The 211,548-nt window shown below is 50.7% G+C and overlaps 7 protein-coding genes and 1 non-coding gene across 14 annotated transcripts; 4 read left to right on the top strand and 4 right to left on the bottom strand.

Annotated features, from left to right (window-relative positions):
- Positions 1–636: 636 nt before the first annotated feature.
- On the top strand, positions 637–6,087 carry LOC122102687 (forkhead box protein N4-like; the record flags this gene model as incomplete). Its single annotated transcript, XM_042673428.1, is given in 4 exon segments — positions 637–817; positions 820–843; positions 4,425–4,793; positions 5,843–6,087. Coding segments are annotated over 4 exon segments (819 nt in total), but the record flags the coding sequence as incomplete, so codon positions are not given.
- Positions 6,088–12,845: 6,758 nt separating this feature from the next.
- Acacb (acetyl-CoA carboxylase beta) lies at positions 12,846–80,009 on the bottom strand. 2 transcript variants are annotated; one of them, XM_042673419.1, is made up of 52 exons: positions 79,378–80,009; positions 68,826–68,958; positions 66,761–66,899; positions 65,137–65,246; positions 64,889–64,970; positions 63,281–63,379; positions 62,560–62,669; positions 62,335–62,445; positions 61,136–61,345; positions 60,764–60,934; positions 58,064–58,225; positions 56,253–56,416; positions 55,069–55,219; positions 54,866–54,969; positions 52,878–52,959; positions 51,440–51,585; positions 49,978–50,128; positions 49,222–49,356; positions 45,563–45,709; positions 44,502–44,690; positions 43,138–43,238; positions 41,536–41,624; positions 41,289–41,413; positions 40,681–40,794; positions 40,467–40,580; positions 39,896–39,985; positions 39,180–39,298; positions 37,826–37,963; positions 36,805–36,904; positions 36,610–36,717; positions 34,959–35,015; positions 34,689–34,730; positions 33,440–33,655; positions 31,285–31,440; positions 30,519–30,722; positions 28,610–28,765; positions 27,467–27,589; positions 27,096–27,365; positions 25,574–25,671; positions 24,085–24,205; positions 23,399–23,509; positions 21,092–21,235; positions 19,540–19,660; positions 18,263–18,359; positions 17,930–18,026; positions 17,361–17,496; positions 16,487–16,664; positions 14,901–15,013; positions 14,214–14,368; positions 13,678–13,848; positions 13,413–13,549; positions 12,846–13,183 (listed from the first exon to the last, which is right to left on the bottom strand). In XM_042673419.1, exons 1-52 carry the CDS (start codon positions 80,001–80,003, stop codon positions 13,057–13,059), a joined length of 7,350 nt encoding a protein of 2,449 aa, XP_042529353.1. In that variant the 5' UTR covers positions 80,004–80,009; the 3' UTR covers positions 12,846–13,056. The 2 variants fall into 2 exon arrangements, with proteins under 2 accessions (XP_042529353.1, XP_042529354.1); XM_042673420.1 differs by lacking the exon at positions 79,378–80,009 and adding an exon at positions 74,821–75,001.
- Positions 80,010–98,446: 18,437 nt separating this feature from the next.
- On the bottom strand, positions 98,447–108,784 carry Ung (uracil DNA glycosylase). Its single transcript, XM_042673410.1, has 7 exons — positions 108,583–108,784; positions 107,808–108,014; positions 107,148–107,243; positions 103,376–103,473; positions 102,774–102,862; positions 102,006–102,184; positions 98,447–98,976 (listed from the first exon to the last, which is right to left on the bottom strand). Exons 1-7 carry the CDS (start codon positions 108,712–108,714, stop codon positions 98,836–98,838), a joined length of 942 nt encoding a protein of 313 aa, XP_042529344.1. The 5' UTR covers positions 108,715–108,784; the 3' UTR covers positions 98,447–98,835.
- Positions 108,785–112,272: 3,488 nt separating this feature from the next.
- Alkbh2 (alkB homolog 2, alpha-ketoglutarate dependent dioxygenase) lies at positions 112,273–115,592 on the top strand. Of its 2 annotated transcripts, XM_042673411.1 has the most exons (4): positions 112,273–112,350; positions 112,615–113,026; positions 114,211–114,409; positions 115,133–115,592. In XM_042673411.1, the coding sequence occupies exons 2-4, from the start codon at positions 112,756–112,758 to the stop codon at positions 115,434–115,436; spliced, it is 774 nt and encodes a 257-aa protein (XP_042529345.1). In that variant the 5' UTR covers positions 112,273–112,350; positions 112,615–112,755; the 3' UTR covers positions 115,437–115,592. The 2 variants fall into 2 exon arrangements, with proteins under 2 accessions (XP_042529345.1, XP_042529346.1); XM_042673412.1 differs by lacking the exon at positions 112,273–112,350 and having other exon boundaries at positions 112,380–113,026; positions 114,307–114,409.
- Positions 115,593–116,210: 618 nt separating this feature from the next.
- Positions 116,211–136,397, bottom strand: Usp30 (ubiquitin specific peptidase 30). 3 transcript variants are annotated; one of them, XM_042673426.1, is made up of 14 exons: positions 136,230–136,285; positions 135,801–135,962; positions 133,817–133,926; positions 132,519–132,701; positions 130,353–130,456; positions 128,867–128,965; positions 128,221–128,263; positions 127,048–127,142; positions 123,128–123,187; positions 122,645–122,731; positions 121,779–121,859; positions 121,470–121,689; positions 118,450–118,570; positions 116,211–118,031 (listed from the first exon to the last, which is right to left on the bottom strand). In XM_042673426.1, the coding sequence occupies exons 3-14, from the start codon at positions 133,914–133,916 to the stop codon at positions 117,767–117,769; spliced, it is 1,458 nt and encodes a 485-aa protein (XP_042529360.1). In that variant the 5' UTR covers positions 133,917–133,926; positions 135,801–135,962; positions 136,230–136,285; the 3' UTR covers positions 116,211–117,766. The 3 variants fall into 3 exon arrangements, with proteins under 3 accessions (XP_042529360.1, XP_042529358.1, XP_042529359.1); XM_042673424.1 differs by lacking the exon at positions 135,801–135,962 and having other exon boundaries at positions 136,230–136,397; XM_042673425.1 differs by lacking the exons at positions 135,801–135,962; positions 136,230–136,285 and adding an exon at positions 136,036–136,198.
- A 10,447-nt stretch (positions 136,398–146,844) lies between these two features.
- Positions 146,845–187,027, top strand: LOC122102678 (SV2 related protein). Its single transcript, XM_042673414.1, has 16 exons — positions 146,845–146,879; positions 156,590–156,750; positions 158,185–158,270; positions 159,492–159,590; positions 160,865–160,936; positions 164,176–164,300; positions 170,953–171,016; positions 171,326–171,451; positions 173,837–173,965; positions 175,918–175,991; positions 179,505–179,581; positions 180,792–180,899; positions 183,289–183,400; positions 184,806–184,887; positions 185,360–185,449; positions 186,821–187,027. Exons 1-16 carry the CDS (start codon positions 146,845–146,847, stop codon positions 187,025–187,027), a joined length of 1,647 nt encoding a protein of 548 aa, XP_042529348.1.
- On the top strand, positions 149,152–149,225 carry Trnaa-agc. Its single transcript has one exon. It is a non-coding gene; the product is annotated as a tRNA-Ala (tRNA).
- Positions 187,028–190,128: 3,101 nt separating the features above from the next.
- Dao (D-amino acid oxidase) lies at positions 190,129–208,859 on the bottom strand. Of its 3 annotated transcripts, none has more exons than XM_042673415.1 (11): positions 208,752–208,859; positions 203,047–203,249; positions 200,884–200,998; positions 198,228–198,304; positions 197,286–197,351; positions 196,239–196,293; positions 194,095–194,199; positions 193,597–193,679; positions 192,027–192,144; positions 190,954–191,052; positions 190,129–190,622 (listed from the first exon to the last, which is right to left on the bottom strand). In XM_042673415.1, the coding sequence occupies exons 2-11, from the start codon at positions 203,238–203,240 to the stop codon at positions 190,491–190,493; spliced, it is 1,044 nt and encodes a 347-aa protein (XP_042529349.1). In that variant the 5' UTR covers positions 203,241–203,249; positions 208,752–208,859; the 3' UTR covers positions 190,129–190,490. The 3 variants fall into 3 exon arrangements, with proteins under 3 accessions (XP_042529349.1, XP_042529350.1, XP_042529351.1); XM_042673416.1 differs by lacking the exon at positions 208,752–208,859 and adding an exon at positions 208,575–208,652; XM_042673417.1 differs by lacking the exon at positions 197,286–197,351.
- Positions 208,860–211,548: the final 2,689 nt, after the last annotated feature.

Genomic DNA, 211,548 nt, shown 5'->3' with positions numbered 1-211,548 from the left:
AGAGAAGAGAGAGAGAGAGAGAGAGAGAGAGAGGAAGAGAGAGGAGAGAGAGAGAGAGAGAGAGGAGAGAGAGAGAGAGAGAGAGAGAGAGAGAGAGAGAGAGAGAGAGAGAGGAGAGAGAGAGAGAGAGAGGAGAGAGAGAGAGAGAGAGGAGAGAGAGAGAGAGAGAGGAGAGAGAGAGAGAGAGGAGAGAGAGAAGAGAGAGAGGAGAGAGAGAGAGAGAGAGAGAGAGAGAGAGAGAGAGGAGGAGAGAAGAGGAGAGAGAGAGAGAGGAGAGAGAGAGAGAGGAGAGAGAGGAGGAGAGGAGAGAGAGAGAGAGAGAGAGAGAGAGAGAGGAGAGAGAGGCCTGATCCGTGCAGGACGTCGCAGCTGGACACTCAGCGGCCTCAGCACAAACAGGCCCTCCCAGGGCGGCGGGTGCGGTGCGCGTGCGCGTGCGCGTGCGCGTGCGTGGGGCGGTCCCTCCCTGGTTCCCTAGCAACCGCGAGGCGGTAGCCTCCTGGCTGGGGGCCCACCCCTTCCCTGCGCCCCCCCCCACTGGGCGCTGAGTCTTGGAACCCCACTTGCTGAGCGGGGTGGGGGGGCACCCGGGCGAGGAAGGAATGTGGGGGCCCCGGGCCCGCGTGTCACCCGCAGACGGCCCCGGACCGGCTGGAGAACTCGGTGCGGCACAACCTGTCCCTGAACAAGTGCTTCGAGAAGGTGGAGAGCAAGCTGGGCGGCTCCTCGCGCAAGGGCTGCCTGTGGGCCCTGAACCTGGCGCGCATCGACAAGATGGAGGAGGAGATGCACAAGTGGAAGAGGAAGGACCTGGCGGCCATCACCGCAGCATGGCCAACCCGGGTGAGGCCCCCCGCGCAGGCGCACGCGCACGTGCAGGACGCGCCCGGAGCGCGCAGGCGCACACGCAGGACGCGCCCGGGCGCGCAGGTGCACACACGTGCGCGCAGGCGCACACGCACACGTAGGACACGCCCGGGCATGCTGGCGCACACGCAGGACATGCCCGGGCGCACAGGCGCACACGCACGCGCAGGACACGCCCGGGCGCACAGGCTCACACGCACGCGCAGGACACGCCCGGGCGCGCAGGCGCACACGCAGGACACGCCCCGGCGCGCAGGCGCACATGCACGCGCAGGAGCGTGCACACCCACCCGCGCGGCATCGCACAGGCCGCACTCACACAGAAGCCACGCACGCCTGTGTGGCTTCACACACGCACGTGTGCACACCCATCACACGTAACACCTGCGTGCTGTACGCCACACACGCGCGTGCACACAGTCGCTCTCCCCCAGCTCGGCCCAGGACCTGCCTCGGGTCTCAGCCAGGGTGAAGGGGACACAGAGGCCTGGTGTGCAGGCTCCCCACCTCCACCCATCTCACTGTCACCCCAAGTTTGTCGCACAGAGTCATGGGACAAGACAGCCTTTACTGATTACTTCGTGACCACGGTGGCAGCGATGTCAAATTTAACCAATGAGTAGTGCCTGTGGGGCCTAGGGTGGGGGAATATTGGCCCCTTTGTACCAAATGGGTAAAGGATGACTTATTATTTTGTCAGTCGTGGGGCTTGAACTCAGGGCCTGGGCGCTGTCCCTCAGCTCTTTTAGTTCAAGGCTAGCGCTCTATTACTTTGAGCCACAGCACCACGTATGGGTTTCTGGTGCTTAATTAGAGATAAAGGGTCTCATGGACATTCCGGCCTGGGCTGGCATGGAACCATGATCCTTAGATCTCAGCCTCCTGAGTGGCTAAAGATTACAGGCGTGAGCCACTGGCACCCAGCTTCCTGAGCTTTTTTTGCTCGAGGTTAGTACTCTACCACTTTGAACCACAGCTCCACTTCTGACTTTTTGGTAGTTAATGGGAGATCAGGGTCTCACAGAGTTTCCTTCCCCCAACTGGCTTCAAACATCGTCCCTCAGATCTCAACCTCCTGAGTAGCAGGGATTACAGGCATGAGCTACTGGTGCCTAGCTGGGTGACATGTTTTAAGGGCAAAGCAATATATTGAAAACCTGCAAATTGACCTGGGCAAGGTGGTACACATTGTAATCCCAATACTCAGGAGGCTGAAACAAGAAGATCATGAGTTTGAGGCCAGCCTGGGCTACACATGAAACTCTCTCCCTCCCCCCCTTTCTCTCTCTCTCTCTCTCTCTCTCTCTCTCTCTCTCACACACACACACACACACACACACATACCCTGCAAGCTGTATCTATAGGTTGGTCCAATTTTTCTACATCTGACTATTTATGCTGAGGGAATCAAAAATTTGAGGAGGGAGACGTTTTATGGAGCCCAGTGTCATAGTGTATGCCTGTAATCTCAGCACGCAGCAGGATAAGGCAGGAGAATCAAGGATTCTAGGTCAGTCTGGGCTACAGTGGCGAGTCCTTTTCTCTAAACAAAAAAGAAGCAATGGCGGGAGCATGACTAAGCAGTAGAGCACCTTCCTAGCAAGGAGAGACCCCAAGTTCAAACACTCCAAAGTAGAATCCTAAAAGAGGGGAGAGGGTAGCGCAGAACACTTGCCTAGCATAAAAAAGTTCTGGGTTCAATACTTGGTAGCACCAAAAAGTTTCTTACGGAAACTATCCATTACAAAACTGTAAGAAGTTAAAAAAGGAAAACATTCTGAGTATCTCATAATTAGATACCTTAGTAGTGTATCATATAAGTTTTCAAAAAGTATTTTTGGAATATAAATTCTCCCAATGCACTAAGTGAAAGGGACAAGCTTTTGAACCCATGCACCCAGCATGAGCACATTTTATTTTATTTTTTTTTCTGTTGTGGGGCTTGAACTCTGGGTCTGGGCGCTGTCCCTCAGCTCTTCAGCTCAAGTCCAGTGCTCTACCACTTGAGCCACAGCTCCACTTCCAGTTTTCTGAATGGTTTGTTGAAGAGTCTCATGGACTTTCCTGCCCTGGCTGGCTTTGAACTGTGATCCTCAGATCTCAGCCTCCTGAGCAGCTAGGATTACAGGCGTGAGCCACCAGCGCCTGGCATGAGCACATTTTAAAGTGCCCCACTTTCCCACCTTTCACCCCCAAACTCATTTAATAATATAGATGTGCATACACATATACAAATCTGCACGAATGGAGAAAGCATGAGGAAGAAAATGCACCCACTTCCCACCAGGGGAGAGATCGCTGATCATTTTTACATTCTCCACATTTCTGTAAAATTTTCAAACTGTCTTTTATAAGCAAAATGGCTTTTATAAGCAAGAAGAAAGATTGCCGGGCTGGGAGGGTGGCTCAGTGGTAGAGCGCTTGCCTGGCATGCCTGAGGCCCTGGGTTCGATTCCCAGCACCACATAAGCAAAAAGAAAAAAGCCAGAAATGGCGCTCAAGTGGTAGAGCGCTAGCCTTGAGCTGAAGAGCTGAGGGACAGCGCCCAGGCCCAGAGTTCAGGCCCCACGACTGGACCCCCCCCCCAAAAAAAAAGAAAGAAAGATTGCATCCGCTGCTTTTTCTCAGGTCCAGGAACGTGAGGAGGAGCAAGGGGCACGGGAACGGAGTGTCCAATGGGGCTCCGGTCTGACTCATTGGCTCCCGGCCAGCTTGAGTCTGGACGTGGAGGGCGGGAGATGGGGTAGAGAGGAGCCATAGGTAGGACCAACAGTCCTGGGCTGGTGCCTACTAACAGAGCTCTGGCCTTGTGGGACAGCTTGGGTGTCCCTCGACCTGTGATTTCATGTGAGATGCTGTCCTTCTAGATTCCAAGTGTCTTCTTTTTGTTTGTTTTTTGGTCGGTCCTGGGGCTTGAACTCCGGGCCTGGGCGCTGTCCCTCAGCTCTTCAGCTCAAGGCTAACACTCTACCACTTGAGCCACAGCGCCACTTCTGGCTTTTTCCATGTACGTGGTGCTGAGGAATGGAACCCAGGACCTCAGGCATGCAAGGCAAGCGCTCTACCACAAGCCACCTTCCCAGCCCAAGTGTGTTCATGTCTGAGGGTCACCTAAATAGTTCTTGGGACCCCCCCCTCCCCAAAAGGTCCAGTCCCAGATTGTTTTGTCTACCACGAGACATAGCCAACAGCCCAGTGGCAGAGTCATTTTTGTTTTTATCAAAGAGACTCCGGTTCTGAACTCACGGCAACACATCTTCAGGTCAAGGACACCTTGAGTGTGAAAGAATCTGGTCTCAGTCTCCAGATCTGGGGTCTCTGCCTGGGCTGGTGCGAGGATCAAGCGGAGGCACAGGCTACAGGCCGGGGAGCCACACACGGTGCTGAGGGGCAGGGGCTGGGCGATTATTGACAGACCCCTCCCCTCAGGCCTCCCATCATGACGTCATCGTGATGTCATCACGGGGCCGACCATCTGAGACCCTTGTGAAGTCCACATGGGCCTCGAACCCAGGCCTCACGCTGGGTTCTGAGGCCCCTCTCCTATTTGTCTGCAGAGGAGCTGGACAAACTCATCTCCGACCGGCCTGAAAACTGCCGGCGTCCTGGCAAAGCCGGGGAGCCCGAGGCCCCCATGCTCACTCACGCCACCACGGTGGCCGTGGCCCGCAGCTGCCTGGCCGTCCCGCAGCTCCCACCCAGGACCCTGTCCCTGCACCAGCAGGTGCAGCAGCAGGCACAGCTGGCCCCAGACTCACCAGCGCCCGCCCAGACGCCGCCCCTGCAGGCCCTGGCAGCGCTGAGCCCTGGGCCTCTTCCCCAGCCCACCATGGGCCGGGCTCCCGGGGACTTCCTCAACATCAGCGCCGACATGAGCACCGAAGTGGACGCCCTGGACCCCAGCATCATGGACTTCGCTCTGCAGGGTGAGGCCCGGGGTGGGGGAGGGAGTGGGGGGGAGCAAAGAGAAGAACATGTTGGGGAGGAGCTCAGACCGCACCGTTGGCTCACTCACATTCACAATCCTAGCAACTCTGGGACACTGAGACCTGAGGATGGAGGTTCAAAGCCAGCCCAGGAAGGAAAGTCAGCGAGACCTTTATCTCCAGTTAACCAGCAAAAAGCTACAAGTAGAAATGGCGCTCAGGTGGTAGGGTGCCATGCTTGAGCAAAGAGCCAAGAGAGAGCTCAAGGCTCGGAGTTCAAGCCCCAGGCCTGGCCAAAACATAAAGGAAAGGAAGGGAAAGAGCCATCTGTCTGCCACCACCCACAGCCACCATCCGACACTGCGGCTAACGAGCTCTTGCTCTATACAAAGCCCCAGTCCATGCTCAACGCTTACTAAATCCAGTGATCTAAGACCGCCGCCACTTCCTGGCCCTGTTCCACCAGAGAACACTGAGCAGTGGGAAGTGAAGTCAGGGTGACCCCAGGTCACCCCAGGTCACCCAGGTCCTCAGCCGCAGACCTGAGATCTAAAGCCTAGTCTCTCTGACCCGCAAGCTTCCTGCAGGAACAGCCTCAGCTTGGATGTGTCAAACCCTAGGTGGGGGGGGGGAGTGGGAGAGAATGAATGAATGAATGAATGAATGAATGAATGCAGTGTGCCAGCCAGTGTCCCCGAAGATGGGGTTGTTTAGATCAGCCTCTGCCTCTGGATTGCCTTGGAGTGCAACGGAAAGGGAAAAGAATGCTTTGTCCTTGGCTCTCTCTCGAGGTAGATTTTCTGATCATCTCCATTAGGAGGGGCTAAGGATAGACACGTGGACACATGGAGACACAGACAGACACACACACACACAGACAGACAGACACACACAGATGGCTAGGTGGCAGGGTCCGGGGCTAGAACTTGGGGTCCCTCTGAGCTCTCTCTACACCACATGACCTTGACTGCCATCCCCAGTGGGGATGGACCTGGCCCCCGCGGGAGCAACGCCAGCTCGCCTCACCCATATGCTTTTGTCTTTGCAAGGGAACTTCTGGGAGGAGATGAAGGACGATGCTCTGGGAGCCTTTGGGGACTCCCCACTCGGCTGTGACCTGGGACCCGCAGCTCTGATCCCCGGGCCTGGCTGCAGTGACCGTGCCTTCCCGGATGTGCAGGTGACGGGCCTCTACGCCGCCTACTCCACTCCCAACGGCGCAAACCCCTCGGTGGCCCCCACGGCCCCCCAGTACCTAGGCCCCGCAGGGAACAAACCCATCGCCCTGCTCTGAGATCCTGCAACTTTCCTGCCCTGCCCGCCCCCCCGGGGCCCCCAGTAGCTGATGCCAGCAGACCGGGTGCTCCCAGAGCTGGTCCCACACCACCCTGCCTCAGGCCCCGCGAGGACCTAGCTATGGCAGGGAAGCGGCTCCTCTAGACGACGGAGGAGCACGGATGAACACCCCAGTCTCATCCCGCCCCTCCAACATCTGAGATTGCAGCCTTCTTCCAGCCTCGGGTTCTGCCTGGCTAGTTTTTCCTGGAAGGTGCCAGAATTTCCGACGGCAGCCTCTGGGTCCAGGCTGCCCCTGTGTAAATGTATTTCTATTTATTGTGGCCTGTCCACCACCTCTGCGACCCCAGCCGGAGCCCCCAGGACGAGGCTCTTCCGTCCCTCCCCACGTCTCGGTCCTCCTGACGCCTAACGGCTCCTCAGGGCCCCACGGAGCAACTCTTTCCTCAAACAAGCCAGCACTGTGTCTCCCTGAAGCGCCCGGTGGGTGGTGTGAGCGGCCCGAGTACCCTGCTGCGGTTCTAGTTTCCATGGGTGCTGTGGTTTGGGGACTTCCTAAGGACAAACGGCGGGCTGCAGGACAAGTAGAATGGCCCTGGATGGGAAGGAGTAAGCCTGGAACCATGTCGGCCTGCAGTGAGCAGATGCACTTGATGACCTGGTACTTGAGCCTAAGTGCTGGTTCTGCAGGTGGGAGGCGAGAGCCAGCACGCCCCACTGTGGCCCACACGGTGGCAGTGACCCCCACTTTCCTCTCCCCACCCCCTGATGGGGGGGGGCTCCTCTGTCTAAGAGTTCCCAGACCCCACACACCAGATCAGCCTGACCCATCACCAGCCCAGCCAGCTGCTGGGGAGGCTGACATCTTGGAAGTCCTTTCTAGTTCTAGACCTTTGTATCACCTTCCCCAGTAAATGCGGAGATTTAAGTGGTTATTAATGAAGACCCCCGGTGGGAATCCCCAGGGACTGTAGCCATAGCATCAATAAAGGCTGAGCAGCAGCTCTGTGGCTCAGGAGATGAGGGGTGGGGTGGGGATGATGTCACAGCTCTGTGGGAGGCGGGGCCAGGGCTCGGGTCATTAAGGATGACGTCAGCACGGCCTGCGTTTCTGACCCTCCGGGGTCGCGCTGGACAGGCCTGGTCTCAGCGTGGGTTGCAAACACTGCGGAAGGCTTCAGGAGGCTGGGTGGGATGGAGTCCGTGTGTGCCGGACCCCGGCAAGGACCCTGGCAGCGCGGCTCCGAGCTGCCCCGCAGGGTGGGCGGGGAGAAGACATGGAAGGCATTGCCCCCCTCTCTTGGCACCCACTGTGTGCCAGGCTCTGTGCTGGCCGTGGCTGTGAACACATCCAGCCCTCCTAGCAGCCCTGCGACGCTGTCTAACTAGGTAGTTGTGATGGCAATATTGGCAGATGAAAAAACAGACCTGGAGACCACAATGTGTGACTGGAGCCCCCGGATTATAGTACTAAGGTGCATGGAATTAGTTGGACTTTGTGTGTGTGTGTGTGTGTGTGTGTGCTGATCTTGGGAACTTGAACTCAGGACCTGGGTGCTACCCCCAAGCTTTTGTGCTCAAGGCTGGTGCTCTACCACTTGAGCCACAGCTCCACTTCCAGCTCTTTTTTTGTCAGGCGTGGGGCCTGCACTCTGGGCCTGGGCGCTGTCCCTCAGCTCTTCAGCTCAAGGCTAGCACTCTACCACCTGAACCATAGCTCCACTTCAGGCTTTTTCTGCTTATGTGGTGCTGAGAAATCGAACCCAGGGCCTCATGCATGCAAGGCAAGCGCTCTACCACTGAGCCACCGGCCCAGCCCACATCCAACTTTAAAAAAAAAAAATTGGGGGGCGGGGGAAAGGGGACTAGTCCTGAGGCTTGAACTCAGGGCCTGGGCATTGTCGCTGAGGTTCTTTTGCTCAAGGCTAGCACTCTACCACTTGAGCCACAGTGCCTCTTCTGGCTTTTTTCTGTTTATATGGTACTGGGGAATGGAACCCAGGGCTTCACCCATGCTAGGACAAGCACTCTACCACTAAGCCACATTCCCAGCCCCCACTTCCAGCTTTTTGATAGTCAATTGGACGTAAGCGTTTCAGACTTTCCTGCCCAGACTGACTTCAAACCACAATCCTCAGATCTCAGCCTCTTGAGTAGTTAGGATTACAGGCGTGAGCCACTGCACCTGGCTTTTTAAAAACAAAACAACAACAAAAACCCGCAATGAGAGAATGGTTGGCAGCTTCCCTGGAGGACAGGACTCACAACACACAGAGCTCCATGACCCAGAGAAAGGAAGGGGGTGGATGGCAGGTGGTGGGTGGTAGCTGAAAGGGGTCACCTCAGAAGGGGGTGCACAGAGAGGGTGTCTGCAGGGGCCTAGCGCCTGTGACCCCACCCCATGCCTAACTCCGGGGGGGGGGGGCTGTGAACATCACAGCCCCCAACCACCCCAGCAATTGGTTGGGAGTGAGCTAGGCCATCTCCGTCACCCCAGGGCCTTTGCAGGAGCTATGGGAGCAGGTACCCTGGAGGGCTAAGTCAGAAGGACGGGGCAAGAGCCAGGGGTCACCTCGTGGTAGAGGTTGGGTCTGGTGACCTTGCACCCCAGGCAGGTGAGGGCCAACACAACCAACACCAGAGAATCACAAACTCTAGGCAGAGCCCAGGTCACACCCAGAGCCCCAGGGACCTCGGAAACCAGCACAAAGGCAGGTGGGAGTGTGTGTGTAGGGAGGGGGGGCTGTCCAGATTCTCTCTGGAGTTGGGCACCATCCACACATCTGCCACGCGCTGCCCCGAGCCACGTGAGCCACACACCTCTGCAGGCAGCGCTGCTGGGGCCAAGCACCAACTACTGAGAAGGTGGCACGGTCCCATTTCCCGGATGGGAAAACTGAGGCTCGGCGGTCATCGTGCCTTCTCTCCCCTTGCACGAAAACGCAGCCACGGTTCCAGCAACAAAGTCACAGCCCTTGCTGCCACACGCAGAGCAGGGCGGGGGGCTAGATTCTCAGGGTGAGTGCCGTGACTCAGTTTACCCCCATCGGCTCCCTCCACCCCCCATGGGGCAAGGCTGTCATTATGCCCTGAGAGAAGGCTGAATCATCAGGACTTCGGTCCTGAACCCTGCGACCCGTGAGCTTGCCACGTGACCCAGTCGGGGGGAAGGGAGGGTCCGGATGCCCGTCGGCTGGGCCCGATGTGATCTCCAGGGGCCTGAATGAGGGAGGGAGGCAGACGAGGCAGAATCAGATCCGAAGGTGCAAAGGGCCGGCTTTGAGACAGGAACAGGGTCACTAGAAATGGAAGGGACAAATGGATTCTCCCCTGGGGTCACTGGGGAAGGACGGAAACCTTGGCCCTGTGAGACCCAGTTTGCACCTCTGACCTCTGGAACTGTAAGATGATCACTTGCCCATCACGTGGCCATTTCACGGAGGGGGAAACTGAGGCCCAGAGACAAGTCAGCCTGAAGGAGACTAGTAAGCTCTACCTATGGTGTGGAAGCCTGACCTCGGATCTCAGAACCCCCAGTGCCTGGACAGCAACCCTGAGGCAAAATGAGCATCTATTGTGTGAATGGGACCCCCACTCTGCCCTCCCCCCTCGGGGCAATTCATCCTGAAGCTGTCCCTGCCCGTCCCCCAGCGTGGCCCCTTCCTCCACCAGCTGCCCGGCAATGGAAGCAAAGGGGAGAGGTGGGATGAGGAGACTGGGCCCCCCCCATCCCCTTAGGCCTGGTGGGGAGCTGCCTCCTCCTCCTCCTCCTCTCCAGGCCCCCTTCCTTCCATTGGCTCACGCCTCTGCCCAGCTGTGGATAGTTTGCAGCTTAGAATTGACTCCTGGGCGCGCTTGAGCTTTGTGCCACGTGCAGCCCTTGACGGACCCGCTGGGGCTGACAGGGCCAGGAGCAATGTGGGTTTTCTTTTGTTTGAAGACAGGGTCTCTGCTTGCCTAGCCCCAGCGATGGCCTGGAGCCAGCCATCTTCCTGCCCAGCCTCCTTTGGGCTGGGATTACAGGCGTGAGCCACCATGCGTGGCAAACCATCTGTAACAAGCACTCCTACTGATGTTGGGAAGAGGCTTGGGGGAAGGAGAGGAGAGTGTAGGGGTGGAGCAGGGGGGAGTCCCTAGCTGGTAAACCCATGGCTGCAGAATCTGGAACATTTCTTCCAACTCAGACCAAAGGAGCCCCCTACTTTTGCGCAGGGGGTTGAAAGGTGGCGTGGAGGTCTGGGACATAGGTGGGGTGGGGAAGACAGGCCAACATACCTCAGGTCCCTGCTCGCCAGGGATGAGCCTTGCGGCAGTCCACCGCTGCTTCCTCCATGGGCTAGAAGGGTCCGCCATGACCAGGCTGGCAGCACCACAGAATATACCGGAAGTGGGAGGGAGGGAAGGCGGAAGGGTGGGGCATGTGGGTCTGGCAGTCAGAGCAGCTGCATCTGGGCCAGCCACAGAAGCTGAGGCAGAGCAGTGAGCGCCCGGGTGGGGTCTGTTTTCCCCTCTATGAGGCGTGAGGGGAGGCAGGTGTAGAGAGCAATGTCAGGCAGAATGGTGCACACCTGTAATCCCAGCTTCCGGGGAGGAGGTAGGGAAAGGAGGAGCATCAGTTCCACGCAAGCTTAGGCAAAAATGAGAGAGACCCTATCTCAGGAACAAAATTACAGGTCAGGTCCCAGCGGCTCACCTCTATAATCCTCAGGAGGCTGAGATCTGGAAGCTTGTAGTTCAAAGGCAGGCCCGACAGAGAAGTCTACAAGACTCTGTCTCCAAAAATAATCAGCAAAAAGCCAAGCTGGAGGCAGGCCTCAAACAGGAAAACACCAGCCTTGAAAGTTCAAGGCCCTGAGTTCAATGCATACTTGCATGCTTGAGGCCCCTAGTTCAGTGGCCACAAGGAGTTGAAAGACTCCTATGTGCCAAGGGAAAAAAAAAATCCTGGCAGAATAAAAGGCCTAAATGTCACGTGTTTTGGAGAGCTACTGAACAGCCTCAGGTGGGGGGGAAAGGATAAGGGTCATTTGAAGGTTGGATCTGGGGCTGGGAACGTGGCTCAGTGGTAGCGCACTTGCCTTGCATGCCTGAGGCCCTGGGTTCGATTCCTCAGCACCACATAAGGAGAAAAAGCCAGAAGTGGCGCTGTGGCTCAAGTGGTAGAGCACTAGCCTTGAGCTGAAGAGCTGAGGGACAGCGCCCAGGCCCAGAGTTCAGGCCTCACGACCGACAAAAAAAATTAATAGTGAAGGTTGGATCTGTGCCAGTTCCAAACTCTGACCATACCACCAACCCATGCCAAAGGAAGCAACTAGACACTGTCATCCAACAGACTTGGATTAGTGCCCAGTCCCGTTCCTGTGTGACCGCAGCCTTGCCTCTTTACCTCTCTGAGCCTCCTGTCTGGTTACAGAGCATAGAGGAATGAAGACGATGGGGAATATGAAAGCTGGGGGGGGGGCACTTCACTACTTCACTTCCTCCTGCGCAGCTAGCGTTTCGCTGGCACCTTCTGGGGCTTGGCAAAGGGGAAGATTTTTGAGAACTGGAAATGGGTCTTCGGCATTCCTCCACTCCTGCCTTCCCCCTAGCTGGAGAGACAGAGCATCCTCCAGATCTCGGCTGATGTGTGAAGATGGAGAGATGCACGTGTGGCCGGGCCGGCCTATCTGGCCCTTACAGTAAGTCAAGGTCAAAGTGTTTCCTTCAAAAAATAGTTTATTCCGCAGGGCCCCTGGCAGGCTGGCCGCCCCCCACCGTTTCAGGGTAGCCGCTGCTCCCTGGCTTGTCTTTGCTTCCCAGGGCAGCATCTCCTACCGGGCCCAGTGTCCCTCCACCCCTCCCCGCCCACCATCTCATCGGCCAGGGCTGTCATTGGCTGATGGCCACACACGTTGCATTTTGAGCTCAGACATCCTGGAGCATCCTGGCTTGTGGCGGCTTCCCCGGATTTGCACACGGGCCCACGTCACGCTCCTGTGCTCCATCTTCGCACCGCAGGCCCCCGCCCCCCCCACAGGCCTGGGTGGGAGAATCACAGCCCTCTGCGCCCTGTGGTGGCCACAAAGCTCTCCTGTCCCCAGAGCCCTGGTGCCCGATGGCTCTGCCTATCCGTGCCAGACCCCACAGCGGCCACAGGGACCCTCCACGGGATGGCGGAGGTCATCGAAGCCCGGCTGTGAGCAGGGAGAAGGTCTCATGGCCTCTGCCCTCTCAATTCAAGCAGGCGTGGTGGCGGATTTCACAGGGGTGACCGTGAGGGGCCGATCCTGGCTAATTTGGGGGTGACAAGGACAGGCAGACCCGGGGAGCCTCCTCCGGCTGACCTCAGGCTCATGGCACCGCAGCTCTCTCTCAGAAACAGAGAACGCCAACATGTTCATGGCTCTGGCTGCCAACAGGACGGCCGCTGTGATTCACTTGAGGAATGAAATGCCATTTATTCTCTTAATAATAAATAATAAAAATAATACTAAACCATTCAGGCCCTTTCCTGGGTCTAAGAGCCAGCAGTATCTGATGGGCCTTGTTACAAAAATAGATTGATCTTCCCCCTTGGTCTTCCCCGTGTACGCAGCTAAAAGAAGTGAGACGTGCTTCCAAGTGCCAGTCTTGGAGTTAAAAAAAAAAAAAATCTGAGAATAAACGATGCCCCAGCGTGACAGGAAAGGAGCTGAAGAGGCACGGAGCTCTGCCTCCCAGCCTCCCCGCCCCCCAGCCAGTCACCCCCTGCCCCCCAAGTGCGGAGAGGGGCGCCCTGCAGGAAGGGGGCCTCTGGCTGGCGGCAGTGGGCGGGACCCAGCAGTTGTGCCAGCACAAGGGTCAGCATTGCTGCTTGCTTTTCCTTTTGATTTTTTTTTTTAAGAGCAAACAAAACCCTCAGGTCCTGGCAGGGGGCCCGCGGGGGTGAGCAGGCCGGCGTGGCGTGGCTTTGTCACCGGGGTCCTGGAGCTGGCGGGCCGCTGGCTCAGGTAGACGTGGGCCGCTCGGCGCTGGTCAGCAGCTTCAACACCTGCGCCCGTTCGGCAGGGCTGAGCTGCTGGCTCAAGTGGATGGTGCAGTCCGCCGCTACCTCGGGAGTTTTCTGCACCAGACTGAGGGGACGGGGAGGGGGGGGAACGGAGAAGGACCTGGTCACTTTCTTTTTGTTAGGATGTAGTCCTCAGAGCAGGGAAGAGGCTCTGGGGAACGGAACCACACCCTGATTTCAAAGTTGGGGGCCTTCTAGGTGGGGTCCCAACATTTGGGGGCCCATCTGGCTACATTTGTAGCTCCTGGCTACACTGGAGTAGCCAGAAGCCAAGGCCGGTGCGGGCCACTCACCCCTGGATGGTCTTGAGCACCGAGTCCCGCTTGAGGTACTTGATGTTCTGGCGGATGGTGGAGCGCAGGCCCTCGCCCTCCAGCCAGTGCTGCTCTAGCCACTGCACCACTACCTGGTTGTTGTCCCACAGGTAGGCCTGGGGAAGGGGGGGGGCATGGGTGTGGCTCAGACCGGCTGCTGGACACACCACCAGGGTCGCCCCAAGTCCCCAGTGCCCGGTGTCCCCCCCTCACCCCCCCCCGCCCCCCACCACCCAGGACCCACCTTGACGGCGCCCTCGGTCTCCACGAACCAGCGGCGCAGCATGGACTGCACGTGGTCGTGACTGAGCTCGCTGCTGGCTTGCAGGACCTCCCGCTTCACCTGGTCCTCCAGCAGCCGCCGGCGCAGCCGCCAGTACAGGAAGGCCCGCGAGGTCCTCCACTCCAGCACGTCCTGGGGACGGGGATAAAAGAGCGGAGGGGGCCCTGGAGCCACCCGTGCCCTCCGGGGCGATGCACCTGCCCCACAGAGTCCAGGACGCCATAGGCACGGCAGGGCCAAGTATGAAATGCACTTGACTGGTGCCTGCCCCGGCCTGGCAGCCCTCCGCCCTCCGACACAGGCCTGTGCCAGGAAGGCAAGGTGCTAGGGCAGGACTTGGGCAGATGTGGCAGGAGACCTGGCTTCTGAACCTCGCCCAGGTGCAATGTGAAGCGGCACAGGTTAGACTAGGGGGCCCCACACCTGGAAACCACCCACGGCCCAAAGCCTGAGCCCAGGCCTCCTCCAGAAACCCGGTGACTTTCAGAGGCCCTTACGGAGATGACACCCTTCTCCAGCATCCTGCCCGGCGTGTCGTGCAGGTCGGCGAACTGCACCGCCACCTGGTGGTAGATGGGGAGAAGCTGCTCCTCCCGTGCCTTCAGCCGGGCTTCCAGGTCCTTCCGGTCCTCATCGGCGAGCTGAGACATCCCTGCCAGCCAGCGGTACACAAGCGGGTCAGGATGGCAGGGGTGCGGGACCGTCCCCCTCCCCTGGGAGGACTAACAAGTTTGTGGGACAGGCCTGGCCCCAGGAGGTGTGGGCCTCAGCTTTCAATTGGCCAAAACTTTCCGGAATGCCATCATCCATTGCTGTGGGTAGACGTGCATTGGATTGGGGCATTGTACTACTCCTACCTTTGTTTTCCACGTAGCTGGGATTACAGGGGTGAACTGCTGTGCTCAGCCTCCCCTCCCCCCTGGTTACAAAGGCGGATTTGGAAATGAGAACCATTTGAGAATCCCTCAAGTATTACATCTGTTTTTGGATCCTCATTTTATTTTGAAATTTGTATTTATTTGTTTGTGGCACTGGGATTTGAATCCAGAGCCTTACGTTCTACCTGACCTGATCCACACTCCCATTCCTCTATCTTCTATCTTTAACATACCAAAACCTACCAGCCTCGGGCCCGGCGGGCGCCTGCCGGCCTCTACAAGGAGCTGCCCCTGAGCCTCTCTTACCCAGCTGTTCCACAAGCTTCTTGTAGGTCGGGTCGATCCTTCTCATGGTCTTTACCAGGTCCTTCCTTCGGAACTTAATCTCCACCGTGCCTTCCGGCTCCAGAACCCCCGCTCTGGAAAAGACCAAGTGGGCTGGGTGTGGGAGGCATGGTCTCACCGGCTCCAGTTCAGGGAGGCGGAGGGTGGACACGAGAGGTTCCATATCGGTCCTCAGCTCTCCTCCCAGAGGCTGTGTATCTCTGCATGCATCCCTTCCCCTCTCTGGCCCTCTGTGTCTCTATCTGCCTCTATCTGCAGAGGGAAGGGCTGATCAACTCTTTTTTTTTTTTTGTCGGTTGTGGGGCTTGAACTCTGGGCCTGGGCGCTGTCCCTCAGCTCTTCAGCTCAAGGCGAGCGCTCTACCACTTGAGCTACAGCGCCACTTCTGGTTTTCTGGTGGTTTATTGGAGATAGGAGTCTCACGGTCTCTCCTGCCCGGGCTGGCTTTGAACTGCGATCCTCAGATCTCAGCCTCCTGAGTAGCTAGGATTACAGGTGTGAGCCACCAGCGCCCGGCCTGATCAACTCTTTCAGTCACTATTTCTTGAACCTGGCGGAGTCCTTCGACTTCCTCTGTGACTTGAAATCTTTGGACTTCACCCTTCCTGACTTGGCTAACTTCAGCTCTCCTAAGACCAAGACACAGTTCCTAGTCTCTTTAGTGCTCACGAGACACAGTGAGTGCTCACTGTGGCCCCAAATAAGCGGCTTCCTCTTCCCAGCCTTGTTGCTCACCCCTCAGGGTTCCTGGCTTCTTTCTTCCCATTGGCCTGGAGGAGTACCACACAGGCAGCTCTGAGCTTCCTAGTGGCCAGAGTGAAAAGTGAATACCCATCCTACGTGAATGTGGCTCAAGATCCCGAATCACCCTGGAGGACTGAGGTCCGCGGCAACCCATGAGGACACCTGGGCACCAACGCTCGACAGGCCCGACTCATGCGCCACCATACCACAACTCGCAACGAAAAGCCTGGCACATAGTAGGCACTCAAATCCACTGGCTCGGCGGATGAAGCTGTGAACTACATCTTAGGGAGAGCTACTCTGCAGCCCTTTACATCCGTCACAGCCTGAAGCAGAGTGTTCACTCTGAAAGCAGCATTTCCTGGGCTGTAGGCATTTCTGTCACCCTCCTCTCTAAAAAGACCTGCTGTCAAAAAATCCACTCCCCCCTCTCCCCCAAAGGATGGGCCAAAGGTTTCTGTGCCATGAAGGCAGTATCCTGGCGTGCATCATTGTTCAGTGATTTGTCCAGCCAGTATCTCCAGCCCATCTGACAGGAGTCAATACCATACTAGGCCCAGAGTCTAGTGAGAGGGTCCTAACTTGTATTTCTCTTTTCATCTTGGCTTCCAGGGAGCTCAGGCATGCCTGGTCTTTCCTTTATATTTATTTTCTAATTGCAAACTTCCTGGGGAAGGAGGTGAATAGGAAGACAATGTCTCCGGCTCTTAAAGGCACGCACTGCCTTGGTTGGTGAGCCCAGAGCCTGCTGTCCTCCAAGCGCGGATAACTCCCTGTGATCCCCAGCAGGGCAGTACACCCACCTGCTCTCCCTGTCCGCATACATTTCAATGCACAGGGGGTTGATGGTGGAGTCGAGGACCACCCAGGAGCCCCCGCGGAGCTCGGCGTAGGGGGGTATGTAGATGAGGATGGGCTGTGTGTACTGCCGGAGGCCGTCCACGATGTAGGCCCCGAACTTCACCACCTGGTCGTACATGTCTGCAAAGGAAGACCTGCTCGGGCTCACAGCCCACACTCGCCCACCCATGAGGCCTCGGGGGGGGGGGGGGAGTTCCAGGGTCCTGAGAGCATGTCCAGCCATGGGCCCTGGGTGGGGAGTCAGGGCAGGGCGAGGCGCAGCCTGCACACCTCTCTCTGGCAGGGTCTGGCTCTGTGGTGACTGTCCCCACCGGGTCCCTTTGAGACTATGACACAGATGACACAGGCTGCTGTCCTCGCCCACAGGAGGCCCAGCCCTGACATCCCATCCAGATACTTCCCTCCACTACCCAGCCACAGTCACGATAAGACCATGTGGAGCCAGGCGCTGGTGGCACACGCCTGTAATCCCAGCTACTCAGGAGGCTGAGCTCTAAGGATGGTGGTTCAAAGCCAGCCCAGGCAGGAGAAGTCTACGAGACTCTTTATCTCCAGTGAACCACAGAAAACCAGGAGTGGTGCTGTGGCTCAAAGTGGTAGAGCATTAGCCTTGAACAAAATTGCTCAGGGACAGCACCCAGGCCCGGAGTTCAAGCCCCAGGACTGACCACAACAAAACCAACCAAAAAACAAAACAAAAAACAGCCAACTCTGCTAGGCAATGGTGGCCTTGGGCCTCTGGGCGGGGCTGTTGGCTGGCAGGGGTGAAGGGTGAATGGAAGGTTGGGGTGCGGGCACCGGGCGCAGAACCCTTACCTTTCATCCCTCCGGAGAAGCCCCTCCAGTTGGCGAAGATCAGCAGGGGCAGCTTCTCCCGGTTGAAGTCTTTGATGGCCTGCGCTGTTTTGTATGCGGAGTCGGGGAACCACACCTGGCCGGCCTGCTGGATGATCTGAAACCCAGAACGGCCTGGGTCACACAGCAGCACCCCGGGGTCAGGGGGCCACAGCCCCGCCCCATGCTACCTGACCCTTGTGGCCTGCGACTCCTGAGCCGGGACTCAAGGAAGGCCCAAAGCGCATCCGTCAGGCCCTCACGAGACCCTTGCTGCAGCCCAGCAAGGGGCCAAGGGGCCCTCTGGCCCCACATGGGCCATCAGTGACTCCATGCTAAGCAAACCGCACAGTCTCAGCCTGGCTGCGCCCGGGAGGGGGCACACAGGAAGGGGACTGCGGGACAGTGCATAGTGTCACGCGCCCCATGGAGGGATCGCAGGAGGGCCAGGCAGAGCTCCCACGAGCCCTCTGCATGTCCACCCTCCTCCCTGGCCAGATGCTTCTGTGGGCTGGGCCGCAGGCGGCGGCCACGGCTTCCCCGTCCCTCACCTTGGCCTCGGAATCCAGGTTGGCGGGGTCGGCAGGGACGGCCACCTCCACCGTCCGCGTCTCCACGGCGATGACGCCCACGGGGATGCCCCCCAGCCTGCAAGGAGGGCGGATGGGAGCTGGGAGGCACCCCCAAAAGGGCCACAGGCACTTGTGGGTGGGCTGAGGGGCCGCACTGCTGAGGAACAGGCTGGCGAGGAGCCGGGGTGGGGTTCAGGGGTAGGACACTTACTTGCCTGACACACACAGGCCCTGCTGGGCTCCAGGAACATTCCAGCAATGGGCTGGGAACCCCGATGCCCGGTAAGGCCTGTGGGTGCGGCCCCCACTCACCTCGCTCGGCCCGTCACCACCGTCTGGGCCCAGGCCGCCATGATCTCCCTGAAGCTGCCCTGATCGAAGAATCCACTCTGCCAAGCCCCGCTCAGCGCTGCAGGCGGGAGGGCAGAGGCTGGGCTGAGCTGGGGCGGGTGAGCGCCCCAGGATGCCCCCGGTGGCACAGCTGACTTCAATGTCATCAGCCATGTGCCCTTTGCCCGCCACAGCCAGGCAATCCCAGCCCTCTCCAAGCCACACAAAACCCAGCCACCCATGGCGGCAAAACCTACTCTAGACCTTTCTGGAACATCTAACTGCATCTGTCAACACCAGATAGTCTGAGAGGCTAACCACAGTCCTGCCTGCTGTCCTGGAGGTGGGGGTTCGGGAAAGACCACTTGGCCCTGGAAAATTCATCCCATGTCCTCCCTGGCATCGGAGCTGAGAATATCGTCTTTGAGCCCCTGGTTTCCACAGAGGCAGAGACACAGGACGGGGCGCCAACCCCAGCCACAGCTGCCTCCGGTGCCTTGGAACCACAGCATGGCATGCGTGGCTGCCATGAGGAGGAGAGGAGAGCCGGGCGGGGGAATGTGTGCCCTGCTTCAGTCTCTGCCTCAGGGTGGGCCCACACGGATGGAGAAGCACTGTCAGTCAGAAGCAGGATGCTTTTCAACCGAGCTCTAAGAGGGAGAAATGTCTCCCCAGAAGTGGAAGGCAGTGCTGTTTCTTTTGCTGGCCAGAGGCTGGGGGCCTGTACTCCCGCACTGCACAGCTGGAGGGACAGACGGGTGTCCACAGGGGGTGGTATGGGGAATTCTACATTTGGGCTACGGTGGCGGGGAAGGAGGATCAGAGCTTCAGGAAACAGCAACGTCCCTTTCAGCGGGGGCAAGAGGGAACAGGTGTGCGCATGCGTGTGTTTTGGAAGAAGATACTCATCCTGGGAAGCTAAGTACCTTTTGTAAGAGCTCAGCCAAACACAGAGACGGGGAAAGAGGGAGAGAGGGAGGGACACAGAGAGGGAGAGAGACAGGGAGGGAAGGAAGACGCCAGAGCAGGTTGGGGAGGGAGGCTATGGCCGCTGTTGGGTCTCAGCTCTGTCTACTGATTCCAGAAATGAGCAGTTCCAACCCTTGTTGGTCTGCAGCTCAGAAGAAGCTCCCTTCCCTCACTCCCGTCAGCCTCTGGGACAAGGGAATGAATATCTCTGCTTCCACCTAATTCCTTTTCCCCAGGCCTAGAAAGGAAACCTGAGTCCCAGGGCCCTGGCAAAATACTCGAGCACTTACTTGGGTGAGGTCTTCCCGCAAGCATCCACCGGGGATCATAGGGAGCTCTGGATGGGACAAACTCCACATCTCTGTCGATGGGGTCCGTGGGCGTGATGATGGGGACTGGGCTGTGATTATCCTGTGAACAAAAGTCAGGTGTGCAGCTCAGCCTCCAGCCCTTGTCAGCAATGCCCACTATGGGTGTAGGCTCCTCCTCTGGCTATGATTATGCCTACTTATGCAGTGCTATCCTCTCCCTAGGGCTTCTGAGACTGCTGTTCTGGTTGGAAAATGCAAAGATGGATTTGCCCATAGATTCTCTTGAAATCTAGATTCTTGGACACCTGAGTGTTCTTCTGGATACAGATGGATTCGATGGAGACGGGAAGGGAATAAAAGGCAGGAGAGGCTACAGCTGTAGAAGAGCAGAAACTGGCCTTTCAGAAATTGCTGTGAGGCACAAACGAATGCCTCCTGGCCAAACCAATTCTCCACCAATCAGAAACAGCCTTTGTCTGGGGCCACCAAGTCTGAGCCCTGAGCATCATTTCATGTCATTATCAGATTAATCCGATTTCATAGATGAGGAAACTGAGGCTCAGGAAGAACTCCAGGACCACACTTTTCCTGATGAGGAAGCCAAGAATCCACTCCAGGCTGGTTAGGCTCTGCTACCCAGTGCTGCCTCTGTTGAGAAGCAGCCTCACCCTTCGTAAAGGACCAGCAGACAGCATCCTGATGGTGACACATCTGTGCCAGCAAAACAGCCAGGTTTAGGGTTAGGACAGGATCAGAGAGGGAAAGGAGAAGGAGGAAAAGCAAACCTGGGCCTGGCACTGGTGGCTTACTCCTGAACCCTAACTACTCAGGAAGCTGAGATCTGAGGATCATAGTTTAAAACCAGCCTGAGAAGGAAAGTCCTTGAGACACTAATCTCCAAGGAACCACCAAAAAACTGGAAGTGGCATTGTGGCTCATAGTAGTGGAGAGCTAGCCCTGAGCAAAAGAGCTCATGGACAGCACCCAGGCCATGAGTTCAAGCCCCCCAGTTGAAAAAAAAGAAAGAGAAAGAGAGAGAGAGACAGAGACAGACAGAGAAAGAGAGACAAAGAAAGAAAGAAACAAAGAAAGAAACAAAGATGGGGCTGGGAAGGTGGCTCAGTGGTAGAGTGCTTGCCTTGCATGCATGAGGCCCTGGGTTCGATTCCTCAGCACCACATAAGCAAAAAGAAAAAAGCCGGAAGTGGCGCTGTGGCTCAAGTGGTAGAGTGCTAGCCTTGAGCTGAAGAGCTGAGGGACAGCGCCCAGGCCCAGAGTTCAGGCCCCATGACTGGACCCAAAAAGAAAGAAACAAAGGAAGAAAGGAAGGAAGGAAGGAAGGAAGGAAGGAAGGAAGGAAGGAAGGAAGGAAGGAAGGAAGGAAGGAAAAAAGAGAGAGAAAGGAAAAGCAAACCTAACCTAGATATATGGCAGCACTTCCAGCTCCACCCCGGAAGTGACATGGATACCGCTCAGGACATGAGCCTGACCGCAGGGTCTCCCAGGCGGAGCTGCCAGGGGCATGCCGTACCTTTGGCATATAGGACAGCCACTCCAGGATGGTATAGACGCCCTCAAAGTCATCGGGCACCGTGATGTGGGAGATGCCGTTGTGGTACATGATCTGCACGCCACCCAGCTGGTTGTTAGACGTGTAGACCTCTCTTCCCAGGACCTGCTTTCACCCAACATGGTTAGAAAGTCCTGCACAGCTCAGGCCTTCCGCCTACCGCACAGCCGCTCGCTCACGGGTCCCCCATTCATGCTGCACGTTGAAATCAGCTGTGAGTGTTAGAAAACCCGCTCACCCAGACTACACCCAGGCTGGCCACGGCAGAATCTTTACAGGGAGCCCCCAGGCATCTGTGACCAACATCATCATTTTTGTTGTTGTTGTTGGTCATGGGGCTTGAACTCTGAGCCTGGGCGCTATCCCTGGGCTCTTCAGCTCAAGGTGAGCGCTCTACCATTTAAGCCACAGTGCCAGTTCTGGTTTTCTGGTGGTGAATTGGAAATGAGTCTCATGGACTTTCCCGCCCTGGCTGGCTCTGAACCATGGTCCTCAGATCTCGGCCTCCTGAGTAGCTAGGATGACAGGTGTGAGCCACCGGCACCAGGCAATCTTTCTTTCTTTCTTTTTTTTTTTTTCCATGCAACTCATCTCAGAGTTTTCTTTTCTTTTCTTTTCTTTTTTTACCTGCACAACTATGTTTATTGCAGCATTATTTACTAGAGCTAAGATATGGAACCAACCCAGATGCCCCTCAATAGATGAATGGATCAAGAAAATGTGGTATATATACACAATGGAATTCTATGCCTCCATCAGAAAGAATGACATTGCCCCATTTGTTAGGAAATGGAAAGGCTTGGAAAAAATTAAGTGAAGTAAGCCAGACCCAAAGAAACATAGGTCCCATGGTTTCCCTTATTTGCAATATCTAGTATATGTCTGAGTCAAGCAGAAAAGGTCAGATAAGGTGATGTTAGGGAAATGAACCCTAAGATATGTATTCAAATGTTTTTTTTTCATGTGATTGTTTCTAACACATTTATAAGATTATTTCTTTGTTCCTTTGTATGTCCCTCCCCCACAGTATAACCCCTGCTTTCACTGTACTTGATGTTGGTATCATTTGTGGAGGGGAAGGGAAAAACAAATCGTTTAAATAGGGATACAGGTGGACCCATTGCAACAATGAGATGTACAAGTCGTTATGTCAAAAACGAACTTTACAACTTCATCTCAGAGTTTTCTGATGTTGTAGCCAGATGTAGTGGCCATGCCTGAAATCCCAGAGCTTAGAAGGTTAAGGTAGGAGGATCATGTGTTCTAGGCCAGCCTGGGCTAGGTAGTGAGTACGAGCCTCGCCTGAGATACATAAGACCATTGTCTCCCAAAACCTCCCTCAGAGCCTGACTTTGAGCCCCTTCCTGGGATCTGGGCAGGCATTAGATATGGGGGCTGCACAGTCACTAAAGTTAACCATGGGAATTCAGAACACAGGAGAGTATTGCACCAACAGTATAGAAGCACCAACATTGCTTTGGAGGTCTTTCTCTGCAAAGTATAATACAACTTTAAAGTTAAAAAGTAAAAAAGACGGGCTGGGAAGGTGGCTCAGTGGTAGAGCGCTTGCCTTGCATGCATGAGGCCCTGGGTTTGATTCCTCAGCACCACATAAGCAGAAAAAAAAAAAGCCGGAAATGGCGCTGTGGCTCAAGCAGTAGAGCGCTAGGCTTGAGCTGAAGAGCTGAGGGACAGCGCCCAGGCCCAGAGTTCAGGCCCCACGACTGGACCCCCCCCCAAAAAAATAATAATAAAATAAATAAAAAATAAAAAAAAGACAAGAGTAGTGGGGCATGATGGCTCACACTTGCAATCCTAGCGACTTGAAAGGTAGAGATCAGGAGGATTGGAGTTCGAGGCCAGCTCAGGCAAAAAGGTCATAAAAATCCTCATTGCAACCAATTAAAAAAAAAAAAGCTGGGTGTAGTGGCATGTGCCATCAACCTAGGTAACACGGGAATCCTAAACAGGAGGTTCGCGGTCTAGGCCAACCAGACCAAAAGCGAGATCTTATTTGCAAAGTAATGGAAGCAGAAGGAACTGGGGTATGATCCCTGGGGTAGATGGCGGAGTTGTCTGTCTGGCAAGTGTGAGGCCCTGAGTTCACAAATGCCAGGACCATCACCACTAGCATTCCTTCCCCCCCCCCCCCCCGCCACCACCCCAAAAAAAGTAAATCAGGAACTTAGTTCCAGAAGAAGAAGAACTTATTTGGGATCATGAGGGCCCCCAGACAACTACAAATGGCCTGCGGCCCCATCTCGTCACCTTGTTGAGGGCACTCGCGCCCGTCAGGATGATGTGGGAATTGTCCACCTGAATCACCCTCTGGCCCAGGCGTACCAAATAGGCCCCAATGCCCAGGGCTCGGCAGGTGACCTGTGGAGACAGAACCCCTTCACAAGGACTCCACCCTCAGCGGGCAGAGTTCAAGACCCTGTTGGGCACAAATGAAAGTTAGGTTTTAGCCAGTGGCAACCTGACGTAGGCCCACACAGCCAGGCAAGAGGCTATTTATTCTTCAAGACACAGCTCAGAGCTTGGCTCCAGATACTGTGTTCTCCAATGGCTGTGTGTTATGGCCTTGGCAGCATGGCCATGAAGAGGACCCTGGGACTCCAGCCCCTCCTCTTATTCCTCTAATCCCAGCCCTTGGGAGGCTGAGAGGCAGGAGGATCAAGAGTTGGAGGCCAGCCTGGGCTGCATAATGAGTTCAAGTCCAACTTAGGCAACGGCTTCTTTCGTTAACCAATTCATCAAAAAAGGAGAGGAAAACCCTGAAGAATCCTGAGTAAGTAAGTCCAAGGGGGAATGTTAGGAGACAAGAATGGCTGAGCGTTGACAACAGGTATTGCTGGTGATTGGCATGAGTGGCTCCCGATTTTTTTCTCCCTGCTTTGTGATGGTTTGACAGGTGAACAGGGAAACAAAGAGGGACTAAAGAGGGGACTCACCATGCTAATGGTGACGATCTCGTCGTAAGCCAGGGAGGACTCCCCAGCTATCATGCCCGAGCCCCTGAGATTCTCCACACCCAGGCCGTCGTCCTTCCCGATAATGTCGGTGACGACGTACCTGCAAGAACCGGAGGCGGGTTAGACTGCGCTCTGCCTGGCAATGTCTGGGGTCAGTACATTCGTTCGTGGGACTCATGGCAGGAGCCAGGAGTAGGAAGAAGTATTGGAACAGGATAAGTGGAGGTAAAACTTTACAAAAGGAGGAAGGAGAAAGAAAGAGAGAGAGAAAGAGAGAATGAAAGAGGGCTAGAGCCCTCACAACGGGCACTAACATTTCTGAAAAGTCAGCAGCGACTCCCCTCCCAGACAAAGACGTGCGCCCTCTAGAGGCTCTCTGTGAAATATCACCCACATCCGCATTTCCACAGAACAATCTAGATTAGTATGTGGCCTTGTACAGAGATGGGGGCACACATGAGAAGCTGCTGACTCAATGATCAGTCAATCAACCTAGATTCCATGGCCACAAAATATGACGTAGACAGCCGGGCACTGGTGGCTCATGCCTGCTACTCAGGAGGCTGAGATCTGAGGATCGAGGTTCAAAGCCAGCCTGGGCAAGAAAGTCCGTGAGACTCTGATCTCCAATAAACCACTCCGAAAACTGGAAGTGGTGCTGTGGCTCAAGTGGTAGAACACTCGCCTTGAGCTGAAGAGCTGAGGGACAGTGCCTAGGCCCAGTGTTCAAGCCCCACAACCGACAAAAAAAAAAGAAATAGACTGCCAGATGCCGATGGTTCACATCTGTAATCCTAGCCTCCAAGGAGGTTGAGATCTGAGGATTGCAGTTCAAAGCCAGCCCAGGGAGGAAGGTCCATGACTCTTATCTCCAACTAACTACCAAAAAAGCTGGAAGTAGAGCTGTGGCTCAATTAGTAAGAGCACTAGCCTTGAGAAACACAGTTCAGGGACAGAGTGCCCATGCCCAGAGTTCAAGCCCCAGGATGGCAAATACACAAGACACAAACATTAAGTATACCACGTAGTCGGACCCTATTCAAATTCACCAAGCACTTCAGCTCAACAATCGCCCTGAAAAGGCCTACCGGAAAGACACTTCGTTAGACTTGACTTAACTCCGTGCCTCCCAAACTCCTTTATACACTCTACTTTGTTTTAAATTTTCCTCCTGCACATACCACCAACACTCAAAAAAAAAAAATCATGTCTGGAAAATTCTGATGTGGTCTATCCTACCCAAGAAAAAAAAAATAGGGAAGCCACTGGTGATTCTCAAAGAACAGAATCCCCATCTTCACCCACCTGCATCCATCTGGATAATGAATCATAAACCGTGAGCCTCTGGCTCCTTGGACATGGAGAGAATCCAGTCTGATTCTCGCTGCGCAATGAGCAGGAGAAAGGGCTCACTCCTTTTGGATGCAAAACCAGGAACAAGTGTCAGGGTGCCTGGCAGGCTGTTTACCTGGATTCTCCTCCTTCCTCGACGTGTCTGCAGTGCACGGTGTTCAGAGAGCTCGTTCGCGTGTAGTCTTGGGGGGTCAGGTACAGGTACTTAAAGCCCTTAAGAAATATACTTCAGTGAGCCTAGGAGTCTAGCTGCCCGGAGTGACAGCCACTGTGTAGTTTTTTAGTTTTTGTCAGTTATGGGACTTGAACTCGGGGCTTGGGTGTTGTCGCTGAGCTCTTCTGCTCGAGGCTAGCGCTCTACCACTTTGAGCCACTTCTGGTTTTCTGGTGGTTCATTGGTGATAAGAATCTCATGGGGACTTTCCTGCCCAGAATGGCTTTGGACTGTGATCCTCAGATCTCAGCCTCCTGAGTAGTTAGGATGACAGGTGTGAGCCAGCAGCGCCCAGCTACCATGGCATTTGAAATGGCAACACTAGAGGTGCGGATGCTCAGAATGTGTCCACCTACATTAGCAAGCCTCATAAACCACAGGTCTGCTCTCAGAATGGGCTGTGGCCTGTATACAGACTGCTTAGGCACTCATGTGTGTATGTGCGCATGCGCGTATGTGTGTGTGTGTGTGTACTGGGTTTGTCTATTTGTGTGTACATTAGTTTGTGTGTGTTGAGTTTCTTGTGTGTTTTATGTGTATATATTGTTTGCATGTTGGGTTTGTGTGTGTATACATTGGGGTTGTATGTCTGTACACTAGAGTTGGGTATGTGTGTTGGGTTTGTGTGTGTAAATTGAGATTGTACGTATATTTATTTTAGTGTGTTGAGTCTGTGGTATGTGTGTGTGTGTGTGTGTGTGTGCTGGGTTGTGTGTGTGTACACTGAGATTGTGTATGTGTCTGTGTGTTGGGTTTGTGTGGGTGTGCTGAGTTTGTACGTGTGTTGGATTGGGTAGAGTTTGTGTGTATTTGGTTTGTGTTTGGGTCGGGTTGTGTGTATGTTTGTGTGTTTGTGTCTGTGTTCCGGGTGCATCTAGAAGCTGCCCTGTGCAGATCAGCTCAGTATTTATGAAGGTCTTTGTCATTATTACCCTCTCCCGCCAAAGGAGGATTAAAGCCATTAAAAAACAAAAACAAAAACAAAAAAAACTAGGGTGTTGGGGTTTGAATGCAGGGCCTGGTATACTTGCTAGGCAGGTGCTCAGCCACTTGAGCCATAGACTCATCTTTTGCTGCTTCCATTCTTTTTCAAATAGGATCTTGCTTTTTGCCTAGGCTACAGTCCTCCGATTTATGTTTCCCTTGTGGCTGGGATGACAGGCATGCACCACCAAACCCAGCTTTTCTTTAGTTGATATGAGGTCTCCTTAACTTTTTGCAGTTCCCAATCTCCTGAGTAGTTATAATTACAGGCATGAGACACTGAACCTGGCTTTGATAAAAAGCCTTTGTGGATTATTTTATCCACTAATTGCCACCTCTTAATAAAATTTTAATATCACCAATATACTGTTTGCCTGTTTCTTTGCTTTCTTTTAGGGATGATCCACCCATTGAATGGCACCCCCACTTCATGACGTACTTTGTGGGGGTCTTCTGGATCCACCCAGGCCACCTGGAACATGTGTTTGATCTCCTCTGCCAGGCCAATGCGGGCCCCGCTGTTGGCTGCTAGGTAGATTTTGGGGATGCCCTCCGCTCGGGCCAGCTCAGAGGCCCGCAGGTACAGAAGGTCTTCCCCGGTGCCGAAGGACCCGATGCGGAAGGTGATGTCATTGCCGATGACAACCACATCCCGCCCTTCTGGGTACTCCGGGGTCTTCATCCGCATTTTGAAGGCCACCATGCCCACCTGGCAGGGGTAAAAGGGGCCGGGAAGCAGCTGTGTGTCTCCTGGGAATCAGTGGGAAAAGGCTGACTCCAGCCCAGGGCTGAGACCTGCCCAGCTCCTACCTCATTCCCTCCGGGAAGTCGGTTCATCTCTACCAGCTGGCCCTGAGGGCCCAACACTAACTCCGTGTATGTCAGGATATCTTTGGGGTATTTGTCTGGGGAGCTCCAGAGTTTAAAGAGAGCCTGAGGAAGGGAAAGAAGAGGAAAAGAAACCAAAGGTGTCGGTAGGGGAGCTAGAGTTAATGATCATGTCATCTGAGATAGCGGCCTAGTTCTTTCTCTCATTTGCAGTCATAAAATATGTAAAGTATGCCAGAAACATGCAGAATAATAAACACCTAAGCACCCAGCAGGTGGTTTTGTCGAACTATGTTTCTCATGGCTCCTTGCCCAGGCTAGGTTTTGGGGGGGATGGAGGAGTTGTTTGTTTGTTTTTCAGTTTCTGGGCTCAAGTGATCTTCCTACCTCAACTTCTTAAATAAGAAACTACAGGTGGGTATCAATGAAAAGGACCAGATGCTGGTGACTCACACCTGGAACCCTAGCTACTGAGGAGGCTGAGATCAGGAGAATCAAAGTTCAAGGCCAGCCAGGGCAGAAAAGTCCTTGAGACTCCATCTCCAAAATAAACAGCAAAAGTCAGGGCTGGAGGGGTGACTTATATGATCGAATGTCAGATGAGCAAGTATAAGACCTTATCTCAAAATAACTAGAGCAAACAAAAAAGGACTGGAGGCAAGCCTCCTCAGTAAGCACCTGCCTAAGGACTAGAAGGACATATTAAAATGTCAGCACTCTGGCATAAGACGGGGAAGTACGTTTTCACTTTGTTGGCGGTGGTGGTGAACTCAAGGCCTGGGTGCTATCCCTAAGCTCTTTTGGCTCAAAGCTAGTGTCCTACTACTTTGAGACACAGTGTCACTTCTGGGCTGTTTTTTGTTTTTTGCTGGTTCATTGGAGATAAGAATCTCACAGATTTTCCTGCCCCGGCTGGCTTTGAATCTCAATCCTCAGATCTCACACTCCTAAGTAGCTAGGATTATAGGTGTGAGCCACCAGCACCCAGCTACTTTGTTGTTGTTTTTGTCCCAAGAAGACCTTCTTTGCTGGGTTCCACGGAACAGGAGGGCTGGGTTCTGGTGGGGTAAGAGTCATAGGAGCCCTTGGGGGTGGTACCCCGCCCCTCCCCTGCTCAGGACTCGCCTGTCTGAACATTTCTGGGAAGTCGTAGATATAGGTGGTCCCCAGGGACTGTGCCTGGAATCTCTTGGCCTGAAGCAGGTCCTTGGTCACGTAGGGGGTGTTGATGAGCATTCCATGCTGGCTCCCTTGCTTGTTGCCAAAGGAGTGAAACATGATCTGAACCAGAAAGGAAGGAGAAAGAAATGAGTGGAATCAGAGCCAGCCCGGCTGACCGCTACCCAGCTCCCAGTGGAATCCCAACGGAGGAGCAGAGCGCGACCCTGGCTTGACAAACCCAGTGCCCAAGATGCCCAGGCTCACTTCATCCCTGGGGACAGCCAGGACAGGAAGGGCCTACAGGGGACACAGTGACACAACAGAAATACAACCATACATACACACATACACACCCCAACGCGTGTACAAACTGCCAAAATCTGAATAGGGTCTGTAGTTAACCTAACCAGTATTGTTCCAGTGTCAATTCTCTGGTGTGTGTGTGTGTGTGTGTGTGTGTACACCAGCTCATAGCTGGTGTTCTACTACTTGAGTCATGCCTCCATTTCCAGTTTGTTGCTGGTTGATTGGAGATAAGAGCCTTACTGATTTGTCTACTTGAGCTGGCTCAGAACCTTGATCCCTGATCTCAGCCTCCTGAGTAGCTAGGATTACAGGCTTGAACTACCATCACTTGGCTGTTTTCCTGTTTTTTTGGTAACATGATTGGGGCAAAATGTGCCACGAGGAAAGCGAGTTGAAGGACACCTGGAGAAATTGCCACATTGTTTCATATTCTGTCCTAAGTTTTGCAATTTCTTGGCAGTTTTGAGTCTCTATCAAAATACAATGTGTCTTATGCTGGGTGCTAGTGGCTCATGCCTGTAATTCTAGCTACTCAAGAAGATGAGATCTAGAGATTGCAGTTCAAAGCCAGCCCAGGCAGGGAAATCTCTAAGACAATTAACTAACAAAAATGCTGTAAGTAGAGCTGTGGCCCAAGTGGTAGAGCTCTAACCTTGAGCAAAAAGAGCTCAGGGACAGTGCCCAGGCCCTGGGTTCAAGCCACAGGTCCAGCACAAAATCAAATCAAACCAAAAAAAGGTCTTATATTTACATATGCATATACACATCTGTGCATGCAGGCATATACAGATGCATGTACATATATATGTATACATATGCATACAGATAAAATTTAGTTCACAAAAGTTTAAGAAACAAATACAAGAGGTTTGGTTCTCTAAATGTTTTGCTATTTGTTTTCTCTCCTTTTTGCGCTGTTTATCTGTCTTTGGGAGGGTGAGGGGAGGACAGAAATGGAGGGACAAAGGATGAACAAATGCAGCAGTGGTACTCACTGGACACTATGTTGAAAATGAACTATACAACTTACGTTTGGGGGGAGGGGGGGGGAAACTGGGAGAGAGCAAGGGAAGGCGTGACCTTGTCCAAAAAGAAATGTACTCTTGGGGCTGGGAAAGTTGGCTCAATGGTAGAGCGCTTGCCTTGCATGCATGAGGCCCTGGGTTCGATTCCTCAGCACCACATAAGCAGAAAAAAGCCAGAAGTGGCGCTGTGGCTCAAGTGGTAGAGCGCTAGCCTTGAGCCGAAGAGCTGAGGGACAGTGCCCGGGCCCAGCAGGCCCCATGACAAAAAAGAGAGAGAGAGAGAGAGAGAGAACTATACTCTTTAACTGACTTATGTAACTGTAACCCATCTGTACATCACCTTTATAATAACAATTTGCAAACGGGGGTCAGATCCAACCTCAGGATTCACGCGGGGTCTCCTCCGGCCCGGGTGACCTGCCCCTGAGCTCTGCGCCCGGGCGAGGCTGAGCTCCGCGCCCGGGCGAGGCTGGAGGGCCACTGCGGCCACCCCCGCTTGGATGGAGACCCCCCCCCACCCCCGCGGCCGGGCCCAGCCTCACGCTTCCAGATCTGGGGTCGGTCATTTCCTTGTAGAGGCTGATGTCCAGGTAGTAGCCCGACTCGTTGGTGATGAACAGGCGGACGGGCACGGCGCTGCCGGCGGCGGTCTGGTGGATGTTGATCTTCACCTCGGCCTGCAGCACGCGCAGCTTCCACAGCCGGCTGCCATAGCGCATCACCATGGAGCGCACGGACTCCTCGATCTGCACGGAGCACACCGGGTCCACGGCGGGGTCCCCCCCCCCCAGACACACCAGATTACACCCGATCACACCCGATCACACCGGATCACACCCGATCACACCAGATCACACCCGGTCACACTCATCACACCCGATCACACCAGATCACACCAGATCACACCGGATCACACCCGATCGTGCCCCGCCCACCGCCCGCTCGCAGCTCGGGACCCCCTGGCCTCAGACTGGGACTCGGTTCCCCTTGCTCGCATGTGCAGACCTCCCTCCCCACCCCAGACTGAACCCATGCGCGAGGGCACACTCAGTCTCCAGGCCCCGCAGCGAAGCCGAGGAGGGCACCGCGGAAAGCTGGCTCCAGGATGCAACAGCCCGTGCCTAGGTCTTCCTGCGGCTGCTGGGACTCAACTGCGCGTGCGCCGCGAGGCCACGCCCCCTCCCGCGAGGCCACGCCCCCGTGTGTGGCCACGCCCAACGCCGACCACACCCTCTTAGCCACACACTGCAAACTTAGGTGGAGGTGAACCCCGAAGGGGGTGGGGAAGGGTCCCCCGGAAGGTGTCACCTTGAAGGGGTCCATGATGACGGTGGGCACGAAGTTGAGGAAGATGTGGTTGCAGTCGGTGCGCACGCTGGTGTTGTTGAAGGCCACCTCCAGCTCGTCCATGGCCTCCAGGAGCAGCCGCTCGCCCTCGTTCTGCAGGTACTCGAAGGAGGCCTCCTGTCAGAGGAGGAAGCCAATCTGAGGCCAGGGCCCGAGAGGCCCGTGGCTGGTCCGAGGCCCAGCCTGGGTGTGTGTGTGGGGGGGGGGTCCCCTCCTCCAGTGCCCAGCGATCCACAGCCTGGAGGTGCCCAGGCTGCCCCGCCTCCTGTGTGCTGCTGCTATGACATCTGTAGACATTCACCCCGCAGGGACCGCCATGCCCCAGAGACGGCAGACAGCGCCCCTGGAGGGCCCTGCTCACTTCAGGCCAACCCAGATCCCATACCTCAGCCCCTCTCCTCACTCCCTTACTCCCCAGGCCACCGTCCTCCTGCCCCATCAGCTAGGACAATGGGAGTCTAGGGCAGCTGAAATGATGCGAATGAGCAGATCGGCCTCCTGGGCACCCCGCCTCGCCTCTTCCTTCAGAACCACAGTGAAGGCTCAGCCCAGTTCCTCACACCTCTTCTGCCACCTGACCAATCTTGGACATTGCCTGTATGCCCCTCAACCCATCACGCGCCCAGTCCCTGTTTCCTGGAACTGTGACAAGCCAGCTTTTCAATGGCTACCTGATCTGTTTGGCTTAACATATCCAATACCATGCACATTGATCAAGCTGCATTAACATGGAAAAACGCCTATTAAGTCACTAACCAGTTTAATATATATATATATATATATATCACTCAAATATGTAACATATCTAATATAGATATAAAATAATCATGTGTATCATTTAATATAATCTAAGTACCCTGTCTCCTGTCAGCAACACTGTACCTCCAGCTCCAGGGATGATATTTTTCTAGAAAGATTTGGTCCCTCTGTAGGCCAATTCTGATCCTTTTACTCTGTGTGTGTGTGTGTGTGTGTGTGTGTGTGTGTGTGTGTGTTGGTAACAGGGTTTGAACTCAGGGCCTCATGCTCTCACTTGGTGTTTTTGTTGTAGGTTGGCATTCTACCACTTGAGCCATGCCTCCACTTCTGGCTTTTGGGTGGTTAACTGGAGATAAGAGTCTCAAGGACTTTTCTGCCCAGGCTGGCTTAGAATCATAATCCTCAGATCTCAGCCTCCTGAGTAAGTTATAGAGGCATGAGCCACTGATGATTGGCTTCTTTCACTTTAAACAAAAACAAAAACAAAAAACACTTTTAAGCTGGGTACTGGTGGCTCACACCTGTAATCCTAGCTACTCAGGAGGCTGAGATCTGAGGATCACAGTTCAAAGCCAGCGTGGGCAGGAAAAATCTGTGAGATTCTTATCTCCAATTAACCACCAGGGAACCAGAAGTGGCGCTGTGGCTCAAGTGGTAGAGCACTACCCTTGAGCTGAAGAGTTGAGGGACAGCGCCCAGACCCAGAGGTCAAGCCCCACAACTGACAAAAACAAAAAAACAAAAAAAAACCCACTTTTTTTTCTTTTTTGCCAAGGACAGGGCTTGAACTCAGGTCCTGGCAACTCTTTCAAGCTTCGATCACCCTAGGCTGGGGTGTAGCCTAAACAAAACACTTTTAAGGAGGAGAGAGGGAAGGTGGAGGGGGTGAGGTTGAAGGGGTACACTGTATGCATACATGGCAAAGTCACAATGAACCTTGCTCTTATACAACTTATATGCATTGATAGCAACCTTTTAAAACAGTGTTCAATAATGTTTGTAATTTTCACAATGTAATCACAGATGACTTTTCTAAAACCAAGACACAACATAAAATGATCACTCATTCAGTCAGTTAACAAGAAATTCCCTGAACACACAGACTTCTTTCTACATGCTCCCTTCTCTCCTCTCTCAGAGACACAGGAGACAACAAGTAGATTCAAGGGCCAGCAGCCAGGAAGCAATGTCAGGCTGGAGCATCATCCAGGTGGGGCTGTGTGTGTCCAGTGTACCCTCTGATCTCTAGGCAGCAGCCCAGGGCCCAAGTCCAGAGCAGGAACTCAAGGAAGGAGGACCAAGGCAGGAGGTTTTGCATGCAGAGGAAGGGAACTAGAATCACCCTGTGACACTTTACCTTGGTGATCAGATCTGAGTGCCTGACAATGGCCCGGACGAAGAACCTGTGGTCTGTCACTTCTGTTCCTTCCTTCACCTTGGCAGCGCCCAGGTAAAGATGCATCTTGTGGTTGGCACAGGGCACAGCGGTCAGATCGAAGTTGCGCATGCGGCTGAGCTCCAGCTGGAAGGCCAGGGCTGGCTCCAAGTGACGGTATATCCGGTCTTCTGCAAACTGTAGAACAGGCCAGCCCATGAGAGGATGGATGGAGGGAGACACACACACACACACACACACACACACACACACACACACACACACACACACACACACACACACACACACACACACACACACACACACACAGAGTAACTGTAGGCCATGGTCCAGGCCCATGATGCACTGCAGAGACTCGGGCACTCAGAAGCCAATATTCATTGTCACCTTCTTGCGAGCAATAACCAAGGCTCAAAGAGGTCTGGGGCTCAGATGGGAAAGTCAAGTTTTGTATCAGTTAAAATATAAAACCTTGAACTTGGCGGAGTCTTGATTCTCTGTTGGAAATGAGCCTGTGTGTTCTAGAATAGAGACCAGTGAGCTTTCCCTTACAAAGCCGCATACTAAATGTGTTAGGGTGAAAGCCACAGTAGACAAGATGTAATAACGTAGGTGTGTCTGTGTTTCCATAAAACATTATTTGTAAAACAGACAGCCGATCTGCAAGGCCCAGTTTGCCGACCACTGGTCTAACAGAATATAAGTAAAAATAAAAGAAACTAGCCAGGTGCCAGTGGCTCATGTCTATAAATCCTAGCTACTCAGGAAGCTGAGATCTGAGGATCCAAGGTCAAAGCCAGCCCAGGCAGGAAAGTCCATGAGACGCTCATCTCCAATAAACCACCAAAAAGCCAGAAATAGAGCTGTGGCTCAGGTGGTAGAGTGTTAGCCTTGAGCAACAAAAGCAAAGAGATAGTGGCCAGGCCTTGAGTTGAAGCCCTAGGACTGACACAGAAAGAAAGAGGGGTTGGAGGAAGGGAGGAAAGAGAAGCAGACTATCTTACTTAATAAACCTGCAAGTAAAAAACTAATCCAAGCAAGAGACCAGTGTGAAAAGGTGGAACCTGAGCGTGTGGTTCGAGGTGGGAAATCATGGGGGTCTCATAGGAGATGAGAGTCCTATTCTCGGCTGCCTTTAGGGTGGAGGACAGATTCCTCACGAGAAGCTCACATGCCAGGAAGAAAACAGGATCGTGGCTCTACATCATACCTCATCTCTGGCTCTGAAGGTGAAAAACTTGGGAAATTCTTTCTGTAAAAGAAACCCACACAAAAGACAAATGAACTCAAGTGAAGAGTCAGTGAGCTCTTTTCCTCTTCTCTGTGACTGTTCATAAGGCCTCAGTCTGCTTGTGGAACAAAGCATTTGGAAAGCATTCTTTCCTTCCCATTCATCTCTACCTCCCTACCCTACAGAATAAGGACCAGAGGCACCGCCCCGAGGCTTTGATTCCACCAGGACTCACAAGGACTCACTGACCTCTTGGGCAATCAGGAATGTGATTCTTCGGAGACCATAGTCCACCAGTATATGTTTCTGCGTTTTAAAAAGACACAATGGAATATTATTTAGCCTTAAAAAGGACCCACCACTGTGTCCATGTTATCGGGTGAATGAGGCCGGCAAACTTGCTATGCACAAGCCAGTCACAAAAGACCTCCATGTGATTCCATGTCTACAAAAATAGCCCAAACAGGCCAGTGAACAGAGACAGGACGTAGATTAGTGGTTGCCTAAGGCCGGCGTGGGTTTGGAGAGGGCTGTGGTGGGTATGGGAGAACAATGTTAATGACTATGGAGATTTTCAGTGGAGCAGTGAAGACAAAGTTCGACTTTGTGCTCTACGCATATGCACAAAATCATGCGTACTGTAAATGTACACAGTTGTTTTTGTATCAGTCAATTATGCTTCAATGAAGTTGGGGGGGAGACAAGAATGTAAAAACATGAAACAGACTGAGTCCATTTGCATCAAATTAAAGAACAAATGAATCTACATTGTTATAAGGCAGGACACAGCCAATTTTGGGACAGAGTCAGTACCATCCATTTCCAGTTGGTTGAGGGGCCTGAACTCAGGACCTGGGCGCTGTCCCTGAACTCTTATGCTCAAGGCTAGTGCCCTACCACTTTGAGTCACAGCTCCACTTCCAGCTGTTGGAGAGTTACTTGCAGATAAGAGTCTCTCAGACTTTCCTGACCAGGCTGGCTTTGAACCGTGATCCTCAGATACTCAGGAGGCTGAGATTAGGTATAAACCAGCATCCTTCTTGAGACTCTTATCTACAAGCGACCACCAAAAAGCTCCCCAAAACCACTATAGCCTTGAGCAAAAAAGCTCAGGAACTGTGCCCAGGCCCTGAGTTCAAGCCCCGTGACAAAAAAAAAAGACCATGAGTAGCGTCCAAAAGACCCCCAACTATTCCCAAGTGGTCTTGAGGTGAAGACAAATTAAGAGGGTAAACCCCACCTTCACAGTGCCTGACTTTATGACCCAAGAACCTCCCTATCCCATTCTACACATGGAGAAATTAAGGATCAGAGAAGGAAAGCAACCTGTCCAGGTCACACAGGTAATGAAATCATACCTGCCTATCTGTCAGCATTTTTGAGGTTGTGTGTGTGTGTGTGTGTGTGTGTGTGTGTGTGTGTGTGTGTGTGTGTGTGTGTGTGTGTGTGTGTGTGTATACTGGCATTTTAAACTCAGAGCCATGCACTTGTTAGACAAGCACTCTACCACTGGAGGCAAACCGCTAGCCTTTTCTGCTTGAGTTATTTTTTCAGATAAGAGTCTTATATTTTAGCCTGGACCAACATTGATCATAATCCTACTTATATGTCTCCCACATAGCAGGGACTGCAGATGTGAGCCACCATGCGCAGCATTTTGATGAGATGGGGCATGGGTTGGGCCTTGTACTGCTGCTATGCAATGCTATCTGCCCTGCTGTAGGTCACAGCTGGAGCTAAGTACCTACCAGGCAGATGTATTTGCCTCAGGCAGCCTCAAGAACTGTGACCTAAATAAACCTTTTCACTTTCTAAAAGCACCCAGCCTCGGGTGGCTTGTTATAGAAAGACAAAATAGCCAGGAACAGCCATCCCCCCAACAGCAGAGAAACGGGAGTACCTTGGACTGTACAAAAGTCCGGAAAATCGGCACCAGGGCCTCATCCTCCAGGTGGTCAGCACACTGGATGGCCACGTTCAGGATATGGATGGGCTCTTCCCGAAGGTTCTGCAGGTAGAAGGTTCTGGAGGTAGAAAGGGGAGAGGGCTGCAGCCCAGCCTCTCCCAAGGGCCCCTCCCTGGGGCTCACGCTCACCTTGCTGTCCTCCTCTGAGTACAGGGAGGTGCGGGCCTTGCTGAACAGGGGCGTGTCTGCGGGGAGGTTGGCAAAGCAGGAAATGACCTCATCAAAGTTCCTGGGATGCCGGGCAGAGAAGGAAGAAGGACACAGGTCCAACTTTCAGGCCAAGAGCGTGGGCGCCCTGGAACTCTCTCTCTCTCTCTCTCCCTGTCAATACTCTGATCTCAACACATCCCTGCAGCACGCACACAGCCCCTGCTGGCTCCACTGCCCAGAGGATCAGGCTGAGCCTGTGTGGCCTGCGACCAGGAATCAAGGGGAAGAGTCCCACACACTGGGCCATCAGCAATAGCCCAAGGGCCACTCACTGGCTGGGAGACCCCAGAGACAGCCCCTCACCTGAGCCACAGGCTGTGTGAATGATCCGAGCCCAGAGAGCTCCCCAGTAACAGGATGAAAGAGGTAACAAAGTCAACAGTCCTGAGAGCGGGTGTGTAACCAGCACGCGACTTACGTACGATGTGCGTGTATGTGGACACACATGTACCACATTGAAAGTGCTCCACATTTAACTCGCACGGCCCTCTTGTGAAGAGGGTCCTACTATCCCCGTTTACACACAAGAAAACCAAGAGTGCGTTGCACTGGCACTGAGGCTTGACCTCAGGGCCTCTCTCTCGGCTTTTTCACTCATGGCTGGCACTCTACCACGGGACCGAAGCCTCTACTTCCAACTGTTTTTTGGTTAGAGATAATGAGTCCCACAGGCTTTCCTGCCTGAGCTGGCTTTGAACCTCAACCCTCAGCTCTTTGCCTCCTGAGTAGCTGGGATTACAAGGGTGAGCCACCACGCCCAGCTGTGTGCGGTGTACCGGATGTATACAACCATACCAGGCCTTCTGGCCAACATCTCCCCATCCCTCCTCCTATGAGTTTGTTTTTACTCACAGTGCCATGTGCCAATAAACTGGTGGGGGCCAGGGTGAGCCCTCCAGCCCCACCCCCTCCAGCTTGGGGTTATCTGGGAAACTGGTACCTGGTGAAATCCTCGAACCTCTTGAAGGCCACCATGGCTCCCATGCGCTGTGAGAGCGGGGAGAAGCCGCTGTCCATGAAGAGCTCAGTGCTGTGCCTCAGGAGGTCTGGGTTGGTGACGCTGATGGGCATGACCATCCTGCGGGGGGGGGGGGGGACAAGGAGGGGACACTGAGGCAGCAGCTTGCTCACTCCGCCATGGCAGCTGTGCTTCAGGGAGCCAGGCCGGGATTAGCACCTGCCCAAGATGGGAGCCCTTAAAACCAGGACGGTGGGAGGAGGCTGAGCTTGGGACCAGGGGGCTGAGGGTTCTCATCCATTTCCTCAGGATCTGGCAGACAGTAGGAGGCCAGTGAGTGAGTGAGTAAATGGATGAGTGATGTGCGCATGCACATAAGCCCTGTCCCAACACAGTCCCAGGTAGATCCACACTGGGGAAGGTGGCAGGCAGAAAAGCAAAAACTCCCAGCATCCATTTCTCCTGCTCAGCGCTCACCCTAGGCAGCCTCTGAGGGACAGGCTTGGTCCTGGGGGTGCTCAGGCCCCTGCTCCCCCTCTTCCCTTGCTTAGCAAGGCTGGCCTTTAGCTGGTGCCTGGAAGCTTGGACTGCGGAAGGTTCCCTCCTGCCCTCCCCTAAATGGCGTGGGTGTCTAGCTGGGCCTGATCTGAGCGGGCTGAGCATCTTTTCTCTCCTGGGAGTCTGGGATCTCAGTGCTTCTGTGAGCAGCCATCAAGAGCCGGCCCAGCCTCCTAATCTCTAAGAATCCACAACCCTTCACACACATCACCCCTCCTCGCCCCAATGGCTCGGGGGCCAGGGTGTCAGGGGACACTGCTGAGGCAGCCTGGAAGATGGCACCTGGACCCTAAACTTCACCATCGCCATGGCTGATTCTGCTTTACAAGCCAGAGTCGGGAGTCTTCCCAGCAGGCCAGCAAACCTAGGGGGTGTTTATGGGAACCCCTAGACCCAGCTGTGTGTGTGTGCCTATGAGATTGGAATTCCCCCCAAACCATGGCCCAGGTCCCTGTACCCACACAGCTCCACCCAGAGATCACACATTGCTATTCCTTGCGGCTGAATTCAGCCTGACTTTGGCCCCTTACAGCTCGCTCTTTCCTTTGTTTGTTCTTTGTGTAGTACTGAGGCTGGAACTCAGGGCCCGATGCTAAGCAGGTGCTCTACCAGTCGAGCCACCTCTCCAGCCCCTTTTATTCCATTGGTTATTTTTGAGGTGGGCACCAGGTTCTCTCTTCAGGCAGGAATGTGAAACTGAGTGACACCAAGAGGGGGCTAGTCCTTCCAGAAATCGGGCCACAGGAAGGGGGGGGACCAGCACGCCCACTCTCCCTACCGGTTCGGGTGGGAAGAAGGCAGCATGAACTGGAACTCTACCACACAGGTGCCGTCTGGGAGCTCACGGTGCTGCAAGCTGTTCAACTCATAGGCGATGTACCCTCTCCGGACGTAAACCTGATGGGGCCGAAGCACAGTGGGCCTCCAAGGACATCCAAGATTCCCCCAAAGCCAAGAAAAGCCCAGCCAGAGGAAATGACTCCTAAAGGATCTCTATATAGCCATTAAGAACATTCCACTTCCTTTTCCCCCTTGTAGCGATGACTCATTTAGCAATTATTTTAGGCTGCCTAGGATCTGCTGCAGCTGTTTGGTTTTGCAGTTGTAGCATGGCAGCAGCCATGAAAGTAGGCAAATGAATGTGCATGGCTAAGTTCCAATAAAACTTTATTCATAAAAACAAGCAGTGGGCCAGAGGCCTATGAGCTACAGTTGGTCGACTCCTGCTAGGAGCAGCTGTGGCCCACAGAAGTATAACACAAGCTACTGATATATAATGTGTGTTCATGTGGCGGGGCTGGGGGAGGAGGGGGGTAGCTAGTCCTGGGGCTTGAACTGAGGGCCTAGGTGCTATCCCTAAGCTTTTCTTGCTTAAGGCTACCACTCTACCACTAGTCCCTTCCTAGCAGTGTGGTCTTAACCGTTGCTTCCTCTGAAGAGAGAATAAGACCCTGCTTGCAAGGGGGCACAGACCAGGGCCGGGCAGCCCCTTACCTCCAGTGATGCCATGCAGACAACTTTGTTAGTGTGGTAGAAGAATGTGGGCAGCACGTCAAAGATGGTTGTCTCCGAAAGGATTAGTTTCTAGGGGAAAGAGAACCAAGGAAAAGTAAAGAAGTTCTAACCACCAGCCAGGGGCAGAGAGGGGCAGGGACAGGGGTAAGTAGGCCCTGTTGCCATCACTGATGGAGGTCAGGGTGCCCTCCCCACCCTCCCCACTCACCAGCACCCAGGATTCCCAGAGGTACAAGATGCTAAGGGAGTTTCTAGAAACTTCTAACTGAGCCAGAGCCATGGCGGGAAAACCCCGGGAAGACAACTCAGAACTCATTACAGGAAAACCTGCAGCTTCCAGGGAAAAGCTCCATCACATCTGAATTGGAACACAGAGCCCGCCAGGAGAGCCCAGTGCTGCCATCCTTTCAAATCTGGGTTCTAAGTGGCCCTCCCCCAAAGCCTGCCAGTGCCCCTCCATGACAGAACCTGGCCCTCTGACCCTGAACCAGCCCCAAGATGGGGAGTCTTGGTCCCCGAGAGTGCAGATGCTGGAGAGGGAAAGGATCACCTTGAGGTTTTCTGGGCAGAACTGGTGGCCGTACATGTCGATGGCCGACAGGAAGATGGATTCCACCTGGTTGTGCCTCAGCTCGTAGGAGGGCAAGTGGGAGGCGATGAGGACCTGCGGGGAAGGGGTTGGGGGAGCAGGGCTGGTGTGTGAGACTCTGGGGGACAGGAGGGTCCTGGGGAGGGGGGGAGGCGCGCTGCCCTTGGACACCAACCTGTCTAGCTCGCAGGGCCACTTTGCAGTGCTCGCTCTTGCTCAGCTGAGTGAGCTCGTTGAGGATGGAGGTCAGCTCATCCGACAGCGTGGGGTCTGGACCACACAGCTCATCCTGAAAGAAGGGATGGAGGGGGGGCGGGTCCCGTCTCAGCTATCTAGACAGACAGGGCTCAGCCCAAGGCACGCATATCTGTCTTTCCACCACGGTACATCCATTTGGTCATTCATTCATTCACTCAGTCATCTGCTGCAAAACATGCCCCCAAATCTGGTCAGTCCTAGCCTCAGGGTCCCTGATCTGAAATGCTTGGGACCAGCACTTCACTGATCACCTCTACGCTGGCCACCTCGATTCACTAACTGGTAAACCTGGGGCACACTGGGTTTTGTTTTAGTAAGTATACCTGTGCACATGTGCACACACATCTGTCTGTCCCTCTCTCTCCCTCCCTGTCTGTCTGTCTTTCTCCCTCTCCATGAGAGATGATGATCCTTTACCTTGAGTATGCAGCTCCTCCCCTGCCAAGTTATTTCCATTCTGGCCCATTCACAGAAACATCTGGGGCCTCACCCCGCTCCCAGCCCTCCCCACCCCTTCCTGCTTACGATCAGCATGATCACCAGCTGGTTCTTCTTGGCCACTTGAGCATGTGAAAAGATGCAGTTGAGCACCTGGGTCATGTCTGGCTTGAACTGCTCCCGGAGGCTGATCACACACTTGTCATAATGCGCTGCAAGGGGCGGGGGGAGACAGAAGATGGTGCCGGGGTGAGGTCTGGGCTCCTCCCCACTCCCCCTGACCCTGGCTTATCATGAGGGATATACTGGCAGGCGGCGGGCCTGTGTCTCCTGCCTTGTTGGAAATAGTGCTCGACATTCAAGTATCTCCGCAGGAGGTCCAGTACCACCGTCTTCATGTAGCCCCGGGTCCCACTGCGGTACCTGGAGGACAGACACGGCCCTGTTAATATTCCCTGCACCTCTGCTTTCTGGAACCATCCAGCATCCTGCTTGGATGGTTATTCTGTCTACCCTTTTAGGTGTGGGTCTGTGCATGTATGTATGTGCCAGTCCTGGGGCTTGAACTCTGGGCCTGGACCTTGTCCTGAGTTTTGTGTGCAAGGCTAATGCTCTACTACTTGAGTCAGAGCTCCACTTTCAGCTTTTTGTGCTTAACTGGAGATAAGAGTCTTGCAGACTTTCCTGCCGGGCTGGCTTTGAACCACAATCCTCAGCTCTCAGCCTCCTCAGTAGCTAGAATTACAGGTGTGAACCACCGGCAACCAGATGTCCCTTAACTTTTTAGCTCAAGGATGGCCACTCTACCACTTAGGCCACATCTTCACTTCTGGCCTTTTGGTGATGAATTGGAGAGAAGAATCTCACAGATGCTCCTGCCCATGTTGGCTTCGAACTTGGATCTCAGATGTCAGCCTCCTGAGTAACCAGCATTATAGGCGTGAACCACTGGCACCTAGCTGCTTTGATTTTTGTTGTTGTTGTTGTTGTTTGTCGGTCATGGGGCCTGAACTCTGGGCCTGGGCGCTGTCCCTCAGCTCTTCAGCTCAAGGCTATCGCTCTACCACTTGAGCCACAGCGCCACTTCCGGCTTTTTCTGCTTATATGGTGCTGAGGAATCGAACCCAGGACCTCAGGCATGCAAGGCAAGCGCTCTACCACTGAGCCACCTTCCCAGCCCCTGCTTTGATGGTTTTTAAAAGGAGAAAGCCTCCTTGAATCCTGAGGCCTGTAAGATGTGGCGTGAGCCCCTGAGCTGGCTCTGCAGGGTAGAGAGAGCTGTGATTTGCCAGTCGACTCAGGCCCAGCGGTGCTGGGACACAACTGCACCTGCCAGGCCCCAGACAGAAGGCAAATGCTTGAGCTGGAATGCTAAAAGGGAGGAGCCAGTTTCTGCAGGTTTTAATCACAAAAGCAAAATTTGCCAGTGCCCTATGCAACATATTAAAGATGTCCCTCAGAGACAAACTTGGAGGACATTTGCCAAAAGACCTCTGAATACATTTCACTTCCTTTTGGAAAGAAAACGTCAACCTGGGATGGACCTCAAAACATTTCCTTTCCTGAACACAGGGTATCAAGATTCTCAGGGGATGGAATAGCGACCTAACGTCAGCATCACTAAGAGAGAACAGAAGACAGCAAGACCTAACACACACATGAGCCTCCTGATTTCCACCTCCTCAGGATCTGGGACTACAGGCATGAGCCACTGTGCCCGGCCTTACAAAGTGCTGTAATTCTTGTTTCACCGATTAGCCAACAGAGACTCAAAAGAAGTCACGTCCAGGACTCTGCTTCAGCATTCACAGTACCAGATCTGCCATGTCCTACTTGTTGGTGTGAGCCTGCCCCGAAGGGAGTCCCCAGAGCCACGCTTGATCGTGTGATGAGTTGAAGGGGACAACCACACCGCTGGGGAGGACCCAGGATTCACCTCTGGACCAACTGCACGATGCTCTGTGTGTTCATGAAAAAGGCCTCTCGGTCAGCCTTGCGCTGCAGGGTGGCCGCGTGACAGTCCAAGATGGTGGCTATCTGGAGGGGAAAACAAGACCACCCTGACCAATGACCATCACCATGCAAGCCAGCCGTCACATGATCAGTAATCATAGGAAACCCAACTGTCACAAGATCACTGATTACCACATGATCCGGCTGTCACATGATCACGCTCGATCCAGCTGTCACTTGGTGTCATGAACTGAACATCCACCCCCACAGGTTTCCAGGCCCAGAGTGATCTGGGCCCAAAATGACCCTGTTTATCCCTTCGATGTCTTCTTTTTTGTTTTGTTTTTCCTTCTTGCTGGTACTGGGACTTGAACTCAGGGTCCTGTGCTCCCACTCTGCATTCTTCATTCATGTCTGGCACTCTGCCACTTAAGCTACAGCTCCACTTCTGGCTTTTGACTGGTTAATTGGAGATGAGCGTCTCGGGATATATTTGTCGAGGCTGGCTCCAAATGGAGATTCTCAGACCTCAGCCTTCTGAGTAACTAGGATTACAGGTGTGAGCTACCACGCCAAGTCCTTCGGTGTCTTGCTGGAAAAACTCAAAAGCTGGGAATGACAAGGATCACACAAAGTGGGGCCCACATGTCCCAGTGGAAAGGGGCAGAGCTGGGAAAGAGGAGAGGTGAGTGTCTGACCCCAGCAAAAACCTAAGTGCCGGTTGGGGAGAGATGCGGTATTTAGATTTAGATTTTATGCCATGGGTATATTGCTTTTGGCCACAAAAGTACTTCTAAAGAAAAAAGAAAAGAATACATCAATGACAAATCCCTGAAAATTCCAAATCATCCCTTAGAGAGTGGTTAACCCTGACCTTCTCAAAAACAAAGGGGATGTGGGGAAGCCTTTCCAATCAGATGAGGGGCTTCTCCAAATGCAATTCCTTTTAAAACATACTTGAAAACCAAATGACTTTGAAGATGCTCCACAAAAGCAACACGAACACAAACTGGAAGGAAATGCACATCAGGAAGCAGGGGAGCATTCATATGAGGTTATTTAAATTACCTGGAATGGCTTTTATTCATAGAAAACACTAGCTAAAGGTAGGGATTCGGGACTTGGTCTGTGTGTAGAGATGGCATACTCCTGCTCTGAATATGAGCTTTATGGACTTGAGGGGCCTGATCACAGCACACACACACACACACACACACACACACACACACACACCTCTGTTGCACAGGCAGAGGTGACTCAACTGAAAGTCCCCAACACTTGGGGCTCAGAGGTCAGACACAGAGACAGGGAACCCTGGGTGGGGCGGGGGCAGGCCGGGGCACGTACCTGCTGGCTGGGGAACTGGCACAGCACCGAGGTGATGTTGCTGGCGTACTGGGCCATCACCCTGCGGACCGCCTTTTCCACGGGGGTGGGGATGCGGCCTGCCACGCTGGTCATGATCTCCTGCAGCTCCAGCAACGGCAGCGATGGGTGCCGGAGAGTCATCATGAGTTTCTGCACCCACTCCTTCAGCTGCCGGGGGGGGGGGGTGGGGGGAAAACAAAGCATCGGCCGCAGCTCCATACAAATGTGGAGACCACCACCTACCACGGGCGCCCGACACTATTCAAGTCGGTGTGCCCCCCCCCACAGGCCCTCAATGCTCAATTGACTGAGGATCTAAGGCCAGAATAGTCCACAGTGGGGGGAAAATCTCCCCACAAGAGAGCACCCCGCTTTCCCACACAGGGAGCAGGCAGATCACCCTGTGCCACGCTCACACTGACAGGACACGTGTGTACTGCCTGTCTTCAAAGACCTTTCTTCACCTATTTTCACGTGATTCTCAGAAACCACCCTACTAACTGGGCCAATGATGCCTGCCCATTCACCTCTGAAACCAACACACAGAGGGCCATTCGGTTACTGAAGGCCACTCCGCCCATTGAGAGCAAAGCCACGAATGCAAATCTGAGCCACCGAGCCCCTGAGTCTCTCTGTCCCACTTCTGGGGTGTCTCAGGGGCCGCTGGTGATGGCTTGAGGATCAGGATGAGCCTGGTCACGACCCCCAATGGCAGGAGAGAGGTATAAATGCGCCACGGTTCACTGAAGTGATGCGGCAAATGCGAGCTGTGGATGATGGTGGCCGGTATGTGGGGGGTACCAGACAAGCCTAGGAGGGACTAGACAGTGGGAGCCTGGGGTGTCATGGTGAGGCAGCTGATCACCAAAGAGAAAACACACGATGAAGTGGATAAGCGGCCTACAGAACCCCCAACAACAGGTGCTTTCTGGAAACCACAGTTGGCTCTCCTTTGCTTCCAGGAGCCCCTCTCTGACGTCACAGGGCAAACCCTGCCTCTGCACACGGCCTGCCATACCTGTTCGTCGTGGGTGACTCACCTTGACGCTAAAAATCGGCTCTGGCAGGCAGTAGCCACTCATGATGTTGCTCAGGTTTTCCAGGACACTGTGAGACACCTGGTGTAGCTTCTCACCGAGGATGGGGAGCGTCTGCTGGGAAGGGAGCGCTCCTGTGAACGGCTCTGCCTGGGGAGACACAGGACATGGAGGACAATGGGGCCGGACGCCGCCAACCCCAATGACAACGTGGGATCGGGCAATCCACCGCTCACCATCAGCTGGGGACAAAGCCCCAGGAAATAGTGTCCCGGGAGGGTAAAAATATCTGCACCCCGATCCAGGCTTTCCAAATCACCTGCTTTGCAAACGTTACCACATACTGATCCACACTGCAATTTTAGGAGTTGGATTTCTTGTGTTTTACTTTGCTTCACAGTGAAAATTACCTCTTTATTTCCCCCATTTCCATTTTCTATTTGGGGGAGGCTTAGAATGTTTTGGTCCTTCCTTCCTTCCTTCCTTCCTTCCTTCCTTCCTTCCTTCCTTCCCTTTCCTCCCTTCCCTTCCGTTCCCTTCCCTTCCCCTCCCTCCCTCCCTCCCTCTCTTTCTTTCTTTCCTCTTTCCTTCCTTCCTTTCTTTCTTTCCTTCCTTTCTTTCTTTCTTTCTTTCTTTCTTTCTTTCTTTCTTTCTTTCTTTCTTTCTTTCTTTCTTTCTTTCTTTCTTTCTTTCTTTCTTTCTTGTCCATGACCAGGACTTGAACTTGATGTTGCTTGCTTTTACTCACTGGCTGGTGCTCTACCATCTGAACCATGCCTCCAACCCTTCTTGGGGTTTTTGTTATTTGTTTTTTCTTTTTTGGAGACAGGGTCTCATTATGTGGCCTCAGCTGGCCCCAAATTCTCAATCCTCCTCTCTCTGCCTTCCAAGTATAGGGGATTACAAGCAGGTACTACCACACCCTTCTCTTTTCATTCTCTATTAAATCTCCAAGATAAACACCTAGTAGGATGAAAATGAATAACGATCTCAAACAAATGTACAAGAGTTTTGGAAATCACAAATCACATAGCCTTAAGAAACCACAGGTTTATTGTATAAAAGAAAAAATGAGCTCCCCAGAGACGCAATGCTGACCCCTTGGTCTACTAATTCTCTCCACAAAGGTCCCTGGTTCCCAGTGGACTTGCTCTCCTGCCCTCCTCTCCTCTAGCCTCATAGCCTTCCTCTGCCCTGGCCTCAGAGCTGGCTTACAGGGAGTTCCTTCTCTGCAGTCCAGGGCTGGCTTCTCCACTGACCCCCTATGGGCAGCCTCTCTTAGTACAGTGGTGAGGCCAAAATATATCACTGCCCAGCTTCCTCAGGCTTTCTCACAGCCATTCATATGAACCTGACGGGACGGGGCGGGGGGAGGGGGTGTATGTGCAGGGAACTGCCTGTTAAAGGGACACCCAAAGAAGCCCACTCTCCCTCCCACTGAACTCCATAAAGAGAAAATAACAAGGTAAACAGGGTCAAACCGATGAAACTAATAGGATACTCTGGAGCCAATGAGGTTTTCTGGGGTTTTTTAATGTTGTTTTTCACGCACTCTGCTTCCTAGCCACCATGAGGTGAGCAGGTCTACCACACTCTCCACCACTTTCCCCTCCTGCAGGCCTGACATAATCGAACCAGTTACAGTAGACTGATACCCTTGAATCTGAGAGCCAAAATCAACCCTTCTGTTGGATGCTGGTGGCTCATGACCGTAATCTTAGCTACACAGGAGGTTGAGGAGATGTGAGGATCATGTTTCCAAGCCAACCTGGGCAGGCAAATCCATGAGACTCATTTGTCCAGTTAACTACCAAAAAGCTGGTAGAGGCGGTGTGGCTCATGTGGCAGAGTTCCAGCCTTGAAAAAAAAAAAAGCTAAGGAATAGTACCTAAGTCCTGAGTTCAAGCCCTGCCTGGCACTTCATAGAAAATAATAATAATAAATAATAAATACTCTTTCTCCTCTTAACATGTTTGGCCAGGAATTTTGTCACAATGACAGAAGGTCATATTAGCATAAGATGAAGACCTTGTGTCCCACTGGAGCAAATCATACCCTGTGCCAAAAGGATACAGCCTACTTTTCTCTTTTTGATTTGGGTTTTCATTTTTTAGTCAGTTTTGTTTTTGTTAGTTTTCTTTTGTCATGACTAAGGGAAACTTAGACTGGGCATTGAAACTTTATGGTAAGAAATTGGTGACACCCTGCCTAATTGCAAACAAAAGATAATGAAAAATATCCTCTGCATAACACCTTCATAATAACATTAAAATTAGAAATTTTTAAAAAGAGATAATCAGCTTGTAAGTGTTTTATTCAATCATAGTTTCAGTGTTTTTGTCTTCTTCTTTAGAAGGACAGAGTACCTTTGCTATTCTAATTATGCAAGAAAATCAAAGTGTGTTGATTTTAAAAGGCTCATTATCGCCAAAAGCCCTATTTTTCTGTCACTATGGATCTAAAATTTCCCTAAATTATATTTAAATAACAGTCTTTGATTTTAAAAAATGCATTACAGGAGAACTCCATGTAGAGATCTTCAAGCAAAATTTTTAAGGCCAAACCTTAGAAGAAATCACTTGCAATCTGCTCTTTTTTGTTGTGTTGTTTGGAGCAGATGTGCAAATGATTTCAGAGAAAGCTGAGCATTCCTTACTAAAAACAGTGAATCACCAGAAGCATATGGAATTTCGGATTATTTTGGTTTGGGAATATCTGCATATTTATACAAATAGAGATCTTTTTCTTTTCTTTTTTGGTCCGGTCGTGGGGCCTGAACTCTGGGCCTGGGCGCTGTCCCTCAGCTCTTCAGCTCAAGGCTAGCACTCTACCACTTGAGCCACAGTGCTACTTCCAGCTTTTTTTCTTTTTACTTATGTGGTGCTGGGGAATCGAACCCAGGGCCTCAGGCATGCAAGGCAAGCACTCTACCACTGAGCCACCTTCCCAGCCCTCTTTTTCTTTTCTTTTCTTTGTTGGTTGTAGGACTTGAACTCTGGGCCTGGGCACTGTCCCTCAGCTCTTCAGCTCAAAGCTAGCGCTCTACCACTTGAACCACAGCACCACTTCCAGTTTTCTGGTGGTTAATTGGAGATTAAGAGACTCACAGACTTTCCTGTCCAGGCTGGCTTTGAACTGTGATCCTCAGATCTCAGCCTCCTGAGTAGCTAGGATTACAGGCATGAGCCACCAGCACCCAGCAAATAGAAAAATATCTTTGAACTAGGGTGCACATTTAGGCACAAAACTCATTAATATTTTGCACTTTGCTTTCTACATAACATTCTGGGCAATGGGTTTAACAATCTGTGCCTGAAATAACTTCACGGGGTGGGGGGGGGGGGGGGGAGCCTGCGGCAGGTCCTTCCGTGCAGGAGGGAAGTTTGGGGCAGGGATGGGTGGGTTCTAGGGGAAGCTAGGGAGGACACCAGGGCACCACTCATTGTGAGAACTTGGGTTTTGCTGGGAGTGGGATGGAGAGCTTTCAAGGGATTTGAGAAGAGCAGGGCAGTGCCGGCGAGCATTCCTGGTTTTCACAGTGATTGCTGGAACGGCAGAGGCAGGAGAGCAGGGGACCTTTCCAATCTGCTCATCTCTCAACATGCAGGGGAAGGAGGACACTGTGGGCAGACCGGCCACAGGTGAAATGGGGCATCACCTACCGGGTGCACTTTAGATGGGTCATCGAGCTCCAACCTGCCCACCACACAGCCAGCTTCCAGCACGGCTCCTGGCCGCTTGATGTATTTCACGTGGCCACTCTCCTGCACGTTCAGGGTCATGATCATCTTCATCACCTGGGTTGCAGAAAGAAGATGGAAGGCAGAGCCCATCGCCAGGCTGGGCTGTGTGTGCGGCACAGAGTCCCACAAAAGGAGGGACTCTGAGCAAGGGCTGTGCCATGGAAACAGATCGGCTGCCCCCGTAGCCTCAAGCAGTAAGCTGGCTGTAAAGTGGGCACAGCACACTCATGAGATAGCTCAGCCTGCAAAAACAGCCAGGGAAGCAGGGGTTTCCAGGACAGGAAAATGGATGCTGTGTCTGTCTGTCTGTCTGTCAGTACTGGGGCTTACACTCAGGAGGCTTTTTGGTGATCACTTGGAGATAAGAGTCTCTATGCGGGCTGGCTTTCAATTGTGATCCTCAGATCTCAGCCTCCTGAGAGGAGGCTGGAGGATCATAGAGGTGAGCCGCTAGCACCCAGCAAGGTTTACCCCTTTTTAAGGGTGGCCATCGTGTGAATTAACCAGTTCTTCCCACTGAGGATTGCCAGGCTGAGCCCCACGGTCTGGGCCTCCTAGGAGTCTGCAGGCTGTGGTCAAGGTGAGGAGGAGGCCCATCAGCTTGGGCGCAGGCCATGTCGGGGGAGCAGGGGTTGGAGGCCGCAGAACCACGCCCAGGGCCGGCCCTGCAGTCACCTCCATCTCAGCGTAGCTGTTCCCCGCTTCCACATGGCCCCCGTCCTCCACCGTGTACTGAGTCAGCTTCCCAGCCGATGGGGACCTCAGGATGGTGGGGTCGTTCTCCTTCTCAAACACACATGTCTTGTTGCCTATGGTGATCCGGTAACTGTGAGAGAGAAAGAGACATGGGGACCTCAGACCAAGGAAGCCCCAGTCCAGCTCTGGGCAGCCTTTCACTTGTCCTAAAGGCCGCCGGGTTGTCACCTGTGGCTCGGAGTGAGCGACTTTACGTCCCCAAATGGTGGCAACTGATGCTTATAATGGAGACACTGAAAGTGCGATAGAGGAGCAAAGAACATGCTTCTTTTCTGGCTGAAACATGCTCCCTTCCCTCACCCCCACCGCGTTCTATGGTTTGAACTCAGCGTCGCCTGCTTGCTAGGTAAATTCTCTACCACTTGAGCCATGTCCCAGCTACTAAATCTTCACCATCAACCCGATGGGGAAGACAAAAGGATACTGAGTAAAGATCACAGAAGCTTTCAATATTCTTTTGTGTGTGTGTGTGTGTGTGTGTGTGTGTGTGATGCACACACACGTATGTGTACACACATGTGCTGGTCCTGGGGCTTGAGCTTAGGCATGGACGCTGTCCCTGAGCTTCTTTGGCTCAAGGCTAGTGCTCTACCCCATGAACCACAGCTCCTTTTCCAGCTTTTTGTTGGTATTGGAGATAAGAGTCTCAAGGACTTTCCTGCCGGGGACTGGCTTGAAACCACAATCCTTAGATCTCAGCCTTCTGAGGAATTAAGATTACAGGTGTGAGCCACCCATGCCAGGCTAGAAGGTTCCAATATTCTTGGTGGATAGAACATAGATTAGAAAAGAAATAATAAAGCTGGACATGATGGCACATGCCTGTAATCCCAGCACTTGGTAGGCTGAGGCAGGAGGATTGTTAAGGTCTAGGTCAGCCTGAACTATAGAGGGAGGGAGGGAGGGAGGAAAGATGAGAGGAAGGGAGGGAAAGAGGGAGAGAGAGAGAGGGAGGAGGGCCACTGTCAGGTGTCAATCTCCTCTGCCTTAAACATCAAGGACTATAGAACACATACACACACACACACACATACTCACATACACACGCAGGCTCACCCAGGTCCACACACACATATACACATGTATCTATACTGCTGCTGGAAGGCATATCTACTCTACAACCATCCTGTGTGAACATGGTGGCTCAGACACAAGCAGGCACCTGGCTACCCTCCTGGCCAAATACAAGGCCCCTCCCTCAGCTCTGAATCCTTCCAGGTCCCTAGAAAGATGACACCTGGAGCCCCCCCCCCCTCCCCAAGTTCCTGCCGGGCCCCCAACCTCTCTCCGGACACCCTCAGAATGTGCCCGATGGACCTCATTCAGGGCCCAGTCCGCTTGGCATTTCCAGCTCTGCCCACAGGTGCGGGCAGCCACGCACCTGTCCACCTCTTCCTTCAGGTAGGTGGTGTAGCTGTTGCCGTTGTAGGAGAGCAGAAGACCCCCGTCGTTCAGCCGGTGGGCGTCGATCTCGATGTGGCAGCCATTCATGATGAGAACGAACGTGGTCAGGGACTGCCGGGCCACCTGCGGGGGAGGGGGATGTCACCCCTACTGTACAGTGGTGGGGAAGGGCTGGCGGCCAGTGCGGGAGTGGAAGCCCCATTCTCCCCAGCCCCAGCTTCCATTGCCCTGGAGCAGCCACACAGGGGGCTGGAGAGGGGCTGGTATCACGGAGCCACACTGGCCCGTGTATGAAGGGCCATGGGCAGCAAACACAGGCCCTGCCTAGCCATCTGTCACCCTCCAGCGCATCAGATGCCCGCCTCCAAACAGATGAAGCAGGGCCACCAAGGTGTCAGGGCCTGGGGCTCACACTGGGTGAGGCAGGCCTGGAGGGTATTTCAAGGGCCTGGTACACTGGGTGTACCAGAGTGCTATGCGCTCTGTGCCCCCAGGTTCCTACATGGAAACCTTACATCAAACGTAGTATTAGGAGGCAGGGCCTCTGGTGAGATCTCATTTAGAGGATGGAGGATTCATGATAGGATTTGTGCTCTTATAAAAGGACCCAGAGCCAGGCTCCAGTGGCTCACACCTGTAATCATATCTACTCAGGAGGCTGAGATCTGAGGATCATAGTTCAAAGCCCATCAGACTCTTATCTCCAACAAACCATTCAGAAAACCGGAAGTGGTGCTGTGGCTCACGTGGTAGAGCGCTAGCCTTGAGCTGAAGAGCTGAGGGACAGCGCCCAGGCCCAGAGTTCGAGCCCTACCACCAAACAAACAAGAGACACCTCCCCTCCCCTGCCCCGCCCCTTCTACCATGTGAAGGCAGTGGGAGAAGGTACCAGCTGCAGGCTGGGAAGTGGCCCTCACCAGACACCAAATCTATCCTTGTAACTTTGACCTTGAACTTTCCAGCCTCTTGTGAAAGGAGATAGAGGAGACACAGGCACAAAGGAAGATAATCACACACACACACACACACACAGAAGAAAGCCACACAAATATGATGGGACTGCAAACTAAAATATCAGGGACTGCCAGCAGCTCCCAGAAGCAGGGAGGGCTAGGACAGCTCCCTTCCTGATGACCAGCTGGCACCTTGACAACTGTGCACCCACCTCCTGGTCTCTCCGGCCACCAGACGGTGGCGCTGTCACCATACCACAGCAGTCTCCCAGACAGTGTGTGGGGATCTTTGCACATGGCTCGGACTCACATAGCCAGCCCAGACTATGTGGGAAACCTAGCTGCTCAGACTCAAGCACAAGAAAAATCTACTCCACATTTCAGGGGCGGTTCATGGGTGACGTAAATTCCCTCAAGCATCCGGAACACTGGAAACATCGGAGAGGCCCAAGGGCCTTTTACCTTGAGAATGTACTTGACACCTCCGTAAATTAACTCTACGTCCACAATGTTCAACAGCGAATCTGCAGGGAGGACCTGGCCCCTGCAAGATAAGACAGACCTGCCGTCAGACTGGAGAGAGACCAATCACCAATCAGTCCCCTCCCCCCCCCCCCCCCCCCGCCCCTGAATTCAGCAAGATCACCCAGGGGACTGGTGGTTGTGGCTCAGTGGCAGGTTGTAAGAGTTCCTGACCCCAGTACCAAAAAACACATAAAATCTCTTGCTAGTGCAATAGAAAATTAAATTTGATTAAAAGGCATGGGACACAGACCATATCTGACATTCCCCAGAACTTGGCATTTTGAAGGATATGAACCTTTTTTCTTTTTCTTTTTTTTTTTCTTTTTCCTCTGTGTGTGTGTGTGTGTGTGTGTGTGTGTGTGTGTGTGTGTGTGTGTGTGAGTGTTCTGGGGCTTGAACTCAGAGCCTGGGCACTGTCCTTGAGCTTTTTTTTTTTTTTTTTTTTTGCACTCTACTACTTGAGCCACAGCTCTACTTCTAGCTTTTTGGTAGTTAATTGGAGATAAGGGTCTCTCGGGAACTTTGAAGGATTGACTCCCACCCTGTCTTCCCAGGTGGATACAGAGATGTTCCTGCTTAGACTGGACTTTAAACCATGATCCTGAGAGCTCAGCCTGCTGAGTAGCTAGGATCACAGGCTTGAGCCACCAGCACTTGGCAGATACAAACTTTTAACAAGGCTTTCTGGGCAAAGATGAGGGGTGAGTAATTTCAAAATACAGTGCAACCATAAATAAAGATGGTACAAGTAGCCTCCACAATCGGGGAGGCTACTACTAGTCAATAAGGGGTTGGGTGGGAAAGAGAGAGCCACGGGGAGGGTTAGTCAGACTAGAGCATATGCGAGTCTGAAATGTCATGGTGAAACCCCTGCGTGTAATTAATAGACACTAAAACAGGAAGAAGAATAAGAAAGTAAAATGGGCTCTGTTGAGGGGTAGGCACCAGCGAGAGGGGTCGGGGAGGAATGAGGAAGAGGGTGGATGAGGATGACCGTGGCTGATGCCGTTTATTTGCATGTATGGCAATAAATACCGAGCAACAAAACCTGTTGAAATTATTTTCTACAGCTGAGAAAGTGCTGGAAGGGGTGAGGTTGCTCAGGATACACGATACATGTGTGCACACTTCTCAACAAAACACACCTTGTACAACCTGTATCTGCTGAATGAATGAATAAGGACATAACGTAAACAGCTTTCGGGGGAGCCCAATCTATCATGGCTTCTCAGAAAAGCTCCCTGTATGGGGAGTGTTCAATGCTGGGAAAGAAGCCAGCGGGGATTCTGGCTCTGTCATCACCCATGAGCTTGACCGCTACCTGTGCCAAACCACCTTGCCCCTCTTGCCCAGTGGAAGGTGATTCGGCTCTATTCCAGAGACACTGAACACTGACTCGGGGGAACGGGCTCCTGGCATCAAGCAGGCAGGAGCCATGCTGTGGCTGTCACCCAACCAGGCTCACAGAACGGCCCCACTCGGATCCACAATGCTGAGGTGGAGAGCCGATGGTAAGCAGCTGGCCATGGCCTAGCTTTCCAGTAGTCTCCTGGTGGCCAGGTGAGGACCAGGGAAAGAAACATCAGGAGAGATGATCTTTGATCTACTCTGCGGCTTCTCAACGCGCCTCCATGTTCTCTGAACTCCATGTCAGCAGGAAGCTGTCTTGGACTGTCTGTCCAGGCCTCAAGGACCCCCAAGCCCCACCTCCACCCTACTTCACCGAATTCTCCACCCCACCTCCCCCCCCACCCAATCCCCTTCCCCGACTCTTCCAGGGCAGCTCTGGTTGGACACTGCACAAGCAGCCTGGTGGGAGGAGCTCACCAACTGCCTGGTCACCGATTGGTCACCTAAATCAAGCACAAGTTGCCTTCCATGGCCTCCCCCCAAGAGGGACAAGGCTGATGGATGATGCCCAGTACCTTTCCAGGGAGTGCAGGAAATCCGTCATACAGTCTCTGAACTTCGCATCGGCCACGTTCAAGGCCCCGCATACCACCCCGAGCATGATGTCTGGCTTCTCTGCCTAGGAGACACGGGGTGGGGGGGGAGGGGGGTTCAGTGTCAGTGTCCTGCCCCAGCCCCCATCCGCAGGGGGAGCCACAGACACGGGGCGCCTCCCCACCTGCACTTTCTCAGCGATGAGGTGATCCAGCCACCCGGTGTCGATGTCGTTGTTCTGGAAGCTCTCAGTCTCCAGCAGGTTGATGAGATATTCCACCGTGGTCCTGAAATCGCCCCGGATGGACAGCTCCTTCAAAGCCACCACCATGTTCCTAGAGGGGGAAGGGCACGCCACTAGCTTCCGAGTCCACGTAGAATGCCTGTGGACATTCTGTAGCATGGTTTTTAGAGTGCCAGGAAGACACAAGAGGCAAGAGGGGCCCTGGGACAGAGGGGTGTCACTTCAGCTTTAACATGGACAGGCTGAGGAACCAGTGGCTTAACCACTCCCCGGACAGCGGTTCTCCTCATCCGGAAAATGGGGGAGTAACTGTGACGTCATGAGGACCCCTGAGGATCACCACGAGATTCTCGGTGTAAAGTTACTGACAATCATCGGCAAATGTCAGCCGTGTGTGCACGACCATTTCACTCTTATTAACTATGGCTGTCGTTCACGGTGGATGGAGAAACAGCCTGTCTCTCTGGCTGATGCTCAGTCTGTCTCTCGCCTCCCCAGCACCCAGGCTGCTTTCTTGCCAGCCACACCGCCGTGTCTTCTGAGGACACGTATCACTGTGACCGGGCTCAGGAGGAAATGGAAGGAAAAGAGGTGAGGTATGAATGCACCTCTTCTTGGAGGTGAGGCTTCTCCACTTGTGAGCAGGTGTGGGGCGGGGGCAACAATGGCTTCAGGAGAAAAACAGAAGCGGCACTGTGGCTCAAAGGGGTAGAGTGCTAGCCTGGAGCAAAAAGAGCTCAGGGACAGCGCACAGGCCCTGAGTTCAAGCCCCACAATCAACAAACAAGCAAAAAGAAAGGTCAATTCATTATAAAGTGAACTGGGTTTTACTTCTCTTTGTGCCTATGTCAAGACAGGAGAAATAAGATGGGGTCCTTCATTGTGGGGGGTCCTGTCGATTGGGTTTTCAGCCCTGCAGAAACTGTGTACCTTGGGGTACACAGTAGGGCACATCCTCCTAAGAAACTTCACTTGGGGGCTGGGAATGTGGCTTAGTGGTAGAGCGCGTGCCTAGCATGCATGAAGCCCTGGGTTTGATTCCTCAGTACCACATACACAGAAAAAGCTGGGAGGCAGGGAAACGGTACAGCGGCAGGGAGGGAGCACCGGGGAGCAATACTCACGAAATGGCCTCTTCACGGTTCTCGCCCCAGGAGAAGCAGTGCCCGAATTGGGAGTCTGCAAACTCATGTAGGCCTCCGGCGGCTGCCACGCTGAAGTAGCCCCACACATTCTTGCTGCTGCGGAAGTTCAGTTCCTGGACTGTCCCCGAGCTCGGCTTAAACCCCTGATGCCCCAATGGGGAAAAGCCAGATGGAAGAAGTCATTACTCTGGATATATTTTCACCAGAACTCAATTCTGGCAAGGGCCAGCAGCCCTACCCGCCCCCAAGCAACGTTTAGCAAACATTGTTATCTCCCGCTGTGGATCCATGTGAGTGCATCATGTCTTTAAATATACATATGTACATATATAAATACATATTTATACATAGTTATATATAATATATAGAGAAAAGAGTTGGCTAGGAGGCTCAACTTTTACTTTGTATGTATCAGTTACAAATACATTTAAAAGCCAGGCACCAGTGGTTCACACCTGCAAACCTAGCTAGGCAGGAGGCTGAGATTGGAGGATTAAGGTTCAAACCCAGCCAGAGGAAGGAAAATCCTTGAGACTCTCTTTTCTCTGTGTGTGACAGTTCTGGGGTTTGAACTCAGGGCTGGGCACTGTCCCTGAGCTTCTTTTGCTCAAAGCTACTTGCTCTACCATTTGAGCCACAGCACCACTTCCGGCTTTTTTTGTGTATGTGGTACTGAGGAATCAAACCTGGGGCTTCATGCATGCTAGACAAGCGCTCTACCACTAAGCCACATTCCCAGCCTTGAGACTCTGATCTACATTTAATCACCAGAAAAAGCAGCAAGTGTGACTATGCCTTACATGGTAGAGCACCCATCTTGAGCAAAAAAGCTAAGGAACAGAGCCTAGGTTCTAAGTTCAAGCCCCACCCAGTATGAGCATAACACACACACAGACACACACACACACACACACACACATATAAAATTTAGGGCTACTGGAATGGCTCAAGTGTTGAGCCTGAGTTCTACCAAAACCTAAACAACATATGTTTATATGTGACATATATTTAATTTGAAGAAACAGGCATGATGGCACACACCTATGATCCAGCACTAGGAAGGCTGAGAATTGCGAGTCTGAGGCCAGCCTAAGCTACGTAGCAACAGCCTGTCTCAAAAGTTATGTATGTGTATTAATTTCAATAATGAGAGGAAGGGGGCTGGGAAGATGGCTCAGTGGTAGAGCACTTGCCTTGCATGCATGAGGCCCTGGGTTCGATTCCTCAGCACCACATAAGCAAAAAGAAAAAAAGCTGGAAGTGGCGCTGTGGCTCACGTGGTAGAGTGCTAGCCTTGAGCTGAAGAGCTGAGGGACAGCACCCAGGCCCAGAGTTCAGGCCCCATGACCAGACGCCAAAAAAAAAAAAAAATGAGAGGAAGCGAGGAAATAACGTCAGAGTAAATTACTGAGACCCATGACAATCAGTTGGCAAGCATGTGAACTGTGACATGCCAGTGGCCCTTTACAAAACCTAGAAAGAGCAAGCCACAGAGGGAGTGTGGGACTCCATATTACAGACAAAGCACAGGGGGGTCAGAATCCCAAGGACCTAGGCTCTGCACCGGATGAGCGCCAGATGGAGAGTTACCTACAAGACTCACCCACCTGGGCAGGCTCTCCAGGCAATGTGTGAGGATCTGCCTGGTGCCTGGCACGTGTCACAGGTAGAGGAAGCCGATTAAAACAAGACACGTTCCTTCCGTGCCTCATTTTCTTCATCACTGAGTTCAGAAGCCCACATACCCAGGGAGATAGAAGATGCTAGAAACCCTAGGGCCCCACACTTGCCTCGTCTGGGTTTTCGCTGGTGATCCTGGCTGCAATGACATGGCCTCTGGCGATTGGAGGGTTGGTGGGGGTCTCAAAGGAAATGGGCGTCACCCCCCATGGAGACTCTCCATAGAGAAGCCGGATGTCCTTCAGCCTGTACAGCGGCACACCCATGGCAATCTACAGTGCAGAACCCATGCCACCAAATCAGTTCCATCCCCTTGCAATCCCTGCCCCAAATGGCCCAGTGATGAAGGAAGAGGCTCAGTCAACAATTTCAGACATACGGAGCCTGTCTACAGGTTTCTGTACTATAGTGGGATAGGAGAAGGAAGAGGAAAAATCTATAACGCAAGACAAGGCTCCCGCAGAGCAGACAGTGTGTGAAAAGAAGAAACAAAGTCACACAAGGGGGAAACATGTGCATGGAAGAAAAAAACCTGGACACCCAGAGCTACCAGAGTGGGAAGCGACTGGGCTGTAATGCTCGGGCAGGAGGCTCTGTGAAGGTGACAGGGACACTGGCATGAAGAAGAAGCAAAACCCAGACACTTGGGGGCTGGGAAGGTGGCTCAGTGGTAGAGTGCTTGCCTTGCATGCATGAGGCCCTGGGTTCGATTCCTCAGCACCACATAAGCAGATAAAGCTGGAAATGGCGCTATAGCTCAAGTGGTAGAGCGCTAGCCTTGAGCTGAAGAGCTGAGGGACAGCGCCCAGGCCCAGAGTTCAGGCCCCACAACTGGCAAAAAAAAAAACAAAAAAAACCAGACACTTCTAGCCACCAGCTATATGTTGCACACCTTCACAATTCACTGCTTGGACCTCTTCTCAGGATGCACTAAATTCTGACAGAATGTGATATGATCTGGAAGAAATCGCCAGACAGATCCAGATTCACAAACAGGCAGCCAAATGCTGCAAAAGTGCCAATGCTGCAGGAGGCCGTAGGTTTGGTACCCAGCCCACACACAAAAAAAGCCAATGGCAAGAATGGAGAAAATGTAGCTGGGTATCGGTGGCTCACACATGAAATCCTAGCTATTCAGGAGGTTGAGATCTGGAAACCCATAGTTCAAAGCCAGTTCTCAGGCAGAAAAGTACTTAAGACTCCATCTCGAAGCAAAATGTTAGACTGGAGGTGTGGCCCAAGTGATAAGAGTATAAGCTATGAGCAAGATAGAGAGTGCAAAGTTCTGAGTTCAAGCCCCTATGCCAACCAAAATTGAAACAAAGCAAACAACAACAACAACAAAAACTATGATTGGGAAATACTGCAGATTAAAAAGACTAAAGAGGCATGACAATGAAATGCAAGGTGTCCTCCTGGGTTGGATTCTAGACTTCACACAAATAAAAGCAGCTGTAAGACCTCTGAGGATACCAGAAAGCAGAGCATTGCTACTGTAGACAGCACAGTAACCAGGCCACAGCAATGCTCTCCTTCCCAAAGGAACCAGCTGTATCACACACTACACCGGACTGCCTGTTCTTGGGATGCTTCACCTCTATTACAATATTTACGGGCCACCTCACAAAGGTTCAGCCCAATCATCCCCCAAAAGACTGACTCCAAAATGTTTCCCCAAAGAAATTATACAGACAAAAAAAAAGTATGTAGACTAATGAGGTATGGGGGAAAATAGGTAGGTTGGTAGGTAGGTAGGTAGGTAGATGGATGGATGGATGGATGGATGGATGGATGGATGGATGGATGGATGGATGGATGGATAGATGGATGGCGATGTCCTAACTGGTGAATGTAACTACAGGATGTATTATACACACAACTCTCCTGCAATTTTTGTTTTTTTTGGGGGGGGGTCCCGTTGTGGGGCCTGAACTCTGGGCCTGGGCGCTGTCCCTCAGCTCTTCAGCTCAAGGCTAGCACTTGAGCCACAGCGCCACTTCCGGCTTTTTTCTTATGTGGTGCTGAGGAATCGAACCCAGGGCCTCATGCATTACAAGGCAAGCGCTCTATCACTGAGCCACCTTCCCAGCCCCTCTCCTGAAATTTTTAAAGAATATAAATACAGGCTGGGAATGTGGCTTAATGGTAGAGTTGCTAGCCTAGCATGCATGAAGCCCTGGGTTCGATTCCTCAGTACCACATAAACAGAAAAAGCCAGAAGTGATGTTATAGCTCAAGTGGTAGAGTGCTAGCCTTGAGCAAAAAAAGCTCAGGGACAGCATCCAGGCCCTGAGTTCAAGCCCCATGACTGGGGGGAAAAAATATAAAGACATCAAGTAAAACAAAACAAAAAAAAAAAAACAATCTGGTGATGAGAAGAAGGGAAGGCATGAAGGAAAGAGGGAGGAACAGACGGAAAGAGAAAGGGAGGGAGGAAGGAAAGGAAGAACAGAGGAAGGATACATTAAATTTTTAAGAGTTCTTATGAACGGAGTTCATACCTGCAGGTCATGTGTCTTCAATGGAAGTGACACTGTCCCCCAGGGGGTGTGGAAAAAAATTTCGTCTTTATTTATCTGTGCTTTCAGATAAATTTATGGAACATGAATACATACAGTATCTCAGTCAGGACAGCTCTCCCAGGAGAAGGATTGGAGACAATGTCTTTAAGATCTGATCATGAAATGAACGGTTAAGAAACATTTTTCTGGACAGTCAGCTAGGTGTGGGGCAAGAAGGCAGGAAGGGCTAATAGGAGCAGGAAGAGGGTGAGAGGCAAGGTAGGGGTGAGGTGGAGGGGATTTGCTCACCTGCAGCTGGGCAGCCGGCAGGTTGACGTCGGCAATCATCTCTGTGCAGGGATGTTCGACCTGCAAGCGAGGGTTCAGCTCCAGGAAGTGGAAGCTGCCATCCTGGCTGTACAGGTATTCCACGGTTCCGGCACTCACGTAGCCCACGGTCTTGGCCAGGAGCACCGCACACTGCAGGAAGAGGTATTGGTTTCCAGCAATTGCCTTAGGAATCAGAAGGGACTGTGGACTCCCTCGCCCAGTGCCCACTGATGACCTGTGATGAGGGAAACGCTTTGGGACCTCAGCAATCAGCCGACACCCACAACACACCTGTGTGGCCTTGAAATCCCTGCAGCCGCCCCCCACCGGCCCCAGCTCTGTGAAGCGTACCTGCTCCATGAACTCAAACACAGCTGCCGTGGCGATGGTAGCCGGCGCCTCCTCGATGATCTTCTGGTGGCGCCTCTGGATGGAGCAGTCCCGCCCAAACAGCGACACTGCATTCCCATACTGGTCAGCCAGCACCTGGACCTCCAGGTGCCTCGCGTGCTGGGCCAGCTTCATGAGAAAGATGGGAGAGCCCGGGATCTCGCTCTGCACCTGCAGGGGAAATACAGCTGCTGGCTCTCCATGGGGAAATCAGCTCCAGAAACTTCTGGAAGTCATCAAAAGACAGCATCAAACAACAGCACTGTGAATCTGCTCTGTGTGTGTGTGTGTGTGTGTGTGTGTGTGTGTGTGTGTGTGTGTGTGTGTGTGTGTATGTGTGTGTGTGTGTGTGTGTGTGTGTGTGTGTGTGTGTGCCAATACTGCAGCTTGAACTCAGGGCCTCTGTGCTCAAGAAAAAGACCCAATTACAAAGAGTATTTACATCTGACAGAGAAAAGACTGGGAAGGGATGAGGAAAGGAGCTTTTATTCACCCCAATATAACCCTGGACTTGTTTGAATTCTTACATTAGGAACATTTTCAGGGCTGGGGATGTAACTCAGCCAGGTCCTGAATTCAAAACCCATTAAATTATAATTAAAATTAAGTAAAATTATATATATATATGTGTAGATAGATAGATAGATAGATAGATATGCGTGTGTGTTCAGAGCCAAGTACAGTGGTTCATGCCTGTAATCCAAGCTGCTCATAAGGTAGAGACCAAAAAGATCATAGTTAGAAGCTAACCTGGACAGAAAGCTTCGTAAGACCCCATCTCAACCAATAAAGCAAAGCATGGTGCTGTGTGGGTGCCTATCACCCCAGCAATGTGAGGTGAGGGAAAGTGGGAAGATAGGAGAACAGAAGCCCAGGCCCTGAGTTCAAGCCCCTGTACTGATGTGTACACACACTAATCTTTAACACAAAGCTGGGACACAGCCCAGTGGCAGAGCATTTGTCTAGCATGCTGAAGGCCTAGGTTTGATTACTACCACCACTCACAAAAATAATAAAAGCAAAAAACAAACAAACAAAAAAAACAGCCACAGACCCAGCTCCTGAAAACCCCTCCTGGAAGATCAGAAAATGATGCTGAGAGAACTCATCAGGTGGCCAACGAAAGAAAAGACCCCCACGAGGGCCCAGGGACCGCTCACTTGTCTGAACAGCATGGGAAAATCCTCGGCGCTCTCAGCCTTACGAATTCCTTTCCCTCCACCACCTTCAGAAGCCTTGATCATCAATGGAAAACCAATCTTTTCTGCTGCCTGAGGGCCAAGGACAAACGAGCCTCTTCAGAGATGAGACAGGAACCAACCAACCACTACCAGGACGAGGAGGCAAGTCTAGCACCCAGGTCCCCGCACTAGCTCCGCCATTACCTCCAAGCCCTCGTCTACATCCTTCACACAGCCCAGGCTGTAGACATCTTCGGGGACGTGGATGGGTATCCCCTGCTGCAGGTTCTCCTCTGCCCACTCCACCGTCAGACCTGGAGAGGCACAAAGCAGGCTGAGACCATCAGGCCCTGGGATGGCAGAATACACAGCCCGGGAAGCACCCAAGCTGCTCCGGACCAACAAAGCACAGAGCCATCCTTCCAGCCTCCTTCGCTGCCTCTTCTACGCCTTGAGACTGACCTGGCACCGGCCCCCCCCACTCTACCCCCCCCCCCCAGGAAATCAAGTTGACACTGCCTCTCCCTAGAGCAACACGGACTGCACTCCAAAAAGAATCCCAACCACCCAAAGGAATCATTTTTTTTTTCTTTTCGGGGGACCTCTATTGGGTCTTGAACTCAGGACCTTGTGCTATTCACTGGGTAGTTTGTTGTTTTTGTGTGTGTGTGTGTGTTTTAATTTAAGGGGGCGTCTACCATTTGAGCTATACCCCCAATTCTGGTTAACTGGAGTTAAAGAATCTCATGGACTTTTCTGCCCAGTCTGGCTTCAAACCTCCATCCTCAGACCTCAGCCTCCTGAGTTGCTTGGATTACAGGTATGAGGCACCATGCCTGGCTAAACGTAAGAATTTTTAAAAGCACACTCCTGTTCCCCGACTAGACGGAGAGGTTCCCCTAAAACAAAGGCCAGAATCTCTTACCACTTCCACTCCAGGGCAGGGTTGGGATCTGCAGGGTCTGAGCCACGATGGTGGAAGCAATCTTATCTCCTAAGGCCCACATGGCTTCACTGGGGGGACCTGAGGAGTCAGGAAAAGGACAGCAGAATGGACTCAGTCGGAAGACTCTGGAAGCCGAGTAGCAAACAAGCGCACAGTGGCAAGGCCAGGTGGAGGGCAAAGAATGGGGAAAGAAAGGAGAGAAAGGCAGGAGGGAGAGGAGAAGGAAGGGAAGAGAAGGGAAAAGGGAAGGGAAGGGAAGGGAAGGGAAGGGAAGGGAAGGGAAGGGAAGGGAAGGGAAGGGAAGGGAAGGGAAGGGAAGAAAGTAAAGAGAAGGGGAGGGAAAGAGGGAAGGAAGAGAGGAAGGGAAGGAGAGAGAAGGAGGGAAGGAAAGAGGGAGGGAAGAAGGGAAGGAGGGAGGGAGGGAGGGAAGGATTCAGATCCAGCTCCCCGGGAGCTTTAATCTCACACCAGGTAGGAAAAACTCAGCCAGTCTGCTACTGCATCCACCAACTTGCAACATCTGGTCTGAAAACCTCTGTAGGTTATAACTCAGCTGTGTGGGGAACACATTAATTCACCCTGTCAGGAGGCAAAAGGCTGGGCAGAGAACACAAGCTAGCATGTAAAGAAAGAGCTGGACTGTGGGGTGGCGAAGTGTTTCTATGAGGGCCAGGCTGCCGGCCTCCTGGGCCTGCAGGCTCTGTCACAGGGACTCCACATCCCAGGACGGCCACTCCTCATTCTACTTGCATACAGGTATCCATTTTAACATTTTTGGTCATTATTCCCAAATGAATGCGGTATAACGCAGCTCTGCTGTGTACCAAACATTTTAAGTCATCTGAGAGGGATAGCTGGGCAAGAGGTTGCACACAAAAATAATTCTGCTTTATACAGGGAGGGGTCTGAGCGGCGGAGGACTTTGGTGTCTTTTGGGAAGTCCTGAAACCGATACCCTGATGGCACTCATGATGTCCTGTGTTAACAAATGTACACAAGTACAGACTTAACAAGCATGTGCACAAATAAAACTCCAGGTGCCTCCAAACAATAATTTTTTTTTTTTTGGTCCGGTTGTGGAGGCCTGAACTCTGGGCCTGGGCGCTGTCCCTCAGCTCTTCAGCTCAAGGCTAGCGCTATACCACTTCCGGCTTTTTTCTTATGTGGTGCTGAGGAATCGAACCCAGGGCCTCAGGCATGCAAGGCAAGCGCTCTACCACTGAGCCACCTTCCCAGCCCCAAACAATAATTTTTTTATCTAATCATGTCAGATGGTGATCAAGGTGTCAGGCCTGAGAACAACCCAGATAAACACGTGGTCCTCTCAAAAATATCACACACACACACACACACACACACACACACAGAGTCAGAAATCTGAACTTGCCCACAACCATCAGACCAACAGAAACACCACAGAGGACTCCACTGGCCTCCTGTAAGTCTGCTGTGGGAACCATGGTGACATGGGCCCGCCCATCCCTGAGTCCACTTGGGCCTCATATGGAGAAGCAGAGGTGATGCTGAACAAGCCTCCTCCCACCCCATGCCGCAGTGCTCGCAACCCTGCTGGATAGAACCTTCTACCTAAGAAAGCAATCCCATGCTTGCACAGCAGCTCCGGAAGTTTGGGGTTTTCGGAAGCATGGCCCCAGCCAGCCCACACCGCCTGCAAATACAGAAAGGGGTGAACTCAGACCCTTCCATCTTCAAGAACCGAGCCCCCATCCACCCAGAGCTCTGGGCCATGTCCTACGAACCACACTGAACGGTGGAACTCAGCTGCTCCAGAGCTCAGGGCGCCACCCCGCTGTGGGCACCGGGGCCAGCCTTACCTGCACAGGGATCCTCTTGGCAATGTCCACAATCAGTTCCACGTTGGCATAGTTATTGTTATTCGGTCCTCCTGGCACAGGGACGTACTGGTCTGCCATCTTGATGTACTCTGGGATGGAGCAGGAAGGAAAGGGGAACAAGTATGGAGAGACTGAAGTCAAGGCAACCACATTCTGGCCATGACGGCTGTGGACAAACGGAATAAAGTTGGAATAAAACTCAGTGCGGTTTTCATTCGGTGAAAACAAGGGTGCCCTGGAAAAGGCCTGGAAGAAGAGAAAGGAAGCAGACTGCCAAGATGGTGGAGGATTCGAGGCTGGCAGGGACATGAGGCCTACCTGCTCCAGGTAAAGGATGTGAAGTATCAGCACAGCATGGGGAAGGCCCACAGGATAATGCTCTGATTTCAAGGCCAGGGTTCTCACCCAGCCTGTGTCACATGCTGCTTATGCAACTGTGGGCAAGTGGTAAACATATACCCCTGGGTCCGTATACCCCTGGGTCTCAAATGGTTTCATCTGTCAAAGGGGGCTGAGAAACAAGCAAGGCTGTGACCACGCAGGAGATGATGCCGAGGTTGCTGGCACCAAGGATAGTGTTGTTTCCTCTGAAGCAGTGTATGTGTGCGTGTGTGTGTGCTGTGTGTGTGTGTGTGTGTGTGTGTGTGTGTGTGTGCGCATGCACGCACATGCCAATACTAGAGGTTGAACTCAAGAGCCTCCCGCTTGGTTTTTGAGGAGGGTTTTTTTGCTCATGCCTGGTGCTCTACCATTTGAGCCACACCTCCTATCCAGCTTTTTTACTGGCTAAATGGAGTCTTGCAGATTTTTCTGCTCAGACTGGCTTCAAATTGTGATTCACATCTCAGCTGCCTCAGCAGACAGGACTACAGGTGTGAGCCACCAGCACCCCGGCTTCTGAGGCATTCTTAAAAGGGTATGATGAGACTCAAAAGATAACGTAGGCTGCTGTGTGGAGAAGGAGCTATAAAGAGACAAGACTCCTCAGGCAGCGGGAGAATCATCTAATACAAAATGATTCCTTTTAAGAGACATAGGTGAGCAAGTAGAAGACCAAACAAGTGGCTGCAACATAGCAGAGAACAGCGGCAGGGGGAAACATCTGGAAAAAAAAGACCCCAAGCGGCTAGAACAATGACAGGACTTCCATTCTGTGGATTAACGACCACTACTCTCTTCTAAGGCATCTGGTTTGCTCTTGTGATCAGCAGGCATTGTCATTAAATAAGGAAGAAAGGAGCCAGGGGTGGGTGGCTCAGGCCTGTAATCCTACTTACTCTGGGGGCTGAGATCTGAGGATCGCAGTTCAAAGCCAGACCAGACAGGAAAGTCCATGAGACTCTTAAATCCAATTAATCACCAAAAAGCCAAAAGTGGAGCTATGAGTCAAGTGGTAGAGCACTAGCCTTGGGCAAAAAAGCTTCAGGGACAGCGCCCAGGCCCTGAGTTCATGACACAGGACCAACATAAAACATATACATATATAAAGGAAGAGCAAATAAACATGGATTTGGGAAGGTATCTTGGGACTCTGGCACCAGGAGGGAGAGGAGGAGAGAGAGAGCAGGGAAAGATGACCAGGGGAGGGGTGAGGTTCATGTACCTGCGTTGGCCTTGAGGTCCTCCGGGGTCACCATGACCACGAAGCGTATGGCTCTCTCATTGCGGAACATCTCATAGGCCCACCTTCGGATGGAACGCATGCACTTCACCGCGGCGATGCCGTTGTTGGCAATGAGCACCTGCACAGGTAAACCGGAAAGGAGGCAGATGCACATCTACCTGCGCTGGCAGCTGCCTGACACCTCCACGCACATCTCACGGCGGCAGAGCCTGATGTGGGGCCCACAGCACTCCTCAACGGCCCCTCCCAGCCCAGCACTGAGCAGGTGCTCAAAGTCTGCCAGCCCTCTGAATGGAAGGCCGAGGGAATGGATGAACGGATGATGGAGTGAATGGATGAGGGGACAAGAGGCGGGCTTTTTTTTTTTCTCCTTTGAATAATACAAATTTATTTTAGAAATCAAATATACACTTCCAATTTTCTATGTAAATCCAAATGTTTAGAAATTAGATTTAGTTACAATTTTAACTAGTGTGATTTTTACAACTGGGTGGCACTCACAGTTGAAATAAGAGTTGCTCTTGGCAGAAGTTATTTTAGCTTTTCATGCTTGACTGTCACACCACACTAAATATTTTTATGTTAGATAATATTTACTCAGAGGAATAAAATATAATGGGACACTTGCTTAAGAAATGATTTGGGGAAAAAAAAGAAATGATTTGGGGTATAATCAAAGGAATGTAACTACAAATCTGTAGAAAGGCACTTGGCATGTAAAATTCCAATAAAAAGCTACTCTCCAAAATTTTACAGATCTAAAGAATGACTCCTAGATAACATGCTTTCTGCTTTAGTGCTTAAAAGAAGCGGCGGGCTTTTGAGCATGCTTTTGAGCACTACTATGATCAACGCTGGCATTTCTTAGTGTTCAATACGTACCACACCGTAGTGCAAGGGTGTTTTACCTGCTTTTATCCTCACCGCCTCCCTTTGAAAGAGATTTTACCATTCTCCTAGCTAAGGGTTAGAGACACTCAAATTCAGCTGTGCTGCTCACATCCATCATCCCAGCTATGTGGAAAAAGGTCAGGGACAGTGCCCAGGACCTTATTACCAAAGCAAAGGTTGGAGAGGAGGGCAAGGGGAATGAATGGCCCCCTATCTGTTCTAGAACACTCTAGGAAGCCCAAGGGTCCAATGGCTGCTCTAATCCTCAGGCTGTGGCAGAGGACAAGCCAAGGTCGCGGTGAAGACAGAATGCGTACCAGGCCTCTTCCTTCTCTCTGGCCTAAGCTCCTGGGAATTCAACGCTGGCCACAAGTTGGGCTGGCTGTGAAACAGTCTCTGGCCAAGTGTGGCAAAAACACACTTTCTGGATCCTTCCCAGGTGATTAAATCTGGGGCAGGGTGGAAGCATGCCTGTGTTCAGCCAGTCAGGCTGGGGAATCTGAAAACTGCACTACTGGGGTCCAACAGCCAGTTCAAATCCCAGCTTCTCAGCCTCAGTCTCTTCATCTGTAAAATCACTAGCAGCACATGCAGGATGGCTGAATGAGACAGGACAATGTAGCGGAGGTGACGGGAGGCCTCCCACCTCACCCTCAATAAGCCATGCGGTTGCTGTGCTCAACTGCTCCCAAATAGATCAGACCAAGCCTCTGCAACCACGTGACCCAGGTTCAAATCCTGGCTCTACCACTTTCTAGCAACAACCTATGTCAATCTCTGTATGTAGTTCCACTAGGAACCACCGAAGAGTAGGGTTCTGGGCTTTTGTGAGAGAGAAGAGGGATGGTGTGAGCATTCATAAATGGCAACTGGTCCAAACTGGGGGTGTCTGGGTTGTATGCATCGTATCAAATAACCAGGAAAGCAGCCTTTCGTAAAAGCTGCTCAGGGTTCTGTGTCTACTCACAGGTCCAGGGGCCTCAGCCTCCCTCCCTGTGAAATGGGGTGATGCACCTGTTGCATCTGGCCATGGTGGGAGCCAAGAGCTCCACCAGCATTAAGTACAAGCGTCATGGGAAGATGGCCCCTCACAGCCTGGGCGAGGGGAAGAGGGGTCCTTCCACTCCAGCCCAGCCCCACCCAGACCCTGTACCTTCTCGATGACCCGATCCCCACCAAATCGCGTGACGAACTCGGCCGGGGAGGCCACGGTGAAGTCTCGATGCAGATCCAGCTTCTTGTGCTCACGGCCCCGCCTCACGAGGTGGAGTCCTGACATGCTCGGCCTGTGGAGAAAGACAGAGCCATGGGAGAGCGGGAAGGCTCAGGCACGAGTCAGAGCTCCGCGCAGAGGGAGTGAAGGCAATGGAGCAGCCCAGAGCTCCAGGCTGTCACCATGTTCACCTCCCAGGGACCCTGAGGTCATCAGTGAGGAGACGGGGGGGGGGGGGGGGCACCGAAGCCTGGGTTGGTGCACAAACTCAGACGGTGTGGATCCTATTCACCTGCCCGCTCCTAATTTAGGAATAAAAAAAAAAAAAAAATCCAGGCACTAGAGGTTCATGCCTGTAAGTGTTAAGTGTATTATAGACTTCCTTTCTAGTTATACAATACCACCCATCTTCTGTAAGATGGAGTCTCATGAACTTCTTTGCCCAGGCTGGCCTTGAACTGTGATTCCCCAATCACTGTCTCCCAAGTAGTTAGGATTATAGGCGTCAGCCATCATATCATAACAGTATCATTCCACTTGAGACGCCATCTATGACCTTCCCATCTGGAGAGATGAGGCTTTAGCTCTTCCATGCAACCTCATCCACTTCCCTCCCCAGCTGGCCAACAGCTCCAGCTGTCATTTGTTGTATTAGCTGCAGGAGAAGGGAAAGGGAAGGGAAAGGCAAAAAGGGTGTCGGGCACAAAATAAACAGTTACATCAGTCAGGTGCTGGTGGCTCACGCCTGTAACCCTAGCTACTTAGGAGGCTGAGATCTGAGGATCACCGTTCAAAGCCAGCCCCGACAGGAAAGTCCCTGAGACTCTTTTCTCCAATGAACCACCAGAAAACTGGAAGTGGCGCTGTGGCTCAAGTGGTAGAGTGCTCGCCTTGAGCTGAAGAGCTCAGGGACAGAAGAGCCCAGGCCCAGAATTCAAGCCCCATGACTGACAAAACAAAATAAATAAATTAAAATAAACAGTTGCTTCAACACAGCAAGCCAGGAGGGTGGGAGACTATGGATCTAACCTTAGCCCTATCCGCAAGAGCACCAAGCCCGGGAGTCGCCTGGTCCGTGGAGCCCAGGTCCCGTTCTCTATTTAAATGCTCTCCCCATCTGACCATGACCCTGTTCCTTTGTTCCTGAAAGTCTACCATTTCCCTTTTCCACACACACAATCACCCATCAGTTGGACCTAAAGCACAGTGGAGAAAACTCCATTCTGCGGCTTGGGGGGGGGGGGGGGGCGCACGCGGGGGCACCATTCACAGTTGCCATTTTGATTTCTAAGGTGATGACAGAGCCCCTTCATCCTGCAAACCCTAAGCCGTCATTATGAACCCCAAATACGAATAGATAATCCTGCCAGGTGGCCTTATGTCTGGTCCAGTCTCTGAGCAAGTGGCTATTTTAATTCTTTTGGACAATGCTGGAGACCAACCGAGGTTGGCTTCCGACAGCCCAACCTCCAGCCAGCCTTTGCTTCAGTTGAAGGACAACTCTGCTTTGCCCTAAGCCTTCAGCCCAACCCGAAGCCGGGCAACAGGACAAGCTGAAACGTTCCACCGTGACTTTGGAAATGGCTTCGGGTAGCAGTCAACAACAGAGGTGCCAGCCAAACAGCACTCCGCTGTCAGCGGGAGGAACAGCGGGCACTGAACTGAGGGGACAGGAAATGAGCATGCTTAGAGGTCAGGGGAGGGGTGGTAAGGTGTCTCCTCACTGGCTCCAGAGAAGACTGAGGATCAGAGATTCTCCGAGATAAATGAAAGCATTTCCTATTGATTAGGCTAAAAAAAAATAGTGCTCTATATAGTTTTTTTTTTGTCGGTCGTGGGGCTTGATTAAAAAAAAAAATAGTAACAACATCTGTAATCCTAGCTATTCAAGAGGCTGAGATCTAAAGATCATGGTTCAAAGCCAGCCTCTGCAGGAAAATCTGTGAGACTCTTAAGTAGAATTGTGTGGCTCCAAGTGGTAGAGGGCTAGCCTTGAGCAAAAAAAAAGCTGAGGGACAGTGAATTTAAGCCATTTTCACAAATGACAAAAGAAGGAGGAGAAGGAGGCAGAGGAGGAAGTGGTGGAGGAAGAGGAGGAGGAAGATTCAACCTGGGCTGGTCGCTCCTGCATGTAATCTAGCTACTCAGGAGACTGAGATCCGAGGATCGAGGATCAAAGTTAGCCTAAATAAGAAAATCCGTGAAACTCCGTTCAGGGACAGTGCCCAGGATCTGAGTTCAAGCTCCAGGCACATATAAACGTGTGCATGCGCGTGTGTGCACACACACACACACACACAAATATAATAGGGCTTGCCCACAGTGGAGCTCACAATACCATCCATTGTTCTCACTCTGAAGGAAGGCCATTACAGCAGCCCAAGGGTGGTACACAGGCCCCTGGCCACATCCAACCCTCAGATCTACCACCTTCTCTTCCCTCCCATGAAGCAGAAGGGGACAAACACTCCCACTGCCAGATGATGGCAGCAAAGGTACTTTCTGGGCCAAACGTTTGTCTTATCATAAAGCAAGAAGGGACATTGTGTAGTCCAGCAGATAACTTCAAAACGTATCTTTTCAACAACACAAAACTAGGCTTCCTGGGGTCGAGGGTAAGGGTCCAATGCAGAGTGCCCGCAAGCAAGAGTGAGACTCTGAGTTCAGACCCTAGTGTTGCAAAAAAAAAAAAAGAAGAAGAAGAAGAAGAAGAAAGAAAAGGCTCCCAGACCAACAGACCCTTGGGAAAGGTTTCGGGCCACACACTAGTCCAGCTCATCAAGGCAGGGGTGAATAAGCTGAGACCCATGAGCCAAATCCAGTTGTCCAGGAGCTTCTGTACCCTGACAGGTCAAGAAGGGGGTTCACACTGGAAAAAAAAATCCAAAGAATCCTATTTTGTGACACACGAAAATTAAGTGAAATTCCAAATTCAGCTCATTTGGAAACATTGCTTGATTGTAGTTAAGGCTGAAGGAAAGAGCAGAGTGAGCTGGTGGAGACCATATGGCTACAAAGTTGAAAATATTTACTATTTGGTCCCTCACAAAAACAGAGGGCTGCCCCGCCCCCCAAGCCAGGAAGCTGTTTGCAGCCCTGACATGAATTGCTTGAAGGAATCCAGTTGATGAGGTACAAATGGCTAACAGATCCCTGAAGAAAGGCTCCACATCCTTAGCCATCTGGGAAATGTAAATCAGAACCATACTAAGAGACCTGGGAAGGTAGCTCAGTGGTAGAGTGCTTGTGTAGCATGTGTGAAATCCTGGGTTTGATTCCTCAGTACCACATAAACAGAAAAAGCCAAAAGCGGTGCTGTGGCTCAAGTAGTAGAGCACTAGCCTTGAGCACAGAAAGGCTCAGGGACAGTGCCCAGGCTCCAAGTTCAAGCCCCAGGACTGGCAAAAAAAAAACCCCACTAAGATTCCACCTCACCCTAGTCAGAATGGCCATCATCAAGAAAACAAACAGCAGTGAATGCTGGGGAGGGGATCTAGGGGGAGAAAGAATCCATACACACTGCCAGTGGAAATGATAACCCCACCAACATACCATTCCTGGAGAGTAATCAACAGAGAAGAGAGAAACCTGTACACTCCCATCTGTCACAGCACTGTGCACAGTAGCCAAGCTGTGGGGTCAGGCTGGGTGCCCATCTGATGAGTGGATCAAGGATACACGGAAATGATATACATACAACAGAGTGCTATTCAGCCCTGAAGAAGAATGAAATGATGCTGTTTACTGGAGAGGCAGGGAATGGGTGGAACTGGAGATCATCATGTTGAGCAAGGTAAGTCAAACTCAAAAAAGCCAAATATTGGAAGTGGTGCTGTGGCTCAAAGTGGTAGAGTGCTAGCCTTGAGCAAAAAGAGCTTAGGGACAGTGCCCAGGCCCTGATCTCCAGGCCCACAACAACAATAAAAAAAGCCAAATATTGCATGTTTTCACTCATATGTGGAATCCAGACCTAAAATGATATGATAGTGGGGGGAAGGGGAGGAAAAGGAGGAGGAAATATAAGCTGTTCTGTTTTTGTTTGTTTGCTTTTTAATTTTTTTTTTTTTTAGTAAGGTCTGGGGCTTGAACTCAGGGCCTGGGCATTGTTCCTAAGCTTCTTTTGCTCAAGGCTAGCACTCTACCACTTGAGCCACAGTACTCCTTCTGGCTTTTTCTGTGTATGTGGTACTGAGGAATCAAAGCCAGGGCTTCGTGCATGCTAGGCAAGCACTTTACCACTAAGCCACATTCACAGCCCAAGTACTGGGTTTTGAACTCAGAGCCTTGAGCTTGCTAAGAAGATGCTCTACCATTTGAGCCACTTGTGACAGAAAACAAAACCACAGATAAAAGGACAGTCATACTGACAAGATGTCTACCTGAATTACCCCCACTAACCCCCACTGGGAGGTAGAGGTCCTGCTTCCCACAGACTTCAAAGGGTCCATTCCTGCTACCCAAGGATGGTTCATATACACATATATGTGTGTACATGGGAGGTTTACAGACACAGGAAGTGACTGGCCTACAAGATGTTCCTCAACATGCTGGGGGGCGGGAGGGGGGGGAAAGGCAGCTTAAATTTTAAGATGCATCCTGTTACAGCAACACCCTGGACATCATGGGATAAAGCAGGGTTGCAAAGCATTTCTGGCAATCCATAATATTTCAAGTGTTTTGGGCCAGTTCTGTCCTCTAAACAATTCCACCAATTAAGCACAAAAGGACCCACAGACTAATGCAAGTTAATGATGTGGCTATCTTCCAATAAAACTTTATTTGTGGGCCAGGCATCAGTAGCTCACATCTGTAATCCCAGCTACTCAGAAGGCTGAGATCTGAGGATCACAACTCTTTATATTGCCAATAAACCACCAAAAAGCCATAGTGGTGCTGTGGCTTACGTGATAGAACACTAGCCTTGAGCAAAAAAATCTCAGAGATGGCACTCAAGCCCTGATTTCAAGCCCCAGGACTCACACACACACACACACACACACACACACACACACACACACACAAGCAAATTACAACAGTCTACTATATTCTGCATGATACCTCGTTTTCTTCCTTCCTTCCTTCCTAACTTCCTAACTTCCTTCCTTCCCCTCCCCCCCCCCCCTCCTTTGGTGCCAGTACTGGGGCTTCAACTCAGAGCCTTGCATTCTGACATTGCTTTTCCACTCAAGGTGGGTGCTCTGCCACTTGAGTCACACCTCCACTTCCAGCTTTTTGCTAAGTGGAGATAAGAGTCTTTCAGATATGTCTGCCTAGGCTGTCTTTGAACCTTGCTCCTCAGATCTCAGCTTCCTGAGTAGTAAGGCTTACAGGCATGAGCCACCAGTGCTGGGAACGTGATTCAACTTTATACATTAAAACCTCTGCACCTACCACTACAAAGACACACCACTGTGGGTCACTGGAGGAGGAATTATGGTGACTCACATTCCTCCTTTCTGTTTATCTCTGAGTTTCTGAATTTCCAACAGCAAATACAGCATCACTTTGGCAACAGTTTAAAAGTATAACAAAATGAAAAGAAAAAGGCAAAATCATATCTGGGGGGGGGGGACTAAGACGCTCAGGGACTCCGAGATGCCTATGAGTCTGATCAGAAAATGCGCTTCCAAAAAAAAAAAAAAGAAAATGCGCTTCCATAGGAATGCCAGCCTCCGGTCTCCCCAGGGTTTCCACTTCAAAAAGTCAGGTCTGGCCTCCTCCTCCTCCTCCAGCCAAGGCCTGACAGAGTTTGCAAAGTGGGCTCCATCTGCCCAACAGCCAAAGTTAAGCTTGCATTTCTTTGGTTGGGGGGGGGGGTGTCAAAGGAAAAGGGGGTGCTAAGAGGACATACAGCCTGACCTGGGACTTGGAGGGAAGGGGGCTTGCATGAGTTTGTAAGAAGCAACAGTCACAAAAAAATTGCAGGCTTACTTACTTCTCGGGGCGATCAGAGAAGCAGACCTTGCACTTGGCCGGGCTCATGTTGACCGACCCGCCGGCCAATCCCACCCGGCTCCTGCAGGGGTGCAGAGCACGCACCCCTTAAGCCCTTAAAGCGGACCCCAGCCCTGAGGCCCATCAGGGTAGCCGGGTCACGACAGAGAGGCCGAGGCACTGTCCTAGAGCGCCTGGGGCCGCGTCTGGCGACTGCGGGCGGACATCCAACTCGGTGCTGCGCCTGCTCCATCCCGAAATGCCCCCCCTGCACAAGCCTGCGCGGGGGACCCATGTGCCCGCCCGGGCTCCGCCCCGCCCCGCCCGAGAAGACACGCCCACTAAAGCCCCGCCCCGGGTGCAGGCCACGCCCCTAGTGTAGGCCACGCCCCCTGCGCCACTCCAGCCCCGCCCCGCCCCCCCATGGCTGACCGCGGTTGACCTTGAGCACCCGAGGAAGAACAATTAAAAAACCCCGCCTTTGCTCTCCTGCTCGGCTCCTCCCATTTAAAGCAGAATTAAAGATTGCCTACCCCTACATGTGGCCCTATTCACATACACGCACACGCACGCACGCGATGGGAGACATTGCAAATGAGAGCCCGCATTGCCAGGTCAACTTCTGGCTTCCAAACTCCCGTCTTGGCTGATTTTTTCACTTCGACCCCCAGGGGTAGTTTTTGCCACACCTTCCTCTCCTCCTTCTCCAGCTCTCCTTCTCTCCCCCTCCTGCCATCCCCCAGTGGGGCCCAGGAAAGGACCCAGGAAGGGCAGGGAAGACCCCAGCTGCCGGCCCCCGATCCTAAATAGACTCCGACCGAGGTTAACATCCAGTGTATTCCCAATACACAAAGGAAGGAAGGAAGGAAGGAAGGAGGGAGGGAGGGAGGGAGGGAGGAAAGGAAGGAAAGAAGGAAGGAAGGAAGGAAGGAAGGAAGGAAGGAAGGAAGGAGGGAGGGAGGGAGGGAGGGAAGGATGGAAGGAAGGAGGGAAGGAAGGAAGGAAGGAAGGAAGGAAGGTTCCTTCTTCCAGCAATATAACGAAGGACAAAGACCCAAACCAACCCCTGCCTAAAGCACGGTAGAACTATCAAGAGATGCACCCGGGTTTGACGAAGTCTGCCTAAGGTCTGCTACACTTTTTATTTAACACCATCTCAAGCACAGTAAAATAAATCAATAAGATCGCGATAAAAATATTTAATCATAATAATGACACATAACCTATGTTCATAAAAGCAAGCAAGCAAGAAAAAAAAAACCCGCGAATACTGGCCCAAAAGATAACATTCCCTGCAAAAGAACCACCAGGGCCACACCTGAGGGAGTGCTAAATTCATACTACAAGGTGAACAGCAATCCCCTGCCACACCCACAAGCCCTTAAATAAAATTGCAGTAACTGTTTCTAGAAAGCTCTCTAGGATAGTAGCTTCACCTGACCTACCCCACGCCCAAAAAAAAACCCTCTTTAGGGTGATTTTTTTTTTTTTTCTTTTTGGTTTATTTAGACAGAACTCCAGAGTTCAGGGATTACCTACACACAACCATCATTCATCAGCTAAGGTGTTTTGTTTATCGTGTTTTTTTTTTTAAATTAATTTCAAACAAATACCAAAAGGGAAATGAAGATAATTGCAAAGCATTCCTGCCCTACTCAAACCCAAATAGAAGAGGACTGGTTTCCTTGTATTGTTCTAGATTTTTACCAAACTCTGCCCTGGAATACAGCCAGAAGGACTGACACACTGTACTCCAGCAGGTCCTTAACGGTGACTGACACACCTAATCTCACCAGGTCCTGAAAGGTGACCGACACAGCTAATGCCACCAGGGCCTCAGGAAAGGGATTTCACTTATATGGGCATAGAGCGTGAGAGCCATCTTGTTTCCTTTTTTTTTTTTTTCCTAACTCTGTTTCCCAGGCTGGTCTTCAACTCCTACATAATGATTATTAACTATTTGGGGACCCCTCCCTCTCTCTCTCCCTCCCTCTCTCCCTCCCTACACATACAAGTAAGTTGAAACATTTTCTGTGTTTCCAGACTGAACGTTACAGTCCCCAGTCCTTTACTGAAACTGCAAGGAGTTTCAGAACATGGAATTTTTTTTTTTAGGAAGATGAAATTTTATACTCTGTATCCATGTTAGTATTTCAGTAAATAGAAAATAGGAAAAATATTCACACAAGCAAAAGGAATCAAAAGACTCTTAAATAATTCACACGGATTCGGGACAGGTTTCATCAGTGAAAAGTTCACCAGTTATAGAGAACCTTGAGTTTTATAAGCTTCAATACTAACTCCGACTGATCTTGAGCCTACCTTGTCCCGGGTTGCCTACCCTGCAGCAGTGTGCATACTAAGCTGCTAGGGAAACAAGATGGTGAGAAGAGACTTTGGACCTGGGCATCTCAGTCCAAGACATCTCAGAGCATACTAATGCTTCTTTCACAGGGCAGGACCATCCTGAACAGCAGCAGGCTTGCGGGGGAGACCTCCTTTCAGAGATGGTGTGAGCAACTCTTTTGCTACATCCTGTCATGTTCCCTTCAGCTCCATTTCTAAGAGTTGTATGGGAGTTCTAACCCTCAAAGATCCTTTCCAAGACCAAGGACAGGACAGGACATTCTCAACCCTTGACCTGAGATGAACCCAAGGGAAGGTTTCTCTTCTAAGAGAAACCAGAACAGAGTACACAAAGTCCATAATGGTAGCCAGCACTCATCAGGTGGGGAAAAGGGAGAAACTTTGACTTCCTGTAATGATATAAAGACAAAAGAAAAACCCAAAATTGCAGCTTAACTCCTAAAATTGGAACTTAATTCCAGGATAGTCTACAAAGTTATACAATATATGCAAGAAAGGTTTTATGGGAATAAAATATTACTGTTGCTGAAGACCAGCAAGAGGCCCATTCATCTATTTATCCTTCATCCATTTCTTCATCCATCCATCCATCCATCCATCCACCCATCCATCTCCATACTTGTTCAAGTGTTTTTCACATCCTGATATACAGGATTTGGTGAGGCAAGCCCACATTGCTCACTTCATTCATGCATTTCATAGTCTGTAATAGACAAAGCAGTGGGGGAAAAAACAGACCATTGCCAACCTAGCCCTGAATTCATGGACTTTGCCCTAAGGAAGGAAACCAGCATAAAACAAATAAGTACAGACATACTCTCCAGGAGGGAGACAAAACACAAAAACTGGAGCAATAATGAAATGAGGGGCTGGGATGGGGGCATATTTTAAAGGTGGGGCAGTGACAGGGAAGGCCCATCAGGGGAGGTAATTCTGGATAGAAGGACCCTCTAATGAATTTCCAGCATCCAGGGGAAAACACAAATTGAAGACCTTGCTCCTTAGCCAACAGTGAAGAATTGTAAGATGGTGGGAGCAGAGCATGTGGTCCTTCTCAGTGCAAGGTAGACCAGTTGGCCACGATGGGAGTTTGAGACATAAAAGGGCATTTCACTGAGTTTGGTGGTAGCAGCAGGTACACAGGCCCAGAGAGAGGGCTGAGGCTGAGTCTCAGTGAGAGTGAGGATGGAGGAGGAAGGACAAGGTCCCTTTAAAGATGGCTTCAAAAGCTTGTGCCCAGGACGCAAGCTTTAACATGGGCATTTTCCATCCATGCTTGCCAGTCTCCTACTAGGGAGCAGCAGGAAGAGGCTGGTGGTTGGAAGCTGGCCTTGCAGGACAGAACAACCCAGAGGGTTCCCTTGGGAAACCATGAAAGGCAGACTCACAAGCACACATTGCCTTTTGGTTGTCTTTGTTGTAATTCCTATAAGGAGGGCAGAGCACCGGATGAATACCCCAGGATTACCCCAATTCCCCAGCCCTTAGTGTTCAGTCTTTTTTCATTTTCTTTTTTGTTGTTGGTGGTGGTCATGGAGCTTGAACTTGGGATCTGGGCACTGTCCCTGAGCTCTTTTGCTCCTCCTATCACTCTACCACTTTGGCCACAGTGCCACTTCCAGTGTTCTGGTAGTTCACTGGCGATAAGGGTCTCATGGATTTTCCTGCCCAGGCTGGCTTTGAACCGCTATCCTCAGATCTCAAGCATGCGCCACCAGTGCCCACCTGAGCCCTTACTTTTCAGTCTTTAAAATGGAGAAAGGATTGGGAGAATCAGCCAAAATCCCTGGGTTCCCTTTTGTTCTGGAGAAACTGGAGACCTCAAAATGATAGGGGAGAGCAACAGACTATAGTCAGGAGGCTGAGAGCTGAGGATCCCAGTTCAAAGCCAGTCCAGGCAGGAAAGTGAGACTCTTATCTCCAATTAACAACCAGAAAACCGGAAGTGGCACTGTGGCTCAAGTGGTAGAGTGTTTGCCTTGAGCTGAAGAGCTGAGGGACAGCGCCCAGGCCCAGAGTTCAAGCCCCACAACCAACAACAACAACAAAAAAGAACACCAGACTACTACCCAGCCACGCAGTGAACAAAGAGGCAGGGTTTACATCCTCTAGTTCGTCTCCTCCTTCTTTTTAAACACAGCTACCTTGACTATTGGCATTGCCTCAGACGGAAGAGAATGGCCGCTCTTACCTCATAGCTGGCATAAGGGTGTCAGCTTCACTTGCAATCATAGCAGCCTCTGGGGACAGGGTGCCCAGGCTGGCCCGACTGCCCTTTCGGGAAGACTCTCGTAAAATGCCAGCCCCAGAGTCTTCATCGGAAGAGTTGTCATCAAAGGAGCCCAGGATGAAGTTGGTCATGAGCTGCCTCTTAATATGGGCCTGCTTCTTGTCCTCTTTGGATGGGGATCTGGCTCGCTGGCCCTGGGGCTTGGCTGGAGAGGACAGGCCATAAGTATCTGGGGGCTCTGGGCCTTGGGTCTCTGTCCCATTGACTTGCAGTTCTGGGGTGGGCCGGGTGTCATGGGAAGAATGTGGGGACTGAGAGTCTTCCTGCTGACAGGCATCGCTGGGGCTTTTATGGGAGGTCGACTCGGCCTGTTTAGGAGTCTTTGGCTGGGAGCTGTCACCAGCATTTGTTTGCAGCTGCTCCTCTGAGTTGTCTGAGGCTGGAATGGGCTCCTGATTCAGGATGAGACTCGCTTCCAACTTACTGTTGGTCACCGGGCTGGAGTCTGTCATTTTTCTCCAGATTTTTAACCAGGAAAACGTCAGGCAGGAGAAAATCAGGCAAGAGAGGAAAAGGAGCAAGACCATTCAGAAAATCTGTAAAAGAAAAGAGATTTTTACTGAGTGACTTCTCTCCCACGGGAGCTAGCAGACTGAGAGGTAGTGGGCCCAACAAGACCCACGATGTGCTGTGTGGCCTTGGGCACAGTCCTTGATGCTTCTGAGCCTGCTTCATCTCTCTCAGGGTATATGTTAGGGTTTTCAATGGGTTGGATACTGAGTCCCCAATGTGACAGTGTTGAGAGGTGGGATCTTTAAGAACTGATGAGGCCAAGAGGGCTGGGATTCATGTTGTCATCATGGTAGAGGGTTTATAGCCTTGAGAGGGGGCTTTTGGTAAAGGAGGCTGGACCCCTGTGGCTCTGCCGTCCCTCTGCCTTTGGTCTTGGACTTCTCAGTCTCTACAATTGGAACAAATAAATCTCTGTTCCTTACAAATTGCTTGGTCTCAGATATTCCTGCTGTAACACTCAGGTACCCATCACACATGTACCCATGTGTGACATCACACATAGATTAAGATCTACAATACTAGGACCACACAGTCAGCCCAGATCACAGACACTCCTGTGACAGAGAACTGAACGAGAAGAAGACATTAATGCATGATACATGATGCCAAAAAAGTGGGAAAACCCAAATAGCCACTGACTGGTAGACAGGCAAATGCAACGTGGTTCATCTACACCATGGAATATTATTCAGCCATAAGGAGTGAGTGTGGGCTGGGAAGGTGGCTCAGTGGTAGAGCACTTGCCTTGCATGCATGAGCCCCTGAGTTCAATTCCTCAGTACCACATAAGCAGAAAAAGCCAGAAGTGGTGCTGTGGCTCAAATGGTAGAGTGCTCGCCTTGAGCCGAAGAGCTGCGGGACAGCGCCCAGGCCCAGAGTTCAGGCCCCAAGACCAACAACAACAACAACATAAAAGGAGTGAGTGTAGCACTAATCCATACTGTATAAGGTGGATGAATTTGAAAACACAGCAACAAAATATTCAAAGCAGACATATCTATAGAGATAAGAAGAGGATTACTAGTTGCTAGAAGTAAAGGCTGGGGTAGGAGGAGGTCCTGGCTAAAGGTGAGGGGTTTGTTTGGGGTGATGGAAATGTTCATACAGCTGATGATGGTAGTGATGGTTAGGAAGCTGCAAAAATCCCTAACACACCATGATTTTTTTTCCTTCATTCCTGGGGATTGGAAAAATCCAAGGCCTGGGTACTGTCCCTGAGCTCTTTTGCTCAAGGCTAGTGCTCTACCACCACTTCCAGTTTTCTAGTGGTTAATTGGAGATAAGAGTCTCACAGACTTTCCTGCCCAGGCTGACTTTGAACTGCAATTCTCAGATCTCAGCCTCCTAAGTAGCTAGGAGGACAGACGCGAGTCACCCACACCCAGCACTGAGTATGTTTTGACAGCTTCTGGGACCCATTTTGCAGGCTGCATCTGGGGGTGAGTGGTGGAGCCCATGGCTAGCATGCGTGAGGCCCTGAGCGTCTATCCCCAGCACTGCAAAAAATAAAAATAAAAACAGTCAATCAATGAGTCGATCTTTTACCCCAGTTGTGTACTGGAAGCATTTCAAAGTCAGACCCACGAAACGCCCAGTGAGATCGACTTGGGATCTCTCTGGCTTTCTCTTCTGTAATTTCAACACAGCGTTCTGAAGGGAAGTGGAAAAGTTCTCGTGGTTTCCTGGAAATACGTGAGCCAAGAACTTCTTGAACTCTGTTGGGACAAGAACTAAGAAAATGTTGGCAAGGGTGCTTTTCCAGGTAGAACACACAACAAAATACCTAGGATGTAAATGCTGTCGTTTTCAATGTATTAACCTGTAACATTAAAAAATCTACAAAACTGAAGAGAAATAAACGAAAGACCGAACCCCAGGGTAGTACTTACAGGAAGAAGGCGAAAGGACCTGAGGAGAGGTCTTTAGTCAATGGGGACTTGCACTAGAAAGAGATTTCCAACCCTGGCCCAACTCTGCCTTATGCTCTTTCCTGGCTCAGGCGGCGAGCGCTCAGCTCCACCAACCTCAGGTAGGCTGCAGATGTGGCTCTGGATACAGCACTTGCCTAGCATGCCCACAAGGTCCTGGTCACATCCCAAGCACCACAAAACAACAACAGCAGCAACAACATCCCAGTGAGCAGGTGTCCAATGCTGCTGAGATAACTGGTGTTCATATTCATGCCTCCTTCACCCATCCTGCTCCTAGGAGACAGGCTTTATTCTGTTACTGCGCACCTTATACTTGGTGAATCCTCAAGAAATGAGAGAGAAGAGAGAGAGAGAACTAAACTAAGCCAGGCACTGGTGGTTCACAGCTGTAATTATAGCTACTCAGGAGGCTGAGATCTGAGGCTGGGGATTCAAAGCCAGCCCAGGCAGGAAAGCCTGTGACTCCAATGAACCACCAGAAAACTGGAAGTGGCACTGTGGCTCACAGTGGTAGAGTGCTAGCCTTGAGCAGAAGAGCTCAGGAATAGCTCCCAGGCTCTGAGTTCAAACCCTATGAATGACAAAGAAAAAAAAAAAAGGAAGAAACTGTCAGTAAGAAAGGTCAGCATCCCGAAGCTGCTGGCTCAGCCAGGCCCTTGGGAAACAATCTGAAATTAGTAATTAGCACATGGTATTGGCAAAAATGTGCAAAAGCTACCTCTGGAATGACCCAAAAGTCCAGCAGGTTCAAGTTTTATAGCTCTTGAAGCAGAAGGGTATGACAGACAGAGTGTAAGCCACCTTCTAACTCTGTGCGCGCGCGTGCACACGCACGCGCGCGCTGCGCACGCGCGCGCGCGCGCGCGCACACACACACACACACACACACACACACACACACACCTGCGATCCCCACCCTTTGCCCCCAGCCACACCTCAGGGCTCTCTATTCAGCCTCAGGGTAAGGATTTATGTCCTGGTTATAACCTGCTGCTCTAACTGTCCTCGTCCTCCCTGACCCACTGAGTGGCCCTTGGGAACACTGATTTCAAGATCCTTGTGTCCAGCACGCAGTAACCGAGTGCTCAGTGACAGAGTTCATGAGGGGAAAACCCCACGCCCACACATTGAGCGCCAACCAATGGCTCAGGCCTAGCTGGAATTTTGACTTTAGGGTTTTGTTCCTGAACCTGTGTTCAAGAGCACCAGAGGCCCTGCAGAAGGGCGTTCCAGACACAAAGGTGTAAAATGTGTAAAATTGAAGATCAAGAGGAAGAACAGCTAAGTGGATACAATTGATTTATTTGCTAGGCCTTCTTCTGTTCCTCCAATCAGAAAATATTTAAGCTACTGCGAGGATGCGTTCTTGCTATGTATTGTCCCTGGAAAGCCCTATTACATTTTAGATAAGGTCTTTGAAAAATTACAGGGGATCTGGCTACTAGAAAGAATGTAGGACTGATGTAGGCTGATGTAGGACTTGGATGTAGGACCCGGTGGTGATTTGTGCTTTGGAAATTATTTGAGTGTATTCCCTATAGGTCCCAGAAGGGGGCAGTGTTGGGAGGTAGTGGCACCTTTAGGAGATGGAGCCTAAAGAGATAATTAAGTCATAAAGGCATCGTCATCTTTGGAAGATTCATGCTGGTCTTGAAAAGTGACTTCGGATTTTTTTGCTTGTGGAAATGAACTGTTATAAAAAGAGCATACTGCCAGGCACCGGTGGCTCACACCTGTAATCCTAGTTACTCAGGAGGCTGAGATCTGAGGATCACAGTTCAAAGCCAGCTCAGGAAGGAAAGTCCTCCAATTAACCACTAGAAAACAGCAAGCAGCTCAACTCAAGGCTCACGTGGTAGAGCACAAGCCTTGAGCTGAAGAGCTGAGGGACAGTCCCCAAGGCCAGAGTTCAAGCCCCATGATGGATGAATAAATAAATAAATAAAGCATACCAGGCATCTGATTGCTCCTTGTCTTCCTGTGTCCCCAAATGGTCTCTTTCCCATTTACCTTCCCACTACGATACCGTGTTGTGCTATTGGCAGAAAGACCCTAACAGAGCTGAGCAGAGGCTGGCTTCCTCTGGGGCCCTCCCCCTCTGTGAGCTAAGTAAACCTCTTTTCTTTATACAAGACCCAGCATCAGGCATTTTCTCACTGCATTAGAGAATAAGTAGAGGGGCAGACACAAGCTTATTAGGGGATTCAGGGACGGTGTGCTAAGTACCACGCTTGAAAGTAGAACCCTCTCCTCTCATTCTGCAAATCCTTTCAGATCTACTGGTCCTCTCCCATGCCCCAGGCCCACCAGGCCAGGGCTACCTGCATGACCACACTCACCTCCCTTTTCTTTTAAAGTTCTAACACCAGAGAATTTTTCTCCAAGTACAGACACTGTTTGAGAAAGCCAAAGAAACCCACTGGACCTCAGATTCCTTCTCTGTAAAATGGAGACATGACTTCTTGCTGTTTTCCTGCCTCAGAGCTGTTCTCTGAATGGTAGTTGTTCCTGCATGGCGCTTCACATACATGTCCCCTGTCCCCCACCGTCCCCCTCCTCCTCCCGCCCCCAGCATCCAAGATTCCTACCCTACCTTGCTCCAAACCACAGAACAACTTTGAGGATGTTGCTAGTGTTACACTGTTGTTGTTATTCCACTGTTTTGAGAAACGGTAGCTCAGAAATGCTCAGTCTTTAGTGCTGGCTCAAATCCTGGCCCAACTTTCCATACCCTCCCCAGACGTCGAAAATGGATATGAATAAATTCCATAGGGTAGAAGGTATTACACAGATCACTGAGATAAGCTCCTAAATTCAGACACACATCTTCCTGATGGACCCATAGGTCAATACATAAATTAACAATGCCAGACATGGACAGTGGTCTAGAATGAGCACTGTTCAAGGGGTCTGAGTCTACGACCAGCAAAGGCCCAGAGGGTGGGCTGAGGTATCTGCCAATGATCCCCTATGGCCCTCCTGTGGCAAGCTGCTGCCTTTTGCTGAAATAACCCAGCCGATCTAAAACTGGATGCCAGCCAAAGCTACCGATACTTCTTTACTAATTTGTGGTGCTCGGGGATTGAACCTAGGCCCTCACGTATGCGAGGTGGGCATTCTACCTTGGAGCAACAACACTCTATTCCTCCTCTCCAGCCTTATTTTTTTACAAATGAAACCCAAGTAACAGCTGCCAGGACCGGCAGAGGCTGGACACAATGAATAAACTCGGGAAGTTCCTGTGTTCCAACAAGTGCTGGCCAGCAGCTACAAGACACTGGTAGGTTGGGGAAAGGGGTATGCTTTTTCCTATTCCCTCTCCCCCCCCCCCCCCGCCCCCAATACACAACACACACACACACACACACACACACACACACACACACACACACATTCTTGGCCAGGACTTTGAGGGACAAAAGGGAGCAGCCTATCACCATCCAGCAATGCTCCTCTGCACTTTGGGATTTTTTTTTTTCCTTCCTTCCACCCAGAACGCTTGCTGTCACTTACCGTCACTGGGGCAGAGCCACTAGCTCCATTCTCCTTGAGTCTGACAGGCACCTACAGGGTGACTAAGGGAACTGGGCCTACGGAGTGTCACCTTTCATCAAGAGGCCGGTGGTGTGTGTGTCAGGCCATGGGGGAGGGGCTTGGTCGGCCGGCTGGGCTGCTGTTCCCAGCACCGCGCAGCAGCGTGGCTTTATCTGCCGCTCACTCTCTCTGGAAGGTCCTGGCTCAGCCTTCTACCTGAGTGTAAGTAAACTTGTAACTTATAAACAGCCACTTGTAGTCTTTCTATGCCACCGGCGGCTTTCCAGCCCACAGAGCCGCCCTCCTTCCAGCTGGCCACAATCCTGTCCTAAAGCCTACGCGGCCTGCCACGCAACCACCCCGCCTTGCCCAACTGAGTGTCGGGAATGGGTCTGAAATGGTCTAATCCTGACAGGTAGACAGGAAAACAGACTGAGCCTTTTGGGCCTGTCCTTTAGATGCCTGGAGGGAGGGGAGGGGAAGGCTAGGCTCAGCGTGAGTTGGGTTTGGCCAAGCTGGGCGCTTAGCAAAGAGAAAATCAAGTGTACTAGGAAAAGCAACTGGGTGGTCAGTGAGAGGCGGGGGTGGGTGGGGAGCCCGGGAAGATGGTGCAAGGTGCTTCTACAGATGCAGAGATAATTAAGTGCCTAGAACAGCCCGGTATGGCTGCCAGGGCATGAGTAGCTCCGGCCTGCAGGAGCAGAGGTTTGGGACTACAGGTCATGGTAGGGTTGTATTGTTATTGTTTTTGTTTTTCCAAAATCTGCCTGCTCCGGCCTGCAGCCCACGGTGGGGGTGTGGGGGGGGGGTGACAATGCCCACCCACTGGCTTTGCTTAACAGATGAGCAAAGGGAATGAAGGACACAGCCAGGGTGGGGGATGGAGCTCCCCGCTCCAGCACAGTGCTCCATCTAGATACAAGGCAGTATTAACAGCCCGACCGGTTCCCCGGACACGGACCCGTGTGTACATCTGGGCTCAGCCACTCACAAGCTGGGTGAGTCTTGAGCAAGTTCAATGCCCTCTCTGATCAACAGTCTCTACTCACACACAGCTGGGGATATGTCTGGAAGGCAGCGTTTGGACCAAAAAGGGTCAGAGTTCAGAGGATCAGATCTCCCAGGCCCGCTCTGCCCATTTCAGCTACAGCCAGGTGCACTCAGAGCCTCAGGTAGGATACACAGAGCTCGGCCACACACAGATGAGCCAGTCCTAGACAATTCACATCCACTCCCAGCCTCAGCGACCTCAATGACACTAGGAACCTAGGGGCAAGGTAGGGCACCAGTGCAAAAAAAAAAAAAAAAAAAAAAGGCTGATGATGGGCTGGGAAGGTGGCTCAGTGGCAGAACGCTTGCCTTGCATGCCTGAGGCCCTGGGTTCGATTCCTCAGCACCACATAAGCAAAAAAAGAAAAAAGCCAGAAGTGGCACCATGGCTCAAGTGGTAGAGCGCTAGCCTTGAGCTGAAGAGCTGAGGGACAGCGCCCAGGCCCAGGGTTCAGGCCCCACGACTGGACCAAAAAAATGCTGATGATGAGCTGGATGCTGGTGGCTCACGCCTGTAATCTTAGCTATTCCGAAGGCTGAGATCTGAGGATCGCAGTTGGAAGCCAGCCCAGGCAGGAAAGTCTGTGAGACTCATCTCCAATAAACCACCAGAAAACCAGAAATGGCACTATGGCTCAAGGGGTAGAGCACTTGCCTTGAGCTGAGGGACAGCACCCAGGCCCAGAGTTCAAGCCCCATGACCGATCTAAAAAAAAAAAAAAAAATCCCAAAACACCAGTGATAAGGGCACCAACCAGTCTTATAGCTTTGGTGATGTTAAGTGAACTAATAAAAACAAGCTAGGACCTGGTGGCTCTTGCTGTAATCTTAGGGACTCAGGAGGCTGACATCTGAGGATCATGGTTCAAAGGCAGCCCAGGCAAGAAAGTCTTTGGGACTTTTATCTCCAATGAACCACCAGAAAACCAGAAGTGGAGTTGTGGCTCAAAGTGGTACAGTGCTGGCCTTGAGCAAAAAAGAGCTCTGAGACAGGGCCCAGCCCTGAGTTCAAGCCCCATGACCAAATGACTGACTGACCCTTCTCTCCCCCCCCCCCCCCCAAAAGCAGACAATCAAGATGCACTCACATAGAACCACGCTGTTCCAGGCTTGGCACTAAGAGCTTTATCGAAGTTCAAGCTCTGTTATCTCTTACCTGGGCCACTGCACAAGCCTCAGGACCTATCCCCCTGCCCTCCAGTCTTATCCCTCTAGTCCATTATACACAGAGGAACCAAAAGGAAATTCACAGACAGTTGGGCATGGTGGCACTCACCTGTACTTTCAGCACTGGGGAAGGGGAGACTGAGGCAGGAGGACTGAACGTTTAAGGCCAGTGTGGGTTGCATAGTGGGATCCTACTCAAAAAAAAAATCAGAAAGAACAAAGAAATTCACCCGCATGCCAGATTATGTACCAGACTATGATTTCTAAGAAGCTTTCCCACGGAAGGAATCCCTTGTGGAAATGGCCGGGTCCGAGAGCCTGGCCCGCCCAAGGAGAAGGGCAAGAGGAGGGGGCTGATGAAAATGGATTGAAATATGCCAAATCTCTTTTCAAACATCATGAGGTCAAAATGGCATCTGCAACAAAAACATCACTGACATCTCTGGAGGCTGCCAGAGGGTTATTCATGACTCTGTAAATAGATTGGGAGGGGGTGGGGGGATCAAGCAAGCCCCAAGCCTGTCACATAGACTCTCTCTGAGGAACTGAAGGACCCATGAAAGTCACACGTTTGTGGCACGTGCGGGGTTCATGGAAGCAGCAATGCACCCACATCCTTCACCATCCATGCTCAATGACTTACAGAACCTATGCCACAGCGCTACTTCTGGCTTTTGAGTAGTTTATTGGAGATAAGCGTCTCCAGGGACTTTTCTACCCTGGCTGGTTTCAAACTATGATCCTCAGACCTCAGCCTCCTGAGTAGCTAGGATGACAGGCATGAGCCACTGGTGCACGGGTGGGTGGGGTTGATAACCCCAGCTCATTCCTGATATCATAGCGTTCTGGCTGTGCGGAGACGGGAGCCACAGAGCAGCTGCTTTTACCAAGAACTCCAGCTGTCTGATTTCAGCCAAGCCCTTCCTGGGAGAGGAGGGGGTGGGGAGAACTTTCTGCCCAAGGGCTGTCTCTAGCCTGAAAAATCATTTGGTATATGGCAAGACAGGCTCCAATGCTGTTCTAGAAATGTCCAAATGGCCCTGTGGAGAAAAGAGGTTCCCCATCCCTGCCTTATCTCTGGCAGAGAGTCAGGAGAGTCAAATCCAGAATGTGATCGATTTTACCAGCAAATTATCCCTATTCTTTTTCCAACAAGTAGCTGGCATTTCATAAAGAGAGGGGGTTGGAAATAATTACACCTTTAGACTTCAGACTTCCTGATGAACTGGCTCTAAGACATCATCCAGGTTCCAAGCGATGAATTCAAGGAATCCTGGGTGTATTGGCTATTGTTGTGTGCATTAGGGCAATGGCTCAAAAGAAAACATTCATCTCCTCTTTTAGAGATATGAACTAAAAAGATTCATGACCAAAATGATTAAGCGGCTCTGAGGTTTTCTTCAAAAAAATATGGGCAGGCTGGTAGCTCACATCTGTACCTAGCTACTCAGAAGCTTGAAATCTGGAATATCAAAGTCCAAAGCTAGCCCAGGCAGGTTCAGCAGCTGACCACCAATGGCTCACGCCTAGCATCTGGTTACCCAGGAGGCTGAGGTCTAAGGATCACAGTTCTGCCTGGGAATGTGGCTTAGTGGTAGAGTGCTTGCCTCGTATGCATGAAGCCCTGGGTTCAATTCTCAAAGTGCTGCTAGGGCTCAAGTGGTAGGATCACAGTTCAGAACCAGCCTGGGCAGACAAATCCATAAGACTCTTATCTCCAATGGGACAGCAAAATAAAAGCTGGAAATGGAGATGTGGCTCAAGTGGTAGAACCTCAGCCGTGAATTCAAGCCCCAGTGCAGGTACAAGCAACCACCAGCAAAAAGACAGGCTGAAGCTGGGTACGGTGGCTCACACCTGTAATTCTCGCTACTCAGGAGGCCAAGATCTGAGAATCGCAGTTTGAAACCAACCTGGTTTCAAGGTCCATGAGATTCTTTTTTTTTTGGAGGGGGGTCTGGTTGTGGGGCCTGAACTCTGGGCCTGGGCGCTGTCCCTCAGCTCTTCAGCTGAAGGCTAGCGCTCTACCACTTGAGCCACAGTGCCACTTCCGGCTTTTTTTCTTTTTGCTTATGTGGTGCTGAGGAATCGAACCCAGGGCCTCAGGCATGCAAGGCAAGCACTCTACCACTGAGCCACCTTCCCAGCCTCAAGGTCCATGAGATTCTTACCTCCAATAAACTACTTAGAAAAAGCCAGAAGTGTCTCTGTGGCTCAAGTGGTAGGGTGCTAGCCTTGAGCACAGAGGTTCAGGAACAGAGCTCAGTCCTGAGTTCAAGCCCCAGGACCACCAAAAAAAGACAGGTTGGAGGGCATACTAGTTTACCAACCAGCAAGCTGAATGAGTTGGCAAGGTTCTGAGTTCAAATCCTGGTACCCACTCTCCCCCAGCTCTCCAGAACAAACTGCAGTTAATGATGTAAAGTTTTTGGTGGAAGAGGTTAAGATACTGATGTCTGCAATTTAGGTGAAATGAAGAATTTAGAGAAAACAGGTATGAGAAAGTAAATACAGCAGAATCCAAGGGGTGGTTATACAGGTGTTCACTATAAAATTATTTCAAATTGACTCAAAATATTTATAATATTGGGGAACACTAGAGGAAAACAGGTGTGCATGTTAGGTAGAGAAGAGGAGAAAACATGGGGTTCATTTTGCTATTCACACTCTCTCTGAATATGATGATGATGATGATAATGATGATGTTGTTGTTGTTACTGGAGCTGGGTGCTGGTGGCTCAGGTCTGTACTCCTAGCTACTCAGGAGGCTGAGTTCTGAGGACTGCAGTTCAAAGCCAGCCCAGGCAGGAAAGTCTGTGATATTCTTTTTTTTTTTTGTCGGTCGTGGGGCTTGAACTCTGGGCCTGGGCGCTGTCCCTCAGCTCTTCAGCTCAAGGCGAGCGCTCTACCACTTGAGCTACAGCGCCACTTCTGATTTTCTGGTGGTTTATTGGAGATAGGAGTCTCACGGTCTTTCTTGCCCTGGCTGGCTTTGAACTGCGATCCTCAGATCTCAGCCTCCTGAGTAGCTAGGATTACAGGCGTGAGCCACCAGCGCCCGGCTCTGTGATATTCTTATCTCCAGTGAACCACTAGAAAGCTGAAAGTGGAGCTCAAAGTGGTAGAGTGCTAGCCTTGAGCAAAAGAGCTCAGAGATAGCGCCCAGACATTGAATTCAAGCCCCAGAACTAGCATTGAAAAAGAAAAAAAAAGATTTGTGTGCACTAACAAGTTCAAAATATATACAGGGGCTGGGAACATGGCTTAAGTGGCAGAGTGCCTGGCTAGCAAATGCAAGGGCCTGTGCTCAAACCGTAGTACTTCAAAAAGAAAAGACAAAAAAGGAAACATGCTGGGTGCTCACATCTGTAATCCTAGCTACTCTTGGAGACTGAGATCTGGAGGACAGCAGTTCAAAGCCAGTAGAGCGCCTGCCCAGAAAGCAAGGTGAACAAGTACAAGGCTTTAAGTTTAAATCCCAGCATCAGCAATAAAATAAAAAACCTGAGGGCTGGGAAGGTGGTTCAGTGGTAGAGCGCTTGTCTTCCCTGCACGAGGCCCTGGGTTCGATTCCTCAGCACCACATAAGCAGAAAAAGCCAGAAGTGGCGCTGTGGCTCTCAAGTGGTAGGGTACTAGCCTTGAGGTGAAGAGCTGAGAGACAGTGTCCAGGCCCAGAGTTCAAGTGCCATGACCAACCAATAAGTAAATAAAAAATAAAATAAAAAACCTGAGTACTATCTGCTAATGCCTGTAGCCCTCACTACATGGGACGCTCTGAATCAAGCATTTTATCTCCATCCAGTGACATCAGTGCACAAGCAGTCTTGCTTTATTGCAAAGGAGCTCAGGGTTCGAGAAACTGATCTTACCCAGCACCCCAGGCAGTAAGTAGTCAATCCGCTTCCTGAACATACTGGAAGGATCTCTTCCCTGCCTACCTCCTCTGCCTGGTTACCTTTTGTTTTTTTTCTGCCTTTGGCTTCAGTGTGCCCCACCTCAGGCCTACCCAGGTCTCCTTGCTGACGATAGCATGTCCCTTTGCCTTCAAAGCTGGCAGTCAGGGTATTTCATCCAGCGTTCTCTCTGATCGGAACTACTGGGGATGGACATAAGTTTGCTGATGCCAAGGCCAGACCCCTGATACACAGGAGGCGCAGATCTGTGCCTAGCTCAGGGGTCTGCGTGCTTAGCAGAGCCCACCCTCTACCTAACTAGAGATCTGCCTGAGTTTCCTCAGGCATGGGGCTGCAGGCTCAATCCCCTCAGCCCTCAAGGCACCCTGGCTCTTCCACAGGGACATATCACAGGTGGCAGCGTTGTGGGTAATCTCAGGTGACAGGAGGGTAAGCTCTGGGTGGCTAGACAGGACTTACAACCCAGTGTACCCTGATTTCTCACCAACCTCTGATTTTTTTTCTCTCACTCCACCTCTTCCCAGCAAGTGAGCATTTGAAAAAACAATTTTGAGGCTGGGAAGGTGGCTCAGCGGTAGAGCGCTTGCCTTGCATGCCTGAGGCCCTGGGTTCGATTCCTCAGCACCACATAAGCAAAAAAGAAAAAAGCTAGAAGTGGTACTGTGGCTCAAGTGGTAGAGCGCTAGCCTTGAGCTGAAGAGCTGAGGGACAGCGCCCAGGCCCAGAGTTCAGGCCCTACGACCGGACCCCCCCGCCCAAAAAAAAAAAAAAAAAAGAAAAAGCAAGTCTGATTATAAAGGGTTTTATAATTCAATGTGGGCACAGGGTAGACCCCAACCAACCCACAAAAGCCAGGACTGAGCCAGTCCCCGGCACCTGAGCGAACCCACATATATGAACGTGCATGTGCGTTCCACATCCCTTCCTCCCACCTCCACTACTGCATCCCAAAGGGAATAAGTACAACAGCAGGTCTATTCCAGCTGTTTCATTGATTTGTGAAGAATCTTGTTGAGACTGAGCTATACATACACACACAAGGTGGAGCTAGGCACCAGTGGCTCATGCCTGTAATTCTAGTTACTCAGGAGGCTGTGATCTGAAGATCGAGGTTCAAAGACAGCCAGGACAGGAAAGTCTGTGAGATTCTTATCTCCAATGAACCACTAGAAAGCTGAAAGCGCAGCTCAAAGTGGTCGAGTGCTAGCTAGCCTTGAGCAAAAGAGCTCAGGGACAGCACTCAGGCTCTGAGTCCAAGCCCCAAAACCGACAAAAATAAAATAAAAAGGCGGAGCTTTCATTAGTTGGAAAAGAGTGATACCAACCCTGGGTAAACTGAATACATGTTGCTGGGACCAAGCACAGGCCAGGGAATGAGGGAAGGGAAGAGGAGGTGACATTTGTCATCTAACTGGTCTGAGCCAATTATAAAAAAAAAATTCTCTGAATCTTGCTTCCTGGCCTGTGGAATGAAATAAAGAACATCTCCTTCCCAGAACAGTCCCCAGAGTTATTCGAGGTCAGATAGCTGAACACCTGACACATTCCAGTTACCCAATAATTGAGACCTCCATTTCCCCACTGTGCCCAGGTTGGACTCCCAGCATAAAACACACATGACCCAGCTGCCTGGAAAAATGTGTCACTCACTATGAGAGCAGAAAGAGCTGCGTGAACAAGACGTGACACGTGCGTGCAGTTTTCAGATTCATGCGCTCCCAACTGCATCCAGGTTCCTCTGGGTCCAGATAAACAAACCCACCTTTCAAATGGACACTCGACACAAAATACAGAGGAAACAATAGAAGACGTTATCCCAAAGTTAACTATCCCAGTTTCTACCCCTACAAAAGCTTAAGATCGACATCTATCTATGTCACCGGGTAGGTAGCCCCATAGTAGTAGCCCTACAGTCTCGTTATACAATGATCGAATTTCTTCTGTCTCAGACCTAAAGGTACCGGAGGACAAAGGACTTTACATAACCTCTGAACAGGAACAAAGAAAACACCTTCACCCATGACCTCTGTCTATCCACAGATTATCAAGGGAAGTCGCAGATTGGGGAGATACCAGCCCCTCTGATCAGCTAAGTTTTCCCCATGAAGAAAATCAGGTCTGGTAAAGAACCTGCAGGCACACTTAGAACAACAATGCAATTAGAAACAACTCTTTGTCTTTCAGTTTTTAAACTGAAAGCCCTAAGTCCGAGGATTGGCCCCTCAGTCCTGGACAAGCTAGAATGGCTGGTCACTTCATCTGCACAGAGGCCCACACCAAACTTAAAAACCATAGTTAAAAGGACAGATCAGAATTAAGAGTAGCATACTGTGAGGGCACAGGACTCAAGATCACAAAGTTTTACACAAACCATGTTCAGCAGTAACCTCAAAGGGTCCCTCAGAAACCCCAAGTGCCTCTTTGTGACACCTACTCAATTCCTGCCCCCTTGGATGCTGGCTTTGTAGTTGATGAGCCCCGAGAGAGGCGAGAGGCGGGCTGAGGGCTGACTTACCCCTTTATTGCCTCTGCCGGGCTTTTCCCATGTTTCTCTGTTGTGTTCTCGGGGCCTCCTTTTTTCCACAGTGTCCTCCCTGAGGGCTTGAATCTATGCCTGTTTGCCAAAGGCCTGAATGGCAACCTGCTGGCTGCTGTAGACTGTGACTAAATGTCACTTCATAGATTAACCAGCTCCAGCTGTTTAAAAATATCCTGAAGCATTTAACCTTCAAAGCCCTGACTGGCAGCAGTAAGGTGAAGGGGCGGGGGGGGGGGGGGCAGCGGCATGTCCCTCACCAGGGCACTATGCAGGCCATTTCATTCCAAGGAGTGCCACCTTCCACTCCTCCACCTACAGCTCTATTTCTTTCACAGAGATCTTCAGCAAAATCACTGTCAAATGACAGGTTGTCTGTCATTTGAGAACCTGGCCCACAGAGAAAGAGCCTGAGAGAAGGGAGCAGGGAGCGGTCTCTTCTCTTTTCTCTCTAGACAAGATCACTACTTACTGGAATGTTTCTGATTTCTTGGAAAAATAAAAAAAAGCTTGTTCTGTTCCGGGTCAGGTGGCCCTAGCTGGGGAGAAGGGGGCAGACAAGAGGAAATCTGCACCTGCTGTGGCTGGTTTTAGTGTTCCAAAACATATGGGATATAGGTCACTTCCAGGCCCAGGGGAGCTGAAACCATACAAAAGCGCATTGTGCTTGACAGGGAATAGACAGCAGCTTCTCCTCCGTAAGCAGAAGAAATGGGCAAAAGCACCAGAGTTCACTCAGAACTCTCTCAGATGGATGTTAGTGGCTCACATCTGTAATCCTAGCTACTCAAGAGAGCTGAAGATAGCAGTTCAAAGCCAGCTGGGGCAGGAAAGTCTGAGACTCTCATCTCCAATTAACCACCCAAAAGCCAGAAGTATAGCAGTAGTTCAAGTGGTATAGAGGGCTAGGTTTGACCCAAAAAGCTCAGGGACAGTGAGTGTCCAGGCCCTGAGGTCAAGCCCCAGGACTTCAAGAATGAGAGTTCTAATCACCTACTTCATCACATGGAGAAAAAATTAAATGTGCTGAGCTTTCTCACTATTTAACTACTTTCAAAAAGATCAAGATCTGAGGATTGTGGTTCAAAGCCAGCCTGGGCAGGAAAGTTTGTGAATCTCCATTCTCCAATTAAACATGCATAAAAAGAAGTGGAGCTGTGGTTCATGGTAGGGCACTGGCCTTAAGCAAAATGCTCAGGATAACACCCAGACTCTGAGTTCAAATTCCAGGACTGGAAAACACACACACAGATATTGATAGAAGCATCAATCTTTTCAAATATACCCTGAATCCAGGAGGTCAGATCTATCAAGAGATTTGCCAAAACTTAAAAAAAAATCATGAAATTACCACTTGAAACCCAAGGCCTTGAGCAGGCTAAACCAGTGTTCTACCACTGAGCTACAACACCCAGCCCTGCATAAATAAGTATTGTGTGTATGGTGGGGGGAAATCTCTGGTCTTTCTTCTCCTTACCCCACGTTTCAAAGAAAGGAATAGGAAATGTGCACTGAGAAGCCAGCAAAAAACTGAAGTATTGATTTCTTGGCCTAACCAACTCCCTGAAGTACTTGGTATAGCCTAGTATTTCCAGAGGCCCTGGGTTCCATCCCTAATACCATCTTCTGGGCCCCAGATTAGCCACTGCTTCTAATTTGGGGATAGGAGTGTTCCTCTCAGGTTCTGGGATCATTCTAGGGATTAGGGTCTCCAGCAAGTTAGGCAAGTACTTTACCACTAAGCCACATCCTGCCCACCCTCCGAGAGAACTTCACATTGAGAGACTTTGAAGTATGAAAAAGCCACTCCCCAGCAGGCAAATGTTCCAGCCAGCCCGTCCTCAAGTTACGCCAAGACAGAAGACTTCTCCCAAGTAGCCCAAAGCCTCTCTACCTGTTTTTCTTCATCCGTCTGGAAGGTTTGGCTAGGATGAAAAGCCACTATCACCATGGCATACACGTATGCCAAAAAGGCTTGCTTCTCCATTAAAAACCCTTTCTCACGCTGGGCGCCGGTGGCTCACGCCTGTAATCCTAGCTACTCAGGAGGCTGAGATCTGAGAATCGCAGTTCAAAGCCAGCCCGGGCAGGAAAGACCGTGAGACTCCTATCTCCAATAAGCCACTAGAAAACCAGAAGTGGCGCTGTAGCTCAAGTGGTAGAGCGCTCGCCTTGAGCTGAAGAGCTGTGGGACAACGCCCAGGCCCAGAGTTCAAGCCCCATGACCGACAAAAAAAAAAAAAACCCTTTCTCAGTTTTTAGTCCCAGAAGCAAAGTGAAGCAGTGAATTCCAAGTAGAAAAGGATATATTTTGTATCATACAGCTAACAACAAGCTAAGGCTTGTTTAGAAAACAACAAAGGGCTGGGAAGGTGGTTCAGTGGTAGAGTGCTTGCCTTGCATGCCTGAGGCCCTGGGTTTGATTCCTCAGCACCACATAAGAGAAAAAAGCCGGAAGTGGCGCTGTGGCTCAAGTGGTAGAGCGCTAGCCTTGAGCTGAAGAGCTGAGGGACAGCACCCAGGCGGAGTTCAGGCCCCACAACTGGACCTCCCCCCCCCCCAAAAAAAAACCCCAACAACAAAAAACCCTATCAACTCAAGTCTGACTTTGCCCCTAGCAAGACTCAGATCAAAACCAGATAGCGAACTTTCACACAATTATTTTGCAACCAGGAGTTGGCAGGATGACATTTACGTAACTGATTTCCAAGAGTCATTCTTTGGGTACTTATGTGTTGGTCCTGGGGCTTGAACTTAAAGCTTGGGTACTGTCCTTGAGCTATTTTGCTCAAGGCTAGCACTCTACCACTGCTTGAGGCACAGGTGCACTTCTGACTTTTTGTGTGGTTTTACTGGAGATAGAAGTCACACATATATTGTGTGTATATGTGCATACATATACAAATGTACATGATATGCCTTACATATGACATAGCAATACTGATCTTCATTTTCTTCCTTTTGGATTTGGGATGCTCTGTCTGTGGCCCAGGCTGGCCTAAACTCTTGCCTTATTGGCTCAGCCTCCAGTGCTGGCCTTTCAGGGTCTATCATCAGGCTTGGTTCTGATATTCTTAAAAGCATCCCACTGTCTTGTTTCTTCAGTTCTTACAGTAGCTGCTTCTCCCTACGCCCAGCACTGTGCTAGGAGAAAGGTCCCAGAGCTTAATGGGTGTAAAACCCTTACCCCTCACCTCTGCCCCGGGTAAGAGTCTTGAGGAGACTTCTTCCTCCTTCCTGGGCCTCCTGCAGCCCCCAAAGATCATAATCCTTTCACAGACAAGGGAAGAAAGGCACAGGGAAGAAGCAGTTTCCAGTCAAGAGTAAAGTCTCCCATCTTACTGCAGGATGGCACACAGCTCCATCCCCCTTCTCCCATCATGCTTTGCTTCCTTCCCCAGCTACAAGCCTCCGTACTAGCAGGCCAAGGAGCCACCATTACCTCCAAACCCCACACACATCCATTCTCAAGAGTCTAGAAACAGTCACAGGGTATGGCAGAACACAAGCAGCATGGACGTGCCAAGTTTCCCAAGGAAGTCCTTTTCCTGGCTAAGAGCTGACACTTTCAGGGACCCCAGAAGACTCCAAGCTAGCCTGCCCAGGCACTTAGGGTTGGGTGCTCCAGGCCTGGCCGAGTGGAAAGAGGAAGAAGGAGAGGCACTGACTGGGGACAATGGTTACTATGGCAACTTGATAGGCCAAGTACAAGGGTGGGCCAAGGGCTTCCCAGGAGCCAAAGAGCAGTCAGCACCAAGGAAAACTTCAACCATCTTTTATTAACAACAGGCGCAGAGTTAACACTTTAACCCCACTGTCCAGGATCTAAGGTGGAGATGAGGATCCCATAAAGACTGTCTCTTAAACAAGAGTTGAGAAACACTGCCCAACTACACAGGTACTTTGTATTTAAAACAAAAAACTCCAGTGTATAAAAATATACTCCAAAACTATTTCAGTACATAAAAAAAAGGCACTTGGGGCTGGGATTATATAGCGCAGAGGTATACAGGCCTGGGTTTGATCCCCAGTTAAACACACACCCACACACACCAGCATACACCCCCCCCCCCAAAAAAAAAACAAAACCCAGAGTGTGCAGCAATCTGCTGATATGGAACGCCGATTCTTCACAGCCCTAGAAAATTCACCCACCCTACACTAAAACAAAACCTTCATTCTCTGGGTCCAAACTCCCCCACTTACTCCAGAGAACTACCAGAGAACAGGACAGAGACCCATCTGCTGTTCCTGCCTGTTCCCCTCCACTCCCAACAAGGGAGGAATAGACACCCCACCCTGCCCACCCCACCCCTTGCCACCTTGGCCCATACTTCCAAAGAAATAGACTCAAAGCTTTCTAAACAATGCCCAGCACCCCAGAACCTATCAAGTCTATCTAGCAGGTCAAAAACAAGCAGCTAGAAGCAAACTACTTGTTGGGCCCAAAAGCTACAAGTCTCCTCTTTCACCCCCCAAAAAAGTGGGATTCAAGTGAGTGTGGATTTCAGGACAAGCCGCCTGGCCCTTATCTTGCCAGGATGGGAGGCGCAGGTGCGGATGGTTAGAGGAACTGCTGTTTCTGGCTGGATAGGGCTGCAGGCCCTGTGCAGCCTATTTGAATGTCAATGACCCCACCCCACAAGTGACAAACACTTCCACAGGGGCTCTTCCAAACCACCCCTGGAGTCAGACTGCCCCTTTGCGTGGGGTCACAGCTCTTTCCAGTTGATGGGCTTCTTGCCAGACTTCTTCAGCAACTCATTGGCTTTCGAAAAATGTCTACACCCAAAGAACCCTCGGTACACGGACAGCGGGGAGGGATGAGCGGTCTGCAGGATGTGGTGCCGCTTCTGAAAGAGAGTACAGTACAAGGTGGCAGATGAGGGCTGGGTAAAGACAACCATGCAATTCCTCTTTGTCTTGCCTGTGTATTAGGTAGTACAATCTGGGTGCTGTGGCTCCCACCTACATATAATCCTACCTACCCAGGAGGCTGAGCTTTGAGGATCATGGTTCAAAGCCAGCCTGGGCAGGAAAAGTATGTGAGACTCTGATCTCCAATTAACCTCCAAAAAGCTACAGGAAGAGTTGTGGCTGCAGTAGTAGAGCATTAGCCTTGAGCAAGAAAAGCTCAGGGACAGCAATCAGGACTGAGTTCAAGCCCTAGGACCAAAACTGCTTCGATTTTCTTTTTACATGTCAACTCTAGTTCATCTGAGTGGGGAACACAACTGGCCATTTTTGCTTTCACCCTTATTCTTTTTTTTTTTTTGCCAGTCCTGGGGCCTGGGCACCCTCCCTCAGCATTTCAGCTCAAGGCTAGTGCTCTACCACTTGAGCCACAGCACCACTTCCGGCTTTTTCTGCTTACGTGGTGCTGAGGAATCGAACTCAGGGCCTCATGCATGCAAGGCAAGTGCTCTACACTGAGCCACCTTCCCAGTCCCTTTAACCCCTATTCTTATCTGTACTGAAATAATGGGTTTTGCACTTAAACCTACAAAATGGAAAGGAAGTAGCCCAGCACAGACACAGTGGAACACAGTCAGGAGCCCTGAGCAGAGCCAGACAGCTTGAGTGCCGGTCTCTGCTCTGCAGTCCATGACAGTGCCTAGTTCTGATTTCAGAGCAGGAGTAGATGAGGAGTACTGACACTGGATTATGGGAAGGGCCACCAACTTCACAACACTGGCAAGCAGCACAGCTGGGAAGAAAAGAGACCCTAGGCTGGGCAAAGATGAGCAGGGAGTGGGGCACCATGGAAGATACTGGGGGTTCAGCCAGCCTATAGCTCCGAGGAGAAACCAAAGAGTAAGGGCCACGAAGCTGGCTGGAGACCATCGCCAAAGCAGCTGGGCAGCCTAAGTAAGCCCAGATCTTGAGAAGGCATTGGAGCACACCCAGCACAAGCAGATCAGAGCTGATGCAAGGCAAAAGGGCATCAGGGTGCAAGGCATCTGAGAAGCAGAGACAGACAGAAGCATGCAGGAAAGTATGAAGGACTGCCACGTGCAGGAAAACAGGTGGGTACTGTGCATGGCAGGTACCAGATTTCTGGTTGGACAGGTGTGCACAGGGTGGTGTTTTCTCACTGAGCAGTGAGAGAGGTATCAGGAAGGAGGATGTGGAGTGTGATGTGCTTCTCCAGACACCTGTAGCCTGATCCGCATGTGCAAGCCTCTTACCTTACACAAGGACGCGCCTACTAATCATGATTACCTATGTTCTGAGTAACAGTGAAGCTGGCCTTAAACCTGCCTGGGGCAGAGACAGGAAACCACTTTCATGCACATTTCTTACCTACTTAAATAGCAACTGTTCTCATGTGTTCACCTGCCGTTCCTTTTCTAAAAGAACCCAGTACTGTGTTCCCTCATACAACCTCTGTAGACAAAGCAGCTATTTAATCAGATTTGTACACTCGACTGTTCTTTGTTTGTGAACACATACATGTATCAGAAAGTGAAGCTAGCTGGGTGCTGGTGGCTTACACCTGTAATCATAGCTACTCAAAAAGGCTGAGATCTGAGGATCACTGTTCAAAGCCAGCCCAGGCAGGAAAGTCTGTGACTCTTATCTACTACCATTAACCACCAGAAAACTGGAAGTGGTGCTGAGTTCAGGGTCAGTGCCTAGGCTGTCTACTTCACTAAAGAGAAAAGAGAATTGGGTACGATAGTGTATCTGTAATCCCAGCCCTCAAGACTACCTCTCAAGGCTACATAGTAGGTTGCAGGCTAGCCTAAGCTGAATATTGTTTCAACATATCAAAAAATTACAGAAAAAAATACGAGAGAAGTCTGTAGACTTTTTTTTTTTTTTTTTGGGGTCCGGTCATGGAGCCTGAACTCAGGGCCTGGGCGCTGTCCCTCGGCTCTTCAGCTCAAGGCTAGCGCTCTACCACTTGAGCCACAGCGCCACTTCCGCCACTTCCGGCTTTTTTCTTTTTGCTTATGTGGTGCTGAGGAATCGAACCCAGGGCCTCGAGCATGCAAGGCAAGCGCTCTACCACTGAGTCTGTAGACTTCTATTACTGGGTTAGAATGCTACCACCATCGGGTGTGGACCCACTGAGCTGACTGAGCTCCAGCCCCAGAACCCTGAGGGAGAGATCCAAAACAAATTCGGGTAAGCTTATCCACCCACCCCAGAAATGTTTGCACAAAGGGAGACTAGGCACAACCAAGTTCACATGACACTAGGGGTGGACCTGTCTCACTGAAGGCCTCAGATGCCCCGGGTTACCCGGGTAAGCCTATAACCTCACTTACAGAGGAAGCATTTACCCATAATTCCCCCTGCCCACCCTTCCCAAGTCAGCAAGTCCTCTCTCCCTCCTTCCTCTGCAGACACCTGCCGCCATTGCTAACCTGCCTGCTTGCCCTGCAGAGAAATGCTGGCGGCTGGCTTGGGAGTGTGAGCAGAGGTGACTGTGTCAGGCAGGAATGGGACACTTACAGGGGCAGAGTTGACTGGACTCAGATGAGTGGACTTAGGGGAAGGGACGAGAGGATTTCAGGAGGATATCAAGGTCTCCTCTCAGCGAGCAGGTAGGTGCACAGGTGACAGGGCAGGCAGTGCTTGTGGCATGCTCACACTGCGCTCACAATCCCAGCTCAGGCTCAGTGACTACCCCCTTGGAGCCTTGCCTCATCTGCACGGAGCCAGAATGGCACTTGGGGACCTTTGCGCCTCTGCCTATGGCATGTTCTGCCTGTGCCACTAAGCCTCAGGCTGGCCAGTTCCTTCCTCACACACAGCCAGTCATTCCTGTAACAGAATTTGGCTCCAAGACTCTAAGCGCTTTGGTAACTAACATGTATTCCCATGGGGCTCGCAGCAGGGGGAGGGGAGTCTCCAGGGACAAAAACCAGCCTACCCTGTCGATGGCACTGCCTTTCTTCTGAGCATAAGAGCCCCAAAGCAAGAAGACAAGCCCGCTCAGGTTCTGATTGAGCCAGGACACAACCGCATCAGTGAATTGCTCCCAACCTCTCTCCTTGTGGGAGTTGGCTTGATGGGCCCGGACGGTGAGGACAGCGTTGAGTAGAAGCACACCTGTAAACACAGGCCGCAGGCAGGTGAGGAGGTGCACGCCGCAGTGCCGGCCCCCACAGCAGGGATCAGACACAGGATGATGAAACCCATGGATCAAGAGCTACATGAAATCAGGACACAGAAAAGGTGGTACTGTGACGGGATCAACTCTGGGCACTCGAGGGCACCTGATTATCATCTCTGCCCTCGGCATCTTGCAACAGTACACATGGGTTATATCAACAGAACCATCTAAGACTATCACAAGTGATATTAAACAACCATAGGACATTAAAGAATATACCCTAGTATTTCACTGAAACAAAAATCACTACAAGAAGCCAAGAATAACACTCCTCTTTTCCTGCTTGTTAAAATGTTAAAAAAAAAAAAGGTCCAGGTTGGCCCAGGCTACAGTGAGTTCCTGGCCAGCCTGGGCTGCAAGATGAAAGGCATGTATTGTTAACATACATGTACACAGATATGTTCTCTACTCAGCCATTTTCTTAATGCTACCTAGCAATTCACGGTAGCTTTAAAAAAAATGTTAATGAGCAGCAGACAAGATGGCTGGTGTCGGGTCAGAATATACCCAGCAGGGCTGGCTTACCTTGTTTGGCCCATCCAGATAAATCTCCATGGCCCGGATGCACAAAACCATCTATGTCTGTAGACAACTCTTTATAAATGTTTTCCAAACTAGAAACGAACCAAGAGAACACATGAAACAATCTACTGCCTACTTGTTCAAGTCTGATGATACTATAGAAGATAAGTGTGGGAAAAGGACAGGTAAAGCCGGTCCTTAGAAGGAAGGGCCACCCAGATCTCAGCTCTGTGATAAACACCCAGCACAGATGGGTAACCTGCCCAACACCTTGCTGGGACTCAGGGACAGGCTAGCACTCAACAAGGCCTCTGGACACTGACCAACCTCTCCCTCGATGCTTAGCTTTTTATCTGTCCTCTGTGTGTATGGCATACAATCCCTCAGAGCAGTGGTTCTTCCCGAGTCCTCCAGACTTCCTATAGTGCCAGCCCCAGTTCCACACAGTGAAATAGTCCTAAGTGACTACTATCCACAGTGGCAGGCTGAGAACCCCAGCTTCAGAGCCTAGGGAAGGAAGCTTCCCCAAGCAGGGTCACCAGTCATTCACTCTGTTCACATCTGCAAGCAGCAACCACTGGCCAGGAATGGTAAAGCAACTCTACCTGGGTGGAGGAGGGACTGGCCTTTGGACACTAAAGCAGAGCCCGTGAGCTTGGTTGGGTCCGTGATAGGGATCCTGTCCCAGGATGACAACCTTCACCTGTGAACATGAGGCAACAAGGGATTAACCACGTTGAGGCGTCACCTGGCTCAGTGATATGGGGAGGGACAAGACAGTGAGAAGGGAAGCCTATTATTGGCCCAACCCACCACCCTGCCTTTGTGTGTCCCACCGCATGGGCATCTGCTAAATCAGTTTGGCGCTCAGCCCCACTCCCGGGCAGCTGGCTGGTGTCCCATTTCAGGAAGCCATTGCAGGGATCTAGCTCAGATCCTTACACTCAGGAGCTGAGTGTGATACAAATTCACAACAGAGCAGCTTCAGTCAATGTATTTTTTTTTTTTTGGGTCCAGTTGTGGGGCCCGAACTCTGGTCCTGGGTGCTGTCCCTCAGCTCTTCAGCTCAAGGCTAGCGCTCTACCACTTGAGCCACAGCGCCACTTCCGGCTTTTTTCTTTTTGCTTATGTGGTGCTGAGGAATCGAACCCAGGGCCTCATGCATGCAAGGCAAGCGCTCTACCACTGAGCCACCTTCCCAGCCCCATCAGTCAATGTATTTTGAACCTTCGCAGATCCATCCCCTGTAACTTTCAATGAGTCAAAGCAATTCAAATTCACCAACAGGAGCAGACATAGCTGCTGACCTGTAACCTGGATCGGCTGAAACCAGGACAATGAGGTCAGGTCCCAGAGCTGTGGGGTAGGCGGCAAGAAGCAGCAACAGTGCCCACCTAAGATGTTGAAATGCAGCCCTGCTGTGCCTGCCTAATCTTCCCTGCTTTAGGCCTTCTTAAACCTTCCCCAGCTGCTACCACTCCTACCCTCTGCATCTGTACCTTTTCAATCTAGATGCAAGCATTCTTGAGGACTAGAAAGCTGTTTCCACACCTGGAGCCTAGTTGGCAGCATCTTCTCTATGGTTACAGGCCCTGTAGGGCAGCTGTCCACTTCTGGGGTTCTGATCCCTGATGAAGACCGATCCTGAGCCTCTCTGGCTTAGCACTAACGCTCATCCACAAAGCCACCCTGCTCTCCCATCAGATCCCTAGAGAAGCAGATATTGGTGCTTTTTATATTTCAGTTAGGGTCTCAGTTATGTCTGGACCACAATCTTCCTATATATGCTTCCTCTACAGCCAGAATGACAGGCACCTGCTGCGACTCCCAGATTACTGGCTGATCTGGGGTCTTGTAAACGTTTTCCTCAGGCTAGCATTGAGCTGAAATAATGATCTCCACCTCCAAGGAGTTAGGATTACAGACAGAAGCCACTGCTCCCAGATCCATACCTCTTTTTGGTTTATATTGATCATTGATAAACAAAGAGAAACCTAGTACTGAAGACCGGTTTTTTCTTGTTGTTTTTTCTTTTTTTGGGTCCGGTCGTGGGGCCTGAACTCTGGGCCTGGGCGCTGTCCCTCAGCTCTTCAGCTCAAGGCTAGCGCTCTACCACTTGAGCCACAGCGCCACTTCCGGCTTTTTTCCTTTTGCTTATGTGGTGCTGAGGAATCGAACCCAGGGCCTCGGGCATGCAAGGCAAGCACTCTACCACTGAGCCACCTTCCCAGCCCAGAAGACCTTTTTTGTTGTTGTTGTTGCTTTTTAAACTTTAAACAAGAAGCTATATTCCACATTGTTTCTTTAAAATGAAAACCAAAACTTCTGAAATCATGAGGCATGATCCTCTATTCACCTGCTTTAGATCTACTTGATTTAGAGCAATTAGCCCTGCAAAGAGAAACCACCTCAAATGAACACACAGGTGGTAGGCAACAGGTTTCATGGTGTCACAAATGGCTCCAAGTAGGTTCAAAAGCAGAAACCAGGGGGTGACACAGAGGCCAGGTTGGGAGGTAGGCTACCGCCCTATTTATTGAGGATAGGGCTTTCGAACTCAACTTTCACAGTTCATGCAAGTGAAGCCTGGCTGCCTTCCAACAGGAGACTGGAGTGATTGGGTTGGCAATCAGCACCTACCCAAAGGCAGGCCAAGAGTCAAGAGCTAGAATCAAATAAAATTAGAGCATGTATAAAAATAATTACTCTCAGACAAGTAGAGAACAGTAGTTCTAGGAGCCTGGGGATGGGGGAAGAGCAGCTAGAGAAGATGGCTAACAGCTACAGGTGTGGTTGGCTAAGAGTAATAACATTCTATAGCACAGCAGTGTGACTATGGCAGATAAACCGCATAGGTAACCAACAGATGGAACTGAAGATATGAATGTTCCCAGTGATAAGCAATGACGCACATCAAACATGTGATGGACATACCAGTTTCTTTATTTTGGGGAGGAGGGGCTGTCGTGGGGCTTGAACTCAGGGCCCAGTGCTGTCCCTGAGCTTGTTTGCTTGTCTAGTGATCTACCACTTTGAGCCACAGCCCCACTTCCAGTTTTCTAGTGGTTAACTGAAGATAAGAATCTCACAGAGGGGCTGGGAAGGTGGCTCAGTGGTAGAGTGCTTGCCTTGCATGCCTGAGGCCCTGGATTCGACTCCACAGCACCACATAAGCAAAAAGAAAAAAAGCTGGAAGTGGTACTGTGGCTCAAGTGGTAGAGTACTAGCCTTGAGCTGAAGAGTTGAGGGACAGCGCCCAGGCCCAGAGTTCAGGCCCCACGACCAGACCCCCCCCCCAAAAAAAGAATCTCACAGTTTCTGGCCTAGGCTGGCTTTGAACTGCGATCCTCAGATCTCAGCCTCCTGAGAACTAGGATTACATGCACAAGCCATCGGCACCCAGCTCATATACCACTTTCATTGATCAGATAATACCCCTTGTACACAGGCATCAAAATGTCACACTATACCCCACAAATATGTACCATTACTAGGTATCAAGTAAAAAAATGAAAGCACATTTAAGAACTAAGAGAAGGGAAAGAAAGGATAATTTTGAAGCCAGATGGCCACACAACTTACTCCATATAAACCACAGGACTTTTGAAGAGTCTATTTACAAAATGCCCACACCAGAAAGGTAGTCTCTCTCTGTCAAATTATACAGATTGAAGTCTTTTTCTTAACTGGGTAGGGTCTGAATGTATTATCCTGTGAAAGGAGGATCTCCTGATCTCATTTTCTTTCTTCTGCCAGTTAATTTAGCAATCAGGCAGCTGGGGGCAATGTGAAAGGATGGTGAAACTATTAAATGAAGAGCTTAGGCAATTCCTAATGGTTTTCCATGACACAAAAACTACTGCATACTGATTTTACCACTGGACAGCCTAGTTTTGTTTTGTTGGTGCTAGGTAAATTAAATACAAGAGCTTGGGGGAGGGGGAGGGGAATTCCATCACTGAGCTACACTGTCCTTGTTCTTTTTGCCTGTTATCCAGAATACTTATTATATGTGCATCTCTGAATACACACCCTCACTTCCCCAGATCCATAATCTGTGGCAAAAATAAAAAAGACCAATGATCGTTGAAATAATATGGGGTAATATACAATAAAAGCGTCTATGTGTATATATATATATATATATATATATATATATATATATATACTTAATACTATAGGAAAGGTCTTTTCTTACTTGCTACAAACACAGCACTTCAGGAAGTTACAAAGAATACAATACATACATACATACACATACATATAGTCAGTGGAACATCAGGATTTGTGTTATTTATCTTGAATTACTAATTGCAGTTTAACTCCAGTGCTTAGAACTAATCCCCTCCTCTAATAAATTGTACCCATGATACTTACATCTCTTATGTCACACATCTGGGTCCATGTGAAGACTTGGTGTGGGGGAGGATAAACAGTGTAATGTTTTCTTTCTTCTGCAACAAATCCCATTAGCTAATTTAAAAATAAGATTAAAATCAGTGGGGGGGGGGGGGGGGGAAGGGGGAAGAACTCAGTAAAAAAGCCTCAAGTAGCTCCCTGTCATGTTTTAAATCCAAACCCATTTAAAAATCAGCAACAACAAAAATCATCTGCCCGCCCTGCAAGCCCAGCCCCCAATCCTTAACCTGCCCATTTCTTTCCTCCGGGCTGGATCCAGGGCTACATCTAAGTGGATTTGTCTGCCTGGAGTTCTTGATGATCCAACCAGTTCCTTCTCCTCCCCTTCTCGAAAGAGTCAAGCCTAGCTTAGTCTGTGACGATTTTACTACACCAGCCTCCTGGAGAGCAAACTAAATGGCTTCAACAATGTTATTATCTTACAGGGTCTAACAACTCTAACCAATAAGTGTTCCGGATTCAAAACACCAAGGCGTTATTTGCAGCCCTCTGTCGTGAAAAGACTATTGGAGAAGATAAGCCCGTGAAATGTACAGTCTATTGGGAAACTTAGCCTCCTAAACAAGACAAGGCCTGCCGCCCCAAGGGGTACGGCTCTGAAACGTGACCTTCCTTCACCTTTATGAAGTAGGGTTTCCCGAACTCCCCGCTGAGATGCTGCTTCCAGCTCTCCCCGAAGCCCACCGGCACGTTGCGGGCCGCGAGTCGGAGCAGGGCTGCGGCTTTGTTCCTCTGGATGCGGCCCAGCTGCTCGGGACTCAGGGGCGAAGAGGGCGGCGTGCCCGGCTCATCCTGCCCGGCTCGGATCTTCTTGGCAGGGCTGGCCTGGAAGGGGTCCCCACAAAGGCGGGTCACGAACCGCACCGGCCCTAGCTTCCGGCCCAAACCCAAAGGTGGATGGCAAAAGACGCCCATTGGTGGGGCAGGAAGGAGCCAAGCCAGACAACCGAAACTTAAAACGCAGAGGAGCCGGGAGCCAGCCCGCGACACCCCCACGAAAGCCGCCCGCGAGGAGGACCCCGGGCCCGGGCGCCCTGTTCTCCGAGACCCGCCTCACGCGCCCCACGTGGCCTTTTCGCGGCAAAACCCTTCCGGTCCGGCCCCCTCGCTCCTGTAATTGGACGGCGGGCTCCGCAGGGCGGAGCCGCTCAGCGCTGATTGGTTCCCGCGGCCACCCAGGCTCGACTCCATTGGCCGGGCTCCCAGCATGGCGGCCCGTGAGGGACGCCGGCGGCTGTTTTGAACACGTGGAAGCTGTGCGGAGCGCAAGGCTCCGGTGGAGCGAGTCAGCGGTGCGCCTCACGCCCCCTCGGACAGGCAAGACTCCCCATTTTCTTCCCCTTTCCTGTCCCTCGTCCCCAGCTCCCCGACAAGGTCCCTCGCTAGGTCTCACCGCCTCCTCGCCGCTCTCCTCAGCTGCGGCCGCCACGCCGGTCCCCGGGGCGGCCGGCTCGGGGCTGCAGGCAGGTCGCTTCCGGGAGGGGTTCGGGGAGAAGAAGGAGTAGAGGGTCTTCTGGCCGATCATCCCGGAGTCGGAGAGGGAGCGGACGCGCGGTGCCTTGGGACCCGAGGCTGGCGCGCTCGGCGGCGGGCGGGTCTGCGTTTGGCGCCAAGCGGCCCGCGCATGCTCCGAGCGGGGTGGAGGCGGGGGTGGTGGTAGTGGTTAGGGGCCGGGGGACCCAGTGCGCATGTGCCGGAGGGGGATGGACGCCTCGCCCCCGGGGAAGGTGGGACCTGGGAGGCCTGAGGGGGATTCCTCCGTTGTGTTGTCCCTTTGACTCCACCCCTCAGCAGTGTAAAAAAAGAAACCTGGGGTGCCTAGGGGTGAAGTGAGCCTGATAATAGTTACTAATCCACTTTCCACCACCCAGTCTACTGAGGGTGAAGACTTTGAGCTGGGAAAACATTTTGCACAAGGTTTTATTTATCCAGGAAACTGCGCTGCCTGACCCCTGGGTTAGAAACTCAACTACTCTCCCAAATCTGGAGTGAATGGACAGAGATAAGAGATTTCATCAAGGCAGCTTACTTTTGCACACACACAAAGTGCAATACGGTTCCTCTACCCAGAGCTAGGTAGAGCAGTTGGCTAGTTTTTGCTTTGTTTGCCAGTCCTGGGGCTTGAACTCTGGGCCTGGGCGCTGTCCCTGAGCCTCCTTTGTGCCCAAGGCTAGCGTCACTTCAGCCACAGATTGACTTCGGGCTTTTTCTGATTAATTTATGGGAGTTGAGTGTCATAGATTTTTCTGCCCGGGCTGGCTTGGAACCGCGAGTCTCACATCTCAGCCTCCAGAATAGCTAGGATTACAGACGCGAGCCACCAGCACCTAGCTTTTGCTAGGCTTTTATCCCAGTTCAAACTGCCCCTCTGGTTAGCTTTATTCCCACCTTTGGGCCTCAGCTCCACCCAGACCTGAGCCCCTTCCTGCCCTAGAGTTCCCTTCTTATAGCTGGCAACTCTTTGCCTGCCCACCCAGACCTACCTGCCCAGGCCACTACCCCCAGAGCTACTCACCTGGATGAAGATATGGGAAATATGACCCCACTAATAAACCTTATAATCTTTCTCCTGTGCCTGCCTCCCTCCTTCCCTCTGCATAGAACTTTGGGAGTGTGGACCTCTGGGATGGTCGTAATGGATCCTAACTCCTCCTCCTTATCAAGGAGTTAGGCTCACATTCTTTTTTTTTTTTTTTTTTGGTTGGTCGTGGAGCTTGAACTCTGGGCCTGGGCACTGCCCCTCAGCTCTTCAGCTCAAGGCGAGCGCTCTACCACTTAAGCTACAGCACCACTTCCGGTTTTCTGGTGGTTTATTGGAGATAGGAGTCTCACGGTCTCTCTTGCTGGGGCTGGCTTTGAACCGCGATCCTCAGATCTCAGCCTCCTGAGTAGCTAGGATTACAGGCGTGAGCCACCAGCGCCCGGCTTGAAGTTAGGCTCACATTCTAAGTATGATTGATTACCAAGGCTAGAAAGGGGGCTATTCTTTAATTCTTATCAAAAGTTTACTACACACACACACACACACACACACACACACAGCTGGCTGGGGGCGGGGCTGATGATGGCTGACCAGTACAGTTGGAGGAGGTTGATGAGGTCAGTGGAAAACTCCCACTCCAAAGGGGGACTTAATTCCTTTTAACTCTGTTGATAAAGATGTATCTTCCTAACAAGCAGCACACCTGGTAGTTGGTTTTATTTTTTTTACTCTTTTGATAAAAATTCACCTCCCTAACTTGGCTAGCTGGTCATAAACAGGACAGATAATAGTTATAATTGAGTTAAAAGGGGAAAAAAAGCAAAATGAAGTTCAGAAAATAACAATATACAAGATGAAGGCACTTTGGTTTGACAGAAAAGACTGCTTTTTTCTCACACCTTGACTCCAGTGTACACATCTGGGATTCTTCTCTTTCTTATAGCAAATCTTGAATTCCACAGCAGCAGTTCCCATAGCCTGCCTGCAATCCCTTAGCTGTTCTCTTTCCTATCCAGGGATTCTTTTTGAAACATAAATTACATCTTACTTCCAGCTTCCCATCACTTCCAAACTGCTTCCAATGCCAAGTGAATCCTGATACTTAATCTGGTTCCTTGCAGGTCTCCCTGAGGCCTTACACACACACACACACACAGTCCTCTGTCTAGAAAGCTACGGCATTACTCAGTACTTTTTAAGAAAGGTCTACCCCACCTTCCAAACTCTCACTCTCTTTATAGCTTCCCTGTTAACCATAATGTCATATTTACTCTTGTTCATTTCTGTCACCATCTCCAAAATGTAGCCAGGGCAAGGGCAGGAATTTTATCCTGCTGATGTGTACAAGGAGGGAATGGGTAGGAAGGAAAACAGCTGGTGGTTGAACAGTACCCTTATAGTTAGGTGTGTATATGAAGTTTGCTTACATTTATCCTGTGTGGTGAGAGCAACTGTTGGATACCTAGACTGACACCCTTGTGTCCTTCCATAATTTTAGAATTTAGTGAATAACAAATTCACAAGTATGTCCATTTTGTTAGCTTAATTTCCAAGTATTACTAAGGTCAAGTTTTTGCCCAAGGCTAGTGCTTTACCACTTTGAGCCACAGCTCCACTTCTGGTTTTTTGGTGATTAATTCAGGATAAGAGTCTTAGGGACTTATCTGCCTGGGCTGGCTTTGAACTGTGATCCTCATATCTCAGCCTCCTGAGTAGCTGGATGACAGGCATGAGCCACTAGTGCCTGGCCTTGGTATGTTCTTTTATCCCACTAATATTAATTCTCAGATCACACATAATACTTTTTTTTTCTGCTTATGTGGTACTGAGGAATCGAACCCAGGGCCTCATGCATGCAAGGCAAGCACTCTACCACTGAGCCACCTTCCCAGGCCCACACATAATACTTAATAGAGAGGATACAAAATGGCTAGGAAAAAGTTAGAGCAGGGGTTGGGGGAGAGAGTTCCAAGAGGCCTTGCCTAAGGCAAGTGCCGGATCGTAAGGGAGTTGCTGGTGACTCGGAAAGATTCTGGTAGACACTTGTCCCTGAGTGCTTGAGGCAATTGGTTTCAGGCTTATCAGATCTGGCTGGATGGCAGTTCCTGTGAGTCTCCTCTGTCACATAAACCGGGTAATGGAACTCGGCTAGAGCCTCCCACCCCAAGATATAGACACATTTTATAGTAACTGGGAGAAGGCTGACGTGAAAAGGTATACACACACACACACACACACACACACAATCCCATTCATTTGAAATTTTGGAGCAAACCATAGGGACAGAGGAGAGATCGCGGTTCTCCCAGACTGGGGTGGAGGGGGGAAGAAATGAGAGCCAGATGGTCTCATTTATGGATCTCCCACCGGCAACAGGACGCTTTGAGACCACATGCTGTTGTCCTTACGCCCTGTCCTCACTCTTAAGCCCAAAATCTCTTTGAAGAGCATTGAGCAGCCTCTAGGGCTTCACCGCGCATGCGTGACGCTAGGCAGGACCACAGCAGGGCCCTGCGATGCCCGGGCAGGCCTGCAGGCGGCGCTGGGGACCACCCAGGGACCCGCGCTTCCCAGCCGGCCGGAAATCCACCCACTGGCGGGCGGAGCTCCGGGCCGGGTGATTTTCCTGCAGCAGCTCGGGGATTTGCGGGGCCGATGCCCGGACCCTGAACTCCCTCGGTCCTGCGGGGCGGGGCGGGGGGGGGGGGGGGAGAGAGGGGATGGACAGTCACTCTTCTAGGGGTGACTTTGGGCACCTCCCCCGCCCCCAGGGGCATCCTGGTTTAGTTTGGATGGGTTTCCATACTTGGCTGTGGTGTTGCAGATTCTGGGGTTAGAAAGGCAGGTCTTGCCATTTTAAGTTCTGGCGCCTTGAAGGGCCAGCAGATCGTGAGAGCCAGGCGTGGGAGATGCCGGGAACCTAAAGCTCTGCTTCCTTCCTAGGCCCTGGCTGTTGCCTCTGTGAAATGGGCACCTCCTCCACATGATGGTCGCAGTGATCCACTGGGGACGGAGCTGGGGCACGAAGGCACTTGGTCCCTGCCTCACCACGGACCTCCCGGCCTTTCCTGTGGAGGGATCGAGATGGACAGATTCCTACAGAAGCCAGCCCCGGGGGTCCTTTTGGGAAAAACAGGCAAGCAAAAGCCCACCAGAGTAGAGGCAGGAGAAGATGGAGGAATGGCAGAGAAGAGGCCCAGGAGAGAGCCCCCGGGGGACACCAGCCACCAGGCAGGCCTGAGCTGGAGGCAGATTCGTGGGGAGGGTCTGAACTGTGATTACACCATCCTGTTTGGCAAAGCAGAGGCGGACAAGATTTTCCGCGAGTTGGAGCAAGACGTGGAGTATTTTACTGGTAAGGGGAAGGCTGTGTTGATCTTATGTTTGGAAAATCTGAACTCAGAGGATTTATGAATTCCTGATGGATTTGGTGAAGGGCTTGGGCTATAAATGGGGGATGGAAGGGAACAGAAGAAAAGCAGGATTGTCTGTCTACTGGTAGACAATAGAAGACCAGGGGAAATCTGCCTGGTTGCTGCTAAGTCACTGAGGAAAGTTAAAACAGGCTGGGTTCCGTGTAAGGCCAATGGAATCAGAATCGTTAGGTGCACATCTGGATTTCAATATTAAAAAAGAAAAATCTAGGTCTGGGCATGTGACTCAGTGGTGGAACACTTGCCTGATGCACATGTGCATCCAGGCATAAAACAAGTTTTCATGGGATTGTCAGGTGCAGGTGAGGGCTAGAAGCCCTAGAGCAGGACGATGCTATACAAGCAGTAACTCCTTTATCTGAACGCTGAGTGGTTCTCAATGCTGCCTGGGGGGGGGGGGGGGGGGGGCGGGGGAAGGGGGAGAGACCTTGTTACCTTGTTGCTCCGGCAGAGCTGGAATGCAGGTCCACTCCCACAGCCTAGTTTCTAGTTTCCAAGTGACACGGATGCTGTGGGCCCCAGGACCACACATTGAGAGCCTGCTCGCCCAGCCTGGGCTGTGTAACCTCACAGGTGACAAAACGAAACCTTCCTCGAAAAGTGTTCAGGAAGAGTGTTCAGGAAACAGTGACCCATGTTTCTCTTAAGTATAGGGCAAGAGTCACTTCTTTTTTTTTTCGGCTGGTCCTGAACTCAGAGCCTCTCTGTGCTCAAGGCTAGCACTCTATCACTTGAGCCACATCGCTACTTCTGGCCTTTTCTGTTTATGTGGTACTGAAGACTTGAACCCAGGGCTTCATGTATGCAAGGCAAGCACTCTACTGCTAAGCCACAGTCCCAGCCCACATTTTTCTTTTTGAGACTGAGTCTTTGTAGCCCAGGCAAGAGTCCAACTCTTGCTTCCTCAAGCTGGGGTTATAGGCATGCACTACCACACTCAGCAAGATTCACTAAGCTCCCATGAAAATTTGGGGCAAGTCACAGTGATGCTTGAGATGGGGTCAACAGCAGGCAGTGTACACCCTGGGGAGCCAGCGTGTCACACTCTCGTCTGCATCTCAAGGGCTTTATGGGATGAGTGAACTGCCATGTTCCATCTGCACAGGTGCGCTGGCAAGGGTGCAGGTGTTTGGGAAATGGCATGATGTGCCGAGGAAGCAGGCGACCTATGGTGACGCTGGGCTGACCTACACGTTTTCAGGCCTTACGCTGTCTCCAAAGCCCTGGCTTCCAGTTCTGGAACGCATCCGGGATCGAGTCTCTGACGTGACAGGACAGACCTTCAACTTCGTGCTCGTCAACAGGTGACCCCTTGCCCTGACGCGTGGCCTGTGTTTTTTCTCTATGTGTCTTCTCCAAAGGGAAGTTTGTGGTCCTGTCATACTTGGTTCAAGTTGTTTGGACAGCGGTTCCTGGAAGGGGTCTGGGCTAGGGTGAGGTGGCTCAGTAGAAGCACTTGTGACAGTTGGAGCTGTAGAAGGGAAACGTGTGCCTCGTAGGGCTTGGGACACATGCTCGGCTTCCACCCAGTAGATGCCAGGAGCACCCGCCTCCACACAGGTCACTGCCCGGCATCTCCTGGCATCTCCCTGGCTACAAAGCCTAGGCTGAGACAAGGTCGCTCTACAGGACGTTCCCTGAGGCTGTGACCTTTGACCTGGGAACTAAGTGGAGACCCCAAAGCCCACAGGCATCTGGAGAACAGGGGTCTCTGGGGTGTGGCTGAAAAGAGAGAGGGAGGAGTGGGGTACAGAGCGTACTTGGAGATAGGCAGGGCCAGACGGCCGAGAATGGGGGTTTTATTCTATGTGTAGGGAGCGATCGTTTTATATGGCAGGCTTACATGCAAGAGCTGGGGACTAGGAGACGTGGTTGTGAGCCTGCGCGCAGGACAGGTGGGCCTGGGTCAGAGGCGAGGCTGACCTGAGGGCCCTGCCAGAAACATGGCGGGGGCAGCCTTCGGCACACTGCTTCCTGCAGCAGGGGGAGAAGCTCTTCTTCTATGCTGTCCTTGTTTCCCATCACAGGTATAAAGACGGCTGTGATCACATTGGAGAGCACCGAGACGATGAGAGGGAACTGGCCCCCAGGACCCCCATTGCCTCCGTGTCCTTCGGTGCCTGCCGGGATTTCTTCTTCCGGCACAAGGCCTCCCGAGGGAAGCCTGGTGGCCGGCTGGGGGACACAGTCAGGCTGCAGCTGGCCCACGGGAGCTTGCTCATGATGAACCACCCGACCAACACTCACTGGTACCACAGTCTCCCCGTCCGCAAGAAGGTTCTGGCTCCACGGGTCAACTTGACATTTCGTAAAATTCTGCCTAAGAAATGAGAGATGTTTGTAACAGTTAGCATGACTGTCTCCTCCTTCTCTGTCTATTCTGAGTGAGCCTGAAGCACAGAGGCAGCTTGGTGACTTTTATTTTTTTTGGGCCAGTCCTGGGGCTTGAACTCAGAGCCTGGGTGCTGTCCCTGAACTTTTGTGCTCAAGGCTAGCCCTCTACCATCTGGAGCCACAGCTCCACTTCCATTTGGTTAATTGGAGATAACAGTCTCACACTCTTCTGCCCTGGCTGCTTTGGAACCATGATCCTCAGAACTCAGCCTCCTGAGTATCTAGGATTACAGGCGTGAGCTGCCAGCTCCCAGCTTGATGACATTTTAGGACTTGTTCTGTTATACAACAATGTGCAGTGCTGAAAGATGGTGTTTAAATCAAACCCACAAATTATGAAAGAATGGCAGTTGGCTTCTTTTTCCCCTAACAAAATGATTTTTTTTTATTGCTATAATACACAGCAGATACAAAAGTACCTTTAGCAAATACATAAATCAGCAGTCACCATGGCACAAACTACTAGCTCAACTTAGGTTTTTTCCAGAAAGAAGTAACTATGTACTTTATGAATAAAAATTAGAAAACAGATTATTTGGTGGCTAATGCCTACTAATTTACAAAAATGAGGAAGTTAGCTTTCAGGCAGATTATCACTCACATTTACAATGCCGGCCCTCAGCCGGCCTCTGAGGGAAGGCCTGCTCCCGGCCGACAGCCCAGGCTTGTGCCCCCACACTACCCCCCCCCGGCCCCCAGGCCTGAGGAGCAGGGATGGGATAGCCCTCACGCTCAGTTACACTTTGCAGGGCCACCTGAGGCCACTCAGTGTCACGTGACACAGGTGTGTTCACTCCCACATCAAAGCCCAGGTGTGCAGGGCCGGCTGTGGACACATCAGGCGGTCCAACCTGCTCTCACACATGTCCAGGCCCGGTAAGCCTTCACGGTGACCTGTCATGGCAGAGTGCCATCAAGTCCTCAGGCTGCCCATGGGCCTGCAGGATGCCCTGGCCTGCCTGCGCTTTGAGCTGATATGCCAAGGCTCGTGTGGAAGTGCCGGCCAGCTCAGTGGGGCCTTGGGGCCTGCGGGTGGCCTGGTTCCACAGCTCTGGAGAGTCTGCCTGAACCGGGTACCTTTATAAAATGACCCGTCTAAGACGTAGGTACTACTGTATCAACGTTCCTTCTTCCCCGGGCTGCATTCCTGAGGCTTGTCTGAAAAGGGAAGAAGCAGCTCCATATACTCTCTCTGTGTCAGGACACTGGAACTGAGGGATGCATTTAGAATAAGGACCCAGAACCAAATGGCAGCACTAGGGGTCAACTGACATTTTATGGGCCTTTAAAACACCCTTTGCTTTACAGATGAGGAAACAGGTCCAGAGAGAGACTGAGGCCTGACAGCACCCTTCCTTCTCAATCAGCTCTCCAGCTGCCCCGGCTCCTTTTCTAGAGCCTCAGAGCTCCACAAGGGCCATGGCTGAAGATTTAACTACTGCTGCTTAATTTTGCCACGTGTAGTTGTAGGTGTTACACAGACGCTGAGACACTGCGTGAGGCTGGCTAACATAAGTTTTATAATAAATTACCATCCAGTCTCCCAGCCCAGTGTATGAAGGGGAAAAAGCCAGCACATAAGCATCTCCCAATGAACTGCCAACACAGTGAACAATGCCCCGCTGGCTCCGGGGGCCAATCTGCAGATGAGTCCCAGCTATGAATGCAGCTGCAGCATGGAAAAGCTGGGGGGAGGGGGAGGCTGGGGCGGGGTGCCCCAGACACCTCTTGAGGCACATGGGTGCCTAGAGGACATGTCTACTCACAAGGGACAGGCTGCAGAAGCAATCGAAAGTGGAAGGCACTTTTTCTTCTAAATGGTTGCCTTTAATAATTTTGCTATTTCTTGTCAACAATTTGTATGGGTCTACTTATTAAAAATACGGGATCTATGCTGACGGCCAGGGGTGACACAGAGGCAACTCTTTCTCTGTGGACACCTGCAGGTTACAATATAGAAAAGGTGGCTTCCAGAATCCAGGTTCTTCATTTACCTGTATCGGATGAGTAAAAGACACGCTGTACGCACGCACGCAGGCAGGCACGCTGTCCTAACCCAGGGACACTCTCAGTGTGCCCGGGTGGAGCTGCTCGGGGCTGGCTCCCACGTGGCACTGCCCTTCCAACACACAGAAAGCTGAAGGTCTAAGAGGGGCCGGGTGCACACACACACACACGAGCGTGCGCGTGGCCACACACGGCACGCCTTTACTTTTGTCCTGCACAGTGTGGACCGTGCCCTAGGCCCTGGCTCAGGGCTGGGGACGTCACTCCTCAGACCTGAACTCCTGCCCCTGCTGTTGCATCCGGGATAGGACGCGCTCGTAGAACAGCAGGTAGGCGCTGGAGGACAGGACCTCCTGCAGGCTGGCCTTGCGGACAGTGTCGTCGGAAATCCACAGCCATTGGTTGCTGGTGGAAAGCGGATTCTTGGCTGAAGGTGGAGACCGGCGGTAGGTGACAAAGTGTCCAGAGTGCATGTCTCCATGGTGGACGACGACCGCCATCAGCCGGAAGAGGTAAGTGGAGGAGCTGAAGGGCGGGAACAAATGCCAGGGGTTGGTGAGCACAAGGCCTTGCAGACAAAATGAACCCATCCCACACGGCACACCACAGGGACCAGCGAGCGACACAACCACATCCCGCCCTTCCACGAGCGTCTGTGTGTAGTACGGCATGTGTGTGCGTGCATGGGGTGTATCTGTACACACACTGTTACCCAGGAGATGGCTGAAGATGTGATTGCTTAAGTGGTATCCCAAAGAACAAACATTTCTTTGTATTGTATACGTACGCACGCGTATACATGCATGTCAGTAGATTTTTGCTAATTCTTATTGTTCAAGTTACCTTCATCTTGGGCAACATGTCATAAATAACTGTCTACATTTTCGTTGGTGTGCTTTGGTGAAAAGCTGCTTGCAGGCAGCGTCCTGACTGCCTGGCTCACCTGTAATCAGGAACCACCGGGAGAGGGAAGGGCACTGGGGGTGGCAGGGCTGGCAATAAAGACGGGGAACAGGCGCCATTCATAAAAATCTGGGTTTTGGCAGCCCCTGGCTGATTCAGAACTGCAAGAGAAAAAGACCTGAATCAGTGAAAATTAGCAGTGGCTCTGGGGGAACAAACACATGGGGTTTTTGTGTGGTTTCTTTTGTGCCAGGCCTGGAGCTTGAACTCGGGGTCTGGGTGCTGTCTCTGAGTTTTTTGCTCCAGGCTAAGGCTTTGCCACTTGAGCCACAGCCCCACTTCCAGCTTTTTTGGTGGGTAACTGGAAGTCAGAGTCTCCTGGGAAGGCGACTCACAATCCTCAGATCTCAGCCTCCTGAGTAGCTACAGGTGTAAGCCCTCAGTGCCCAGCCAAACACATGGTTTTGATTTCCTTAAAAATGACGGGCTGGGAAGGTGCTCAGTGGTAGAGCACTTGCCTTGCATGCCTGAGCTCCTGGGTTCAATTCCTCAGCACCACATAAGCAAAAAGAAAAAAGCCGGAAGTGGCGCTGTGGCTCAAGTGGTAGAGCGCTAGCCTTGAGCTGAAGAGCTGAGGGACAGCGCCCAGGCCCAGAGTTCAGGCCCATGACCGGATCCCCCCCCCCCCAAAAAAAAATAGTCTCATGATTTCCTTGAAAATGATCTCTCTATAAGGCTGTAGAGAAAAGACTACATTTTGGAGTAAGTTGGTTGCCAAAATTCCCTTTTTGTCCCAACTATTTTCATTGCAAACAGGAGAAAAGCATGGGGCCCCCCTCCCTGCTGCCACTCTGACATCCCCACTGTGCCCCCAGACACTTGCTGGCCAGCGACTCAGCAGGGGCAAGCAGCCCCTTAACTGGCTTCACGGGGGGGACTGTGTATCTAGAGTGTCCTGCAGCACCCCTAGAGAGTATCTGCATCCCCCATGCATGCCAAGTAGCACTACTTTCCCAGGAGACAACCAACACTGAACATTCCCAGCACTCTTCACTGCTCCAAGCCAAGAAGCACTGCCATCTCTGGAATTCTGTCATCTTTCTAAGGAATAGTAATGTTAACAGCAAGCAAACCTTTAGGACTGTAGACAAAACAAAAGGCAAGCCAAGCATGGTGGTGCATGCCTGTAATCCCAGCACTCAGGAAGATAAAAGCAGGAAGATCATTGAGATCTTGGGCTACACAATGAGCTCCAGGCCATCTTAAGTTACACAGTGAGAAACCTAAAAACCACAGGTTGGAGACATAGCTTTGTGGTAGAGCATTTGGCTAGCCTGGCCAAGGCCCCACATCATAAGAAAAATATTTTAAAAATTAAGGTGACATCCATGTAGTCTTCCTTTCCGTTTTCACACCTGGGGCCTCATAAACCAAGTAATTACTGTGACTAACTTTGCCCACAGCCACTGAGTTCTGACCATCAGCAGATCTGTACCCAAGCCTGGGAGAGGAGGAAATTATGGTGAAAGGGTCTTTGGTTTAAAATAAGAGCCAAGGGCTAACTCCCCTCCTCATCCCATGCCTGCCCACCTCAGCTGTCCCCACAGTAACCTAAGGATGTGATGAGAAAGAGCAAATGAAGTCTCCCTGAAAAGCTGTCTGGCCAGGCCACGCACTTGGGGGGGCATGACACCACAAGGGGCCAGGAACGCCGTGTCAGCAAAGGAGCGGGCGCAGGAAGACAGTCCTGACGCTCCCTGCAAGGCAGCAGGCTTTCCTCATCTATAGTTCTGAAGGGCAGTGTGTAGCATACACTAGCTTTAAAACATCACAATCTAGGCCAGATCTTCCATTTGTCAAGTCTTGCTTGTTCCCTGTGTGGAAATCAATTTCTCATCAGTAGACAGAGGGAGGACAGGACTGAGACCCCACTTACCAGCGAAACCCAGGTGAGGGTGGCAACAGAATGGGACAGAGCAGTGATTCAGTAAAGAAGCCATTTCAAAGTCAGGTGCTGGTGGCTCACACCTGTAATCTCAGTGACTCAGGAGGTTCAAATCAGAGGATCCAGGTTTGAAACCAACCTGGGCAAAAATATCTCCAAGACTCCATCTCCAATTAACCAGCAAAAAGCCAGACTGGAGGCTCAGTTCAAGAGTGCAAGCAAGCAGAGTAAGAATGCTAAAGCCTGAGTTCAAGTCAGGGTACCAGCACGCGCGCGCGCACACACACACACAACCAATAAAGCCATGTCAACTCAGTAAAATGTTCAGTGGTCATTAGCCAGGCCCTTTCCTCCCCATATTTCTTCTATAAGTGGGATGATGGTCTTGAGAGAAAGAAAAAAGTTCCCTGGAATGATGTGAAGCAATTTTTGCTTTTCTCCATACAGTGTTCCATCTATACTGCAGTTTTTAAAATACGTCTCTCATGACTATATAATTTTAACCTTTTCAAGAAATCATTGTTAAACTGACACCAGTGGTTCACAGCTGTAATCCTAGCAACTCAGGAGCCTGAGATCTGAGGCCCACAGTTCAAAGCTAGCCTGGGCAGAAAACTGGAAGTGGCGCTCTGGCTTAAGTGGTAGAACGCTAACCTTGAGCTGAAGAACGTGGAGACAGCACCCAAGCCCAGAGTTCAAGCCCCATGACCGACCAAAAAAAAAAACAAGAATTAGGAGGAGGGAGAAGAGAAGAGGAGAAGGAAGAGGAGGAGGAAGAGGAAGAAGAGGAGGGGGAAGGAGAGAGGAGGGGGAAGGAGAGAGGAGGAGGAGAAAGAGGAAGCAGCAGCTCAGGGACGGCACCCAGGTCCTGAGTTCAAGCCCTAGGGCTGGCACCAAAAAAAAAAAAAGAAATCATATTTGGGGAGGCAGCTCTATAGTAAAAAGAGTAAAACCCTCATACACCACTAAACCTGCCCTTCTCAAGAATTCAAGCTGCCACTTCAAGTAGCCTTCCTGAACTCCAGGCGATACATTGCTCGTGGCATAAAGACCCAGGTTTGTCTGTGCCAGACGCCTGCTCTCTGCTGAGGCATCAGCCAGCCAGAGGGCAGCACCTGGCTTGGGGGCTGCCAGCCCATCCTGCAGTTCCAACGCAGGCCCTGGGTTCTCCTTGGGTTTGGGGCTGTGCAGACTGGGTTTGTGGCCCAGGAGGCGGTACTTGTAGATGTCCATCATCAGGAACTCATTGAACTGCACGTGCTCATGGCGCTTGAGGGGCGTGCCGTGGCTGGACCAGCTGAGCCGCTGCAGATGGATGCACAGGCACTGGGGGAGCTGCGGGTGAGGGAGGAACAAAAAGAGCTGAGAACAGGCAGCAGTCCCTCGACAGGCCCATCAAGAGTGGGGGGGGGGGCCCAGCTCACCTTCCCTAGTTTTAACTGTTTAACAAATGTGGTCCTCTGGTGTTCCACCTTTTCCCCATTCAAGGTTCCTTTTGCTTCGATCTGAAATACAAGCAACAGCATTTCTCCACAAGAATCCCTGGAGCAGGGCGTCTAGGGGCGTTGCCGGAGCTGGCTGAGGTTACACCTGCATTTGACTGGCACTCAGCCATTACCTACTAAAGCCAACTCTACCTGCTGAAACCAACCCCTTGTTTGTGAGCTGTTCTCACTGATTCTCCCTGGTTGTCAAATAACAGTCATCATGGAGGGAGGAGACAGCAAAATCAACACTGGAACTCTACCAGCGTGTAATCTATTTTGTTTTCTGTCTTCAAAAATTCTGTCTTGCTGGGTGCTGGTGGCTCACGCCTGTCATCCTAGCTACTCAGGAGGCTGAGATCTGAGGTTTACGGTTCAAAGCCAGCCCGGGCAGGAAAGTCTGTGAGACTCTTATCTCCAATGAACCACCAGAAAACTGGAAGTGGCACTGTGGCTCCAGTGGTAGAGCGTTTGCCTTGAGCTGAGGAACTGAGGGCCAGCGCCCAGGCACAGAGTTCAAGCTCCAAGACTGACAAAAAAATAAAAAAAATTCTGTCCTCGTGGTTCCTCTCGATTGAGAGATGAGTGTCAGTTACGGAGGGGGAAGCAGGAGGTGAGAGAAATGGGAATGGTGGGGACTGGAGCAGATTGGAGAGGGCGGATCTCAACTCCAGGCTGCACGTGGAAGCCTGGGAAGCAAGACTCCTCAGATAGCCTCTTGCCCAGCCACGCCGGGGGGGGGATGGCGGTGGCTGAGCCGGTAATATGGGCGGTGCCACAGAGCGCAGATCAGCGAGGGGACGCACCTTTGTGCAGTTGTCGCACACAACATCGCGCACGGACTCGGAGGAGATGAAGTGGTGAAGGCAGTGGTCCAGGGTCAGCGGATGGCCCTGTAAGAGAAGAGGGAAAAAGAAAATCCGAACAACGCAGGGACAGCTGCCTGGACAGCGTCAGCCAGGGCAGGGGGCACCACATACCACAAAGGCACCCACGCTGCCACTACTGACAGGCTCCAGGTTCAAAGGCTCCACGTCGAAAACCATCGTGGACTTTTACACTGGGTTTGAGCTTGAGAATGTGTTATGTGCATGTGTTGAAAAACGTGTGCAATAAGAGAAAAATGACCCACCCGTAATCAGGCATGGTGCCACAGATGATAGGTAAGACAGGGCCCCAACCACTGTCTGAAAGACCCAGTCCCTGGGGCACACAAAATGCTTCCAGGTTCTCTCAGACTGCTCTGTGTTCACAGTAGACTCTAAAATAAGCCCAAGGTCAGTACGTACCCAGGTGGCAGCTGGAATGCTCAGTGAAAGGCTATCAAAGGTGTCAAAGCGAACAGGACTCTGAAAGACAAAGTCCAGAAAGCACTTATATTCAATGCAACATATGGAAGATGTGTCCACGAGAATTAACAGTAAAATGTAAGGGGCTGGGAAGGTGGCTTAGTGGTAGAGTGCTCGCCTAGCATGCATGAAGCCCTAGGTTTGATTTCTCAGTACCACATAAACAGAAAAAGCCAGAAGTGGTGCTGTGGCTCAAGTGGTAGAGTGCTAGCCTTGAGCAAAAGAAGCTCAAGGACAGTGCCCGGGCCCTGAGTTCAAGCTCCAGGAGGGGCAAAAACAACATCAAAACAAACAAACAATATGACATAAGGTAGTTAGAAGCAAATTCTAGCCAAACAACTTTGGGAACTTAGAGTTATGAAGAAAATCCTGATGAGCAGGATTGGAGTTTTGATCCTGTGGATATAATCAGAAACAAAACTACAAAGACGTCATCTTCATAGCATTATTCTGAAGAGCTGAAACACCTTGAGAATGAATGATAAACTACATTATAGCATGCCCACAGACTGAACTAGGATAATCAAGTTAATATAGTAGGAAGCTGATTATGTGTCAATATGTTCATGTTGTATCACTAATTACCAAAATGCAGATGAAAAAAATACAGTCAGCATTGTTGCTTTTGGTAATGGAAAAGCAGTTTAGGTTTCCCCTATTTCGAGGTCTGAAACTAAACAAAACTATTTGAATGACTAGAGCTGCCAAAAGCAGGTAAAAATTGAAGTCAATTCAGATGAAAACAAAACCAAAACCCGGGGACTCCATGGGTAAGACTTGCCTGGCATTTCTGCCCACTCTACACAAAGACGGGTGGCCTAAAGCAGCCCTTGCACAGGACTGAGTTGCTAGAACTGAGAGTCGAGGGCTAGTAGAGACTCAAGGCAATCTCCAAGGTAACAAGAGAGGGGGGTGGGAGGACGAGCTCCCAAATCTGTTTAGACTGTCCAGCTTCAGGGCTGACAACAGGACTGCGCATGCTCAGGGAAGACTCCGTGGAGGGCTGTAAGGTAGCAGATGGAAGGTACAACTGAACGGACTATTCTGCTGTCCAAGAAAGGGGAGATAGGGTTTGGAATTTGAGCCCAGGCAAGTTAACTGGCTTCCAGCACAACGCCCATTTTCCTTCAGAGAAATCCAGTGTGGCACATGGTGAAGGACCAGGAGGTAAGAGACTACACGGGATCTGCTCAAGCAAGGACGGAAGGGAAACATAAACTACACAGTACATGGACAAATGGAGAATCTCAGCAGAGAAATTATTAAAAAGAAAGAAAAAATAAAAAATAGAAAGAAATGGACTTGGGAGATGGAGATCATGAGGATCATGGTTTAAGGCCAGACTTTGGCAAAAAATACAGGACATCCCATTTGAACTCATAAAGGCTGGGCAGGACCGCATGTATTTGTGACTCCAGGAACACAGGAAGCAAAAATAGGAGGACCGCTGTCCAGGCTGATTTGGGTATAAAAGTGAGACCCTATTACAACTTTAACTAAAGTGAAAAGGTTGGCACTGAGGCACAAGGGCCTGAGTTTAAACCTCAGCACCACCAATAAATAACAGAAACTTCATAAAAGCATAGTCACTAAAAGGAGATTGGAGACAGAAAAAGAGCCGTGAAATTGAAGGTGGGTCCATGAAATGACCAAAGTCTAGGAACAAAGGAGAGTGAACTACAAGAGATGCACCAGCCCCAAAGGAGACCTCGTGAGGAGATGGGTGTGTTCATTTGCATATGTATGCATACATAAGCATACATTAAATCATTACTCTGCACACCTTAAATATATGCATCTTCTGTCAGTCACTTATACCTCAATAAAGAAGAGAAAAAAGCTATGATGAAGCTAAGTGCTGGTGGCTCAAAGCTGTAATCCTAGCTGCTCAGGAGGCTGAGATCTGAGGATCATGGTTCAAAGCTAACACAGACAAGAAAAATCCCTGAGACTCTTATCTCCAATTAACCATCAGAAAACTGGAAGTGGTGCTGTGGCTCAAAGTGGTACATCTCTAGCCTTGAGCAAAAGAAGTCGGGGAGGGCTGGGAAGGTGGCTCGGTGATAGAGTGCTTGCCTTGCCTACATGAGGCCCTGGGTTCGATTCCTCAGTACCACATAAGCAAAAAAAGCTGGAAGTGGCACTGTGGCTCAAGTGATAGAGTGTTAGCTTTGAGCCGAAGAGCTGAGGGTCTACAGAGCCCAGGCCCAGAGTTCAGGCCCCATGACCGATGACAAAAAAAAAAAACTCTCAGGGACAGTGCACAGGCTTTGAGTTCAAGCCCCAGGACTGACACAAAAACCAACCAAAACAATAACAACAAAAAACAACCTTGTATCAAAGTGGAAACAGTGTTGATGTTTTCCTTAGATGATGAGCAATATTTAATATTAACATTTAATATTAATATTTAATATTACCCCTGGGTCACCTTCTGCTGTCACTGCTTCTATACAGAGTGAAGAGCCGTGCAGGCTGCCACATACAGGAACCAGAAAACCTTACACTAATCCAGAGAAGCCAACACAAAAGGCTGCATGCAGTAGGATTCCACTATAGGAAAGGTCCAGGTCAGGAAAGTCCACTGAGGTCTAAGCACAAGAGTGTCTGCCCGGAGCATAGGGATATGGCAGAAGTACGTGGGGGTTTGCTGCTTGTGGAGAGCCGGGGGGAACATGTTCTAAAATTGATTCAAGTGACATTCCAAAATTTCTGTAACATTATTTGTGTTACGTTAAAATTTTTCCATAGTACATTATTTTAGCAGTGTGATGCTGCACATCTATAACCCAGCACTTACTTAAGGAGGCTGAGGCAGGATTTTGAGTTCAGGCCAGACCAGTCTACATAGCAGGATCTTATCTCAAAAATGTTAAAGAGCCAGGTGCTGGTGGCTCACACCTGTAATTCTAGTTGTTCATAAGGATGAGAGCCGAGGATCATGGTTCAAAGCCAAAGGATCATGGTTGAATCCAGACCAGGCAGAAAAGTCCATGAGACTCCTATTAACCACCAAAAGCCAGAAGTGGAGCTATGGCTCAAGTGGTCACAGCAGAAAAATTCAGGGCTAGCATCCAAGCCTTAAGTTTAAGCCCCAAGATTGGTGAACATGCATGTGCATATACATGCACACACACACACACAATTTTTTTTTTTTTTTTTTACCAATCCTGGGGCTTGAACTCAGGACCTGGACTCTGTCCCTGAGCTTCTTTTGCTCAAGTCTAGCACTCTACCACTTGAGCCACAGTGCCACTTCTGGCTTTTTCTGTTTATATGGTACTGTGGAATTGAACCCAGAGCTTCAACACTCTACCACTAAGCTACATTTCCAGCCCACATTTTTTAATTGCTTTATTTTTGCTGGTACTAGGGCTACAACTGAGGAGCTCATGCTGTCTCACAGCTGGCATTCTACCATTTGAGCCATACCTCTAGCCTGGTTACCTACATTTTTGTGGATTAGTTGGTGATGGAATCTCATGAACTTTTCTATCTAGGCTGGCCTTGAAGAGAGATCCTTTGGATCTCAGTCTCCTGAGTAGCTAGGATGACAAGCATGAGCCACCAGCCCCCGAACCAAAAAAAAAAAAAAATTATTTAAAAACATCAAATACATATTTAAAAAATCCCAGTCCCTAGGTTGAGTATAAACTCAACCTTTAACTCAAAAGCCTGCCCCTTGCTCCTGGGCTGAAAGGGCGCTCTCAGGTGCCCGGGACATGACGGCACTGACCAAAGGGGCAGGCAGTCCACCAGGTATGCGGGCCCGGGCCATCACGGAGGTCAGCATGCACTCGCAAGTCCTGCCCCGAGTCCTGACTCACAAAGCGCAGGCGGCCTGGCTGGGGTGCTCTTACCTGGTGCTCACAGTGTTTGCAGACCATGTTGCTAGTGAGTCTACCGTGAAAAGGATGCTGGGATTTCCAGTGACTGGACGTGGGCTGAGGGGACCCTGGAAGGCAAAGTGCTCGTAAGATGCCATGTTTAGATGTTTCGCCCCGACCTCAAAAGCTAAGCCTCCTTTCCAGGATTTAGTAGGTCTTCATCCTTAGACAAAGCACGCTGGAGGAGCTCTCACCGGCGACCCCCAGACTCCCGCTCCCTCGTGGGAGAATTCCAGGACTTGCACATGGCTTCGGTAGAATGGGAGGCGCCCCATGGAGGGTGCCATGAGGGAACCTGCTGGCCAGGGAGCTAAGCCTCTGAAACAAGGTCTGAAGAACTGGGATTGTCTGCTTCCTCCAGAGCAGGGCAGCGCTGGGTCCAGTACCCCACAGTGCCCATGTCACCGAGGATGGTGAGGCTTCCATGCAATGCCTGGCACCCAGTATGGCCTCTCAAACTCTTCCTTATTACTACTATTGCTCAAAGGGACCAGGTGCCAAATTGTACTGTACTAAGGCTTCAGGTTCTTGTGCCCCGTGAGAGCTGTGATTGGCAATAAAAGCGGGTCAAGGTGGAAATGCTGAGGACAAGGCTGACTCAGCCCATACAGTTCCTTCTGGGTGGCGAAACCCAAGGAGGTGGAAAGAAAATCCTCGTCTGCAGTACATGGAAGTCTAAGCAGAGAAACCTGGGCAGGGCTGGGTGGCAGGAACATGGACAAAGCCATTGGCAGGTGTTTGCAAAAACACAAGCTCCTTTGCAGGAACATCACAGTTTAAGCTAGTTAGAGTCTCTCCAAAAAGCAGAACAAAACAATTAACAAAGCACACACCTCCAAACCAAGACCTTTTTTTGTTGGTGGTGGTAGTGGTCATGGGGCTGAAACTCAGGGCCTGGGCGCTAGCCTTGAGCTTTGGCTAGTGCACTACCACTTAAGAGCCACAGTGCCACTTCCAGTTTTCTGGTGGTTAATTGGAGATAACTGTCTGTCACAGACTTTCCTATCCGGGTTGGCTCTGAACTGTGATCCTCATATCTCAGCCTCCTGAGCTGCCAGGACTACAGGCCTGAGCCACCAGTGCCAGGCAAGATCTTCTTAAAACAAGCAAATTATTGACATATGTAAAAAGTACCCAAGCAAGTACCTCTTGTGCGGCAGGTTATTTGTTTTGGAATTCCTTCTGATTGCTGCAGGAATAAAGAGAGACAGACTGAAAACTGCTGCTCTCCTTTCTCCCACCTTCACCACCCAAAACCTCTGAGCTCCTAGGCTGACGGCATCCCTCAAAATCAACTTCCAACAAAGTCTGAATTCCTCAAAGTAGCCTTATGTGTCCTCTCCAGCTAGTATGTGTATTCCTTTCTGGAATTTAATCAAACTGCCTCCTGTCTCCGCTCTCTCTCCTCCCTTTCTGGTTAGCTGTTATCAACTCCTTGAATATGGGATTGTCCCAGGAGGAGAGGACTAACTCGGCAATTCTACACCCTATGGTAAGCAGGAGAAAGGAAAACACTGGTTCTGTCAAAGCCAATATAAACGTAGCTGAGAGTCACACTTAAGAGCTAACATCGCCGGCCAGGTATGCCATATACAACCACGCAGCTTCATTTCCCCTCTGGATTTCTGGTGAACCTCACACTTGTGGTTAAGAACCGTACGAGGGGACACCTGTGCTGCCTGCACTCACCACACACACACACACACACACACACACACACACACACACACACACACACACGCATACACACATTCACGCATGGACTGGTGTGCTAGAAATATGAATGGTTTACCTCCAGGGAGTGGACATCAAACAAATGTGTGACCCGTGGCTGGCGGTCTCGCTCATCTTCCAGTGAAGAGGTGATGACGTGGAATAACTCGTGAGCATCCTGTGAATGGGAGGCGCAGAGAGGACTCCCTCGCCCTCTGAGGCAGAGCCCTGACAGTTAACCAGGGCAGGATTTGTGTTCCTCATTGAGTAAGACACTTGCACAAGACACCTCCGTCCTCACCCCATGAAGGATGAGGGGCTGCCTCACGCCACAGACTGAGCCTGTGTCAGCTTTACTGAGATGGCGCTGACCTTTACACCCTCCACTCACCCCACTCCAAAGGAACACTGCCCCTCAAAACCGTGGCAAAGCACATCAACAGCAAGGCCACCTGCTCAGTCTTTTTAAGCATCTGGCTGAGAGGTCTTACCTCCATTCTATCACCATCACCCACTTTTGGCTTTTTCTGTGTATGTGGTACTGGGGGACTGACCAGGGCTTCATGCATGCTAGGCAAGCACTCTACCACTGAGCCACCTTCTTAGTCCCCACCCTTTCTTCTTTCTTAAAGGCTGTATGACATGGAATTCTAGAAGAGCCTGTGCTGGCAGTGTAGCTCAGCTGAGCGGCAGTTCTAGCCCCAACAGCAACACCACTGTTGATCTATTGGTGCATTGATGGACACTGCTATGGCTTTTGTGAATGGTCCTGCTCAGGACAATTACCTGTTTCAGTCCTTTGGTGTCCACACACCCAGAAGTGGGATTGCTGGACCATGTGACAAGGAGACACCTCTGTAAGGACCAACTCAGATGAGGCTCGCCAAAAAAAGCCTCAGACCTGCCTGCTGCTCTCCTGCTGCTCTCCCTCAGCCTTAGCCATGCCCGCTGCTCTCCCTCGGCCTCAGCTGTGCACGCAGCTCTCCCTCGGCCTCAGCCATGCTTCTGCTCTCCCGCTGCTTCCCAAGCTTTCAGAACTCAACCTCAAGCGTGGCCTTGTCCCACATAGTGATCATTTAAACTACACTGGATCAAAGGCCAGCAGTGATCTGACTCTACCCTTAAACATTTTCCTGTTATCTAGTACCAGCAGGGGGAAAAAACAATGTCACCCAAACCTCTAGGCTCTCTAGGATGAAGTCCTTGCCTATTTCTAAAGGACCCGGGGATCTCTAAGAGCCTCTGAATGACAAGTCAGCCAAGATCTGAAAAGACCTTTGCTGTGTATGCCCCAGCCACTGGGCGACTCACCGCTGTGTGACCTCCTCCATGACAGGAAGTCAGAAGTCGATGCTCTGGTTCCAGAGCACTTGATGCTGAAAGCTGGGGACGTCGCTCGATGGCAGAGCACCTGCCTACCACGTTCTAGACCTGGGCTCAGAGCTGGCACACAGGCCCAAAAATGTTATAGAAATGTATGCTCGGGCCAGACAGTCATAAGGTCTAGATCCCAGTCATGGCAGGAAAGGATTCTCCAAGTTCAACCTGCTGCCTGCTGGGCTCACCTGTTCTTCAAAGGATGAGATCTGCCACCTGTACATTCTTAAGACATCCAGCAAGCAGCTTGCATCTAAGACCTCATCCTCAGTGACTTCCTGGCAGGACAAAGCTGGACACAGAAAAGGCAAGACAATTACTTAAAGTCACCCGCAGAACTGACCAGAGCCCCCGTGTGGCACACCCTCTTCTGTTTCGATGAGCTGTAAAGTTCACTGTGGAGTTCCATCTCCTTCAGCATTCTTGGTAGGCTGGGGCAACACTTGGTAGGCCATTCAGCATCGAATGTTTGCTGAATGAACCTCATCTTTCATGAGACTGTAGTATGCAAATGAAGTAACTGATTTCTGGATCTTCAAACTACCATCAATACAAATGTCCTGCTTGCAGATACATGTTGAGTTGAATGATCTGAACTCACAATCCTCAGTGTCAAAGGGCCTCCTATCTTATTAGTCCAGCTCAGTGTCTAACTCAGCCCCCAGTCCCCTCCCATGGCTAACTCAGTCTTTGCTTGTATTTTCATCTTTATGATCCCAGCACAAGGTGTTAGCTACGTGGGGCAGCCAGCAGGGTTGCTGAATGCTTTACTTTTCAATCAAAAAGTAGAAACAAATCTAATGAACAAAAAATAAAGTAAAAGTTTGACCAGCATGGTGGTATGCACCTGTAGTGCCAGCTACTAGGAAGGGGATGGAGGAAGAATCATTTGAGCCATTAGTCTGGAGACTGCCTGGTCTATAAATGAATTAATGAATGATAAAAAAAGAGGGAGCTTGGTAGACTTATAAGTTGATGATCACATCTAGATCAGGGGTTAGTCTTATAACTAATTGTGTGTGTTAATGGGCTATATGTGTCTATACAAGTATTCAACTCAGTGGCTGTAGTACAAAACAGCCACAGATAACACAATGGAGTGTTGCTATGCCCTGATAAAACCTTTTTTTTTTTTTTGTCAGTCATGGGGCTTGAACTCAGAGCCTGGCTGTTGTCCCTGAGCTTTTCACTCAAGGCTAGCACTCTACCACTTTGAGCAATAGCACCACTTCTAGTTCATTGTAAATTACAGTCTCACAGACTTTCTTGGCTTTGAACTACGATCCTCAGATCTCAGCATCCTGAGTAGCGGGGATTACAGGTGTAAGCCACTGGTGCCCAGCTCTGATAAAACTTTGTAAGGGCCCTTCATATGGCCCACAGATGTGCAGAGTGTGGGCTCCTGATGCTGATCACATACTCTGCTACTGGTATGTTGAGAGATAAAGAAGCAGGGCCTGCCCTCTCAGCAGTGTCTGTAAGCTCAATGACTCCCCACACAAACTGCCTCCCCAGGCTTTGATTTACAGTCAGTGGACAGGAGAGAGTCCTTTATATACTTCAGATGCAATCTGCCCAATCTATCTCCATCCTCAGCCCTGAGTGTGGCCATGTGGGCAGCTGGTGCTAGGAAAGCCTGAATGAAGCGTGGCACATGAAGGTAGGCAGGCCAGGGCTGGCCCTTTACCCTTCAGGACCAAGGGAGCAGAACTGAAAAAGGAACTGCACTTCCCTTCCTCCAGCCGCTCTCTTTCAGCAGTTCTTCCATTCGCATCTTTCATCCAAGAAGAAGTCCAATGTCTCCCTTAACCTAATTTTGACTCACAGGCTATGGGGCAACAGGGCAAAGTCTGCTAATCATTTTTTACTCACAATACAGCAACTGGCTTTTTCAGGATCTGCTAAAGAAATGTACTTATGGGCACGAGCAGCTGTGAGTAAAAGAAGCTCACCACAGCCTCTTTGTGAGGATGCAGAAAACTAAGCAGATGCCATACAGCTACAAAAGTGAACGAAGGGCAGGCGCTGGTGGCTCACACCTGTAATCCTAGCAACTCAAGAGGCTGAGATCTGAGGATTGTGGTTCAAAACCAGACTGAACAGAAAAGTTCATGAGACTCTTACCTCCGATGAGCCACTAAAAAGCTGGAAGTGAAGTCATGGCTAGCCTTGAGCAAACAGCAACAACAACAACAAAAGAAAAAACCCACAAACCTTTTTATCTACTGGTGTCTCAGTGTTTTTCCATGATGACCCACCTGATCCTTCCTACAATCAAGCCATTCACCCTTTTCGTCACCTGCCGCCCGGGCTTCTGTGACCATGCCTATGGTCCCATTCGAGCCCCCCTGTACCTTTGAGGAGGTGCAGCAGTGTTAGGGACAGGTACTGGTGTGGCGGGGGCTCCTTCTGGTCCTTGCTGTACTGGGTGGTGAAGTCTTCCAGCCACTTGATGAACGCGGGGCAGGCCGAGAGGCCCTGCAGCAGGGAGTTCATGAAGCAGGTGTTCCCTAAGTTCACCAGGCCAGGCACGAGCCCTGAAAAAAAATGCAGATGGGGAGGACAGCACATGGCCATGGAGCAACTTCCTCTTCTCTCCTATTTGGTACCCGAGGTTCTGCAGTGTGACCTTAAATCTGGAATCCTAATCTGAGTAGATCCTTTGCCACAGAGATCTGGGTCAGGCATTCTGCCTGGGCCAACCTGGGTCCTGATACTCCTTCAGATTTTAAGTGACAGAGGGCCAGGTCTCAGCTATGTGTTCACTCTGAAGCCCATGGGGTATCTGGCACAGATTGGTTTATCATTAACTATCTGAAAAAAGTAAACCAGATCTTCTCTCTTTCCCTCCCTCATTCTCTCACTGTCTCCTCTTCAGTAACAGCCATGTTTCTCAGAACACAAAACAATTGCTCTGTTGTGGGTCCAAGAACAATGACTTTGTTCTTTCAGGAGAACAAGAGGAAGGAAAAACTCCACCAATTCTGACCCACTGCTCTGCTGTGATCAACAGAATCTGCTACCATTCCCTCTTTGGCTGAGAAAAAAAAAACAACTTGTAATATCAAAGCTCTCCAACATGCATGAGAATTTATAGTGAATCTCATTATAACCTCCCTCAAATTGAACTGTGATCAAATTTGGCTACCTCTATCCCTTCTTTTTTTTTCTTTTCCATCCCTTTCGTTCTTCCTGAATTTGAGTCAATGTTAAGTAGAGTAGTATTTACAACACAGGACATTTAAAAAAAATAAGGAAATGAATTTTTTTTAATGAATGAAGAAACTAACTTGATTTTTACTGGCTAGCTGCTAGCAGGGACTCAGAGAAACCACAAATGCATGACATAATTAGTCAGCTGAACTACTGAAAACACACTTGCCATCTGAATGAGAACAATTAAGCCACTTGAAATATGTCATTACAACACATTCCCTAAACCCAAGTCTGGAAAAAGGCTAGAATAGATGTCCTTTTACTACTGGGTAGAAAAATCATGAGACAATGTAAAAGTACTACTTCACAGACCCAAGTCCTAGATGAGGATACAAGAGAACAAAATTCGACCCACTCCCCAGCTTTCTGTACTACTCCCAAACAAAAGGGGTTTGCGTCAAATGCACAGACCATTACATGCTGACCCAATTCTTACCTTTTCTACGCTTCTTTCTCTCTGTAATGGGACCCCAAATAACATATATTCCTGCTGCAAGAGCAGCGGCAATTCCTCCTATAACACCCCAGTTCTTCATGACTTTATATCTAGAAAAGAAAACATGTTCACTGTCCTCTCCCATCACAAATCCAGGGTATGGGTATACATACAGTTATAGAATAATATTTTGTCAAAAAATAACCAGTCAACCCCTTACCTGTTTTTATGTTAAAGTAAATGAACAGGAATTGGACTGTGTCTTTAAACACTTAGCTACCACACTTGCAAGTACAATGACTCCAGTTCATTCATGGAGTTACTCTTCAGATTTCTTAATGTGTCACCTTGTTTTTCACAAGGTACCTGCACAGAAGTGGCTGGGAATTAAAGAAGACTGCCACTGACAAGCTACAGCCCTGGAAGTGTTTTCAAATCTAATTAAACCCTGCTTGGTGCAAAAAAAAAATCTAATCAGACCCTAAACTTAAGGTTCACACTATTTCAAGCACTGTGATCATCTTAGCTCTCCTCACAACAACCCCAAAGGCCAGGTGTGTTGATATATGCCTATAATCCCTGCCCTGGAAAGGTGAAGACAAAAAAGATTGAAAGTTCGAGACCTGTGTGAGATAGAGTGAAACCTTGAATTAAGAAACTAGAAAACAAAAACAAAACAAAACCAACAAACTCACTCAATCCCAAGGATGTAGGTCCTATTATATGACTCTCATATTGAAAGAGGAGGGAGCTGGGAGACACAGAAAACTTGGCAGAGTGAACGAATGTGGATCTGAATCCAAGTTGGATCTGAATCCAAGTTCAAAGTCTGGATTAAAGCCATGAAAAGTTCACTAGGGAGCCAGGCACTGGTAGCTCACACCTGTAATCCCAGCTACTGAGGAGGCTGAGGATCATGGTTCAAAGCCAGTCTGGGCAGGAAAGCCCATAACACTCTTACTTCCATGCAACCAGCAAAAGGCTGAAGTAGAGCTGTGGCTCAAGTGGTACAGTGCTAGACATGAGACCCTGAGTGCAAGCCCCAAAACCAGTACACACACACACACACACACACACACACACACACACACACAGAGTCCACTAGGAAAACTGAAAGATACAGATTTGAAAGGAAGGGAGATAGAACTTGTCCAAGTATAAGTGAAAACCTCAGGGAACAAAGAAGGGCTCTGGAAACTTCATTCTGTGTGTGTTGGGGGGATACATGTGTACATGTATGTGCGTGCATGCATGCACTAGTTTGCACTGTGGCTTGAACTCAGGCCTGGGCACTTTCTCTTAACATCTGCACTCAAAGCTGACCCTTCATCACATGAGCCACAGCTCCACTTCTGGCCTTTTGATGTTTAATTGGAGACAAGAGTCTCATGGACTTTTCAGCCTGGGCTGGCTTTCAGCCATGATCCTCAGATCTCGGCCTCCAGAGTAGCTTGGATTACAGGTGTGAGCCACCAGACAGTCTGGAAATTCCATTCCTATTCAAAGTTAACACCAGGAGGAGATGTAGGACTTGGAGGTAAAGAAATCTCCTTGATCAGTTCTTCAGTATGTTCTGGGGCAAGGATGTCTTAAGACCCACATCCCCACCTTGAAATCAAGGTCCAAAACAGGCTTTCAGTCCTACATAAGAAGCTATTTTGCCCTAGTTCCAGAGGAAGCCAATCTGAGCCACAGGTCTCAGGCATCTAGGGTCAGTCAGCAATAGGGGTGTGACGCTCAGCTCTGAAGCCTGGGGCTCTTGGAAGGTGAATAGGAGGAGAGAAATGGGGGCTGTGACAGGACTAGGGACAATGGGGTCCTGGAAGGAATAAAGAGCCTGAAATTGTAAGCAGGACTGGTTGGGGGGGGGGGGGGTTGTGGAGGCGTGAACACGTGGAGATCCCTCTTGGCAGAATGGGGTGGGGGCGACAACAGGAATAGGGGGGGTCCTGACAAGATGGGTCTGCAGGCCTGGGACACTTACATGATTGTGAGAACCGAGGCAGGATTGAGGAGCCCCGGGTCAGTGCAGGGGCTGACAATGACTGGGAAGCCCAGAAGGATCCGGGTATCCTAAGAAGACGGAGGGGTCTCGACAGGCTTAGGGGGCGCTGATAGAATTCGGGAGCTTCGAAGTCCGGGGCCACTGACAGGATGGAGAAGGCAACGCAGGCGGGGGTAGGGGTGGGGGGCGGCGAGAGGCCTCGAGGGGTACAGACCGAACTGGTGCCGCCGCAGGGCTGGGGACCCAGAGTGGCGTCACCCTCCTTCCTCGGGGCCTCCTCCGACCCTTCGGGACCCAGGAGCTTCGGAGTCCTCGGCCCGCCCGGTGACATCGACGCGGGTGTGCGCGGAAAGGCCGCCCCCGGGCCCGGGCGTCTGCGGCCGCCCCGCCCCGCCCCCTGAAGCTCACCTGACCGCCGCCCCGGTCCGCAGGAAGCGCTGGATGGCCCTGTCAGCCGCGGCCATGGCTGCCTGGGCCCGGGAGCTCAGCATGGTGGCCCCCGCCGGAGGCCAGGCGCCGTCCCCGCCGTCCCCGCCGCCTCCGTGACCGCTCCCGAGGCTCCCCAGGCGGCGGCACCCGCAGTTACGACCCCACCTCCTCGGGAGGGGAGGGGGGGGCGGGGAGGAGGGAAAAGATAGCCCGGAGGACAAGCTCCCGAGAGGACCGGAAGTGACTCCCGCCGGAGAAGAATAGCTGACGAACCCGCGTCTCCGCGGTTCCTTTTTCCCCTTAGCAACGGGAGACGCTGTCGGTTGCCAAGGGAGGCCCCGCGGCCTCGGAGCCCCGCTTTCCCCCGGCCGAGGCGGAGGCGCCGCCGCTCCGGAGAGACGTTTCGGTGCGGAGAGGAAGGGTCTTCTCCGGTCAGTGGGGTCGGGCCTCCGCTGCCGTTTTTCAGCGTGGAGAGGCTGTGACTAGCTTGCAGAGCGGAGCTCTTCCCCGAGCCCCAACCTCCTGGCCGCCACGTCCCGCGGCCACGTTCCTCACGCGTGCTTCCCGCACCCGCCCTCGCGTTACTCGCGTGTGACGTGCCGGGAACCTCAGACACGGAGGGAACCGGCGTCTTCCGAGTAACGTGTTTAAGACAAGGGGGGAGGGGGGGGAGGGCCCTCATGCCGGTCATCCTAGCGACGCAGGAGGCTGCGATCTGACGATGGTTCGAAGCCAGCCCCTGGCGGGAAACTCTGTGAGACGCTTATCTCCCATTGAAAAACAAAAATGGCTGGAAATGAGCGCTTGCCTAGCGTGCAGGAAACCCTGGGTTCGATTCCTCAGTACCGCATGCAAAGCCAGAAGTGGCTCAAGGGATAGCGTGCTAGCCTAGAGGGGGAAAAAATAGAAGCCCAGGGGACAGTGCTCAGCCCCTGAGTTCAAGCTCTCGGATTGGCAAAAAAAAAAAATAAAGAAAAAAGGTGCAAATGGAGCTGTGGTTCAAGTGGTAGCATGCTAGCTTTGAGCAAAGAAGCCTGGGTCATGAGTTCAAGCCCCAGGACTGGTACAGAAAATAGTAATAATAATAATAAGCCAGACACATAAAGACAGATACTACACGATCTTATATTTTTAAAGCTCATAGGCAAATACCAAGCTAGGCCCCTAACACTGAGCAACAGTCTGACAAAGTGTCCATAACAGGTAAGCAAAAGAAGCAGAAAGTGAAATCCTAATTCTCTCTCTGGGTAAACTATGAAATAAAATTTGTGCTCATAAAATAATTTTTTTTTTTTTACAAATCTCAAATATGCAGATGGAGCACCTATTTACCACAAATGGGGAGGAGAGGAGATGACAGAGGTCCAAGGGTGTAAATGAACAGCTTTGTAGGGTGCCTGGGGGCCAGAGATCTAAGGTACAACATGAGGTCCACAGAGAACAAAATTGTATTTGGGATTAAACAAGATCTTTGTCACACCCACCAAAATGTATGGCTATAAAATGGCACATCCATTCATCTCTTTCATTATAGTAACTGTTAGGTTTTTAAAAAGAGGTACCCGAGTAAGAACTGCACCAGCACGCACGTGTTATTCAGGTAAGGGGTAGGTTTATTCAGTAGACCTGCTGGGACCAGGCAAGGTTGGCACTCCATGTAGCTGGGAAAGGCCTGGGAATGAGAGAGAGCTGGGAAAGAGAGGAAAGAGCTAGAAAAGAGCAGAGAGAGGGGTAAGAACAGTAGCACTCACGTGGTATTCAGGTAAGGGGTAGGTTTATTCAGTGGACCTGCTGGGACTAGGCAAGGTTGGCACTCCACGCGGCTGGGAAAGAGAGGAAAGAGAGAGGAAAGAGCTAGAGCAGAGAGAGAGCAGAGAGAGCTAGAAAAGAAGAGCAAGAGCAAGAGAGAGCTAGAAAAGAAGAGCAAGAGCAAGAGAGAGCTAGAAAAGAAGAGCAAGAGAGCGCGTCTGGGCCTGGGCTAGGCCTTATGTAGGGTATGGGCGGGGAAAGGTGTGGCCACATCAAATTCAGATGTGACCTCAGCGGATGCAGATGTGACCTCTTCCAGGTGTCCCAGTTGCCTAGGTAACGCAGGTACTGGGTGGAGACTTTGTTGCGAGGAGGGTGGAGTCTGCTCGCCATCCAGGAGTGGACCTTACAGTAACCTTTTTACTTTCTACTGGAATACATATTCCATGAATCATATATCTTGTCATGTCATGCTGTAAACCAACGTGCTCAAAAAAATTTTTTTTATTACAACAGCTATGCAGTACAACAATCTCCACAGAGGCAAATGATAATCCGAACTGGACCTGGTGGCTCTATGCTTCAACGAGGAGAAAATAATACGGTTAAAGGAAATGAGAGATAGGATGTCCTCACACACTGTGCCCGTGCTTGTGCCCTTTGAGGGACATAAGCATCGTTTCAGCCAGTCTGAGGTTTCCTTTTTTTTCTTACTTAGTTCTGTCTCAGAGCTACGGAAAACAAAGAGAATCAGTTGAGCACCAGAGGATCATGCCTGTAACCCTAGCTACTCCAGAGGCTGAGATCTGAGGATCATGGTTCAAAGCCTCGGAAAGAGAGAGAGAACTGGGAAAGAGAGAGAGAGAGCTGAGGAAAAGAGCTAAGAGAGCTAGAAAAGAGAAAATAGCTAGAAAATGTAAGAGCTAGAAAAGAGCAGAGAGAGAGAGAGTCTGGGCCTGCACTAGGCCTTATCTAGGGTATGGACAGAGAAAGGTGTGGCCACATCAAATTCAGATGTGACCTCAGCGGATGCAGATGTGACCTTCCAGGTGTCCCAGTTGCCTAGGTAACGCAGGTACTGGGTGGAGACTTTGCTGCGAGGAGGGTGGAGTCTGCTCACCATCCAGGAGAGGACCTTACACTCAGATCCTGAATTCAAGCCCCAGGACTAGGTTTAAAATTTTTAAAAGGAGGAAGAGAGGGGGGAAAAAAGAGGCAAATGGAACAAAGAGTAAAATAACAACTTACATCATCACATTACATTAGTACCTTATATTATCACACACTTAAGTGGATCAAACTCTTCAGTTAAAAGCTAGAGATCAGAAGAATGGCTAAAAATAAAGTCCAACTATAAATTGTTGAGTCTCCTTTCAGCTGGGCACCAGTGGCTGACACCTGTAATCCTAGCTGCTCAGGAGGCTGAGGATCCCAGTTCAAAACCAGCCTGGACAGGAAAATCCAGGAGACTCTTATCTCCAGTTAACCACCAGAAAACTGGAAGTGGAGCTGTGGCTCAAGTGGTAGAGTGCTTGCCTTGATCTGAAGAGGTCAGGGACAGCACCCACGCCCACGACCAGAGCTCAAACCCCAAGACAAAAAAAAAAAAAAAGAGTCTCCTTCCTGATTCACAATAGATAGAAAGTAAATGGGTAAAAGAAAAACAAATCAAAAGAGTGAGTATGCTAATAGCAGACAAAATAGACTCTAACACAAACATTGTAATTAGAGACAGGCATGAGTTTTTTAATGACAAAGGGCCAATCCATCAAGAAGACGTAGCAATGGTAAATGTACACACACTTAATAGAGCCTCAGAGTAAATGGGTGGGGATTAGCTAGAAGGAGGAAGTGAACAATTCAATAACAATAGTTGGAGAGTTCCCTACTCCACTTTCAATGATGGATTGAGCAACTCCAAAGAAAGGAAAACAGAATGCAGCAGCACTACAAATCAGTGCTTTCCCCTCCCCCTTCTCTCCTTATTTTTTCTTTCTTCTTTCCTTCTTCCTCTTCTTTCATTTTTCCTCTTTTTTCTCTCCCTCCCTCCCTCTCTTCTTCCCTCCCTCCCTCCCTTCCTTCTTTCCTTCCTTCCTTCCTTCCTTCCTTCTGCTATGGTCTCACTGTGTAGCCCAGGCTGACCTCAAGCTCATAATCCTCCTGCCTCAGCCTCCTGGGATTACAGGTATGTACCACCATACCTGGCATAAAAACATTAATAGACATTTATAGGGCAGTCTTCTCCACAATAGCAGGGTATATTTTCTTTGTGAGAGGTACATACATTCTCTATATAAACCAGATATATTCTTTAATATAAAACCATGTGGGAAGTGGCGCTGTGGCTCAAGCGGTAGAGTGCTCGCCTTGAGCTAAAGAGCGCAGGGACAGTGCCCAAGCCCAGAGTTCAAGCCCTGCAACCGACATAAATAAATAATAAAAAATAAGTTTAAAACCGTGTGGGGCTAGGAATGTGGCTTAATGGTAGAGTGCTTGCCTAGCATGCATGAAGCCCTGGGTTCAATTCCTTAGTACCACATAAACAGAAAAAGTCAGAAGAGGTGCTGTGGCTCAAGTGGTAGAGTGCTAGACTTGAGCAAAAGAAGCTCAGGGACAGTGCCCAGGCCCTGAGTTCAAGCCCCAAGACTGGCAAAAATAAAATAATTTTAAAAAAGTATGTTTGGGCACAAAACAAATTTCAACAAAATTAAAGGGATTTACCTGACAAATTCCAAAAAAAAGGCATTTATCTTTATGAACTTAAAACATTGACTTCCTTTTAAAATTAAGTTCAATTTTCATAATGAATAGATTATCATCTGGAAAAAATAGGGTTTAGGACACAATTGACTTAGGAACTGCTTGTATAGAATATATGCTTTTTTTTTTTGCCAGTCAGTCTTGGGTCTTGAACTCAGGGCCTGGGCACTGTCCCTGAGCTTCTTTTGTTCAAGTCTAGCACTCTACCACTTGAGCCACAGCACCATTTTTGGCCTTTTCTGCTTATTTGGTACTGAGGAATCAGTAAGCCACCTTCCCAGCCCCTAGTTGTATGCTTTTATGTTTTCAATAGTTTAGGCAAAGAGAATCTCATTCATCTCTATTCAAGTCTCTATTTTAAAATGCCTTGCTTTAAGAATCAGATGAGGGGGGCTGGGAAGGTGACTCAGTGGTAGAGCGCTTGCCTTGCATGCATGAGGCTCTGGGTTCGATTCCTCAGCACTACATAAGCAAAAAGAAAAAAGCCAGAAGTGGCGCTGTGGCTCAAGTGGTAGAGCGCTAGCCTTGAGCTGAAGAGCTGAGGGACAGCGCCCAGGCCCAGAGGTCAAGCCCCACGACTGGACCAAAAAAAAAAAGAATCAGATGGGGAACATCATAATGCCTTACTCTGGTATAAAATAAAGCCCATCTAGCTGTTTCTTGTCTTCTTCTTCTTCTTCTTCCTCTTCTTCTTCTTCTTCTTCTTCTTCTTCTTCTTCTTCTTCTTCTTCTTCTTCTTCTTCTTCTTCTTCTTCTCCTCCTTCTCCTCCTCCTCCTCCTCCTCCTCCTCCTCCTCCTCCTCCTCCTCCTCCTCCTCCTCCTCCTCCTCCTCCTCCTCCTCCTCCTCCTCCTCCTTCTCCTCCTCCTCCTCCTCCTCCTCCTTCTTCTTTTCAGGTACTAGGGCTTGAACACAGGGTCTGGGTGCAGTTCCTTAACTTTTGCTCTACCACTTGAACCACACCTCCACTTTCAGCTTTTTGCTTGTTAATAGGTGATAAGAATCTCATGGAGTGCTGGGAAGGTGGCTCAGTGGTAGAGGGCTTGCCTTGCATGCATGAGGCCCTGGGTTTGAAATTCCTCAGCACCACATAAGCAAAAAGAAAAAAGCCGGAAGTGGCACTGTGGCTCAAGTGGTAGAGCGCTAGCCTTGAGCTGAAGAGCTGAGGGACAGCGCCCAGGCCCAGAGTTCAAGCCCTACAACCACCACCAACAACAAAAAGAATCTTATGGGCTTTCCTGTCCAGGCTGCCTTCAAACCACAGTCCTCAGATCTCAGCCTCTTGAGTAGCTAGGATTACAAGTGTGACCCATGGGCACCTGACCCATTGGCTTTTGGCACACCCCCATTTTCTAGACAGAAGATGTGGTTGGCTGGAGCCAGCTGCCTTCATAATATCCCTGGGTGCTGGAGATGTCTTAAAGATCAGAGTAGAAGCAGTTCACCAGCCGTATGTTTCTTTATAAGTTTAGAACAGGAGTTCTGGGGCTGGCCCTGACCAATCGATCAGTAGGCCTCACCTGAGAGGAACCAGAAACTCCACGCAGCCTCTAGAGGGGAGAGGCCTGGCCATCAGCATGTCATCAAGCCTCTCCAAGATACCCCCACACACCCAAAGGTGAAAAACCACTGCTTTAAGAGAAAGATGTCAGTGCGAAAGAGAAGAACAAATGAAGGCAGTTACTCTTGTAAGGACTGTGCTCCCAGCTTCGGGGTAGTGCTCCTGGAAAGCCATTAGAGTGGACACTGAGCCTACAAGAGATTGCTGCAGGCCACCTGCAGCTTGGACAGAGAGAGGTAAACCCAGGAGAAAGACTGCCCCCCCCTTCCCCAAGGAGCTGATAATCCTCTTACATGAAAGCTCTTCACCTATTGTTGGAACTGAATTTGAACAGCTATTGGATTTTTAAAACCAGCCTTCGTCCTCCAACTTAGCCACTTTGAGCGCACAATGCAATGTGTTGTTTTGGTGTAGTCATGGGGTTACGCAATGGTCAGAGCTAATTTTAGAACATTTTTGTTCACTCTGAAAGAAAAGCCCCCACATGCATGAGCTGTCAATCCCCCGTGCCCTCCCCAACCCTCCCTCCAAAAGCCATTTGCCCCTCTGCTTCTTGTCTCTAGGGGTTTGTCTTTTGTGCACTTTTCATAGGAATGAAATTATATAATGTGTGCCTGATTTGTTTCCCTTAATGCAACATTTCCAAGTTTTACTCGCATGATAATACTCCATCTCTTCTTATAGACATAGTAATATTCCACACCATGCATGGATGTACTATGTTGCATTGATCTCTAGGCAAATACTTGGTTGGTTTCCACTATTTTGCATAACAATGCAATAAACACTTGTATACCATCTCAGGAAGGGTTGTTTTTATTTCTCTTGGAAGAAATCTCTAGGAGTTGAGTCACTGGGTGATATGTTTACCTTATGCTTAAACTTTTGAGGCACTGCCAAGCTGATGATATTCTACATTGCTTGCACTGTTTTTGTTTTGTTTTGTTTACATTTACATTGACTTACAAGAGCTCCAGGTTGTCCCCATCCTCACCGATACTAACTGTCATCTGTCTTTGCTCTAGCCACTCCAGTGTGTGAAGTGGAATCTCCCGGGAGCTTTGACTTGCATTGTCTGGATGACAAGATATTGACTGACCATCTTATCATGCACATATTGGCTACTGATATATCTTCTCTGAAGAAATGTCTGTTTAGGATGACAGGCTTCATCCTAGCTTCTCAGGAGGCTGAGATTTGAGGATCTTGCTTCAAAGCCAGCCTGGACTGAAAAGTCCATGAGATTCTTATCTCTAATTAACTACTCTGAAAAAACCAAAGTGATACTGTGGCTCAAGTAATAGAGCGCTAGTCTTGAGCACAAAAAGGCTCGGGGATAGCACCAAAGCCCTGAATTCAAGCCCCAGGGCCAGGAAAAAAAAAGGAAAGAAAAAAAAATATCTGTTTAAGCTGGGCACTGGTTGCTCACAGCTGTAATCCTAGCTACTCAAGAGGCTGAGATCTGAGGATCCCATTCAAAGCCACCCCGTACAGGAAAGTCCATGAGACTCTTATCAGAAGTGCTGCTGTGGCTCAAGTGGTAGAGCACTCACCTTGAGCTGAAGAGGGACAGTGCTCAGGCCCAGAGTTCAAGCCCCATGACCCACAAAAAGTCTGTTTAAATCCTTTGGGTGTTTTAAATTTGGAGTATTGCTTTTGTTTGTATGTGTGAGATGGGCCTGGAGCTTGAATTTATGGCTGAGCACTGTCCCTGAGATTTTTTTTCCTCCAGGTTAGCACTCTAACACATGAGCCACAGCTCCATTTCTCACATTTTACTAGTTAATTGGAGATAAGAATCTAACAGACTTTTCCTATCCAGGCTGGCTTAGAACCATGCTCCTCAGATCTCAGCCTCCAGAGAAGTTAGGATTACAGGCATGAGCCACCATGCTGAGTTTCTCTTACTTAACATAGATAATTTTCCCGATTTCCAGAATGACAATACCGGGTCCAACTTGTTCTACCATAAAAGCCCAGTGCCAACAACAGTACACAGCAGGCGCTTCATAAACAACACTTCCCGATGATGATGATGATAATAATAATAGTAATAGGACTGGGAAAGTGGCTCAGTGGTAGAGCGCTTGCCTTGCATGCATGAGGCCCTGGGTTCGATGCCTCAGCACCACATAAGCAGAAAAAGCCAGAAGTGATGCTGTGGTTCTAGCCTTGAGCTGAAGAGCTGAAGGACAGTGCCCAGGCCCAGAGTTCAGGCTCCATGACCAACATAATAACAACAACAATAATAATAATTATTATTATAATAAAAGGGACTGTAGCCTCTATTTGTCACAGCAACCTGGTTTTTGAGAGATTGCTAGCATTAATAAATCCCTACAAATAAACATTCAGAGAAGCACCAGAAAGCCCAAGACATACTCTAGTATCTCCACTGCCATTTCCCAGGCTGGTGCACCCCCAAAGGTACTCCCAGGGGAGTCCTGGCGACCACAGGGGGAAGCTGCACAGTCTCTAAACAGAAGGGTCATCCCCGCCCCCCCACCCCCCCCCCCTCCCTAGGCAGTTTGCTGGGCCCTCCTCCTCTTCCCCCTCCTCCCCCCTTCCTCCTCTTCCTCCCCCTCCTCCCACCCTCCTTCACCCTCCTCCACCCTCTCCTCCTCTCCTTCCCCCTCCCCCTCCAACCTCTCCCCCTCCCTTCCTCTCCCTCCCCCTCCTTTCCCTCCCCCTCCTCCCCCTCCCCCTCCTCCCCCTCCTCCCCCTCCCCCTCCCCCTCCTCTCCCTCCTCCTCCTCTCCCTCCTCCTCCCCCTTTCCCCCTCTCCCTCCCCTCCTCCCCCTCCCCCCTCCCCCTCCCCTCCTCCCCTCCCCCCCCTCCCCCTCCCTCCCTCCCCCTCCTCCCCCTCCCACCTCCCCCTCCCCCCCCTCCCTCCCCCTCCCCCTCCTCCCCCTCCCCCCTCCTCCCCCTCCCCCTCCTCTCCCTCCCTCATCCTCTCCCTCCTCCTCCCCTTTCCCCCCCTCCCTCCCCACCTCCCTCCTCCCCCTCCCCCTCCTCCCCTCTCCCTCCCTCCCCCTCCCTCCTCCCCTCTCCCTCCTCCCCCTCCCCCTCCCTCCCTCCCTCCACCTCCTCTCCCTCCACCTCCTCCCCCTCCCCTCCTCCCCCTCTCCCTCCTCCTCCCCTTCCCCCTCCTCCCCCTCCCCCTCCTCCCCTCCCCCTCCTCCCCTCCCCCTCCTCTCCCTCCTCATCCTCTCCCTCCTCCTCCCCTTTCCCCCCTCCCCTCCCCTCCTCCTCCTCCCCCCTCCTCCCCTCTCCCTCCTCCCCCTCCTCCCCCTCCCCCTCCCCTCCTCCCCCTCCCCTCCTCCTCCTCCCCTCCTCCCCCTCCCCCTCCTCCCCCTTCTCTCCCTCCTCTCCCTCCCCCTCCTCCCCCTCCTCCTCCTCTCCCTCCTCCTCCCCTCTCCCTCCTCCCCTCTCCCTCCTCCCCTCTCCCTCCTCCCCCTCCTCCCCCTCCCCTCCTCCCCTCCTCCCCCTCCCCCTCCTCTCCCCTCCTCCTCCCCTTTCCCCCTCTCCCTCCCCTCCTCCCCCTCCCCCTCCTCCCCCTCCTCCCCTCTCCCTCCTCCCCCTCTCCCTCCTCCCCCTCCCCCTCCTCTCCCTCCTCCTCCTCCCCCTCCTCCCCCTTCTCTCCCTCCTCCCCCTCCCCCTCCTCCCCCTCCTCCTCCTCTCCCTCCTCCTCCCCTTTCCCCCTCTCCCTCCCCTCCTCCTCCTCCCCCTCCTCCCCTTTCCCCCTCTCCCTCCTCCCCCTCCTCCCCCTCCTCCTCCTCTCCCTCCTCCTCCCCTTTCCCCCTCTCCCTCCCCTCCTCCTCCTCCCCCTCCTCCTCTTTCCCCCTCTCCCTCCTCCCCCTCCTCCCCCTCCTCCCCTCTCCCTCCTCCCCCTCCCCCTCCTCCCCTCTCCCTCCTCCCCCTCCTCCCCCTCCCCTCCTCCCCCTCTCCCTCCTCCCCCTCTCCCTCCTCCCCCTCCCCCTCCTCCCCCTCTCCCTCCTCCCCCTCCCCCTCCCCCCCTCTCCCTCCTCCCCTCCCCCTCCTCTCCCTCCTCCTCCCCTCCCCCTCCTCTCCCTCCCCCTCCTCTCCCTCCTCCCCTCCCCCTCCTCTCCCTCCTCCTCCTCTCCCTCCTCCCCTCCCCCTCCTCTCCCCCTCCTCCCCTCCTCCTCCTCTCCCTCCCCCTCCTCCCCCTCCTCCCCTCCCCCTCCTCTCCCTCCTCCTCCCCTCCTCCTCCTCTCCCTCCCCCTCCTCTCCCCCTCCTCCCCTCCCCCTCCTCCCCCTCCTCCTCCTCTCCCTCCTCCCCCTCCCCTCCTCCCCTCCTCCTCCTCTCCCTCCTCCCCTCCCCCTCCTCTCCCTCCTCCTCCCCGCCCACTCTCCCCGAGGTCCCCGCGGCGGCAGCTTTGTCTCCTGCGCGGCCACCGGGAGCGCCGAGCAGCCGCGGGGAGCTGTCCAGCGCCCCGGTGCTGAAGCTCGTCCCTCCGGAGCTACGATGTGAGCCATGAGCAGAGGCGCAGCCCGGGCAGCGCGGCCATGGAGGAAGACCTGTTCCAGCTCCGGCAGCTGCCGTGAGTACCCCGGGGTGCCGGGGCGGCGGGGCGCGAGCGCCGGGCACACAGCCTTTCACCCCGGAGCCCACGGCCGGCCACGGAGCCGGTGCAGCTCCGTCCCCCCGCCAGGCTCCTCGCCCCGTCCGCCGAGGGAGCAGACCAGGCCCGGAGCAGACAAGCCATCTTCCCAACCCCGGGGGGCCCAGCCGCTTCCACGGGGTTGACTCCGAGGGGTTGTTTTACCCCCGATCCTGATAACGGGGAGTCGTGCCTGGGGGGAGGGGAGTCGTGTGCGCCCCCTCCCTCCCTCCCTCCCCTTAAAAAAAGGCTTCCCCATTCTTAAAGAGATTGGAAGATCGGCGCTTTAAGAGAGCCTCGGCTGGCGACTGGAAATGCGGACGGAATTGATGCGGAACGCCTGACATCTGTCCTTCCCTTCGAGCCCTGCTCCCAGACTGTGACATTCCTGCTTCCTCCCCCCTCCCCCACACGCCCCCCTTTTTCTGCAAGGTCTTTTGGAAAGGAATGAAAGAGGTTGCAAAGAGGTTTCTTTAAAAAAAAAATGCTGGGGTTCTTTCCTTCTGAGAAGACAGGCTGGGGCACAGTGCTGCTGTTTACGGAGCGTGTGCGCGAGAGAGGCTGAGCTTGGGGGTGCTGGGGGGTGCGAGGAACCTCTCCCCTTCTTCTGAATGAAAGGCGAGGATCACCCTTGGATGGAGCTGTTCGGGAAGCTACTCCAGGCAACTGGAAGAAAGGGCAGGGGCCTTGGAAGGAGGGAAAAGGGGAAGTCTTACAGATCTTTCTCATCACAAGCAGATGGCGACTCTTTTAAGCTAATTCCAAAAGTAAGGCAGGGAGCATGCAAAAAAGAATGTTTGGGGTTTTTTTTTGGGGGGGGGGGACTGTTCTGTTTTAACTTTTAGAATCACTAGCCATTTGGATGGCAAAGTAGACTCCATATGTGTCTGATGGATGCTGTTGAACTGGAAGGCTATTTTATTGGTAGCAAGTGTGGATTTTCTTGGCTTAAAAAAAAAAAAAAAGGTGTGTTTTTCCCTCCTGGTTACTGAGGATTTCTCCCGAGTGACTTCTGGGGTACCTTGGTTGTCTTCTGAAGGCTCTGTTACTGAGGGAGATTACAGAGACGATAACTTCACCATGGGTGTGACATTTGTGTTCATCTGAAAAATTTTTAATTAATTTAAATTTCACTTTGAAGCGTGTAGTAATTGATCCACAAATGAATACACTGCTGTATTTTACACACGGGAATGGGTTCCTGGTTATACAGTCCTGAGATTGGCTCAGGAGTATATAAAAAGGCAAATGTCTGAATGCAAATCTCTCAAGCATAGCACGACCACTTTCTTTTAAATTAACTATGCTAGATTTCATTTCCTAAATAGCAGTAGAGTTTCTAAGAAAATGCAATCTCTTTTTTTTTTCTTTTTCTGGTATGGAGACTTAAACTCAGGGCCTCATACTCTCACTTGGCTTTTGCATGCAAAGCTGGCTCTCTACCACTTGAGCCAAAGCTCCATGTCTAGCCTTTTGCTGGTTAATTAGAAATAAGTGTCTCTTAGATTTGTCTGCCTGGGCTGGCTTCAAACTGTGATCCTCAGAGCTCAGCCTATTGAATAGCTCAGATTACAGGCATGAGTCGCCAGCCCATGTGTTTGATTATTCTTTTTGATGTCATATATATATATATATATATATAAAATTTATTAGAAAGATCAAATTGTTTACTGCTCTGAATACTGGCTCTGAGTCAGACTTGGGTGCCAATCTTGACTGTTACTTTCAGCTGTGTGATGTAAGCAAGCATGTCAACCTTTCTGAGACTCAGTTTCCCTAGTTAGAATATTGATATCATAACTGGGCATTTGTGGCTCACACCTGTAATCCTAGCTACTCAGGAGGCTGAGATCTGAGGATCACAGTTCAAAGCCAGCTGTGGCAGGAAAGTCCATGAGACTCTTATCTCCTATAAAACACCAGAAAATCAGAAGTGGCGCTGTGGCTCAAGTGGTAGAGTGCTAACCTTGAGCTGAAGAACTGAGGGACAAGGCTCAGGCCCAGAGTTCAAACCCTACAACTGACCAAAAAAAAAAAAAAATGGTATTGTGAGGTTGGCAGTGCATCTCAGAGGGGAGTATGTGCTTGGCTTACACAAGGCCCAGGGTCTGATCCCTAGCACCAAAAATAAACAAAATTGCAACATAATAGTACATACTTCTGATGGTTATTTTGAAGACCAAATGAGATAAATCAGCAATACATTGAAGGTTGTGGGTGTAGCTCGGTGGTAAGAGCATTTGCCTAGCATGCACAAGGCCCTGGGTTTGATCCCCAGCACTGCAAAAAGAGACAAATATGCTAGGTACTTGATCAAGCATAAAACATCTACCACAATTAGCTATGTATTGTTGCATCACTATTATTGTGGTTATGATGTCTGAAACATCATTTGTAAAAACAAAAGATGTCGGTTCCTTAGTGCCCGACTCACAAATGGCCATTTGAAAGCTTCCAACTACATTTGAATGGAGTCAAAAGAATCCCTGAAACATATTGCCTTCAATTTATAAAAAGGAGACATAAGTGAAAAGCCTTGTGAGTCTGAGTGGGTTACAAATCACGACTTAGATATTTTTTTAAACCATACCTTGCATATATTATGCACAGATTGCAAGCGACAGACTGCCTGAGAACAATATGATTTAAAAAAATAATTCAGATTGCCTCAGAGAGGGATGGATCAGACTCAGTCCCGTGGGAGGCCAAATGTGAATAGATCACACTAATCACCCGGCAGTTGACGGGGTGGGGAAGGGGTGAGGTCCCTGGGGAGATACTGCCTTCTTGAACTTGGGGCCTTCGTACAGCTCTGGGGTGTGGTTCTTTTGAGCCCCCAGCCACCCCCTGGTATCTCTGTGTTGTCCTCGAAGCAAGCAGCACACACAGGAGATCTGGACCGCTAAGCTTTGGCATCGTGTCCACCTTTCTGGTGCCTTTACACATGCTAGGCTAGCACTCTTTCACTGGGCTGGATCCTCAGGCCCCAGATGACTTCTTGTTACTCTAACCATGAATGACTAGAATTGTTTGTGTTCTCATTGACAGACCCACCCATTGGTCTACCCATCCATCCATCCATCCACCTATCTACACACCCATCCATTCACCCATCTATCCATCTACATATCCATCCATCCATCCACTTACCTACTTTTCATTTACCCACTCACTCATCCACCTACCCATCCCCCACTATCCATCCATCCATCCATTCATACATCCACCCATCCATCTATCCATCCATCCATCCATCTGTCCACCCATCCACCTATACATCTATCAATCCATCCATCCATCTATCCACCCACTTGGATATTATCCATAGCATAAAGGATTCTACAACTAAGACAGAATGGTCTCTTTTTTTGCCAGACCTGGGGCTTGAACTCAGGGCCTGCGCACTGTCCCTGAGCCTTTCTGTGCTCAAAGCTAGCACTCTACCACTTGAGCCATAGTGCCACTAGCTTTTTTTTTTATGTGGTACTGAGGAGTCAAACCCAGGACTTCATGGCTGTTAGGCAAGCACTCTACCAAACCACGTTCCCAGCCCCAACAGAATGGTCTTTGTTTTGAGCTTTCACAATCTAGAGCTGCACTGTCCACTATGGTAAATACTATATGTGGCTATTTAAAATTAAATTTATAGCCAAGAGCCAGTAGCTCACATCTGTAATCCTAGCTACTCAAGAGGCTGAGATCTGGAGAAGGACAGTTTGAAGTTAGCCCCAGCAAAAAGCCAGAAGTAGACGGGTGGCTCAAGTGGTAGAGTGCCAGCCTTGAGCAGTAAAGCCTAGCAAGAGCAGAAAAGCCCCAGTACACACACACACACACACACACACACACACACACACACACACACACACAAACACACACACACACAGAGTCTGTTTATAGATCAACCACGCCTCCAACAGTATCTCCTCCATGGGTGACAAGGACCATCTTTCCTTTGTCTGTCTGTCCCCATGCTCAGCACCCAGCCAGCCATCGGTCAGCTCTTATTGAAATAACCAAGTGATGGTGCCTGTCTCCTCTGGGCTCTCTATCTGGTGACTTCCTCACCTCCGTGGAAATCTGAGAGGCAGGAATTACCATCTCCCTTTTATACTGGGGAAACAGAGATTGAGAAAGGTGAAATAACTCTCCCAGGGTCACACAACTACTGAAGAGTGTGGCTCAGGTGGTTCACACCAAAGTCAGATGCTCACCATAAGTGGACTCCTCCCTCTCTCCCCCTCCCCAACCATGGTGGACCATCTGTCCTCACGCAGGACTCTGAAGTTCAATCTTGTGGAAATCAGCTCCATTTAAGCTTCCTGTTCCTGTGATAGATTTGTGAACTCAAGGAACAGAATTCCAGAAGCTCAGGTGAAAAGACAGAAAACTGGGAAGCCCTGAGATCCAAACCTAGTAGCACCAGAATTAAGCCAATAAATAAGTGAATCCACATTTTGTTCTTTTAAACTTCCTTATCTACATATCTTAAGCAAGGACTGGGTATGGTGGCACCTATCTGCAATCAGGTGGTAGAAATTGGGGAGATTGTGGTTTGAGGCCAGCCTGGGCAAGTTAGCGAGACTGCCCACCCCCTCCCCCATCTCAACAAAGGTGTACTCGTCTAAGCTACAGAGTTTATAGTTTGGAGGATAGAAGTCCAGCCTCAAGCAAAGCAAACAAACCAAAAACCCCTTTAATCCTAGCCACTTTGAAGGCTGAGATTGAGAGGACTGTGGCTCCAGGTCTGGGCCAGCCCAAGCATCCATACAAGACCTCCTTCTCAACCAGTAGCTGAGTGCTGTGACGCATGCCTCTCATCCTAGCTATGGGGAAAAGGGGATTGGGAGTACTCAGGTTCAAGCCAGCCCAGGCAGAAAAGACTGAGACTCCATTTCTATGGAAGAAGCTGAGCATAACAGCACACACCTGTCATCTCAGTGACGGTAGGAAGTGAAAAATAGGAAGATTGAAGTCCAGGCCCAATTCTAGTCAAGAAGCAAGACCTTCATTAAAAAATAATGAGAGGGGGGCTGGGAAGGTGGCTCAGTGGTAGAGCGCTTGCCTTGCATGCCTGAGGCCCTGGTTCAATTCCTCAGCACCACATAAGCAAAAAGAAAAAAGCCGGAAGTGGTGCTGTGGCTCAAGTGGTAGAGCACTAGCCTTGAGCTGAAGAGCTAAGAGACAGCGCCCAGGCCCAGAGTTCAGACCCCATGACCAGACCCCCCCCCAAAAAAAAAAAATAGTAATGAGAGGCTAGAGTGCTTGCCTAGCATGCATACAGCCCTGGGTTCGATTCCTCAGTACCACATAAACAGAAAAAGCCGGAAGTGGCACTGTGGCTCAAGTGGTAGAGTGCTAACCTTGAATGAAAGAAGTTCAGGGACAGTGTTCAGGCCCTGAGTTAAAGCCCCAAGCCTGGTAATAATAATAATAATAGGTCTGGGAAGGTGGCTCAGTGGTATAGCACTTGCCTTGCATGCATGAGTCCATGGGTTCGATTCCTCAGCACCACATAAGCAAAAAAGGAAAAACCAGAAGTAGTGCTGTGGCTCAAGTGGTAGAGTGCTAGCCTTGAGCTGAAGAGCTGAGGGACAGCGTCCAGGCCCAGAGTACAGGCCCCACAACTGGACCAAAAAAAAAAAAATAATAATAATGAGAGTAGCCAGCCATTGGTGGCTCATGCCTATAATCCTAGTTATTCAGGAGGCTGAGATCTGAGGATTGTGGTTCAAAGCCAGCCTGGGCAGGAAAGTCCATGAGACTCTAATCTTCAGTTAACCACCAGAAAACTGGAAATGGCACTGTGGCTCAAGTGGTAGAGCCCTCACTTTAAGCTGAAGAGCCCAGGGACAGCACCCAGGCCCAGAGTTCAAGCCCCATTACAGACAAAAAATGAGAGCAAAAAAGGGCTGGAGGTGTGGCTCAAGTAGTAGAGTCCCTACATATTAACTATGATGCCCTGAGTTCAAACCCTAGTACCAACCACAACAAAAAAATAAAAACATAACAGACTACCCTAATTAAGTCAAAGGTGCTAAGGTAAGGGGCTGATGGTACATGTAAGATCTTTATGTTGACATCTATTTCCTTAAGTTATTCTCTACTTTAAATAGCAAAATTATGTAAAAGAAATGTTCCTAACTATTTTGGTAAGGTATAAGCTATATATAAAAAATACATACAACAGATGCCAAGAAATAAGTGTGAGGAGAGCCAGCCTGCTTGCACCCTTATATATTAACATATGGCAGTGCTATTTGCTTTTTATTTCATATTAAGCTCCCCTCCACACACACACCCTTAGCAAATCTTGGCTCATATCATTGATATTTTTAGGAATCCAATTGATTCAAACATGGTCTGGGGACTGGGAATGTGACTCAGTGGTAGAGTGCTTGCCTAGCATGCATGAAGACCTGGGTTTGATTCCTCAGTACCACATAAAACAGGGAACAAAAATCCTGAAGTGGCGATGTGGCTCAAGTGGTAAAGCACTAACTCTGAAAAAAAGAAGATCAGAGGCAGTGCCCAGGTCCTGAGTTCAGGCCCCACAACCGACAATAATAAATGATGATGATGATGATGATGATGATGATGGCAGAAGCTGGTGGGAGTGGAATGGTGGCTTGAATGGTAGAGCCCCTATCTAGCAAATGAGAGGTCTTGAGTTCGAGTTCCAGTACTGCCCCAAAACAAAACCCCAGGCCCTGCGAGTGCTAAGCTATCTCCTCAAAGTCACATTTAACAAAGGACCAAGATCAAGACAGAGGGTGTCGGAGGGCAGCTCCACACCTGCAGGACACCACCGCCCGCGTTGCACGAACCACAGGCAACCGACTTCCAGAGCCCAGAGGCCAAGAACCCCCGAAACAGACATCGCTGTCGTTCATGCAGATAGCGAAGCCCTCGCCACCAACGCCAAACTCCATTGTTAGACCCAAGACTCAGAGGCAGTTTCTCCTCCATCAGAACTCCACCTCCACTTAGCCACGCCCACCGCCTAGCCACGCCCACCGCATAGCCACGCCTGCTATTTAGCCACGCCCAGCCACGCCCACCAGCACGTGGCTACGCTCAGTGCCTAGCCATGCCTGCAATTTAGCCACGCCCACCTCCCAGCCACACCCACCCAGCACATGGCTACGCCCATCTCCTGGCGACACCCAGCTCAAATAACAACCCGGAGGGATGGGGGGCTGGGAGTTGGGACTATGGGTTTGCCACAACCTAGTAGAGCCTTTGTGGGATCTTAGGCAAGCTGTGTGGCCATGGGCAAGTTTCCAGCCTGTGTCTTCATGTGAGAAATGAGCATACCGGAAAAAAAAAAAAATGTGACGGTTAAACCCAGCACGGTGGCTCACAGGATCCTAGCTTCTTGGGAGGCTGAGATCTGAAGGATCATGGTTCAAGGCCAGCTAAGGCAAAAAAAAAAAAATTCAAGACATTCTCAACAGAAGAAAAGCCTGATGTGGTGTGCATCACACCTGCCATCCTAGCACTGGTGACCATAGCAAATAGGAGGATCAGAGTCTGCACCCGCCTGGGCCAAAACAAAACAAAAACAAAAAACAAACCCAAGATCCTATTCTCCAACTAACCAGAACTGGAGGAATGACTGAAACAGGAGCGCACCTGCCTAGCAAGAGTGAAGCCCTGAGTTCAAAACCCCAGCACTCCTGATAAATAAATCAACGAATAAAAGCCAAGATGCAGTGACCCCGTGCAACAAACTAAAGTCTGAGTGTATCAGTCTACAACCCGTACCAGGCAGCACTTGGACTGGAACCTGGCCTACCTGTGCTGGTCTCTAGTCAATTACCAGCAAAGCAATAAACCTGGGAAAGACCACACATTACCTGCCAAAAAAAAAGAGAGAGAGACAGATTTCAGTGTTGGCAGAGGAAGTTCACCAGGCCCCAGTCAAGGCTCTCCACCATGCACTCCTCAGAGTCCAGGCCGATCCATCCAGCTTCCCTTCATTGATAAAGTATGTCAGCAGCCTTCTGTCTCCTAGTAATTCTCTGTGTTCCCAACCTGGAAATTTATGTTTCTGATTTAGGGGTCGGGGAACCCAGTTCTTCCCTGTCATATTACTGGGACCAATTTCACGCGGTCCCTAACTGAGCCAATTCTAGACTTAAAGCCTCAGCCACCATCCAGGGCTTTTCAGAGGCCCAGGGTCCCTGCAGTGTCAGCACAGTGTGTCTTGTTCTCTTTTATTCAATTTATTTTCTGGGGCAGGAAGTATGAGGATTTCAACTCACAAACCCATATCTCATTAAAAAAATTTTTTTTGCACCAATAGAAAAATTCTAGAATTCAGATGGATTCTTGGAGGACAGGGAACAGAACACAATCTTGGATTAGAGGTTTTCCACTGGGCAGGGTGGCACACGCCTGTAATCCTAGTATTTGTGAGGTGGAGATCAGGAGGATTGCCCTTTGAGACCAGCCTGGGCATAAAAGTTCTTGAGACTGGGAGCTGGTGGCTCACACCTGTAATCCTAGCTACTCAGGAGGCTGAGATCTGAGGATCGCAGTTCAAAGCCGGCCTGGGCAGGAAAGTTCATGAGACTCTTATCTCCAATGAACCACCAGAAAGCTGGAAATGGCGCTATGGCTCAGGTGGTAGAGTGCTAGCCTTGAGCTGAAGAGCTGAAGAACAGCGCCCAGGCCCAGAGTTCAAGCCCCACAACTGGCCAGAGATGCCCAGTTGTTCCTTCCTGGGCGTGCAGACGGAGGAGTGGAGGCCGGGGCAGGGGCGGGGTTTCCCACAGCAAGCGGCCTCATGCTGAGTGGTTCCATGCAATGACTGTGGGGCCAGTCCACTCCAGTGGTGACCTCGGTGTCTGTCCACCCTGGCAGCCGCCTCGGTCTGCGGCGGCCTGCTCTGGGGTGGTCACAGGGAGTGGCCCCTGGGTGTCATCTCAGACCATGTCCCCACGGTGATGCCAGGCCTGGCGCCAATGCTGAGCTGCGCTCGGGCCCAAAACAAACACCCCTTCACGTGCACGGCTGTGCACGGCCGTGCAAGGAACTGAGCAACATGCCCCGCCGCGCGTGGCAGCCCTTGATGCTCAGCCTCGACAACGTCCTCCACATACCCCTCACCCACATGCAGTGGAAGCGCCAGTCTCCCCCAGCCCCAACTCCACCAAATGGCCGCTCACCTGAGCTGGGGGCCTGGGCCATCTGGCCATGCTGGCCATGCTGACCACACTGACCATGCTGACTATGCTGGTCATGCTGACCATGCTGACCGTGCTCACCATACTGATCATGACTGCCATGCTGACCATGCTGGCCATGCTGATCATGCTGGCTAAGTTGGCCATGCTGGCCATGCTGACCATGCTGGCTAAGTTGACCATGCTGACCATTTTCACCATGCTGACCATGATTACCATGCTGACCATGCTCACCATGCTCACCATTCTCACTGTGCTGACCATGCTGGCCATGCTGACCATGCTGACTGTGCTAGCCATGCTGACCATGACTGCCATACTGACCATGCTCACCATGGGGGTCATGCTGACCATGCTAACTGTGCTCACCAGGCTAGCCATGCTGGCCATGCTGGCCATGCTGACCAGGCTGTCCGTGCTGGCCATGCTGGCCATGCTGATGGGCCACGCTGTCCCCCGCAGGGTGGTGAAGTTCCGGCGCACTGGGGAGAGCGCGAGGTCGGAGGAGGACGCGGCCTCGGGGGAGCATGAGGTCCAGATCGAGGGCGTCCGCGCAGGCCTCGAGGCAGTGGAACTGGACGACGGGGCCGCCGTGCCCAGGGAGTTCGCCAACCCCACGGATGGTGAGGGGCCCGCACGCCCAGCCCGCTCCCCGGGGGCCTCCGTCAGCTGGCATGAAGGGGTGCGGGGAGGGCGCAGAGGGCTCCCCGGGGTGACACTGGAAATGGGGGTGCCGCTTAGTGCAGCGGGCTGGGCTGTGTCACAATCCCTGCCAGACAGCGTCACCACACACTTGGCTGAGGACAGAGCGTGAAGATGGTGCTGGTGCTGGTGATGGTAGTGATGGTGATGGTGGTGATGGTGGTGGTGATGGTGATGATGGTGGTGATGGTGATGATGGTGGTGATGGTGGTGATGGTGATGGTGGTGGTGATGATGGTGGTGATGGTGGTGATGGTGGTGATGGTGATGGTGGTGGTGGTGATGATGGTGATGGTGGTGATGGTGATGGTGGTGGTGGTGATGGTGATGATGATGGTGGTGGTGGTGATGGTGATGATGATGGTGGTGGTGGTGATGGTGATGATGATGGTGGTGGTGGTGATGGTGATGATGATGGTGGTGGTGGTGATGGTGATGATGATGGTGGTGGTGGTGATGGTGATGATGATGGTGGTGGTGGTGATGGTGATGGTGGTGGTGGTGATGATGGTGGTGATGATGGTGATGGTAGTGATGGTGATGGTGGTGGTGGTGATGGTGATGATGATGGTGGTGGTGGTGATGGTGATGATGATGGTGGTGGTGGTGATGGTGATGATGGTGATGGTGATGGTGATGGTGATGATGATGGTGGTGGTGGTGATGGTGATGATGATGGTGGTGGTGGTGATGGTGGTGATGGTGATGGTGGTGGTGGTGATGATGGTAGTGATCTCCAGACTTCACAAGTTTGTCTGTGCCTCGGCTCCTGCACACAGTCCAGCACACCGCACTCTCTGGCCGCCGCGTTTTCTTCAGCATGCCCCCTGGCACATGTGTCAGGCTGTTTACCTCAGCCTGAGAGGAAGATGTTTCTTGTAAAACACTCAGAAGTTATAGAAACATCCAGAAGTGGGAAGACAAGCGTTATTCTCAAAGACAAGCCACCTCGCCCATGGCCTGTGGACGTCCTCTTGGCCTTTGACCCCACGCATCAGTCACACACGTGTGCAAGCACGCGCTGGGGCATGCATTTATGCACGTTGAGATGTGCTCTTGCATGCCTTTTTATTTGGGTTGGCCTCGTGATCCTCCCAATCTTTGTCTCCCAAGTGGTTAGGATTACAGGTGTGAGCCAGCACGCCTTCTGGCACATTCTTTTTAACAGTTGGTTCTTATTTCATCGTGTGTGTGTGTGTGTGTGTGTGTGTGTGTGTGTGTGTGTGTATCACAACTCATTTAAGCGCTTGATAGACATTCTGAAAGGCACTTCCAGGATCAGGTCGGGACTAGACACAGCTCAGACCGTTAGGGAAGCACACAGGTCCCACTTCCCTGGCCCCTCTCCTTCTCAGATACCTTCATGGTGGAAGACGCAGTGGAAGCAATTGGGTTTGGAAAATTCCAGTGGAAGCTGTCTGTCCTCACCGGCTTGGCTTGGGCAAGTATTTGGGGGAGTATGTCTCCAGGGCCCCCCTCATGTGGCTCAAATGGGTTTCCATGCAAGGTTCAGGAATCTGCCCCCCCGTCCTCCCCACACCACCACCACAAAAGACAATTTATCTTTGGCTTTAAGGAGATCTCCAGACCTAACTCAGATCTCTACATGGCGGGGCCTGATCTCCGTTTACTGGTATGAGGAAGCATGCGAATCATTTTTCCAAATGGATTATCATTTCTCCCTATCTATGATTTCTTGCTCCAGTCTGTTGTTTTTGTTTTGTGCCAGTCCTGGGGTTTGAACTCAGGGCCTGGGCACTGTCCCTGAGCTTCTCTGTGCTCAAGGCTAGCGCTCTACCGCGTGAACCACAGATCCATTTCCGTTCTTCATTTTTTCTTCTTCCTGGTGATGAACTGGAGATCAGAGTCTCATGGGACTTTCTTGTCCTGGCTGGCTTTGAACCTCCATTCTCAGATCGCAGCCTCCTGAGTAGCTAGGATTACAGGTGTGAGCCACCGGTGTCCAGCTTCTCCAGTCTGCTTTTAAACTCTAGTTTATATTATTCTGTCTAGTCCTGAAAAGATACTTAGTTACTAGGGCTTTCTAGTGTGTTTTAATATGCTTTACTTATTTATTGTTATTAGTTATTACTATACAGGAGGGTTGTCATTTCATAAATCAGATAATGAATACATTTATTTTTTTTGGATGACCTCACCCCTTCCTTCACTTTTCCCCAGTTTTAAAAAAAAAAATCATGCTTGTTAAATATCCAGAGACTTCTACACAGGCAACCCACCATCCCAAAACAAATTAGTGTTTATTTACATCAGAGAAAAGGGAAGAAACTTTTTTTTTTTTGCCAGTCCTGGGGCTTAAACTCAGGGCCTAGGCACTGTCCCTGAGCTGGTTTTGCTCAAGGCTAGCACTCTGCCACTTGAGCCACAGTGCCACTTCCAGCTTTTTCTGTGTATGTGGGTACTGAGGAATCGAACCCAGGGCTTCATGCATGCTAGGCAAGCACTGTACCACGGAGCCACCTTCCTAGCCTTGTTATTGTTAAGTATGGGAAAAATAGAGTAAACATTCCCTGTCTCTGTGGATCCCTGCATGGCAATTCAGGTCTTTGACCACTGGAGGGAGCCCCGCTCGGCTGTCCCCAGCACAGGGTGGTACTGGGATTTGAACTCAGGGCCTCACCCGCCTCCTTGCCCCCTGCAGATGGCGGATGCCATGGAGATGATGATCCTCAGCGTCCTGGCACCACAGCTGCACTGCGAGTGGCAGCTGCCCAGCTGGCAGGTGGCGCTGCTGACCTCGGTAAGGCGGCCTGGTGTGGCGGTGTCCACTTCTGGTCCTCTGGGTAGCCTTGAAGGATGTCCCTGGTCCCCTGGGCGGGACTTCCTGTAGTCGCTCCCTCCCCTAACTCCCATCTCCTGGCTGGTTCACGGCAGACACTGCCCCATTCAGAGGTCCAGTATGGGGACCCCCAGACATCCACCGTGGACCCCTCCTACAGGGACCCCGCCCCCTCAGCTCGCTCCTCTCACCCAGGGGTGGGTGGAAGATCAAAGCCAAAGCCAGTACAGAGCTGGCACGTTGCAGGTGCTGAGAAATAGTACTTGGTGTTGAGGTCGGGACTGAGGGCCGAGCGGAGGACAGGGCCGAGCCCCCTGCTTTTTTGCTAGGGGATGGACTTTCTAAATGGGACGGAAACCACCAGGCCAGCGTGAAGATCGCTCCAAAGCAAATACTTAGTGAGTTCCTGCAAGGCCAAGGGCTTAAGCCAGGTTGTAGAAACAATATGCATTGCCTAGTCTACAGTGGGCCTGTGGAGGTGGGTCTCCCGCTAACTGAGAAACATGAGGCACAGAGAGGTTGAGCCACTCCCTCATGGTCACACAGCCTGGCTGGCGGCAGAGATAGCAATTGTTGTTTTTTTTTTTTGTCAGTCGTGGGGCTTGAACTCTGGGCCTGGGCGCTGTCCCTCAGCTCTTCAGCTCAAGGCGAGCGCTCTACCACTTGAGCTACAGCGCCACTTCCAGTTTTCTGGTGGTTTATTGGAGATAGGAGTCTCATGATCTCACCGTCTCTCCTGCCTGGGCTGGCTTTGAACCGCCATCCTCAGATCTCAGCCTCCTGAGTAGCTAGGATTACAGGCGTGAGCCACCAGCGCCCGGCTAGAGATAGCAATTGTTAACTAGAGGAGAATGAAGGTATTATTATTATTGTTGCTGTTGATAACTGTTGGGAATACCTTGAGTGTCTTCTACAACAAAACACAGAGGATTAAGGTTAGAAATCCAGACAGGAAAAAGTCCAAGAGATGCTGTCTCCAAGTAGCCAGCAACCACCTCCAGAGCTAGAAGCTGTGGGCCAGCAAGCCAAGCTAGTTGGGATGCCATGAGTTCAAGCCCTGGTACCACCCAAACCCAAACCCCAAATCATAAAACCAGGGTCCACGCCTGGGCCCCCCCCCCTCCAGCGGCAAATATAGGTACCTCCTCATTCCTGGGTGTGACGTCACGGGGCAGGATGTGTGATGTCACCGGTGGGCAGCATGACGTCACGTCTCTCTCTCTTTGCACCCCCAGGTGGTCTTCGTAGGCATGATGTCCAGCTCCACGCTCTGGGGTAACATCTCAGACCAGTACGGCAGGAAAACAGTAAGGCAACCTCCTCCCAAGGCGCATGCGCTCCGGGTCCCCCCCCCCCACCGCCGGGGCCCAAGGATGGACATCTCAGGGTCAAGATGATGCTCCTGGGCCAGCTGGGGTCCCCTGGACATCCTCAGGCCTTCCTGGGGCACCTGAAGGGTGGCAGCGCAGCCAGATGGAGAGGCAGGGCCCCCGTGCGCAGCTGGCAGCTGTAGACGGCTTGTATCTGCTATCTGCTGGCTTACCCCACCCCCACCTCGCCCAGCTGCCTTCCCACTCCATCGTGGGGCCGCCACCACTGTGGTGGTGAACACCTGTAAGACCAGCACTCAGAAGACACAGGCAGGAGGGTTGAGAGTTTGAGGCCAGCCTGTACCGAGAGACCCCGAATCAAAAAGTAGGAAAAGAGCCTGGTGCACATGCCCCAGGGATAGAATCTTAGCTATTTAAGAGGCTGAGATCTGAAGATCGAGATTCAAAACCTTCCCAGGAAGACATGTCCGAGACACTCTATCGCCAATTAATCAGCAAAAAGCTGGAAGTGGAAATGTAGCTCAAGTGGTAGAGCACCAGCCTTGAGTGGAAAAGCCAAGAGAGTGTGAGACCTTAGTTCAAGCACAGTACTGGCTCAAAAAAAAAAAAATCAAGAAAAGAAATAAAAGAGCCTGGTGCTGGTGGCTCACATCGGTAATCCTAGCTACTCCGGAGGCTGAGACAGGAGGATTGTGGTTCAAAGCCAGCCTGGGCAAGAAAGTCTGTGAGGCTCTTTATCTCCATTTAACCACCAGAAAACTGGAAGTTGAGCTGTGGCTCAAAGTGGTAGAATGATAGCCTTGAGCAAAAGAGCTCAGGGATAGCATCCAGGTCCTGGGTTCAAGTCCCACAATGAACAAAAAACATAAAGAAATAAAAGGAGGGAGAGAGGGAGGAAGGGATTCTTGACCGTGAAGCAGTAAGTTCTTTTTGGGCCTCAGTTTCCTTATTGATACCAGAGGAGGTTAGAATAGCTACCATTAACTACATTTCCCAGACTAAAGGGCACCGGAGGCTTCTGTGCCTCTTCTAATCACTCAGTAATTTGGTCAGTTTTTACCCTCACGGACACAGACAACTTTAGAAAGTGGGGAGGAGGACTTGTTTTAGCTTCTGGTCTCACAGGGTTCGGGTCCCGGTCCTGGCTCTGTCGTAAGGATGGGGTAGGGAATAGAAGGAGGAAAAGGGGAGAGGAGGAAGGGGGAGGAGAGGGAGGAGAAGGAGGAGAAAGAAGGGAAGAAGGAACAAAAAGAAGGAGGGAGGAGGGAGCTGGGGAGAGGAGGAGGAGGGGACAGAAAGGGGGAGGAGGGAGAGGGGAGAGGAAGAGGACGATGGAGGAGACTAATCCCCCTGCTGTTAGGAAGCTAACTGAAGGAACCCGGTGAGGGATGAGTTTGAAAGCCTTGACACACACACCCGCTCCCAGTGACTCCCTCCAGCTAGATCTCACTCACTAAAGTTTCCAGAACCTCCCAGAATAGTGCCACCAGCTATGGAACAACATAGGAGTCTTTTAAAGGGGATACAACATTTCCCAACTGTCACAAAAAGTAGAAACATGGATTTGAAGAGCCAGAAAAAACCTCTTGGAATGGTGCTGTGATGGATTAGTGATGTCTGCCCTGGGCACGGGGTCTACAATGTGGAATGATTGCTACACACTGAAGAAAGAGGCCAAACCTGTCTTGTTCTCTAAAATGGTCCCGGGCCCGATGCAGTACCTGGTTCATCACAGATCCGTAATAAAGACTTCCAGGCTGCTATTTCCTGTCCCTTTCACACCAGCAGCTGACTCTACTGATGAATGTTCCCAGTTTACTTATAGCCAAGGGCCCTGACTGTCCTAGGAAGAGTGAGTATTCTGCCATCCAGGATGGTCGCTCCTCTCTCTGTGCCTAGGAAAACGTAAAGAGGAGCAATGGAAGCCTGCACTTTAAAAAGCTGTGTGTGTGTGTGTGTGTGTGTGTGTGTGTGTGTGTGTGTGTGTGTGTGTGTGTGTGTGTGTGTTGCCGGTCCCGGGGCTTGAACTCAGGGCCTGGGTGCTGTCTCTGAGCTTTTTTTGCTCAAGGCTAGCACTCTACCACTTTGAGCCACAGCTCCACTTTTGGTTTTCTGGTGGTTCATTGGAGATAAGAGTCTCACAGACTTTCCTGCCTGGGCTGGCTTTGATCCGTGATCCTCAGATCTCAGCTTCCTGAGTAGCTAGAGTGACAGGCATGAGCCTCCAGCGCCCCAGCTGGAGTGGGGGTTTTTGGTAAAGACATAACTCCTGTGGAATATGGCTGCATTTACATCTTCTAGAAGAATGAGGAGGGGGATGTTTGGCCGTGTCTAGACACATTTTGGGCTGTGACAACTAGGAAAAAGGGCCCCTCCTTGGTAGAAACTGAGGATGCAGAATATACCTCCCAGACAGAGAAGGAAGGACCCAAACCAAGCCATCACTGGCAAGATTGACAAAGGGTGAAAAATACTCTCCGAAGCCAAATTGCAGTATTTCAGAGCCCTCATCTCACACTCCTCCATCTCCGGGGACTGCCCAGCCCGCCTTGGATTCCTTCCTACAAGTCACTCGCATCAGCCAGGGGGCTGCTCCGTCTTTGCCAGGAGACGGCCTGGGCTCTGAGGCAGACCAGTTCCAATCCCAGCTTCTCCCTCGCAGGCCTCTCCCCGGTGTCTCAGCGTGTTCATCCCAAAGTGGGAGAAAGCAGCCTCTCCAGGGGCTATGCTTAAGGGGAAACAGCTTTGCCCAGAAAGTTCTTGGCACTGAGAAAGAGTTCTGTTGTTATTCCCAGCACTGGCCAAGCCTGTGTGGAACCCACCGAGGTAGTATTAAGTAACGTAAAGATGCACGCGCCTCTGCCTCCACAGCTGCGTGTGACCTTCACTGTGACCTTGGAGGTAGAAGTGAATTCTCCTGCAGAATGCAGCTGATTGGTTGGGATGTCCATCCATCTCCAATAGGGAGGGCTTCTGGGCAGAGGGGCTGCCCATGGTTTCCTACCATTCTCCTGGCCAGCAGGCTACATTTGACCCTGACATGATACTGGTGGCCCCCATGTGGCACAGCTCCTGTGGTCAGCTGGATTCCAGCCACACCTCAGGCAGCTCGAGCCTAGTGCCAGTCTGGTGCCAGCTGTTTGCCAGACCCTACAGGAGAGTCAGGTGGTGCAGGGCCCTGGAGGAACCTGTGACTGGGATCTCCCTTCCTGCAGGGGCTGAAGATCAGCGTCCTCTGGACCCTCTACTACGGTGTCCTCAGTGCATTTGCACCCGTGTACAGCTGGATCCTGGTGCTCCGAGGCCTGGTGGGCTTTGGGATCGGAGGAGTCCCCCAGTCGTAAGTAAATGCCCCGCTTTCACCCTCCAGCCAGGTACACATGCAGGCAGGCAACTGGTCAACCTTCTCTATGCACAGGTTCAAAAGCCAACACAGACCAAGCCAGGTGCTGGTGTTCACGCCTGTCATGCTACTACTCAAGAGGCTGAGATAGGAGGATTGTGCCACAAAGCCAGACCAAGCAGGAAAGTCCATGAGACTCTTATTTCCGATGAACCACTGAAAAAGCCAGAAGTGGTGCTGTGGCTCAAAGTGGTAAACTGCTAGCCTTGAGCCAAATTGCTCAGGGACAATGCCCAGGGGATGAGTTCAAGCCTCATGACTGATCAAAAAGAAAGAGAGAGAAGGAAGGAAGGAAGGAAGGAAGGAAGGAAGGAAGGAAGGAAGGAAGGAAGGAAGGAAGGAAGGAAGGACAGATGGATGGAAGGAAGGAAGGAAGGAAGGAAGGAAGGAAGGAAGGCAGGAAGGAAGGAAGGAAGGAAGGAAGGAAGGGAAGGAAAGAAAAGCTGGGTGCTGGTGGCTCACGCCTGTCATCCCAGCTACTCAGGAGGCTGAGATCTGAGGATCCAGGTTCAAAGCCAGCCTGGGCAGGAAAGTCCATGAGACTCTTATCTCAGAAACCTGGAAGTAACGCTGTGGCTCAAGTGGTAGAGCGCCCGCCTTGAGCTGAAGAGCTCAGGGACAGCGCCCAGGCCCAGAGTTCAAGCCCCATAACCAACAAAAAAAAAAAAAAAGAAAAAAGAAAGAACAGGAGGGTGCGCGTAGACTGCACAAATGCTGTAGTTTTATGAAAGGGGCCTGAGTGTCCTTTGGGTTTTCTGCAGAATGTCCCATAGTTACCAGGAGATGCTCTCATTCCTCACGGCTTTGGCGACTCAGGGGAGGCTCTGTGGGGCTGCATTAGAAGCTACAGTGAACTATGAGAGCAAGGTTGACATCTCTAACGTAACCATAACACACAGGTCATAACAGTAACCACTTGAGCCACAGCATCCCTTCTGGCTGTTTACTGGTTAATTGGAGCTAAGAGTCTCACACACTTTCCTGCCCAGGCTGGCTTTGAACCTCAATCCCTAGACCTTAGTCTCCTGAGTAGCTAGGGTTACAGGTGTGAGTAGTGGAGATCCAGTTAAGCTACGATTTGAGTCTGCAAACCCTGTCCCTTCATGACTCCATGGCCCAGCTCAAACAAAACCCAGGGCAAACAAAAACTGCACGCAAAATTACAGAAGAAATACTTAGCCACCCCAGAGACTGCCTGCTCTTTAGCACTTTACATAAAAACAATTATGTCTTAATTAGACAACGTTCTTATTAGTTATAAAAATGACTCCCCAATGTTCATTATTGGGAGGCACTTAGTTGGAGATATTTTATGCAATTCAATGCAATTAAGCATTCCCATTCATTTAGAATAGCTTTACCCAATCATAGCTGCTCCCCACACCATCTGAATAAGATTGTTCTGTGTAGCTTAAAAAAAAAAACTCAGTAATATCTGGAAGTCTCTGTGAGTGTATTAGTCTCTTTTCCCTTGCTAATGAAGGTTGATTTATTTTTTAATTTTTATTTTTGCTGGTCTTGGGGTTTGAACTAGGGGCCTGGGGGCTTTCCCTGAGCTGTTTTGCTTAATGTTAGCATTCTACCACTTGAGCCATAGCTCCACTTCTGGCTCTGTGTGTGTGTGTGTGTGTGTGTGTGTGTGTGTGTGTGTGTGTGTGTGTGGTATGTGTGTTTAATTGAGATGGAGTCTTAGGAGCTTTTCTTTTTTTCCCTGTGCTAGTCTCAAACCTTGATCCTCTGATCTCTGCCTCCCAAGTAGTTAATCACAGGCTGGGGTCCAAGCACCCAGCTTCTCTGCTTCTTTTTCTGCATCTACCGGGGTTCCAACATGGGAGGCTCCCACTAGGGGACCTTATCTAACTCTAACCACCTCCCCAAAGCTCTCACTTCTAGACACAGAATTGGGTTAAATTTCCACCCTCTGAAGACTTTGCTGTGAGATGAAAGATCTTCGGGGACACACCTGAACCTTATATAAAAGTTGCCGTGATTTTGGCATCAGTAAATACAAATCACGGGGCTGGGCATGTGGCTTAGTGGTAGAGTACTTGCCTAGCATGCACAAAGCCCTGGGTTCGATTCCTCAGTACCACATAAATAGAAAAAGCTGGAAGTGGTGCTGTGGTTCAAGTGGTAGAGTGCTAACCTTGAGCAAAAGAAGCTCAGCGACAGTGCCCAGGTCCTGAGTTCAAACCCCAGGACTGGCTAAATAAATAAGTAAATACAAATCGTATTAGTGATGGGAAGCCAATTCCTCTGCTCGTGTCCCTCCTCCCCTTGCTCTGTATGTTCCTTCCTGTCTTTCCCCTAGAGTTAAGGAATCCACAGTGGCGATAAAAAACAAGTATAACATTTACTAACGACAGTGCCCACTGCAACCCCGCGATTCCCACGGGTCAATGCGGGAGCTGGTGCTCAGGGCTCCTAGGTTGCTTGCTTAAGGTCAGACAGCCACAGGGTGAAGTGCGGGGTCAGCTTTTTGCCTTGTGATAAACTGTCACAACCATCATGGCTGAAGACAATGATTTCTTTAGCTCCCAAGTTCAGCAACTGGGGAACTGAGCAGTCTTTCCTAAGTCTTCCATCAACCCATGGGTGAGATCAGGGCTGGTGAGTCCAGCAAGGCCAAGTCCTACTTGTCTCTGCCCTGTAGGCCTTTCAGTGGACAGCCAGGATCTGAGACAGCAAAGCCTTCTGCCATCTAATCTTGCAACTAGTAAAAGCTTCGGCTCACAGCTAGATTTGACCGGGACAGATAGCATATTCCTTCCAGCAGAGGGCGCCATGTGCAGCAGCAGAGCAGCTGACAAGGTTTCCCTATCTGAGTGCTAGCTGGTCGGGATGCTAAGTACCCACCCAGCCCTGGGTGTGTGTGGCTCAGTAGGTAGAGTGCACACTTAGCAGGCTTAAAGGCCTGGATTCCGTCCTCAGCACCTAAGTAAGTAAAGAAATTAATGAAAAAAAGAAATAAAGCATAAGAAAGCAGCAGCAGCAGCAGAAGAAGAAGAAGAAGAAGAAGGAGAAGAAGGAGAAGAAGGAGAAGAAGAAGGAGAAGAAGAAGATAACACCCTAAGCCTGGTGCCAGTGGCTCACGCCTGTAATCCTAGCTACTCAGGGAGGCTGAGATCTGAGGATTGTGGTTCAAAGCCAGCCTAGTCAGGAAAGTCCGTGAGACTCTTATCTCCAATAAACCAACAGAAAACCAGAAGTGGTGCTGTGGCTCAAGTGGTAGAGTGCTTGCCTTGAGCTGAAGAGCTGAGGGACAGGGCCCAAGCCCAGAGTTCAAGCCCCATGACCCCCCCCCCCACCAAAAAATAAAATAAAATAAAAAAGAAAGAAATTAATACCCCAGGTAGCTTTCCACCAAAACCTTGATTTTTCCCACCCAGGGCTTGTGTTCTACCACTGAAACCATACCTACACTTGGAAGGCTTGCCTTTGAGACCTGCCTCTGATTGGCTCAGAAACCCATGTTTGTTTGTTTGTTTTGTCCAAGACCTGGACTGGAACCCAGTGTCTGATGCTTGTTTTCACTCATTAGCTGGTGCTCTACTTCTTGAGCGACACCTTCAACCCCCCTAGACCCATGTTTACTCCATTCTTTCCTCCAAAGAAATGACAAATGAAAGTCACAGGTCATTTCTTCTTTCCAAGCACATGAATGAAATGCAACTCTGCAATTGCCCTGTGCTGTAAAAATGTGCTTATTTGCCAGGCGATTTATTTATTCCAGAATCAGCTGCTTCTTGGCATGGCTAATTTCATTATTGCTCATTCCTTTATCCATCCGCCTGATTGTTAATAATTGCCATTCCTTTGGGTGGAAATCAAGCAGCTTGTTTTCATAATGAGTAGCTGAAAATAACAGCCGAGAATGTGGGCCCAACAATGGCAGGGAAAGGTTTTGCGGGAGTGGCCTAGATGGCAACAGCAAGACATTGAAAAATAATCTACGGGGCCCAGTAAGTAGGGTGGTGCACACTTGTTTAATCCTGGCTAGGTGGGAAGTGGAGGTAGGTGGATCGCTGTTCTAGGCAGGCCCAAAGCAAAAAGAAAGATACTATCTGAAAAATAAAGCTAAACAGAAAGGGCCAAGAGTATGGCCAAATGGTAGAGTCTGAGGCCTGAAATTCAGACCCCCTGTTAGAATATTTTAGGCTTTGCCAGAAAAACCACGCAGACATCCAGGTACAAAGAACAAAGAAAAGGTTTATTGCGGGGAAAGGGGCTGGCAAGACCCCTTCTCACAGGGAGAAGTGAGAAGAAGCACCAGCTATTGTCTGGGGTGACCTATATTACCTAGGAGGTCTAGGAGGGGCTAGAAGGGGCTAGAAGGCGGACACCCTGGTGTGGATCTGAGGGCCAGGGGCTTCATCATGGCGGACTAGATTTATGGCTGCTGTCCCGACCAGAAGGTCACTTTAAGGGGCTCTTGTTGCCTTATATGTGGTAGCTGCCCCAGAGAAGTGCCATCCCAAGGTAGAGGGGGTTGGAGGCTGATTATTTACCGGCTGATTATTTACTGCTTTTACTACATGAGCCTAGTGTTGCCTTGGAAAGGCACATGCTAGCTGTGGAGAGGGGAAAGAGCGTACTAAGCTATGGGAAGGGAGCTCATTGGCCTAACACCCCCTCTACTGCCGGAAGTAAAAAGCAAAACCTAATTAGGAGGATCGTTCAGTTATTAAAAGAATGCAGTCATGGAGCTGGGAAGGTGGCTCAGTGGTAGAGTGCTCACTTTGCATGCATGAAGCGCTGGGTTCGATTCCTCAGTACCACATAAACAGAAAAAGCCAAAACTGGCACTATGGCTCAACTGGTAGGTACTAGCCTTGAGCAAAAAGAAGCTCAGGGACAGTGCCCAGGCCCTGAGTTCAAGTCCCAGGGCTGGCAAAAAAGAAAAAAAAAATGAAGTCAGGGAGACCCAGCATGGTGGCTGACCTCTATAATCCCAGCTCCTCTGGAGATGGACATAGAAGGCGGTCCTAGGGTTGTGGCTTAGTAACTGCTGACAGCTGTGGCTCTGGGGGGCGCGAGCAGAAGCCATGGGGTGGAGGGAAGATCACTTAGGCCTCCCTCAATTGCTTGGCAGTGACTATGCACTCTGGTCCATACTTCCTAACCAAAATAAGAGGCAATAAAGTTGGAACACACACAAATACTTCCTTGGTTATAGAAAACAAAAAACAAATCCTTGACCTCTGAGGATGGGAATAACTTTGTCCGTAGAATATATTAGGGACATTTTTTTTGCATCATCGTGAGTAGTTGGATTTTGTTTTGTTGGGCGAAAGGCAATGTGCCTCACATTTTAATATGATTAATTTAAAAAATAATATAAGCACGACATTTGAAAAAGGGAATAAGATGTCAAAGAAGTCAGGCATGGTAAGTATTAAAAAATCTCTTCAATTTGCCCTGCGTCTTGGTGTCTAGATAGAGAGATTGCTCATGGTATGGGAAGAGAGGTATCAGAAGGAGTAGAAATCGGAGCAATTTCTGGTCTAGTCTATATCAAAAGTCTTAAAAATACAGCATAGCCTCTGACTCACACTCTATTTAGAGAACCCTCCTCAGGAAATTGTGTGGACACAAAAGGTTGAGCTTAAAGATTTGTTTGTTTGTTTGTTTATAGCTGCAACATATCCAAATAAGGACGCATCTGAGGGTTGCTTCTATGTCTGTAACTTATTAGATTTACAGTCCTGGACAAGAGCAGCTTTTCTGACATAGATGCAGATATGAAGGTGAAGCTGGAAGATACACAGACACATAGACACTCAGACACACAGACACACACAGTGGAAGTTATAAACACAGACACACACAGTGGAAGTTATAATCACCTGCCTCATTCCCTGTAAATGCTACCAAATGATGTGAAACTCCCTGGCACACAGTAGGTCTGCAAATCAAACGTGATTGTCATTAGGTTGACTAACAGCATGAAGTAGGGATAAGGGTAGGTCCATGGTAGAAGAATTTTTTGGTTTTGGTTTTGTTTTGCTAGTTCTAGGGCTTGAATTTGGGGCATAGTCCCGGAGTTCCTATTGCTCAAGGCTAGCACTCTGCCACTTGAGCTACAAGGCCACTTGCAACATTTTTTCGTGGCCAATTGGAAATAAGAATCTCATGGACTTTCCTGCCCGAGCTGGCTTCCATCCATCATTCTGAGATCTGGGTTTATGGAGATGCTAGGATTACAATCATGACTCACTGGTTCCCAACTTCTGAAAGTTATTCTTGACATTTTATTATGTACTTAAAAAATATATATTTACTGCCAGGTGCTGATGGATCACGCCTGTAATCCTAGCTACTCAGGAGGCTGACATCTGAGGATCACAGTTCAAAACCAGCCTGGGCAGGAAAAGTCCATGAGACTCTTACCTCCAATGAATCACTGGAAAACCAGACGTGGAGCTGTGGCTCACAGAGTGCTAGCCTTGAGCAGAAAAGCTTAGGGACAGCACCTAGGGGCTGAATTTGAGCCCCATGATCGACGATAACAACAACAACAACAAAATGTCTTTACTACTACTAGTGCATACATTAGTTATACAGCCTCTCTATCTCCTTGTTCACCTAGGGTGACACTGTATGCTGAATTTCTTCCCATGAAATCCAGAGCCAAGTGTATTTTGCTGATCGAGGTGAGGTGGCTGGGCTTCCAGAGACTGGAAATTCCCTGGGAGATGCTAGCCAAGAGTCCTGAGCTGTCGGATCAGCTGAAGAAAAATAGACCTGGTGTGGGCGGGACGCTCGGGAGATGGGCAGCACCAGGGGCCAACCAGGCCATCGTACAGGCTGTCGGAAAGGGTCAGCCACTCTGACTTTTGCCAACTCCAGTGGCCCCTTTCTCACCTGATTCTCTCATCCACGGTGACCCCCCCCCGCAAATTGCTCACTGTGTGGCCCACGCTCCCCCAGCCTCTAATGCTGAGCCCTGTTCTCCTGCGCAGGTCTTTTGGGCCATCGGGACAGTGTTCGAGGTCGCCCTGGCTGTGTTCGTGATGCCCAGCCTGGGCTGGCGTTGGCTGCTGGTCCTCTCGGCCGTCCCGCTCCTCCTCTTTGCTGTTCTGTGCTTCGTAGGTATCCTTGGAGCCTCTCCTTCCTGGGCCTTCACTGTGCACTGTTTTGGTTGCAGGATGTAGAGCCTCCTCTTAAGATGACTTCTTTTAACCTGAAAACAAGCCAAGGCATATTTGATTTCCCTTCAGATGGATGCTTTGGGAAAGAGAGCTGGAGATGAGGCAAACACTGACCCCCTCATTGCAAGATAGATGTATGCTTAATGCGACTGTATTGGATTCATTAGGAGCCTTGAGTCCCAAGTGACAGAAACCTAATTCAAACCGGCTTGAGTAAAACAGGGATAGATACATGACAGACGATTCAGTAGTGGACTTCAGGCAGGAGCTCAAATGCTCTGTCTCTGCCTCACATAAACCACACCCCAGACATTCATCATTTCATGTGTAGAACGCATGCATGAAACACTTTACAGCGAGTGAAGCTCCAAATAAGCCTATAAATGGATGGTTCTCACGTCAGAAAAATATTACAATAATTCCCAATGAGGACAATAGGCATTCATATTTACTGAGCTCAACAGTTCCACAGGCTCTGTGCATGTGTTCTGATGTTCATTCTTCCCATTGGCAGTGCGGGGTGGGATATTAGGCCCCTGTATCACTTAGAATGACAAAAGCTTTTTGTTTTGTTTTTGGTGTCAGGCCTAGGGCCTGAATTCAGGGCTTGGCACTGTCCCTTCGCTTTTTTGCTCAAGGCTGGAACTCTACTACTTGAGCCATGGCTCCTCTTCTGGGTTTTTGCTGTTTAATTGGAGATACTTGAGTCTTATACATTCTCTTGTCTGGGCTGGCTTCAAACCTCAGTCCTCAGATCTCAGTGTCCTAAATAGCTAGGATTATAGGTGTGAGCCACCACAGCGCCCAGCAATACCAGTTCTTATAATAGATAAAGCCACAAACTCAATATTTTTGGTTTTGGGTTTTTTTGTTTTTTTTTTGCAGGCCATGAGACCTGACTTCTGGGCCCGGGCGCTGCCTCTCAGATCTTCAGCTCAAGGCTAGTGCTCTACCACTTTAGCAACTCAAGGCTAGTGCTCTGTCACTTTAGCCACAGTGCCACTTGTGGCTTTTTCTGCTTATGTGGTGCTGAGGAATCGAACTCAGGGCCTCATGCATGCAAGGCAAACATTCTACCACTGAGCCACCTTCCCAGCTCCACAAACTTAGTATTTTAACAGAGAATTTTATTTCTTGCTGGCAGGGAAAGTGGGATTCTGTGTCCAGGTTTTCTTTCCAGGTTATGACTGCTATCCTCTGGACAGTTGGAGTTTTCTATGTGCAGATTACTGCCTGGGAAAGGAAAATGGAGATTATATAAGCCTGCCTGCTTCCATGCCATTGGTGGCAGCAAGTCACATGGCCCCACCTAGCTGCAAGGGAAGCTGGGAAATCTAGCTAGGTGGCCCCTAGTCAAGGGCAGTTCTGTACTTGGGTAAGGGAAGCATGAACTTTGATGGGCATTAGCCATGTCTGCCACATCCTTGTGTCATTGAGGAAGAAACAGGCCAGGAAGGTGACACACCTGTCAAAGGGCATGAAGGAAAAGAGACAAACAACAACAACAAAAACCAAGAACACAAGCCGGGCGCCAGTGGCTCACGCCTGTAATCCTAGCTACTCAGGAGGCTGAGATCTGAGGATCGCGGTTCAAAGCCAGCCCGGGCAGGAAAGACCGTGAGACTCCTATCTCCAATAAACCACTAGAAAACTGGAAGTGGTGCTGTAGCTCAAGTGGTAGAGCGCTCGCCTTGAGCTGAAGAGCTGAGGGACAGCGCCCAGGCCCAGAGTTCAAGCCCCACGACCGACAAAAAAAAAAACAAACAAGAACACACACACACACACCCCTCTTAATTTGAACCAGATTTTCTGATCCCAGGCCCATGCTTTTCTCAGCTACTCCCGGCTACCTATTTCATAGCTCAATATGGCTTTATTTGGAAGAAGTGTATCTCTCTGGTCCCTTGGGGTTGGGACTCCCATTTAGGCTTAAAGGTTAGGAAATGAGGCAGAGCCCAGGTTAGGGAGCGTTTCTCTTGGGTGAGATTTGGGGGGGGGAGGGGGCTGGAGTGGAGAGTGGTTCTTTCAATTCAATCCTCACCTGCATCTCTGAAAGCAGCATTGAATAATCTGACAACAGCCATGACCATAACAATCGCCACACAATCCTCCCCACAAGCCCGTGAGGTTAGGAAGGGAGGAAGAGGTGAAGGAGGCAGAGAGATCAAGTCACTGACCCCAGGTCAGGAATCCATAGAACACAATGGAAAAGATAGCATTTGCCCCCAGGTGCCTGGAGTGCCTGCTCTTAGAGACCTCTCATAGATCAGCATGTTTGGTGGCACCCTAAGCAGCCACACCCGTGTCTCCTGTCCTCCTCAGTGGCTGCCGGAGAGTGCGCGGTACGATGTGCTATCTGGAAACCAAGAAAAGGCCATTGCTACCTTGAAGAGGATAGCGACGGAAAATGGAGTGCCCATGCCACTGGGGAAGCTCGTCATCTCCAGACAGGTCAGTGTCTCGCCCGCCGATGCGGGGGCCATGTGTCCACGCATGCACACAGCCGAGGTGCAACTATTCACACACATGCGGGGGGGGAGGTGCACGTGTGGGCAGTTTGCATGAGTGCTGTGTGGTGTGTGCATCTGTATGAGCCAGAAGTGGGTGGGGTGCGGTAGGCTGGACCTGCCGAGGGGAATTGGGCAAACTCCGATTTCTATTTCCACTGTCGACTTCCGAAAATGCTACCAGGAGAATTTAGCCAGTGAGAGAGAAATGTGGTGTCCACAAATGAGTCCTGTACCTGCATCGGCTCCTGTGTTTACCTTGTAGTGCTGATCACGTCTAGCCAATGTGATGGATGGATGAACACTGTACAACAAAACCACATTTGAAAGTGAAATGTGCCCTCCCCCCGCCCCGTATGGTGGCACATGCCTGTCATTCCAGTCCTTGGAAAGGCAGAGGCAGGAAGATCAGGAGTTGGAGGCCAGCTTGAGTTAAATGCCTGTCTAAAAAAAAAAAAAAAAAAAAAAACAGGAAAAAGACCAGGCAGACACAAGCGTGGGATTCTAGCAACTCCAGAGGTAGGAATTTGGAGGATCGAGGTCTGAGGCTAGCCTGAGGGAAAGTTCATGAGTCTAAACATGCTGTAATAATCCCAGCTGAGTGGAGGTACAGATAGGAGGGTTGTAGAGGTAGAATGATCGAGGTTTGAGGCAGATCCCAGGCAAAGATGATGAGACCCTATCCAAAGAAATAAACAAATAAAGAATCAAAGTTCTTAGCCGGGCGCTGGTGGCTCACGCCTGTAATCCTAGCTACTCAGGAAGCTGAGATCTGAGGATCGCGGTTCAAAGCCAGCCCAGACAGGAGAGACCGTGAGACTCCTATCTCCAGTAAACCACCAGAAAACCGGAAGTTGCACTGTAGCTCAAGTGGTAGAGTGCTCGCCTTGAGCTGGAGAGCTGAGGGACAGCGCCCAGGCCCAGAGTTCAAGCCCCATGACCGACAAAAAAAAAAAAAGAAAGAAAAAGAAACAAAGTTCTGGGTGGGGTCTTAAATACTACACTGTCCAGCATGCACAGGCCCTCCTTCCCTGAAAAAAAAAAAACTTCACAAGCTGGGCGCTGGTGGCTCACGCCTGTAGTCCTAGCTACTCAGGAGGCTGAGATCTGAGGATCGCGGTTCAAAGCCAGCCCGGGCAGGAGAGACCGTGAGACTCCTATCTCCAATAAACCACCAGAAAACCGGAAGTGGTGCTGTAGCTCAAGTGGTAGAGCGCTCGCCTTGAGCTGAAGAGCTGAAGGACAGCGCCCAGGCCCAGAGTTCAAGCCCCACAGCCGACCAAAAAAAAAAAAAAAACTTCACAGAAAATGAAAAGGTATTTTTCTTGGTGTCTAAAGTAGACTTAACTACCTATAATCTTTCCTCCCACTTTTAGCATATCTAAATAGCAAACATTTCTGTATATCTGAGAAGACTATCATCACGGTTACAGCATATGTGTTTCTGTGGAACATGATAAAGCTAAGGTTTGAAAAAGTTCTTTAGTACTGACAGGTTGTTAGCAATTATATAAAACTTGCAAATGAGTGAGTCACTAATCAATCTTTTGGCAAATGACTGGTAATAGGTTGTCTTTGTGGCACGTAGATTGCTGACTTTGACTTAGAATTGGCTGTGTGTGTGTGTGTGTGTGTGTGTGTGTATGTTTGTGAGTGTGTGTGTGTGTGTGTGTGTGTGTGTCCCTCCATGGGTCTGATCCCAAACTCCAGGCTCAGGGAACCAAGGCTCCTGGACTTTTGGTGGATCTCAGCTGTACAGGCTTTGTGGCTGAACAGTATGGATTTGAGTCTTGGCTTCTTGTTCCTGGAGATGGGTAGGCACCGGTGTTAGGCCACCGGTGTGTATCCACACATCCTGGAGGAGAAAATTGATAGCACACTTTTGTCTTGAGACAGGAAGACCGAGGCAAAATGAGGGACCTTTTCACGCCACATTTCAGATGGACAACCTTGCTGTTGTGGTTCATATGGTAAGATGGGCTTCTAACCCATGCGGCTCCCTCCCCCCACCCCCCTCTGGCCCACTGCTGCCTTCCAAAATGCTATATCTGGCTTCTTGCTAGTTAACTGGAAATAAGAGTCTCGTGGATTTTCCTGCCTCAATTGGCTTTGAATCTCTAACCTCATATCTCAGCCTCCTGAGTAGCTAGAATTACAGGCACAAATCACAGGTAGGGCTTAGATCTGTATCATTTATTTATTTATTTGTTTGTTTATTTATTTTTCTATCTGTCCCGTCGTGGAGCCTGAACTCTGGGCCTGGGCGCTGTCCCTTAGGTCTTCAGCTCAAGGCTAGCGCTCTACCACTTGAGCCACAGTACCACTTCTGGCTTTTTCTGCTTATGTGGTACTGAGGAATCGAACCCAGGGCCTCAAGCATGCAAGGCAAGCACTCTACCACTGAGCCACCTTCCCAGCCCTTTTTATCTTTGCTTTAAAGGAAAACATTAATTGCAGGCCACAGATAAGAGAGCTTCCAGTGGAGCAGGGTGCCCACGACTCACATCTGCAATCCTAGCTACTCAGGAGGCTGAGATCTGAAGATCACAGTCCCAAGCCAGCCCAGGCAAGAAAGTCTGTGAGACTCTTATCTCCAAATTAACTACCAAGAAGCTGGAAATGGAGCTGTGGTGCAAGTAGTAGAGTATTAGCGCAAAACCTCAGAAACAACAACCAGACCCTGAATTCAAGCCCCAGGACTACCGTCCCCCAAAATAAAATAAGATCTTCCAGTAAAAAGTAGGCACACTAAAGCTGGGTGCCAGTAGCTCACACCTGTAATCCTAGCTACTAAGGAGTCTGGGATCTGAGAATCATGGTTCAAAGCCAGCCTGAGCAGGAAAGTCTGTGAGACTCTAATCTCCAATTACCACCAGAAAACTGGAAGTGGTGCTGTAGTTCAAGTGGTAGAGCACTAGCCTTGAGCTGAAGAGCTGAGGGAAAGCATCTGGGCCCAGAGTTCAAGCCCCACAACTGACCATAAAAATAAAATTAGTAGCCACACTAACAGTTTGTCAAGACAATGAGCCTTTGTATTTAAGAGACTGAGGGAGAGGAAGAGGTTACAGATTCAATAGCATGAAACTGAAACTGATACTAGGTTAAAATCAAAACAAGTGAAAGGAAACTTGAAAGGGATTTCTTTCCCACAATAAGCTTTAGTATTTGTGCTATTTCTTTTGTCACCTTGGGTCCCACCCACAACCCACCCATAGTTTAAAGACCCACCTGGAGCACCTGGCCATTCTTGGAACTTCCATTCAGATATTGTTCCATAGGGGAAGACTGGGGGAGGGGAGGTGTTTGCAGGGAGCAATTACCTTCCTCTTTATAGCAAATCAAATCCTAGCCATTCTCCCAACTCTCTTTCTATAAAATAGGCCTGGGGAGCATCTACAGTGTAAGGAAATCAGCCTGGCTTTAGGGCTTTGTGTTCTTTTTTTAACCTAGTCTCAATGTTCCTATTCACCTTTGAGCAGAGGGTGCTAATTAATAGGGAGTAGCCCTAGGGGGTCAATTACAGAGAACTGCTTTGATAATGCAAAGAACCCAGCTCCAGCTCTACCCTGCAGTTCCTAGGAGCTGAAGCAACCTTACCAGGGCTTGTTTTTTGTTTTTTGTTTTTAAACAGCAGCTGAGAGCCCGGTACAGAGGTGGAAACTGCTGGGTTTGTTTTTTCTTTTTCTTTTTCCAGTTATGGAACTTGAACTCTGGGCCTGGGCGCTGTCCCTCAGCTCTTCAACTCAAGGCTAGTGCTCTACCACTTGAGCCACAGCGCCACTTCTGGTTTTCCGGTGGTTCAGTGGAGATAAGAGTCTCATAGACTTTCCTGCCCAGGCTGGCTTTGCACCCGTGATCCTCAGATCTCAACCACCTGAATAGCTAGAATTACAGGCATGAGCTACCTGTGCCTGGCTAAACTGCTGGAGTTTTAAGAAGGGACAGAGTTAAGAAGGCCTACCTTTGAGAGTAATAATTCACTTGAATTTTTTGGTGCATTGAAATTACTAGGCCGGATGACAGTGGCTCAAGCTTGTAATTCTAGCTACTGAAAAGTCTGGGTTCCAAGGATTGTGGTTTGAAGCCAGCCCAGGCAGAAAAGTCCCTGTGAAACTCTTATCTCCAATTAAAACTCAAAACCAGGTAGTGGCGCTGTGGCTCAAGTGGTAGAGCGCTAGCCTTGAGCACAAAGAGGCTCAGAAACAGTGCCCAGCCCCAAGTTCAAGCCCCATGACCAACAAAAATAAATAATAATTACTAGATTTGCTGGCACAAATTGTAACAACCCCAAGAAAATGGGACCATTGTGGTAGAGTGCTTGCTTTGCATTCATGAAGCCCTGGGTTCAATTCCTCAGTACCACAGAAACAGAAAAAGCCAGAAGTGGTGTTGTGGCTCAAGTGGTAGAGTGCTAGCCTTGAGCAAAAGAAGCTCAGGGGCAGTGCCCAGGCCCTGAGTTCAAGCTCCAGGACTGGCAAACAAACAAACAAAAAACCCAAAACAAGAAATGAGCAAGGTGTCATTGCAGTCAGAAACTACACTCGTGTCTGAGTTCACCAGGTTGATCCAGAAGCTGTGACATATATCATTGAGTCTGTTAGCTTCCAAAATTTTTGTCCCCAGAGAAACAAATGTTCGTGTGCTTCCCCATTTCTGTCTCTCAGCCCAGTTTTTCTTTCTTTTCTTTTTTTAATGCTGGTACTGGGGCTTGAACTCAGAGTTTATGTCCTCATGGCTTGTTCATTCAAGGCTGGTGCTCTACCAACTTGAGCCACACCTCCATTTCCAGCTTTTTTTTTTTTGCTGATAAATTGAAGAGTCTCTCAGATTCTAGCACCGGTAGCTCATGCCTGTAATCCCAGCTACTCAGAAGGCTGAGATTTGAGGATGGAGGTTCTGGGCCAGCCTGGGCAGAAGAGTCCTGGTGAGATTATCTCCAATTAACTACCAGAAAGGAGCTATGGCTCAAAGTGGTAGAGCTAGAGCTCTGGCCTTGGGGGGGGAGGGGGAAGAGTTTAGGGACAGTGCCCAGGCCTTGAGTTCAAGCCTCACAACCAACGCCCCCCCCCCAAAAAAAAGTCTCTCTGATTTGTCTGCCTGGGCTGGCTTCAAACTGGAATCCTCAGATCCCAGCCTCCTGAGTAGCTAGAATTCCAGGCGTGAGCCACCGGTGCCTGGCACCAATGTTTTCCTTGTTCGGTAAACTAAACAGCCTTGAGAAAGGGGTGTGTGGAATAGACCATAGATTCTGGTCCTCCTAAGGCACAGGAGCACTCCCCCTCCTCACACCATGATTCTGGATGCCTGCCAACTTCCTGCTCAAGACCTCCAGCCAAGCCCTAGAGACCCAGCGTGGTCCAAAGACTGGTCCCCAGCGGGCCAGGCGCTGGGAAGGGGGTGGGGGTGGCGCTCAGGGGAGGGGATGCGGCTCTGCTGTGGCTTTCTCTCCTCATCCCTTCATTGATCTTATTTGTTCCCGACAGGTTTTCCAATGCGTTTTCTTATTACGGGTTAGTGCTGCTCACCACGGAGCTCTTCCAGGCTGGGGACGTCTGCGGCAGTGAGTACCTCCCCGCCTCCCCCCACCGCGCGCAGGCAGGGGCTGCGCTGGCGCGTGCTGCCCCGGGCCCAGATCCACAGGCTGACCTTGTCATGGGGGCCTGTCACAGGAGAAGGGGTTAAGGGGCGGGCGTCCCACAGCTTCCCAATTTCTGTCTCTCAGCCCAGTTTTTCTTTTCTTTTCTTTCTTTCTTTTTTTTTTTTTTGATGCTGGTACTGGGACTTGAACTTAGGGCCTGAGCACTGTCCCTGAATCTTTTTTTTTCCTGTCACAACTCCACTTCTGGCTGTGTGTGTATATGATTAATTAGAGATAAGAGTGCCATGAATTTCCATGCCCAGGCTGGCTTTGTACCATGATTCTCAGATCTCAGCCTCTTGAGTAACTAGGATTATAGGCGTGAGTCACCAACACACACTGTGTGTGCGTATACTAAATTTTCCTGTCACCTCATCTGTCTGTCTGTCTGTCTGTCTGTCTGTCTATCCATCCATCCTGCCACAAGTGGACAGGTTTGTGCTAAGCAGAAGATCCAGTGGGGTATAAGAAAGCCCTATTGGGGGCTAGATAGTAAATGTGCTCAGTGTTGCCCACACAATGCTGCTGTTTGAGACAGGAAGGCAATTTCAAAGCAAGCAGCAATAGTATGTGCTAGTTGTAGTAATGAAGGGAAATGTGCCATTCACTGTCTGCAGGTTTGCTCGAGTAAACTGATGAAGTAGGCGTGCTGGGCTCTGGTGGCTTATGACTGTAATCCGAGCTACTCAAGAGGCTGCGATTTGAAGACCATAGTGCAAAGCCAGCCTGGGCAAAAAAGTCCATGAGACTCTTATCTCTAATTATCCACCAAAAAACTGAAAGTGGAGATGAGACTCAAATGGCAGAGTGCCAGCCTTGAGCAGAAAAGCTGAGGGACTGTGTTTAGGCCCTGGGTTCAAGCCCCAGTATCAGCACCAAATAATAATAATAATGAGGAGGGAGAGGAAGGGAAGGAGGAGGAGGAGGAGGAGGAGAAGGAGGAGAAAGGGGGGGGGGGGAGGAGGAGGAGGAGGAGGAGGGGAATACACATCAGAGCTCTGCTGTTTGCTTCCAAGCCTGTCACGCTTCCTGTCCTCTTTCTGGATCAGGTGCAGGGAAGAAGGGTGGGGTGCAGGCAGGTGTATGATTCCACACTGCACGCTCTTCTTCCTCCCTCTGGCTCCTCTCCTAGTTTCCAGCCGGAAGAAGGCAGTAGAAGCAAAGTGCAGCCTGGCCTGTGAGTACCTCACCGAAGAAGACTACATGGACCTGCTGTGGACCACGCTCTCCGAGTTCCCAGGTGAGACCGGTGTCAGGTGAGGCCAGGCATCCTCAGATCTCAGCCTCCTGAGGAGCTGGGGTGACAGATACATCCTTCTTGGAAGCTATCAAGCCTTCTTAGTGCCATGCATGCTGGCAGAAGACAGAAGATTCCTGGGTTGGAGGCATGAGGACTACTCTAGCAAATGGTTATCTATTGTGGAAAGAATAGTACCTTGCTGTCAGTGTCTCCTTGCCCCCATTTCTACCTGGACAATGAAGAAGAAGCCTGGGTGGATGATGGACATGTTATAGTTTCACCACACAGCTTACGTATATGAGTGCATTAACAATGATGAAATACGTGAGCCTGGATAGTATATAAAGAAGAGATGTTCAGTGAGCTCACAGCAGCCTTGGAGGACTGCATGGTGGATGACATCACAAAGGATCACACACAGAGACAGAAGACAGGACAGCAGAGACACTAAGGAGGGCGCTCACCATCTCCCCAGTAGCCTACCTTTGTATCCAGCTTCCCTAGGTAGAGACAGAGTCTCAAACCACAATCCTCCCAATCGCAGCCTCCCATATTGCTAGGATGATGGGCAGGTGCCATGGTACCCAGCTATGCATTGAGAAGGGAACTCTCAAACTTTTCAACCCAGTTTGGCCTCAAACCACAATCCTCTTGTTCTCAGCCTCCCAAGTACTTGGATTTCAGGTGTGAGCCACTGGTGCCTGGCTTCCAGCACCTCATAACATCTGAAGAACAGTCCTTGGGGGACCCCCCCCTCAGAACTATATACGAATCAGCTTGGTGGACCCCAAACTTAGGAGCAGCAAACCTGTTGTAAACATTGCCAGATACCTGCCCAATCTTTTGTCCCAAAGGGAGGCATCATCTTTGTTATGTTCCTCAGTAAACCAATCTGCCCATAGTTCCCAAGGGAAAAAGCGTCTCTATCTTGCAAGGCTGTTTTTAATCAGACAAACAAACTTGAAAAGGTAGTCCTGAACAAAATAGCCTCTCTCGGCATTGCTTATGAGATTTGCGATGATAGGAGACCTATGAAGAATTGTCTTCTTGCACTCTGGAGGCTGAAAACAGGAGGATCACGATTGCAGGCCTTCCTTGGCAGAAAAGTTCATGAGACCCTCTTCCCAATGCGCCGTAGTTAGGCACGAGGGCATGTCTGTCAACCTAGCTATGTGGAGGCTGAGATTAGAAGGATCACGGTTGCAGGTTTACCCAAGCACAAAAGCCCAGGAGACTCCATCTCAATGGAAAAATGTGGGGCTGTTGTCACATGCCTATCATCCTAGCCATGATGAGAAGCCTAAAATAGGAGGATCTTGGTGAAAGCAGGTGTCTGATCAGGAAGTGGGACCCTATTTCAAACAGCACATTGATCAAGATACATTGTATACATTGATCAAGATACAGAGCCAGGTGCTGGTGGCTCACGCCTGTAATCCTAGCTATTCAGGAGGCTGAGATCTGAGGATTGAAATTCAAAGCCAGGCTAGGCAGGAAAGACTGTGAGACTCTTATATCTAATTAACCACTTAAAAAACAAAATTGGAGCTGTGGCTCCAAGTGGTAGAGTGCTAGCCTTGAGCAAAAATAATCTCAGGGATAGTGCCCAAGCCCTGAGTTCAAGTCCCATTACCACCAACAACAAAATACATTGTATTCATAATCTGACTTGTTAAATTGAAACTCCTTCCTACTACTTCTTAAAATAAATAAATAAATAAATAAGCTGTGTGCTGGTGGCTCATGCCTATAATCCTAGCTGCTAAGGAGGCTGAGATCTGAGGATCATGGTTCAAAGCCATGATCCAAAGGAAAGTCCGTGAGACTTTTATCTCCAATTAACCACCAGAAAATGGGAAGTGGTGCTGTGGCTCAAGTGGTAGAGTGTTAGCCTTGAGCTGAAGAGTTGAGGGACAGTGCCCAGGCCCAGAGTTCAAGCCCCACAACCAACAAAAATAAATAAATACATATTAATTAAAAAAGAAGAAGAAAACAGAAAAACAGAAGAAGGCTAGAGAGCTAAAAGCTCAAGGGTTGTAGGCCTCGTGTCCACACTGGCTACTGTTCAGAGGTCATTTCAGGTCTTTGCTAGGTGACCTTCTCCATGCAGACAAACACAGGAGAAGGCCCGGGGGGGGGGGCAAGGCTGGCAAAACAGAGGTCACAGTCTCTTATACCCTATGTAGACTGAGAATCGACACCTGTCACTTTCCTATATTTCCAGTCATTAGACTCGAGTCACAGAGTCTGGTCCAAGGGGAGGCGGGGACACAGGGCACGGAGAGCAGGTTGTTATCATGGCAACAAGGGAGGGGGAGAGCAGGGTGTGGAGGACAGGGTGGCATCATGGGAGAGCAGCGTGGCATCATGGGAATCACGTGTCCTGCAGGTGTCTTTGTGACTCTGTGGATCATCGACCGCTTGGGCCGAAAGAAGACCATGGCCCTGTGCTTCGTCGTCTTCTCCTTCTGCGGCCTCCTGTTGTTCATCTGTGTGGGAAGGTGGGTAACCAGAGGGACCGCCAGCCCTTCACCGGGGCTGAGGCTCCAGGCTACCTCCCAATCATCCAGAAGCTCAAGCTCAAGGCGGGGGCCTCAGAGGGAGGCGGGCAGGGGAGGATGCAGAAGATGACTTCGCCCCCAGGTTCCATCCGGTATCTTCCAGTGCAGGCTTGCCCTGAGGTCATGCGGTAGTTCTACATTTTTCTGAGTGTGTTAACGTTTGGTGGGTCTTCAATAGACCCCATTTTGCCATCCTGTTTTGGATAATTCTCCATTTTTCCAACTTCCAAGAGCCTCCACATATGGAATTGACCTGGGCCTCTCCTGCTCCCACGTCCCCCTTTAAAAGTGATAGGAAAGTTTCTTAGAGAAGAAAAAAAAATGGCAGAGGGAGAGAGCACATAGCACAGCGCAGGTATGTCACGGGGGAAGACAGTGCTTCAGCCCATTGCTGCCATCTTGGCCAGCTCCGCTCTCCTCTCCTCTGAGAAGCACCCAGATCAAACCCAGTGAGGAATCCATAGGGTCCAGAAGGCTGGGGGACATGCTGTTTCCACCCTGAATCCTTGGCATGCTGAGACATGTCTAGGATCTCTCCTGGTGAGCAGGACTGACCTAAAATTACTGGTTCAGTTGGCTCCTGGCTCCTTGCCTGTCCCCTGTAAGCTCCCGTCTTAGCTTTACTTTTATGGATTTGTTTGGGGGTGCGGGTGATTGAATTCAGGGCCTCACACAACCTAGGCAAGCGTTCTGTCTTTAAGCTTTGACTATTTATATCACACACCCCCATCCTGTTCAACCTGAGCACGGCAAGTGGTCCCATCTGTCTGCCTGCTGCATTGGACACAGCATAGCCTTTAGAGATACCAGGGCCTTTAGAGATGGCATTGCCATGAATATGCCTGCCCATGAGCCTGTGAGCTAGCTGGGGGGGGCAGGGGTGGGGGAGGTAATCTTTGCCAATTTCTTTTTTGGGGGGGGAATGTGTATGTGGGGGACCTAGGGCTTGAACTCAGGGCTTGGGGCATTGTCTCTGAGCTTCTTTTGCTCCAGGCTAGTGTTCTACTACTTGAGCCACAGTTCTACTTCTGGTAATTGTTGTTTTGTGGTGTTTTTTTTTCCTGGTAGTTGATTGGAGCTAAGAGTCTTACAGACTTTCCTGCCTGGGCTGGCTTCAAATCGCGATCCTCCGATCTCAGCCTCCTGAGTAGCTGGGATTACAGATCAGGGGCACCTGATATCCAGTGCCTTTGCCAGTTTCTAAGGTGTACATTCTGCCAGGAGAAGGAAGGATTTTGCTGAAATAAACACACAGAAAAAAAAAGAAGAAGAAGACAAAAACAAACAAAACCAAACTCTACTCATCTGGGGTTTTTTTTGGTGTTCTTTTTCTCCCCTTCTCTAGAAATGTGCTCACTCTGTTACTCTTCATTGCAAGAGCGTTTATTTCTGGAGGCTTCCAAGCGGCCTATGTTTACACACCTGAGGTAGGAGAGGCATCCGGGAGCAGCTGTACCATCGTGGGGGGACATGGAGTCCCCAGAAACACCCAGCCTGGGTTGCTGGAATCCAGGGCGGGCTTTCCTTCTCTCCGTTTATTTTGTAATGTTTGGGTGGCCCTGAAGATTGACCTCAGGGCCTTGTGCTTACAAGGCAGGCATTCTACCACTTGAGCCACGCCTCCTGCACCTTTTTTTTTTTTTTTTTAACATGGATTGTATTCAAGGTAGAGTCTCCCTTTATGCCCAGGCTGGCCTGAGCCATGACCCACGCTCTGCCTCATTGAATTTCCTACTACCATGGCCCCAATCTGCCACCCCCTGCCACCCCCTACATGGGATGAGTGACACTCCCTGGCTTCAGGTCTGTGGGGATTGGGGCCCTGGGTCCTGAGCTGAGGCGGGGAGGGACAGAGGGTTTCTGGCATTGTCCCCGGTCCACACGTGACTGCTGTTGCAGGTGTACCCCACGGCGACGCGGGCGCTGGGCCTGGGCACCTGCAGTGGCATGGCGAGAGTGGGTGCCCTCATCACTCCGTTCATCGCGCAGGTAGGGGCTTCCCCGGTCCCCAACCCTAAACCTCAGTCAGGGCCTCTGCCTAGCGCTTTGTGTGCATCTGCATTACCTTATTGTACCTAATAACTCGCCCTCAGGAGGAAAGAAATGGTCCTCACCTGTGATAAAACACAGGCTCAGAAGGGCTACAGAAAGCTGCCCATTTGGGGGGGGGGAAGCAGTTAAGTGCAAAAGACCCCAAAGATGCCACCGTAGGCAATTTGATACTTTGCACATTGCCAGTGTTGTACAACCTCTACCTCTATTAAGTGTTCCAAAACATTGTTTGTTTGTTTGCTTTTTCCTGTGCCAGTCCTGGGCCTTGAATTCAGGGTCTGGGTGCTGTCCCTGAGCTTCTTTTGCTTAAGGCTAGCGCTCTACCACATCTAGCTTTTTTTTTTTTTTTAAATAATTTATTGGAGAGAAGAGATTCACGGGCTTTTCTGTCTGGGCTGGCTTTGAACCATGAGCCTCAGATCTCAGCCTCCTGAGTAGGTAGGGTTAGAGATGTGAGCCACCAGTGGCTGGCCCACAATGTTCATAGTGGTCCTGGGAATTGAACTCAAGTTTGCTTGCTGGCAGGCATTCTACCACTTGAGCCATACCTCCAGTCCCTTTTTGTATTGGTTATTTTCTAGACAGGGTCTCACTTTATGCCCAGGTCTTCTTGGACTGAGATCCTCTTATTGGTATTTCCCTGGGTCACTGGGATGATAGGCTTGTGCCATGACACTCAGCCATTGTTTGAGATGGAAATCTTGAGAACTTGCCTGCCCTGGCAGGCCTTGAACTATAACCCCTTGATCTCTGCCTTCCAGGTAAGCTAGGATTACAGACCTGAGCCACCACATAGGCCTATTTGTTTTTGAGACAAGAACAAAGTTCAGGCTGAGCTTGAACTCACTATGCAGCCCAGGCTTACAATCCTCTTGCCTCAGCCTCTAAAGTACTGGGACTACAGGTGTGAACCACCACAGAGCCTTTCTATTGTGTTGTTGTGGCTCACTGTACATCACTGGTTGTGAGCCTCCTGTGAGCTGCACGGCGCTCTCCAGGGGCTCCCCATCTCTCCCCTCACTAGCAAGTAATACCAATCCATGCCCATTTGGCAGAGGGGGACAGGGGAGACAGGGAAGTTGGTTCAGGTCAGGTAGATTAATAAGGGGTCTGAACTCTAAAGCCTAATGGGCCCATGTTCAAATCCTAGCCCCATCTGAGTTGTCTTGCCTGAGCCTTGGTATGGCACTTCATTTAGCACCTCAGTTTTCCCCTCTGTAAGATGGGGAGCGGGTGAAGCCCTCCGCTCATGGAGCCATTGCGTGGTGCACGCATCGCCTGAGAGAAGACATTCTCCTCCCTCCCCAGGTGATGCTGGAGTCCTCCGTGTACTTGACGCTGGCCGTTTACAGCATCTGCTGCCTCCTGGCTGCCCTGGCATCGTGCTTTTTGCCCATCGAGACCAAAGGTCGAGGACTACAGGAGTCTAGCCACCGGGAGTGGGGCCAGGAGATGGTTGGCCGAGGGACACAGGGCACAGGTGCCCCCAGGTCGAACTCTGGCTCTCAGGAATAGTGACCGCTGGGGAGGGGGGGGCCGGGTGAGCTGGTCTTTGAGGCCACAGGGCTGGGAGAGCTGGCCGAGCCCAGTTGGGCCAATCATGGGTCACTGTTGGCTTTAAGAACTCCCCCGAGGACAAGCTGGACCAACAGGGTTTTGCGTGTTGACTGCATTTGTTCATATTTACTGAGCACTCTGCCTCTTGGAGGCGTTTACTGGGGTGGGGGGGGTTTTCTGTGTGTGTGTTGGGAGGAAGCAGCCTGTGGTTCTGCATGAGGGGAGGAGCTGAGGATGCTGGCAGCCACAAGGTGCCATGCAGAGCCACCTATGAAAAGATCTCTGAAGATCCTTACCCTCCAGATCCCTGCCACCACCAGCTGGATTGGCTTGATAGGTTTCTCCTACATTCTGGCACAGACTTCCTTTGGAATTACAGGTAACTTAGACATGCGGCCTGGACAGCTTTTCTTTGGGTCAGAATTCTCCCCAGTTCAAAGTTCTCCCAGACCTGGCAGGGGCGGGGAAAGGGGGGTTCCCTCCCCCTCTGACTGCCTCCCAGGACCCTGGCTGATGGAGACACTGGTAGATAGACTTGCATTTGAACTTGAGCCATTTCCTCACCTGCCCCCTCTGCAATTGCTGTTTGTGGTACTAATGGGGGGGACAAAGAGAGGAGGAGGAGGTGTCTCTGTGGGGAGCTAGGCTGGCACCAAGTAACAAGCTCAGAATGTGGCTACCCCATCTCCAACCTGGAAATTGGAAACGGAAGCCTGAAGGAGTAACTGGGTAGGGGGGGGGGAGGTAGGGGGAGGTTCAAATTCAAAGCCAATGTAGCCAAGAGGCAGGCCAGGGCTGCTTTATCCTCTTCCTGATGAATGGTAATGGCTGCAGAAAGAAAATGGTTCACTCAGGCTCCAGGACTTTGGATTTTGTGCCTAGGTAGATGGGCAAATGGGCTGAGAAACCTAAAGGGTGTGGCAGAGTCCTAGGGATCAGGTTGGGCGGCTCAGGATCCCCTGGGGACGAGCTCTCCCAGGGTCTCCACCACCCCACCCATCAAGGGCATCTAGCACTTTCCACAGGCTCAGCTCCTGCCATGGCTTCTAGGACAGGATGCTCTGGCATGAAGAGCAGCAGGTTGACCCGAAAGGGCAAAGTGTGTGCACTGCAGAAGAGGAGAGGGAGGCCTGGTGGGCCGAGTCAGGAGGAAAGGGTAGGTGCTAAGTGTCCCAAGCCTACACCTACTCCTGGGGTTGGGTCTACACAAGCCTCTTTTTCTGGCCTGGAAAGCTAGGCAGGAGACTCTCCACAGGAGGAAAGAGGCTGCCCAGTCCTGGCAAGGGCCAGAGGAGACTGATCCCTTGCTCAACCTAAACATGGCAAGGAAGCCAAACGTGCGAACTGCTCATCTCTTATTAAAATACATTGATGGTGGACCCTGCAGGGCTCCAAGTTTGGTCCTTTGTGACGATGTACGTGTGTGTGTGTGTGTGTGTGTGTGTGTGTGTGTGTGTGTGTGTGCTGGGCTTAAACCCAGGGCCCCTTCACACTCACTTGGCTATGGCACACAAGACTGGTGTTCTACCAATTGAATCACACTTCCACTTCTGGTTTTTGATGGTTAATTGGAGATGAATGTCTCACAGACTTTTCTGCCCAGGCTGGATTCAAACCACGATCCTCAGATCTCAACCTCCTGAGTAGCTAGGATTACAGGTGTGAGCTACCTGAGCATAGTGACATTTTAACCTCAGGTTGTGGCTAACTTTGCCATCTCCGAGAGTTCCCATTTTTTTATAACACACTCTCCAATGAGCCAGGAAGCTGAGTGGTTGCCTAGCAATGTTGCATCCTGGAGTCAAATGCAAGCAACATTTCCTTCCAATGGTGCAGAAGCCTGACTTCAGGCTCAAGTCTTAGGTCAGCTGTGACACTTCTTGCCCCTGAAGTAGGAGCTATGGGTTTCTCTGCCCCGGCAGGCAGGCACAGCTGTGCAGAACTGCTTCTGCCCTAACAGCTGCATTTTCTTGAATCATAAGTTGTGGCTTTGATTATTTCTGGACAGCTCAGCTCTCCTGGGGAACACAGAACTTTTGCTGCCTCTTCCTCTTCCTCCTCCTCCTCCTCTTCTTCCTTCTTTTCTTCCAACTGGTCAGACAGTGCCAGATGATCATGCCTGCTCCTTCACTTTTAAACCACTGGGCAGGCTGAGGTTTGGTGGGCAGGAGTGTATCCCAGGGGCTGGGATGAAATCGGCGGTGTGGGGGCAGTGCAGTTTTTTTTCTTTTTCCTTTCTTTCTTTTTGGTCGGTCCTGGGGCCTGAACTCTGGGCCTAGACGCTGTCCCTCAGCTCTTCAGCTCAAGGCTAGCACTCTCCCACTTGAGCCACAGCACCACTTCCAGTTTTTTTCTGCTTATGTGGTGCTGAGGAATCGAACCCAGGGCCTCATGCATGCGAAGCAAGCACTCTACCACTGAGCCACCTTCCCAGACCCCGGCAGTAAAGTTTTCTACCAAAGAAAAAGAAGTTTTGTTTTTATTTTAAATCTCTATCTACATAACCTGCCCTTTATTTAAAAAAATCAATATTATTAATGGTATAAGAACTCCCACAAAGGTTTCTCGGGCCTCTGGAATGCATTTAGCCTCATGCTAATGATTTTTATGTCTAATTCTGAGCACTCTTGTTCAAAAAGGTTCCCGTTCCATTCACGGAAATGTCAGACATTTCTTTCTATGATAGCGAAGATTTTGGAAGATGTTAGAAGATGTTGAGAGTAGCATGGGTTCTATATTCCTCTCACATCAAGTACTCTCAACAGCACAGAAATGGCTTCAAGCTGGGTGCTGGTGGCTCTCAAGAGGCTGAGGTCTGAGGATCACAGTTCAAAGCCAGCCTGGGCAGGAAAGTTCATGAGACTCTTATCTCCAATTAACTACCGGAAATGCCAGAAGTAGAGAAGTAGAGCTGTGGCTTGAATGGTACAGTGCTAGCCTTGAGCACCAAAGCTCAGGGACAGCACACAGGCCTTGAGTTCAAGGCCAGGACCAGCACAGAAAAAAAGAAAGTAAGAAAGAAAGAAGGAAAGAAAGAAAGAAAAGTATCTTTGTTGTGGATCTTTCCAAAACCTTTAATACATTAGTATGACTTGTGATCCAATTACTTAACCTTAGCTAACCTCATTTTTTTTTTCTCATGCCTCTGAGCAGCTGGCTTCTTTGATTTTCTGAGTTTTCCTTTCTTCTGAGAACTTGCGGGATTAGAGCTTCAATTGTCCACAGTCTCAGACCCAGAGGCCTAGGAGTACCATCAGAGGGGGTGGAGGGGGGCTGGATTTCCCTCCAATGATGGCCTTGACATTTCCTCCAATTAGCTGTCACTTTTGTGCAGGGAAGCCAGGGATGGGGGCTTATCGGGGCACACTGTTGATTACTAGATTGAGGGGTGTGCGGAGTCCTCTTGGTCACGGAAAAGTCCTCAGAGGTTGGATGGTGGCATCCTGCACAACTTCTTTTCTTCTAGAACTTTCCCAAAGAGCTTAGCCACCTCCAGGGCACAGCCCCAGTGAATTGTGAGCCCGTAGCCACCGTGGCCATAGTTGTGGATGACCTGGGAGAGACAAAAACAAACGGTAGCCAGGTTCTGGGAGCCAGTGATGGTTTACTTCTCTGGGAGATTCAGTAATTCTCTGAGGCATCCTGGGCTTTCCTTGGTGTTTGGGGGAATGTTGGGTGAGCCCCTGGGCCCAGCAATAAGGGGCCCCAGTTCTCTGTGTGGAGATGGATGACAGCACCCCAGGCCCTTGCCTTGTGGGTACAACATGAGCCTCGGGTCACTGAAGTATCTGCTTGGGACAGATGAGCCTCCGTGCCCTGGACACAGAAGAGGAAGTGTTACCTCAGGAGCCAAGAGTGGGCCCTGTTGCCCTGTCCGGACCTACCTCTGTACTTGTTGATCCTGAGCGAAGCCATTCTCTTTCTAGTCGGATCTGGGGGCGAACCGGCCGGAAGCCAGTAAATTCACCAACAATTCTTGCTTTCTGGAAAGAAAGAAAAAGTTGGCCATTCTGGTTCTGGATTGTTCTTTTCCTGCTGTCACGATGATGAGGTGATCCAGAGTTAACCTTCAGAACCCCGTTGCCATGGTTACCAACACCTTCCCCTCCCCTCTGCCTATTAATCCCCATTTTTGTCAGCCACCACATCCCTCTCCAGCACTGCTACCACCGCTACCACCGCCCACCTGTCGGCTCCTCCCTCTACCCCCGCCCCCACCATCACCACTGCCAGTCTGATCAACAGCCTCTTTGGTGACCATTATCATCAACGCCAACCACCACCGCCATCCCTCACCCCTGACCCCGCCATACCACGAGGCAGGCCGACACCAAAACAGACTTCCACAATAAGTGCACCTGCTCCTTGTGAAGACAGACTAAGATGTTTTGGTTTGTTCTTGTTTTGTGTTTTGGACAAGTACTGGGATTTGAACTCAAAACTTCATTGCTTGGGAGGGAGGCTCACTACTACTTGAGCTATGTACCCACCCTATGTTGCTTTAGTTATTTTTTTTCAAACAGGATCTGGGCTTTCTGTCCAGGCCAATGTGGACTACAGTCCTCCTATATGCCTTAGAATAACAGGCCTTTCCCCCTGCATCTGCCTTTCTATTGGTTGAGACAGGGGAGGGGGGTGGAGTCTTATGAACTTCTTTGCCTGAACTGATCTTAAACCACAGTCTTCCCCATCTCTGCTTCCCAGGTCCCGAGGATTTCAGGTGTGACTCATAGAACCCAGCTCAAACTGAGTTGTTTTAGAGATGCTATTTCAGGAGAGGTCTTTTTCCTCATGGCCAGTTACATTCATCCATCGGAGGAACGATCTCCCTGTACACGATCAAATTCTGGTGGATGCCCCAGCTCCTTGCTGGAATGGGTTCCTTCCCATGGCTGTCATCCTCAGGACCTCGCTGCCCGGGCCCTGGTCCAGGACACTGATGTCCCCGCCCACCTACCTTCAGCGTGGGCTCCAGGTGGCAGCAGCCCTTCCAGATGGTGGCGTGGTCCTGGCTGCTGCTCACCTCGCTCCAGTTCCCTAGCTGGAAGATGCCACCCAGTGTCAGCGAATGCATCCTACGGGCAAACACAGGGGATCAGGGCAAAGTTCCGGAAGCTTGGACAGTTTTCACCTCCATCTCTACTGAACCACTACTGCTTCCGGGCCTGGCCTCTGCCAGCACCAGACTCATCCCCCTCAACTGCACTTCCTCCTTCTCTCCTTACCATTAGCTGTCACCACCTGCACCACGCAGTCAGCATCACCATTGAGATGGCAAAGGCAGCCACACCGTGAACACTGCCATTGAGATTGTCATCTCTGCCACCGGGTCAAACCATCGAAGGTGGCTCAGTGGTAGAGTGCTTGCCTAGTGTGCATGAAGCCCTGGCCTCTGCCAGCACCAGACTCATCCCCCTCAACTGCACTTCCTCCTTCTCTCCTTACCATTAGCTGTCACCACCTGCACCACGCAGTCAGCATCACCATTGAGATGGCAAAGGCAGCCACACCGTGAACACTGCCATTGAGATTGTCATCTCTGCCACCGGGTCAAACCATCGAAGGTGGCTCAGTGGTAGAGTGCTTGCCTAGTGTGCATGAAGCCCTGGGTTCGATTCCTCAGTACCACCCACGTACACAGAAAAAGCCAGAAAGTGGCACTGTGGCTCAAGTGGTAGAGTGCTAGCCTTGAGTACAAAGAGGCTCAAGGACAGTGCTCAGGCTCTGAGTTCAAGCTCCAGGACCAGCAAAAAACAAAACAAACAAAAAGGCCCATCTCTACCAGCAGAGCCATCCACCCCACTCCACTGTCAACAACACGATCTCCTCCTCAAGCCCAGCCTCCCAACCCAAGAAACACCTCTGCTACCCTCGATGCCAACCAACACACCCTCAGCGTGGTCTTTCCTATCTGTAGCAATAGCTTCTACTGCTGCCATTCTACGACACATCGGGCCCCTACATCACCATCATCCCACTTGCGACAGTGCTCCCACTGATGCCTGTCATCATCAGCTGTCATTCCCCACCCCTGCTGCCTCTGACACTACTTCTGGTGACACCATTACTGTCATCCAAATGAATGTTCACCAGGCAGCCCACAGCCAGGCTCTGGTGGCTCATACCTGGCATGCTAGCTTCTCAGGAGGCTGAGATCTGAGGCTCACAGTTCAAAGCCAACCCAGGCAGAAAAGTCCATGAGATTCTTATCTCCAACGAACCAGTAGAAAACTGGAAGTGGAGCTGTGGCTCAAAGTGGCAGAGTGCTGGCCTTGAGCAAGAGAGCTCAAGGACAGCGCCCAGGCTCTGAGTTCAAGCCCCAGGACTGATGAGATGGGGGGGAAGGGTGGAGAGAGAGAGAGAGAGAGCAAGAGCGCCCAATTGGAGCAAAGTTTGCCTTCCCAGATGTAGTAAAAGCAATAAACAATCAAAAACACCTCTGGGAGAAGCCAGGCGTGGGCAAACAGGCAGTGGGGCATGGGGAGAGCAGGAAGGTGTGTCTTGTCCCCCCTGCAGCAGAGTGTTACCCTGGGATGATGTACGGGGACCTATAGATGCCGCTTCCTGGCTCATGAGTGATAATGAAGTGCTTCATCCATGGGGCCTCCACCTGTGGGTTTGGGACACAGAAATCAGACACATACACACCAAGCCCTGTCGGGAACACCATGTACACACACACACACACACACACACACACACACACGCACACATGCAGATGTGCAGGCACACACATGTGTGCCCACCATAGGCTTACCCTTACACATATGCACCCACCCTCCTGCAGTGAGGGCAGCCTGGGTCAGTGGTGGCCATCCAGGCTCCTAAGCTAGGTTTCCTGGGTTCGAGTCCCAATCACATGTGGGCTGCTGTGTGTGTGGACTCCGCTGCCTCAGTGTACCGTCTCTGAAAGATGGCGGTGGCGATGTGATGGTGTCTATCTCAAGGGGTGGCGGTGACCACTACCTCCAATCAACCCCGGAAGGTGTGGAGCACGTGCTTGTCCCAGAGGAAACCACACTCACCTTGATGATCTGCCCCCGGCCTGGCTGCAGCAGGGGATCCGGCTGCAGGGTCCCAGACCACACCCCGGTGCAGTTGATGATCACGTCCACGCCTCCTCTTGCCACCTGGCAGCAACCGCAGATAGATAAGAAACAGCGAAGATCCCCACACCCCCTCAGCCTCTTCTTCCTCCCTCCTGTCTACTCTCTGTGCAACAGTGGCTTGAAGTCCCAGTGAGGAAATCAGATGGACCAGGATCCAAATATCCACTCTGCCACTTACCTAATATCTGATCCTCCCCCCGCAAAAAAATAACTCCTTTATTTCCTCGAGGCTCAGCTCCCCCCCACCCTTGCTCCCTTTATAATCATTTTATAGTAGGGATAGTAATGCCTCTGTCACAGGCTGCTATGAGAATCCTATGTAACCCTCGATATAAAAGGTACAATGCATCACTCCTGTAATCCCAGCCACTCAGGAGGCAAAGGTAGGGAGGAGGATCACGTTTCAAGGCCAACCAAGGCAAAAGTTTGCAAGACCTCATTTCAACCAACAAGCTGGATGTGATGGTATACATCCACAATCCTAGCGATGCCAGAGGCCTATGTGGAAGGCTCTTAGTTTCAGGCCTGCCCAGACAAAAACAAGACCTTATGTGAAAAATTGTTAAAGCAAAAAATGGCTGAGGGAGTGACTCAAGTGGCAAAGCACCTAGCTGGCGAGGCCCTGAGAAAGAGAGGTGGGGGAGGGCATAGGTAGATCATAATCTGTAATCCTAGCTACCCAGGAGGCTGAGATCTGAGGATCAAGGTTTGAAACCAGCCGGGGCAGGAAAGTCCGTGAGCTCTTGTCTATCTCCAATGAACTACCAGGAAACCTGAGGTGCTATGGTTTAAAGTGGTAGAATGCTTGCCTTGAGCAAATAGAGCTCAGAGATAGCACCTAGACTCTGAGTTCAAGCCCCAGGACTGGCACAGAACCAATGAAAGAGAGAAAGAGAAAGAAAGAAAAAAGAAAGAAAGAAAGAAAGAAAGAAAGAAAGAAAGAAAGAAAGAGAGAGAGAAAGAAGGAAGAAAAAAGAAGAAATAAAGAAAAAGAGAAAGAAGAAAGAAAGAAAAAGAGAGAGAAGAAAGAAAAAGAGAAAGAAAGAAAGAGAGAAGAAAGGACAAAGGAAGAAAGGAAGGAAGAAAGGAATGGAGGGAGGGAGGGAGAGAAGGAGGGAGGGAGAAAAAGGGAGAGGGGGAAAAGGAAGGAGGGAGGGAGGAAAAGAGAAGAAGAGAGAGGGAGGGAGGGAAGGAAAGAAAGAGAGAGAGAAAGGGAGGAGGGAAGGAGGGAGGGGGGAAGGAAGCAGATGGAATGATCTGATGCTTGGTAACACATATTGTGGAAACCTCACAACCTCAAAGGGGTCAGAAGGAAAGGCCAGGTGGTACCCCATTCACCATCTCATTTCTCATCCTTCTCTCGCCCGCTACGCTGCCCAGACATTGGCTGGAGACTCCCCGTGTCTTGGATGCTTGTCAATGCAAGGATGTAGGAGGAGCATCCAGGCCTGCAACCCAGCCCCAGGGCAGCAGCTCCCCTTCCAAATCATGGACACACACACTACACTGCAACGGACTCCAGACAGCCAGGAGCCAGCCTTTGGGAACCAGGTCTGTGGTGGTCACCCATGAGTCTCCAGGGTCTGACCAGAGCAGGAGGGTCCTGACTGTCCCATACTCATCACTGTAGATACCCAGTGCCTCCTGCGTGTAAATCGGCATTCTAATAAATGCTGGGACCGGGACTGAATGAAGTCAGCACAGTCAAGCTCTGGTATGCTACCACTGCCCGACGATGGTGGCTGTTCCTCACTATTCATGAGGGTGGGGTTGGGCTGCCTTGACCAGTATCCCAGCTGAGTGCCCGCACTCCACAGAAACCTCAATCAGAAGCATTAGGAAGCATTTGGCAGGGGAGTGTGGCTGAGACTAAAGGGAGAAGCAGATAGCTCTCGAGCCCTAAAACTTAACCTGGGTCATGGGTGTAAATGAGCCCCCACGACCAGCATGATTTCATTCTTTGTTCTAGGAACCAACATCAAGGCAGATACCTCCAGCGACAGAGCTCGCATCCCTCCCACCCTCCCCTCTTTCCATGCTCTCCCAGCCCTGCAGCTCACCTCCTCCAAAGACTTCACCTTCTGCTGGAAGAATTGCACTCCCCTCTCTTTTAACCTGGAGACATCAGACACATTTTTTTAATGGTTTCTCTGCCCCTCCAACTGAGTGGTGGCATAGGGGACATCTCTGGGGACACTAGTCTCACAGGACACTCCTTGAGAAGATGACTATGAAGTCAGATCCATTCATGAGCTCCTAGCTGGACTAGTGGTCTACAAAAGTTGTCCCCCTCCTTGGGAAACAGCCTTCTGAGATGGGCCAAGCCTTTTAGGAGGGACTGAAGGTCATCGGTGAGTCTCAGTGAGAGACTGGGACTCAGACCCACGCTTCTTCTTTTCCTCCAGTTCTACTGTCACTGCATGGTTTTACAATGTCAAAGATGAGATGAGATTTGGGACAGGAGAAAAGGACAAGGTTGAGCCCATGCCAAAATTAGAAGCTGGGCTCAGGACACCCACTGCTACATCCAAAAGTTTTAGATGACAGCTGGCTGGATGCCAGAGGCTCATGCCTGCCATTTTAGCTACTCAGGAGGCAGAGATCTGAGGATCCACTGTTTGAAGCCAGCCTGAGGCAGAAAAGTCTGTGAGACTCTTACCTCCAATGAACCAGAAAAATGGTGAAAGTGGAGATGTGGCTCAAGTGGTAGTGGTAGAATGCTAGCCTTGAAGGAAAACGCTAAAGGACAGGCCCTAAGTTCATGCACTCACTCTCACACACACACACACACACAAGGTACCTTATTATTTGCAGATGATGTAAAGATATCTGGAAGGTTTAAGAGAATCTATTTTAAGCTATTCCACAAGAATGAGGTTTTTGGATGAAGTTGCCAATAAATATCATGTATGAAAAGCTGTCCGGGTTATTCTGATACCCAGCAAGGTACAGAACAATGGCTTCCACTCAGAGTAGCTGTCAGGACCAAGGACAGCACCCATCCCTGGCCTCAGGGTTTTCCTCCATAAGCTTGGGGAAAACCAGTTAACACAGAAAAATCCCACAACCACTCTTTCCCAGAGAATGGCCCCTTCTTAAAGCCTTACCTTTCGGTCAGCCACTGCAGATAGAATTGCCCCTCCAGAATCAGGCTTGTGTGGAACCAGCCGTAGCTAGAGTCACAACAGGCAAAAGGTAGCAAGCAATAAAGGTCAGCACCAGCCATATTGGAAGAGATGGAGGTGGGTCGCCAAAGGCTGGGGCCAGAACCACCAGCTGACGTTCAAGGGGTGGAGATGGAGGGTGAGGGGACAAGGAGCGATCTTCAGTTCAACACAAGGAGAATGCTTCTACCAGAGGAAGCCTGCACAGGCAGTGGGTGTGAATGGATATTGGATGTGCCTGGTAGAAGGGGGATCAGGCATGGGGTAGGGGGAGGAGAGGACTTCAGGCTGCGGAGGGAAGAGGAGGAAGGTTCACAAAGGCTGGGCTGGAGTCTCAGGAGGTGACCTGGGAAGTCATTTGATCTCCTAAGAACTGGGACCTGGGTGGGGGAGTGTGTGGGGGGGAAGTCCTTAGGTAATCAGGGAGCTTTCTGGAAAGGGATTGTGGGACCCACATACACACCCATCCTCAGTCTCTGCTTCCTGACTTGCGATATGAATTGATCTGGGACACAGTCCTGTCATGATAAGCCCCCTGCCCCTTCCCCAGAGGGCCTAACTCGTGACTTTGGATTTGAACCTCAAGAACCATAGGATAAAATAAACCTATTTTTAAACCTATAAGCAGCTTGTGTTGGGTGTTTTATTACAGTTATGCAAATCTGACTGATACACAGAGCTTCTGGGCTTGCACTGTGTGACTCCATGTCAGCCCAAAGCCCCCTGTGGGTGGGGCCTCTGTGAGGAGCTGGACAGGGCGCCAGGAGACCCGGGCCAGGGGCACTAGATGAAATGGGAGTTTGGTGCCTCCATCCTCTGCTGTTTTCTAGATAGTTCTGCCTGGATCGGGTGCCCCCGCCCCTTTGTGTATGACAATAACCTTACCTGTAATCAGGGAACAACTCCAGCTCTCTAGGGGTGAGCTTCCGAAATCCCAGAACTATGTCTTTCCAGGGAGGGTCCTGAAGAGGAAGGAGAGAAGAGCATCCTTCACTAGCTCTCGATGATGATGATGATGATGATGATAAAAAGCTTATATAATGCTTGCCCTGCCTAAGATACCTACTGTTCCAGGCAGTTACTTACATGGATTCCCTTCATCTTCGCAGCAAAGCCATTGGGGGTGAATGTCATACTTTTCCCCAGTAGAAAAAGTGAGGCTTAGAGAGAGGTTAAGTACCTTGCCCAAGGTCACACAGCTCATAAATGGTGCAGCAGAGATTTGAACCCACACTGTTTAGAGCCCAGGTGACTCTAAGAGTCAGAGGACTAAGTGGTCGAGTCAAGGTAAGAAATAGGAGAGAAATGGGGACCACATGAGGCTCCCCAAAAGGGTGGTGCAGGAGGCATTGGGGCACATGGGCTCTGCTCACCCGGGAGGAGACCCCAGCCTCGCCCCTGACTGCCTTGCAGCCTCTGAGCCTCCGCTGTCTTCTTTGTATTGTGCAGTCAATGAATAACCATTCTTGGGTCCATGGGACGGAACCAATAATGCGGACGAGGCTCTAAGCCCAGTGCTCAAAGCTGAGAAACTGTGAGATCTGGCCTGCGGTGCATGCTTGTTATTACACCATGCCATCCTCCTCAATAGCCTGAGTGTAAGTAACCTCAAAGGCCGGGGACATGCTGGACACCCTAAATCACAGGCTGTCTGGGACCACACCCCAGCTCTGCATCTGATGAGCTTTGTGGCTTTGGGTAAGTTGCCGCAGTGCTCTGAGCCTCTGTTTCCTCATCTGCAAGGTTGGGGGAAGGGCGACGTGGACTTGCTGGCTGCTGCCACAATGAAGGGAGTTACCAGTATAAAGTAGCCATAGCTGCATCTGGCACAGGTTTTTGGTGTTCTGTCTGTCTGTCTGTCTGTCTGTCTGTCTCTGTCTCTGTCTTTCCCCCTCTCTCTGTGCAAGTACTAAGGCTTGAACTTAGGGCCTGGGTGCTGCTTCTCCAGGCTAGTGCTCTACCACTTGAGCCACACCTCTACTTCTGGCCTTATCTTTATTTCTTATTTTGTTTTATTTTATTGGTGCCAGTCCTGGAGCTTGAACTCAGGGCCTGGGCACTGTCTCTGAGCCTTCCACCCCCCCAAAATAAATCTAGTAAGTAGGGCTGGGAAGGTGGCTCAGTGGTAGAGCACTTGCCTTGCATGCCTGAGGCCCTGGGTTCGATTCCTCAGCACCACATAAGCAAAAAGAAAAAAGCCGGAAGTGGCGCTGTGGCTCAAGTGGTAGAGCGCTAGCCTTGAGCTGAAGAGCTGAGGGACAGCGCCCAGGCCCAGAGTTCAGGCCCCATGCCCGGACCCCCCCCAAAAAAAATCTAGTGAGTATTCTACCACTGGAGCCACAGCTCCACTTCTGGCTTTTTGGTGGCTCATTGGAGATAAGAGTCTCACAGACTTTCCTGCCCAGGCTGGTTTCCAACTGTGATCCTCAGATCTCAGTTTCCTGAGTAGTAGGTTTACAGGCATGAACAACCAGTGCCAGGCTTTTTGAGTCTATCTTGAAGAAGAGCCCTGGGATTTCCTGGGACACTTGGTATTTGGGGGTTCAATAATAAAAGCCACTACTGCGGGGCATGTAAGTGTTTTGCCTGCACCAACCAAAGTCTCATGTCCTCTACCCACATCCAACAAGCTTGTTGGTATCTGCCAAATTATAATAACATTAGAAACAAGCAAACAAGCAAAATCTGTGTGTATGCAGTACATATCACAATGAAATATACATATAACAAAAATATGTATATGTTTTCAAGAGAGGGCGCTTTGCCATTGTGTCTGCATTTACTTATCGTTTGTTTTTGTTTTGTTTTGTTTTGCAGTACCTGGGCTTGAATACAGGGCCTTGAACCTGTTAGGATAGCATGATGTCACTTAACTATGTCCCTAGCTGGAAAAACAATTTTTGTTGTTGTTGTTGTTGTTGGTTGTAGGGCTTGAACTCTGAGCCTGGGCGCTGTCCATTAGCTCTTCAGCTCATGGGCTAGTGCTCTACCACTTGAGCCACAGCGCCACTTCTGGCTTTTTCTGCTTATGGGTGCTGAGGAATCGAACCCAGGGCCTCATGCATGCAAGGCAAGCGCTCTACCACTGAGCCACCTTCCCTGCCCCAACAATTTTTTTTTTTAAAGCACAAGCAGAATTTAAAGTGATGGGTTAGGAACATAGTTCAAGTTGGTAGAGCACTTGCCTAGCATGATGAAAGGCTGTGGGTTCAATCCTGGCACCAAAGAATTAAATGCAAAGAAAGCCAGATACACTAAACTAGCTAAGTGATCCTAGCGCGACCTGTGGTGACACAAACCTATAGTTGCAATACTCCAGAAGCTGAGGCAGGAGAATCACGAGCCCCCGGCGTCCCAAACTAGCCTGGACTACATAGAAGGCTTTGTTTCTCCTCTTGACCCCCACCCAAAGAAATAAATAAGACTAAACTCAAATAAAGTTAAGCTAATTTCAGCCCTAGAGTCTGGAGCTTAGGTGATTTCAGGTGTTTCTGGGCCCTTGTTCTTCCTTGGCTGTGACTTCTCGAGGTCAAGTACCCACCGGAACGGCTTCGCGGAAGAGGTTGTAGCCTGAGACCAGGGCCAGGCCCATTTGCTCAGCGTTGGGAGAATGCATATGGCTCAGGAGATAGTCAAAGGTCTGCCGGTTCCACTCCCTAGAAGTGAAGGGCCCACAGGATCTCAGCTTGCCATGGGACACAGGCATCCCCATGTGACTCCTGTAATGTCCCTTCTTCTCCTCTCCTCCCCCCCCCCACCCGACACTCCCCCATCCTCCCCATTCCCGGGCTGGACAGCAGCAGAGGGGAGAGGAGGTACAGAGCTGGGAGCCTTTGGGATGCATCTCCTGCTGGGTCTCAGCGGCCCCTAGGCCTCACTGTAGGCTCTACGCTGTCTTCCCAGGCAGCCTGGCTCTGGGATCCCTCCACCGCTCACAGTGCGGCCCACTCTGGCTTGCTTCTTTCAGATGTTTGACCTCTACATCCTGGGCACAGAAGCTCAACTACATTTCTTCTACTCGCTGGCCCGCACAGAGGTGGGACTGTGTGATATGAGATTACCCAGGGGGCCAGGCACCGGCGGCTCATGCCTGTCATCCTAGCTACCCAGGAGGCTGAGATCTGAGGATCGCAGTTCAAAGCCAGCCCGAGCTGGAAGGTTCATGAAACTCTTATCTCCAATGAACAACCAGAAAAATGGAAGTGGAGCTGTGGCTCAAGTGGTAGAGCACTTGGTTTGGTTGAGATATTATTCTCTGGAAGGTTCAGCTGTGAAGGCACCTGGCAGTTTCTAAGCTGACATAATGACCTTTGCATCTTCCACGTCACCTGCTTAGTTTTCTGGATTCATTGATGCCAAGGGGCCACCCAGTGCAGGGGGCGAGGTGGACAAAGCCCCCTCTGTTCCCCCATGTCTCTGACATAGCAGAGGGTGTAGTCAGTACCATTCCCTGTTTCTTGTTTTGCTCTTAGAGACAGGGTCTTGCTACATAGCTCAGCCTAGCCCCGAACTACTCGGTCAGGTATCCTCCAGCCTCAACATCTTTCATGGCGGGGACTGTAATCCACTTCTGGTTCATTAGTTGTGTCTTCCTTCTCCTCCTCTTTTTCTTCCTCTTTCTACTCTTCCTTTTCCTTCTTCACTCCTTCAGCCTCCTCTTCCTCTTCCTTCTCTTCTTCCTCTTGCTCTTTCTCTTCCTCCGCCTCCTCCTTCCTCTCTTTCTTCTCTTTTCCTTTTTTGCTTTTTGGCAGTGCTTGGGTCTGAACTCAGGGCTTCAAGATTGCTGGGCAAGTGCTCTACCACTTGAGACACATTGGCAGCCTTTTTTTTTTTTTTTGTCGAGTGTGGGGCTTGAACTCTGGGCCTGGGCGCTGTCCCTCAGCTCTTCAGCTCAAGGCGAGCGCTCTACCGCTTGAGCCACAGCACCACTTCCCGTTTTCTAGTGGTTTATTGGAGATAAGAGTCTCATGGACTTTCCTGCCCAGGCTGGCTTTGAACCACGATCCTCAGATTTCAGCCTCCTGAGTAGCTAGGATTACAACAGCTTTTTTTTTTTTTTGTTCTTATTGTTATTTACTATTATTATTGTGTTGTTGTTATTATTATGTGCCCTCCTGGGGCTTAAACTCAGGGCCTGGGTACAGTCCATGTTTGTTTGTTTTTTGCTTGCTAGCACTCTACTGCTTCAGCCACAGCTCCACTTCTGGTTTTTGGGTGGTTCAACGAAGATAAACGTTCTCACAGTCTTTCCTGTATGGGTGACTTCAAACAAACATCAAATGTCAGCCTCGAGGGGAGCTAGGATTACAGGCATGAGCCACCTGCTCCTATCTATACTTTCTCTATTTTTAGGTATGTATTTTTACCCAGGGTCAGCCTCAGTCCTAGATTCTCCTATCTACAGCCTCCATCTAGCTGAGATCCTAGTTATGCGCATGCCACCACACTTGGCTTATTGATTGAGATAGAGTCTTGTTAACTCTTTAACTAGGCTGGCCTCAAACTGCCTTCCTCTCAGTGTCTACCTCCCGAGTAGCTGGGATGACAGGCATGAACCACTGCACCCAGCTTAGAATTTTCTTCCTATGTCAGATCAGAGCTTCCACAAAGGACATGTTCTTGGTGATGCACAGCTTAACGGGAGGGTCCCCTCTGCAGCCTTCACCTTGCGGGTGCCCAGTCTGCCCTCGGGACCCTCACTCACATCTCCTGGGGGTTACTGGGGGTAGAGAGATAGGGCTGCCAGAGGCCAGCAGCTACATCGGTGGTGGTGAGTGGGGTGAAGCGGTCGGCGTAGACCTTGATGTCCAGCGGCTGCAGGACGGAGTGGTAGCGCTCATGAATGCACAGGGCGGTGGAGAGCCCGATGACCCCCGCTCCGATCACCACCACACGCATCGGACCGGTCTGCAAGAAGGAAGGGGAGATTGTAGTGTTTTATTCTCTCTATGGGTTCCTTCATTGTCCTGGTCATCAATAACATCTCCTGATTGCTGAGAGTACCAAGCACTGCCAAGCCCTTTATGTCTGTCTATCTGTCTGTCTGTGTACATATATATATATATATGTATTTTTTTGCCAGTCCTGGGGCTTGAACCCAGGGCCTAGCCACTGTCCCTGAGCTGCTTTGATTCAAGGCTAGTGCTCTACCCCTTGAACCACAGCACCACTTTTGGTTTTTTCTGAGTGGTTTATTAGAGATGAGTCACACAGACTTTTCTGCCCATCTGGCTTCAAACCCCAGTCCTCAGATCTCAGCCTCCTGAGTAGCTAGGCTTACAGGCATGAGCTAGTGCTCAGCCCCAACACTTTTTATATGTGGTCATCAAGACCCAACTATTTTCCCACTTAGCAGATAGAGGCACAGAGAAACAAAGCGCTTGGCCAAAGTCACACAGTGACAAGTAACAGCTTTTGCTGGAGAACTTTCTGGATGCTCCCAAACCTTAGGCTGGGGACATAAATGGTTTGGCAGAACCCCCGGTCACCTGTACACTGGGTCATCTGTGGTTAGAACAATGTGTTCTGGCTTCGAATCTTAGATCTCAGCTCGGCCACCCACTAGTCGTTAACCTTGGGCAAAAACTTCATGAACTTCAATTTCTTGCAATGGGGAGCTCAGAGGATGGGCAGGCTACTTCACATGATGTCAAATCAAGAGGAGGTGAAGCAACTCGCTCGCTGACTTTTGTGCATAACTACTGTGCACCAGTTCCAGGGCTGTGTCTCACATGCATCGTTTGATCTCAGTCTTCCAGTATTCTGAGGTAGGGGCTGCTGTGTTGAATCCCATTACACAGATTAAGGAAACTGAGGCTCAGAGAGGTGGAGTGACTTACCTGAGTCCACACAGCCAAGTAGGGGCGCCGCTGGGAGGATTGAGTTCCAAGCTGCACTGACTGTACCCCTACTGGGTGCTAAACTGGCACTAGCTGATGCGGAGAGCAGCTTAGCACTGGGTCTTCCAGCACAGAACTTGGCCTGCCTTCGGCCGGCTGGGCCCTCAGAAGTTTATTATAAGGCCAGCAGCTTTTGACCTTGAACTTCTCTGCTGGCTCCTGCTAAGGCAGGACAAGAGGACTGTGTGTGCCCGGAAGGGCCAGATTTAACTTTTCCTCCTTTTTCTTCTGCCCTCCATAGACCTGGCTCCTGGCAACTCGGGCCTCTGTGGTCCTGAACAGCAGGACATTCTCAACACGGCCTAGTTTTGCAAAGGGGGAAAATGGCTCCAGCCCGAGAGAGCTGGACTCGGCTGGGGTTTCAGAAGCCAAGTTGGACATCGAATCAACAAACAGAAAGGTATCGTTCTTCTAGACTGTTCTCCTTCCAGCTTGAAGCCTAGACTTGGATGCTGAGGGGTTGGGGGAGGAGACACAGCCAAGGACCCCCTTGTCTCCTCCCTTCCCTTTTCTCCTGCACTTTGTCTCAGGACATGTGACCCCCCAACCCCCTCATCTGTAAGACAGTAGTAACCACAATTTCCCAGGTTATCCCGAGAGGAAATGATGAGTTCTGGGCTGAAGAGGTAGTTCAGTTATAAGGTCTAGCATAATTGAAGCCCTACATTCAATCTTAGTGTGCACACTAGTGTGTGTGTGTGTGTGTGTATTCTACAAAGGTTCCCAATTCAGTGCCTGGCACACAGTAGGTCCTCTGCACACAGTAGGTCTTCCTCTGTCTCCCAGCATCTTGAAAACTCTCAGTGGGAAAACAGTCTCAAGGAAGAAGGAGAAGACAAGTCAGAGCTAGTGGGACTTCTGGATTACTGTGTGATCTTTGCCAGATTCTTTCACTCTCTGCGCTTCCTGACTGCATCATTTCTGGAGAGCTGGTCATTCTTTTATATCAATAGTAACTAAAGGACTCTCCTGTATTTTCAGAAATTCCTATGAGCCAGGTGCTGGTGGCTCACGCCTGTAATCCTAGCTACTCAGAAGGCTGAGATCTGAGGATTGCAGTTCAAAGCCAGCCCAGGCGGGAAAATCCAGGAAACTCTTATCTCCAATGAACCACTCAGAAAACCAGAAGTGGTACTGTGGCCCAAGTCATACAGCACTTGCCTTGAGCTGAAGAGCTGAGGGACAGCACCCAGGCCCAGAGTTCAAGCCCCATGACTGACCAAAAAAAAAAAAAAATCCCCATGATAAAAATGCTAGAAATGGGGCTGGGAAGGTGGCTCAGTGGTAGAGCACTTGCCTTGCATGCATGAGGCCCTGGGTTTGATTCCTCAGCACCACATAAGCAAAAAGAAAAAAGCCGGAAGTGGCGCTGTGGCTCAAGTGATAGAGCGCTAGCCTTGAGCTGAAGAGCTGAGGGACAGTGCCCAGGCCCTGGGTTCAGGCCCCACGACCGGACCAAAAAAAAAAGCTAGAAATGGGGGTGGGTGAGGCGCTGACAGTAACAACTGGACAGGACCTCCCAGCCTAACTCTGGCACACACTAGTTAAGTCCCTCTAATTGACTGGGTGATGGGTCTCCAATCTCTCCAGTTTGCTCTGGATTAAGGGTGTTCTCAGGATCATAATTTTCAGTGACAAAAGATGGAGAGACCTCAATGAGCTAGGATAAGTTGGTTTATCCTAACTGAGCCCTGGCTTCCTCTTTGATAGATCTTTCCAGGGTAGCAAAGCCTGCCCCTTAGGGCCTCCACCCCTCCTCACTCCCAGCATATCAGCCTGCAGGAATTTGATCTTGTTCTTTGCCCCGTCCCCAGGCCTATATTAGTGTTAAGCAAGGCCTGGTTGCACAAATGGAGTTCTTAGGAGGATTAAAATAAAAAGTAACCAGTGCCAAAAGAAGCTAGGACATGGGTCAGAAGTGGAGCACTTGCTTAGCAAGCATGAGGCCCTGAGTCCAGACAACAGAACAACTAAAAGAAAACAATCCTAAAATAATTAAAAATAGGGCTGGGAAGTTGGCTCAGTGGTAGAGTACTTGCCTTGTATGCCTGAGGCCCTGGGTTCGATTCCTCAGCACCACATAAGCAAAAAGAAAATAGCCGGAAGTGGCGCTGTGGCTCTAATGGTAGAGCACTAGCCTTGAGCTGAAGAGCTGAGGGACAGCGCCCAGGCCCAGAGTTTAGGCCCCATGACCAGACCCAAAAAAAAATTAAAAAAAAAAAAATTAAAAATAGCCAGGCACCAGTAGCTCATGCCTGTAATCCCAGCTACTCAGGAGGCTGAGAGCTGAAGTTCATGCTTCTAAGCCAGCCTGGGCAGGAAAGTCCATGAGACTCTTATTGCCAATGAACCACCAGAAAAACAGAAGTGGTGCTGTGGCTCAAGTGGTAGAGGGTTTGCCTTGAGCTGAAGAACTAAGGGACAGCGCCCAGGCCTCAAGTTCAAGCCCCACAACCGACAAAAAAAAAAAAAGATGAATGCACCATGTTTCACATTTGCATTTTCCCAAACCCCAAAGGTACCATTTAGAGGAATTTTGAGTATATAGGTGAGAATAGAATTGCAAAAAAGAAAAAGAAAAAAAAATCACAGCTTTCAGTCAATTACATGGAGAGAAATACAGGCACATAGGAAATGAAACATGTTCCATACTTTCTGTAGCAACTTCACATAGGAAAATGAGATTCTGAATAGAATTGGGAGCCCTTTTGTAGGACCTGGCAGAGCCAGCCAGCCTCAGGTAAATCACTCATGCAAGTGAGCAATGAACTTCTGCACCCACATGCAGCGAGTTTGGCTTCTGAGTCAACTATTTCCTTGTTGCTGTGGTTAATGTTTTCATTTGTCCTCATTTGTGTGTGTGTGTGTGTGTGTGTGTGTGTGTGTGTGTGTGTGTGCACACGCCTGTATTGGGGCTTGAACTCAGGGCCATAGCATTGTTCCCTCAAGGCTGGTGCTCTACCACTTGAACCACGACTCCACATTCCAGCTTTTTTTTGTTAGTCGTGGGGTTTAAACTCTGGGTCTGGGCACTGTCCCTCAGCTCTTCAGCTCAAGGCTAGTGCTACAGTGCCACTTCTGGTTTTTCTGGTGGCTTATTGGAGATAAGAGTCTCACAGACTTTCTTGCCTGGGCTGGCTTTGAACTGTTATCCTCAGATCTCTGGCTCCTGAGCTGCGTGTGAGCCACTGGCACCCGGCTTTATTCCAGCTTTTAAATGGTTAACTGGAGATAAGAGTCTCCTGGATTTTCCTGCCTAAGCTGGCTTCAAACCTTGAACTTCACATCTCAGTCCTCTAAGTGGCTATGATTAGAGGCACAAGCCACTGGTACTGGTTTTGTATCCATTTTATACCAATAACTGCAACCAAGCAAATATAAAGTGTGTATGCAGGGAGGTGAAGCAGCTGAGGTTCTTACGTGTGTCACTGTGTGTGTTGCATGTGTGTGTGTGTGAGAGAGAGATTATAATATCTTGCAAGCTCAGTGGAGCAAGGAAACCAATGCCTTTTGTTTCTGTCATATGAAGATTCTGGATAGACACAACCCTTCACCCCGGCTCTCTCCACCACTCAAGGAGCTCAGAATAATTATTACAGTCTAGGTGCCCAAGATTGAGATTCAGAGAGGGAAAGCCAGTCACCCCAGGTGACACAGCTAGGCCGATGGTGCTCAGGGCTGACCCAGTTCCTCTCCAGCTTTGCATACTGCACACTAGAAATATTTAGGCAGCTGGCAGTAAGCTGAACTGGAATTCTCTTTTCTTTCTTTCCTTCTTTCCTTCTTTCTTTCTTTCTTTGTCTCTCTCTCTCCCTCCCTTCATTCACTCCTTCCTTCCTTCTTTCCTTCCTGCCTGCCTGCCTTCCTCTCTTCTTCCTTGTCTTTCGGTCTTGTCTGAGTTTGTCTATGTCCTTCTTGTCTCCGGAAAACCAGCCTCGGAGGCAGCTTCTGTCTTTAGCTGCTCTGTGTTCCCAGCAAAGAATGTGAAAGACTTCTAAGGAAACCAAAAAGTCTGCTGGGCTTATACCTGTCATCCTAACTATTCAAGAGGCTGAGAGCTGGAAAGGGCTGGAAAGTCTGGGGCACTCTTATTTCCTAGGAATCACCTGCCTGCCTCCCCCCTCCCCCCCAAAGTGCCAGAAATCAAGCTGCGACTTCAGTGGGCAGGTATCAGCCTTGAGAGAGAAAAAAAAAGTTTCAGGGACAAAGCATTCACCCAGGGCCCAAATTCAAGCCTTAGGACCAACACAATAGACAGACAGACAGACAGAGTTGAGTCACGATCCCATGTCTCAGGTAAGAAAAGGAGGGTTGGAGATAAGAAGTTACTTACCTGCAAACCCCCACCTGACTCCAGGGCTAGAGCTTTACCTCTCTGGGGAGACGGTTGCCCAAAGCCAGGTTTGTCTTCTCTGTATCTAATGCTGAGCCTGGTCTGTTGACACTGGGACGATCCTGTGTCCTTCTACCCTCCTCCTCTCCCCCTCAAAAGTGTACTTGTGTCACTCACCCCACGTAGCCGACCTGTGGAGGAACGTGGCAGCTTCTGGGGTGCAGGGTCCTGTTTCCTGCAGGAAAACTCCTTTTTATCAAGGTAGGGTGTGGGGGGAAGCCTTCTGACTTCAATCCTTCTGTCTGACAGCCAGCAGAACAGCACACTGGGGTCAAAGTCTAAATTGTGGACCCTAGGGTAGCAAGGGGTGGGGCTGACCAGCCCTGGGCTGGCCTGGAAACTGGACTTAGCGCGACCAGCCTGGAGACCTCTTCTCCCCTTGCTCCAAGTCACTGAAAAGTTGCCTGACTTTTCTGGCTGATCCCAAGTCCCTGGGGACAGGCTTTGCGGTGGGGGGGGGGGGGGAGGAGGAAGGGAGGGAGGGAGGGCTTTCTCTCAGGGCACAAGGAAGTCTGTCTCTCTGGCCAGCTGGAGACGATCTTCTTTCTGTCTTCATCCTGCTGGCAGAGGGGAGGGCAGATCCCTGGGCTGCTTGTGAGCCTGGCCTGCAGCGGGGGGGGGGGGGGGGGGGGGGGGGGTGTCACCAAGCAGCCCCTGAGTGGAAGACAGGCCAGCTATCCTGCAACACTGGACAGATGAGGTCAAGGAGGGACTTAAGGAGGCAGCTATTTGGGCTGGGAGGATGTGTGGCTCATTGCTTTCTCCTCCTTCCCCTTCCCCGTTCCCTCCCTCCCTCCCTCCTTTCCCTTCCTTCCTTCCTTCCTTCCTTCCTTCCTTCCTTCCTTCCTTCCTTCCTTCCTTCCTTCCTTCCTTCCTTCCTTCTTTTCTTTCTGTGCTGGAGTGGGTCCTGAACTCAGGGCCTAGGAGCTATTCCTTAGCTTTTTTTATGCTGAAGGTTGGAACTTTATCACTTGAATCATAGCTCCACTTCCAGCTTTTTAGTGGTTAATTGAGTCTCATTAACTTTTCTTCCTGGGCTGGCTTTGAACCGTGATCCTCAGATCTCAGTCTTGAGCGTGGCTAAGATTACAGGAGTGAGCCACCAGTTCCTGGCTCTGTTTTTGTGTCTTTCTATAAGCTATTCACCTGGCTGACACCTTGGAATCCAGGAAGGACAGCACTGACGATGGGGGCCTGGGAAGGTGGCTCAGTGGTAGAGTGCTTACCTTGCATGCTTGAGGCCTTGGGTTAGATTCCTGAGCACCACATAAGCAGAAAAAGCAGGAAGTGGTGCTGTGGCTCAAGTAGTAGAGCTGAAGAGCTGAGGGACAGTGCCAGGCCCAGAGTTCAGGCCCTTTGACAGACAAAAAAAAAAAAAAGGAAGAAGAAGAAAGGATGGAAGGAATTGCCAATAAGGAAAGGAACTGGAAGTTAGTTCAGAAAGGACCCCCACCCCCGACCCCCAGGTAACAATTACTTGTTGCCTGCCTCAAGGGGTGACAGAAATAACAACTTTTCCAGAATCTCCTTTAAAAGCTGCTTTTGCTGGGCCTTGGAATTAACTCAAAGCAAGAGAAAAGCTTGACATCTCTGCCTCCATTTCATAAGTGTAGCTACAGTAAACTATTCTCTCTGCACTCAATTGGCAATCAACTTGGAATCTGGGAAGGACAGATTATCTTTATGAGGGCCAGTCAAAATCACCCTTAAGGACAGACCACCCACCAGGCATCTATGTCTTATTGATGCTAAGGAGTGCTGACAGTGCTAGCAATTCTCCAGAATTCTCCCCAAACAAATACTAAGATAATAACCAACCATGCCATACTTTGGCCACGACTGTTTAATCATCATAAATCATCCCTTCCCCTGCCTCCCCCAGCCCCCCAATTCTTTGTCTATAATACCTGAAGCTCATGTCTGTAGCCTAAAATACAGATAAAGAGGAACTAAAGTGCTGTCTTCATGGCATGCTCATGCTGTGATATAAAATCTCCTTTCCCTGCTCTTCACCTGAGTCTTTACTTGGCTGACAAGGGCAAGTGGAAGTCCTGGAGTTTGGGCCTGGGGTTCAAAATTCCAGTTTCTAGACACTTAGAAGGAAAGCTTTAAATCCTAGGCCTGGAGCATACTAGGTAAGCACCCTACTACAAAACTAGCCTCCTCCACAAGCAAACCAATTGTTTTTTGGTTGGTTGTGGGGCTTGAACTCAGGGCCTGGGCTCTGGTCCCTGAGCCTCTTTGTGCTCACAGCTAGTGTTTTACTACTTGAGCCACAGCACCACTTCTTCTGGTGTTTTCTGTTTGTTTTTGTCAGTCGTGGGGCTTGAACTCTGGTCCTGGGCACTGTCCCTGAGCTCTTCAGCTCAAGACTAGTGTTCTACCACTTGAGCCACAGTGCCACTTCTGGTTTTCTGGTGGTTCATTGGAGGTAAGAGTCTCATGGACTTTCCTTTCCGGGCTGGTTTTGAACTGCGATCCTCAGATCTCAGCCTCCTGAGTAGCTAGGATGACAAGCCTGAGTCACCGGCACCCGGCTAGCAAACTAATTTTTTTTTTTTTTTTTTGTCAGTCGTGGGGCTTGAACTCTGGGCCTGGGTGCTGTCCCTCAGCTCTTCAGCTCAAGGCAAGCGCTCTACCACTTGAGCTACAGCGCCACTTCCGGTTTTCTGGTGGTTTATTGGAGATAGGAGTCTCACGGTCTCTCCTGCCCGGGCTGGCTTTGAACCGCGATCCTCAGATTTCAGCCTCCTGAGTAGCTAGGATGACAGGCGTGAGCCACCAGCGCCCGGCTAGCAAACTAATTTTTAAGTGCATGCAATAATCTCAGGAACCTCAATCAAATCCCCAAGGATGGGTCTAATCTTTGCTCACTTTTGTATACTGAACGCTTAGTATTCAGTAGAAGCTCAAC

This window comes from Dipodomys spectabilis, unplaced genomic scaffold (assembly GCF_019054845.1).
Source record: "Dipodomys spectabilis isolate Male_0828 unplaced genomic scaffold, ASM1905484v1 ptg000826l, whole genome shotgun sequence".
Lineage (NCBI taxonomy): Eukaryota > Metazoa > Chordata > Mammalia > Rodentia > Heteromyidae > Dipodomys > Dipodomys spectabilis.
The sequence above is the reverse complement of the archived record's forward strand: the minus strand, read 5'-3'. Positions and strand labels throughout refer to the sequence as shown.

What these genes read in the sequence shown, in the direction of transcription:
- LOC122102678 (XM_042673414.1), top strand. Translation starts at nt 146,845, where the DNA reads ATGGAGGAAGACCTGTTCCAGCTCCGGCAGCTGCC. An exon ending in GTTCGCCAACCCCACGGATG is followed by an intron (nt 156,751 to 158,184) that starts GTGAGGGGCCCG and finishes TCTCCTTCTCAG; the next exon opens with ATACCTTCATGGTGGAAGAC. An exon ending in GGCTGGGGACGTCTGCGGCA is followed by an intron (nt 179,582 to 180,791) that starts GTGAGTACCTCC and finishes CTCCTCTCCTAG; the next exon opens with TTTCCAGCCGGAAGAAGGCA.
- Usp30 (XM_042673424.1), bottom strand. Translation starts at nt 136,312, where the DNA reads ATGCTGAGCTCCCGGGCCCAGGCAGCCATGGCCGCGGCTGACAGGGCC. An exon ending in GAGAAAGAAGCGTAGAAAAG is followed by an intron (nt 132,702 to 133,816) that starts GTAAGAATTGGG and finishes ATTTTTTTTCAG; the next exon opens with GGCTCGTGCCTGGCCTGGTG. An exon ending in GCTGGCAGCCCCCAAGCCAG is followed by an intron (nt 118,571 to 121,469) that starts GTGCTGCCCTCT and finishes TTTCTCTTGCAG; the next exon opens with TTCTGAATCAGCCAGGGGCT.
- Acacb (XM_042673419.1), bottom strand. Translation starts at nt 80,003, where the DNA reads ATGGTCTTGCTCCTTTTCCTCTCTTGCCTGATTTTCTCCTGCCTGACG. An exon ending in CCAAGAGGATCCCTGTGCAG is followed by an intron (nt 64,971 to 65,136) that starts GTAAGGCTGGCC and finishes CTGTATTTGCAG; the next exon opens with GCGGTGTGGGCTGGCTGGGG. An exon ending in GCGCGAGTGCCCTCAACAAG is followed by an intron (nt 21,236 to 23,398) that starts GTGACGAGATGG and finishes GGGTGAAAGCAG; the next exon opens with GTCCTGGGAAGAGAGGTCTA.
- Ung (XM_042673410.1), bottom strand. Translation starts at nt 108,714, where the DNA reads ATGATCGGCCAGAAGACCCTCTACTCCTTCTTCTCCCCGAACCCCTCC. An exon ending in AGATGTGTGACATAAGAGAT is followed by an intron (nt 103,474 to 107,147) that starts GTAAGTATCATG and finishes TCATGTTCACAG; the next exon opens with GTGAAGGTTGTCATCCTGGG. An exon ending in ATCTGGATGGGCCAAACAAG is followed by an intron (nt 102,185 to 102,773) that starts GTAAGCCAGCCC and finishes CTGTGTTTACAG; the next exon opens with GTGTGCTTCTACTCAACGCT.
- Alkbh2 (XM_042673411.1), top strand. Translation starts at nt 112,756, where the DNA reads ATGGACAGATTCCTACAGAAGCCAGCCCCGGGGGTCCTTTTGGGAAAA. An exon ending in AGACGTGGAGTATTTTACTG is followed by an intron (nt 113,027 to 114,210) that starts GTAAGGGGAAGG and finishes CCATCTGCACAG; the next exon opens with GTGCGCTGGCAAGGGTGCAG. An exon ending in AACTTCGTGCTCGTCAACAG is followed by an intron (nt 114,410 to 115,132) that starts GTGACCCCTTGC and finishes TTCCCATCACAG; the next exon opens with GTATAAAGACGGCTGTGATC.
- Dao (XM_042673415.1), bottom strand. Translation starts at nt 203,240, where the DNA reads ATGCGTGTGGTGGTGATCGGAGCGGGGGTCATCGGGCTCTCCACCGCC. An exon ending in CCCAGTAACCCCCAGGAGAT is followed by an intron (nt 200,999 to 203,046) that starts GTGAGTGAGGGT and finishes CTTCACTTCTAG; the next exon opens with GGAGTGGAACCGGCAGACCT. An exon ending in TCTTCCGCGAAGCCGTTCCG is followed by an intron (nt 198,305 to 200,883) that starts GTGGGTACTTGA and finishes CTTCCTCTTCAG; the next exon opens with GACCCTCCCTGGAAAGACAT.